General features: G+C 37.8%; 4 protein-coding genes across 13 annotated transcripts; 2 read left to right on the top strand and 2 right to left on the bottom strand.

The window, feature by feature from the left end:
• The first annotated feature begins 109,977 nt into the window (after positions 1-109,977).
• Positions 109,978-192,030, top strand: LCORL (ligand dependent nuclear receptor corepressor like). 8 transcript variants are annotated; one of them, XM_069856261.1, is made up of 8 exons: positions 109,978-110,191; positions 139,958-140,023; positions 148,161-148,240; positions 148,499-148,628; positions 154,308-154,562; positions 163,053-163,143; positions 172,298-177,176; positions 190,931-192,030. In XM_069856261.1, the coding sequence occupies exons 1-8, from the start codon at positions 110,044-110,046 to the stop codon at positions 190,988-190,990; spliced, it is 5,709 nt and encodes a 1,902-aa protein (XP_069712362.1). In that variant the 5' UTR covers positions 109,978-110,043; the 3' UTR covers positions 190,991-192,030. The 8 variants fall into 8 exon arrangements, with proteins under 8 accessions (XP_069712362.1, XP_069712365.1, XP_069712363.1 ...); XM_069856264.1 differs by having other exon boundaries at positions 172,298-175,316; XM_069856262.1 differs by having other exon boundaries at positions 172,298-177,180; positions 190,931-191,094.
• A 3,854-nt stretch (positions 192,031-195,884) lies between these two features.
• On the bottom strand, positions 195,885-225,049 carry NCAPG (non-SMC condensin I complex subunit G). Its single transcript, XM_069856270.1, has 21 exons — positions 224,914-225,049; positions 224,045-224,254; positions 222,994-223,222; positions 222,186-222,331; positions 221,141-221,225; positions 217,106-217,298; positions 214,662-214,811; positions 212,197-212,337; positions 211,456-211,579; positions 210,017-210,106; positions 209,706-209,885; positions 209,153-209,263; positions 206,555-206,674; positions 204,759-204,992; positions 204,257-204,438; positions 201,384-201,558; positions 200,796-200,957; positions 199,833-200,004; positions 197,303-197,395; positions 196,881-196,959; positions 195,885-196,042 (listed from the first exon to the last, which is right to left on the bottom strand). The coding sequence occupies exons 1-21, from the start codon at positions 225,022-225,024 to the stop codon at positions 195,916-195,918; spliced, it is 3,114 nt and encodes a 1,037-aa protein (XP_069712371.1). The 5' UTR covers positions 225,025-225,049; the 3' UTR covers positions 195,885-195,915.
• A 9,177-nt stretch (positions 225,050-234,226) lies between these two features.
• FAM184B (family with sequence similarity 184 member B) lies at positions 234,227-275,902 on the top strand. Of its 3 annotated transcripts, none has more exons than XM_069856254.1 (12): positions 234,227-234,898; positions 252,304-253,065; positions 258,588-258,698; positions 265,091-265,303; positions 266,601-266,754; positions 267,902-268,014; positions 268,191-268,375; positions 271,269-271,415; positions 272,829-272,943; positions 273,129-273,233; positions 273,945-274,147; positions 275,548-275,902. In XM_069856254.1, the coding sequence occupies exons 1-12, from the start codon at positions 234,764-234,766 to the stop codon at positions 275,636-275,638; spliced, it is 2,334 nt and encodes a 777-aa protein (XP_069712355.1). In that variant the 5' UTR covers positions 234,227-234,763; the 3' UTR covers positions 275,639-275,902. The 3 variants fall into 3 exon arrangements, with proteins under 3 accessions (XP_069712355.1, XP_069712356.1, XP_069712357.1); XM_069856255.1 differs by having other exon boundaries at positions 271,368-271,415; XM_069856256.1 differs by lacking the exon at positions 271,269-271,415.
• A 1,154-nt stretch (positions 275,903-277,056) lies between these two features.
• MED28 (mediator complex subunit 28) lies at positions 277,057-279,948 on the bottom strand. The gene is made up of 4 exons (XM_069856257.1): positions 279,784-279,948; positions 279,655-279,721; positions 278,262-278,374; positions 277,057-277,816 (listed from the first exon to the last, which is right to left on the bottom strand). Exons 1-4 carry the CDS (start codon positions 279,910-279,912, stop codon positions 277,619-277,621), a joined length of 507 nt encoding a protein of 168 aa, XP_069712358.1. The 5' UTR covers positions 279,913-279,948; the 3' UTR covers positions 277,057-277,618.
• Positions 279,949-280,337: the final 389 nt, after the last annotated feature.

Below are 280,337 nucleotides of genomic sequence, written 5' to 3' on the forward strand. Positions count from 1 at the left end.
CTGAGATTCTGGTGCAAGTCAGAGGTGGTCAGAATTACCACCCTCAAAATTAGTTTCAAAGTTTGCTTAAGTTGTTCTAAACCTCTGGCTCCCTCTTCCCTCCCCACCCTGTTAGTTCGTTTGTTCTGTGGTGAACCAGCTCAGCTGATTTGTTCAAACAAAAACACTTTTCTGGGAAGATCACTTTCCAGTCACTCCAAGAAACTAACACAATTCTCCACATAGCTGATGAAGCTAATGCCAAGAAAATTTAGGCAAGCATCTCCACTCTCCTTTAAGGAGTAATACAGTTTTAGAAGTTATCTGTGACATTGTATTTCACAAGCTATTTGTGACAAAATTCTGTTAGCAGTAAACTTGAAATTGATGTCAGCAATGACTCCATTTATGCTAATGGAAATTTACACAGTTGAAAATGCAGTTTTCCCCTGAAGGGAAAGAAAGAAGCAATGACAATAGCCGTCATATGTACTTCTTTATATTTTCTTCATTTTGATGGATTTAGAGTGACTGAACGACTACTTTTTTACTTCCATTTACTCAGTTCTGACATGTAGTTCCTCCATGTTACACAGAAATCACAAAATCATAGACGGAGGAAATTGCAGGCTTGGGAAATAGACTCCAAGATGTTATATGCACACACACACATATAACCTGGACTGTAGATGAGCTGAAGAGTATTTTATTTTTTTGTTCTTAAACCAGATAATCCAGTTCTTTCATGATTGGCTATAATGCTGATTATGATCTGATTAATGGCCAATTTCATGATGACCATATTATTCAGATTTGCTGTCATTTGTTTGAAATGTAGGCTATCAGAAAGCTTTGCTCTTAATTACACTGATGCTTTAATTGTATAGTTCTACAAAGCTGATTGGAATTGTCAGTTTGTGAATATGATTATTGCACGTTAATGCTAAGTGTATAGTAATGTGTGATATGAACATGATTTGTGTTCTTGATTCTAGTGTATTTAATTATTGTTAATCTATTCTTTATTAGGAGCAGCTGGGCTGTTCAGTAGAAGCATTCTTGTACTGTGTGCCTGCACCTATCAAAGCAATCCAGACTATGATGATGGGTTAGGATTGCATTGTTGAGGTTCTGCACAGTTACTGATTTAAATCCAATGCAATTTAATTGGCTGCAAAGAGGGTATTCTGGATTTGCAGGAATGTTTTAAGAGCTGAAGTGCAAACAAGGAATTATCTTATTGATGCACTTGTTGGTACGTGTTCAGAAGATTAGATGTTAAACTGTAACTACAGTAAGACCCTCTGCTGCAATACCTTACAATATCAGTATTTGCCTGGAGCCAATTTCATGTGACCTTACTTTCAAAGCATTTATTTAACCCGTGCATTTAAGTTCATTGCCTTCTTATCTGTACTATGTTGAAATGAAAGGCTCTTCAGATAGCTACTGTGACACTTAGGTGACTGTGCTGATACCAATGAGTACAAAAACTTGTCAGCACTAGCCCTTACCAGAGCTACAGTGCAGGTTCCATTTTCCTTTTAAAAAAGTTTGGTGTGTAAAGAAGCCAAACTTACTACTGAAGAGCAGTTAGTTTGTTAACAAGTCCCTGGAAGATGTTTTCCTCAAAAAGGAAAGATCAGCTATTGTGAATGATTGAAGTCTAACTATAAGGAATGAGGACTGGCTTTCTCCATCTCATATTTGCACCTGCTATACTTTAACATCAACTTGAGACATCTCTACCCGAGAAACCAACAGTAGTGGCCTTTGAGATGCTAAATGGAATATGCCTATCAGCACTATTGAATCCTCTCTACTTGAGATCCTGGTCAAAGGCTCGGAGTATGAAGGATGTGACACAATGTCATGAGTAATTTAAAGATCAGATGAATCTTGTTAATGAGAATAGTTTTCAACTACTCTTCTTCCAAAGACCTTTATTGAGGAAAGTCATGGAGAAAACATTGATAGCATATACTGGTCTCTTGACAGCTATGGTAGTATGGGGTGCTTCCTTCTCTAAAAATAATGTTCTTTATCTCTGGGAGCAGTCTTTATCAGCTTTCATCAGGCTCAGGTGACAGGCATTCATGTCCCCATGCTAGCACTAATATTTCAGCAGAATGTAACCTTTCCCAAACACATTAAGTTGCTTTTTATAAATAACTGATCAGAAAGCCTCACCAACACAAAAATTAGCTGGATTCAAGCCACTTTGTGTCCAAAAGCCATTTAGCTGCATTAATGCAGGACTATGCCTAAGTTAATAAGACTTCCTGAGAATCCTCGCTTTCATACAATTATGTTTTCACAGTGTCTTGTTTTTCCTTTACTCTAAAATATTAGATCTCACAGGTTGATGACTTCATTATTTACTTCAGAATCCAAGTAGAGTTTAATATGTATAGAGAGAATTTATCACAAACAGAAGCTTAAATATCCAATATAAATCTTCTCCAAAGTAGTAATAATGGATTTAGCAGCTACGTGGTAAACAGAAAATTAAGGATTTCATTCCACTAGTCTTTTATTAGTCTTTTATTAGTCTTTTTTTTATTAGTCTTTTATTAGTCTTTTTTTATTAGTCTGACATGCCACATAATTTTGCTGTTCAGAAAAACAAATCTTAATTGATGGACTTCTTCCTAGTATTTTATTCCAAAGAATTAATGTTTACATTTAATATCATACTGCCATTATCTAGTTTCCTCTAGTGAGAAGACTTGTCTGCTTTCTGTAGGTGCAGAGGACCAGCTAAAGACACTACAGCTCTCCCTTATCCTTCCTATCAGCATACGCGATGATCACTAGATATTTTGCATAATTACACGGTTGCATGTGCTAAATGTTGTTACATTGCACGACAGCATGTTTTAACAGTTAGGAACTTACATCTCAAAACTCTTATAGGGATTTTAATCTCATTTTGAAAAGCAACATCTTTTTCATGGAATGAAATACAGTTTTAGTACAAGTTAACTTATCTAGTGAACAATATGAAAACATAATTGACAAAGTGCAGAAAAACATGTTTTTTTCTTTCTTTTTTTTTTTTTTTGTGTGCTACCATCTGGTTTGTGGGTAACCTAGAAACTAGATCAGTTGCTAGCTACCTGAAGGGTTGGGAGAAGTGGAGAGGGGAAAGAAAGGTTGGTACTCAGTATTTGTTTTGACATGCTATAATATAGGTGCACTAGAGCTAGTACTGTAAAGTTATAGAGCTGTATACAAAAACAAATATTCAAAAGAATTAATAATAATTATTAATTACTAATAAGAATTATTTTTAATTACAATTACCAAGTTAATATTGAATTTAAGGGTGATCACTAATTGAGGCCTGGACACTGGAAAACTTAAGATGCAACCTGATTTCTCCATCTATATAAAAGGGAAGGTTGCTTCTCATGTTTATTTGCCTGTACCAGAAAATTATGAGTTAATACTACTTATAATAATATATATATATATTTGAAAATGTATGAGCACCTGAACAAGATGTACTAAAAACTAAACTAAGAAAACTGAGACAAAGAACTAGGTTTTTTGTCTGTTAATTTCAACTAGCACTTTACAACCAGTAAATGCAGTTAGAGATACAATACACACAGCTCTCATAATGCAACATTAACTTACAGCAGCTGTCATTAGTCATTGTTCTCCTAAAATGATGGTGTTAACAGAAACATTAAGAATTTCATCTTCATTTATACCATTGACTGCAACATAAATCTACTGAGTGCTGGAAGAATTAGACAGAGTAGTTTATAAAAAGAATACAGTCAAAATGAATGCAAATAAAGACGGATACAAAAAAAATTTGAATATCAGGTATTCTTCATTTGGCAATGAAAATTCATGTTTGGGAGTCATTGCTATATGACTGTGAGATTCAAATATGTAGCTGTGATTTCTAAAACCTACTAAAAGGCAATAATGACAGTGTTTTTCAGGATAACTCTTCAGTGCAGGGAAGACATGGTAACAGCGTATCCTGTAGACGCTTCTTAAATTTTTATATCTTTTGTCATCTTCCGGTACTCAAGTATTTTAAATTATGCTAAGTTTATCTCAAGACCAGAAATGTACTGAAAAAGAAAATAAATTGATTCAGGTCACTTGGTGACATCAGTATGTGAGGAAAAATAGAAGAGGGGAATGATCAGTAACAGAGACTGAATGCATGCTGGTACCTTACTGACTTACTGTATGCCAAGACAATTTGATATTAAAAATCACTAGCCTAAAACATTTTCATTCTCAAGGACAAAGCACTCGTTAAGGTAACTTTAAAAATTTAAGAGAGAAGAAATCTTCTATGCGGAATTAGAATCAAATTTAAACAAATAAATCTGCCTTAATCTAACAATGCAGTATCTCTCCAGGAAATTAAGTGACAACATTATCACAATGTAAAGTCACAAAATTATTAAATGTGTATGGGGTGGAACCTTGCAGGCCTTACAGCAATGAATATTGCCATCTTTCTGTATTTTCACTGCCAAAGCTGGGGGTGATCAAGAGATCAAGTTTGCAGGAAAGGTCAGAGGATTAACAAGTGTTCAAGGGAGTATAACTGAACTAAAGCAGCAGCTTCCATGGCAACAGCCAGAAAAATAAAATAAAATTAAAAAGTAAAGTATATTATCAAGTAAAGACCTATGGCTCTAACTGTCACAAGAAGTATGTCTGCGATGTGGGGACGTATAGGTTACCTCGGCAACCCAGGAATGACCAATAACAACATTTTCTGTCAAAAGAGGGAAACAGATAATGATTCTGCCCACGTCCTTTGCCTTTTCCCAAATTTTGGTGGCAATGAGGAAGTCTTCTTTCAGTGAAGAGATTGATTCTGGTTCTGAACAATGTGCATTTCAAACTAAGAATAACCTCTCTTGAATCTATATGCTAGCTATTGATTGAAAACAGATTTTTACCTTTCTTTTCTTTTTTCTGTTCTTTATTGTCCCTAGCCTTGGAACAGATTGTACAGTGTTCAGATAAGATAATGTTACAATGCAACTATAAACTGATAAAAAATGGGAACACTGCCAAGTTATTCAAGACTAATACAAACAAGAGTTCACCAAATGTTTTCCTTTAAATAGAGAAAAGAATTTAATTATATGTCAGTTTTATTATCTTAAGTATTTATGCAAAATTATCTGCTCAGTTTTAAATTTCAGTAAGCATATATTGCAAAGGGCCAGCTGCTGAAAATGTACAAAGTGTCTCAGAGTTTGTAGGTCTTAAAACTGAAGTGAGAGCCCTGAATGGAGAGGAATCAAGTATTTTAAAGTGAATATTGAGGCAAGTTAAAAGTGCAATCAAACCCTGAAAATTAATCTATATTCAATTGCTTACTATATATTTATCTGTTTATATAGATACATGGAAATACAAGAACTCTTATGCTTAGAATCTGATCATTCAAGTTATTTTAATAAAATTATATTTCTTAGTTGGCATTAGCTATTTATTTAACCTTCATTTAAACTTGGGATAAAGATGTTAAAGAACCAAAATTCTACTCCCAAGTATGTGACCAACTTGAGCTAAAGGAACAGAAATCTTTTGGTTTGCATGGTACATAATTTTTCTCAAATGCATTTTAATTTTTTATGGCTTTGCTTTCAAAAATTTTAATGAATTCTGAGTACGAATGCTCAACAAAAGTGAATTTTCATTAGATGCAGTAAAAAAACTTGTAAGATAAAGGTACAATTCTTTTCCTCCAAAGTTATTCAACATAAACTGGATTAAAAGATTTACATCTATCATCTAATCAGAAACCTAATGTAATAACTTGCGATTGTCATGACCGGTTCTGTAATGAAGAAACAGAGCTCAAATTTCAAGCAGTAGGACAAACCTATTCAAACTGTGAGAGCAAATAATTTTTAAACTAATGAAAGTAGAAAAAGAACACATCTACAAATAATGACTGTTCACTCATTTTTCAAAATGAGAGAACAAAAAGCTATGTGTAATTATTTACCTGTTCACCTCAGAAATTTTTTCTGCAGGAATATTCTAAACGTATAAAATTTATGTTAAAATAAGCTTTTGTCCTAAACGTCAATGCATCCATGAATACCTAAATGAAAGCATCCTAAATATGTGTTCAGTTGTCTTCAAATATTTTGCAAAGATCAAAATGTAGCAATTTTCAATTCATCTTCACGTCTTTATTTTTTAATTACAAAATGTGCAAGCCCATTTCAGAGAGAGCTGTGAAGCTTCTGTCATTTGCATTTGGGCCTCCATTGCCAGCAAAGATGTCATAGTTCAAAAGAAACATATCTTAGTCATTATCAAGAGCTTATGTTACAGCTAAGTTACTGGAAAATCTGATATGTAACTTATTTCAGTTACATAATCTAATCAATGAAACACTGATAAAGAAACTTATTATTTATAGAAAACAGTAACAAAGCTGAGAAAACTTTCCTAAATGTATCAGGTCATAGCAGAAGTTTAACTTCTTTGGATTTCCAATAGTTTTAAATGTTCAGACTTCAAATCAGAAAATAAATGCTGCACATAATTAACAGTTTTATTATCTATAAGTATTTATGCATGATTTAATGTATTAATACATCAGTATTAGGAGATGGTTTGGAAACACTGATCAGCTAAGAACTACAAATTTCCTGACCAACAAGAAGATTTTTGCTAGCTAAAGTAAGAACCATTCAGTTAGCATTTCATATAGAAAATCACACTGAAGATTTTAAACAAAAACACACATGCTGATATTTATAAGAGCTCTAAATAATTTCACGCATAGACAAAAATTTAGACCCATTTCATTTTCTCTCATTTCTGTGGTTTTCTCACTTCTTTTCTTTCATATTTTCCATTCTTTTTTCTTTCACTGATAGTCTGAGTGAGCAATTCATTGGAAGCAATTGACATGAACTATTGATATTTTCGCTGCATGCTGGTATCCACCGACAAACTGTAATTTATTTGTCATTTTAAACTAGCCATGTTTTTGAAACTTGTTGGGTTTTTTTGGTTTGGCATTTTTTTTCTATACAAGTAGATCATGAAAGTGTGAACATTGGACACATTTCAAAATTCAGACTGTGTTCCATAGCTGCTGTGCCACTGAAAAAGAAGGAAAGAATAAGGCTGTTATTTCTATCCTTGGACTGTAAAAGTATTATCATACAGTGGCTTGAAGAAACGGGACTTCTCAGGAAAGCAAGTGTTTGCAGACAGCTTGCAAAAATGTAGGACACAGGGAACAGTGCAAAACAATTAACCTTTATCTTTCCAGGCTACATTGATGTATCCCAGGTAACTCAATGAGTGGAATATATTGCAGTGTGTTACCTATCTTCTTCAGTCTTTGGGTTGCAAATGTTTGACAACCCATGGCTTTCTTTTAAAATTGATTGTGAAAAGCAAAATAACAAAAGCAAGTCAGCTGTTATTGCTATGCAGGGAGATTAAAAATTCAAAAACCATATACAAACCCTCTACAAGCAATTCCACGATTCCTTCTAGACAAATTTGTTTGGAAAAAAATAGATGAATGTTTGTATAGATAGACATACACACATGTAAAAACATATAAGAAAGAAAAACAAATCTTAACATAAATCCTAACCTAAAGCATCTCATAGCTGAGTTTTAACCCATTATTTGTGGCCTGTGCATGGTGACTGACCCAAACCCAGACAGCCCTAAGCTACGCCACAGACTTACCCTTCCCACAGGGCTGCTTCACGAATGCCAGCTCCATTTAGCAGCTGTAGGGTCAGGGGGAAATGTATGGGTTTGGAAACACAGTATGTCAGTGTTTCCAAAACATTTTCCTGGAATTTTTTTTTCTAGAGAAATTTTTCTTAAAAAAATGGATCTGCTCCAATTTGAAACTAAGCCAAATTAAAAAGAAAGAAAATAAAACTGTGAACTGTAAAGCCTGCGATTCAGCCAGCTCTATTGCAGTGGTGTAGTGTTTTTTTTCTGCACGTACTGGTGCCACCATGATCTGATTCCTACTCTTCCTTTGTCTGGAGTCTTCCTGTTTCATTCAACAGGACCGTTTTTCCCCCAAAACTTTGTAAATCCTCCACTAAAATCCTGGTAATTGCTAGTACTGTTATTTTCCCATCTGCTGAAAGTCACTTTTCCTGAAACAATTATACTGATAATTAAGTTCAAGCTTTTATCCTGAAACAAATTCACCAGAACGTTGCTGCAGTCTGAGATGGGTGTACGTAGTGCAACTATGACCAACATAAATAGGATAGAGCAAAGAGATGCTTCTGTCTTAGGAGACAGTCAAGAAGAGAGGTTGTCAAATTATTGAGCTTCGCTGTCATCTGAATTCATATAAAGTAAGAAAGTTTTTTTCTATTTCAAGTATACTACAGGGGTGGATTTTAGTGACAGATAGGCATATAAGTTCCTTCTGTTGCCTTCAAAACTCCAGCCCACCTTTCTCTCTCTCTCTCTCAAGCAAAAAGATGTAAAATACAGGGTGGAGAGCATCAGAATCTAAAAATCTCAGGAACAGTAAACAGTGGCACTGTTTGACATATATGTCCTCAGATCGATGAATTTTAGTTTGTGGACAGACACAGGTGCTCCAATGTGAAGATACCATTTCAAAATGACAATACACGAGGTTTAAAACAGCATTTTGTATATTTTGTTATACTTCATAATGCAGTCAACTAAAAACCATCAGTCAGCTTTCAGCTAAAATCACTTTGCCCAAAACACTAGAAATCTGCAACAGATGTTAAGTTTCTGCCCGTGTACGTGTCTTATTCTGCTGGCTGCAGTCGCTGTAGTCAGATGGCTCTCTTTCAACTCCATTCATACGTTCCAGCAGGTCATACTTTGTGAAGCCTCTAACAACTAATTAAAGTTTTATTTCAGACCTCTAATAGCTCAATCAATAATTTAGGGAGAAAATAAAACATTTTCTGGGAAAGCATTAGCATAAGATTCACTGAAGCTGTATCACTCTTTCTGGCCATATTTAATTTCAGCAAGATGAATAAAGAGAAAACACAGTAAAGATCAATGCCATACAATTTGCATTGCAGTGCCAGTTTTGGATCACAGAACACTTCTAAACAGCTTTTCTGCTAAAGCCATAATCAATTCGTACTAAAGCACATCTGTAGCAAAACAAGATGTTCTCCTTGGAATCAGAATAAAATTACATTTTGAAAATGTTATCTCATTCCTGTACCACTTTCACTTGAATACTACAACAAAGGAACTTATAAACTTCATTTTCAGATTGCATTGGATAAATGGTATGGAGATTGAAATATTTTGAAATAATAATCTCCAGAGGGAATCTTGGACTTCTAAACTTGCTTACTTTAACTCATATATCATTAATACCTTGTGGTTAAAGAAACCTCAGTAGTGATGTCCAATTGCCAGGAAATTATTTGGATATTTTTTTCTGAAGGCAAAACCCATTTAAGCATTCAGAAGTGTATCTGATTTTGGACAATAGAAAAAAAATCAATTAAAGTAATATTAAAACAAATACGGGAATAAAAAATTGGATAAGCAATAGGCCCAGGTACAACTGTTAGCTGGGAATAAGATCACACAAAAGCTGTTTGAAATGGCCTCTGGCCATGCCACTATAAAACAGAAGTCTAAAATTGATAATCATAACAGAAACCTATTAGCAGATGGTTAAAATACTAAATGTAATTCTTTAGTATAAAAGAAACTGATAGAATTATAAACTTGTTTGAAACAACAAAGAATTATACATTTAGTGAAGGTCCCTGCCCAGACCTAGTTTTAGATTTAGGCACTACATTCATACATGGAAAACATGATGAAATCTAAAATGTTTCACTCCGTTTGCATTGCTTTAGCTTAGCCAAGGGGAAAGACACCTTTCATCAGTCTTCAAAAAGGTAGAAGGCATCCCCTAAACCCAATGAACTCATCTGCAGTTGAGGGAGAAAAATGTCTGGTGTGTCCCATCGTACTACTATTAATTAAGAGAAAATTACCTTGATGAGAAAAAGAATTGCCACACTTAAAGAACACTAGAGCACCAGCTGGGAGCCCCCTACTCCTGACTGTGAAGCAGAGTTATTTCAGATCTGTTTCTACCTGGCAACAGTCTGCTGTGTGCTTTGGACAGAGCATTAGTAGTTAAGACTGAGCTTATCTGCTTGTGGTGTATTGAACAGGCTGGCCTTGCAGAATCTGCAGTTGACGAAGGGAAGGATCTCAAGGAAAAGCCTCTGCTGTAAAACTAAATTTGTTGATCTTAGAGCCTCATATATCCAGAGGGTTCTAGCTACCCATGAAAGTTATCTATGATATGTTTTGGTACGTGGAAGGAATAAGTTCATAATGCACTCTGAGTTGTATGAACAACTGAAGTTTTTATGTTTGGGTTTTTTTCAAAAAAATTATTCAAAAATGTCTTTCTTTTCCAGCTTTTTTTCCAAGTCCCTTGTTTCCCAGATCTATTTTTCCTCTGGGCAAAGGAACCAGACTATTGGCTCTAGTGATTCCTTAGATCACCATGTAATCTGGAATACACATCAGCCTTCTGATGATTATACAGGAGATATCCATTACACAGGTCTTAACCTAATTTTGTTGATAGTTTTTCTTTTTTTTTTTTCATTCAACTGAAGAGTTCTGCCATCATTTATGATTATTTGGCATTTCTGATGGAAAGAAATGGGATGTTGGCAGATGCAATATATAAACAGACTTTTCCAGCACAATGACATTTGAAATCCTGATTTACTCAAGAGAATAATCAATTCTCTGTTAAAGCAGCTTCCATGTGAATAAAACATCCTCAGTGTTTAACATCATTCATATGTCACCATCATTTGGAATTTTAATTCAACATGGCAATAAAGAAACTAAACTGAATCAAGACAAGTACGATATTCACAGCAGAGCTGGCAGGTATAGATTAAGAAATTCACAAACAATGAACTGTATTGACTTTATGTAGATCATCACTGTACTGAAGTTCATTTTAACAAGGATGTTATTTTAACAATAACATCGCAAGGAACAGTATTGAAATTCCACGTAAAAAGCTAGACTTTGTTAATCCAGATTCAGTCAGATTTTCATCTAAGAATTTTATCAAAATGTGCTTTTTTCTAAACTCTAGCTCACTTCAAAAAATGTATAGAAATCTTCTGAATACCTCTTCCCATTGAAAAATTAATTTCTGGTTTTTTTCTAGTTCCTGAAGCACAATCTGACTTTGCACTTTTACGAGTGTCTTTGACATGAAGATTATCAGAAAGCTGCCAGGAGCAAGGTGTTTAGCCTGTCTTACCATAGATGTCTGGCCGATATAACAGAAAAAAGTACTCAGCTCTAAAGCACACATACTGTAACTTGATAGATTTGCTTTTAGTTTCTTTCTTTAGATAAGACACCAGAAAAAGAGGTTAAAGTTATTAAACAGAGACTCTGCATCAATTTTTCCAGCTCTCATTGGGAACAGAACACAGTCATGAATACTTAGTAGTTTCTGCTTCAGTAGCAGTTAATTATAGCTGCATCTATACTGAGGCATATCAAGTACAGAGCAATATTCTATGGATATTTTTGGCCCTGGACCTCAGCAATGTAATGACTGTTCAGACCTTGCTGAAAAAATTCTGAGTAGGGATCCTAATTTGATTGTCATTATAAGTATGCAGGTATTTCTTTGGACAAGCAGTGTAAACCAATCAGGTTTGCCTTAAGCAACAGAAAAACATTGTTGCATATATCCAAAATAAAATATACCAACAGTAATACTGGTAGGAATTAATGTAAAAGGCAACTTTTTTATTCATAGTCTTTACATTCTTTTTTCATAACCTGTGTATCTAAAAAGCACTCTTTCTCTTCTGTTTAAGGGCAAATAATAACCCTTTCTGCTGGTTGATTCTTGATTTCCAGTTATATCTCATTCTGGCAGATGATACTGGTCCTCAAAAAACTGTACACCACAACTGTCAGCCATGGAAAATTTTCAAGCTTTACCATGATGACCATGGCTTTGGATGATGACTTCTTCTGGTTTTCTCTCTTAGTAAACAAGAAACAATTCCTCCTCCTCACAGAGCTGACCTCATACAGCAGCTTCTGAAAGGTTTATGACTGAAGCCATTATGAAATTCTTTTGCTCAGCAATACTAACTTACACAGCAAACAAAATTTGGACTTTCAGGCCTTATCTATGCCATACAACTTCAAAGATTAATGTTGGGTCTGTGCTTAAAACTCGGGAGACGCTGCTGATTATTCCCTGTGTGAACACTTCTATTTCGGGACCAATCCCTTCATTCTAGTTAGCTTAAGTCACTGCAAAATATTTTATTACATCCATTTTTACATTTCCATGAAATATAGTTATAAAATTTCACTTGCAGCAGTCCCATGAGCTGACTAGTTACAGAAATAGGTATAGATTGGAGATTTTTTTCAATTACTGCAGTCAAGTTCCAAAGACATAGTGCACAATAGGTACTACATAGTGGTCCTCTCTCAAGAAAACACTTTAATTATAGGTTGCTGGCAGAGATCCAAAGGAAAGCTGGCTATCATTACTGGCTGAAGGCTTTCATCTAGTTAAATTCAGAAAAAGCAATGCAAAGTGGACAAAGCAAAGTAATTACCATTATCAGGAGGAAATACAATACCAGAGCTGGTCTTTGCTCTCCACAAGACGTGCTCTTTTGTTAAGAAAACGGTCTTGAGCTCTGTGTATTCACATAGCTAGGCTAGAGCATGTGTGAATAATTAGTAATCTTTTCTTTCTTGGCAAACAATACTTAACGGGGTAAACATCATACACTTGATGTCTTTCATTAACCATAAATTCAAAGCAAGAGCACCTGCTCTTCAGCACATATACAATTCCTTTACGAGTATTACCTGTATGCACTAAAGTATCTCATCTGCATTATATTGACCTTCATCTGTTGTTTCATAATGAAGCAGTTAATTAAGCTGCTGTCATATAAAATAAATTGGGTGAGTGTTATAACCAAGTCTCTACTACTGTTGTGACTTAATAGTATCATGCATGCACAAACTGACACAAACAAGTTTATTAGAAATAATATTAGGGAAAAAAAATCCTTGGGAAATTTTACTTTCATGCAGGTGAAATGTTTCTCGTACTGACCTGAAGAACACACTGCATTAATCTCCTGTTCCCCGTAATGTTAAATGGTGAAAAAAGAGCTAATTATCTAAAACCTTTGTTGACATTTAATATACGTGCCTGCAGAGCTGTAGGGAGATATTTTGCTGTTGATGGGAGGACAACATCCCACACACAGTCATTTTATCATCTTTGTATACACACCTCAGTTGCCTTTAAAGGAACATCTCAGAATATTATCCTACAGATGGTGACTACTGCACTCCTATCATGGTCCCACTTGAAATACACAGTCTGAGACTGCACACAGACAGTCAGTCTCCTTGAAATAAAGCAGTTCTGACCAGTTGCAAAATGCCACACTAATCCCATTGGTAGAATGCATGGTCTACAAAGAAGATGAAGATCCTTCTCCCAGCACTAGGTGGTTCAGACTTACTTGTGATTCTCCTTTGCTCGGCATCTGCGAAGATCATGAAATCACACTAGTACATTTTGTGTTCTGAAATAGCTGGTGGATTATAATGAAATTCAGGACAGAAGACATTTTTTAGCTAATAAAGAAAGTGTTCTGTTTTATTACTAATACTTCTAAATTACATATTTCATTCAGCATATAACCTGTAAGAGGCTTTTCTCAGATTACATTATTCTGCCACAGAAGAAAGTGAAAATATTCAGGGCGTGCACTGCAAAATGCTTCCAACACCTCTTGAATGTGGCTTTTCACATTACTGAACAAGTGACCTCAGCTACCATTAATTACAACTGCAAATTTTCCAGTATTGTTTTATAACCTGATAAGGAAAGACATTTCCTGCCCTTCTGGGAAGAGGTGAAGCAATCCAGGTCAAGGAACACAGCATTGGTCAACCATTCACAACAAGAGTCTGAACCTCTTCATCAGCTTCTTTCAAAAAACAAAAGCTGTAAGCATTGCTTCATGAAAAAATGGTAAATTTTTCTTGTCTGATCTGTGGATTACTTTATGGGTTTGTTTGGGGTTTTTTTGTTGCTTAGGTAAGTTAAGATTTTTTTGGAAAATTATTTTTTTTAAACTGATTTTCTGATGATCACATAGGAGACTGATAGTTACTTGAAACATTGTGTTCTATTCCCCTTATTATAACAATTTCAGAATGCTCTGGAAGAATACAAATACAGAAATGTTTTCATTCTCTTTCAGAATGATGGACTTAGGTGAATTCCTAGTATCACCAAGCATCTTTCTTAATTATTTTTCAAGGAGAGGCGAAACATTCTTTTCTGTGAACTCATGAATTATGTATATTATTGGACACTATGCTCAGTCATGTGATTATTAATACCTTTCACACAGTTCTTAATCATTCAAGGTTGTCTTTTTTCCTGAATAGCTGAATAATTTCTTCTATACCATTTGAAGGTTTTGATCTTCCCTACAGTAGTTTGCATTGTTCAATACTTTCCAGGGCCTGAAGGTGGAGGTAGTCAGCTAGCCAGTTGCTGGAACTACTGAAGTCCCTGGGGCTACTGAGGTCCCCTTGACCTAGTTGTCATTGATGCCAGTTGTCAGGGAAGTGCTGGTCCTCCTCAGCAACTGCACTGCAATTTGCAAGGTTGGACCTGAGTGCCCAGAGAGCTGGGCGCTTGTGTTATACCTCTTTGATTAAGATACCAGAGATGTCCCTCCTGAGCGTCAGTCCTCTGCAGCAATAAGTGCTGTATAAAGAGTAACCAGAGCTAATCACCAGTCTTGAAGCCCACTCAGTTTCTTTTTCAGCTGTCAGCTGGGGTGATACTGGGAAGCAGAAGTTCGCTTTGCTTTTTGCATACGTTCAGCAGTGAGACAAAGCCTCCTTTTCCCCCTAAGGCCCTCAGGATGCCTGGGGTGATGCTGAAGGAAGCAGCATCCTCCAGTAGCAGCCACAGGAGCAACAACAGATTGCTTCCGATTCTCCTCACCTTCACCTTGTCCACACACCATTCAGGCATTTTTTCCAACCAGCTCCATGCCAAATGATGACCACTGTCTCCACGTGTTACTAAAAAACTTTGTACTGCTATTAATTCAGCAGGCTTTGGGACATACTCCAAAGATGCTAACAAATAAGAAGTATCATTTCTTTTTAAGAAATTGTGTCTGAAGGAGCAATATTTAAATAAGTATGACTATATCACCTTTATTAGGAATGAAGGCTTCTGTTAAAAAATAGGATATCAAAGGAAAAATTGTATTTCTTCCCTCTTTGTCTCACAATAGCAACACTGGACCATTTTTCTATGATTTTCTTTTCAGGAGTAGGACCTCATCAGAAAAATTGATCACTTCTCTTTTTTTTTTGAAGCCTAATTTAAAGCTTAGAGTACTAGCATATTTTGCTTATTAAGAGTATATCCCTGCCAATATAAATTATATTTATATTAAGGATAATAAACAAAGATAATCAGGAAATTTCAGAGAAACCTCATGTAACTATGAAAATAAAAATCAGTATGGCAATGTAATTCATTGCTTACTAGAGCTGAGTAGAAGTTGACAGCTCTGGGGTTTTCCCCACATTTAAAGGTTTTGGAAGTCTTCCTTTTTTTTAAAGACAGACCAGGGTCAAAAAAAAAATTCTGAAAAAAAAATATTTTTCACATTTGTTGAAAAATCATCCATAGATGCATACTATTTATTTTATATCAGAATTTAACACCCTGTGTCATTCACAGTCTCAAGATCTGAATCTAGGTGTCTCACATTTCTAATTTGCTAATCCTCATGCAAGGCAGCGAGCCTCAGACTCCCATTCTTGTTTGACTTCAGCAAAGTGACATATCCTGATAAACAAAATAAATCAACTAGCTCTATTAATTAGTATAATGTAAGACAAAGTGAAAGGAGCATTCTGATTTATTTATACATTTTGCGTTTTAAATGAACTGCAGACAAACATGCAAAACAAAAAGTAAAATGAGGCTCTCACTTTGTATAGAGGGAAGAGAGGTGAGTTGAACCTCATTGCTCCCAGAGAGGGAAGCTGATGTTCTTCTGCAAAGAAAAGTTCCAAAGGCACTGCTGTACATCTTTAACAGATAACTCCCTAGTACCAAACATAACCCTGATAAACAAACTGATCAAAAGAGCATCATTTGCTGGTTTTTTAATTTCGTCCTCCTACCAGCATAAGATCTGTAGATACTGGAATATATATTAATTTCATAGTGATGCCGACATGCTTTCCCAAACTCTTGAACACAAGATCTGTGTGAGGAACCACAGGACATTTCTTAATGTATCACAGCAGTGAGTAACAGCTGGAGACAAGATTTCTGCATGGAAAATAAACCTTTCTTCCTAACAAATTACTAACTAGTGCAGAAGCTATTATACTTTAGGAGGAATCACCAGTACAAGACACCAGCAAAATAATCTCATACTCCAACAGCAGCTCTATTTGAAACAGCATTAGTGGACTGAGGAACTCTGTATTTCAGCATTCCAGTCCAGCTGAACTTCAGGAATGAAATATTGACTTAGCCATCAAACAGGCCATTACAGGGGGTGCCCCAGGGTTTTGCCTGACTGGAATGGGCTTCGATAGCTACAGTTCTGCCTCTCATTTTCTTTATGCCCGTCACTTGATCAAGGGCCTTTATAGCTAAGTCTCTGTCTGTATTCTCAGTTTATGAAGTGGGCTAGTTAGCAAGGAAATTCACTACAAACACGGCTATTAAGTGGCTTACCTCTGTTGAGCTTCTGTGTTTCTGTTTAGTATGCTTCCATTTATTCCAGTAAATGTTCTCTAAAGAACTGTGTGCAATGATCAAATGGTAAAAATAAAACATGCCATATATCTATTTTGGGAAAAGGAACTCTTCATGGTATACTACAAGCCTGATATTCAAAGCACTTATTCACTCGTAAGAAGAATTAGTTGAAATAAAGCTAATGGAAAAAAAGGTCATATCATCCCAGAACTGAGCAAAGAGTTCACTTGAAAGAAGGCTGGCTTGCCAGATTTATGCCTTGCCAGCCACCATTCAACCTTGCTGACACTTCAATAGCGCTGACTGGGGTGGCTGGCTAGGTTTCGATGAAATAAACAAGTTTTGCCCCTATGCGACCACAGTATTTTCATGAACTGATATAATACAGGTTACTGATTACTTAAAGACCTTCAAGGAGTTTTGCACATCTCTGCTTTAAAGGAAAGTGCTGTAATTTTACAGATATTTGCTCTTATTGTAGGCAAACCACTCGTTAATATCATGTATGGCATCATCTGCAAATAGCATATTGCTGAACTAAAAGGCTTTAATGCGTTAGACCAGTGGCCAAAGAATTGGTCTCCATGGCAACTCTATATTAAGCTTCCCTCATACAACAATTGTGAAGACTATTCAATCACAACTCATTTGAGCTGAATTCTTCTCTGTTTCTAAATGGCTGTCATAAATATTTCCACTTCCAACATTTTGTCTTAGTTTTAGGAAAAAAGAAAGGCATAGGAAAATGAAAGGCCAAATCAAAGGCTAACTTCAGAAGAGTTAAGATAAGTCCATTATAGATCTCTGGTCTAGATTTTAAAAAAAAAACAACAAACAACAAAAAAAACCCCACACAAACAAACAAAAAAACACACAAAAACCCCCAAACTGAAAAAAAGAGTAGAAGTATGTTAAAATGTTAGATACAGCACCTACCTACAGAGCCCAGGTGGAGTCCATCAGCTATTGCTATGAGGATTTTATCAAACACATTTTTCATCTCTGAACTTTCATCACTTATCTGGAGGGCAGATCCTTCTTAAAGAGCAAAAGTACTTTTATCTTGTATCACTGAGTGTCTGTCCATACCCACCTGTGGGTAGCAGCTTCCTTATCACATATAAGCAAAGCCATCTCTCAGGTTGTTCCATGCCTAGCAGGGTTTAGCTGCTGAACCAGTAAATAGAATACCTGCAAAGTGGAAAACAGCAGGTTCCAACAACCTTCCATGCAACACCTCCTTCTATCAGAGGTTTCTCCTAAAAGATTTTCAAGTCATTTTGTAACTGAATATCTAAACATACTGCTCTTTCCCACTTGTGGGCTGATGAGAGCTCTTTGCTGGTCAGTTTTAGAAGCAATTTGACTGGTGTGAATGCCTGCATATTTGATTTCTGAGCTGGGTTATTACAACATGTAAGAAGGGAAAGAAACCACATGTTCCTGAGAAACCTACACCTGATGTAAGTGCAACTGCCCAGCAGCTGAGGCCACTGCGAGCATATCACAGCACGGCTCCAACTTCTGTCCATTAAAAGTGAGCAAATTCATAGTGTCATCTCAGCTAGTTGGACTGTGTCGTGGGATTGATCTTTTCAGTCTCTGGGATTACCTCTGTGTCTGTGACTACTGTTTTCAGTAGCTGCTCCTTCCCACCAGGCAATGTGTGCCACAAAGCAATGTGTGACAGACACAAACCTATCAGTATGATAAGACTTTACAGAATTCCAGGTGAGACTTTGGAAATAACTTCTGAAGAAAATGAAAGTAGTCAAAGGACCTTAATGTTTTCAGAAATGCTATTGCCTTTGATGTTTCCTGAAATCAGTTATGTGAAACTTAAAAAAATAACTGACTGCTTCCCACAGAAAAGACAATGTATAGAGGAAGAAAAAATGATTTCTGATTACCATACAGAATCAAACATACAGAAGTAAGCCTTGTAAGAGACCCTACACAGTCAGTAAAACAGTGGTATATTATAAACTCCTGCAAAACTCCTGTTGTGTTTTCAATCATCTCTGTTTATAAATGTCAGATTCATATGAACTGAAAGCCTCAGAGCAGCAGCTGAAGTGGGACTTACAAGTTTTACTTATTTTCCATATTATTAGAAGTACTAAGACAACATACTTCTACTTTTTGTGGAATAGAGATCGCATCCCTTCTTATACAGGTACACAGTGCCTGTAACAATGTATTAACTACTTAAAAGAGTATAAACCTGCTACTACAGCACTAATAATTAACACAAATATTAATGAAATTGAGGGCTAATGTAGTAGATTCAGACCTGAGATTAAAAAATATATCCTCCTAAATTAATTTAAAACAGGAATCAGGTTAGAATGAAAGATCTGAGAGTTTCAGATCTATTCCAAGTTACAGTGCTTTGCTTATAAAAGATTCAGGCAGGAAAATGGTTTGTGGTTTCAGGTTTCCACTAAAATACTTAGCACATATCCATTTGTGCTTATTAAAAAACCCACACACTTTAATCTGACCATCTCTAAAAGACATAGGTGGGATGTTTTTAGTTTCTAAGCCACATCTAATTATTTTAATGAATTGATATACAAAGCAACAACAACAGTAGCATCCTGAAACCACAACAAGCATCACATGAAATTAAAATTTGAGCTTGAGTCGTTCTGCTTATCATTACTGATCTTACCAGTCATTACATATATTTCTCCTTAATCCTTTTTTCCTGCAATATTTTAAGGTTTGACTGCAGTGTGGGGGCAAACTCATTTAAAAACATGAGACACCAAATGAATGTCTACAGGTAAAAAGTCTTACATCAGTGAAGTGTCCATTTATTTTAAAAGCAGTAAGGTTTAATGGAACATTACCGAAGCTTTTAATCTTTCCTCAAGATATTTCAGGCCTTTTCTCCTGGGAGACTTGTCTGCAGGGATCCCAGAGCTAAACTGCAGTCAAGCTGCTATTTCAGAAAGGGTTCAGGTAGTTCATGCTTAAATTAAATTGCAGAACCCTCACAGCAGGAAACTACAGTAAAAAAAAAAAAAAAAAAAAAAGAACAAAACAAAAACTCTTTACATAAAAGCTTTTGTCTTTAATCTCTTTCATTACTAGATTAGAGGTTTAATTACAATAAGTTGTGGCAAGGCCAAACCCCACCTCCACTGGAGTTAAAATGTTAAAATGACTTCAGAGAGATCAAAATTATGCCATAAGCATCACCCCAATACGTTTCAGTGAGGCCCTTTACTTCAAAATCTCCTTGGTTTAAAGACAATCCTCCTGATAAGCGGAATATATTAGCTCAGTAAGTATGGCTACATTGCTTTTGAACCAGAGGTGACTCACATTCTCAGAAAATAACCTCACGAAAGACGGTGTTTGCAAAAGCTTAATTAAACATATCCATGATCTACTTTGTATTTTGTATACTGGAATATGAACTGAGCATAATCACCTCATTCATCTACTTACCAGCTCCTAGGAAGCAGCACCTTTGCTAAGAAGGTAGGCTACACCTACTCTAGTCGGCTGAGCTAAAGCCCAGAACCTTTCCCAGCCACAGGAACATACTCACGTGTACTTATAGGTTGCTAGAATGGTCCTTGGCATGCTTCTTTGCCAGCTAACCATTTCCCAAATAGTTCCTGGGCAGAGTTCAAGAGGCAGAGCTTTCCCAGAGCTATTCCCAGGAGGCATTTAGCTGCAAGGCCTACAGATGTGGCCTTTGAGGCTCCTTAAAGCAGATTGCCATGGCAAGTTGTTACACTGAGCCAGCCCGGTCACTCTCACCACTGCATAGTGCCAGGTCTCCTGTAGGACTCTGCTTTCTTGCTTTGAGCCCAACAAGACTCTTCAGAAGACCATGTCCAAATGTGTCTCCTTCAGTTCTTGGACAGGATCCCTATAGTCATGTCAATAAAACAGGACTCCATATTCCCATGGTTACTAACCAGAAAAATGTCTAGTTTTTTGTGAAAATAGTCTGAAAACCAGACCATTGTGTTTACAGCTGGGGATCACAGCCAGTTAAGTATCATGTTCTTCCTTACAAAGGGTCACTGTTACCCTGCCCCTCTTACCTCTGCTGCAGAAATATCCCTAATTCCAGAGTTTCTACATAATTCAGTATGACTGTCAGGTGGTAAACTCAGCAGCACCTCCTCTTCCATAAACAAGAACATATGGTGCAAGAGCATTGTAGCACAAATTACTGTGTTCAGGGTATTGTATTTTTTTAATAAGCAAATGAAGTATCTCACTTACGTAAATATGATATAAGATCTTTCACCATTATTTGTGTGTTTTTTAAATATTACAATGAATGTCTCTTTAGAGTAAACTGTTAGTAAACTACAAACTGTCTATTCTGTAACGAGTTTCTAACATAAGTTCTTTCTCCTATGATATAAGTGACTAATTGATTGATTGAAGTCAATACATTTAGAATATTTACTAAGCTTAATGAGCAGTGCTTTGTAAGATCTATATTTTAATCACTAGGTCACTCCAAAAACAATTTGGTACAAAGCCAGTAAATATAATTTCACAAATAACTATGATGTGAATTAATACATGGTCACATTCACAAATGCAGTATAGATTTGAACACTATACTATAATTCAAACACACTGGGAAACTACACTAAGGCAGTGTATTTTTGCAGCATCATTTTTACACCAGTCTCTCTCATCTCCCACTAAAGCTTTCTGTAATTTGAACATGAACATCATGATTAGAATACTGTAAATTACAGGCCTTATATGGTAAAAACAGCATTCCAAATGCCCTTGTAATTCTTCAGATCATATGCTTAACATTGTCATTTTCTTTCTGCCCAAGTAAAAACCTATTTAAAGATTATTGTTCAAAATCCTGAAGTAATTAAGAAAGCTACACAGAGCTTTATGCCTGTACCTTTGTAAATATGTTTATGTACACGTAAATACATACTCATACAAGACTTTTTAAAGTTAACAAAATACTTAAGCTTTCATTCAATAATGAATAAGCAGTTAGTATGACTATAAGTTCTCAGAGCACCAAAGATGCGGAGTATTTTCAGCTCCAGGGGTATTCAGTGGAGGAGGGAACTTACATATCTCAGAGGAGAACATGACCACTTCAAAAGCTATTCCAGTCAGGGAAAATGAAGATCCAAATATTATTTTTTTTTAATACAGCACTTCAAAAACTATAAAAGGAACAAGGATTCTTGAAAGCATTTTTAGATGTTACGGGTAAGATTTTTAGAAGTTATGATGTTAAGACCCTGAGAAATACTCGGGATTTCTATTTAACAGTTGATTTACATGCCAGTGGTAACTATCACGATCAAAGAGAAGCCGCTGCAGTGCAGGTTTATTTGTCAGGGAACATTTAGAGGACACCTTATGTGAACATCACTAGAGAGTAACTGTCCAAGATCATGTGTGTGTTAGGGTGCCTGACGCAGAATTGCCCCACCACCTTCCTCAGAGCATCTGATCTTAGGCAGGAACAAAGGAGGTTTAGAAGTCTTGCAGCCACATAAGAGCTACTTTGGACCTACTGCCTCTCACAGAGATTACTAATTTGGCCATACTATTATTATACTATGGTTAAACACTTCCAAGGTCAAAATGGGCTACACTGAAGTACAGGGCAAGTAAACAGATTATTATTATTACCTGCAAAATCACAGTAGACCTACACAGATTTTACTATGTAAAGATCAATGCATAGATGCTTTAGCCTTTCCCAGCATGTGAGCAATACCCTCTTAAGGTTTACTGAAAAGAGGGTCTTCATTCTGCTGAAAATCTTCCTCTTTCTTAACAGCGTAGTGAAGGGTGTGTTTATAGAAGAGATTGACAGTGATCTAGACTGAGGAGTCCACTCTGGTTTCTGTGTGGGCATATGCGCATTAAGTTACAGCTCAGACAACATCTAGGTAATAGATCTAGATGACCTTATTTTACAACTTGAATTGGTCCAGAGACCAATTTAATTTTACATTTACGTATTCCTCCCACAGGCGTTCTTACTTTAAATTCACTATTCCCTTTTTCAGTTTTGTTTAAACAATAAATAAAAATCACAAAAAAATATTAAAGGAGTAGTGTATTCTTCATCCAAAAGAAATTTTTTCATACAAAGAGAATTTAATTAAGTCAGATTCTAATCCAATTAATTAGTGTTCCAACTCTGCTCAGATAGCCCTAAAAAGTACTTGTCCCATAGTCTGGATATCCATTTAAAAGCATATTATAAATCATTTCATTTTGCTTGTCTTCAAACAGTAATAATAATAAAACCAGAGCACATTTTTCTAGCGGCTATTAATAATCTTCAGGAAAAGTAAGAATGATTATCCCCATTTTACAGGTAGGGAAACCTATTTCCCATTTCATTAATGATCTCTTTCTTTGCACTTCATTAAGTCACTCAGAGCAGTATAAAGGGAATATGAAATAGTGTCATGGTAGTATTTGTAGCACGTGCAGTTTTTCATAAATTTGCCCTGGAATGACAAGCTTCAGTGCAGTGCTGGATTAGTCTTGAGGACTGAGACACTGAGGTTTATTAATGATATTCACATCTACATATGACTAAACCCTATTTATGTAGAAACCCTCCACTGAATAAATCCATTGGGAGAAGTCCTTGCTAACTGAAGTTTCATGAATGGCAAGAAATAGAATGTCAGCTATTTAATTCGTAAGATTTCAGAAGGTGAATGAATGAGAAAACCAACTTATTTTATTCCTCAGAATACTTTACATTTTTAAATCTGTCTCTTGAAAAAAATCCAAACTCAGTGTCTGAGATAACAGATTAGATAAAGTGTACTGCTTAGATGATTACCCTCTTACAAAATGTACACGTCTCTCCTGGATTCAGCACATACACAGATGTGCATCTGTTTAAGGAAACATTATCTTCAAATGACATCTGCATCACAAGATAAATAGGCATTTCACCAATTGAACTTTCTGGTTATTTTAGCTCTTTTGAACAACTGAAATTGCTACCAAAGCCATTGTAACCACAGCTAGTTTCTGTGTTATTTCTTTGAGCGACAGCTTTAGGAATGTCATAGTGACCTTGAAAACACAACTAGTATGGCAGCTCTGCGGAAGAGAAAAGACACTGAAACACGGAGATGGTTTTGGATGGCTCCTTGGCAGACTCAGTTTCTGTCTTTATGCTGTTGTTTAGAGCTCATGGAGGGATATTAGATATTCCTTCAAGCCTCACTCACTTCAGTGGCCAACAAGATGTACCAGAACAGTCAAGTGTTGTGTAGAAAATGGGTGACTTCACTTTCAGAGGAGTGTGTTGAGGAATACACACCAGTCTGCAGGTAGGATAGCAGCACAAACACCTCTGGAGTACCTGAAAGTTAAAGCTCCTGCCACAGTCTCTGCCCACTGTCCAGCCTGCTTCCACTTCATTAGTGTTCTCAAATCTGTTTCTTGTACTTCTCCAGCAATTCCCTCATTTATAATGAAGTTTTTTATAAGAAATAATATGAGGAAAAGATACTTGTAATTTTCTGATTTAGAATGATGTTCTGTATTCCTACTTTTAGGCACGCTATGTATGTCAAGCTAAACCATTTGGGGTGGAGCTTGTGTTTATGGTCTTTTTCATACAGTATTTTGCACATATAGGGCACTTCATACAAAACTCAAAAGGTCCATTGTTAACATATACTGCTGATAGGATATACTGGTAGGATAGTTGCTTACAAAACAAATTTCTACTTGGTTTTTTTAATTTAATAAAGCTCTAGTTTTGAGATGTCACATTTCGTTCTTTCAACATAAGAATGGTGTGCTTATTCCCAACAGGAAGAAATTTGTCAATAAAAGTATACATTTTATTTTTATGTTTTAATGCCACAACATGTGAGACCATATTTAATTAGATAGCTTTTTTTGTGTACATGCAGACATTTCTGATTTTGACAACAATTTGCATTCTTAGACACTTCCAAGTTCCTATCAGAAAGGATTACTCCATAGTCAACACTACAAAATCTCTGTCGTGGGAAAAGTGAGACTAATTAACTTGAACTTACATCATACAGTGACAACAAAATCCTCTTGGATAAGGGAATGCCTTCTTAAAGTCACAATATAAAGCAACGAATGTGTGACAATAGGAGTGTAGTGCAGTACAGTTGCAAACGTATGGATTGTGAACATCATTAGTAAAAATCAGCATAGTTAGTAAAAATCTCAGACAGATACTGACAGTTTAAATCCAGCTGTTACAGTACAAATTACCTTTATAGAGCATTTCTCTGAATACATTTGTAATGCTTTATAATTGTAATGATACTATTAGTATTTGTTATGTAATTCAATCTCTTTGAACTGCAATTTCATCATCTCTTAGGAATTCATGTGAAAAATGTTTTATGGGGAAGAAAGAATGCCTGTATCGGACAGCATTTTACTATACTGCCACAACACTGCTGAAGATTTTAATCCTTGTTTAAGCAGCACAAGAAAATTGTCCATGTATTTCCACACAGGATGTCATAAATGGACGTGAGAGATCTTGCTTATACCTGCCACCTAGAAATGCTCTTAGTGGACTGAGATGCTACCTTCTCTCATAACCCATAAGTATTTCACTGTGTCAACTTAGATTATCTAGAATTACTCAGAAGAAAAATCAGTTTCTAAAATCAGTCCCTATTATACATCACTACCACGACTCCAATCAAGAAAATTTCAGAGTCAGAGAAGATTTAGGAAATTAAAAAAAAAAAAGAAAAAAAAGAGAGAAATTCAGACAAGGAATAACATGAGCAAGATTCATATGAGGACCAGAGAGCATGAAAACAGATTGCAACAGACAAAATAAGAGGAGGCAATACATTAAAAAGGAGGAGAAAGAAGAAAGGAGAAGAAAAATGAGATATTAGAAAGAAAAAGACAATGCAGATAGTTGAAAAGTTACATAAAAAAAAAGAAGTTAACAGTATGAAATATGTTTAATGCTCTCTCTTTTGTTCTACTGGTCAAGCAGTTAGCCAGACTTCTAGTTGCTGAAAAAAATTGCCTTCCAATCACTGTTAATTCAGATATTTTTATTTTTTCATATTTTGTTAAATCGTCCTCTTTAAGTTGTAAGTTTGTAAAAAGAAAAGTTACATCTCCAATCATGCAAAAAGATGTCGGTTTACTTTGAAATATTTAACTTCAGATGGTAATAATTTTTCTGCAAAATGCCTTGAAATAATCAGCAAAAATAGTCAAATTTTTAGCTAGTAAGGATATGCAAGGACTTTTACATTTAAATTAGTTCTTAATTTTAGTACATAGCAGTTATCATTAGTATTCAATACTTAATTCAGTGCTTCAGTAAATTATTTTCAAAGGAGTTAAAGTCTCTGAGGGTTTGCATTTGGATATCACCTTCTTCCCATTTCATTGTTCTTCACCTCTCACCCACTCTGTCTCTGCAACTCAAACATAAATAGAATTAAGCATTTCCTTGCATTTCATGGTTATGTAACACGTATGTCATACAAAAAATATCTTTTTATTCTTTTCCTAATGTTAAGATTAAAAGATTAAAAATAATATTATTTTTACAAATTGGGTAGTACATGTCTCCTTGTAAGTCACTTTCTTCTCACATCAGTTGCAAACATTCAGTAGCAGAAGATGTAAGAAGCCTTTAGAGACTTACCTATTACCTAAAGGTGGCTTGAAGCCACATTTTAACCAAGGTAGCCTAGTTTCAGTTAGTTATTTATTCATATAAATCCTAATCATGTTTGAATTGTACTAAGCAAAACGTCTTAATTAAAAATGTGACAATGAGTTCCATCGGCTAATTTTATACCATGCAAATAACCATTTTCTATCAGGCTGAATTTTTTTTTTAATAGCCTTTTGTATTGTCACCAAATATATTGTTGTTGTTGTTCTATAACAATGCTATGTTCTGCATAGGAATACTAATCTATACTGTTCTGTAAATCCAGTCATTTGAGTCTTCTAATTGGGGTATTTATATACCTATGGACAGATTCAAACAGAAGTGTGAATGTCCCCTCCCTGGAGGTGTTCAAGGCCAGGTTGGATAGGGCTTTGGGCAGCCTGATATTGTGGGAGGTGTCTCTGCCCATGGCAGGGGACTTGGAACTAGATGATCATTAAGGTCCCTTCCAATGCAAACCATTTTATGATTATAAGTGCTTCACCATCTTTAATGTATGTTCTGTTAAGGTCCTGGAAGTGTTCTGTGTGGAATTACTTTTATCTTTGTTTACAAAAGGTGAAGGAAGACACAAAGTTGATGTCTCCACCATGTCGAACCATGTTAAGAAATTGAATTAGCAGTCACTCTCCAGCACTGCAGCCATGTAGACAACAGTTTGTACTCCTGTTTTTAAACAGGTGTTCCCACAAAAACTGATTTTTAGAAATGGTCCTCTGCCTGTACTCGCTCCCAAAGCAAACCCTAGAGCTCTTTAAGGAGATGCTGGTTAACACAGATCAAAAACACAACAGGGAAGATTCTAATGCTGCAATAAGGTGAGTGAGCTCTTTTTGGCCCTTGTCCTCCTTAAAGTTTGCTCATACAGCTTTAGCTGAAGAGAGTAGTTTCTGGTCTTCACCTTGGATAGAATGACAGTATTTTATGCAAGACTGCTAAGGCAAGAAAGGTAACTTGAAAGAACAAATAATGAAAAGCAGTCTCCTGCTCTTGTTAAGAAAAGGTCTGGTTTTCCCTTGAGACAAGGCACATAAGCCCTGCAAGAAACCAGATAGAAACCTGGACCTAAATGCTAAAATGGTGCAAGAAAGAGTGTTGGCTTGGAAATGAGGAGAAAGAGATGGTCCTCACTGGTTTAAAAGCTTCAAAGTATCGGAAGGGTGAGCTGTTGAACAGAGAGCAGCTGCTTCCTTCAGATGGAAGTGCTTAAGTACATTGGCTGGAGCCACATCAAGTTCCTTTCTTTGGCTGAGGTTAGCACAACAGAGCTGAATTGCTGCATTCCTCTCTTTTTTTTGCAGGAAAGAGAATTTTTTTATTTATAAACATCAAAAGCTAAAGCATTTGGTGAGGTGGCTAGCCAGAAGCAAGACCAGCCTATACCACGAAGTTTTCACACAATAATTACAAACAGTCTTGGTTTTATTCAGATCTTGACTATAAGCAAAATCAAGTTAAGGGTACAAGTTTTGTGTTTTCTTAAAAGCAAAGACAAAACCTGGCTTAGGTGAATCAAGTGTACCCTCGGTTAGTTCGCAGACTACATCAGGTTGGGTGGGTGTGTTGATGTGCTTGGCAGTAGAAATGTTCTATAGAGGGATTTGGACAGGCTGGATCAATGGGCTGAGACCAACTGTATGGGATTCATCAGGGCTAAGTCCTGGGTCCTGCACTTGGGTCACAAACCCACATAATCATAGAATCGTAGAATCACTAGGTTGGAAAAGACCTTTTAGATCATCGAGTCCAACCATTCCTATCAATCGCTAAACCATGCCCCTCAGCACTTCATCGACTCATCTTTTAAACACCTCCAGGGTTGGTGACTCAACCACCTCCCTGGGCAGCCTGTTCCAGTGCCTGATGACCCTTTCTGTGAAAAATTTCTCTCTTATATCCAGTCTGAACCTCCCCTGGCAGAGCTTGAGGCCATTCCCCCTTGTCCTGTCCCCTATCACATGGGAGAAGAGACAAACACCCACCTCTCTACAACCTCCTTCCAGCTAGTTTTAGAGAGCAATAAGATCTCCCCTCAACCTTCTCTTCTCAAGGCTAAACAACTCCAGTTCCCTCAGCCACTCCTTGTAAGACTTGTTCTCCAGCCCCTTAATTTTACAGGCTTGGGGTAAACTTGCCGGAAAGCTGCCCTGGAGAAAGGGACCTGGGAGTGTTGGTTGATAGCCAGCTGAATATGAGCCAGCAGTGTGCCCAGGTGGCCAAGAAGGCCAATAGCATCCTGACTTCTACCAGAAACAGTGTGACTCGCAGGACTAAGGAAGTGATCATGCCCCTGAACTTGGTACTGGTGAGGCCACACCTCAAATACTGTGTTCAGTTTTGGGCCCCTCACTAAAAGAAAGACACTGAGGTGTTAGAGCAAAGAAAGCCAAAAGAGGGCTTAGTGTACAAGTCCTGTGAGGAACAACTGAGAGAACTGGGGTTGTTTAGTCTACAGAAAAGGACCTTTATTATAAAAGTCAGACATTACTCTCATAGGTTAATAGGATGAATAGAAAATAGGATGATTGGAAGGACCTGACAAACACAACAAATGGAAAATATTGTCAGCAAGACCTGTAGCAGGCTTACATTATTAAAGTTAATTTAGAAAGAACATTGAGAACCCTGCGACAGAGCCACTCTTTAGCTGTCAATGATCAGCCATGTCATGATCACAGGACTACACTATGCAGAAAGGTAACCTCAAAGCTATTTGCTCAATGGAAAGGCACATACTGACTTCAGCTCCAATGAAAAATAAAACAGATATGTCTCTTATGTAGGGAAGCAAGGAGCAGTAGGAAAGCTACAGAATTCATCTAAAAGCTATGTGTTCTTAAAAGGTTTGGTATAGACAGGTCACATTCATTCCCACTCTGCTATTGAGTTTTATTCTGGAACTAGCCAATAAAAGAAATAAGCCAAAGTAACTTGTCTAGATGGATAATTTCAACAATCTAATCAATGATACAAAGAATGTAAGTCTACTCTGGGTGTATATGGGCACTATATAGTCACTCAAAGTCATGAAGAATGAAAATACATTCCAATTACATTTTCGTAAGGTCAGTTCATTCTAGATAAATTTCATTTGGGCTTTGAACATTAATAAGGCTATATACCCTATGCAGCACAACTGGGACTTGGCAATATTCTATATTGCCATCTGGTTTTGTTTATCATGGATTTTAACTATTAAACATTTATTAAAGACCTTATTGGTTAAGCCATTTCTCAATAATTGTGGTTATTATTTATTAATCATGATACATCTACATAATTAGGTAGGGCCTCCTTCTGGTATCCTTACTCCCAGTGAATAATAATCATGATCTACCCCAGTAAAACAAACCACAAATCTGGCTAGCATTCATCACAAATTTGGGAAGGAAAATTGGTTTTCCTGTGGCATTTGCACAGTATTAAGTTAAATGGTCACAGGCATGCACACATGCATATGTGTGTTTAAGTTATCTGAAGAGTTTTGTGAGGTTCTGCTTAATAATTTCATTTTAGAGGTGTTTATGTAGCTATTTTTTTCTGAAAGTAAATGGACAGGAAGGGTGAGTCAAGATCTATCACTACTAAGGATTTGATCTGTGTTATTGACCAAATTCAACAAGACAGGTGATGTTCTGTTTCTTAAGAATCTTTATCTGGTATCTTTTTCCATACGTACTGCTATCTTTGGGATTTTTTGTAAAGCAGACTAAGATTCACAGGATTTTTTCAGACAGAAGGGTACAATTTTGTATTATTTGGAGGTGTGAACATTGGACAGCCCACTTGATTTAATCTTCCCAAGCTGAAGAGCACAACATCACATTAAGATACCTCTTAACTAGTTTGAAGGAAACTGTTACCAGGCCCCTCAGTAAGGAAATCAGGTATGTAACCCAAAAACTGTACAAAATAGTTTTACTTCATAGAATCAGAAGCTGAATAGCCTTCAAAGATGCTTTTCCACAGTACATACAAGCCAGGGAAAGTAAAGATAACGATGTATGGATTTAGGAGGCAGGGAGCCTGATGTTGTACAAATAATCAAGGAAGAGATTATTTTGAGAAAACAGCATGTAACACAATTAAGAGTCCTTTAGAAACAACATATCAGGTCTGTGCTTGCCATTTGTGAATGAGGAAGACATGCTGCAGTCCTAATTAGTCTGATCCAGATGAGATTAAATAATCTGTTTTCTTAGCTCAGGTTGGGAAAACTGTAAAGGCCAGAACATTTCAACACGTTTACAACATTTTGTATTGTCATATGTAGATGACAACCTAGGGCATTAGATAAAAAAAGAAATATAAGTCTGTTTTCCCACTTTCAGTTCTCAAAGATGAAAAATAATGTTAACGGAATTTTTTATTATTATTAACTGATTTTGTTAGTTTTAACATTGGCTCAGCAATTCCCATCTCAACAGAGCTTATGAAATCCACCAAGAAAATGTTTTAAAGGGATAAATATGTAATTGAACTAGATTCATTCAATTCATACATATTATTAATATTTGCGTGGCCAGAGACTTAGGAAGATACATGAATGCAAATGTGAGCTTGAACACAGGTTTTGGTATTGTCTAGAAAGTGCAGTAGGTGGAGCTTTGTCTATACATAGAAGAACTGTGACCCTTGATCAGAGGATTCTTTGAGTGTAAATTAATTTAGCAGAAGCATTCTGGAATTAGAACAAGTAGATGCTGAGAATCATAGAATCATAGAATCACCAGGTTGGAAGAGACCCACCGGATCGAGTCCAACCATTCCCACCAATCTCTAAACCATGCCCCTCAGTACCTCATCCATCCGCACCTTAAACACCTCCAGGGAATGTGAGTCAACCACCTGCCTGGGCAGGCCGTTCCATTGCCAAATGACACTTTCAGTGAAGAATTTTTTTCTTATGTCGAGCCTGAACCTCCCCTGGTGGAGCTTGAGGCCATTCCCTCTTCTCCTGTCCCCTGTCACTTGGGAGAAGAGGCCAGCTCCCTCCTCTCCACAGCCTCCCTTCAGGTAGTTGTAGAGAGCAATAAGGTCTCCTCGCAGCATCCTCAATGAATGATAGCTTGTCCTTTAAAATGTCCTTTTTTTTCCACAGGTAAAATTAGTTTTCCTTTATTTTCATATTTCACCTGATCATTATTCAAAACCATTATATGAGCTGTATTGTAATTAGAAGTTAGGCTTTCCACATGCGATTACCACAGATGGAAAAAGCAGAAATAAACGGAACAGTCAAGGTCTGTAAGCACACTTTCAGTGCGTTTTGATTCATTTTCACTGGACAATGAAGTTTAAATCAGAAGGACAAGAAATTTTCCCTCATCAGAGCAGAATACTCCAGTATTTAAATAAAATCAATTTATGGCAGCAGCAGAATAAAAGGTATAGTATAAAAATATTACAGCACATCAGAATGAAAACAATCTCCCTTTAACATTCAGTCAATTCTGATGCACTTCTGTGATATGTATCTAATCATGTAAATACCACTGGCTCCTTACAAAAAAATGAAGAGGATTTTTGGAAGGAAAAATTCTGCAGTAACAGTATGCGCAACTTCATAGTGTTTTTCAAGCTTTACTTGTGCATTGTTATCTTTGAGTCTTTTATTTTAGTTTCTACTAGCTGTAACAAAGAACCATTCAGTTACCAGACAGCTACGAGGAAACTCAACTTTGAAATTCCATTGTAGCCTCTAAGACGACATCTCCTACTTTATTGACTGCACGCAAGTTTAGTAGATGCTGAGCAACTCCATGAGCAAGATTTATACAGTCTCATCTTCTCAATAATCTCTCAGGCTTGGCCAATGCACTTGACTTTCAGTCAAGCACTCTGGCTGGCATTATTGGTAATACAGTTGGGTTTCACTAGATCATATTTATTAGGTTGGAAAGGGCATAAGAATTGAACTGATTCTAGTTCATGGGATTTTTAGCAAGCCACTGGGGATGGTGCTGGTTCTTTAGCTTTTAATGCTCCATGTTTCAATTTCACAGCACAGGCAAGAAGAGTGTCCCATTGCTAAAGGTTACTGTCAGGACTAGACAGTGCTGGTCTTGCATCCTGATCAGCCATAGGTTCACAATACAGCTTTGGGCAAGACTCTTTGAACCAGGCTTATCTTGCTTAACTTCAGATGATGCAAAGTAACCAATCTACAACAGATATCAAGGTTTCCTCCCAGCAGTGCAAAGAAAAAGATGTGCATCTCCACAGAGATGTATTTCATCTTGAAAGAGATTTCTAAGAGAGGTGGTAGTGGTACCAACCAATCTTGTACTTCTGATGCCTGTAGTGGTACTAACTGACTGCAAATGGAGCTTAAAGTTCAGGATTTTGCTGAGCTTTGTATAGCTAGCACAAGGTGAAATAGATTTATCCATACTAAGTAGTCATGCAATTAGTCAAGATGGATACTTCTAATGAAGAAAGGAGCCTGGACTGTGCAAGTTATCAGAGAAGAAAGCATGTACCAGACTTCAGTAGGGATTAGTATCTGAGAAAGACATCTTCTCCGATAACTTGCACAGTCCAGGCTACTTTCTCCACTAGCATTGTGCACCTTGTCTAATTTTTAATGGCAAACTATATGTTGTCTTGAACTCCAGAAGACTGTGTTACTACTAAAAGATTTAGTGACCTATCTCTTTGTGCTTTAACTCTCCACCTCACAAAAGTTAAGTAGTCCTTTTTTTTGGAGTGTGTTCTGAATACTTCAATGTAATAACCTAGAGCTTAGGAGATGCAGTAATTACAGTATGAACATAGCAGTAATAATGCGCAAAAAAATCCAGCTTTTGTTACATTTTTATACAGACACATTTCAAGAAGCACATTTCTGTCCCATTCCTGAGCATCTTTGTCAAAAATTAAATAAAAGCTACTTAAAATATAAATTATACAAGGAGCAGTCACTCTGATAAGATTTTTTTCATATATGTATTTCTGCTTACTACAACTATTTATTTTATTTATACTTTTTCTTTTCTACCATGTTTTTTTAACATGTTATTCAGGGACCATGTCTGAAATATCATGACTATTTATTTTCTACAGAAGACTAAAAAAGAATACTACAATAAGCTTTGTGGGTTTAGTTAAAATTTGAAATTATGGGATGTTTTTTCACTCTATTATATGAGAAATTGTTGAAATCTTGTAATTAAAGGCTGTAATGTAATGTATATACACCAGGGCAGACTAAAGGCCACTTATAACTTTGACATTTCCTGGCTTTAAGTGCAAAATGCAACAGTACAGTTCAACAGTGAACATAAGGGTGTTTACATTTAATAGGGTACTTCTAATTCAAGTCAGTAGTATCTTCCTAATTGTCTTATTACCAGTTGCCATCAGATGTTAAGCTAAAGACAGAATGATATGTAACAGAAATGTGCTGAGGTAAGAAGGAATATAAATCGCTCTTTGGCACAACTTGATAACTCAGCAGCCAACCACAAAGTATTTGACAGTGCAATACTCTATCCAGGACTGTCTTACTAGAGTAAGGATTGCAGGATTCTTAGAAAAAAAAATAAGAATCCTTTTTTTTTAAAAAAAAAAAGAGAAAAAAATTATGGACAAAAGCTTGGGCTATTCTTGAAGTGTCATTTTTTAGTTTCCTTCCAAATCAGAGTTTGTTAATACTTTGAGTGCCAGCCAAAGCTGATAGAGGATCAATAAGCTAAAATGACTGCAGATGTAAAGACTAATAAGTTAAAATCCACATTTTTAAAAAGGGTTGGGATAGGCTGATGTTCAAATAAATTCCATCTTTAGCAATTATTTTTAAAACTAAGACACCATAGAGAGAAAAAATTTAGTCAATTTATCTTTCCACCATTGCATATTTGTATTTTTGGAAAATTAATGTGAATTGTTGAGGAAAAGAGATAGGAATATGGCTCAAAAGGACTAGCAGAAACCAAACAAACAATTCCTTAAAGTATTTTTTAAAAATTCACATAAAATGTTGGCCCACAACTTTCAAAATAACATGTAGAATATAGTAATTCTAATACAAATCTCTTTTTCAAAAATGGCTGCGTTAAGCACTGAGGGAACAGAAGAAGAACCCCTTTCTAGAGGAGAAGCTGAGCTGTGATCTGAGCTGTGTCCTCTCTGTATAACTGATTAAAGCAAAAACTTACACATGAACGTACCTTATTTTAGAACTAGTGCTTTAGTGCTCATGGCTCTTTAAAAACACTACTACATGCTCTTCCATTCTTCTCCTGAATAACGTAAAATTGTTTCTGAACAATAAAAGGTGTTTTCTAGAGATGTAATAAGTTCATTTTCATCAGTATCATATTAAGTTCATTATCATCACTTTTTTTTCTGTTACCTCAATTGTTTCTAAGCTTTGGCTGATGCAAGCTGAATGTTCTTGACATGACATTTCTCCTGATGTACACCAGTTTCTGGGAGGCACCCGGTTACCTATTTAATTGTCATAAGCAATATTTTTCTTAATATGAAACATCATCTCTGCTGTCTACTGTCACATTGCATCAGGTACTGCATGTTTTGAAAAGCGTTATAAATGCTATAGTAAATACTAAAAAGATAAGAAATACTTTGTAATGTTTTTTATTTGTGTGCATTCATACATGCGTGTACAGAAACTTAGTCCAGATTTTAAAAACTAAGCCTGGGGTGAAGCCCAGTAAAATCAATGGCAATTTTTCAGTTTCCTTGTAATCAGTCCTATGAAACTTGATACAAAATTGTTAGGTTCCCAGAAAGAGTGATCTTTTGTTTCTGTGTATACACGTTGCTTAAAAATGGTTATTTCTATCACAAGATACAAATGAGTTACATCAGAATCTCCCAAACAGTGTAAATTATCATCCTCATGTTCAAGCCTCATAAAAAATACTGCTGGTTCTCTACTGAGAGTGTAAGCTAAATTGAATAAGGTGGCTGTGGGGGACAATTTAGAACTAAGAATGTGAAATTCAGTAAATGGCTGGTTGATTTAACAAAGTATGCATGAGATCAGAATTATAAATTAATTTTAGCGAGGTGAAAAGTCATGCCAAACTCTCCAAAAAGCTAAAAATCTCCACTACCAGTGAGTATGCTATGATGAAAATTGGAACTGTGTGCATGGAAGAATTTTTCCTTCCATCCAATTTCATAGGAAAGAAATAGAAGCATAGAAGCTTAGAATCACCAGGTTGGACAAGGAGGCAGAAGCAAAACTTCTTAGTCCCAGAATCTACTATTTTCTTCTAACAAATTTTGCCTGACAGTTTTGTATAGAAATATGAGAGTTGCTGAGATTCCACATGCTTATATCCAAGAATAGATCTTCAAGCAAAAAAATGCTTTTGTGTTAAAACCAAGCAACTTCTTACTTCTTACTTCACCCTCAGTAAAGGAAGGACATGTTTCAAAAGAGTTTCAGCATAAGAAAATACACAGCTTGCTTCTTTCCCTGGAAAGTTCAGGAGACAATTATTTTATGCTTCTGTACTGTTTGCATGTAAGCATGTGCTTGTGGATTTGTGGATTTTTTTCTAACTACAAGTATTTTACACACCATTTTCTTACATACTATGTGGACCACATACCGAAAAATTGGTCTCAGACCACTAGTGAGAAGTGCTGTGGGATGAAATTCAATAGGCAACACTTCTACTTTTCCTAAACCTGCAGCCAGAGGTAGAAAGAAAGGAGGGGGGACAACAAAATGAATAGCATTCATAAGATTCAAAGAACTAAGAACAAATGAAAAAAAAAATAGCCCAAGCTACATGAAAATTGATAGTTTTTTATAGTAAGCAGCCCTTTTCTGTTTTCCACCAAGTGCATAATCAAAAACCCTGGCTGCTCAAAAAGTATGAGACCTCAGAAACAAAGTACTCTGTTAGCTTACAAGTAGTCTCACAGCATGGCTTGGTCAGAGGATGCTTTTTTGGCCTTTTGCAAAGTTGCAGGATAAGAATCTACCTAGAATGCCAGGCCATTCCACCACTTTTCTGCCATGGCATTAGCTTTCCCTGAAGCACTAGGAAACTAAGAGGCAGCACCACCTCCCTTAAGTTTGCCTTAATACTGTCTGCTGCAGCGTATGTGGGAGAGCGCTCTCCATCTGTAACCATCTCTCCAGCCTTCTGAGGGACACAATTAAGACAGAGATGAGGGGGGTTGTGGAGAGAGAGAATCTATTCCAAGCTCCCATGTACGTTTCTGAATACATCTTAGGCCTACTGGATACCATTCTTTCTCCCGCTGCAGCATGGCTGCACAGTTCTGATTTGCAGGGAAGGAATACCAAAAGCAGAAAATACTCAGGTGGCAATTTCTATAGCCACTATCCAAAAGAGAAAGCTCATGGAAGGCTACACAGTTCCATTTCAATCCACAATACTCTCTGAAATGGCAACTCACAGAGAGCCAGCATGGTAGGAGGTCTTCAGGGAGAAGCAGGGGCAAAGGAGAGGGGTATCCAAGTGAATGCTTAATTCTTCCTCTGTCTTTCCTGATATCAAATAAACCATTAAAAGTCTGGGATATCAGATGTGTTCTACTTGGAGAGAGAAAAAAACATTTTCCCACTAAAAAAATTATCAAATAAAATTGTAAACACTCCTGAAGTGAAGAATCAATGCTGTTTATTCAAAAAGACTTATGCAATAACATCAATATCGTTCTCAGCCCTAAGGAAATCCCACAGAGACATTAGCGAGATAAGAAAAAACAATTATTTTTAGGGACAAGAGCCAGAATATTCTTGGGATTTACAGTAAAAGTAGGCAGTTATTTCAAGTGCACAATGTAATTGTATGATTTTATTGATGATAAATTAGACATATTATTTTGTCTTTAGAGTATAATCAGTTTATACTTAGGCTGTTGATAGGAAGGAAACGTAACCTTTTTGTAATGTCATTCATTGAATACATTCATTGAAAAGGTAAATTCTGGCAGTGCCCATCCCAGATTCTGGCAGCTCTCTTAGAAGTCAGCCCAATTATTTCTAAAACAATCATAATTCTTGTTATTTGCAACACCAAACTGAGAATCACACTGGCACTTTCACTGGCCATTACCTCAGACCATGCCTCCTTAAAGTTAAAAACAGACAAGCTTTGCACAGGCTGAAAGATTAGTGAGTGGGGGAGCCAAGTCTGAATCCTTGTCCCACAGTCCAAGAGGCTTCAGAAATAATACCACCTCCCTCTGCCAAATCAGCGTGGCAGTCCATCTGAATGTAGTAATAGCCTGCAAGCTATTCCTATGAACAGTATGTTTCAAATTCAGGTTTCAAAGCTGTTTTACAAAGGATTACCATTATCTGCATTTTACACATGGGATACAAAAACATTTGGGAAGGAGATACTCTCTAAGGATGAGAACAGGAGAAACATCATCTCCTTAGTTTGCACCTAAAAAAACTCCACAAAACAAAACAAAAAACCACCACCAAACAAACAAAAAACCCACAGTGATTGAATGTTTTTAGCAAACAGACAGTTTACAACATATTCCAGAGCTACAGATGGATAAAAATGTACACTTCCTTAGATTTAGTACAAAGATGAAGAACTAGATCTCCAGTGGGTTCTAATAGATCCACTGGGATTAGTGAATTTGCATTAATTTACGCCAATGAATTAAATTGTTATCTACAAGAGCTGAAGTGATGATGATTTATAGAAGTTTCTTTACATATAGTTTTTCTATAAAAGAAAAAAAAATCCCCAAAAATCTAGCTGTTGCAAAGGTGAAGTTTTATTCAAGAATGGATACTGAAAGTAGAAAATCATCTTTATAATATTTATATTGACTAAACCTTGGCTTTGGAGACATTGTGTTCCCTGTAGCAACTTCAGGGAAATAAACCACTTCACAGAGAGTAACTACATGTCTAAACTGAGGAACAAAGCAAACAGTGAACATGACTTTCTCTTGGAAAAAAACTTCACAACACAAACCTTCTTTTAGCTGGTGAGGTAATGCTTTAGGTGACCTCGTAAGGTTTTTCCACTTCTAGCATCTGTGCTTTTGAGACTTCTCAGCGTAATTAGACCTTCAAATAGGCCACAGGAGCCAAGAGGAAGTTGAGCAGTTTCTTAGCGTTTTTTATTTCAAGTGGAGTCAACAAGATGTCTTGTTCCTCATTAATGTTTCTATTTTTACAATTATTGAATATATATAATGGCTTTAGAGTATAATGTCAAAATTAAGTCAATGATACAATGCATGTTTTCTGTGAATCACTTAAGCACCGAAGAATGTGAACAGTAGTGCTTTTTGCTTCACTCGTTTTCCTCTTTCTGTTTTGCATGCAAAATACAAGTATGCTTGTGACATTATAGCTACCATAATGGAATATGACAGCACAGAGGTGGGAATGTCCTTGTATTGCCATGGCAATAGATAAACTGTGTTTATTACTGGTAGTTTTAGGCTTTCACTCAAATACTGGAAGCACTTTTTAGTTCTTTCTTCTGATGCAAACATGCTTAAGTGATTTTTGGCTGGCTTCACTCTTGTTGGCTCAATGAAGTGCAAATTAAATGGCAGTTCTGTGGGCCAGGAAGGTTTCCTGCTACACTGAGAAATAAATCACCATACAATGACAGATTGCATTTCTACTGCCACCCCTTCCCTCAGTCCAAAGATTGTGTAATCATACATTCATGGTCTCCCCACTCCTGAGTCATTCCAAGTTTATGAAAGCTTAAAGCAGAGGTCAACTTAGTCCCTTTACTTAGCACATCTGACAGAAGCATCAAAACCAGTGTTTTAGCTTTTACTAAGTAGTACTTGGGCTAAGTTTTAATTGACATAACATCTGAATCAAGATAGATCCTTATTTAAGTGACTGGCATCTTAAGTAATTACTTGAACTTCTGAATTGCCTATACTTATATTGATCCCACTTAAATTATTTTCTTAAGTTAAATATAAATAATCCTATAATTACAATTGTCAGGATTTATCATGAGAATTAGCATAGATGGCTTGGGGAAAAAATTGATCCTACTCTAAGGCAGTCAAATTAATTAGCAGGCTAAACAGTGCTTGTGATTTGACTTAGATTCTGTAGCTAATATTCTATTAATATCAATTTCTTTATTAGAAATGTTCATGCTTTATTTTCACCAAAGCCATAAAGGTTGATTATTGGACATTTAATGCCTTTAAAGTAAGTTCTACTTTAAAAGTTAACTGGAATAAATTGATTCTTTCAATATCTGCTGTGACCTGAAAAAAATACATAAAGGAGAGAAGACATTAAGGCCATAAACATTCTTTTGTTTTTCTTGTTCTTCTAGCTCTTAAGATAAATTTTGCCTCTGTGTATAAAGTCTCAAAGAAAGAACTGATGCAGCACTACTTATGATAAAGTCATGGGGGTGAAAGAAATCTTAGACATTTAGAAAATGGTCATAACCAGAATTAACATACCTGACCAGTTTGTCCAGCTGCTTTTAAAGTTTTCTAGTGATGAATATTCATACTCTACCCTGCACAATCCATTCTCGTACTTACAGGATCTTGGCAAATTCTAACACCTTATCTGAACCTTTCTTTCTTGGGATTCATCTTGTTTCAGTGACTGGGGAGACAGCAGAGAAAAGCCCCTTCTCTGTAGCAGCTTTTACATACAGGAGATTGCTGCCACATCACTCCATAGTCTTCCTTTCAACAGGCTAAACATCCCCATCCAATTCACTTTTCCCCCATATTTTGTGTTTCTGTGGCAAGGTTTTGTTAGCAGGGGGGCTTCTATGAGAAGATGCCAGAAGTTTCTTCCGTATCTGATAAGATCAACATTGACTCACCACTGACCAAGCCTGAACCCTTCAGAAATAGTGGTAGCACCTCTATGATAACATATTTAAGCAGGGATTGAGCAGACAGACTGAAGCAGTCAACATGTGGCTCCAAGGCTGGAGTCATTGGCAGAACTTCAGGTTTTATCTGACCATGGGATGGTCTATTCATCATCAGGTATACTGGCATGTGATGGCATGCAACTCTCACGGAAGGCGTAAAGTGTTTGTGCTCAAGAGCTAGCAGGGCTGACTGACAGGGCTTTAAATTACATTTGGAGGGGGAAAGAGGCAATAGCAGGCTAGTCACAGACAAGCAATAGGAAGACATACCTAAGCCTGAGGAGCTGCATCCTAGTGAGATTCAGACTGATCTAAGAGGAGATGAGCACAATGAACCACACTTAAAGTGTTTTTATACTAATGCGCACAGCAAAAGGAATAAGCAGGAGCAGCTGGAAGCCTTGGCCCAGTCCCAAACATATGGCATTTTTGGCATTAATGAAACTTGGTGGGAAGAGTCCTGTGACTGGTGTGTCATGACAGAGGGTTACAGGCTCTTCAGGAGGCATAGACAGAGCAGGCAAGGCAGCGGGTGGCACTGTACGTAGTAGAAGGGCTGGAATGCATGGAGCTTGCAGTTGAGAGCCTCTGGGTAAGGATTAAGGTGCAGACAATTAAAATGGTTGTCATTGTGGGAGTCTGCTATGGGCCACCCAACAACACTGATGACTTATTCTTTACGGAACGAAGGGATGCTTCCAAGTCATCTACCCTTGTATTCATGGGGGACTTCAATTTGCCAGATATCATCTGGGAGTACCACAAAGATGGTACAAATAGGTCCAGAAAATTCCTAAACTCTCTATACAATAACTTCATGGCACAAATGCTGGCAGAACTGACCAGGAAAGGTGTCTTCCTTGATTTGTTGCTAGTTAACAGAAAGTGTCTCGAGGGTGAAGTGGCTGTTGGAGACTGCCTTTGTCTCAGCAACCAGAAAGTAGTCAATTAAACATCTGTGGTAAGAGGACTTCCAATGATTTACTTTTCTAGCTAGATCTTTTTCCCTTTATTATTCAGGTAAATGTCAAACAGCAGTCTTGGCCTGTGTACAGCAAATAATGCATGTTGACTCCACTTCTAACAAAGTATTGACGCATCTTTGGTAAGATACCATTTTTTGAATATTCATTTTCTCAGAGGGATTTGATCCTTTCTGCTAATTTCAGCAGCCTTTGTTCCCAACCATCAACCACCATATAAGAATCTAGTAAACATGACAGCCTGAAGCAGGGGTTCAACCAACTCTAACAGAATACTGGCAACACACAATTGATTAAAGAAACTCAGGGACATACCTGAGATGACAAAACATTGTAAATATTAGTAAATTAGGACCCTAGAACGGCTGCTGCCAGTGGAGAAAAATGAATCATAGGATCATAGAATCCTTAGGTTGGAAAAAACCTTTGATATCATTGAGTTCAACCGTACCTGCCCACTAATATATCATATCCCTAAGCATTTTATCTACCCAGCTTTTAAATACCTCTAGGGATGGCGACCCAATCACCTCCCTGGGCAGCCTGTTTCAGTGCCTGATAACCCTTTCTGTGAAGAAGTTTTTCCTAATGTCCAATCTGAACCTGCCCTGTTGCAACTTGAGGCCATTCCCTCTCGTCCTATTGCCTGTCACTTGGGAGAAAAGACAAACACCCATCTCTCTACAACCTGCTTTCAGGTAGTTGTAGACAGTGACAAGGTCTCCCCTCAGCCTCCTCTTCTCTAGGCTAAACAGCCCTAGTACCCTCAGCCGTTCCTCATAAGACTTGTAAATGAAATATCTAAATAGCTGTAGAAAAAATGGTGGGTGGAAGGAAGGAGAACTTCACAAGTGATAATGAGCTTAGTGAGCTATAGCACAAACAGTACTGTAATTTTGTAATAGATTTGAAGCAGAGAAAAAGGTAACATGTAAAATCTTCTTAATGAAGATTTAAACACCAAGTCCCCAAAGCAGTAACTGAATCGACAAGGGCAAGTCTCACTGAGCCAAATCTTACTGACAACTTGGTGTCTCCTAAATTGAGGTGACAAACTGCCTGCCCCAGGAAGAACAGCGAACCATGAGCTGATGAAAATGGAGCAGATGTATTTAAATACAAGTACAGCCACCAAGCACTGATCTCACCTGTCAGTATCCTGGCAGTATAACGTTTGGACTTGCACAGGGCTGCCCTAATTCACAGCCTGTTCAAATGCCACTCTTGATGCTTCTGTTGTCTTTGATTTCCAGGTGGTTTTAGTAGCTCATAAGGGTATAATAAATTATTTACTTAAGTGAGGAGGTATTTAGGTGTTTTGTGACATAGATACATGCTTGAAAGAATTTTCTGAAACACCTTCTCAGGTAACTGCCATCTCTGCTAATAAGACTGAAGTTCAGCACCTTAAGACCTATACATTTCTTTAAAAATCTGGACTATGTGCTTGCTGAGGTCATTTAATAGCACTCATATCAAGCCAGGAATTAAGCCTCAAAGAAGCTGTATTTTTTGTAGTTACAGCAATACCATGGAATTGGACATATTACTGAAACAGAGATGTAAATGAACCTCCTTGTGATAAATCTTTCAGCCCAGCTAGTCAATTAGTCTCATTTTGAGTTTTTCTGCATATTCAAAAACCTCTTAAAATAATACAAAAGGGATATGTTTTGAAAATAAAGACACATACTCACAATAATAGACTTAAATCCACAAACCATCTTACAGTCCACCACAACACCACGCTCCAGAGCAATTGTAAATGGAAACCCCACCTGGACAGAACTAAGCTTGAATCCTCCTCAGAGAATAAACTAAAACTCAGTCCATGCCCATTTCCTGGGGAACTGATGCTGCAAATGACTATCCTATTATGAGGAAGTCTGGTAAACTGGAAAGACAGTGAAATAATTCTGGGGATTGGACCCATTAGTTTCTAACGCACTGATTCAAACCCCTTCAAGATTCAGTAGAATGAAAGAATTAATAACATTATCTCAAAAGTTGATTTCGACCACAGTTGTTTATAAGAGCAAACCTTCAAAGGTAAATATCTGATTATTAACATTATTTATGATTTTTATTTCTCTTTCAAATGCTTAAGAACACTCATTATGAAAAGAAATATAGCTCAGCAGGATGCTCACACAACATGTTGGTTATAATTCTATGGTATTTATTTAAGACTGAGAAAAATGTCCCTGGCATAATGCCTGTATCTTTCACTACCCTCTATAGTCAGCACAGTCTGCATTATAGCAGAGGTTAAAAAGGCTAAATTTTGGGTACAGTTACTTGCTTCTTTAATTATTGAGGAGAAAACAGTTGGTCACTAGAGGCTGATAACATTCCTACTGTTAAAGGCCTTTTTATCTCCAAGGTAATGAGAGACTTTACTTTTTATATAAATAATTATCTCTGTATAATGCTTGGGGTTTTACATATGTCAAATTTTGTATTAATTTTAATTCTAAAAAGTAATTATAATATCAATGCAGGGTAACTTTGCATAGATGATAAATTAAAAAATATTGATAATTAAATATTATATATGAAGGTACTTAGAAGCATTCATATTTATAATTAACAATAATCTGAACTAAAAAGAGGCATATAAAATCCAAAACTTATTGCTGTAATAAAATTGTCTTCCTGTGAGATCCTGCTTTCTTTTAGGAAACTGATCATATAAAATGTTAAAATTAAATATTACGGTATTAGATTTTTTTAGCACACGGTCAGTAAATTACAGGCTTTACTTTTGCTACCTTCTTATACTCTTTTTGTTCTGACTGATACAACATATGTCTTGTGGCAAGTAACTGAATTTTTTCAACATTATGATTTACAGTTCTCTGTTCTGTTGGTAATCTGGTAATTGAATAGTTTGTGCATGACTAAGCTGCTGTGGCAGCTCATCACCCCTGTAATTTATATTTTTTTTTAAATGATCTCTGAAGTGTAGAGATTCTGGAGTTTTTCAGCGAAAATTAATTTAAATATTGCAAATCTGGCATGGAATAGAAAGTATGTTCTGATAATACTTTTAAAATTCATAAAATAATCTCTGATTTTACCTGAATTAGATCTTGGAGATATTTCAGATTTTAGTCAAAGTGTAATCAATTGTGGTAGATTGATGTGAATATGATTTTCAGAAATGTTTAGTCTGCAGTCACGACAGTTCAAGCTAATAAGAGCAAATAAGCCTTTAATTCTCTAAAAACAATCAATCAGTTATGCAGCTGTGTATGTTTAAATGAACATAAATAAACAACACATAAAATCTCAAGAATAAAAGAGAACATTATTATTGAACTAGTTCTGTCAGCTAATGTGCAGCACAGACTTGCACTGATGCTAATATCAGGAAAAAAGGTTTTAGCATCCAACAGTACCAAGTTGGGTTTTTATTTATTTTAGATAACACCATTGTGAATAGCTGTCATGTCACAAGTGAAATGAATAAATGTGTGCATATGCATCTGAGTAAAACTGTGTAATAATAAATGTGTAACAATTTGGTATGTACTCACACACACAAGGTAAACCTCACAGCCTTTGTTTGAAAGGCAGCATGGCTCCGAACCTTTTCGCTTTTGAAGCTTCATAGACCTTCTCCCTTTCTTCATTTCTCACCCTCTCTGTAAGGTGAAGGACAAGAGGGCATGTATATTGCTGACAGGCAAACCCTTGCTTAATGAAAATAAGCTGAACTAAAGATTCTAGAAGAAGGATACCTCAACACTGAGAAGATATGTATTTGCTTTCTGTGCATTTTAGCACCAAATAGATGAAACACTGGTGCCAGCAACTGGAGTGTAGATAAGGAACAGATCAAGAGCTTTTCATGTAGAAAGATTGCATTAACCTAGGGAACAATAGTCTCCAGATACTGCTGAGCCACGGTGTGAAGAGGAAATATAATTTAAACAAGTGAGAGCAAGTGTATATTACCCACTGACCTACTGCCATCGTTCTCATTTCCTAGCCCTTAAAGGGAAACATATATTTGTTGGAGGACAAAAGAATGGTCCTGGTGTAGAAGAGAATGTGACAGATCTCAAACCACAGTAAAATATTTCTTATGTTTACAAAGAATTCTTCACACAAATAAACACACACATATACAACATCTGTCATTAACTTTGTTTTCTTCACTGAAAATAATAAAAAATCAAAGCAAAGACCACATGTTTCTATGCAAAAGTTTTAAATGAATGTTTCACACAAGAGAAGAAATCTCTCCAATTTTGTAAGTCATATTACGTGACTGCATAAAGAGTGTCTGCAGACACCCTTGCATTTTATCATCATTATGGGAGTTTTGTCTTTCCCTGTAGTATTGAGGGCTCAAACTACTTCTAAAAAGACTAAAAAGGGCACATTAATCTCCATAGCCTGGCTCCACATTTCCCCTTCATCACAGGCTAGCGACCTACAGGGAGAGAAAGCAGGTAATGGGTCAGATAAGCTAGGTGAATCCCTGACAGTTTTCCCATGACAGTAAAGATCACTTTAATTTTTTTCTGTTCTAAGATTATTTTATATTTATGTATAAATATATTCATGAGGTGTGTGGGCTCTCTTAAAGGAAACCCCATGAGCAGACGTACACAAAGGAGGCACTTGTCTCCAAAAAACGCAACCAGGGCCTCCAAACTCTCCACAATCTGAGCAGAAATGAACACCTAGAAACCAGGTGGATCTGCTGAGCCTGTGTCAGAACAGACCAAAGTCTTGAAAAGAATACAAGATGAAGTTTATGACAGTATTTTATTGAGGTTTTAGAGACAACCTCTTACGGATATCTCTGCAGAAAATGGGTGATTTTGCCTCAGTTTTCTCTTTTCTTTGTGTTCAGTTTTAGTGACACTATCACTAGCTCATCTTGTGAGGAATTTTAAGGAAATGGCTTTTATCAAAATAACAAACAGCCAAAGTGCATTAACCTGGAGACTTTTGACATCAACAAGCTCACTTGCATGCATAAGTATTGGGCACCACAGGAATTTTTTAGTTAATATTTAAACTGTCAGCAATGTACCACCTTAAAATGAGAGTCAATATTACTGAATATTATTTATCTTAAGATATAAATTTGTTAGTTTGATCTCCACATTATCCTGTAATGACCTGTTTGAGATGATCTTTATTCAGCGCCATCTGCTACCAAAAAAGCAAGCATATATATATATATACTTTTTCAAATCTTCATATGCAGTTAATGTTTTCCCTTGGTACAATAACATAGTGCACAGCTAGAACTAGTCATGTTCAGAGAGGAAAAAACTCATTGCCTGCTGAATTTAATATTACATATTTGAATATTGGTTGCTAATAACTAAACAGCTACTTTCTGAGGTTTTATTCAATACTTAGAATAAATAATGTACTACTTACTATTCTAGAATATCATCCAGGAAACTCGGTCCATCCTCCTGAGACTAAAACTATCATGTAAACAATATTTTCCTGAACAGTAACCTAACAATTTTACCACATTTACAATTACTGGTTTCACAACATGGAAATGATTGACTTCCTAATGCCAGGTGTTATTCAGCGTAAACAAAGATAGGAGTACACGACCTGAGCAACATGCTTATCTAAAAGTTAATCTTGTTCCCACTGAATAGCTTCATAAACTGCCAGGGAAGCAGAGCTACCTATTTGACTTCATGTGCTCCTTTCAAAGATGCGGGCAGAACCTAGTAATTCCTTTCAGATTCCTTTTGGCTTAGTTGTAACACTTGTCACTCCTTTAATCCACCACAAATTATTTTTTTGACCTCATGGTACAAGCCTATCATCAGCCAGCAGAAGTCTCTTCTTCCTCCCTTCATGGATCAGAGCACACAAAGGGAGAGTACACACCATGCCAGTGCTCTGGCCCTCTGTGAAAGCTCAGTGAGGGAGCGTAGCACAAGCCCATGATCTTCCCCCCTTTCTGCCATTCACTTTCAAGCCACCTGCAACTGTTTGCTGGGGTGGCCTTTATACCTGAACCTTTTGGAGCAGGAAACGGATGGTAGGGACTAACACAAGTATGGTTTCCCGTAGTATTTTCCTCTCTCTTTCCCCAAACAATAGCACATACATCAAAGAAAATTTAACCTGTATTGTTCATGGAATAAGTGTATCGACTACGTTTTGCTGCTCTACTTATCTGCTTTGTTTTCATCTGCCTCTGATTCTCCTCCTCACCAGATCAAGTATATTGTTGTGCACCATTTGAAATCGCTGGAACACAAAACACTATCATATATTTCACAAAATTATACATTTACAGTATATATTCCAGCTTTTTAGCATGGGTGAAAATAATGTACTTTAGTTACAATTGGGAAGATCAACAGATTGTATTACAATCTGTCACACATTCTCAGGAGGCAGAAATTGGCAACTCACACACTGAAGAACAGTAATCAAGCATCTGGAATATTACAGTAGAAGTAGATTTTATATGATCTGACTAGTTGAAGCAAGTTATAATAATGCCTTTTTAAAAATGAGCTTGCCAACAAGAGGTGTCTTTAACAAACTTATGTTCATGTTGACACCAAGACACTTAATGCATGTCTCTCTGATCAATAGTATCTCTCATCTGTTTTACTAATGACACCGTTCTAAATTATTTGCACCCAAAATAGATGCATCTTAAAGGCAGAAAAAAAAAATCTCTTGATGCTAATCAAAAGGAATACCCTATTTTTATAGATGCCTAATGCTCAGGAGGAACGCTTAGTAAGCAAAACATTTGTGTCATTTTCTGCACCATTGGCAAGTATAACATAATAACTGCTTTCTCTCATGTGAGGAAAATGATATATTGAGCAATCTGACAAAAATAGATCAGCTGTCAAGAATTATCCAAAGGGGAAAAAAATGGTCTCTATCTCTTTGAGCCTGGACCATTACAACAGTTCTTTGTTCAAAGAAAACCAATAAGAAAAGAATCAAAGAAACTGTGAATACAGTGCTTAATTTCTGAAAGCACAAGTTATTAAAGTTCTAGCTGAGGTGAAAAGCTCATTGTAGTAGCCTACACTGACAGGGATACCAGGCCAAAAACCTGCTAATCTGATTCTAGGTTGCATCTGTCAATCACCAGCACAAAAGACAGAAAAGAGAAAGCCAAAAAGAATACTACAATGTTCCTTTAAGATAAATATTTTAAAAGAGAGGGAAACTGAAATTTAAAAGTCCCTTATAATTTTTTTTTTAAATATAGTTATGCACAATTAGATCTATGCAAGCAAACTTGGAATAAGTCTGTCTTCCAGTTCTGAAAATATGAATGTGAGATGGGGACTTGAAACAATACTTTAGGGCAGACTTCAAGAAGGATAAAGTTATGGTCAAGGTATAAAGTTAACAAATAAGGTCTAAGACAGTTTAGACCTGGAATACTTACGAAATATAGAGTAAGATTAATTAAATAGTTTTGATGTATTGCTAGACTTAAAACCACCATGGCTAAGCACAGACTTGCAGAGCCTTAAAGCCATGGTCTGACCCAGTTCTCACAACCAAAGACACCTGTACAGCCAGAGGAACAGCAAAGAGTACAAGCTAAAGGTATGACAGTAGTCATACATCATTCTCGCTCCTCATCCTCTTCCTTGATCTTCTTCTTGATCCCAAAAAACTTTTCCAGACAGTCGAGCTAATCATAGAATCATAGAATAACCAGGTTGGGAGAGACCCAAGGGATCATCGAGTCCAACCATTCCTATCAAACACTAAACCATGCCCCTTAGCACCTCGTCCACCCGTGCCTTAAACACCTCCAGGGGAGGTGATTCAACCACCTCCCTGGGCAGCTTGTTCCAGTGCCCAATGACCCTTTCTGTGAAGAATTTTTTCCTAATGTCCAGCCTAAATCTCCCCTGGTGGAGCTTGAGGCCATTCCCTCTTGTCTTGTCCCCTGTCACTTGGCCAGCAGTTGTAGAGAGCAGTAGAGAGCAATGAGGTCTCCCCTCAGCCTCCTCTTCTCCAGGCTAATCAACCCCAGCTCTCCCAGCCGTTCCTCATAACGCCTGTTCATAAGGCCCCTTCACCAGCTTTGTTGCTCTTCTCTGGACTCGCTCCAGAGCCTCAACATCCTTCTTGTGGTGAGGGGCCCAGAACTGAACACAGGATTCAAGGAGAAGTCTCAGCAGGGCCGAGTACAGAGGGAGAATAACCTCCCTGGACCTGCTGGTCACGCCGTTTCTGATACAAGCCAAGATGCCATTGGCCTTCTTGGCCACCTGGGCACACTGCTGGCTCATATTCAGTCGGCTGTCAACCAACACCCCCAGGTTCCTCTCCTCCAGGCAGCTTTCTAGACAGACTTCTCCTAGTCTGTAGCACTGCACAGGGTTGTTGTGCCCCAAGTGCAGGACCCGGCACTTGGCCCTTGTTAAACCTCATGCCACTGGACTCTGCCCAGCGGTCCAGCCTGTCCAGATCCCTTTGCAGAGCCTCCCTAGCCTCCAGCAGATCAACACTTCCACCCAGCTTAGTGTCATCTGCAAACTTGCTAAGGGTGCACTCAATGCCTTTATCCAGGTCATTGATAAAGACATTGAAATCCTGACCACCAAGCTATTATACTTCTCCTTGCACTCTGGGCCAACAAGTGAATTTTCCCATCATTTCTGCAAGTCATATGTGGCTGAAGAAGAAAACTTACTCTAGGGATACCAGTTTCCTTGTGTCCACATATGGGAATGGCAAACCTGGCAAGAAGCATGTTGGCTCACCTCTGTAAGACTTCAAATGTGCCGCAGTACACACATTTCTGTGTCAGGGAGGGCAGAGCATGGCTCCACCAGCCTACCTCTCATGCATACCTGTGTATGCATGCAGACTCCTGCATTCATACACACTACCAGATTACAGGCCTTTCATGTGTCTCAGGGTCAAGAAAAAGACCATGTACAAGGAAATCTTCACATCACTGATGGCTCTAACCCTTTCACAACTCACTGTCATGAGAGATCTAGGAAAGCAGATATTCCTCTGACCAAGAGCCAGCTTTACATCCAGTGACCTCTCTCTTACCGTTATGTCCTGAATCCTGCAGAAACTTTCACTCTCATTTCACAGTGTTTATCTGTTAATCCCTCTCAAATAGTCACTCGATGATCCGGTGGTTCTCATCCAACCTGGTTATTCTATGATCAAGAGTTAGAGATACAGGAATTTGGAGTTTTGACTCTCTTGCCTTTCTTGGAGTTGTCTTAGTGCTGACAAGGGGCTGCCAGAGCTAAGTGCAGCTTAAGAAGCACCACAGTTTTCAGGAGAGGCCAACATTGCCTCTCTTTTGTTTGGCCTAGCTCAACCTTATTACTTAGAATAATTTCATTAGAGCAGAGCAGGAGCCTTCCAGAGTACTTAGAATTATCTGAGTAGAGATTCCTGTGAAAAAAAAATAAAAGGGGTTAAAAACAGCTCTTAGGGCTTGTTTTGAACAAGGATAATGTCCTTGAGCTAGAAACAGTAACAACCCTTGGACCTTTCACTTTAAAACTAGTTCTGCATGTTAAGTTTAGTAGACAGTCTGACTAAGCTGCAGGTGTTTTCCTTCTGAACTTTCCTCCTAACGTTTGCTAGTTTGCCTTCTGTTCTGTTAAAAAGATGCAAGGCAGACAGTTCAGACCCAGAGCACTGACCACCTATTCTGACATGGAGATCTCACTGCCTTCGGAATATCTTTGGGGTGCTTTGTGGAAGACAAGGGAGGAAGAAAATGGGAAGCAACAGTACATGTGTTAAATTTGAGGAGATATGGAACAGGGTCACTACAGCGCACTTAGGGAGAGCACACCATGCCTAAGTTGCTTCAAAGCGACTATGACTCCCAGTATGAGCACAGACAGTGTAGGTAATTTAGCAAATGTCAGGGGAAGTAGTGGGAGGGATCAGGCAGTGCCTAGGGCATCAGCATCTGATGTGAGTACTACAGAGGAGTCTGGCCCCAGGAAGAGGAATGAGGTACTGAAGTCCTGACAGGGAGCAACTGCTTTAACATCAAAAGATCGAGTGCTATGGTAGCTCATTTCTTTGTTTTTACAGTCTGGAAGGCTCCACAGGGGTAATTCCTGCTCTGCTTCCTTGCCAAGGAGGAAGCCCAGCATATAGGACCTCTGATAGCTGTTCTTTCCCCACTGTTAGGGAACTGTGAAAGAGCAACTGCCAGTCAGATCTGTAGAGTCATAGTTAAACCGGACACGCATATAAAGGAGCCTGAGACAGTTCCCTAAAAGAAAGAACTTTCATTATGGAGGAAGCCTGAATAGCTACTTATAGAGCAGAAAGTCATAGAATACATCAGGATGCCACTTCTTTATGGAATAGCTTAAGCAAGACTGGTGTTATGTACCTTTTGCTCATTTTATGATATTTTACTTCGTACAGCAGCAAAGCCAGAAGCAGATTTGTTAACAACTATCATGTCATTTTCCAAAATTACTTCAGAAATCTAAGCTCAGTGTTGAATATTGTAACAGTTTTTTTCCACTATGTGTGAGAGTATAATAAAATAGTAATAAAAGCTATTTTCACAGTAGCTCAACAGTCCTGCTTACACAGGACATTTTCATGCTACTTCATTTTTAACTGTTGCAAACATAATGCTGATTTTGCAGCTGATATAGCAAAGGACAAACAACGTTCAGCATCATGTCAGCTAGCTATACTTAAACTTTTTGAGAAAACAGCATCAGTCTGAGTGTATGAAATGATTACTACCAGAACTGGTTCTTTTCTACACCACCTGAAAAAACACGCCAAGCTCTGTCAGATATCTTGTATATTAAATATTATCTTTAAGGAGGATAACATTTGCACTCTCTCAAGCTACATTTCTTTTACTCAAACAGGACTTCCTCCATAAGGATAACTGACTGAGTTTCAAAATTAAACATTTTCTCATCTTTTATGAAGAACTTACAGGCACAGCAAAATATTATCGCAGTTCTGAGAGATGTGAAATTCTGTTATTTTCACTTAAAATAAATTATTTCACCTTTCTACATTAATTCTCTGCTTTAATTGAAAATCAAAAAAAAAAAAAATAGAGCTGCAGCACAGAGCTGGTAGATCTTTAAAGATGCTCTCAATCTCCAGGTATACAAAATCAGGAAAGGAAGGCAAGAGATTGGTAAGGCTGAGTCAAGACCTGCTGGTCCAATGAAAGGGCAAGAAGGAAATGCACAGACAGTGGAAGCAGGGACAGGCATCATGGGAAGAATATTAAGATGCTGCCTGCTTGTACAGGGATGGGGTCAAGAAGGCCAAGGCATGACTGGAGCTGAACTTGGGAAGGGATATAAAAAATAATAAGAAGGGCTATTACAAGTATATGAGCCAGAAGAAAAAGGTAAAAGTGAACACACACACCCCCTCCACCCCATTTAGCAAGACTGGCAAACCAGTAACAACAGATGAGGAGAAGGCTTAGGTTTTCAAAAATATTTTTGCCTCAGTCTTCACTGGCAACTTCTCTTCCCACACCTCTCGAGGGGGTGGGTTGCAAGGCAGGGACTGGGGGAGCAAAGTCCCTCCCACTGTAAAAGATGATCAAGTTTGTGACCACCTGAGGAACTTGAATTTATGTAAGTCTATAGAACTTGATAAGATGCATACCAGAGTCCTGAGGGAATTGGTTGATACGGTTGCCAACCCACTCTTCATGATATTTGAAAGTGATGGCAATCAGCTGAAGTCCTTGGTGACTGGAAATAAGGAAACATTGCACCCACATTTAAAAATGATAGAAAGAAGGACCCTGGGGATTATCATCCTGTCAGCCTCACCTCTGTGCCTGGAAAGATCCTCCTAGAAGCTATGCTAAGGTGATTTGAGACAGCCAGTATGGCCTCAACGAGTGCAAGGACCTGCACCTGGGTCTGGGCAATCACCGCTATTGATACAGGCGGGGAAATCAAGGGACTCGCAGCCCAGGCAGCCAGCTGTACCCTGGGCTGCATCCAAAGAAGCACGGCCAGCATGTCAAGGGAAATGATTCTGCCCCTCTACTCTGCTCTGGTGAGACACCACCTGGAGTACCGCATCCAGCTCTGGAGCCCACAGCACAGGAAAGACATGGAGCAGGGGCCAGAGGAAGGCCACAAAAATTATCAAAAGGATGGAACATCTCTCCTATGTGGAAAGGCATAGAGAATTGAGGCTGTTCAGCCTGGAGAAGAGAACGTGTCATGGCCAGTGGTTGCATTAGTGGTCTGCAGATGACACTGACAATCTGTACTAAATCCTAGCGAAAATATGATAACAAAATGAAGCTTTCCAAGAAACAAAAGGTATTCATTATGAGGTTCCAAAATTCAACTCATATTGAAAATATTCTTCACTAATTACAAATATTAGAATACGTGTAATACAGCTATCAAATAATAATAGTTTGGCCCTTGTTGTAAAAAGGGCTTTTAAAAACAGCAATGGGAATCTTTCAGTTATATATATTTAATTGGAAAACACCTATTCATTTGAATCATTGAACTGACCTTGGAAAATCTGGATAACTACATACAGAAGTTCAGAAAACATGAAAACATTTCATCCTGGTGCTTTGAAATTTTAAAATTTCTCTTCCTGATTTAAAAATAAGTTTAGAAAATAAATAATTATAATAAAACAAAGGTTAAAAAAAAGCTGCAGTCAAATAGAAGGTAAATATTTGAAGCTATTAAATAAAGAATTTCAGTTGACTTGAGCTGACTATTTTCCTTGCTTTCATTTGTGGAGATTTCTTGAGATTTTGATATTGCATTCCTTTCTTGCATAGACCACATTTCAGACTGCAAGCAAACAAACAGAAAAAATCCTGCCTAACCCTAAATGAAAATTTATATTTCAAGGAAAAAATGTATAATTGTATCTCCTTGGTCTGGTGAAGGACTAACAAAATGCCCTATGAAGCTCCATTGTACTGCAGTGTTCAGAACGGTCCATTTTTCCTTGACACTCATTGTTCTGCTTTCGCTGTATAAAACTCTCCAATTTCTTTGTTCAAAACTACTTTACAAAAGCAATTATAAAGAATGCTATTTTCGTGCCTCGAGTATTCTTCAGTCAATGAAAGTTACAATAACATTTTCTTTTTAACACAGATGCTGAGCAAAAGGTCTAACCTTGCTGTTTCACAGCTCTGGAAACAATTGATTTGCTAGTTCTTTCTGAAAGGATGAAACTAGCTGAAGCAAAGCCAGTATGTTGTGGCTTAGATGTACAATTGAGCAGTATGTAGAGTACCTATGTAACTATTTCAGTGGTTCTCAGCCTTGTGATGCTTAATATATTTATCTTGTGAACATAGTAGTGAAAATATCTAAGTAAGGATAAGAAACAAAATTATAAGATAGTAAAGGACAGACTGACTGAGATAAAAGTGCAGATGGACATTTGAGAAGGCCTCTATCATAGAATCATAGAATCATAGAATAACCAGGTTGGAAGAGACCCACCGGATCATCAAGTCCAACCATTCCTATCAAACACTAAACCATGCCCCTTAGCACCTCGTCCACCCGTGCCTTAAACACCTCCAAGGAAGGTGATTCAACCACCTCCCTGGGCAGCCTCTGCCAGTGCCCAATGACCCTTTCTGTGAAAAATTTTTTCCTAATGTCCAGCCTAAATCTCCCCTGGCAGAGCTTGAGGCCATTCCCTCTTGTCCTGTCCCCTGTCACTTGGGAGAAGAGGCCAGCACCCTCCTCTCTACAACCTCCTTTCAGGTAGTTGTAGAGAGCAATGAGGTCTCCCCTCAGCCTCCTCTTCTCCAGGCTAAACAACCCCAGCTCTCTCAGCCGCTCCTCATAAGGCCTGTTCTATGAAGGGGAGGTTCCTAACCTGATTGATTTCAAAGGAATTTAGGTACCTAATATTTATTATCTATTAGCAGTTAGATCCACAGAAATTTAGCGCTTGGTATGATTGCTGAGAATTACAGAGATGACACAGATAACCATTTTCAGCCCTAGATTCCTATACATTCCTCTTTTCATGTTTGATCTGCGTATTGTTACCTATGAAATATCTTTGCAAGTAATTCATACCATTCTCAAGAGAACTACTTTTGACAGAAATATGTGGTATTTATAACTGCAAGTTTAATGTTCATCTCAATTATAATGTAAAACATCTAAGGGAAAAATAAGTGTAAGCATATAATAAAAATAAAAAAGTTTTTAAAGGGAAAGTCCTCTGCATAAATTTGTATAACTCTTGAGAATAAAGCAAACCAACGTGTTTAAGTGAAATGACAGCAATAACTGTATAGCTCCAGAAATCATCACCTCTGAATGATTTTTGGTGAAGAAGAAAAGACATCTTGTAATATAGACACTTAATAATTTGGTATCAAATGTTCCATAAAATGCAATTATAAAAGTATCTAATATAATACATATTATTTGTTTTATTCTTTTTTTAATTATATGCCAAATCCTTCAAAAGCACTGAAGTCATTATCTTAAAAGTCCTTACACAAAGTTTATGAACCCAATTTCCACAGAATCCCAAAACACACATACTTAGTCGTGTGTACACAAAGGCTAATATTTCTCCACACTAAATAATAATAAAGAAAAACAGCAAGTAACTGTTCCGTGTTAGGTGGAAAATTACTTCTTATGATTTAAGAATGAAAGCTTAGAAAAAAACTTACTAACCTCAGAAAATATAACTGTCTTTAACAATATTCTCTCAGCTTCTCTGTTAATGTTTAGTTAAAATATTCTCTCATTCTCCTCCTGATTGTCTCTTACAGAAATGACATCTCTTCACACTATTGTCTATGCATTTTGCCCAAAAACACAGTTAAAATTAGTCATTAGGTATTATAATACAGACCCAAAGACTCCACCTTCTCTCCCTTTACACAACTAATTCAGGTTAGTTGGGATACAAGGGAGGAGAAGCTCTAAATAATTCTTTCAGCAATTATTTTCCTCATTGTCTGAGATCAATGTTGGCAGAGAGGTTGCAGGCACAAGATTGCAATCATATTGCAGCCCGTGACAGCATTTGGATCTGTAAAATTCTTTATCTCCTTCTTACGAATCTGAAACTGTTAGAAACCATTTCTTTCATAATTTAGAGAAAGTAAATGAATGCTTTCTAACTTTTCCATCCCCTGGTCACATAGAAACATGAGATAATATCCTTCTTTATTCACAGAGTTCTAGAGTTGCTGTTTTTTTAAAATCTATTGGTCAATGTCCTCAATATAGAGTCTGAATTTGAATTTTGTCCACAGCCTCTATGTTGCAGGTCAGCTCGTTTTACAGGTATTCATGGACTTTTTCAATTTTTCACCTCCACCTCACAGTGTGTGGAACACCATTCAAAGAAGGGCTCACTATTAAATGATAAGGCCACTAATAGTCTAGCATACAGTTCACATTCTCACTTAAGGCTTAGGTCATATTTCCATTATTGTGAAGCCACAGCCAGTCGTGGCACCATTGCAAAGCAGAACCCACAAGTCTGTCTGCACTTAACCTCCAGAGACTATGAACAATTAGTAATAGTGGCTTCATATAACCTGCAGCAGTGCAATGTCTTCTTTTTCAGAAACCTTGAAAGTTACAGAAGCTATGAATCAGCCTACTGTGTCTCTCGGGTTTTTTTACAGTTACTCTTCCTCTGTGGAACTGATCACGGCCTGAGGTCCATGTGGGGCACCTTTCAGAGCCCCACACCCTCACTGACCATCCCTCCTGCAACTGAGTATCCCTTGCAGCAAGAAGGGAAACCACTGGGAACCCAGTAGTACTGTACTGTACCCTTCCCTATGCTGTCTATTTGTCTCTCAGGACCTGCCAAATGTCTCCCTGCTAGCACCTGCCAAAACAACACAAATTTGGAAATGTTATTGAAGGCCAATATGGAGGATGCAGACAATTAAAATGTATCTGCTATTGTATCTACTGACATAGCTGGAAAAACAACAAGAAGCTTTCAAGCATGCAGATCACTTTTCAATTAAAATTGACATTCTGTGTTTATTATAAATCCATGCAAACTTTGTTTGCTATAACCTGATGAAGAGCTTGTCTTTATGAGGATGGATACCATATTAATTTTCCCCTAGCATGTAACATTTTGAAAAATTGAGTCATTCATTTTTCAACATTTTAACTGTCCTCAATTTTTTTTAATTTGCCTTCACTTGCATATACACCATCCTTATAAATATAAAAGCCACAATTATCTTGGTGTAGCTCACATTTTCTTCTACAGAATTCTAAGGCAATAACCTCAATTACTTTCTGAGAGCATGTATTGGAGTTGTGTGGCAAGTTTTTTAGCTGGGGGGGGTGGGTAGAGGGGTGGCTTCTGTGAGAAGATGCTAAAAGTTTCCCTTCTGACCAATAGCGTCAATGCTAGCCAGCTGCGAGATGGTTCGGCTGCTGGCCAAGGACAAGACAATCAACAACAGTGGTAGCACCTCTGGAATAATATTTAAGAAGGTGAGAAATAAACCTGCAGAGTTTGGAGCCAGAGAGAGGCATGAGAATATATGACAGAAACAGCCCTGCAGACACCCAGGTCAGCAAAGAAGGAGGGAGAAGAGTTGTTCCAGAGACCAGAGCAGAGATTCCCCTTCAGGCTGTGGTGAAGACCAGGCTGTCCCCCTGCAGTCCATGGAGGTTAACAGTGGAGCAGATATCCACCTGCAGCCCATGGAGAACTCCACAATGGAGCAGGTGAATACCTGAAGGACGCTGCAACCCTGTGGACAGCCCACACTGGAGGAGGCTTCTGGCAGAACTGGTGAACCTGTGGAGAGAGAAGTCCATGGTGGCCAGGTTTGCAAACAGACTTGTGACCCATGCTGGAAGAGTCTGTTCCTGAAAGACTGCAACCCACGGATGGGACCCACACTAGAGCACTTTGTGAAGAACTGTAGCCTGTGGGAAGGACTGACTGAAGTTCATGGAGGAGTGTCCTCTGTGTGGGGACCCACATTGGAGCAGAGAGCCCTCCCTCTGAGGAGGAAACAGCGGCAGAGACAACATGAGATGAACTGACACAGATACTGCATTTTGGGGAAATAATTTTTTGTATGCTGACTTATAACCCAAGGATTAGTGGGTGGAAGGACTAAGGTCAGTGGATATAAATTGGAAAGGGGAAGATTTAGACTAAACATAAGGAGGAATTTCTTCACTATGAGGGTGGTGAGGCACTGGCACAGGCTGCCCAGGGAAGTTGTGGCTGCCGCATCCATCCCTGGAGGTGTTCAAAGCAAAGGTTGGATGGGGCCCTGGGCAGCCTGATCTGGTGGGATCTGTCTCTGCCCATGGCAGGGGGGTTGGAACTAGATGATTTTTAAGGTCCCTTCCAGCCCTAACTATTCTGTGATTCTATGATTCTCTCTTCCTCTGTGCTTCTTAGGGGAGTAGGTAGAGGACTCAGGAGTGAAGTTGAGCCTGGGAAGAAGGGAAGGATGGGGGAAGATGTTTTAAGATTTAGCCTTTATTTCTCATTATTCTACTCTGATTTGATTGGTAATAAATTAAAATAAATTCCCCAAGTTAAGTCTGTTTTGCCTATGACAGTTAATTGCTGAATGATCTCTCCCTGTCCTTATCTCAGCCCACAAGCCTTTTGCTATATTTTCTCTCCCCTGTTCAGTTGAGGAGTGACCGAGTAGCTTTGGTGGGCACCTGACATCCAGCCAGGGTCAACGCACAACATTATGTCTTAACTTAGCATTGTTATTTTCCTAAAACTTTTCATGTTAGACAGTTGCTAGCCAAAAGGAAGAACCAGGAGTAGCTGTAATTTGATAAGTCATTACTTTAATTTACTTGTGTTTAAAAGATTTTAGCTAAAGCAAGCAGAGGAGGATAACTATGTAGTTGTGATTTTGAAATGTGATTAGTTCTGCATTGTCACATTAAAAATAAAACACAATTCATATGTTTTATGTAACAGTTCAAAGAATGAGAAAACTTTTTTTTGACTGATATAAAACTGAAGAGCTTATATGACAATTCTGGAGGACTGAGCTTCTGCTAAAGTAGAAAATCGTAGTTGGGATCAGGAATATGAAATCTGTGGAGTTTGATTAATCCTAAAATAGTAATTAGAACTTGTCAAGCAAAGGCACTCAGATCAGAGCAATTTTTATACAAGCTAGATGACATTCTGATGTGATGGACAACAAAATACTACAAGAAACAAATCTGGAAGCTAACAAGCAGGCATACTTCAGAAGACTCTTCAAGACCTGCACTAAAGCCATTTGGCCAAATAATACAAACCAATTATGATCCAATATTTGAAAGAAATTGTAAGGCATTAAAAGCAAAGGGAAGAAAGACCCTTAGCTCAAAGATCACTTCCTAGGCACAAGGCACAGAACTGCAGCAGTAGATGATAATACTAAAAGACTTGTTGCAAATTATATGTTAGTTTTCAATTAGTGCATTGGTGTGGTGCCAAAAGCAGCTATATTTGTTTGAGAAAAGCCTTATGTTTTGAAACTTATCTTGATAGCACTCACAGTGATAAAAAATACTGTCCAGGTTAACAAACAATGTGAACTTAGCCTAAAAGTAAACAAACTGGAAAATACGGAATTTGCAGTAGTATGTCATGGGAAAATATCTAATAGTATATTTTAAATTAATGTCAACTGAAGGAAAATGCAGGCAAAACAAGCGAGGGAGAGTTTAAGACGACCTTCTAAGTGGATATTTTTCTCAACAGCGTATAGAATACAGGTAATGGAGTTCAAACCTTCACTTTGTCCAAGGGAAAGGATGAACATCAGAAAAGACTCCTCAGTCTTGGAATCAAACAAAAGAACCAGTAGAGTAGCTGCATGTGCTGACCACTGCTAGAGAAAAGAAAAAAGTAAAAAAAGACAATGCATTGTTTAAATTAAATAGTAGAGCACATACATTAGGGATATTTTTAGAGATAGTTTTTGAGAGAAATCTAAAGTTGATTTTTATTTCATATAAGAAACACATTGCATATGTGCTTGTAGTCACCCTTCCAAAAATGCTGTGTACATCTGCGTATGTTCAATTTTTTTTTAGGTGAATCTTGCACTGATATTCTCATCACATTCCACTGTCAACATGCAGAAAATTCAAGAGATATATGTGTGTATGGATGTGTGTATTCGTACATTTTATCATACAGATGATCCTAAGATACTCATAGGAATTATTTGCATGCATGAAAAGTGGAAGAAAATCATGGCTAAAAGATCTGAATGTTCATGAAAAGGACCAGAACTGCTAGGCTAAACTTAGTGATACAGAAATATAGACTGTGTTAGAAAAAAAAAACACAGCAAGCCATACATAAGACTGAAACTATCACCCATATATACCATTTTCCAGGCTGAAGTCTCCTAGTCTCACTTAAAGTCTCAGTTCACTGATGAACATTTTTATATACAGTACTACTGAGTAGGAGGATTCTTTGAATAGGTCCAGCTAATCAAGCAATCCAGATTTCTCTAAATGACTCACAAATCTTCAGCATTGTTTACATCTACATCCACACATTTTAGTGTCATTAATTTCATATTTGATTCCTCCTCTCATTGCTGAAACATTGTAAACACATTGAGCTTCATACTAATCTGAGTAGTACCTTACTAGGAAATCCATCAGTTGATGACGTTTCAACATTGGCAAGCACTTGAAATTTGTTATACATCTAATCCTTAGTCCATTTATCAAGTGTTTTTACGCTATGTTGTAAAACTAATTTTTCACCAGAATATTATTCACTTTACTTATTACAAAAAAATTATATACTCTATATCTACAGGAAATACTATGCATTGAACTTAATAGTCATTGCAATAAAAAAAATCAGGCCTGCTCAAAATTATCTGTTTCCTTAAAATCACGTTAACAACAAGGAACTGTATTCTTATTCTTTAATGTTTTTATCAGATAACACATTTAAAAATATTTTACATGGTTTTGGTATCAGGATAACCAGAAAATATTTACATAGCCATGTCTTTTGCCTTTTTGAATTACTGGCACAAATGCTTAGTTTTCACCCATATGAAATTTCCCCGGTATCCAAATGTTTAACACTCACAGACTAGATAACTTAGCCAACTCTTTTCAAACTCTAGATTCCAGTTATTGATGTCAGCAGCGGTATCAGCTCTACTGCTGTGAGCAGACCAGAAAGTTCTTCATTGTTTTTATGTAACTCCTGTACATCAACATTTCCAAATAGGGAATAGGAACAGTTGTTGAACATTTCCTGAGTAATTATCTTCATTTTAGCCATGTCCAATTTCATAATGGTCTATCCCATTAGTAGGATCTCCTTTGTTCCCAATGTAATTGAAAACAATATCTATTATTCTTTTTACTGGCAACCATGAATTTGTTCAGTTTCTATTATATTACAAATTCTCTGTGCTCTGTATTGAAGCTCATTTCCCTCTCTTTTGCTTTTCTTCAGTTTCATAGACTTTTTCTATTTCTGTTATCTTCATTGCATCACTGAATTGGGGTGATTCTTTAAGGAAATTAGAATCATGACTTTAAAGATTTTCTGACAATTCTCTAAATTTAACCAGAATACCTACTTTCTACTAACTCTTTCTACAGGAGCCAATTCTATTAAACTTCCAGCTCAGTCAAATTCATCCATTATAATGAGGTTCAAAATATTGCTGTTTCATGGTGAATTAATGTAATATAAAAATTACTGCATTTGATTTTAAAACGTCCAACAGCGATTAGAAGTTCTTGTTCTGTCAATTCTACTACACTGGCTTTTAAGGGTAATTATACGTCTTCTTCTCCACACTTCATAGCCAGAATTTTTCTATTTTTATTAAACGGTCCTTAACAGATGCCCTTTTGTGGCTGTATTTGTTAGCCCTTACACAGAGCTCTCAATATGATGCTAGAGATACATCAAATTGTGCCTCTTTGAATTCAAATAGTAATTCAAGTGGAAAGCAGAGGGAAAGGAATTGTGTATAGACTCTCTTAAAAGTGTCTATTACTGGAAACTGTGTTACAATACCACAGTTTTCAGACACTTATGCCTAAAGTTACGCACCAGAACAAAGGATACAAAATACCTAAGGACGAGGAATTTGATTTTCCTGGAGGCACTGATCAGTAACAAAGGATTTTTATTTTTTCAGGTGACTAAATATGTTTTTTAATGTTTATTTTTTATAATATTGGGTTGAAAATCGTAAGCAATCAGCACAAAACTGTTCACTTCAGGAGTCTCAAATCTGACAAGGTCTTGTAAATATTGCACGTTATTTCCTAAGGGAAAACGAAAACACATAATGCTGAAGGATGGGAAATCCCACATCATCACACATGTTGTCCCACATCCTTCTCAAAAGCATTGTCTTTGTCAGGTTTTGACTGCAAATCTAATTATTCTGGTTTCTTATGAAGAGAGAACTTACTTCTATGGACAACTGAAGGGAATTTAAGGGCAAAACATATTTGTATTCAGAAAAGTAATAAATACAATTTTAATTGGGCAATGCTGTTTAATATCTTCATGAATGATATAGACAGTGAGATCAAGTGCACCCTTAGCAAGTTTGCAGATGACACCAAGCTGCGTGCTGTAGTTGCCGCACCAGGATGGGATGTCATCCAGAGGGACCTGAACAAGCTGGAGAAGTGAGGCTGTGTGAACCCCATGAGGTTCAACAAGGCCAAGTGCAAGGTCCTACACCTGGGTCAGGGCAATCTGCCATTTCAGTAGAGAATGGTGGCTGATGTGATTGAGAACAGCCCTGTGGAAAAGGACTTGGGGGTGCTGATTGATGAGAAGCTCAACTTGAGCCAGCAATGTACTCTCACAGCCCAGAAGGCCAACCGTATCCCGGGCTGCATCAAAAAAGCATGGCCAGCAGGGCAAAGGGTGTGATTCTTCTCCTCTATTCTGCTCTTGTAAAACCCCACCTGGAGTATTCTGTCCAGTTCTGGAATCTCCAGCATTAAGAAGGTTATGGAGCTGTTGGAACAGGTCCAGAGGAGGCTACAAGGATGACCAGAGAGCTGGAGCACCTCCCATACTAGGACAGGCTGAGAGAGTTGGGGTTGTTCAGCCGGGAGAAGAGAAGGCTCCAGGATGACCTTACAGCTGCCTTCCAGTACCTGAAGGGAACCTACAAGAAAGCTGGGGACGGACTTTTTGCAGAGGCCTGTAGTGATAGGACAATGGGAAATGGCTATAAATTGGAAAGGGGAAGATTTAGATTAGGCATTAGGAAGAAATTCTTCATGATGAGGCTGGTGAGGCACTGGAACAGGTTGCCCAGGAAAGCTGTGGATGCCCCATCCCTGGAAGTGTTAAAGGTCAGGTTGGATGGGTCATTGAGTAGCCCCTTTCTCACCTCTGCAGAGCGAAGGCAGAGATTCCATACTTTTAAATTCATTTTCAATACAGTTGAGAAAACTTTATCATAGTTTGCATTTATCCAATGCTTATTTTTCATTAATCTTAAATACAACTTTAGTTACAAATCTTGTACAGAATAGCAACTCACAAGAATGTTGTTCCTCTTTAGGCAGAGAGAAGCAAGAAAAAAAAATCATGTCATTTCACTGACTGTAAAACTGATGTAAAATAGGTTCAAGGATAATCAGATACACTATTAACAGATTTTGTATAAAAATATCTGCCAAATCTCTGCCAAAAATTGTGATCTCACAGAAGATCAGAACTTCAATTTGTTTTTAATGAAAGTGGATACCGTGTAGTTTTCTTTTTACTTGTTTATCAAAAACTGTATGCCCTGATAAAAGGTATGATGAAGGCACCACACATACTTGTTTTCAGTTGCCTGATTTCAGCTATTAATTTCATGTCAATGAAACAGCATGTCTTTGGCAAATATAACACACAATTAAACTGTGTGATCTGGTTCTAATTCTTCTCTGCTCTTGGGTACTCACATTTTCTTTCAATTTGATTTATTAAAAATGGCCTGTTTGCTATGTTCACCCCAGATAATCAGGTAAACAAAATCTAAGCTTAATTATGCTACATTTTCCTCCTTTTCCAAACTCTTTTAATCATTCCCATTCCACTCCTAGTATTATGACAATCTGGAATTAAAAATTGGTTTCATTGTTGTATTTTCTGGACATCTCATCAGCTTTTGATTATGAATCCTTGTAATCATATTAAAGATTGCAGTTGATTGGAAAAAAAGGCTGACTTCATACTGAAAGGGACCCAAAAATATAAAGTTCTGTACTTCACATTTTAAACATGATTACACAAATTCTAAGCACTTCCGTTCCAGATGAGCTTCTTAGATGGGTGTAGCAGCATGTGAACAGCAGAATGTTAGCAGACTTAAGCCCAGCACCCAAGTTACCCAGGGATATGATAAAAAGAAACCCAATGCACAAAGCCAGCGTGTACCTGGAAAAAGCGAGTGTTGAGCTTTAGGAAATAAATAAGAATTATCTAGCCCAAAGCAAGTTTCAAGAAACTACAAAAACCTTTTGCTTTTCAGCCAGGGCCAGAACACTCATAACATCCAGATTTTTCCACTAGCCTTGAGTGTCTTAGTTACCTTTCTCCAGCACAACCCAGAGTTGACTATGGCCAAAACACAAAAAAAAAAAGCAAAGTTCATTACTGTTTGTTGGTAGATGTAGATATTAAAGTCACAAGTAGTGATGTAGAGTTGACCAAACTATCCACTATTTATTTCTATTCTGCATTTGTAATGAAGCAGAAGGAGATGTTACATCCCACATGATGTTAAGGGTGCAATAGAAGTTTACCATCTGTTGACAAAGAAAGATGTGAAGGAGCATTTGCTAAAACTAATTATTTCAATTAAAGCTGAGCATCTTATATCCAAGATCCCCACAGTAACTCATGGGGGAGCTCACTGGAAGAGTCTATTTTTATTCTGAAGGACAGGGGAACTCTTGGTGTAGTTCCACTGTCACATGCTAGCAAGCTCAATGGTGAACTAGGGGCTCCAGGCTAGCAATCAGCCCTTGTGACACAGAAGGGCTCCCATGCCCAGCCATACATAGTTCACATCGTCAGCAATGTGTAAGCAGCAGTTTGCAGGTATGAACTGTCCCTAGAAGTGGTACAGATGCCTCTGTTGGGAAGCTGTGCTCCAGCTTCTCACATGATACAGGAGCTCTCACCAGCAAGAAACCAGCAGCAGGCACCATCCTTCACAAAGTTTACAGAGGCTTGTAGTGATAGGATGAGGGGAAATGGCTATAAATTGGAAAGGGGAAGATTTAGATTAGACATTAGAAAGAAATTCTTCATGATGAGGCTGGTGAGGCACTGGAACAGGTTGTCCAGGGAAGCTGTGGATGCCCTGTTCCTAGAGGTGTTCAAAGTCAGATTGGATGGGATCTTGAGTAGCCTGGTCTAGTGGGAGGTGTCCCTGTCCATGGCAGGGGGGGTGAAACTAGATGATCTTTAAGTTTCCTTCCAATCCAAACCATTCTATGATTCTATGATCAAATCATACAGAGTTGTAAGAAAACCTATTACTTTCTGTATCTGTATCTAATTTCTTAGCTTTCACTTACAGGGAAAAGGACAGATAAGTAAGTAAAACCTGACAAGTCGTCAAGCAGACTATTAGCCATTTCTCTGCAGTTCTGTGTGCAGGTTTGTGAGCTGGTAGAGGAAGAGCACTTTAACCATTTCCCTTCAAGCCTCCAGAGCTCGCAACTCTCCCTTTACAGATTTGCTGAGTAGCAAAGCAGGTTTCTTTCCTCTCTGGAGCTCCCAAGTGGGAATTTCTTCCTCTTTGGTACATCCGGATTTTGGAGGAGAGACATATTCCTGGTTTTAATTTGCTTTCTTCACTTTGTGCTCTCTGTCTTTAGTGTTGCTCCCATCAAGACCCTTTGGCTCCCCAGTGAAGAGGATTTTGTGGGGATTCTGCAGTGCTTCCAGCACAAAAACTGAGCAACATCTCCTACAAAACAAGTGCTCCACAGTGGCATAAACAAGAGTTTTAGCCTGCAAATGCAAACAGGGGATGACACTCTTGATTCAAATGGTCCATATTAGCATATTATATACAAATGGATCTAGCATAAAATCATTTGTTCTAGCCAATCGAATGCATTAGCTTTCTATTTTTCTCCCTCCAAAGTATTTGTCAAAGAAAGAACAACTTTTATCTAAACTGTGATTATGGAAGAGTTCTCTGCATGATATGGTCAACCCTCCCATTAAAATATTAATTAGCACATGATAGCAGTAAAATTTCAGGTGTGTTTTTACTGCCTAATTCACACATTTCATGTCCTCTGAATCATAGTTTACTTTGTAAATATTTGGTAATCTAACAAAATCTGTACTGCCAGCCTCAGGTCATAACTCATGCAGACAACAAAGAGGACTTTGTGCCATTTTATAATGTGACTTCCCCATTTAATTAACTCCCTTAATCTGTTAGCATCAGACATTTTTTTCCTACTCTTGTGTTTTTGTTTGTGTGACTAAACAGCTCTGTGTATCACTCAACACAGGTCAGCTTCCCTTCTCCCTCACAGCAACAAAATCCTGCCTCCCTCTGAAGTGGATATGCTAAATGTGGGAGATTTCACCTCATCCTTTGTGTCTTTAGCTTGTTTTTTTCAGCAACAACCACTTTGTGTGTGATGCTAATCAGTTTGCTGTTGATGACCACATGTACTCAATAACTAAAATATATCAGTAATATAAGTAGTCTGTTTCATGTTCTTCCCTTATTCAATAATGTAAGGTATATACAGATATTCTTATCCTAATTTTTTTCAATTTTCCAGTAGTCATGCTTAAAGAGTGTGAACTTCTACAAATCTATTTGCTATTCTTGTTTAAACAAGACAGACACAATCTTCTCTGGATGCTCTCTTTGAAAAATACTTCATGCTATCAGTTTCTTGCACCACTGCATTAAGCATTTTGTTGAACATCATGGTCAGTTTTTTCAGACACAACTTACACATTTTGCTAACACAAGGTCCAGTCCTGTAACCCTGATTCAAATGACCTCATGGGAATAATCTCACTAATTTCTGTAAATCTGTTTGCATTCATTCTTTTCAATTTTCTATTCCAGCTTGCTGAATCAGATCATTAGCAAAGATATACAGATGTATTTAGCCATAGGCAGCATTTATTTCCCTGTTTGTAAATAAATTAAATTATCCTGCAGTATAAACATCTCTTATTTTCCACAGAGCTTTAAAGGAATGAACACGGCCAAGATTAAACTCTTCATTCGGTATGACATCTGTTATTTTTTCATTATGCATAACTAAATTTCATTGGGTATCCTGCAATTAGAGAATGTTTTGTTGCTGACTTCAGTGGCAAAAGGATTTTTTCTACATGGCACAACTGAAATATCTTCTGATTAGTTTGATAAGCTTCTGAGTTCCTTTTGCTTCTAATGAAGCACCATTACTTAGCAATGATAGAGCATTAACTAGCTCTCAGTACTTTTTATTCAGTGAGAATATTTGTGACAGTAGAACTAAAAGTGAGCATAACCATAACGCAGGGTGATGGTTTTGACAAGAGGTTGTGAAGAGTATTGCTAACACGGACCTTACTCGTCGGAGCAAAGGCAGGCAATGTGGTGCAATGCTGACCAAGCAGCTGTGTTAATGCTAGACATATACGTGAAGTTAAAGGGATATTTGACCTAATGGTAAAAGGAAAAATTAAACTTTGATGTAGTAACACTACTCAAATCCATTTACCCCTGTATACCTTCACCTGCATTACAGCAGTGATGTTTCTCTCCTTTTGTTTAAGTCAAAATTCTGGTTCGATACCTTTGCCAGAAATGGAATATGAGAAACAGATGGTCTGCTGCAGCCAAAAGGAAAAGGAAAGATTAGGACCTTCAGTATGACTGCAGTGTGCATTGCCTGAATTTTCCTTTCCATCTCCTTGGACAAATAAGAGTGCTTCTAGTCTAGGTTACCATAGTTTCTGGTTTCCTTAGTAACCCCTTTGAAAGCATTCATGTATTTGTGTCAATAGGTAAAGGCATGAGGGGATAAAAATTGGCATACATATCTCTCAAACTTGGGGTGAAAAAAATCCCGAATTTTCTCCTCAATCAACAAAACCAAACCAAACTTAAACCAAGAAAAGCTTCACTGGAAATCAACTGAAATATTATAACTGGGTGTAATTTAAATCATGAGATGATGAAGAGACAATTTTGTTCTCAAGTCAGAACTGTTTAGGGTCTCCAGTGTAAACCTGGAATGTGGACAGAAAAAAGCATCCTTCTTATACTTTGGGTGGGAATCTGAAGTTATGAACTCTGACTTGCAAGAATGCTTCTTTTCTGGAGTTTTGTTGCAACACAGTAATTACAAAGAAAGTGATGGTGTAACATTTGAGGTGTGATATTAGCAAACAAAAACAAGGCTAGTAAGTATTATGTGTTTCCTAGTAGCCTTGTGTAAGTATGATGGAAATGCTGTCATAATAATACACTTAGTAATATTTTGTTCAGTACTTCCTCCTCCCTTTATAGAATTGGTATTAAATACCAAATTAACATTTTATTAACTTTCAGGGCTGATTCATTGATAATGTTTCTGTCAATTACCAGTTGGAGATCTGTCCTTCAGTAGATATATCTCCATTGCCCAGTTTCTTGTCCTTAAATAAGTTAATGGCTTGATCTTGCTTTTTTAAAATCTGAAATAATGGATATGCTCCTTAACTACTTGAGAATTTAAACTTAATTTAAATTTAAAAAATTGTTTCTGTTTAATGAAGGCGATTTTTACTAGTAGCCTGCGCTGGCCGTTATTGTTGTGCATCTGTCCTGCCCTAGAAAGAACCTTATAAGTAGATTTTCTCTCTTTTGCTCTTGTTCTTGAAAAGCCCTTTTATGCTTGGAAGTTAGGCAGATAGTTGACTGAAGCAGGTCTTAGCTAAACATCATAAAAAATTAAAATAAGAAAAAACATTTTTACTGTAAGAATGGTTTGCCCAGAGAAATTGCAGGATTTCCATCCTTGGAGATAGTCAAAACCCAACTGGACACACTGCTGGGCAACCTGCTCTGAGCAAGAGAGTTGCACTGGCTCTCCAGACATCCCTTCCAATTTCTGCAGTTCTGTGACACTGGGATCCTATGAAGTGTGTAACTGTTGGGAAACTGTCTAAATGCAGATTACTGAGAGAACTAGAACAAGTCTGCCATTTGTGTAAGGAGACTCCCGCACATGAAAAACTCTGTTTCACCAATATAATGCTTTTCTAAGTTACTTTATAGCATTTGAGAGTTTCATGTGTAAGTGCTTTTGAGTCTAATTCCATGCAAAAAAATAGAGAATAGAATCACAGAATCGTTTGGGTTGGAAGGGACCTTAAAGATTACCCAGTTCCAACCCCCCTCCCATGGGCAGGGACACCTCCCACTAGATCAGGCTGCCTAAGGCCCCATCCAACCTGGCCTTGAACACCTCCAGGGATGGGGCAGCCACAGCTTCCCTGGGCAACCTGTGCCAGTGCCTCACCACCCTCGTAGTGAAGAAATTCCTCCTTATGTCTAGTCTAAATCTGCCCCTGTCCAGTTTATACGCATTGCCCCTCATCCTATTACTACAAGCCTTTGAAAACAGTCCCTCCTCAGCTTTCTTGTAGCCCCATCAGGTACTGGAAGGCCACTAGCAACTAAAGTATTGGTATTATAATAAATAGGTCTAGTATCCTAGCAACAATTTTGTCAATTATAGGATTTTGAATTATAGGAATTTGAGAAGTTAGAATTGGAAGTTACAGCTTGAAGAGACTCATATTTCTGTGAAAAAGGTAAAGTTCTTGTCACATACAAATGGGAGAAAGATGGGAAACAAGTGCATAGAAAACTTCAGAGTAATATGAAGGATGAAATGCTGGTAGAAAGACAGCAACATAAACATTTATCAGAGTTTTTTTGTTCGTATTTCCCATTCTTGTCCCTAGGCTGTCAGTCCTCTATCCTGTTGATGGCTTGCTGTGTTTCTTTCCTAATTTTTGGCTCCTATGCCAATGTTTTTAAATTATAGTAACAGATTGCGAAATACATTTGTTGATCTTTCCCTAACTGATTTTCTAAAATGAAAATTAAAAAGAACTGCATAGGTCAACAATGAATGGTTTTGATAATTCTCTGAGCCTCTCCTCAGAAGTGGTTTGAAAACAAATTAAAGTTTTCATGCACTGTACATGAATGAAGCATTAGTACTGGCCTTATTCTAAATGCAATGCACTACATGCACATCTCTAAGCAGGTAAGTACTTTCAGTAGGTGGCTCCTAATTTGCTAGATCTCAGGGGTGATTTATTGATTGTGTTTCTGTTAATTACCAGTAGGAGATCTACTCTTTAGTAGATACGTCTCCGTTGGCCTGTTTATCGTCCTTAAACTATTATCTGATCCTACCTTGTCTGATGTTTCATTGTATTGAGTCTTGTAGAATATGTACTTCAGCACAAAGGGGAGAATCAAAACAGTAATGTATAGTGTCTGTTTTTTCTGAGAAAAATGTAATTACCTTTTGTCCTCATAAAAAAACAGACAGGACTTTTTCCTTCAGATAAATGCCACTAAAAACATACAGTCACAGTGCACCACATAAGCCTGACTCAAACTTCAGGAAAATCAGTGGGAAGCTTTCTGTTTAATTGAATAAACACATCACATCCACAGAATCATGGATGAAGTATCCACTACAGTTCCTAAAATGCCTTTCTTATACATATAAGGTTATACTTCAAACATCTTTCTTAAAATACATTTCTGTGAAACCTCCAATCATGTTTCACAGGATTAGCAAATCAATGTTTGCGCTTTCAGTTTCAGGTACGTGATTCAAAGGTCAAAGGGCTGTGGTTATCAGAACTTGTCATCATCTGATAGTGTTTAATAGCTCAATAATCCAGGTCACACTCTGCTTTCTTGCAGCAAGTGATATTCTCCCCAAACCAAAGAGAGATACTAACTAGCAAACTTGGTGACAACCTTAAGTAACAGAGGCTTAAATGATCTCTCAACATTTGGGGTGCTGCCCCAAGTCAGGTTTTAGGCAAAATTGTACAGAGGACTTGTCATTAACACAGTTTGGTATTGAAACTCAATCACAAAAATATTGCATTTCCATGAAAAAGGCCCAGGAGATAGTCTTTTTTTTTATAAACGGTGGCTATTTTTAACAGTTCTTATTCCTGAGTGATACCTTGTGTGAGGTATCAGTACAGGAATAAATTTCAGCTATGAAATCAAAACAGCAATGTCCTATGATACTGATTTCAGCAAAGGCTGTCTGATAAAATTGTTAAGCAAACAGTCAGAAAGGAGTCTTATTCTGATTAGGCTACTTGTTTTTAGTAACTTTATAATTTGTTCAGGTTCAGAGGCAAAGAAAGGAATTTGTGTTCCTTATTTTCACCCCTAGTTACACACTAACTTTATGTACTATTCTTCTAGAATAAGAAGCACTGAATTTCCAAGGTAGTATTAAATGGATGCCCTACTCTTATACAGTTAATTAGTCTTGTTACATTAACTGAAAACCATTCAGAACTCAGATCTGAATGGAGGGCCATCTGGGAAATCAGCCAAGCATGGTTTTAGAGAGCAATGTACAATGCACGGCTCCACAGCCGCTGGAGGCAACGGACGTTGCCTTCACAGGCACTGGATCAGGCTACACTCCTATTAAAAAACATTGCTGAGGAACGACGTATTTTTATCAAGTAATCATATTCAGTATCAGTTAAAATAATTAAAAAAAAATTAAAAAATCAGAAAGGGAAAGCCTTTTAAAGGGCTTTCAGCAATTAAGCAGCAAGGAAGGTATCTTCTTCCAGTCACAGTAAGGGTGTACCGAGAGCAGATTGATAATGGCTAGATGCTCATCAGGAAATGGCAGTGCCCTCTTGCAGGTGTTTGTAATGCTTAGAACATATTTTTGCCCCCTTTTTTTTTGTTCCCAGTTTGCTTCTTTGAATAACAGAATGTTAATAAAATAAGAGATAGGTTATAAACTAAAATGTAGATCAAATTCTGTTTACACACAGAAACTGAATTCTGCAGTGTAGCAAATAGGTAGAATAGAATTAGGATGAAAATTATTTTAAGAATTGGATAACTGAATGTGAAGACATGGTTGCTCAGTTCTTTCTGAGCTTCCACTCTAGAAGAAAAGATAAAATACAGTAACAAAGCACCTGATGATGGCTTTCTCTTAGTAAAAGGCAAAAATACAGAAATCAGAAAACCATGTGGATTTTTATTCTAGGTTATGAAAAATCAAATTACAGTGCACTTGTCTTCAGGAAAATAAATGTATTTGTAGTGGGCTACCCTTGGCCAAGGACCAAACCCCCACCCAGCTGCTCTGTCACTCCCCCTCTTCAACAGGACAGGGAAAGAAAATAAGATGGAAGTGCTCATTAGCTGGGATAAAGACATGGAGATTGCTTACCAGATATCATCATGGGCAAAACAGACCTGACTTGAGAAAAATTAATTTTATTTAGTACAAATCAAAATAGACCTGGGTAGTGAGAAACAAAGATAAAAGTTGAAACACCACCTTCCCTCTTCTTTTCCCAGGCTCAACCTCACTTCCATCTGTTCTTACCTTCCCCCAGCCCTGAGTGCTGCGGACTGGAGACACAGGGGGTTGTGGTCAGTCCATAATGGTTCCTCTCTGCTGCTCCTTCCTCCTGACACTTTACTGCTGCTCTAGCATGGGTCCCTTAGGGAATACCCACCTACTCTGTTGCAGGGACCTCCCCAGGATGCAGGGAAATACCTGGTCCATCACTTGCAGAAGGTCTTCCCCTCCTTCTTTCCTGGCCTTGGTGACTGCAGGGCTGTTCCTCACACACTTCTTACTCCCTCTGCCCACCTGTCCAGTGTTTTCTTTACTTTCTGGAACACGTATATATAGAAGATAACCACACTGGACTGAGGGGTTCAGCTGTACCCTGCGGGAGGTCAGTTGGGCTTGGGTGTAGCCAGCTGGACCCGACTGCTTCCAGCACAGGGCAGCCCTGGCCTCCCCTCACAGAAATCTCTGCGGCCCCCTCACTGCCAGCACCTCACCAAGTAAACACAGTACAGTGCTTGATTGAGAAATTTGATTAAATCTAAATATGATGGAACACAAATATATAATGCAAGGCTCTTCGTAAGGAAAGCCTTTTATACTACCTTTGAAGGTAATAACAAAACACTCCTGAATAATTGCAGAATATTTTTTATGTTCTTGTGATACAAGCTGATGCAAATTAGATCTAATTGTACATTGAAAGTTAGTAGCGCTTGATTTTCTGATGAATACATCGTTCTTCAAAGAGGCAGATCATTTGTTTTCTGGAATATATTTCCAAGCTGCTGGAAAAAATACTCAACTCTTTTGGGAAACAATATTTTGGAACAGAGAATGGTGTTGAAAGTCTGTGTGCATGATAAAGATATGCATCTGAAGGCTCTCCTCATATCATACTGTGGCTGGACTAATAAAAGTACCTTTCCTTAAAAATATTGCCTTTTTAGATCACTACAGAGTTCATTCCAATGTCCTGAATACTCTCAGGTTTGTAAGATGCTTTAGTAATCAAGACTGCCAGTAAATGCTGAAATTCATTGCTATAGTGTATTTGTTCTGTTTTCCTCTACTTTCTCTTCTGTTAAGAATGTCATAAATAACTCTAATTCCAGATATCTTATTATAGCCATCCTTATTCACTTGAATGCCTTGTCTTTGACTTTTTGCTACTATGACTTTTTCTTTTTTAACTACAGATTATTTTGTGACCTGAGGTCTTTTGGTAATAATGGAAAAAAACTGGGATCATGGCATGCATTTTGCAAAAATTGATGCTTGAATTATTAAATACTACTCTATTCCCTTGTGCAGGAGAGACAAGTAGAAAATGGAATCTGTCTGTAATTAGATTATAGTACATACAATAATAATCTCTTGTCATTAGAACCCTGATTTTCACTGCAATGTGCAAATAGACAAATGACCAATTCACAACAATGAAGTGTTGTGTGGCTTGCAGACCAGGACTGGATATAATTTTTTTTGTGCAAAATTGGACTTTTTATTTATTTCTAGTATTTATTTCTGGTGATAGTGTGTCACTCTAAACTTTTAATTGCACATAGTGAATATATGACACTAACAGGTATTATAACTTAAAAAATCCCTAGCTTACAAATAATTTATTTTTAATATGAATCACAGTAGATGGCCTATTCTAGAAAAGAGATCAGAAGCAGTATTTTTATTTCTAAGTGATCCTTGTTTAAATTGTTTGCCTGTGCTGCTATTTTGAAATTAAATGCCATAGTCTCAGCTCTCTAATGACAGAAATTTGTTTATTACTACAGATATTTAAATGGCATTCAGGCACATACCCGAACAGATTGATAATGCCAACTGGATACAAACTGGAAGCGTTAAATTCTGCTACCAGTTTCAGGTGCTTCAAGACTAGACTTCTTGTCACTCCAGATCGAGGACTATAAGCACTGTACACATACGTCACAAAAGGTCTTTATCGCAGCCAGCTTACATCCCAGGTGTAAAAAGATTCCCATTGACCAGATGAATGCTCAGGTGACACTGGGCAAAGGTCACTAACACAATGATATGAAGATATGAAAGATTCAAAGTCTAATTTACATAGCTGTGCAACTGAAGCAGAGACTGGCAGGAAAGATGTCCACAGCACATTGAAGAACAAGTAAAAGTCTACTTGTAGCACTGTGTGGAGAAAGACATGCAGCCTGGGAAATACCAGAAATAGCTTTCAAACATATATAGCTTGTACTGAACATGTGGTGCTACTAAGGACTAGGGTTGGAGTACATGTTTTGCATATTAATAAATTAATTAACCAATTTAAAAAGGCACATGATGAAAACTATAATCTATAGAATTCTGCCCAAGGAAATGACTAGACATCAATGAAGGAGAGGTGTAAGTCAGATTCAAGTTGTTGAACAATTGATGCTATGGTACTAGTGACAATTTTGCAGCAAAAGACTCTCAATATTTTTCAGGTGCCATACAGTCTTAACAAAGAAACTCATGAGGTGAACCTCCTCAGTTTCAACCCACCTCAGTCAGTCTTTGTGGTTGGGCGAGGCTGAGGAAACCTAGCTCCAATGAGAACTGGGATTCAAGGTATATCCTGGAGCAGTGAGTAGTCAACACTTGAAGAACCCATGAACCCCTATAATGTCTGGGCAGTCAAGTTAATCAGCTGTAGTGTTCTAGTGGCAGCCGCAAACACATTCAGCCCCTCTTTTCCACCCACAACCACACTCAAGGAATTTTTATAAGAAACCTCTTCATGTACTACATTGCATGGTTTGGGAATTTGGAGGGATTATTTTACCTTTTTCACACCCAATAAAGTGCTCAAACCTGCACACTGAAAATAGCTACTAGCTCACACTAAAATTAAGAGATACTACTTCCAGACCAGCTGTTTCCCTGTTCTGTTGAAGAACCCTATTCATAGAATCACAGAATCACAGAATGGTATGGGTTGGAAGGGACATTAAAGATTATCCAGTTCCAGCCACCCTGTCATGGGCAGGAACACCTCCCGCCAGACCAGGCTGCTCAAGACCCCATCCAACCTGGCCTTGAACATCTACAGGGATGGGACAGCCACACCTTCCCTGGGCAACCTGTTCCAGTGCCTCACCACCCTCATTGTGAAGTATTTCTTCCTTATGTCTAGTCTAAATCTTCCCCTCTCCAATTTATAGCCATTTTCCCCCATCCTATCACTACAGGCCCCTGAAAAAGTCCCTCACTGGCTTTCTTGTAGTCCCTTCAGGTACTGGAAGGCAGCTCTAGGTTCTCCTTGGAGCCTTCTCTTCTACAGGCTGAACAACCCCAGCTCTCTCAGCTTGTCCTCATAGCAGAGGTGCTCCTCTATTCAAGATCACCCAAAAAATATGCAAAAAAACCCAAACATCTGAATTCAAGACTGCACCCCACTGCTAATATACAACAGAAATCACATTATGCTATTTGCAGAGCAGTTTAATTGCTAACAATTTCACAGCCACTTCTGCTCCAAGTCACAGAGCTTTCAAGTAAAAAACATGGGTTTTAAGGCCTTAGCTCTCAAAGGAATGCCAAGAAATGAGACTGCACCTGAAAGAATGATTTCAGGCTGTAATAGTTGCAGGCACATTCTTGAATGCATGACTCAGGCGCACCTTATGGCCTTAGAAAGTGAACTGTAGACCAGTTACAGATCTGCTCCACAGCTGCAGAGTGCTTGGAACTGCCTATTCTAGTGCCAATGTCATATACCTGAATGACTTTTTCTCTCCCTTACTAAATACAATTGAAGTTTGAATTCTTAATAGTGCCTTGATCCGTCACTAAAATAAGGAATGGCATAATGGTCAGACTAAAGCCACTGAGCTCAGTGTCCAGCAGGGACCAGCACACTCCACTCAAGTCTGCTACAAGGTATGGTTTTGTCCCAAATAAAACATAGAAATAATCCCATGTCTATTCATTCCTTTTTATGTAACAGCTTTTCCACAGTATTTGCCTACAGAATTACACATTTAAGCCATGGTATCAAAATTTTTTTAGAAGTTACATCTTTTCTAACTGCTTACTGTCTTCCATTGTATTTCTAAGGGTCATCTAATCCTTTTGGTAATGTGAAAGATTTACACTGCCTTTTGGTTAATCCCCGTAGGCAAAAACTGAGCTGTGTCACCACCAAATTTCTCAGTTTATAAGGAAGATGATATTCACCAGCCAAAAAAAACAAATCTATAAGCATTTCAGTTCAGGGAAAATACATGTTTCAGGATATGGTGTCAACAAAAATCCCATCCTCTTCCATCTTTTCATCACTTCTTTTTACACCTGTCATACAGACTAAATACAGCCTGATTCTGTGCTCTACTACCATATGTTGCCAATTTCTGAGTGCAGCAAAAGTGGGGTTTTTATTCAAAAGGTTCTATGCAAATTCTAGCTGCTAATGGCACTCATTTTTATTTTCAAAAGGGGGTTGCTGTTTTATATAGCTGTTTAATTTCTACTTGTAGTTACTTAAGGTACATTCAGACATCAGATGACACTTCTTTAAATTTTGTATGGTATATACATCCTGTACACCTGTGAAAGATTCTTAGGAAGATAAAAGATACAGCCAACTAGTCACAGAAAATGTTTGTTCATGTTAATCAGCACATTATGAAAATATCTATGTTATTGATTAAGCTCATAGCCTCCATATATTCAGTCCTTACAAATGATATCTTCTCAAACAGCATTAGAATTATGCCCTTGTTATTACACAGTTCCACAAGAAAAACCCAGAAGATTTTTGCATGCTCCTGTAGGAGAAGGCACATTAGGAATTCCTTGTCCACTCAAAGTCTTCTCAAAAGTATCAGCCAAAGTTGGCTTGAGTTTTCTTAGCTCTTCAACCAAGCTGACAAATTGTCAGTGGTTCTCCTGAAGAGGTACACTGTAGGATTATTTGTGGCTGACTTTTTGTGAAACTCTAGTCAGGCTCCAGCAGTCAATTATATAAAACTGTTAATCCAGAGCTTGTATAACGAGTGTGTAACTATTAACTTGTGGAACTTGTGAAACAGTTACATCATCCTATTTTCATAGAATCATAGAATAACCAGGTTGGAAGAGACCCACCGGATCATCGAGTCCAACCATTCCTATCAAACACTAAACCATGCCCCTTAGCACCTCGTCCACCCGTGCCTTAAACACCTCCAGGGAAGGTGACTCAACCATCTCCCTGGACAGCCTGTTCCAGTGCCCAATGACCCTTTCTGTGAAGAATTTTTTCCTAATGTCCAGCCTAAACCTCCCCTAGCAGAGCTTGAGGCCATTCCCTCTTGTCCTGTCCCCTGTCACTTGGGAGAAGAGGCCAGCACCCTCCTCTCTACAACCTCCTTTCAGGTAGTTATAGAGAGCAATGAGGTTTGTATCCACTTGTTTCTATTTTATGTAATTAAAGACAGTGACAGGAAAACACCATCAAATATGAACAGGAACCATAATGATAAAAGGTGTTACAGCCATGATTCGGGGAAGAGTACATTCCTCACAAAGAAGTTACACAACTTATTCTTAGAAGTTCCAATAAAATCTTTATTCTTCTTCTTCCCCACCCTTTCCTATCCACACACATGCTAGCAAAAATTTTTATGCCATATTTTGGAAAAAATCTGCATTCAGCAGGTTTCTTCACTATTCTGTATCTATGTGAGGTATTCAACAGCTTATTATACATACCATATATACATAAAAGTACGTAAATTCCTTCTTAATCCTATCCCACCATTAGGTATCAGAAAAAAAATATATTTTAAAATATTTTAGGTCAAGCTTAGAAATATTCACTTCTAGGTCATGCTGTTCTGAACATATTCTCTTGTAAAGGAGGATAACTGGAATATTTTAGGTTGTTGTGTTGTACTACTGCGATTCCAGGCTCTCCCAAAACACCTAAAGTATTTGCAATAAACCTCTTTAGCTAGCGAGTCATCAATCATATAATAAAAACATGCATTTTGAGATATAATCCTTTTAATCCATTTTGAAGTTTTGCATTTCACAATAGAGAGCACAGGACAATCTGTTATGGCAGAAAAGAAACAGCCAAACTGTACTGCAGATTTTGCTGGGGTTAGGTCAAGCAAATTTCTAACTGTCACACACTGTGTCTTTCTCTGAAGTAATGAATCATGGTTTCTCTCCTTCACAAAGCACTTACGATTTACAGGCTAAAGTGCTTTTTAGTTCCTCCGCCCCACTCTGCCTCCCCTCAAAGAGGAAATAAAAGCCACAAAATAAAAGGAAGTTTCTTGATCAGAACATGACAAACTCTAAACTGATAGAATAAAGTCAGACATTTCCATGGAACTTATTACAACGGCAAGTACAACTTAAGAAAATCGAAAGAAATTATTAGATATCTGGGGACAGAGTTTATAATATGTATTGATTAAAGTTACTCTAAACTTTCAATTTAAAGACCTAGGAAAAAACTAAACTCATGGTTTAAGCCAGTTACTGTGTACCAGAAGTTAGGATGGAATTCAATGTATGTGATTTTTTTTTACCGTAGCTTCTTATTGAAGGTTTTGGTACTCTGTTCAATCTCTACTACTGGATGCTGGCTGTTGGAAAAGTCTGACTATAGATTTGATCCATTGTGTCAATTCCAGTATATTTATTCTATTTGTTATTTTCTTGATTAAGTACTATATCTTCACAGACTGAAAAGACAAAAGTGCTACATAAATAAATTAGCAAAGCTAAAAAAATCTTAAGCAGTATCGCTTAGTTACACAATCAGATTACGTGTAGTACAGGTGAATTCCTCTGAAGTGGCTCATAAATTTGAAACAAAGACTTTGCCTCTTATAAAGTCTGAAAGTTGTAGGTGCCGCCTTCTGTAAATATTAATAATGGCACTGGAGTGAGTGCCACAAGCAAAGGGCACTCAACTACTCACAGTCTTCCCAACAAATCCCTCACTATGACACAGATTCAGTATTGCTTTTTCTTAAAGTTTCCTATAAAGTTGCAAATGTAAAGGAATTTTTTTATGTATACCACAACAACAAATGGATTAAAGACCACAGTTACTCCTTCATTGCTACTTGTATTCTGGGTGTAGCATCTAAATGCTTTTCACAGAATCACAGAACCACTAGGTTGGAAAAGACCCACAGGATCATCATGTCCAACCATTCCTATCAATCACTAAACCATGCCCCTCAGCACCTCATCCACCCGTCTTTTAAATACCTCTAGGGAAGGTGATTCAACCACCTCCACGGGCAGCCTGTTCTAGTGTCCAATCATCCTTTCTGTGAAAAATCTTTTTCTGATGTCCAGCCTGAACCTCCTCTGGCAGAGCTTGAGGCCATTCCCTCCTTTACTGTCACCTGTCGTTTGGGAGAAGAGGCCAGCTCCCTCCTCTCTACAACCTCCTTTTTGCTGCAGTCAGGAAAGCTTCAGTGTGCTTTTGAGCACTCACAGTGGCGAATGCAACCCAAATTACACCCATCCCCCAGCCAGTCTTCTCTAACTGCACTCCAAAATGTACTCTTTAACCATAAACACATTTTTTTAAAAAAGACCAGACACATTTAATCTCTTTTACAGATTAAAAATAAATAAATAAATGATGGAATTTTTCAATCACTATAAAAGACACCACCCTAAATTCTGTTAACAATGTGACAGTCCAAATGTGTGCCCAGCAGAAACGCCTTGTGCCTTGGTTCCCTGGGTAACAAGGGCACAGTCTTAAGAATGGAGCTTAAACCTGCCAGGAGCAACTCAGGAGCCATTCCACTTTTTTGCTGCTCTGTCATTTTAAAATATTTCATGAGCATTCACTGTCTCAAAAGTCAGCTGAAAAGAGTAAGAAATTGCCTTGTGTATATTCTCTTTTTAAATCCAGTACAGATCAATGATTGTCTATTTATCCTGAGTGAAGTAAGTAATGTTTTTTCTCCAAATTCTAGCAGGCAATGCTCCCACCGCTGAACCTGACACGATCCATGTTACACAGAGCTGGAAAGGGGCACTGGACTGGAGCAGGTTAGAAACCGGCTGCCTTGGTCACACAGAGAGCACAATTACTTAATGACAGCAATTTACCAGTTTTACAGCTCACAATGCCAAGGAAATATCACTTGTGACAGTGAAAACAAATCAAGCCTGAAGTGGTTATCCAGCACAGAAAATCAAAGCTAGTTCTTCTAATGCCAAATTATTTATTTCAGTGCTTACTTAAAGCTGTGGATACCCAGTTCAAAGTAGATTTGCTGGAAGGTTTGGGACTCTAGTGCTTTTAAATAACCAGAAGTTATGGATTAAACTGCCTTTGCTTCTTCCTATTATTATCTTGACACTAGATTTTTTTCTAATGATTGTTTACTGTATGCCATTAAGTCTTCCAACTGTGAGAGTTACTTATTTGTGCTATTTTCCTAAGCAACCCTGCTAATTCCTTACTGAAAGATCATGCATAAAAATAGGGCTACTGAAGTCAGCTGAAGTCTTTCAGTTCACAAGGAGTGGACATTAAGGAAGAAAAGGGTTGTTGAAACCTCTCAAGGCTAGATTAATATCTTCACCTTTCCATTTTAAATAAGTGCTTTTCAAACTTGTATTATCAGGAGCTATAATAGGAGTTCATATACAGAAAAAAAATATGAGTTTTTAATATTTAAAATCAACTTAAAGAGAAAAGAGAGAAAGGGATTTGGTTTAACAGGTAACAAACTCACAACAGTCTCTGAGGAATAACATCATCAGTGTACAGGACAGAAAATCCCAGCTATATGTAATTTTTCCTGTTGTTAATGTACACCTGTAGTGAAGATTTCTTAGAGTCACAGTCAAAACATGAAAGAATCAGTAATTATATTAGGGGGCTGATTTTTTACTGAAAAATAAATTAGCCCAAAAACTACTACACAAAGCTTTTTACAGTCGAATAGTTTTCAGATCGAAAAACACTATAAATCTATCACTGCTTTCTGACCTAGTTTCCATGGTCATTGCTAATTCGATCTTCTTGCCTTTCATATCTCTCTGTCTCTGCCAACAGACAGATGAGCAGTGGAAGAACAGAAGAGGCAGGTTGGGTTAAGAGGCCAAATCAAGGCAAATCAGAGCAAACAAGAGACTGGAAGATTTCAGAGACCTACTTACTAAATAAGCAGACAATTGCTCCCATTAGGATGCAGTCAAAAGATATAACAAAATTAGTATGTGTCCAAGTAAATGATCTATGCATGGATAATGTAATGTCTGAAACAATTATTACACCACTTACAGTCTCAAATCTAAATTCTACATAAAGTTAATCAAGACAACTGAATAAATGGATCTGTTGAAAAACAATATATCAGAAATAGGGAGGGGTGGATATTGAGTACATCAGACATTTTCTAAAAGAATTATTGTTATTTATTATTATATAGTTTATTATTTTTGCACAATTTAAGAATTATGTATTTCTTTTTAAACAGAAGGAATTTATAACATGTGAAATAACCCAGAAAGGACACATTTCATTTCAATTCAGCTATTTTAACTGATCTGAAGAACATATGAGAATGCTTTCAAGCTAATATAATTTTGCTTTTTTTCTCTAAGAAAAAAAGTGTCCCAGTTTCTAACCTGAGCCCTCCCACATCAATTTTATTCTGATTTCCTAATTGAAGTTTATGTAATAGCACTGTCAATTGTCATGTGTACCCTATGTCTTCAAATAACTTTTCACCCTACTGACCACTTTAAAATGTTTTACCTGAAGATAAAAATTTCTATAAATGTGTCTGAGAATTGACAGCTGTTTGGAGAAGATAGACCCAAATTCATGTTCCTATTTGAAGCAGTGTGACCCCAGCAGTTTCCTCTTAGCTAGGCAACACACACATGGACGAAGCCAGCCGTGAGTTGCTGCGTGCCCAGCCAAACGTGGAAGTGATTTAGGGGCTAGGAAAAAAAATAGGGGGTGAGGACAGGAACTTCAGCAAACCAAGATACTCTGCAAGATGAGAGAGAGATTTAAGACACAGATAACTGAAAGGTTGTCTCTGCTAGTTTTAGTGGGTTTTTTTCCTTGAATTTTTAAATTTAGCCCCCAAAATGAAGCAGTGATTAGCACACTCCTAATTAAATATTAATAAACTCTAAGGTACAAACTACATGAAACAAAGCCAGAATCTAAACTTCAAATGATCAAGAGGGTTTGAAGAGAGGTACCTGATCTTTAGTTACACTGCCTTGATTCTGAAGATCTGTACCCTTGGACCGTCTTTCCATGTTTGCTTCTGATAAACACAAACAAAACACACGGCTTACAGGGATTAATTGCCTTTTGGGGATCAAGACAGATGTAAAACTGCTACGAGTGTCAAGTCCATCAGAGAACATGCAAATGTCTTCCCAGCCCTATGTCACGTATACCTATATAATCCTGTTTGAAAGAATGCATTAATTTTTTCAGCCTAAAAGCACTAACTGGTTTTTGTGCATTTCAGTTATGACCATAAGAAGATACAGGACATGTTTCAACCCACTCTCCCAAGCTCACCCCTCTTATGCTGATATTTGTAGGGGAGCTGTGTGCTCCTCAAAACCATAAAATACCAGCACCTGTATAGGAAATAACAAAGGTTCACAAAATACTGTTCTCTCATTCATTATATTCCTTTTACAATCCCTTAGCAAAACAAAACCAAACCAAACCTAAACAACAAAAAAAACCCCATATTCACCTCAAAAACCCACTAAGTTCTTTTCTTCAGTAAAGCTGTGAAACAAAAATGACTGATTTCAATGAAAGATTTTTAATTGGAAAATACTATGATGATGAACTTTCAGCCAGCTTGATGACAAAACAGAAAGTAGAAAAACACAGTTGTTGTTCATCTCCAGTGTTAAGGCTGTGTGGACTCTTAGACCTTCACCTAGATCAAAAACACTTGTCTTCACAACTTAATATACAAACATTTGAAAAACACTATTCTTCAGAAGATGACACAACCAGATAAACAATTTTTAATTTACTCTATAATTTTAAAATATAGATGCTTTATTTCAGAGTGTTAGGCCACACAGAGAAAAGGAAAAGGGGGAGTTAACTACACTGCAACTTTCAATTTCAAGACTGCTAATAAAAATATATTTCTTTGAATTTAAGAACTGGAGCCATTGTTTGCATTGTCTAACACTGCTATATATTTTTCTTTTTAATAGATAGTTTGGCAGAAAGTAAAGTAAAGTAAAAAAAAAAAAGGAAATAATTTGGAAATAATTATAATAAAAATAATTAGCAGAAGTGAGCATTTTACTATAAAATCTTTTAAAACTGTTTTAATCTTTTTAAAATATTATTTCTTTATAACATAGAAGATTAATACACCTAAAAAGATAGTAAAGTACCAATCATTAAGGCAGTGAAACTCCCTAAGGCATGTAGTGAATCTGATTTAATGTTTACAGGCTTTTTCTTTTATTTTTTTTTAATTTACACTCACCTGAACTGAGAGGCAGAAGTATGTGGAATATTGATAAAATATTATTATAGCCAAATGGCTATGATTTTGTCTATATTGAGTAAGCCAGCTGATACTAAAAGGGGTGTAGTTACTGTAAGTACAGTAATTAATACACTTTTGCAGTGTATTTCCAGCTTGCAACATGGTGGTCTACTTCAAATTTGATTTTAAAAAACCAAGTTCACCTATGAAAAAATATGAAACAAATATAAGGAAAGAAAGTTCAATTTTGAAAAAAACGAAGTCTTCTGTACTGTTTCTTAAATCAAATAGGCTATACATTTTTTTTTTACTATTACTCAGAAACAATAATTATTTTATAGTTTTCTGCTTCCATACCTTTTCTTTAAAAAAAAAAACCTTTGAAGCTAGGCTTTTGTAAGAAAAGTAAATACTATTCTTCCCTCAGGACAATAGTAATAAATTTCTGATGTGTAGTAAAACTACAAAGTTCAAGCTCAGAAACACATTGTAGATATTTATTTATTTGTAAGATTTTACCTTCTACTTTATATGGACTAAAAACATCCTCAGAGTTCTTCCACAGTTTTTAACAGCAGAAATTGTTCACATATTATAATATTGCATTAATGGTCTTTTAAAAATTGTTTTAGAACTTCTTTTATAAAAAGTGCATGTCATTTTTAACTATAAGAATGTAATAAAACATTTAGTACAAAATTGTATAGTTCTCCACTGAAATGAATTATGAATCTTCAAAGGTCAGCTATAAATACATTTTCTAATGCCTTTGTGACTGAAAAGAGCTTTATAATAATGAGCATAATCTTTGTCTCTCCAGATTTTCTTTTTCAAGGATATCACAAATTGGTAATTTCTACCTGTTAAACTGGTCTCTTCAACTCACTTCTTTACAGGTGTTCTGCACAATTCGTTCATTCATAGCAAAGGAGAAAAAAAAACACTTTTTAAAAGGAGTAGCTAGTTTTATTGCAAGGTCAACTGAAAGACTATTTTTATGGGGGCAGAGAAGTAGACTGCAGTCAGGGGGAATTCTGTTCTGCTCAGCGTGTGAAACAAAGCAAAATGTTTCTTGATTCATATAGAGAAACACAGGAAAACGAAATTAGCAGCAAAACATCGCTGTTTTCTTTCTTAGATGAACCTCCCCCATAGTTCTTCCTGACACCAGAACAGACCTAAGTCCTGAAGGACAAATTATGTACCTTTCAAAATTAGTCTTCAGTTTTTTTCATGAAATATATAACAATGACAACAGGTAGTAAAGTTAAAGACATTGCAAAGTTCTCACACAAGTGCTGTTTTAAGACATCTCATGGAGTCTGTCATTCTGTTTAATTAGCTCTCTCCTTAATGCAATAAACTCAACAAGACATGGAAACATGGAGCTGATTACACCAGAGAAAGGTTCACGCTACCTACAAGAATTCCCAACATCTAGGGTTTGCAGTTGGTTGAGGAGGCATTAAATTATTATCCCTTTCTTAATCTTGAGTGTAAAAATGGTATTTATTTCATGGCAACTAGCAGAAAGAGAAACAAAAACATGCACTGGGATGGAACTAGCCAGTAGTCTCACTCTACACTGGCTTTCCTCTAAAGGAAAAATTCTTTGATATATACGTGTATAAATATATATAAGCATTTTATATATATATATATCAGATAAGTAAAGACATGGGATACATATATATATATATATTTAAGATAGCTATCACCAGAAGACAAACTACTCCTAGACCTTTCTTGATAACTCAAAATGCGCACTCCTAAAGGTGGTTAAAACAAATTAAAGGACAGAATTGGAAGCCTCAATTTTATTTGAGCTGACACACTGAAAACACTTCATTTTGTCTGTGTGAAGACACGGAAGAGCATAACTTTTTATGCCTCAGCTACTTGGTCTTCAGACAGCCAGGGTACCAGGATCTCTTTGAGGGCACTGGGTCGGACTTCAATGAGAACAGAAATCACCCTTTAAGCATGTGTGATAAGAACACTCAGCTGATAGCAACCAAATGAGGAAAGACAGGATTATTTCAATCTCTTCCCTTCAGTCTGATTCAAATTAGACAGAAGAGTAAAGTATTTTCTTTTCAAAAGTAGTAGCACCAGGTAACAAACTGGCGAAAAAAAGTCTTGCTTTTGAAGGCCTGCTGGCAACAAGTGGTGCTCAAAGTTTGTGTAATGAGCCAGATATCAGATCTCAACAGCCTGCCCAAGGAATGAGATCGATATAGAGCCAGAAGCAAAACAATGCACCTCAAAATAATACACAATGCAAGTGGTCTAACAGCTGAATGATCATCAGCCACCACATGATGCGGGATACAAAAAGGAAACTCACTATTTTCCTGAGATGGTTTAAAGGCATTCAGTGCACACAGATCTGTTACAGAAATGTGAAGATTATTTCATGTCAAGGAACTGTAAAAGGCTACTAATTTTAAGAGAGCTAAACACTGACATTTTCTGTGCTCAGGTCAATGCCACAATAATTCATTCTGTCTGAACTGTTGCAGTCAGGAATGCAGCATGACACTTTGTGTCACAATTCTCCAATTAGCTTAATTCAGTGTAGACTCACACTACTGCTTATGGGGTTGAGTCTGATCTCCTTCCCCCCTCCCCAATTCCTGTTCTTTCTTTTGTGCCAGCACTAGCACCCAGGAAAACATGTGATGAACCAGACAGAGATCTCATATCTATGAAAATTACATTTAGGAGGTTAGTTTCTAACCAGATCAACCCCAGATCCAGTTCACCTTGCAGCCGCATGAATGTTCATGTCTGCTCAATGGAAGGTGTGACAATAAACAACTAAGGCTATGACCTTCAGTAGAAACGATGATCTATGCCAATTAAACTGCTGTTAGATCTCCAGGTAATGGTTGCCACAGAAAACCTTAAAATGGAGCAGATGGTTGCGTACTGTAGCTTTGCATAGGATCAGTGACAGTGATTCCTCAGCCAGCTCTAACAGGCTTTTTTGCTTGACACTTCATATATTTTTCTGTTATTTAAGCTATTCAGTTGCAGTAATAATAGTTATTCCAGCCTCATTAAGTAATGAGAATAATTGCCCATTGTCATCTTTATTAAATCCCTCTTTCTTTCTTTTTCTCTTTCTCTTTTTTTTTTCTTGTAAATAGTAATGTCTCTTACAGTACTTCTTTCCCCTAAGTTGAATGGTCCAAGTTGATTTCCATAGTGTCTGCTAGAATAGGATGTTGACTTAACAATTATGGATTAGAACCCCTGTCCAAATGAAATCAAAAGCATCTCTTTCCTGTTGCATTGCTGCTTCAATTAACCCTCTGCCATTCAAATGCAAGAATTCTCCTAGAAGAACTCCAAGCCTATATAGTTTTCTGTCTTGTAATCAGCATCCTTACTCGTGCTGTAACTTCCTCAAGTCAATGCAGATTTTACAGTGCCTCTGACCTACTGTGGAGGGAGTTAAATTTTTGACCCTGCAAGCACACAGACCTTCCCTAGCTGCTCTTAGTTTAATTTAAGGACACATGGAGAATTTGGGCAATCTATTACAGTGCAATGAATGGAACCACTGTTGTTAGTAAGGGCTTCATGAGCAAGCCTGTATTACAATGTCTTAATACAAACATATAACTAATTAACTCACTAATGAAAGGGAAACATAAAAACAGTTTCTTATGCCTCGGGAATTACAGAGCCCAAGGCTCAAAAGGCAGCTTTAAATAAGTTTCTTTGCTTTTCTTAAGACAGGATGCTTCATTTTAATATAAATTTTATATTAAAATTAATTATAATGTATATTGGATTCCATGGTTATAATTTGTATCTTCTGCTTTATGTGTCACTCACTCATTAGTTTCCTAAATAACAGAGAACACACTTAGTCAGTTGGCATTTTTCAGTGTTTTAATTGCCTGCTGTGATATAATTATTGTGACATTTTGGGATGTTTTTAACATCCTGAATTAAATATTCTGACATCCCACAGAGCACTTCATGAAAACAGTCAAACTGTATTCAAGTCATTAGGAGTCTACAGTTGTCCTTTAATATTAAAATTATTTTTGACATGAAAAATGCAGATAAAATTAAAGAATTTAACAACTTATATGTTATGTCAGTTTTCATCTTTAAAATTGCAAAATGTTGTTAGAATATGATGAGTAACCACGGAACTCAAAATACTGCATTCATTTGTATTTTCTTTCCTTTCTTTTTTTTATAGTAGCTATCAAAGAACGCTGCCCATGCAATCCTATATACAAAGCTTAATTTTTGGTGGATTCTCACAGTAAAATATGCTCCATTTATTTTAAAAATAAAATGAATAGTTTATTCTGATTCTTCTTGCAATGGTTGTGAAATACTGTACAACATTAAAAATTAGTTAAAAATTAGCCTCAAAAATAGTTTATAACACAACATAAAACACTTTGACTTCTGGATTAGTCTTCTTTTCTGTAAATATTAATTGCTTAATGAATTAAACAATGAGAATGACATCTGTAAAATTTTGTGAATTAGCTCCTAATTCACAAAAACATGGTGCAAAAATACCCAAGAATAAGATAAATTTACATAACAAATAACCATTTCAAGGTCCTGATCTTTTCAGTCTTGTTTTGTAAATAAATTGGAAGGTTCCTAGTATGTGCTAGGAGAGCATGGAAGAAGTTTAGGGAACCACAGAGACCATTAGGTCAACTCCTTTCACCCTCCAGTCCATCCCCTTCTGTCTCTACCATCACTGATGCAGAAATGTGTAGTCTTGTCAGGGACAAAAAGAGAAGTCAGGAGACTGATGGGGAGTGCACGTGGGCAATCTTCACTTAATACTGGGTCCCTAAAGACTCATATGCTGGCTTGCACACAGCATTATATTAAATTGCACTACAGTCAAGCTAGTAAAACAGACATAACCTCACACAACTTCCTCATGTGAAAGTATGGCTCTAAGACAAAAATTGTGCATGTTTACTAAATATACTTTTAAAGAGTGAGTCAATGGTTTAATATGTATCTAATGCTTCATTTATACCTACAACCGATACCCCTGAAACTCTAACAAAATTGTCAATTCATATTCTCATATTTCAAGACCTAAATAAGGTGCTTTTTCTTAACTGCAAATTTAGCTAATCTATAGCAGCGAGCCATTAAATTTCAAAAGATTGCCTCAATTTTCCTATAATAAAGATTAGAAATAAATGCAAACCAGTAACACTTAGGTAACATTCCACAAATTTTAAATGTAATAATATATGTTTACGCTATTGAGTGACCAAGTCCATGCAAGATGAATGATAGAATCAAGACTTTATAGCTTGTGTGGAAAGACAGCAGTGCCTAGTTATCATAACTGAAAGTAGAAGGAACAATAGTAGAAATTGAAATAGTAGAAAGTAGAGGAAGCAACAATAAACAGCCCTAAACCATGTTGACATCAGTTTGATAGTAAGAATATAGAAAGTGAAGCTCTTTCTAAGGCACAATACAGCAAAATCTTCCAAATTAAATCAAGTATCTGATACAAGGGAAGATGATGACAGCATTACTGAGTGCAGTGTGTGCAAAATTAATGTCCATCATAACTTTAGTGATAACTTGGAGAGAGAGGTAATAGAGTTACAACTAGGGGACAAATCTGCAGCAAGGATGTTTTATATATACGATTACCTGTCTCCTCTATGAGTTATAGCTCTACTTTTATGAGTACTTATTTAGTTTATATCTTTCTGATAGTACACTGATGATTCATATTGACTTGAGCATGCCCTAGTGTATTTACTACAATAAAATGCACTGAAACAATCACAATTATATGATCAAAATCTTCAATAACTCAGCTGACATTTAATGCCGACTCTTCATCCTCAGGTCAAACTTCTATACAGACTTGAAACTCTTTTTTTTTTTTTAAATGATACCTCCATATCTCATACATCTTTAAAACACTTTAAACAAGTTAATTACAATTCCAAACAGCAGATGTGGGTTTTAACAGCCATAGGGTTTATCCTAACAGGATATTTGGACAAATATCCTTTTAAATTCAGTGAAAGTAACTCTCTTGCAGAAAAACAAGAATATGGAACCAAAAGAAACGAGATTACAAATAACATGGTTAAAATTAAGCTCACATAAATTCTCTCTGAATTTATAGCCAGGAGCAAATCATCACTGTTCTTATTTTACACCAGTTCTGAATAATTTTTTAATGTGTTATATGAGCGGTGCAAGCACCATCAACCGTATTGACCCTATTGAATTCAAAAGTCCTCTTACTTCGTTTTAGCTGCTCGTTGGCCATACATCTAAACTAACTGTGCTAAATGCATCCAAAATCAAGAAAGTATTTAAGTATGTGCTTCACGCAGCTGAACCCAATGTAGACTTCAGCATCCACTTATAATAAGTATGGTAATACACAGCCCTGAATTTGTTTTCCCTTATACTTGTAAGTATCGCTGAGCTTGAAGGCAGTGACAGATCACTAGAATTTGGAAAAGATTATGTAGGACAGCATATTCAGCTGTTCATTTTCAGGCACAAAATCTGAGGGGATAGAGTTTTTTTGATTTGAAATTAAATCACCTAACATTGTATTCCATTGTGGTGTTGTATTAAAAACCAAAGAACAAACCAAAAGACTTTACAAACATTTTATAAGATTTTTTGGCAGGAATATCTACTAGAAAAAAAGATATTTGTGCTTCCACACTGAAAGATGCTAGAAGACTACCTGTTCACTTTGTTAGAAAATAAGCACTCATCTAACAAAAAATAAAACTCTTAATGCTTTAGTTATTTCATCCATGACTTCCTCTGAGATAGTATGGAGTTACTGTCACATATTTATTTACATAGTTCTTTCAGATATATCAAAGTGATACCTGAGGTATCACCATAAGTAAAATCACACTCATGTTTCAACATTGCCAGACAAGCTGTTTTGCTTTCAATAAATCAGAAGTGGATCATTATCTTTACTGAAGGAAGATTATTTTGGGACCACCTATATTAGCATTTTAGTTCGATCAAAAGTTAGTGTTTTGAAGCATGTCGCCCACTTATGCCACATATTGCGCTCCATATTACAAAGCTGTTCTAGAGTGCAAAAGCTCCATTATCTTCAGGTGAAACTAAGATAGAAGGTGTGCTGCAGAACCTGACCTCATAATGACCACTCCTAGCCAGACAACTAGTCCATAGAGCCAGACTATAGCAAGTCCAAAGTAAGCCTCCAGAAATATAAATAATGGGGACATAAACCTGATGACCAATGCATAACTCTACAGGTTCAATGGGCAATCACTTGCTGATGTGAATATAGTCATTGTGTCCAGAAAATTGCCATGAGAGGTTTGACGTTTAAATGTACAAATCATGGAAATCTAAGGTTTTTAAGAGAAACATAAGCCCTATGGTGACTAAAATGGTGGCAGCAATTTTTCCTTTTCTTATGAGTTATATGATAATGCAGCATAATGTCATGTCTTTTCTTGCCAATGGTTCAGCTTCTGACACTGTGGGTTTCCCAAAATACCCAGTGATAAGCCATCCCTGAGACTTAAGCTTCCAGGTTATCTCTGATAAATCCTTCTTGCCAATGCATCTTCACCTCTTAAATAACAAACCCAACAAGGTGATCCAAACTCCACTCCTGCCTTCATCTGCTGGGATTTAAATCTCTTCCTCTCCAGAAATATGTATAAACACAAAACTCTATGTAGTTTCGAGGAGAAGTTGCTCTCTGTCCATCCTGCTGATACTGTGACATCATGCAGAGAGGAATTTGTGATAAATTGGATAGGAAAGAGAGAGCTCAAGTCTAAGTTATTGAATAGGACAGTTCTGTTAACGATGGGAATACTTAGTGACAGTCTGCAGGTAGTTGTAGCCTCCATTACAGAAAGATCTCTAGCCTTGGTTTTGAAAAAAACATTTCAACTGCAATTTGCCAGGGGCCTAATCCTGTACTAAGTATTGGATATGCTCTGAGAATGCCTCTGAGATCAAGCTGCTTAGAGGATTTGGGAGAGAAACAGTTCCCAGATCACTGCCAGACTGAGGTAGACACAGGCAAGCACTCAGCAGCCTTGGACATGCACAGACTCAAGAATCTAGACTCACTTGTGCCTTTAAAGGCAGAGAAACAAGTGTATCTAGAATGAAACTGCTATTGAGCAAGGTCTTTTTGAATCATATTTCAGCATTCATGATCTTAAGCCCTTTATTTGAGCTGGTTTGATTCCTCTGATTTTGATTCCTCTATTTTGAGGTCTATTAGTACTTTCCCCACAAAAGTAATAGCATGACCATGGGGAAATAAACTAAGGCAAATGCTCTACAGAAACTAGAGCAGACTAACAGAAGAAGGCATATCCTGCAAGCTGCATGACTTTACAGGCTTTACCAAGGCAACTTGAGCACTGGAATCAAGTCAGTGAAATCACCATGAGTGCCAGGCAGCTGTGTATATAGGCTGTTTCCAGCCCCTGAGGAAGCTGCTTTCAGAGTACCTCAGATAGCTCTGTGCTCTGCTGCAGTCAACAGGCAGAGCACAAAACCAATCCAGGAAAGAACTTTTGGTATGTGCTTAAGTCCATTTCTAATTAGGAAAGTGGGTAAGTGGATGCTTGAAGTTAATCACCTACTTAAGTGTTTTCCTGATTTATAGCCATACACTGGTATAACTACTAACTATACCTTTACATAGACTCCATTTTATAAATCTACACAGAAGCAGAAAAGGGCAGTATTCAGATTAAAGGAAGAGGAATGAAGCTGTGCAAATTCTATTCATGCTATTTTATTAGCTTTCTTAATGCTGTCATACCAGTTTGACCTTTATTTAAAAACCTGTTTGATTTTTGTCATTTGAGATTGATATGTTTCTAAGCAATAGGCTATTTCTGGAAGGAAAAACATTTCTTCCTTTCCCCTTTCCTTTTTATTTGTCTTCATATTATAACAACTTGTACCATTTCTTGTTTCTGTTGCTGAATAGATACAGTTGTTATGTTTGCAGTAATTCCAGCCATAACTGTTTGGTGTAAATGGCTGAGAGCTGTTTCCTGTCCCTCACCCTGGTGAAGCAGCTTTCTGAGTAAATATTTACAAAGAAATTATTCCAGTATATTTTAATTAAAATGTTAATTTTTAAAGAATGAGAAACATAAAGTAGATACAATTAAATCCACTTATAAAATCAAAACAAATATGAAAACATGAGCTAGGGTCAGTATAATCCTATTGATCATTGTAAACAACAGAACATCTATCTTGGAAATGGTCATTCGGTACAGAATATTTTATGTTGACTGAATTTATACAAAAAAACCTTCCACACCTTTGTGTCACTAAACACTCTCCAACATAGCTCATAAAGAGCGGAAACAATATTGTTGGCTATTTTGAAAGTATCAGTAAATGTAGTTTATTCTGACACACCAGAATCTAGCCAGATGCAGTTATAACATAAGCAAGGGTACTTTTTAGTCCAAAGTTTGATCTTCATTCTCTGAAAGTGTTGTTCAAGTTACTAAATACCCACTGCATACCTTTTCAGGGGTAAGAAAACCATCGATGTACAGATTCTATTTCAGATTTAGTGTTAGTCTTTTCTCCAGATAAAAGGATGCCATATATAGGCTCTGCTTTGCATGTTTTAAACAAAGCTTTGCTAAAAGCTTGCCTGTGAGAAAGTAAAAAAAAAAAAAGGCTACAGGATGACAAAAGAATTATTTTGCATTGATTTGAGTGACAAAACAAGAACATAGATACCTTTATTTTTAGTTATACGTATATCAATTTATTTGCAGTCAGGTAAGCTAGGATGGAATTTTTTCGTAAGTGCTACCAGTGCACTTATCCACATAAATCATCTTGCAGAGTCAAGGCCTAAACTTATTCAAAAAAGAACCTAAATTCAGCCAGAATTTTGACGTTACCTCAGTTTCACCTTTTTTTAAAGATACATTCACCCAAAGGTGCTATAGATTTACAGTTCTTTAAAAGAGCTTCCATTGGCCAAATAATAATGAAGAAGAACAAATTAATCTTGTCACTACAGCGAACTCAGAAATATTGAGACATATGTTTAAAAACAGTTTGAGAACAAATCTGTTCCCTACCTGCTTATCCCCTAGAGCCTAACCTTCCCTGCAGAACATTTTTATTACCCAGAAGTTTCCAAAACTGAATATGCTCTTCATATTCTCAAGAAAACCAGCTTCTTTCTGTTCCCCCTGAGAATTAACTCTTTGAATGTTAACACTCCTGTAAATTGACCCCAGCTCTTTTACAAATTTGTTTTCAGTTGCAAATTCACTATGCCCTCTCTCTCTTAGGAGGATGAGACTCCTTCTCATCCTCCTAAATAGGCAAGATTTTTTTTTTCTCATCATCTACTAAAGAAATCACTTATTGTAATGATCCTATTCATTCACACCTAAACATTCCATGTCTAAACGTTCTCTTAGGTGCACATGATTAACTGCTCCCAGGGCAACTATCTTGCTCTCCGCTATGACCAGAGTGCAACAGCCAGAGCAGTACAAATAGGCAGCTATTCTCTCTCTGCCGAGTCACAGATTTATTAACAAAACAGAACATAGAATAAACCCTGAACAAAAAGTTCAATAAATATCATAGTAGGACTGTTTATAACTCTAAGTTTGGGTGATCAGGTTAGATAAAACTAAATTTTGTGTCCCATCTTCTACTGTGAAAAATGTCTGCCTAAGAAAAAAAAACCCCTCAAAGTGCTGATTCATAACCTTCATTTGGGGAGTGATTAGCTTGTGTTATGCATTATTCTGTGTTTATATTGGGTGAGTATTTAAATTTTTTTCTCTTTGCTCTGATTCTTTTGGAGATAGCACATTAAGGTTTTGGGATTACGTATTTTTTTGTCATTTTAACTAAGATCTGCTGATATTGCCTACCAAGCAGACAGTGCTTGTTGGAGATGGGAGCATTGGTTATGTTACAGACAAGTTAGCAGATCCTCAAGCAACCTTTCCATAAGCTCCAGGATCTTATTCCTCTTCATGAAGAGAAGCAAGGTGACTGACACTTAATATTTTGAGGAAAGGTGATTACTACATCATCTACATCAAAAAGAAATTAAAAGCTTGCTAAAATGAAATTTCAATAAGCTTGTGTCAATTGTACCAAAAAGATTTCCTTACAACCTTTTCTTGTGGCTACTTTTGCCTTTCACTTATATAAAGCAGCAAAACTTGTTCTCAATTACAGTAGAAAAAAACTTGCCATGACTTTTTCTTTTTGAAAAGAAAAAAACTCTTATGACACTGACTTTAATTTTGTCATATTTATAAGAAGAAATATGAAGGAGGAAAAAATATTTAATAATATGTTTCAATATTCCTTTGGTTTGACTTTCATTTTCATACTGAGCTTTACTTGCATGGTGACGGTTTGCTGCTGGTTTCTGTGTGTGTACCTAGGGATGTGTGTGTATAGGTGTATATATATATATGGCTTTGTTTCTGAGAGAGAAAAATCTGTAGCAAGTCATCCAGATTCTGCATGGAGTTGAACTGCTTCTTTACCTTTAAGGCTGGTTTGTTTGCTTTTAATGTTACAAACGGACAATTTAAGGAAGCATATTGGCTCCAGAAGATTTGTTTTAAATGCATTTCCCTGCTCTGAGGCATGTTATTGCTTGACTGAATACCTCTGTAACTGAGAGGAAATGTCTTTCCAGATGACCAAAAGGGTGACCATTTTCTCACATCTAGAATCGCCACCGTCACTTATGTCTTTAAATAGACCTGCTACATCATCTGTTCTGCTTCTAGTGGGAGCTCAGCTGTGCTTCCCAGAGTAAATGACGGTATCGCCAACTTCCATGTTGTCTAGAACAGTTCCATCGAATGCTGTATGAAGATTCACTATGAAGTGTACAAAAGAAAACCAAAATCAAACTAGAAGCGATGCCTTAAACATCTCAAGTATATAAAAAGTTGTTGACAAGTGAGAAATGAAATAAAGGGGAGAAGAAACTTTACACATCTTTAGAGGAGAAGGTCTTAAAGGATATTAAATTTATTTACCTTGTAGTGTTATTAAGTCCAGAAGTGCAGACTTTTAATGGTGAATGAAATTTCACATTTCATTTTCATTTATAAATTGTGATATGCTATACTTTTACATTTGAATTTGTCTTGAGGGCAATATTTTTAATCCTCATTTGAAAATATGAAGAATGTGACAGTGTAGTGGTTGACAGGGAATCCTTACTGAATACTTTTGTTTAGCAGGCCTCAGTAAAGGCTGGCAGGAGGTTCCGATTTTATACTTTAAAAAATTAATTGCTATTTTTAAGTTTTCTTTAATGATCTGAAAGTAAACAGAAAATCCCAAAGATTAAACCTGCATCTGATGCAAAAATCCTTGTGCTTGTCAAGGATGGTGAGAATGAGCTTATTGCATTGCACCAAACAAATAAAATGTGGGTCTCAGTAGAGCCAAGTGGAAGTCTAAATGTTTCTAGGAAAAAAGAAACATGCATTTCCTACAAAGTGGAGAACCACATTCTAGGCAGTGATGGTCAAAAAAAATCCAACGGCAATAGCATAGACCCAAAGAAGTTCTTCTAGAAAGGCTAATATGATTCAGACAGTTACAGTCTAGCAGGGAAGTAACGAGTATCCTTTAGTTGAACTAATTTTAATTCCAGTATTTAATTTCTGATGTTTTTAAAAATTCTGCTGCCTGTTCTTATTCTTCTTTTTTAATGTATTGAAAAGCTAGAAAACAGACCAGCAACGATCATAAAAAATAAAATAAAATTGAACTATAGAATATGGCTTACTTTGCTGCAATGTAGATATACCTCAGATTCCTCTCTCACTTAACAGACCCTTAGTATTACATTCAAAATATTTATTTCTTTTTGCAGCTATCCACTTTAAATGGATTAAATTAGCTAAATTTTGCATTCTGCAAAAGGTTTACTACATTGCCTATTTGGTGACTAGATGTATATCCATGTAGGGTCCTATCACAAGAGTTAATCTTAGTTCAAGGTTTTGCTTTAGTTGTTTCTCCAGTGTGGTTTTGTTTCATACTTTCCCCTTAGCTTTTTGTCCTCTACTATGTAATGTTTATTATCTTATCCTAGACATGGCTCTTGTATCATCTATTACATCACTAACAGCAGCATTGTTTTATTAGTAAACTCCAAGGTTTCAATTATGTGAACCAAATAAAATGCACCTCAAGTAATATGCACCGTGCAAATTGGTGATAGAAGTGGTATAATAATATTTAACACTTAACGTTGAACTCCCTTCATGTCAAGACGTCCTTGGGCAGCATCGATTTGTTACTGGGTCACATGCTATATAAGACTTTGTTTATGACAATTTTGATCAGAAGTACTCAAATTTAACCAACAATCAGGACACAGATGGCAGTTAATCTAGTCTTTGACTAAATTAATTGCTTTCATAATTGGGTGCACATGGAGCTGTTTAAACATTATGCAGAGCGCTCTTAGGTATCTTTAACAAGGGAAAGTATGGTAGTTTTAACCAAATGCTTTGAGCAGCTGAGAATAACAGGAGAGCGTGCATCAAAGAAAAAAGAGAGCGCTGTCACTGCATTCAGCTCTGCAGAAACAAGTTACAACAAGATTAGAATTGGCATGTTTGGTTAAATTTGAGAAATGTTTTGTAACTGCACAGAGGCAAGAAACTTGTTACTGGACACAATTAACTGTTTGACAGATAACGCTTTTATCAGGTTCCCCTACATTTCACCAACTGATCGCCTGCATAGGGAAATAAAGGGAGAAGAGTCTTAGTTAGTACTTGCACAACTCTTCCAGTCCTGGAGTGTGCAAACCTTGTTGAAGCTTTGACATATCTAGCCAAGGACCCTTTGTGGGGATGATGGTGGTAACCAGGATGAAAACATGACGGCTGTTATAGGGGAAACATGATAAGCGCTAGAATACCAGAAAGCAGGGATTTTTGTGCTGGTGAATTTGTACACATACTTATCACTACACACACAAAGTTACTTGCGCATCAGAGAAAGTTGTACTGAACTTGACCACTTTTTACCTGACAGGTGAAATTTTGTTTTAGCTCATTAGGCAGTTTTGGGGAGATCTTTTTTCACGTATGCACAAGCTCCTGTCTAGCTACATACACAGAGGTACACAGCAACTCCTCAGCAGCAGATCAAGCTCCTGTCTTATAGGCCACACCTGGTAAAGCTAATAAAAATCCTAATATCCTTGAAAGCACAGTGAAAATTCTGTCATTTAGACATTATTTATATTCCAACTAGTATGTTCTTCCTATCCTTTCCTTTTCTTCAAATGAAATGCAAGATGTTTTAAAATATAGTATTTTCACTGATAAGAAATATTGATCCTAGCAGTGAGGATATGCTATGTCAAATAACTTGTTGCTAATAATCAAGTAAAAAAGTTATATAAGGTTAACGTGAAAATGGAGATGAGATTTATTTTAGATGTAAAGCTCCATCTATAAAAGGAGCACTAACAGGGGATAAGGCCATTGCTGAGGAGCTCAATGAGCTCTTTGCATCAGTGTTGGAGGTGGGAGAAGCTAGGGAAAGCCTTATGCTAAACCCCTTATTGCTGAGAGGAGGGAACTTGGCAGATGAGATGTCTAAAATCAGTGACTATGCAAGAGCTATGGAACAAGTTTCTAAAATAAACACTAATAATAAATCACCGAGACTTGAGTATTCACTTGAGTTCTAAAAGAATTCCAGATTGAAATAGCTGAATTACTAGGGAAAGCGTATGACCTCTTATAGCAATTTTGAACCAGAAGACTGGAGAAAGCATCCCTAGGGATTTACTATCTTCAAAATAAATAAAATTTTAAAGAAGACCAAAATCTAGATCAAAATTGCTTTTGATTTTAAGAGCTTATGTACTTTCTACAATGAGCTTGGTTGATAAATCTATTGCAGGTTCATAATCCTGTAGAAATAATGATAAAAGATTAGAGCCTACTTGAATCATCAGCAACCAATGCTCTTGGGTTAAGACATTCCTAGTACCTCTTTTCACTCTCCAGTCTGAACAACTGGTAGAATCACCTGGTTGATAAATGTTGAGAAAAGGTGATTGTGAGAATGCTTAAAAACCTCAGGATATGAGACATAATCTAAATCATGAGGGCTGATTACAAGGGTATGAAAAGTACTTGTTATGAAACCTTGTCAATAAAATCTGATGAAGTATTGGTACAAAACAATATTTGTGAAGTCTATGGTTTTGGGTTTTTTTTAAAGTAAAACACCACAGTTACAATAGAGTCACAGAATCACAGAATCACAGAATAACCAGGTTGGAAGAGACCCACCGGATCACCGAGTCCAACCGTTCCTACCAAACACTAAACCATATCCCTCAGCACCTCGTCCACCCGTGCCTTAAACACCTCCAGGGAAGGTGACTCAACCACCTCCCTGGGCAGCCTGTTCCAGTGCCCAATGACCCTTTCTGTAAAGAATTTTTTCCTAACGTCTAGCCTAAACCTCCCCTGGTGGAGCTTGAGGCCATTCCCTCTTGTCCTGTCCCCTGTCACTTGGGAGAAGAGGCCAGCACCCTCCTCTCTACAACGTCCTTTCAGGTAGTTGTAGAGAGCAATGAGGTCACCCCTCAGCCTCCTCTTCTCCAGGCTAAACAACCCCAGCTCTCTCAGCCGCTCCTCATAAGGCCTGTTCTCCAGCCCCTTCACCAGCTTTGTTGCTCTTCTCTGGACTCTCTCCAGAGCCTCAACATCCTTCTTGTGGTGAGGGGCCCAGAACTGAACACAGGATTCGAGGAGCGGTCTCACCAGTGCCGAGTACAGAGGGAGGATAACCTCCCTGGACCTGCTGGTCACGCCGTTTCTGATACAAGCCAAGATGCCATTGGCCTTCTTGGCCACCTGGGCACACTGCTGGCTCATATTCAGTCGGCTGTCAACCAACACCCCCAGGTCCCTCTCCTCCAGGCAGCTTTCTAGACAGACTTCTCCCAGTCTGTAGCACTGCATAGGGTTGTTGTGCCCCAAGTGCAGGACCTGGCATTTGGCCTTGTTAAACCTCATGCCATTGGACTCTGCCCAGCGGTCCAGCCTGTTCAGATCCCTTTGCAGAGCCTCCCGACCCTCCAGCAGATCGACACTTCCACCCAGCTTAGTGTCGTCCGCAAACTTGCTAAGGGTGCATTCGATGCCTTCATCCAGGTCATTGATGAAGACATTGAACAGGGCTGGACCCAGCACTGAGCCCTGGGGAACCCCACTTGTCACTGGCCTCCAGCTGGATTTCACACCATTTCCCACCACTCTCTGGGCCCGGCCATCCAACCAGTTTTCCACCCAGGAGAGTGTGCGCCTGTCCAGGCCAGAGTCCCTACCTTAAAGAACAAAACATTGCCAGCTTTCACACTTGCATTAAAAATTCTGTTCTTTCTTTAAGCCCAAGACTTGCAGAATCAGTGAAGACAAAAGCCTCTCAGCTCCCTTTTGAAAGAAATCACAAAGGATGAGGATAAGGCTGAGGTACTTAATGCCTTCTTTGCCTCAGTCTTTATGATAAGGTAAGATGTTCCCTGGGTACTCAACCTCACAAGCCAGTAGACAGGGAAGAAGAGCAGAACAAAGCACCCGTGACCCATGAGGAAATGGTTAGAGACCTGCTCGGCCAATCAGACATTCATAAGTCTGTGGGGCCGGATGGCCCAAGGGTATTAAGGGAGCTTGCGGACGTGCTTGCAAGACCCCTTTCCACCGTCTACCCGCAGTCCTGCCTGACTGGGGAAGTTCCATTGGACTGGAGGCTGGCAGACACTACACCCATTTACAAGAATGGCCAGAGATAGGATCCAGGGAACTACAGGCCTGTCAGCCTGATCTTGGTGCCAGGGAAGGTCATGGAGCAGGTCACCTTGGGTGCCATCTCACAGCACACACAGGACTATGGGGTGATAAGGGCCCACTCAGCATGGGTTTATGAAAGGCAGGTCCCGCCAAACTAACCCGATCTCCTTCTATGACAACATGACCCGCATGATGGATGAGGGAAAGGCTGTGGATATAGTGTACCTGGACTTTAATAAAATCTTTGACACCATTTCTCACAGTATTCTGCTTGAGTGACTGGCTACTGCTGGCCTGGACAGGCGCACCCTCTGCTTGGTTAAAATCTGGCTGGATGGCCAGACCCAAAGAGTGGTGGTCAAGGAAGTTAAATTCAGCTGGAGGCCGGTCACAAGTGGGGTTCCCCAGGGCTCAGTGCTGGGTCCAGTCCTGTTCAATATCTTTATCAATGACCTGGATGAAAGGATTGAAGGTATCCTTAGCAAGCATACAACCTTAGGCAGAAAGGCAAGAAAAATTGCACAATGGAAAAGTAATCTAATAGAGAGACTGGATGGAGAAGGAATATATCTGAATTACTGTGGCACTGTGCCCAAACTTGAAGGAACAGGATCCCAGCATTGCTCTGAAGTACTCTCACCACTTTTAGATCCACACCAGGGTCTCAGCCATCTTGCCCTGTGCTGTGGGGAAGCACTGCCAGGGACTATAGATATATAGCTGTGAAAATATCCTTCAAGGCAAATGGTAGGAACTTAAACTGCAATCAAGAAGAGGAAAGGGAAGCAACAAATGAAGGTTGGACTCAACGATCCTGTGGGTCTTTTCCAACCTGGTGATTCTGTGATTCTGTGAATGGGTTTTTAAAGGAAGTGGACTTGCTTAAGACAGAGAAGAAAAAGATTAATTCTGTTTGCATCCGAATCCATGAATAGTTAGAATGAAAAAGGCATTTCCAGGAATGACTAAATTATGGGAAAGGACAACAGCAATGTTATTCTTTTTCTTATGGTAATCTGCAGTAGATCTATTCTGCCGTTCGCTTTTCTCAGCAGGAACCCAATGAGGAATTGTTCAGTCTGTCATATTCAGCCTACTGTGACTTCATTTTTTTATTAGCTGATGGGACTACTTCATGTAGACCAAAAAGTAATACATAGTGTGAATCTATAATTGTTCCATTAGTTTGTTTGAATTATCCTAATAGCATCTAAAAATTAATGTGAAAATGGTCAGACAATATAAGAAAATCGTAAGATCAAATTGTAAAAAAGCTACGGGAGAAATAACATGAACAAAAAAAAATCATTCCATGTGTTTGATTTTAATATCTACATATGAAAAAAAAGGCATAATGAGAAAATACCCTGGTTATGTTGAATTAACTGCCTTTGCAAAACAGAAATGTTATTTTTAGTCCTTTTGCAGTACTAGCATAAGAAAAGCTATTGAAAACCAGCAGAAAAAACAGCAAACATCTGATGTATGTAGTTATGTGAAGAAATATAAGGCCACATCAAACAAAACCCTACAGCACCGATCTAGCTAATGAAATGGTTGCATTTCAAGAACAACCAGGTCCGTATTTTCAAATAATTTGGGGTCTGAGAAATCACCTTGCTCTCCATTTATGCTGCTAAACAGTTGGTGAATTTAATCCACAATATAGTCCTCCTTCCTTTTTCTTCTACTTTTTTTCAATTCAAAATGTTTAGCTTGAAAATGGAAGAGATTAAACTAGTGTGAAAGCAGGGAGAATGGAGCTGAGTGGGTGATTCAGAAGATAATATAACCTAAACCACAGACAATTCAGCTAAAAGAAAGGTTATACATAAAATTGATAAGATGAATCTTATAGATGTAATAAAAACAGTTGTTCTAAATCAAACCATGAAGAGCTCTGTTGCAAGAGGCAATAACTCTGCAAGCGATGTTGCAGGAAATAAACTGCTTTACCCAAGTGACCAATGAGCCAGTCTTGTTTCCTACCACCTCCTATTAGGTTAGGTTGGCTGTAAAATTTTCAGCCTATACAGAAAGCCACAGCTAAAAACAGTTGCAAAGGTCTCCAAAACATTAATTTCTGGAGTAAAACCAAAAACATGTTACAGGCATATTCATTCCTCCTCCCAGAATCACACACACATCCACTACTGGGTAGATGATAGAGACCTAGGAGGTGGTACCAGACACTCCTGGTTCCTCTATTGGAGCAGCCAGCTTGTGAATCAGGTGAGATACTCCCCCTCTCTATCTGGATTGCAGTCCTTCTGGGAGAAGGAACCATATCCTCTGATGCTCCACGTGTGCTGTATCTTGTTGCACACTATGGTGGAACTACTGTCACACAGGGAAACACACTCAGTGTGACATTCCACACAAGGAGGAGTAATACTGAGGGAAAAGCTTCCTCCTCAGCTTAAATGGCAATTAACCTATAGTCTGCAGCAGAAACAGTAGTCCTTGTGTGACTTACCTCCAGCAAGTAGTTAGCTAACGTAACTGTAAAAGTCACTCATGAAGTCAGTAAACAGTTCTTTGTCTTTTCAATAATAATGTAAGTTTGGACTACCAGTGCATGCTCTGATGGCTGGCTCAGTATTTCATGTCTGTGTCTAATATTAAGCTGCAATTAGTGATCTATTCTCTCTGGGTTTAATAGCAGTATATTTTCAGCTGCAGACTTGCTCTGGTGATGGCATACTTAAATTACTTGGCCACTTGGGAAGCTTTACAGAGAGTGAGTGACATTACTCAGCTCTGTGGAACATAGGATAACAGTTTAAATTGAAGGAAAATACAGCCATATTTGATAGATAGTGCTATGGAGACATCACTTAGGAGTATATATTGGATTTTACCTTCCCTCTAAATTCAATTTTAATAGTCAAATAATGACATGTTAAAACAGCAGTCTAATCTATAGAAGCCTAATTTGTTATTTTTTGGCATTTCGAGTCCTTTTACTTACACACCTTTTTCTGCCAGGCTAGTACTGAAACATAGGATACCTCATCCTCATGAGAACATTTTAAGAATAATAAATGTTTTAAATTAGTACTGTACAGAAGTTGTTATATTCCTAGTTGCAAAGTATTCTAATTGTTTCATAAACTAAACTCAGAGTCTTTCATGTAGTTTGTATATTATCATTTGATTTCTCCTTAGAAGCCCGTATTGTTTAAAGCCCTATTTTTTTTCTCTTACTGTGCCCTGAAATGTAGCTCTCCTTTGAGACGTGATACTGTAGAGTAACATTTTGGATTCCACTCTGATGAAATGTCCTGAGATCACCATAAAATTGTATGGTTTTTTTTTCTAGCTCTGTGGGTTTGTCTAAATGTAATGTGGCCTTCATACATATTGCTCTTGCATAGCAGAACATGTGTGATGAGACCATGGCCCTTTGGACAGAGTATCACCAGATCTTTAGTCTTTAAGGAGTTAGTTATAAATAAAGAACTGAAAATAACCAGTGAACATTTCACTGTGTATTCTAAAATGGTATAAACTGAAAGATCTATTCATGTTCTAGTCACCCAAGTAAAACAGAGTGCATCTATTTTATAAACATTTACTGCTGAGTTTTATTGTAATGCTTGTTTGCCCTAAATAAGGACAGTTTGATACATGAAAGTAACATCTCAATTAAATCAGCTAGTATAGTTAAAGTAGACAGGACATAAAGAATACTGCTGTTCTTGAAAGTGTGGCTGCTATTCACTAAGTTAATTAGATGGTTTGATAAGAGAACATCCATTCGGATACAAACTTTGTTTTATCTATTTAGATCCTTACAGCTTTAAGAGCACTACTGTTAGAACATGATATGAAGCATTTTCCCATTTTTTAACTTCCTATACAAGTGATAGAGATGTTTACGGAAAATGGTCATCTCCCTGCAATAATCATGTTTCATGTACTTAGAATTAGGTCAATAACAGGGACACAGATACAGTGCTGACTTGATGGGCTTACTGTTGCCTTTCTACTTCAGGAAACCTTCTTCACTTCATGAATTTCCTGGTACTTTTCTCTAGGTAGAGATTCAATGAGCAGGTTTTGGCTAAAAAATGTTATTGTGCACTTAGAAAGCCAGCCAAGGTGAATTTCTATCAACCTGTGCATAGATACAGTGGTGCACATACGCTGAAAGACAGTGACATCAACTAACGCTGATGAGATTCACAAAAGCAGATCCTGTAATTAAGAGAAAGCAGTACTTTTCATTCCATATATTACTGAAATACGCAGTCACTGCATAAACAAGTGCCTTTTCTTTCCTTCATTTGGTGTTAAATTATTGCCTCTTCAAACATCATAATTTTTAAAATATTTTTAATTTCATAAGAGCACAGGGAGAAAAAAGGCCTGGAATGCTCGTGAGTCTTAATTCTTCAGGGCAATCCAAAAGCCAATGAGCAGACCTGAAGTTGCCTGACTTTCTGCCCTGTTAAAAAGATCACTCTTTCACCTGGGCATGAAATGGAAACTTCTCCAATTGTTCTTGTTTGAGTACAAGGCTTTTAATTTTCCTTACTAGAACTGATGACAATGCAAGGAAATATTTTGCGTTTAAGTTTCAAGGTCCACAGAGTCCCTATACCAGATACCTGCCACTAATGGTGAAGGATTTTAGCCATTTTTTAAAACAATTCTGTTTTTAAAGATACTTTTGTGTAACTTCACACTGATTGGTGGTTGTTATGAGAATTCAAAGTCCAAACTATTAGCTTAGACATAATCTTCTCACTTGGGCTGTGCTGCTTGCCACCACAGGCAGGGAAGCGGTAGGTAATGGAATGGCCCCCCTCTCACTGCACTCTTACCGCACTGAACTACAGCTGCTTCTGCCCGAGGCTATCTTCCTCCTCTACTGGAGGAAAAAGAATAGGCTATGTATCAAACCTGGAATAGAGGAGGTATCTGCTAGCAGTGTGTGAAATAGTGGGTGGAGTAGTAACCATATAAACCTTCAAACCATATAAATCCAGCTGCAGTGGCAAAATAACTATTGTTCCCCATCTGTCTGTGTTCACCTCTCTTTTGGAGGTTGCCAACCTATTCAGCCACAGCATTTTACACTGCAGTGTATTAACTTAAATCTCTGAAATTCATGGCATTCTAGCTGATGAGATTGCGCATCTTGCTACACTCACACTGAACTCCTACTTGTGCTGGCTGTCCCACTTGTCACAGACTGAATCTAAGGATAAGATTATGCCTGAAAAGTCCTGTTGCTTTTAAATAGATGTACTTTTCCAGCTCCTGGATTCAAACTTCACTTTATGCAGGCAACTCTAGAGCAACTTAAATACTTTGTATGAATGTGCCTGTAGGTGTGGGGATTCTGCCTTCAAAGCATGAATAAAACCATATGCTTTCAGGTTGCTGAAAAGAACTGGAGGGTTTGACTCTCAGAGGTGCTTCCATGGAAGCTACTTGCCAAGTCCCTTAGCATTTTTTAAGATTAAGTACTCAATGATCAGTGAGGGAAAACAATGGTAAATTAGAATAAAAAAAGAAAAATACCCTATATAGTTGTTTGCTTAAAAATTATGCTTTTCCTACATTTGATACTGCAAAAGAAAGTGTTATTTCTTATGAGCATCTCTGAATTCTTTACAGTGTGGTAAACTGATAGAAAATGGATATTGCACTTTAGTCATATATTGGCAATCTAATATTCACACTGATAAAACACTCTTATTCAATTTGTCTAGATCCTGTATCTAAACGATCGTGATCATGTTCATGGTGAAATCTCCTCTAGTGGTTTTAGTGTTTGGTTTTGGTTGGTTGGGGTTTTTTAACCTTCCATTTTCTGCTGCGATATATATTTCAAGTAGGAGTGATTCTCTGCAATATTCATGCACAAAGCTATCACAGAACTCATCATTTAACTCTCTGTTTTACCAAGAACACTGTTAATTTCCACAATTACAAATTGCATTCTGCAAAAGGTTTACTACAAGGTTTTGACTGTTCAAGTTAGACTGTTTTAATTACACTTCATCCTTACCTCCAGTTTTCACAAAGCAATACTTATGTGACAATGAGACATGCAAAGCAGTCTGTACAGGAGTGAATTTCACCTTTGGGGATTAATTATTAAGAGGTTTTGGTGATGAACAATTTTGCAATGTTTCAATAAGGTAGTAAAATCTCCCCAATGTGTTTTCAAAGAAATTAATACAAAATGTCAGATTTTGATGGGGATGTGGTATCAAACCATAAGCATCTGTAACTATTTTAGTTTCTCTTTACCCCCAAATTATCATGAGATGAAACATACAGAAAGCACAGCAGTAATAAGTCCTGTAGCTTCAAACAAAATTGTACTGGACTTTGCCTCCAGAGCCATTTCTAAGTAACTGACTCTCTGATCCCATAAAAATTAGGTAGAATAGGCAGCTAAAATTAACTAAATCAAAATTATCTCTCACTGCTCCAGCTTTTGCCCTCGACCACCCTTCAGAGATTTGACCTACCCTTTGTTCAGAAAAACACTTACGGAAAAGTGGTGGAAACACTTATATAAAACCAAGTACAAATCCACATACAAAGTGACCACTTAGCTGGAAAGTCATTTTCATAGAGAAGAAAAACAGCTAATGTAAAAACACCACCACTGATGGTCTGGTGAAGCAGTGTCCTTGGGTTTCTGATTCAGTTTTAAGTTTGGAAGAATAAAATATCTCGAGAGGGAGTAGTTCAAAACCTAGTGTCTACAGAATATTTGTGTCCCTACAAAACTGATTCCTGTCAGATAACCTCAGGGATTCAGTTAAAGGAATAGTGCTTAGAACTCCTGTATGTTGAATTAGTTAATCTCAATTAGCCATTTTACAGAAGTGACAAAGTTTATTTTTATGAAATTGTTTTACCAAATTAAAAAGACGTGACCTGCCATCTCTTACCAAAGTTTTGTTCACTCCAGTGGAAGCAGAATTGATCTTCATAGCTATGCTCTACAAACAATCCCCAAGTACACCATTCACCTACAGAATGGAATATCTTGAAGAATTAGAGAAGGAAATATCCACCATGCAAGGTTTTCAGGAGAAGCAAATGCATGACAGTATTTTTATTTTTTTAAGCCCATCTTATGGCAAAAAGAATTTCTTTTTTGCTGTCTTGTCTTTTATATGGCCTTATTAAATCCTGCTTTCTATCTGCAAACAGGCAAATGCTGTTTCTTGCTGAAGTAATGCTGCACACAAAGACTATTCTGAGAAGGGGACTGCGTAGGAGGCACTCAGAGACGCACCAGGATCTCAGAAGATTGCAAGATCTTGATTTTCTGTCTGGGGAATTCAAGACTGCCAATTGCTTTCTTGGGAGGTACGGGTAGCAACTGTAACACTAAACCAATGTGGAGGGATGTTGTCTTATGTTGGAGTCCGGAGGTACAACATTAGGGTGACTACCCGTGCAGAGCAGCAAAACTGACTGTCCAAGCACTTGTCAAATGCTCCAAGTAATTTAACCTGACATTTGTGTGTAAACTTCTTGCAGTTACCTTAATCTGACTGTAGTTCTTAAGTCATTGGGAGGTTGATAGCAAGCTTTCTCAGGCATGCTCCCAGACGCTGAACCAGAACAACTTGTTTCCATGCTTCTAGTTTCCATGGTAGGCTTTTCCAAAGGTGGAGTGGAAATGATTTTCATAGAATCAAAGAACAATTTGGGTAGGAAGAGACCTTAAAGATCATCTAGTTCCAACCCCCTGCCATGGGCAGGGGCATCCCACTAGATCAGGCTGCCTAAGGCCCCATCCAACCTGGCCTTAAACACCTCCAGGGATGGGGCAGCCACAGCCTCCCTTGCCAACCTGTTCCAGTGCCTCACCACTCTCATGGTGAAGAATTTCCTCCTTATGCCTAGTCTAAATCTGTCCCTTTCCAGTTTATACCCATTGCCCCCAGTTCTATCACTACAAGCCTTTGTAAATGGTCTGTTCCCAGCTTTCTTGTAGCCCCTTCAAGGGATGGAAGGTCACTATAAGATCTCCTCTAAGCCTTCTCTTCTCCAGGCTGAACAATCCCAGCTCTCTCAGCCTGTCCAACTCTCTCAGGCTGTCTGATGCTGTCTCCCATCTCAGCTACCCATCGCACTCTGAGATCAAGAGCCTCATAAAGAGCAGGCTGAAGGCGAAGCCGTTGAGAACAGCCTGGTGAACCGAGCAGCAGTTCAGAGAAGTTTGACGATGTCCCTTCGGAGCGAATTTGGCCGGGCAGGCCGGGCTCTGAGCCACCCTCGAGCTGGCGGGGAGCGAGCGGGGAGGTGGGACACGCTGCGGGGAAACGTGGGCCGGATCTAACTGCGCCCGTTTTCGAAATCCTCTTCACCCACAACAGAGATGATGCGGGCAGTGCGGGTCTCCCGGCAGCGTGGGGGCTCCCGCAGCGCGGAGCAGCCGCCCGCACCGCCCCGGGGAGGGGGCGCCCCTCCCTCCCTCCCCCCGGGAACTACAACTCCCGGCGTGCTCTGCTGCCGCCCAGCCCCACGCGCGCTCGGGGGGAGGCGGGATGGGGTTGGGGGTGGGGGAGAGGAGCCGGGGGAGCGCGCGGCTCTTCTGGGTGGCGCGCGCGCTCGTATGTAAATGAGCGGGCGTGAGGTCAGAGGCAGATGGAAAAGGGAACAGACAGAATGGCCGCCGCGGCTCCCGCTCCTCCCGCCGCCGCCTCGCAGTGCCGGAGCCCCCGCTGCACGGCGGAGCGCAGGGGAGTCCGCCGAGAACTCGACTCGTGGCGGCACCGGCTCATGCACTGCGTGGGTAAGAGGCGCGTCCCGGCCGGGGCGGGGGAGGGGGGCAGCGCAGTCGCCGAGGCGAGCGGCGGGAGCGGAGAAGCGGCTCCGGCGGCTTCCTCGGAGGGTGGAGCGGGAGACGGGGCTCCGTGGGAAGAGCGGAGGTCCCGAGCCGCCTCCGGGCGGCGGCTGCCGCGGCTTCGGCCGGGGCCGCTCGGTCCCTCCCTTCGTCGCCGGCCGAGACCCTTTCTGGGCTCGGGTCCTTTTGTCTCGGCTCCTCGCGGTGAGCGCCGGTGGCTGCCCCCCTCCTCTCCGCCTCCATCGCCTGGGGGGCGGAGGGGGTAGGGAGGGAGGGAGAGAGCCCGCCTGTGTGTGCGTGTGCGTGCGCCTTTAAGAGGAGCCGCTCCTGCACTGACGGTTGGGATTTGAAGTTTTCCCTCCCTCCTCTTCCCCCCCCCCCCCTTCCCGTGGAAGTTGTCATGGCGACGGCAGTTCTCCCCTCGCGTTCCCCCCCCCCCCCCCCATCCCCCCCCGGGTCGTGCTCCCGGGGCTGCCCCGGTGGCTCTCGCGCCGTGCGGGTCACGTGCCCCCCGCGCGCGGTCGGCGGGCGGGTTCGCGCTCCGCGGCGGTAACGGCTCCTGCCGCCGCCCTCGCGCCCCGGCGGGCGGGCGCGCTGCCCGCTGCCAGCGCTGGCGTTGGTGACGTGTGCGGCCGCGGCGGGGACCGCCGGAGGGGGTTTGTTTTGGGGTGTGTGTCTGTGCGTGTGTGTGTGAGGAGACTTTGATGCCAGGAACTGCTTATTTGTGTTGTTTCCAGAGGCGTTTAGCTTCTTAGGGAAATAAGGCAAAATCCTTGATCTTCAAGTAGTTATGCTAGTGTCAGTGCTGATCCTCCCCGATGGCTGAGCGGTGGAAACGCATCTAGATGTAACGGGAAGGGAAGCAGCAATTCATTCAGTGTTTCTGCCTGTGCTTGAGACGAGATCAAAGTGAGAAGTACGCTCACAACAAGTAGGTATGCTCATCACTACAGGCGTTTAGCTTTGTCTGGGTTTGCGGGGTGTTTTTACATATTGTCAGTAGACTGGTAGCTTCTTCGTGCATCTTGTTCTTGTTGCATTGCCCCGATAACACTTTTAATCGCCTTTTAATCACCTGGGGCCTTGAGCAGCCTGATCTGGCGGGATGTCCCTGTCTGGGGCAGGGGCATTGGAACTAGATGATCTTTATGGTCCCCTCCAACCCAAACTATTCTATCGTTCTGTAGCACGTACATATATATTACGACAACTGTGCGTGCTTACACTGTCTTTTTAATTCTTCAAGTTAAAATATTTAGGAAAACAATATTTACTTATTTTCATACATTAACACATTATATAAAGTTTCCTGTGGAAGGAACGCAGTTTAACTAGAGCATGTAGGGAGAGCTAGTTCATTGACATAGGGGCTGTGATAAACTGTTAAATCTGAAGGACTGATATCTTTGTCTTACAATGTACAAGTGGTCATTTCTCTGGTTACCTCTTACTTAATGGAATTTCAGTTCTAAATTTAAACTAAAATCCCGAAAGTCTGCCTGGCATTTGGTGGCTGCAGGGGCTTACAGGTGGCAATGGTGTGTGTCAGATGTATTCAGGGGATACAATTGCACAGTGTGACCAAGACAGACAAGGACTGCAAAGAAATGTAATGAATGATCTTTAAGACAAAATTCCACAATACGCTAGGTCCTGGGCTTCTGCAAGGTTGGTTTTTTGGGGGTTGCTCTTTCCCTGAGGATTGCAAAGTGTAAAACCATAATGTAGGTAATTACATTTTACACTGATTACACTGTGGTGGTGCTTCATGCCAAGTTTTTCTTGGAATAAAAGGATATGACTTCTTTGCATGTCGTGATGCAAAACTCAGTTAATGGAAAGGAGCCCCAAATTATATGATTAGAAGCTGCTAAGGAGGAAAGACATTGGTTACGGTTTAATGGTTAATCAAGAGCTATCTTGGTTAAAAACTGTTACTTGGCATGCCTGTTGAGCAGCCCTTATCTGAGAGAAAGTGTAAACAAAGTGGCAAGAAAGTGAGGATAATGGAGGTAGAGTACTTTGGATGAGGTGTTTTTCTTTCTTTACTCCTTTGAAATTCTGTAGCTTAACTCAGTAAAATAACCTCCTACTTCCAAAGTAAAAATTATATGAGGAGTCTAAAAAACTTAGTATTAACTAGAAGGTCTGAATGATTGTCCAGTTGAGGGCTGAAACAGCAGCCTGGTGAAGGGAGAAATGGGGAATATGATAGATTTGGCATAACTTATTTTTTCTTCCTCTGCTCTTGTCAAAAATCATATGTTTGTAGCAAAGTGAAGGAAACAATGTGGTAAAGTAGTAACACCCCCCAATTCTTGAACTAGGTTACTGTCAATCCTAAAACAAACCAAAAACCACCACAAACAAAAAACTGGGATCATTCTGCCTTAGCATTTTTTTAATTAAACAAAATATTGAAAGGTGATACGGTTCTGTAAACTGTCATTTGTCAAGGTTTATGTTCAGAGAGTGAAGCAAGAACTACAGACTCCTCAAATAAGTTATACTGTTTCTGCTAAATCCTTGGGATGAAAAACTTTGTTTTCATGTCTTGTATCACTCAGAGTATTGATACTAGATTGGATGTTTGCATTTCTCTAGTATAATCACTTGAGCATTTTGAAATCCCTTACCTGTAAAGGCTTCCTCATCCACTTTATGGAAATGGTAAATTGAATCAGACATAATACCTCCAAGACAGTGATTACCCAGCTTGAGGCTCATAGTCAACAGATTGTTCATATCCACAACAGAGTGACAGAAATAATACTTAGTTGCCTGCAGCGCACTGTTTGCTTGAGTGGCAGTGGTGGTTAGGGACCTCTGCTCAAAGGGCTCGGTTGATGAATGGTTGGTTTGTATTAATCTGGTTGCAGACTTGAATATTTGCATGGGCTTTAACATTGAAAACTTTGGGTTTGGTGGCCTGTTGTGCTAACTTGTGGCCTATGGAATTGAAGCCTCATTAAAGCCTCAGATCAAAACGCTGAAGCATTTAAATAACTGGAAAGAAAAACAGTGATGATATTTAACTGATGTTACTGACAATTCTCTTTTTCAATATCTAAACATACTTGTATACAAAAGACTTCACATTGTAAATTAATGGAATATTTTCACAGAAATTCTAAGTAGGTGTTCAGGACAAAATGGCTGTGCAGACGGTAATCTTTTGTGTTACATTGAACACCAACATTCCTAAGATGCCTAGACTTGTGCTTATGGATGTGCCTAATTCTTGCATGGCTCTGTCAGAGTTCAAAAGTAAATGCTCTTAGAAGGCACCTGAAGATCTTAGTTCTGTCAGAGTTCTTGCAGCATGCGTGATATGTGCTAACCAAGTACTGCGTACAGCACCACTCAGTTGTAAGTGTTGTCCTACATACAGTCTTTGTGACATAACTGGCAAAGAAAATACTGTAATTTTAAGTTCTGTGTTTATGGAAAAGTGCCAGAAGGCTCAGAATTCAAGTACCTAACTTAGCCAGCAGCTGAGTTCCATGGTGGTTTAAATTGCAAGGTATTTTATAGAAGCAAATATCCAAATAGTTAAAAATTGCTCTTTGGTGCTCTTTGATTGAAACTTTGTAATATGAATTGATTAAATGCATTCCATTGGATTGAGAGGCTTTGGGAGTATGGAACTGTAGAAGTCTAGATTCATATTGTGGTCAGCCTTAAGAAACAGGATTTAAGCAGTTTATTTCAAACAATTATTGATCACACTTAGTGATTTTGTTTGAACTTTACAGGTAGAGTGTTGGCAATTACATTGAGTCCCCATAACTTTTGTGAATAGGGACAGAGGAGAGGCTTTTGTAATTGCTGGGTGCAGGAAAAAGCTTCAGCATGAGGTGGTGTTTTTTACTAAAGTTACCACAGCATCCTATGGATAAAGTTTAGGGCACTAATTTGAGGGTTTTAATGGGAAGTGCCAGGTAACTGCAGTCATGGAAGTTGAAATCTTGCTAGGGCCTTGTGTTGTGAAAATATAAAAGATTCTGAATAATCTTTTGTTGCGAAAATGAAAGTTTAAGATATTATCTCAACAACTTTTTAAACAATAAATACATTGTTATTTGGAAGGAGAGGGAACTCAGTGATCCAAGAGGTCTTTACCAACCTGGTGATTCTATGATTCTATGAAAGGCAGAAATTTTAATGTTCCTCTGCTGCAGCTCAAGGGCACACATCTGACAGGAAATAGCCTTGGTATTGCCTTTTATGAAAGCTGAAATTTGATCAAAGTAAAAATGCATTTTTGTATGTTTTATGAATCTAGTGTACAAATACTCCTTTACTGTTACATTTTTTTCAGACTTTTTGCCCTCTTAAACTAGGATACAGTGGTGTATCTAACTGTTTTGATGGATCTAGATTTTGAATTTTTTTTTGAAAAATATTTGAACTTCTGCTCCAGCTTACTGTTTTTGAATAAGTTGTGCCTCAAGTGTGCTTTCCAGGAAGAGTATTCACCTCCCCCGCCCCCTCCCCCCCCAAAAAAAAAAAAAAAGAAAAAGATTTGTGGCTACTGCATTTGTTATTATCCCCACACTTGCAACACTCCTGCATTAACTACTTCATGCATTTAATCCCACAATACGTCCAATTGTTCTTACTTTCACTGTGGCTGTAAGTACTTTGCAGCAGGCTAGTGTCCCTTTTTTGTAATGCTGCAGGTATTGTTTTAGGTTATTTTCTGTAGTTACCACAGCAGCAGTGGCAGAACACGTTATTTTAGAATGCATCTGTAATATTCTTGTCTGTCTGCTAGTGGTTGTTTTTTGATTGCTTGATGTTCTTTTACCTGTCAAGCCACTAAGAGACTGTATGTAAGAATGATTTCAAACTGATACCTGCCCTGAACTGTTGTGCTTCCTTGGCACTCTAGCTTCTTTGAACAGCAGACAAGCTTGCTGTGGCCGTAGTGCCATCATCCAATATGACGGGCAGTAATACTATCGTAAGGTGTTCGTGTGGATCTCTCATGCTTTGAGCTGTGACGTGATATGAAACTCTTGGTGTAATTCCAGTGTAAAACAGATCAGGGAAATAATCTCAGTGTTACTGCAAATGTTGGAAGGAGAACAGGAATTAAACCTAGATCACAATCACAACACAGGTTCACAGGCAGTGTGGTGAGATGGTATCATGTCAGGGAATAGCTCAAACTAGTATTACAGAGGCAGATGTTCAAGTCAGCAGTAGCGTTGAACACTTGTTATGAAGCCACATCTGAGTATACAATGAAGTGCCATCTTGTGTCATCAAGTGTCACGGACCTCTTACCAGAATGGAGAAATCAGTCCTGATTGCGTGCTCCTGCTACTCGTGTGCTTGGGCTGGCACTCACTGGACCTTTCTGACATGCTTTAACTCAGTAGCTGGTCAGCTGTCTGCTGAGGAGTTAGGGGCTTGTAGGAAAAAAAAAAAAAATCATAGGTGCTTGTGCCAGCAGAAGGATGAGGATGGGACTGCATGACACAAGCAGGATGGGCAGTAGAAGAAATAAGCCATTGGTTTGTTTTAGCTGCCTATGGCACTGTCAACTGTCAGGAATGGAATGCAGCCCTAAATGTACCATTTCCCTGAACTAAGTGGATTTACAAAGAGTTTAAAAATGGTCAGTGTGCATATATATGCCATTGGAAGTTGCTACAGTGTACAAATCGCATTAACTGTCCTTAGAGTGAAATAAGAGAAAACACATGGGGTTTGTTTTGCTTGTGTTGGACTATCTTTGTTTCAAATATGTAGTGTTAAATCAGCTTATTTTCTGTATCTTCTCACAATCCGTTTCAACTCATCAGCTTTTCTCTCAGAAAGAAGTAATTGTCTGATGCTGTCATTATGTGTTTTTGAAGGGATATCTTGTGTTTGACTCAACAGAAATTTTTACCTGGGAAAACAGTACAAGAAAAGTCAATTATGACACCCAGCATCTTAGTTTAAAGGAGAGGAGGAAGGGATTCCTGTGTGTCTAGCGGTAGATGCAGTACTAGTTCACTGATCTCTTGTGGATCTGCAGTTGTAAGGATGTATGGAGCATAGTTTTATGAATGACAAAACTGTAGCTGCTACACAGACTAACCTATGGACTGTGTGGGGTACAAGCAAAACTTTGAATTCTATGCAGAAATGTGCTGCAGATCACGCGAGTGGATGTACATCTCTTCAATAGTGTTGATAAAACGTGTGATTGTTTTTGATGCTTCTTGTGTCTAGATACAGGTATATGGAAGGTGTTTGATTTTTAAGTGTTTTGGAAACTACCATACACTCTGTCAATACGTTTAGGCATAGCTTAAACTTTCTTAATGTATGTTTTCATATGGTAGCTGTTAACTTTTTATGTGGTTGATAGTGAGCTGAGAAGTTTAAACTCGTGATAGTTTTCCTGCACTGTGGGCACTAAGAGTTTCTTAAGATGGAACTTGTGTAAACCAAAAATGTGGGGTATTGTCACTGCAACTTGGTCTCAGCTCTTCCCTTGATTTGGGTTCCAGTAACTCTACTAATGCTTGAGGTTGGTAACTTTCAGGGATTATTTTGTTGATGTGTAACACAATTTTATTGGTTTGCTTTCTGTACTCATTGTACCTGCCTTCATGATTTATGTCGACTGGTATGAGCATTCATTTGTTAAGCAGTTCAACAAACTAGACTGTAAAACTAATCTAGCTTAACACTAACATGGAAAACAGGAGGGGAAAAGTGGCAGGAGGAAGAATAGGAAAGATCAGATCTAGTTTATCTTGGATCAGTTTCCTAATCAGGTTTACTACATACCTGCTTTTTCTCCAGAGTCAAGTATAAGTAGCTTTACAGAAGAGAACAAGGCCTTTGATTTTTGTAACTGTATATTTTAGCAACAGTTTTTGGGGGGTTCCAAGTGAGCTGGAAACTAAGTTGACTGAACAGCATCCTTAACAATATTGGTGAGGAGAGCAAGAATACACAGTAACATTTTTTCCACTTGTTCTGCTTTGTAGTGAAACTTGTGTGATGGAGCAGTGAACTGCCTTTCTGGTTTAGGTTAGTCTGGGTTGGTTTTTTGTCACTTGAGGCTTCTGAAATGTCTTGCTATGATAGTAACTACTAGTAGTTGTGCAAGGGAAATAGTAATAGGAATGTGTCATGATCGTCAATTTCAGATCAGTGTATGCTGTTGAGGAGCTGTATTCCAGCTGTTGCCAAGTAATTGGGCTTGAACTGCCTACAGCTAAAACGGGACAAATCAGTAGCTCTTCACCTTATCCATCCTTGCCCTATTTATGTTTTAGCTGTATTATATGGATGTCTTGAATAGGCAGTTACAATGGATCCCTTCTTGAATATGACTGAAGCATCACAGTTTCAAACAAGGTTGTTATTCTAACCTTTAGAGTTCAATGTGTTTATGTAAAGTGTAGATGTCAACTAGGGCTTTATAGACTTCACTGACTTAAAATTCTTTATCTCACTTAGGACCACTGTCTTTTGTTATTCTTGAACTTTGCCCTCTTCCATGTGCTTGGAGGGGACTTTGATAAGGTAGGTTGGAACAAAACTGAATTTGTGAGAGTGGCATGTCTAGTATTAACTTCTGAAAAACAGGGTAGCATTGTGAATTTAGCACCATACATTTAAAAAAAAAAACCAAAGAAACAAAAAAAACCAAAAAAAAACAAAACAAAAAAAACCCCTCACCACCTTGTTTGAGGGTGTAGCATTATGTGATCCTTTTTTTTTTTCCTTCTTTCTCTCTCTCTGCTAATATACAACTTTATCCTTCCATCCTCTAAAGACATAGAGAAGCCAGGAAAAAGGAAGGAGAGAACAGGGAGGGGAAGGTGGATGGTAGTGGCTTATCTGTTTGAGCATATAAGGAAGAAAATATATTGTGATGAGTAGGAGATTCTAGATCTACAGAAAAGTATTGAGTGGTAGAGATAGAATTCCTTTTTTATGCGCTGTGGTTACCAGCATGTGACTGCAGATCAAAGACCTATCGGTCAGGTTGTCATCTTTCTGTTTACACTTCTGGCACAGACCAGGTTCCTGTGTGGCGTCTTGAGAAGCTAGATTAACTCCTTAGATAAATTGTTTTATTCTTTGCAAATTTCTTCTGGGGTCTCAGCTGCTGCTTTTGACTGTGTTTGTTTATCCATGTCCATCCAAGCTTGCATCTCCATAGCAGCATATGTAGTATTGTAGGAGTGAGATGTGTGTAAATGTCACTGGATGCGATTTTTTTTTTTTCTTAAAGTCTGTTGGTAAAGGAAAGCTCACTGACTTTGTGACCTCTTTCACTATGTTCCTCAGCTTTCAATTTCTCTATAACTTGGTAGGATTCTGCTTTCCAGTTATGTGGCATCTTGGCTTTTGTGGCACCTGGGTGTTGATTATACAGGTTTAGAGATGTTTGGTGGAAAAAATTGTTGTTTTGCAATGTGTTTTGTTCTAGAATGCTACTGACTGGTTTTAAGAATGCTTAATTTCCAGATTATAAGTATTTATATTTATCATTCCACAGTTTCCAGCTTCTTCAAATCATCTTAATTAAAGGCTAGTTAAAATCTTACATATGAATAATAGTTCTTACCATCGTGATTCCACTGCTTTATAAACTCTCTTTAGTTTAGTGCATTCCTAGTCTGCTGAGCCACTAATAGGTCAGAGGGCAGCATAATTAATCTAGGGTTGAATATGCTCCTACTTTTTATAACTGCTGTCAAAAAGCTTTGCACATCACTTAAAGTTTTATTTTCCATTCCATAAGTACTACACAATTTTATAATGCCAGGATAAATACTACCGGTGCAATGCTACAGGACATCTTTTGATTAACAAGAAACTAATACTGCTGCTGTATGTGATGTATATAATAGAAGACTGCTTTAAAGGACTACAGCTTGTGATTGCAGCTGTCAATTTGGCTCACAGAACAGAAGGTGTACCACAGTAAGACCCAGTTAAATGTAAAGATCTGACTTCACCTCAGTGTAGCTACTAAGGCCCCTAATCTGAGTATGGGGGGAGGATTATCAAATGGCTACTGCTTCGTGACCTGTAGTTCAGATGCAGGTCATTCTGGTGTTAGCCATCTGATGAGGGGGAAGAAAAATAGGATCTACTGCTGCCTTAGACTGCTCTGTATCAGGGCTCTAATGCTAACTCTGCTAAACTCTTGTTTAAAATTTGCTGTGCTACCAGCTGAATAATGCAGTGATTGTGGATTTACCTGTGATTCTGGTTCCTACTTCAATTTTTTATTGTTCCTGGACCATCCTCTCTCTTTGCTTCTAAACCTTTCCTTTTAGTTATTGTCAGTGCCATTAAAGCAACTTTGACAAATTAATCTGTCTCCACGGATATTTTTTCTCAGCTGTTTATTTTTGTATGGAGTGTCTTCACAACTGATTTGCATTACACCACCAACATGCTCACCAAGGCAAATTATACTTTCTATCTTTTGGTCCAGGAAACTTGTGTGATGTCTTCTTCCGAGTGTCTAATCTCATCTGTTTCTTTCTATAAGTACTGCTGCTAGATATCCCATCTCATGGTGCTTGGGGAAAAGGGGTGTATACAGGCGTCAGTCGCTGGCAATATTGACAAGTCAAGAAGTCTTCTTCTTATCACACTTTCACATACTAATCAGTAGCCATTTGGAAGGACTTAGTTGTTCTTTTTTAGAAGCACATCCAAAACTCATTCTGGCCACAAGTATCTTAACATCTGACCTCAATCTATCCCAATTTTTTTAGGTATTGTAGCAACACTGTAACGTAGGGGTTTTAATTACATTTTCCTCTTCTGTTTTTCTCTGTTCCCCTTTCCATATTTATTCCTATCCAGGTATTATTGCTTATTTAGCATAGTAAAAACTAAGTGTTACAGGATAATGAACATTAACAACTCACAAGTCACTGTATTGTATTTGAATTTTAAACACATAGTTCACAGACAAGTGGAAAAAAATGTAGCTACAAATGTACAGGCCGGTGCAAACTGTTAGTAGCATATACTGTCCAAAGTTTACTGTTTGTGCTATAGTACAATCCCAGTTGGAGTGTAGAGGCTATAATAAGCTCTCTGTTCTTGTGTTCTTTGTGAGTATTTTCCTTTCCTCCTGTGTTCTGTTTAGAATGGGTTCTACAAAGTAATGCTGAAGACTATTTCAAACAAAGTATAGTCCAGACCGTATCGAATGGGGGTCATAGTAATCTGTCTCTGCATCACCAAATAAGAACATCTGTACTAGAGCAGAACAAGTCTGTCGAGTGTAGTAACTCTTGTCTGCAGCCAGTGGTGCACTGCTGAGGGAAAAAATATACATAATGATGTTCCTGAAATATCTTCCAAGCTTCAGTGACACTTGTCTTAATCCTTGGGAAGGAAAAAAAGGTTTTTTAGTTTATAAAATTGATTTAGTAGATTATTCTACTATAAATTATTGTTGATTTTGTGTGGATGTGTGATTTTGAATTAAAATAAAACTTCAGTGGATCTCTGGTATCCCCTAGTTATTTTGTCGTATATCACTTTTCTGTTTGTCCTGAAACAAGAAGCGCAGTGGAAGTACCACATGAAACCATAATTTAAGGAAAGCAAGGAATGGTAAAGGTGTTTCTTGTTCATGTGGTTTTGGAATTTTTCCAATTTTTTTTTTTTTTTTTCTGAAGACTTGACCTATCTTCCATTGGCTATATCTTATATTCCCCAAGCTGAAGAGTTCATACATACATTCCTTATAAAGAAACTGTTTATGAAATTGATCAATCTTCTCTCTTTTCTCATGTTTTCTTAGTTCTGCTTCCTTCTTGAGGTGGAAAACTAGAACTACACATACTCGAGGTCACATTAGTGTGAATTTGTGTTGACAAAACAGGGACCAATGCAGGGAAGATTTTCCTTTAAAAAGTCAAACCATTTGGCATGTTCTTTATGGAGGTCATCCTTTCACAGGACTGTGAACCTCAAGAGAAAACCAGAGTAATAAGTCAGTTCAGAGCCCATTACTGTCTATATAACTTGAAGATTTGCTTTCTCCACTCTTTAGCTTGATATTTACTCAAGTTTGGTAATCATCTTCAATTTTACCACCTTGATACATCGACGTTTTGAAGTTCCTCTGATGTTTCCTTGATCTTTGCTGCTCATACTAGATGGTACTGACAGTGGGTTGTCACTTTATTTGATAATCTCTTTGGGTGGAAAAGTGAAGGTAATTCTGGGACATTCCTGTTTGTGACTTTCTGCTGTGAAAACTAACCATTTACTTCTGTCTTTTAACCAGTTACTTATTTATGCAGGGACATCATGTCTGCTGCTTGGAGGGTTTTGAAAACTTTGGAGATGAATGTCAATAGACTTTTTTTTAAAATCTTGATGTACTCTTAGTGTCCTATGCCTACAAATAATTGTCGTGTTTGAAGTATGACTGCCCTTCTCAGAATTTATATTGGGTCTTCAGTAACACGTTATCATTCTTCATGCATCTAGTAAATCTGTTCTTTAGATTTTTTTTTTTTTTGCCCAGTTATGACTATTGGACTAGGAGGTATTTAAAAGATGTGTAGTTGTGGTGCTTAGGGGTATGGTTTAGTGGTGAACTTCACAGTGTTCGGTTTATGGTTGCTCTCAATGTTAAGGTTCTTTTCCAACCTAAATGATTCTGTGCATGCCAGTGCTGGCATATGTTCTAAGCAGAAGCCTATCTGGTAGGAGGATAAAGGCCAGTACAAGGTAGGCATACAACACAGTTGCTGATTGTTGATTGGTGTTAAGTTTTGCCCCATCACCTTTCTCTGGTGTTGAGGTAATTAGGTTGCTGAATTCTTCATAATAAGCACTAGTTCAGGTATTTCATCCTTGGGTCTGTCTCAGTTTTTCTGGTTATTGTTACTTTGTTGTTGTTGTTCCTTTCATCAGGAGGCTGTTATTACAAGAAGCATGTTCTATTTACTTGTTAGACAAACTGATTGTAGTATGACTGGGTCCCATAGAACCTCTGAGGACCAAGAGAGGCTGATCCTTCCCTGGCATAAACTGAACTTACTTGGCAGAGGGGAGGTTCTAGAGGCCATAGGATGCAGAAGACCATCATGTCGTTGCCATCACGGAAACGTGGTGGGATGACTCATATAACTAGAGTGCAGCTATGGTGGGGTACAAACTCTTCAGGCGGGATAGGAAGGGTAGGAGAGGAGGTGGGGTAGCCCTCTTTGTAAGGGAGGACTTGGACACCATTGAGATGGATTGTGGCGACGAGGAGATTGAGTGCCTGTGGGTTAAAATCAGAGGAGCCCATAAGAAGGTAGATTTTGTGATTGGAGTCTGTTACAGACCACCCAGCCAAGGAGAAGCAGCTGATGAGCTCTTCTAAAAACAGCTGGGGTTAATCTCTAGATCAATGCCTCTTGACCTTGTGGGAGACTTCAATCTTCCTGATATCTGCTGGAAGTACAATAGAGCAGAAAGGAAGCAGTCTAGGAGGTTCCTGGAGTGCGTGGAAGACAACTTCCTTGCACAGCTGGTGAATGAACCAACAAGGGAAGGTGCCCTCCTGGACCTGCTGTTTGTGAACAGAGAAGGCCTTGTGGGGGATGTGGCAGTAGGAGGATGCCTAGGACAAAGCGATCATGAGATGATAGGGTTTCCTGTTCTAGGTGAAGTGAAGAGGGTGGTTAGCAGGACAGTAGCACTTAAGTTCCGGAGGGCAGACTTTGGACTCTTCAGAAGGCTGGTTGGCAAAGTCTCATGGGAGACGGTACTTAAGGGCAAGGGAGCCCATGAGGGCTGGGAGCTCTTCAAAAAGGAAATCCTAGCAGCTCAGGAGAAAGCCATCCCCATGTTCCAGAAAAGAAGCCAGCAGGGGAGAAAGCCAGCTTGGTTGAACAGAGAGATCTTGAGTGATATCAAGAAGAAGAGAAATGTTCATGGGCTCTGGAAGAGGGGACAGGCCTCTTGGGTGGACTACAGGAGGGAAGTGAGATTGTGTAGAGAAAAAATCACAAGGGCTAAGGCTCAACTAGAAATCAGATTGGCCAAGTCTGTGAAAGATAACAAAAAATCTTTCTATAAATATATAAAAACTAAAAGGAGGACTAGGGAGACCATACAGTCCCTATTGGACACAGAAGGAACAACAGCGACAGGGGATGAGGAAAAGGCTGAGGTACTTAATACCTTCTTTGCCTCAGTCTTTAATTGTAAAGAAAGTTGTTCTGTCTGTGTACAAACCCAGGAGCCAGAGGAGCAAAATGAGGCTCCCATGATCCAAGAGGAGGTGGTCAGAGCCTTGCTAGCCCAGCTAGACACCCACAAGTCTATGGGGCTGGATGGGTTTCATCCAAGGGTATTGAAGGAGCTGGCGGATGTGCTGGCCAAACCCCTTTCCATCATCTTCCAACAGTCCTGGAAGACTGGGGAAGTCCCACTGGACTGGAGGTTGGCTGATGTTGTGCCCATCTACAAGAAGGGTCGCAGGGAGGACCCAGGGAACTACAGGCCTCTCAGTCTGACCTCAGTGCCAGGGAAAGTCATGGAACAGGTGATCTTGAGTGCTATCATGAAGCACATGCAAGAGAACCGGGTGATCAGGCCCAGTCAACATGGGTTCACAAGAGGCAGGTCTTGCCAAACTAACCTGATCGCCTGCTATGACAAAGTGACTCGGCTGCTGAATGAGGGAAAGGCTGTGGATGTGGTCTTCCTGGACTTCAGCAAAGCCTTTGACACAGTTTCTTGCAGCATTCTGCTTGAGAAACTGTCAGCCTCTGGCCTGGACAGGCGCACACTCTCCTGGGTGGAAAACTGGTTGGATGGCCGAGCCCAGAGAGTGGTGGTAAATGGTGTGAAATCCAGCTGGAGGCCAGTGACAAGTGGGGTTCCCCAGGGCTCAGTGCTGGGTCCAGCCCTGTTCAATGTCTTTATCAATGACCTGGATGAAGGCATTTAGTGCACTCTTAGCAAGTTTGCGGACGACACTAAGTTGGGTGGAAGTGTTGATCTGCTGGAGGGTAGAGAAGCTCTGCAAAGGGATCTGGACAGGCTGGACCGCTGGGCTGAGTCCAGTGGCATGAGGTTTAACAAGGCCAAGTGCTGGGTCCTGCACTTGGGGCACAACAACCCTATGCGGTGCTACAGACTGGGAGAAGTCTGGCTGGAAAGCTGCCTGGAGGAGAGGGACCTGGGGGTGTTGGTTGACAGCTGACTGAACATGAGCCAGCAGTGTGCCCAGGTGGCCAAGAAGGCCAATGGCATCTTGGCTTGCATCAGAAACGGCGTGACCAGCAGGTCCAGGGAGGTTATCCTCCCTCTGTACTCGGCACTGGTGAGACCGCTCCTTGAATCCTGTGTTCAGTTCTGGGCCCCTCACCACAAAAAGGATGTTGAGGCTCTGGAGCGAGTCCAGAGAAGAGCAACAAAGCTGGTGAGGGGGCTGGAGAACAAGTCTTACGAGGAGTGGCTGAGAGAGCTGGGGTTGTTTAGCCTGGAGAAGAGGAGGCTGAGGGGAGACCTCATTGCTCTCTACAACTACCTGAAAGGAGGTTGTAGAGAGAAGGATGCTAGCCTCTTCTCCCAAGTGACAGGAGACAGGACAAGAGGGAATGGCCTCAAGTTCCTCCTCCAGGGGAGAGTTAGGCTGGACATTAGGAAAAAATTCTTCACAGAAAGGGTCATTGGGCACTGGCAGAGGCTGCCCAGGGAGGTGGTTGAGTCACCTTCCCTGGAGGGGTTAAGGGACGGGTGGACGAGGTGCTAAGGGGCATGGTTTAGTGTTTGATAGGAACGGTTGGACTCAATGATCCGGTGGGTCTCTTCCAACCTGGTTATTCTATGATTCTATGATTAACTACTTGGCCTGAGGAGTTGAAAATGAAAATGTCTGTAAATCAGGGCATACAAAATTCACAGATAGTATTTAGCTGACTGAAAATAAGCTTGGAAATTATATAGTTCAATGGCTGTTCGGGAAACATGGTTTATAAACTCATTTTTACCATCTTACATAGTTACTTTAGAATTCTGCCACTTGTGTGTTGCACTCTGGTAGGTCAGAGATCTTCTGGTGACATATAGAGAATTTTTCCTCAAGGAAGAGGTTCAGGAGTCTTTGTTTCTAAGCTGTCTTAGTTGAGGTCTTGCCACACCTTTGTCTGTTGATGCCTAAATTTCAGGAATTGATCAGTTAATGGCTTATAGTTGTACTGTGGTCTATCAGGAAATGAGATCACTTGGTCGAAGTAAATTTTACTTTGCAGCTTTTAATGGGTTCTTTACTTGTTTCCAGGTGTTTGCTCCTGCAATTCATATCATCAGATGTGAAATGAAATGTCATGTGTTTATCTTTGATGCCTATATCATGTTCTGTCCTGATGCAATTGGTTGGAATTTTAGATATACTTGTATGCTTCTTTTGTTTGTTGGTAAAACTTATTTGGCAAGTAAAGGTTACTCTTAAGGAAATTATCTAATAGCCTTTCTGCAGGCTGGACCGGGTCTTTCAGCATTGCTTGTTGTTGTTTTCCTCCTTTTTTTTGTCAGATGTGTGCCTGTTTTACAGGCATTCTGCAAATTCTCCTCAGGATTGGCAAAGTTTTGTCTTGAGATGCCAGTTCATGCATCTGTCTGAATTCTTAACTGATGTACATGTCGCAGGCACTTGATATTAGTCTACTGTGGGGCTGTCAGAAAACATAGACTCCCCTTCCTTGTTATCAGATCCTCTTAACTGTCTAATGTTGAGCTGAGAAGTACAAGGTGGGTCTAGAGTTTTGGGCTTTTCCTTTTTCCTTAGGCTTATTACTGTAGTTTATTTTAATGCTTTTTAAACAGCAAGAACAAGCCCCCTCATGATACTGGCCTTCTCTGTTGGAATGCCAAATGTTACACTTTATTGGAGAGAATTTCTTCAGCAAGACCATCAGACCAGTTAAGAGGTATTGGAAAGGAGTTCTATTTCCTGTCTCTGTACATGCATCTACTGACTCCTGAACAAGTATGTTCTCCCCAAAGTAAATGAGATTTAATAAGAAACGCTCCATTTGTAACTTGTGGCAACAGGAATTCTTATCTTGAAATGTTGGAAGTGTCCAGAGTGCTCTCTGAGCTTAGTGCTGATGTGAAGAACTGCACTTTGGCACTTACCCTAGATCAACTTTTGCACACAGTCTTCAGAGGCCGTGGTAGATTACTTGAGTCCTGAATATTTCTGCATTGAGTACTGCACTACTTCACTTTGTGTAGCACAGAGTACTTTCGTAAAACTAGGGTTTCTAGAAAAAATAGAAATGTTTCACTGAGGAATTCACATTAATCTGTTCAGTAATTCTTACAAACATCAGAGTTTTTGAAGAAATATTTGTCTGTAAATTAGTCATGTCTGAATTGTTGTTGGCATTACTCTGGCAAGCACTCTTTGTCCACAGACCTTTAGGGAGTGAACCTCGAATTGAGAGTCATGGATTTGTTATTGAACTGATCAATGGTTTCTGCAGTGACGCTGTGGGAGAAAAAGCAGTGAGAGAAACCCGCTGTAGTGTGTCCCGAGGAAACTTTCTTATTTAGTGTGATGATTTAGGTTATTAAAATCTGTGATCTTATGTGCTGAGTATGCCTCTTAATTGGTGACTTTATGAATACTTGTCCAGTGGTTCAGGCAGGGGTTTTGCTGGCCCAAGCCCAGCTTTATAAGGCCTTTACTTCAGGTTGCCACATATAGTAGCATTTTGAGGGCTGGTACTTCATGCATTTCAAAGTAATTTTTGACACTTTCATATTGTGTGAGATCTTGGCATCTCTTCAGAATCTTCGGAGGAATCAAATTGCTTTGAGGAAACTGATATTAACAGAGCCTCTTAAAGACAGTAGAGTGACTTCTTGTTTGCTTGAGAACTTTTTATTCATTTCCTAGGTAGGAACAACAGATTGCATACCTTTTGTTCACCTTTTCAGTCTCATTCAACCACCAGCATCACAAACTGAGAAGAGCCAGAGCAGCCTCTTCTACTGTTGTCTGCAAGAGTAGCTGCTCCGTAGTGATTTGGATGGTCTATTTGAAGAGTTGTTAACTGTCCTTCATTCTGTGTGGTGCTGTACTTCTCCACTTGGCACTTCATGACCAACTAACCTGATTGTGTAACATACAGAACAATTAGAAGCTGCACACTCCACTTTTTTGTCAGTTTTACATCTGAAGTGGTACTCTGGCATTTTCTCCTCCTTCATTCTCAGCCTTGCAGATTATTAATAAAGGCCGTTCTGCTCTTTGTGTGGGATATGAGTGACCATGACCTATGTGATTAAGAAGTTTAGTACCAGATAAGTAACTTCATATGAAGATTTCCAGAATGATGGAACTGAGATTTATCTGGTTCCTGCAGAAGTTTCCCTCTTGCTGGAAATGCAGAGTGTAATCACACCTTTCTTTTAAGAAATCCTGTTCCTGTGTTCTTGACCTTGCAGTTCAGTTGACTTCCCTAAGTTGTCTGTTGTCTTCCGAATTGTTTCATTAGGAGGGAAAAGTACCCGACTTCACAGATCAGCTCAAAGAACTGAAGCTTCCTGTTTTGCCTGGCTTGAGACTTGGGGGAAGCAATAGGATATGGCTGTCTTGGACTTAACTCACTAGATTGTGAATGGAATAGTAAGATTGGTAAAGATTCTACTCTTTTTTTTTTTCTTCCATTTTAAAATTCATGGTCCTTCTGAAAAGGAAAAAAAAAAACCCAACAAAAAAAAAACTGGATACAACAATGATGGCCATCTTGTGTGTTTGGGTTTTTTATTGTTTTGTTGGTTTATTTTTTTTTTAAACTAGATATTCATAAAAATAAACCTCGTTAAAGGTGAATATACATGGCATAGGCGTTATAAAATATAGAAAGATAAACTTACGACAAACTTAACTGCTAGTTTAAAGGTACATTGCACTCACATCTTAGTAAAGCTGTGGTCTGGCTAGCATTATTGAAAATACTTTTTAAAAAACTGGCTTCAGCATTTGTATCTTCTGAAGTAAATACAGCATGTAAATCTCAGTGCTGAATTCTTCAGAGTTGATAGTTCACTTACTGTGTTACAATTTGGTGTCTAGATACAAGATGCTATTTTGTCCTACAGAATGAAAGGACTATTGTAGCTTCATCAGGTACTCAGTTGATTTCAGGCAACCACTGTATAGGTGTAATCTAGTTGCAGAATTTCAGTCAATTTCAAACTTTTAAGAAGTAATAGAAATAAATAATTGCTGAATACAAGGGTGATGCATCTACTAGGAGATAAGTGACTTTTGTTCATTGTTTCAGAATGGTTAGCACTTTGTGGGGAATAGACAGGTTGTTTGGATGGTGTAGAAATGATAATTGAAAAGAAACCTCCTGAAAATTGCCATGAAACTCTGGCTCCCTTAGGAAATTGCACTTCCTTGGTAAACTTGCTGTCAGGCATCAGTTTCATGGTATGCTCCTGGAGGCTTGCAGCTTCATTAGCTTGCAGTAGGTCCATGGTGTAGTGCAGATTCTTAAGCTTCAGTTTCTCAAAAGCCCATTAGGCTGGGAATGTTTTGAATTAAGTATTTTTTTGGCTCAGTGATCTGGCATTTTCTGGAAACTGTATTTTTCTCAAACAGCTTTCAGCCAGCTCTCCCTTCTTAGTAGTGAGCTTCCTTGATTATTAGGAATCAAAGAACATGAAGTGTGCCAGACTTACTTATTCATTAGTTGACTACTAGACTTTATTCCAGATGCTGGTTAATTGTGTGATACCACATAATAGTAAGCCGGTGTTGTCACATTCATTGTTACAGACTTGCTGTGGACTTGACTTTTCCATGGTGATTTACTGAACATTTGACTAGGCCTTCAAGTAGAAAAGAAACCTTTGTGTGGGAAGGAATCCTAAACTTTTTAGGTAAAATAGCCAAACTTTTCAGTCGTCATTTAAATCTTAAAATCATGGATAACAAGGACATGCTTCAAGCACACTGTCTTCTGAAAGTAACAGCTTACTCTGTTTTAGTCTTGGACATTATTATGCTTGTGTTGTAAAATGGTTACATTGATACCAACTGAGAAAGCCGTGAACATTTCTCCAAGTTGGCTGTTGTCTTTCCCAATGGCCTATTCCCTCTGAATTTTCTTCTCTAAGAATAGAAACTCTAAACTTTTAACCAGCCCAAGTTATCCAGCACAGTTCGGAGAACCAGTTTGTATCTAGATAACTTCTAGTGTCTTGAACAAAGAAAGGTAGCAGGATAAGCTTTGATGTCTGAAAAACACCGATATTTGCACCAATTCCATATCTAACTGGCCCTGTGTGATAGCTGGGATTCCATCATTGTTCAAAAGAAGAAGATTTTTTTAGAGAGAACAGAAATTAAATTCTGGCAACTTTCACTGAAGCCTTTTTCTCTTCCTCTATTCACAGCAGCACAGTCACTTCTGAATTTTTTTTTTATGCCTTCTAAAGTATAGGTAACACATCTCTCAATGTCTTGCTACTATGTTAGTAATTAAATCTAACTTTAATTTTGACAGTGTCTGGAAGCTGCAGTAAAAGGTGTAGTGTGGGCTTTCCCATTTAGAAGCCTACAAGGACCACTTTTTTACTGGCATAAAAGGTTACTTCAGAGTGTAGAAATGCTTCCTTTTTTAGTGAACCTCATTTTTCTTGCTGAGATTTATAAGTACCTGAAAAACAGACCTGCATTGATGTTAATATGCTAATCTCCATCTGTACTTAACCTACAAATCATCTTTTTTTTCTTCTTTTTAATTCCCCTGTTGGCTGCTACCCTTTTCTTTAAAATTGTTGAACAATTGAGAAGGCAGGAGGTTTCCTCCTCTTGTTTTTGCCTCTGAGGTATGACCAATGTCCATCTCTTCCTAGCACCGGAATATTACTCCGTCTTTGTGTTCTGCCAAACCACTTAATGTTATAGCTACTTCTTTTGATGTACACATACTCTTTTTGGAAACTATATTCCATCACTGCCTGCATTGCAGCAAAGCACAGCGTTAGAGAGTTAAAAAAGCAAGGATTTTTATTTTAAGTGAAAAGTAGCCAATTAGAACTGAAGCTGTTTGGTGGTCTCATTTAAACTTTTGGTCATGCTGTGTCTTCTTGGTGGCAGCAGCAGTGTCCTCAATTACATTAATTCGTGGAGTCAAGATTTGCATTAGAGAAGGAGAAGTATCTTTATTAACTATGGTTTGGAATTTGTATTTGAGTATAAATAGAGGATTTCCTCCCTTTCACATTGGAATCTCTGGTATGTTGGTTGCTATTTGCTCTGAATCAATATGGTAAAGAAAGTGAGTGTATTTTAGTTAAATGTTTAGAATTTTCTATTATAAGAATACTTCCAGTGCTATAAGCAAAAACTGGATTCAAGCTAGACAAGATATTCAACAGAAACCCCCTCCCTGCCCTACCCTTATGCAAAATTTGTCTTAAATTATGTCACAAGAATTTTTCTTGCAGAGAAATTAACCATTGTTTTACCTGAGAACCTGGCCAGCATTTTATCAGATAATGAATTTTACTGAAAAGATATTCTGTATTAATATTACAGACAAGAAAAAGGTAACGTATGATTAAAGACTTATTCATTTTTGCTTCTGTTGTCATGCTGAATATTCTGCTCAGCAAGCCTCAGTGATTCAGGACTTTCATCACTTGGTTGATCCTTTTTAAAATTATTATAGCAGATTAGAAAAAATCCAGCTGACCTGTGGAGGGAAGAGAGAGACAGAAGAAACAGACAGAGATGTTAACGTGTAATTTAAGGTGCTATGTTAAATGCTCTATTTTATTGGTATAAAATGTGAAAACAAATATCTTCTCTGTGGACTGTTCTCCTTTAGCAAGTTCAAAGGGAGTTGTTGCTTGTATCTGAATGGTGGGACAAAGGTAACTAGGTTTAACAAAGAAAAGGATTGAGATAACTATTCAGTGCTTTTTAAAATTTTGAATTAGTGCTACAGAAAACTCAGTATGTTTTCTAAATTAGTGAACAGTTTGATGTATCAAAGGAACATGATGATGGCTGAGCAATAAACACCAGTTCTTAGGGGGTCTGAGTTTCTGATGTTTTTTTCCTGTCGCTTGGAAGCAAGAGACTGTTTCTTTATTAGAAGACAAAAAAATTGCAAAACTTTTATAAGCTGATAACCATTTCTCAGGGGAACCAATGACTTGGTGTCAAATATGGTGGGACGCAGTGTACGCGGCACCTGAAAAATGGGGGCATGTACTTTGGGAGGCTGGAAATTCATAAGGTTAGAAACTAAAAGGGGTCTGAATGTCAGGTCCAGGTCCTTTTTTTATGAAAGGGATATCTCTTAAGAAAGTCTTATTATTTCATTGCTTCTTTTAAGTAAGCTTCCTACTTTTGCATTGGTATTTTGAAATATATATTGAAGTACTATTGAGAGAATTTGAAGAGAAGCAGAAGGTCGGTGGATTTTTTTGTGGATTTGGCGTTTGGGGTTTTTTTTGGTTTCGTTTGTTTGGGTTTTAGTTTTTTGTTGTTTTTTTTTTTTTTTGGTTTTTTGGGGGCTTTTTTTGAGAAGCTAAGAGATTTGGTGTTCTGTTTGTGCCTTGTTTGTTTTATAAGGAAAAAAAAAGTATTTCTAATGCTTCATGAAACTGATGAAGTTGAATTCTGCCTGTGGTATAATTGCTTAGATCTAAGATTGTTGATCATTGACCTAGTAATGTAAACCACAAAGCTTCCTTCAGGTATACTTCTGTACTGAGCCAAACTAAATAATGCAGCCATGAAATTGTAGAATGGGGAGAAGTAGAACTGAATTTTGTCACTTACACATAATACTTTTTTGAATAATGGGTGGTTTTTCAGAAGGGATCGTATTTCAGTTGAGTGAAAGAAGACAAAAGGTCAAGGGGAAAAAAAAAATCTTTCAAGTCACTGCACTAGTGTGCAAGAACAAAGCATAATGTTTTTAACTGCTTACATATTTTCACGTACAAGGGGAAATTTTTACTTGTCACGGTGATGTTAGTTACATCAGCTTAGAACTATGTGTTTGTATATTCTGCCTTGATGTGAAGTTACTGCTACTTAAATAAAAGTGTGTGGGGCAAAGGAGGATTGAAGTTAAGGAGGTTTGCTTCTTGTTTAGGGCAATAAACTGGGAAGTGAAAGGCCTGTCTTTTTGTCCTTACTAGTCCATAGTTTCTTTCCAATGCTACTTTAGTTTCTGAGACTCCTCATACAATTTATGCAATAATCCTTGCAGATTAAGAAATACCACCTCAAAATATGGTTTGTATTATTTCAGAATGAGAACAATTTATAGGAAAACTAGATGACCATGTTCCTATGGCCAAAGCAAAATGCAGCAGCAGAAACTGAGCTTCGAGTTGTAAGCAATTCTCTTGTTACAACTAAGTAATGTAACACTAACTACTATTACAGAACACCATAAAATAAAAGAAGGTAGTTTCGTTTTAATGCTGTATCTGGCAGTACTGCGCCCAATCTTATTAAATGTAATCCTATTCTTTAGATTTTCCTAATTACATTTTAAAGACCATTTGTTAAATTTTACAATCCTTTAAGAATTGAAATCGGCAGTTCTTAACCTACTTTCACGTTAGTTCTGATTTTAAATGCAGCATTAATGGGCTAAACTCCATACTGCTTAGAATGTGCGTTTTTTTCCTACTTTAACTTTTCATTCCATTTACTCTGCTTAGAATATTGAATAAACTCAAAAAACAAGGAGACATGACTCTTCCTTGCTTATGCATGTTACTTATCTCTCCTGCTATTAAAAAAAAAAAAAAGATGATGTTAAGGCCTGAGCTTACTTAAGCTAAATAACAAGTGGTTTGGACTTGCACAAAACAAGTTGAACTACCATAATTTGGATGTGATTCTTGGTATAGTAAGCTGCTGTGTGTAATGGAAATTCCTATGATGTTAATTTTTAGGCATGCGGAAGTTGTGAAGATTCTGACATATGATTCTGCTAACTCTGTTAAGTGGGCTAACAAAGGTGTGTATTGTAGAGCTTCAAAATCCACTTTTGCCTGCGGTGCCTCCAGTAGCTGTAGTGCTTTAAGCTAGAAGTCTTATTTCATCATGGTAAAAATACGCATGCGTGCCCTGTCCTTCAAAGCAATGTGCAGCAGTCTTACTCTATGCCCAACTGATGATACGCCTAAGAAGGGAGAAAAACAGAAATTAATTTGCATGCACCTAGTGTTTTCCAAATTCCTTAATATATAGTTAGAATAATATAATCTCTTCTAATGGGTAGCCTTTCAGCATTAAGATGAAACATAGCCGTAAAAATTAGTCAGATGAGCAGTATTGTTAAGCATCTCCATCTTCCATTTAAATTTTGTCTATGTAAGGAACGTTCATCTACCATTTCTGGTATGCATCAAGAGGTGTGAATAAAACAATCTTTATCTTTATGACTTGGAAAAATATCAAATGAAGAAGTGAATTTATGTAGAAATATCTTTACTGAAAGCCTTTTATCTGTTCATTTGCTCATAGCTTCCTAAACTGTAAAAAGCTGCAGCAAAAGGCGGGGGGAGGAAGCAAGTGTAGGTGAAGGTTCTTCCTAGATAGCTTATTGTGAGGAAACTGGTGTCTTGAGGATTTGAACTATAGGGTTTTCTTTCACCAATGTTGTTTTTGTTAGTAATTCAGTGGCTACAGCTTGGTAACTAGTTACATGGATTCCCAGTTTTCCTCCCACTAATGGCTAGGCAACTACCTCAATATGCCCCTGCATCAATTTTAATTCTTGCCTAGCCTTTTGAGGCCTCTCCTTGGGGTTTGGAATTATCGTGCTGTAGCACTGAATAAGAGCAAAGAAAAAGGCATGGTTTTTTCCTTTTACTGAAAAGGATTAAATTTTAGTAAAATGTCTCAAATACAGCTACTAACAAAAAAAAACAAACCAAAAAAAAAACCAAACAAAAAAACCCCCACGTTGTAGCTAAAGCCCTAGTCTTGGATTACTTCTGAAAAGAAACATGTGAATGAGAGGGTGGACACCTACTTGTGTAGGAATGAAGTGTCAAGGGTAAATGGAAATGTATCTGCTTCTAAGAAATTGACTTTCTTTTGAAAAGAACATACAAATACTGGAGTTAATCAGGCTATAAAGGAGAGCAGGGGAATCAAGAAATTTGTAGCTGCAGAGTGGACCAAACCTATCAAAACCACTTTAATATAACCAGCATATATACTACTGTTCTTTTTCCCAGCTGTATAGCAATTACTTGTGTCCCAATGCACTTGTGTGGTGCATTTGAAAGCACTACTTAAATGTCAGCTTCCATTTATTATGTGATATGTGTTCTTTTCAGGCTGTTCTCCAAACACATAGTCATTCAAACAGATTCACAGAAAACATACTTGCAGGGTCAGTTGTGTTCACATGGCGCACGGGGGCAGCTTGAGAAGCTGTTGAGTTGGGATCAGCTGAGGCTAAACTAACTGTTTTCTTTCAAGAACATTATGGAGGTAAAGCTTGTGGGAAAGCAATAGCCAATGTATAACTAAATGTGTTTGAACTCAATTTGTGTTGTAAAATTGTTCATTTACAACCTGTGTCAAAAGTTGATGGAGGGCAACCTTCTATTAAAAGCTCTAAGTCTGTACCTTGTGATTTCCTCTAGGCTTGGTGCAGCTCAGCTCACAATCTACATGTAGGTTACACAGTGGCAGGTACAGCTTAGCTGTTTACTAGTTTCTGGGTGGAAGAGGCCTTCATAATACATAGCCACAATACTGCTAAAGAGTAGATGAAAAATGGCTGTATTTGGTCATGCAGTGAGGAAGAGTCCTCATGTTCCTTGAATACCTCTTAAGTTTGTATAAGGTGCACAAATGAGGAAGCTTCCATGGGATGTATCCATTTAATCATTATTCTGTTTTATTCATAACAAAGAATTTTACAGCCTGTATTCTTTGTACTTGGCAACATACACTTTCTAATGTAGATAAGCTTTTAAGATGTGGCAGGCGCTAAGTAGTTTACAGTGATAAAACCTTACAGAAAACCTAGAACATGGTGTTCTATGAGCATTTGAAGGGTAGTTTCTCTTTAAGAAGACTTTATTCAAAGTGTGCACAACAGTTTAATGACTTGGTTTGGGTTTAATAATCCTGTTTTAATACTCTTTAAAATCTGAATGTAAAATCATTCACAAAGTGATAGTTTCCAAATTGCTCAGTAGTGGTAATTACTTTTACCTTTGTGATTTTTTTTTTTTTTTAACTTTAGGAAGAATTAGTAGGAGAGCTCACTAAAAACCTTGCCATAGGCCTTTGGCCCATTTAAGACAGCTTAGACAAGACAGTACAGCAGTTCTTACTTCTAGCTTCATTGCTACATCCCTCCCAGGGAAGGGATGTAAATCAGTGACTGCTAAACCCAGGGCCATTTTTCAGCTGCTTGAGTTCCTCACTTCTGTTGGGAACTTAAATTCCTTCTCATGGCTTCTGTGGCCAAGATTGCTGTTAACTGTCATGTCACTGGTCAATTATTCCTTAATAATGAGTTGCAAGTCTAGTGAAGTTTCCTGTATTCAGCTTATCCACCATCTCAGTCAGATTTGTCTTCCAGGTACCATACAAATCTCCTGGGCTGCTTGTGAGCGACCAGGTTGCATTTCCATCAGACATTAGCTAATTGGTGGGTTTTTTGTGAGAGCTAAGGCCTCTGATTTTGCAGCATTTTTACTTGGATTTTTTTTGAAGGCTTTTCGCCTACTTACCCTTGACTGAAAAGTCTGTGACAGATGTTCACCATGATGTTCCTCTGTTTAAATCCTAAGCCATGAATTTTCAGTTGTCCTGTAGCCCATTCCACACTAAACTTCCATTAGTTCAAGTTCGTTGCATAAAAGTCTTTGCATGAACTGTCATCCTTGACTTTCTCACTTCTCCTTGCTTAAAAGCTGGTATCCATCCACTGTACTTCTCCAGCTGTGTGAGTTATCTCACCACATCACATGGTCCCAGTGAGATTGCCCTGTGCTCTGATTTCTAATCTGCTGTGTTTGCTTCCTGTGCTGAATGCATTCATATACTGCTGCTTAGGATGTGTCCCTGCTTCTACCGCTTTTTCAGGGAGATAGAAAGATGTTGTGTTGTTATGTTATGTTGTCCCATGCATTTACTTTCTCTCCTATTCTCCCACTTTCTGGGCTTCAGTCCCCACTTCCCCACATAGTCTGAGGCCCTCCTATGGGGCAGGCCTTTTGATGATGATGGGCATTATCAAGTAGATCCTGTCTCTCCAGCACTCTTTCTTGAAGGCTCATAAGACATGAAGAGCTGAAGTCCTTCCTGCAGACATGTAGTAGGATGTTGATCCACAGGATGTGTTTACTGCTGTCAAAGCCTTTGCCATGAATCGACACCTGGTCTCTGGTGTCATTCACCATAGTCCCTGAGCTCCTGTGGTTAGCTTTGATCTGGCGAGGATCATCTTTAGCTGTATCATGGTAGCCATGTAGGTGGACACAAATGGTAATGTTGCTATGGCCAGGTGGGCTATAAGAGTTTCTCTGCAATCTCCCAGGTTTGGACCATGAGCAAGCCACAACAGAGTGTTCAGGACAGCCAGTCTGGCTGCTGTGTAGAAGCTTTCATCTCCGTGGGAGTCTGCAGTTACTGCAGTCACCCATTGCTTCCTTTTAGTGACAGTGCTGTGACCCATAGTTCAGGCCTAGATGCCAAACCTGATGGGAGTGGAAGTTGCTACTTCTCCCCTCTTTCCTGGGCTATGTGTTTTTCTGGTACCCGAATAGCTACTGATGGAATAAGAGAGCCCCCTTCCTGTTGCTGGAGGGCACAGCTTCCAGCTTCCCTTGTCATGGGTCTTCATCCTATCCAAGTGAGGAAAGCAATAGCTTCTGTAGAGGGTATTTAATGTGGGGAAAAGAACTGTTCACAGCTTTGTTCAGGAAAGCAAACTATGGGAACTTTTAACTGGGTTAAGAGACTAGCTGTATCATAAATTCCTGCTTTGGAAGACTGTTAGAGAAGCTGATTTGGATCATGAAGGGTATCGGGTAATGAAGAAAGCTGATAATTACTGGAGGTAAAGGGTGTTTGACAGATTGGGCCATTGCAAGTTAATAGACCCAGCTGTGTTTCTATTCAGTTTGGAGCTGGAAAGTGTCAGGGCTGAAATAACGCTAGCTTTGAAAGGTAGTTTGTAATCCAAGTAGTTCTTAATCAAGGAGGCAATTGGCCACCCAGATACATGAAAAATTCTGTAAAATTAATTTAGATTTGTTTTTTTATTGGTGAATGACAATAGTTAAAAACAAAGCGTATTTCTAACTGGTATCTGTAGGCTTTTCAGGTTCTGAAGAGTTCCAAAACTACTACTACCATTTGCTTATGCATACTATCTCATGAAGTGAAACAAAGGTTTGTTGAAATGTCTGCATTCATGTGGTTGCATTGTATGAAACAGTGCTAGCAGGTTTCCATCAGCAGCTGTGGAAGAAATAAAATGTACCTTCCTGGTCAGGCTAAATTAAAATTGTATGAATCAATGAAAAGCAGCAGCAGAACTTTGTAGAAAACAGTGCAATGTGGAAGTGGTACCCATCTATTCTGACAAGACATTAGAATAAGGACTGGAAAAACATTCTCTGTATATTGTTAAGTTGTACAAGTAACCTTTCCTTTAAGAGAAAGGATCTGGTATGCAAATGTTAGGAAGCAAATAATAGAATCATAGAATGCTTTGGGTTAGAAGGAACCTTGAAGATCATATAGTTACAACCTTCCCCCAGCCCCCAACCCCACCACCGTGGACAGGGACACCTCTCACTACACACCACCCTTCTCAAGGCCTTGTTGTGGCTCCATGGGGAAGTTCTGGGCAGACTTAGAAGCAAAGCATCACTTTGGATGGGTGGGATGGAACTAAGTTGGGTGAACTAGCAGAGAAGAGGGTTGGTGTGTCCCTTCTTCTGAAAAAAATCTCCATGGTGTACTAATTGCCGTCTTTAATCCAAGCTGTATGGAACTCTGTTTGGAAATTGCATCCTTCCATAAAAATTGCCCATGGTTTTGCACAGGCAGGAGCAAGCAGTAGGGCAAGCAATCTGTGTAATTCCAAAAGTAAAGGCAGGAACAAGTAACAAACACCCTCCTCGCCTGGAACAGGGGAGAGGGTAGGTTTTGGGTGCTGACTGGAATGGTCAGCAAGCTTCCTATTGTTTAATTTGGGACGTTGTAAAAAAATGGGAGTTAGGGTTTGTTCTTTTGGAATAAGTACAACTGTATGCAAGAGAAGTCATCATGTCCTTACCCAGTGATAGTAATATGCAAGTATCTAAGTGCTGACTGGTTGCTGAGCTAAAGTGGCTTGCAGTTTATAGTATTAAAGATAATAATAAGACACACAGTCTGTTATATTTCCAGTCTATTTTGTTTGGGGAGTTGCTATCTTAACTTCAGACTGCTTCATCTCTCTTGCTTTTTCTTATCCATAACTCTCTGAAGAACTGGGAATTTATGCAATGCTATGTGTTTTTATATTACATTGAATATAAGAGTTGGTGGATAATGTTCTAAGACAATTTTTAGTGTCTGCTTGGGCCTTGGATATTTGCTTTCTAGTTTTTGTAGATTGTGTTTGAAAAAGTGTATACGTGTGTATATATATATGTGTGTATTTATATTTGAGAGGACAGTGTTTTTTGTCACTTAAATTGTGTTCTTGCATAGGAATTTATTGCAAAGAAAAGTGGAAAATTAAAATAGTAAATACATTCATAGTTCAAATCATATATTCATAGCAAGTATAATTATAGTAAATTTAGTTCAGTAATATAGACATAATTCATATTAAAATTATAGAATAATACAAAATTGAAAGGTAAGTTTTAATAAAATGTACCTGTCAAGCTGACATCTCCTCTGTATTAAGATAGTTTCACCTGTCTATGTTAGAGTTTTAATATATTGTTTAACGTGATACTTAAGACATGGTACATATTCTTCCTTATATGAGTGTAGATACAGTCTAAACCAAGAAGTAACTGTCCTTTTTTGAGAGAGCAGTATGTTGTTGCCTTACAGGCTATCACAGCTGATAAGCAAATTTCATGATGCTAAATGTTCTTTGTGGATGGTAGCTAATTGTTTCCTGAACACATTGGTATCTTTAATGTGGTGTGAAGATAAACTAATCTTGCAAAGTACTACAAAATAGCTACATCTTCGTATCCAAGACCTGTCTATATTAAAGAATGAAAACCATAAAATAATCTTTTTTTTATGCTTTTAGAAATACTATCCTACTCAGATTGTATAGTTTCAGGTTATCATAAATGAGAAGTTACTGATTTTGAAGGTTTCCCTCCATTCTAATTCTCAATGTAATAGAGAGACTGCTTCACTTGTGTAGAGCTATGAGGCTAATCCTCCCACCTTTAAGATTCTGTGGTAGTTATTTTAAGTCTAATGAGGTTGTTGGGGCATGGCTTAGTAGGCTGATTGTGTGCAGATGGCAGTTGCCTTATTTTTATCTTCTAATTCTGTTGAATAGTAGTAGAGTGGAAAGAGTAAATACGTGCATGATAAATGTAACAGTTTTTTAAATTGCTATCAGAAATTGAGAATGCTCGTTGCCAGAGTTCTTGAAATTGCTTTCTTTTAAGAAACTTTTGATTTACTGTTCTTAATGTTTCTTTTGTCTCCAGGTTTTGAAAGTATTTTAGAAGGGCTTTATGGACCAAGGCTACGAAGAGACCTCAGTTTATTTGAAGGTAAATAAGCCAGTTTTTAGTGTAATTACCTTAATTTATTAGTTTCTCTTTTAGTTAAAGGTAGTTTAAAGTATGTATTGGATCCTAAAAAGGATGTTTTCAATTGTTTCTTTCTTGTGTTTATTTCACTGTGTTCTTGTGAATACTGTGCATTGGTAAAATGTAGGTAAAACAAATTTTGGATTAGCTAAGCTTTCCTGAAAAGCTCCTATGAGAATAGAATAGTGCATTCAATAGTATTTTCTGGAATAGTGCATCTCCTACTTCATTTTTTTGGACAACTTTTAGAAAGGGAAGAAAGGATGCTTCCTATTGACATTAATTAAGAAAAGGAAGCTAATGAATGCAAGTTTGATTGTCTGGTAGTGGTCAAGAAAACTTATGCTTTTTTTTTTAATGCATCTTTATATATATGAAATAAATTTTATATATATGAAGTAAGAGTGTATCTATAAGAAGTATTTAAGTGTGTGTGTATATATATATAAACAAATATATTTTCTGTTACCCTTAAGATTTAACCTTATTCCAAATGGACTTGGTTTTGCTGGAAGAGTTGCCAGTAACACCTGAGGCTCTAGCTAGTTAAGTTTTGAAATGATTTATCAGTCTTTAACAAAAGCAGAGGAGGAAAATGCAGCTTTGAAATGTTGAAAGAAGTGTTCTGTCGAGTTAATTTTCACAGCTTTAGAAAAAAAAATTCTGTTATTGAACCTTCAAAATGTTCCATTTAATTTCTTAATTTATTTTCTGATAGTGTAATTTGTAAAGCATGTAACTTACACTGCAAGTATATGAGGCAGAGTGGCATATATTAAAATAGGTTTGGAAGGATTGCTTTAACTTCGTTACGTTTTTTTTTTTTCTCTTCATATTGTGCAAATTTCTTGGCCTGTATCATACGCAAGGCGCTACTTTCAAGGGAAAGTGGAAGAACTGAAATACTGCTGTACTAATGTTTTAAGAATATTTTTTTGTCACTAAAACATCTCTAAGCACACCTCTAGTTAGCCTTAAAAACATGTAAGAAATGATTAAATTTGGGTTAAAGCTTATGTTCATGAGTAGTACTTGCATCTGCTGTGCACTGTATCTTCTGGTTATAATTCCAGTGAGTCGTTATGTTTTCTGGTGACCTGTTTTAAGATCTGCTAGTTCCGTTGCCTGCAGAGGATCTTCGATATTTGATGTGACTTTGTCCTGCAAGTTAAATCCATGTTTATCTAAAATGTAAAGGTTTTTTGGTTTTTTTTTTGTTTGGTTGTTTGGTTTTTTTTACAATTTGCAGTAATGTCTGTTAATAATGTGTTTGACACATCTGTAAAACTGATTTTTACTTTTGGAGCTACTGCAGAAGAGGTAGTGGTACATTGGAACGGGTACTATTTTTTGTTTTGTTTTTATAGATAGAGCATCAGTAACTTCAGTAATCCTGTTTGAAATTGCCGTGTTTGTATGGAGGATACAAGGTTATTTCTAATTTGAGGACTGAATTGCATTATAATCACAGAATAACCAGGTTGGAAGAGACCCACCGGATCATCGAGTCCAACCGTTCCTATCAAACACTAAACCATATCCCTCAGCACCTCATCCACCATTGCCTTAAACACCTCCAGGGAAGGGGACTCAACCACCTCCCTGGGCAGCCTGTTCCAGTGCCCAATGACCCTTTCTGTAAAGAATTTTTTCCTAACGTCTAGCCTAAACCTCCCCTGGCGGAGCTTGAGGCCATTCCCTCTTGTCCTGTCCCCTGTCACAGAACTCTTGAGTAAAATTTCCACTGTTGTAACTTAAGTGCCACTTTGCATTTTACAGACAGTGAAATTAGGACACAAAGTAAATAATTTGTGTTCATTAACAAAATACACAGTTGGTGGAATTGGAACCCAAGTTTTTAGACTCTTCGCAACATGCCTAAATAGATGCATATTGTAAGGTGTCCGTCTTTCTCATCATAACCACTGAATCAGTGCTGTCAATATGAGTCATTGTGCCTCATTAGTAAGAGTGTGCATATTTCTTTGAACAAACCTCAAGAATTCATATGGCTTTCTTATCTAGAAGTGTGTAAGAATCAATTGAAATAAATACTGCCGTGCTACAATAGCTTTTTTCCTCTTATATTTTTGGGTTTATGTATTATTTCTAACATTAAAGAAAACAGTAATGTGAATTAAATGTGAGTGTGTTAATTTATATATTTCCTCCTCAGTTCTGTGTTGTATTGTGTTCTGCCGAAGTTGGTTGAGAGAATAGTAGATCAAAACAACCAATTTAAACCGTAAAAGGTACTCTTCAGTTTTACTAGTGGGTTTTTTACTTTTCAAAGAAAATATCTTTTAAACCTCAAATTATCTTGCTTAGAAGCCAAACTAATTAAACTGAAACAGCCACCCATAACAACAATCTGAAGATAGCAAGATTTTCTTAGATATCTTGAAATTCCTATTTTATGTATATGTAGGACTTGTATTGGGCTTGCTAAAATGGGTCTCATCACTTCTATTCATTTAGCACCAAGGGTTTGTGGTTTTTTCCCTGACTACTTTCACAGTGCAGCTTCTTGTTGTGAAGGTGTCAAGTTCTATATCTTGGCTTCTGACCTTTGTCATGTGCTCCAGACTTCTTGTGTCATTGAATTGTTAGGGCTTTCTAATCCGTTGCTTATACTCATTTTCAGCTAAATAGAATCACATGAAAGTTGCTATGCTTTACATTCTGCGTATGGATATTTAGCTGGGCTTTAGAAAGCTTTTCCTCTAATCATCTGATACGTGTGTATTTTCTTTGTGTTCTTTGCTGGGGTTCTGGTTTCGTATGGACAGAGGAAAAAGTGTCTTGTGGGAGAAAAGCGACTCTTGTATCATTCTTTCTCTGTCGGAGAAAAAAAGAAAATCTCTTTTTATGTAATGAAGGGCGTATTTGCATGTGCGTTTTATTTTTCTTTAGATTATTCTGGAATATCAATTCATATATAAAGTAACAGGATGGAAAATTCTATTGGAAACACAAATCTCTGATGTCATTCAAATTGTATGAAATTAAAAAGATGAAGGAACACAAACACCTCAGATATTCTAATGTACTTATGAGGAAGCAGTGGTGCCATTTAAAAAAAGGAAAGAGTAATTTGTTCAGAATTGTGACAAATAGCTGGAAACTTTATAGAGAAATTATAGTAATGCAGAAAATAGTGGAAAGTAAGGGTTGGATTTCTGAAGCTATCTCATATTTAGATTTAATAGACAATTGGCTCACATTTAAGAGATAAAAATGGAATCTGGTTCATACTACACATGTTGGTATTTGTTTAATTCAGCATGACTTCTTGGGAAATATGGTTGGGGGAAACAAAGATGTGAAAGGCTTAAAAAAAGGGTAGTAGTTTTTGTCAAAGCTCACTGTTTTTTTCTTAAAAATGGAAATGAGTTTAACAGCTTTGTACTAAACTACTTTGGTTTCAAGTAATCTGTACCATGCTTAGTATTAAAATGCTCTTTGCACGGTCTTAACAGCTTTTTCTTGTGGGCTGGCGAATGTTGTAGATTGTCAGTAAATCTTTCATCAACTGACCCCGAGCAAGATAAAATGTGGAGGGAAGATGATCATGATCCTAAACTGAATGCAGCTAAGAGAAAGCTTATTCTAATTAAAGTGCCATCTGTGCCCCCGATCTTTTTGAGAGTACAGTTGTCTATGTGTACTTAAAAACTAATAATGGTCTCAGTATTCCTGTGGTGGTGACCTGAGACAGTTGAATGCCTGGCATTTGACATATTTGGTATACACCTGCTATCTGATGGCAGTTTTCTTTAGCTCACTGGCATGCCTAATGAGTTATGTTGTACGCAGTTTATACTTCTTTGAATAAATTTAGCATTATGTGGAACTGATGTTTCTCAAGGTTTGCTTTTTTTGACGACACACAAGGATTGCCCTCTAGTTAGACTTTTAACAGTGGAACTTTAGGATTCCAAGGCAGAAGGTAATTTCTCTGAAAATATAACTGTTCTTTGAGTTATGTGCAGAACTCCAGCATTCATAAGCAGAATTTATTGTGGTTGCAAGGAAGACTATGAAAATGTAAATTTGCTCCAAAAGAATAGTGTAGGATTTTTTTGCCTGTGGATTGCACCCCTTGAAGTATTTAACATGTTATTAATACAGAATAATAACTCCTTTCAGGTAGTTATAGAGAGCAATGAGGTCTCCCCTCAGCCTCCTCTTCTCCAGGCTAAACAACCCCAGCTCTCTCAGCCGCTCCTCATAAGGCCTGTTCTCCAGCCCCTTCACCAGCTTTTTTGCTCTTCTCTGGACTCGCTCCAGAGCCTCAACATCCTTCTTGTGGTGAGGGGCCCAGAACTGAACACAGGATTCGAGGAGCGGTCTCACCAGTGCAGAATACAGAGGGAGAATAACCTCCCTGGACCTGCTGGTCACGCCGTTTCTGATGCAAGCCAAGATGCCATTGGCCTTCTTGGCCACCTGGGCACACTGCTGGCTCATGTTCAGTCAGCTGTCAACCAACACGCCCAGGTCCCTCTCCTCCAGGCAGCTTTCTAGACAGACTTCTCCTAGTCTGGAGCACTGCATAGGGTTGTTGTGCCCCAAGTGCAGGACCCAGCACTTGGCCTTGTTAAACCTCATGCCACTGGACTCAGCCCAGTGGTCCAGCCTGTTCAGATCCCTTTGCAGAGCCTCCCTACCCTCCAGCGTGTCAACACTTCCACCCAGCTTAGTGTCGTCTGCAAACTTGCTAAGAGTGCACTAAATGCCTTCATCCAGGTCATTGATAAAGACATTGAACAGGGCTGGACCCAGCACTGAGCCCTGGGGAACCCCACTTGTCACTGGCCTCCAGCTGGATTTCACACCATTTACCACACCACTCTCTGGGCTCGGCCATCCAACCAGTTTTCCACCCAGGAGAGTGTGCGCCTGTCCAGGCCAGAGGCTGACAGTTTCTCAAGCAGAATGCTGCAAGAAACTGTGTCAAAGGCTCTGCTGAAGTCCAGGAAGACCACATCCACAGCCTTTCCCTCATTCAGCAGCCGAGTCACTTTGTCATAGCAGGCGATCAGGTTAGTTTGGCAAGACCTGCCTCTTGTGAACCCATGTTGACTGGGCCTGATCACCCGGTTCTCTTGCATGTGCTTCATGATAGCACTCAAGATCACCTGTTCCATGACTTTCCCTGGCACTGAGGTCAGACTGAGAGGCCTGTAGTTCCCTGGGTCCTCCCTGCGACCCTTCTTGTAGATGGGCACAACATCAGCCAACCTCCAGTCCAGTGGGACTTCCCCAGTCTTCCAGGACTGTTGGAAGATGATGGAAAGGGGTTTGGCCAGCACATCTGCCAGCTCCTTCAATACCCTTGGGTGAATCCCATCCAGCCCCATAGACTTGTGGGTGTCTAGCTGGGCTAGCAAGGCTCTGACCACCTCCTCTTGGATCATGGGAGCCTCATTTTGCTCCTCTGGCTCCTGGGTTTGTACACAGACAGAACAACTTTCTTTACAATTAAAGACTGAGGCAAAGAAGGCATTAAGTACCTCAGCCTTTTCCTCATCCCCTGTCGCTGTTGTTCCTTCTGTGTCCAATAGGGACTGTATGGTCTCCCTAGTCCTCCTTCTAGATTTTATATATTTATGGAAAGATTTTTTGTTATCTTTCACAGACTTGGCCAATCTGATTTCTAGTTGAGCCTTAGCCCTTCTGATTTTTTTCTCTACACAATCTCACTTCCCTCCTGTAGTCCACCCAAGAGGCCTGTCCCCTCTTCCAGAGCCCATGAACATTTCTCTTCTTCTTGATATCACTCAAGATCTCTCTGTTCAACCAAGCTGGCTTTCTCCCCTGCTGGCTTCTTTTCTGGAACATGGGGACTGCTTTCTCCTGAGCTGCTAGGATTTCCTTTTTGAAGAGCTCCCAGCCCTCATGGGCTCCCTTGCCCTTAAGTACCGTCTCCCATGAGACTTTGCCAACCAGCCTTCTGAAGAGTCCAAAGTCTGCCCTCCGGAACTTAAGTGCTACTGTCCTGCTAACCACCCTCTTCACTTCACCTAGAACAGGAAACCCTATCATCTCATGATCCTTTTGTCCTAGGTGTCCACCTACTGCCACATCCCCCACAAGGCCTTCTCTGTTCACAAACAGCAGGTCCAGGAGGGCACCTTCCCTTGTTGGTTCATTCACCAGCTGTGCAAGGAAGTTGTCTTCCACGCACTCCAGGAACCTCCTAGACTGCTTCCTTTCTGTTCTATTGTACTTCCAGCAGATATCAGGAAGATTGAAGTCTCCCACAAGAACATGAGGCATTGATCTAGCTGTTTTTAGAAGAGCTCATCAGCTGCTTCTCCTTGGCTGGGTGGTCTGTAACAGACTCCAGTCACAAAATCTACCTTCTTATGGGCTCCTCTGATTTTAACCCACAGGCACTCAATCTCCTCGTCGCCACAATCCATCTCAATGGTGTCCAAGTCCTCCCTTACAAAGAGGGCTACCCCACCTCCTCTCCTACCCTTCCTATCCCACCTGAAGAGTTTGTACCCCACCACAGCTGCACTCCAGTTATATCAGTCATCCCACCACGTTTCCGTGATGGCAACGACATCATAGGCTCCTTGCCCTACGACAGCTTCCAGCTCTTCCTTCTTATTCCCCATGCTGCATGCATTGGTGTAAATGCACTTCAGTTGAGCTGAGGAGCCTTCAGCCCTCTTAGAGGGAACAGAGTTCGTTCCCAATTGCCTGGTAACTGGAGTAGCTAGCACCAGAGTGCCCGAATCTCCCTTAGCACCCCCCAGGTGTGTTCTCCCCCACTTTCTGTGTGGTGATGTACTGGTGATCCTCACCAGCACACCCTCTCCGAATCACCAGTGCCCCACATCCAGGCTCGCTCCTGTCTAGCCTGGTCTCAACCCCCTCCCCCTTCACATCTAGTTTAAAGCTCGATTTATGAGCTTAGCTAGGCTTTTAGCAAGGGCTTTAGCCCCCCTAGGAGACACACGTGTCCCATCCTTAGTAACAAAGCCTGGGGGTGCGTGAGCCACCCCATGATCAAAGAAGCCGAAGCCCCTCTCCTCACACCAGGCTCGGAGCCAGGCATTAATCGAATTCTTCTTCCTGACTTCCAGCTCCTCTCTGTTTAGCCTTGGGATGGAGCAGAATACTATCTGAGCCCCAGAGCCCTCCATCATTTTCCCAATGGCCCTGAAGTCTTTCTTGATGGCTTTGGTCTTTCTGTTTACTAGATCATCATTACCAGTTTGGACTGCTATCAGAGGATAGTAGTCTGTCTCGTGGACCAGGGAAGGAAGTTTTCTAGCTACCTCCTTCACTGATGCCCCCAGTAAGCAGCAGACCTCTCTGTGGAGCGGGTCCGATCTGCAAATGGGTCCCTCCGTTCCTTTTAGGAGGGAGTCCCCTCCTCTTCTTCTTGATGGAGGATGTTTTTATCTTTTTCTGAGGATGGTGCAGCCTAGGGAGGGATTCTGGGCTGTGGGAGCCATCATCCTCATCCTCAGGGCTGGATTCCACCTGCAGCACCTGGTACTTGTTCGCCAGGGGGATCTGGGGCTTTGCTGTCTGGTTGAGGGGAGCAGGTTTCCTTCGTCTGGCAGGAACTTGCTGCCATAAACACAGCAAGTTATTTTGAAATTTTCTGAATAAATCAGGTGCTACCGAAGAGGAAAGGGTTTTGGTTTACCTGTAGTGATGGTATAAAATAAGTTAAAATATTGTATGTACAATGCATGTAGCTCAAATGAAATGAGTAGTCTGTATCATAATTCATAGCTTAGTTTGCTACAAGTTTTCGTGGTTTTGTTAAAAGGAATGACTGCAATCTAGAGCTTTGTTTACAGTATTCAGGTGCCTCTGAATATATAATCAGTTGAAATACACAAGTTCGATTTTCCTTTTAAGAAAGGTGCCCTCTGCTATTGAAGGCTGAACTATGTCAGCCAGACAAGGCTGGAAATATGTAAAGAATTGAATACTACTGGCTACATTGTACCAATAAGTGCATATTAGGTTATGATGGAATTTATTTAAGAGAATTGTAGGATGCGTTTTGTTTTCAAAATCCATTTTTACTTGTTTAAAACATCTAGCTTTTTTTTCTTCTTTTAAGACTGTGAGCCAGAAGAGCTAACTGACTGGTCTATGGATGAGAAATGTTCCTTTTGTAATTTACACAAAGAAACAGTCAGTGTAAGTATGAACACAACATTGAGCTTGATTCCCCAACTTCTTGGTATAAAAGTAAGAATTGGACAGTTGAATTTTGCAAATGGGTTAATACTTCATTTTGACTCAAGGTAGTTTGGCTATGAGATAGTGTGAGGTGGTTTGGCTTTATAGTAAATACCTTTTCAGTGTTGCTTTTTCACTTTGTAGCTCAATAATTTAATTGTATACTACAAGTAGACTAACTTATAAAAGTCGTTAAAATCTTCATGTGTTTTCTAGGATCGTGCATCAGTTATTGGTTCTTCACAGTCAACGCCTACAGAGGAACTGTCATCTCAGGGCCAGTCCAACACTGATAAGATTGAATGCCAAGCAGAAAACTATCTAAATGCACTCTTTCGAAAGAAAGGTAATAAAAGCATGTCTCTTTTATACTGAGATATGACTCAAATCTAGGACAATCAAATTATTTAGGGTTGGGTTTGGTTTCTGAAGTAGTTTTATTTATCTGCTGAATGCTGTTTGTTGTTTTGATTTTCCTCATTTACTTATTTGAATCACCAAATGAAGTACTACTCTTAATTTCCGTTGGCTGCTAGTCCTATCGCATTGTGTGTTGTTCTCTTGAATGTCTGTTGTTTTGTTTGGGTTTTTTTTGGTCTTCCTTCTTTTTAATCTGAGCTGCTACTTTGTTTTCGTGTCAACTTCAGATGCCGTTCTCTGGAATTTTAAGCATTTAAAATTTTTTGTTCCTGTACTTACTTTTCTAGTTCTCAGCAAGAAGACCATTTTAGGTGAGAGAATGTGTCTTGCAGATTACAAAATAGGACTTGGGATCTTCTCACACAAAAGCTGCTGCTTTAGATACATCCAAGTCAGAGGTTGAAAATTCTTGTCAAAATATAGCATTTAGTAGTAACTTGTTAAGTCTGTAACTTCCCCACCACCAGCTTTGGCACTCAGTAAGTTATAGCAGTACGTGAGTGACTGACGAGTTGGCTCAGTTCATGTAGGTTACTTATCTGTTCACTGGCAACAGCAGCAAAAATACTCATTTTCTTCCTTAAGTTTCTGTGTAAGGAATGTGAATGCAGCTCTATTCAATAACTTCAACTTTCACAGGTTTTTCTGGGATTTAGTAGGTGTACTTGGGTGTCAAAATAGCAGTGTGACTAGGGTGACAGCCCTCTCTTTTTAAACAAAGAATCAGACACATTCTCTTCCTTCATGTAGGTGGGAGAAAAAAGCCAGTTATTTCTCTCCCCTTTACCTTGCTGTAGCAGTAAGAGATTATTATGCCCTTGAACCTGGGGTGCATGTAATTTTTTTCTATACTGGTAATCAGCCTATTCAGCCTGTGTTTGGCTTAGGGCTTTAAAGAACTTTGAATAGAGTGCAAGAGTATTTTCGATCCATCTTTCCTTGGCTTTCTTTAAAAGCAACTATTTTCCATTTGAAATAAAAAGTTCAGAAAAGTTGCAACCTCATTGCTTTCAAAATTTAATGTATTGTCATCACAGGCAGAGTTGCATGGCATCTCCTTAAGGCAGGTATTTTAATTCCTTCAAATTTCTACCTTCTCAGATGTTGCATTTGTCTTGTGGTACAGAGTTTTTAAACTACTTTATGTTTCTGCTGGAGACAGTGTCTTTTGATCCTCCGTGAGAGGAACTTTTATCATGGGAGAGGTGAAATTTGTCATGATCTTACCTTACCAAAGTGAATGACTTGGTGAAGTTTTTCACAAAAAACATTTGTCTTCTAGCGTCTTCCTTGGGTTTTTTGATCTTCCAGATCAATAATGCTAGGTTAAAAAGGTTTTGTCTGTTGAAAAACAAAGTGTTTTCCAATTGCCTTTGTGATTCTCTGAGGAACTTTTGTATTCTGGGGTAAGTGATACTTTGCTGAAGAGTTTTCTAAGAATATTGCTTCAGTTCAGGTTCCAGCAAAGTCTCTTAAGTTGTTCAAACCGTGGGAAGTGAAAAGGTAAAAAACCTTTGTATCTGCAAAGGGCATATAAAACCTATTCATGAGGTATTTAAGAGGAGGATGAAGATTCTTACTAGGGAAATCCCAAGTTTGCTTTCTGAATTTTTTGTAGGTTTTTGAAATCGGTTATGAACTTAGGGAAAAAGGAATAAAATTATTTCAAGTATTTGTTTAGCTAAGGAGCAGTTCTTATACTTGGGGCTAAAATAGCTGCCCTTTCATTGTCAGAAAAAAAAAAGGTAGAAATGTTGATTGGCTGTCTTTTTAAAATTGAATTAACACTTATTTGACTTATCTGGATACGGCTGGAGTTTTTGAATTTGCAGACTTTTTTGGGGGTATGTATTTGGATTTTTTTAACATCAAGAAACTAGTTTAGAAGATATCAAAACATGCAGCCATATTATAGCATTATCTACCTGCAGGCATTCATAGATGAGGATTTCTCTATAGACAAATCAAAGATCCATAAGTGCTCCAATCAGTGATCCATGGAGTAAATAAATCAGCCTTGCGCTGTGAATCAACTGTGTGAAAAATAGAAAGTTCAAATAGATGTAGACATGTAGATTTAAAGTTTTGTAAGTGACTCCTAATAAAAAATCTTTGAATAAAAACTTTTTAGGTTGTACAAAGTATATCTGGTGCCATCTGCTGATAATAATTAAAAAAAATTGCTGGCAATACTGAGTTCAGACTTAATATTTTTTTACATTGAATCGTGTTTAAAAATGACTAATTACAGACTTCCCAAATGTAATGAAATGCCGCTGTGAATTTAAAATTGCGGGTCTGTTCATGTTTTCATTGCACACTTGTGTAATAATACAGGCTTATGGCCGTTGAATGTAAGTAATTAGACTTTATATAATAAATTTCAAGTGTATGTAACCCATCCTGATCACTCAGGAGTCATATTGATAAAACATACAAAAGTCGTGTTTACCCTTACAAAGTCTATTTTCTTTCAAAAATCTACAGTGTCTAAAAAGGCAATAGTATATGAAACTACATCGCTTTTTCTTCTTCCCTTTTAATACCTGACACCTCTCATTTCTGTTCTATATAACTTGCAGAACTGTGGGAAATTATTTATATAAACTTCAAAATACTATAAATTACTTCTTGCCCATGATACAATTTATGCATCCACAGCTTCACTCTCCATTAGGAAGCAAAGCAGCATTAATAAAAATGGATCAAGCGCAACTTTCCAGTACCTCTGAGAAGGTTTCTCAGCAGACAGGGTCAAACTCTTTACAGTGGTGCATAGCAGGACAGTGGAAGACTACAGACAAATTCCAGTGAGGGGATCTTTTTTTATGTAAGGAGAAATTACGACAGGAAAGCAGTGGAGTAGGCTGCCCAGTGATGTTGTACAGTTTCCATGCGTGGAAGTATTCAAGACCTAACTAGATAAAACCCAGAGCAACCTGATTTGGTCTTGGTCTACCCTGCTAAGCAGACAGTTTATTACTAGAGATTTCCCATGGTTTTCACTGATGATCACCTGTTCTCCAAAAGTCTTTTCAGAAGTTTTTTTGGGATGTATGCAACAAACTAATTTCTCTGTATTTGCAGAGCTGTTCCAAGCCAGATATGTGGTAGACTATTCAGTGTTGATGGTACTTCTAATATCTCATTTTGTAAGAGTTTCCGCTTACTGGCTGTCAGATTTTTTCTTCCTTGTTTTTGGATTTGATTTGGGTTGGGTTGGTTTTTTTTAAGTTAACCTATCAATTAATAGTTTTGATTGTCTAGAGCTACGATTTACCTGTCAGGCAGACACTTACTTTTGTTCTTAGATAATTCAATTTTTCAATTCCATCTCTTAACTTCCCTTGCTCTTTTGTTATTTTTGCATATATATTAGCATTTTTTATACCTGTTGCCTTACTGCTTCAATATATTTTTTCTTCCCTTGTAAGTATGTCTCTAGGCTGATAAAATTCCAAGTAAACGTTTACTGGATTCATTATCTAGAGGAATATCAGAGAGAACATAACAACATTATTAAATACCAGTGCACAAAGAATAGCTGTGCCTAGGTGTTATATGATGGAGAACTTTTTCTTTGCAGGTATCTTCCATCATTTAGAATTTCACATTATATATCTCCTCTAGAAACTACTATCAATTTTAGAAATTTTAGTAGAGATCTGTTTGAAAGATTGTCAGAAGATAGAGCTTCAACCATAAGCAGAGTTGTTTTGTCATGCCTTGCATAAGGTCTCTTGAAGCCAAGGCTTTTAGGATATACTTGGTCTTTGAAAATGTTAGAGTTTCATCTTACGCTATAGTGAAGCCAACCAAAAGATATTGACAAAAGCATCTGAATGGTGGGCGGCCTTCCGGTATGCTTTAGACAGCAGATCCCATATGTGAATGTTTGTAATTCCTTCCAATACTGTTAGTGAAAACGAATTATCAAAATTGAATATGTTTTGAATAAACCTGAAACAACAACAAAAAAACCTTCTGCACATTCATCTTAAACATGAACAGCATTCTTGAATCTGTCTTAATGTTTGCTTTCTTGCTAATAGAAGGATAAATCTTCACTGGCATAAAATGCTTGAGCAAATATTCTGTGTGATCCTCCAAACTACCTGTTAAGAAATTTTCCCTTTGCATGAAAACGTTTACCCAATCCAGTCCTTTCTGTCTCTCCGTCTCCATTAAATCAAAATTCTAATATATCATCTATCTTACCTGTTTCAGACTAACTTAAATATCCCAGTAACTAATGCCACTGTGTCCTTCAACATTTCTTTCAGGCAATCAAGGCTGACGTAAAAAATAGGTTTTTTTCTATCACATTCACATGTAGTTTAAATCCCTGTCCCTTCTTAATGAAAGCCGTTTCACTCATTATCTATGAACTCAATGATGGTTAGTGCTTAGAGCGTTGAAAAAGGATATTTGTTTTGTGTATGTGTAGAATTGAAGGAAAGAAGGAAGAGTAGGATAGTGAAATGAGCATTACTGCTGCCGTTTTAAGGAAGAGCATAGGTCTTTGAGTAGGGGTGGTTGTACTTGTCTTGTGAAATGAAATATTGCGGTCATCAGTCCAGCATTGCAGCTTACTTTAAGTGAGTTTCTTAATTACGTTATCATTTATACTAAGTTACATATCTTTATTGATCTTTCTAGTACTTCTGTTTATATTAGGGTTCTTTTTTCAATGATTCACAAGTGTAGTTTTGGCTATGCTTGTTATTAAGATGTTTAATGTTTTTCTAGCTGACAGATAACTATGGCTTTATTTTAATATTATCTTGTTTGATCCTTTTAATATTTTTGTGTTTTAAAAATGAAATGCTTCTTTCCATGAGACTTGCAAACAAAATATCAGATACATATAGTTCAAAATAGGGAAAAAAAGCTTTTCTCCTTAATGTTTTCATTGGTAACACTTTGAAAATGTCCTTACATCCTGAAACTCCTATTAAGATGTTACAACAAAAATTTACAACTTGTAAAATTCTGTTGCTCATATTACTACAGTTTGTGTGGGATGTTTCAAGTAGCATCGTATCAGTTTTGATGTTGCAATCTTGAATTTATAGTAATGATTATAATCTAGTATGTAGATGGAACAATTTTTTTCTTTTTTTGAGATCAGCTGTTCAAAAGTTCAGTTGTTCTATATTATTAAAAGGACTAGTCTGTATAGCTGCAATTTAGAAGTTTTTTTGTTATAGTTGTTCTTTGAAAGCAACTTCTGTGTGTATTCATCACTTTATATATATGCTTTACTCAAAATTATTTAATTTCAATATTGAAAATAAATGAAAATTAAACTCATTTACAAATAATAAATGCAGATTCTGATTCCCAAACTTGCTTTATTTATCCGCCCATATAGTTTGTCTTGCATGCTGTGACAGAGGAATAAGGTAAAAATTACTGACGTATCCTAAACATATCCAAGTAACCTCCCTTTAGGAATGCTTATAAGAAAAACTTACTAGATGTCTGAATTAATATGTTCATTACACCTGTGCTTACTACACACATTTATTGTGCTTATAGAAAGTACTTGTTTAAGTTTGGCTTTTTTAATACATCTGTTCCTTGTGTTGTTTCTTATTCCTAGATCTTCCTCAGAACTGTGATCCTAACATTCCCCTAGTTGCTCAGGAATTAATGAAAAAAATGATCCGTCAGTTTGCAATTGAGTACATTTCAAAAAGTAGCAAAATTCAAGAGAACAGAAATGGTTCATCCTTTGAACCAAGTCTGATATGTAAAAGTATCCAAATGAACCAAACGGAAAACTCCCTTCAGGAAGAACAGGATAGCCCTCTAGACCTCACTGTGAATCGAACTCAAGAACAGAATACTCAGCAAGGTAAATATATCCGCTTCTTTGTGTTTTCCTGCCATTTTTTAGCTGACTGTGTCTTACTCCCTTACAAAAAGAAATAAGTGTCTGTGTCAACTATCTATGTTTTGTCTCTCCAAAGCAGTAATCAGTATATAGGAGAAAAGCTATCCTATATGATTAAAATAAGGTTGAAAGAAAATTGCCATTGCATCAACTGAACATTTAAAGAACACTGATACTTTTACAAGATTTTGCCTGGTGTTTAAAGAAAAGAGAACTGAGGCAGTGGGAACCAAACAAAAAAACACGTTCTTCCTAAATATTCTTCCTGTATTTATGTGCCTGTGTTAAATAAGCACCATCAGAATTTTTCAGCTTTAGAATACTGAATCAAAGTCAACTCACCTATGGCTGTTACAGGTAACAGTGGTTCGAGATCTTAAAAAATATTGTTCGTAAGAGGCCTTCTGAGAAAAGAGAGAAAGATCCTGGAATTTCAGAGAGCAAAGGTTGTTCTCTGTGTGTCAGCCCTTGGACACTTTTTGGTTCTTTAAATACAGACTGGTTATCATAATGGAAAGAGAAGATTAATTTGGGAGGAAATTTCCATACTTCGTGTCTTGGTCATGATAGATCAGGGCAACTTCTTAATTTAGAGTTAAACTAGAAAAAGAAAAATTAATGCCATCATTTACCAAAAAGAAATTATTTCTTTGCCTCAAGGAGTATTGTTATCCAAAGCCGATAACTATATTATAATCACAGCAGTGTTTTGGACTTTGAACTTGATTTGGATCAGCCGCAGTTTTCAGGAAGGGTTGTGACTGTCATGTGCGACAAAGAAATGGCAAAAGCAGCTTTTGTCTGTTGCAAATACCAAGGTCCATGATAATCCAATGATACTGCAGACCAAAGGGAAAAGTTTACCCATGTGTCATGTACCATACTAAAATAGTTAAGGTAGAAGTACAGAAATAATTTTTTTAGAAAATATGCATTGTTCAGAATGAAAGCAGATTCTGTACATACTTATTAAACAATGCAATCTTTAATTCTATGATGCATCTTTTGAAGGAAGGGGAATTCTGGTATAGATTTACTTTGCTAAACATACCTATCCTAGATTAAATTTTAAATGTCCCTTCTCTTTGACAGCAGAACCAATTAAGAAATTGTGGAATTCCTGCTTTTGTTCTGTTTGGTCAGCAGAAACCAATTCATGCCTTGTGCAGATTAAATCCTGAGCAAATATCTGTTGTGCTTTGACACACCTCTGCTGAGGATGAATTGCAGATTTTAGATATTTATGATTGGCAATGATAAAGCAGGCTTATTTTGCAAGGATAAATATTAAAGTACTTTTCTGATATCAGCACTGTTGCTTACTTCAACAGCTAGTTATGAAGAGTAATTAGTTTAAAATATCTGTGAGGGAGCGAAGTCCCCAGAGACAGATTCTAGTCCTTGCTGAAGCCAAATAAATCTTTGAGGAATGAAAGGGAGGGAAGAGGAGGAATGGGGCAGGGATGGGAAAAAAGCTGTGTTGCCACTCTCGGCTATCTGAAAATCCATTAATCTTTTGTCAAAAAAAACCCTTTGAAATAGAGATACTGAGGTATTTCAGTCTTCTTTTATTTATATCATTTGAATTATTATAATGAGAGTAAACAGAACTGTGTCAGCAAAACATCTGAGGCTAAAATAGTTGCTCAGCATGTGTGGTTTATTATATTAAACTTGTGTACTGTGTAAGATATTATAGATTCTCAGAACTTAGTGCCACGTTTGCTGGAGTGCTTTGCAGATGTTAGATGCTAGTCTTGCTGTGAAGTTTAGAGCTACTTAAGTGAGAGGAAGTATTGAAACTGTACCTAGAGCGAGGTTTCAAGCCATCTTATCTTATCTGCCAAGGAAGTTCTATTGTACTTTGTTTCCCATAAACATACCAGTTTTGAGCTGTCTTAGCTTTCCACTGTAGTGGTAGCAACACAAGCAAACAAGATCAAGCTTGAAAAAGTCAGCCTACTCTTTTTATTTGCCTTGTGTTCTAGATGCAATGTTTCCTTAAAATTTCTTTCAGTTAGCTGTTGTCAGGGACTGTGTATTATTATTCTGGCTACCTCTCTCTTCTGTCCTTTTCCTGGTGAACACTTGTATGTATTGATGTGTTACATGCTTGCAGTAGGGAATTGTGAATTTTTTTAAATGGTTTATTTTTAAAATATATTGTTCTGGATCTAACATTGTATACTACTTCAGTCTAGGGACTTGTAAAAACCATGATTCCCTTCTTAGTAGTGTCTTTTAATTGTTGTGCAACTCTTTTTATTATTTGGGATTTGGAATTCCGGTTAAGTTTCCAACAGAGTAGGAAGTTCAAATATGTACGTGGCTGGGATGGATTCTCAAAGTTGAAATTTCTTTAATTCTTGTTTAGGCAGATGCTTTGCATTTACAGTAGTTGTCTTTTATAATTTAGATCATTCATTTTAAACAGACTTGTTTCTTTACTATGATAATGATTCTTGGACTCAGGTTTTCTTGTATGGCAAGAAAACTGATAAAATTGCCATCAGGGAAACATGGCTGGATGACTCACATAACTGGAGTGTTTCCATGGTTAGCTATAAACTGTTCAGGCAGGATAGGCAAGGAAGGAGAGCAGGTGGGGTAGCCCTCTATGTTAGAGTGTGTTTTGGTTGCCTTGAACTCAGTGTTAGTGATGATAGGGTCGAGTGTCTGGGTATAAATCAGCGGAATGCTCAGTAAGACAGGTATGGTGGGAGTCTGCTATAGACTGTCTAGCTAGGAAGAAGAGACTAATGAGATATTCTACAAGCAACTGGGAGAAGTCTCACAATCACTAGCCCTTGGTCTTGTGGGAGACTTCAACCTGCCAGATGCCTGCTGGAAGTATAATACAGCAGAGAGGAAATGCTCTAGGAGGTTCCTGGAGTGCGTGGAAGACGACTTACTGACGCAGCTGGGGAGTGAGATGACCTTGTTGGTGCCTTGTTGGACCTGTTGTTTGTGAACAGGGAAGGCCTTGTGGGAGATGTGATGGTTGGAGAACACCTAGGGCACAGAGATCATGAAATAATAGAATTCTCAGTTCTAGGAGAAGTGAGGAAGGGGGTCAGCAGAACAGCCACCTTGGGCTCCTGATTTTGGATTGTTTAGAAGGCTAGTTGATAAAACTCCATGAGAGGCAGTCTTAAAGGGCAAAGAAGCCAAAGAGGTCTGTGTGCCCTTTAAGAAGGAAATCCTGGTGGCACAAGAGCAGGCCATCCCCGTGTGATGAAAAGTGAGCCAGCGGAGAAGAAAACCAGCTTGGCTGAGCAGAGAGCTCTGGGTGGATCTTGGAAAAAAGAAGACAGTAAATGAGCTTTGGAAGAAGAGGCAGGCATCTCAGGAGGACTACAGGGATGAAGTGGGATCATGCAGAGAGAAAATCAGAAGGGCTAAAGTCCACCTAGAACTTAGATTGGCCAATTCTGTGGAAGATCGTAAAAAAAGTGTTTCTACAATTATCTTAACAACAAAAGGAAGGTCAAGGAGAATCTTTATCCCTTACTGGATGCAAGGGGAACAATAGTGACAAAAGATGAGGATAAGGCTAAGGTACTTAATGCCTTCTTTGCCTCAGTCTTTAATAGTAAGATGAGATGTTCTCTGGGTACTCAGCCTCCTAAGCCAGAAGACAGGGTGGAGGAGCAAACCAAAGCTCCCATGATCCATGAGGAAGTTGTTAGAGACCTACATGGCCAATCAGACATCATAAGTCTATGGGGCCAGAAGGGTTCCACTCAAAGGTATTAAGGGAGCTGGCGGAGGTGCTTGCCAGACCCCTTTCCATCATCTACCCGCAGTTTTGGCTGACTTGACTCTCCACTTGACTGGAGATTGGCAAACATTGTGTCTATTTCCGAGGAGAACTGGAGAGAGGATCCAGGGAACTTCAAGTCTATCTGTCTGGCCTTGGTGCCAGGGAAGGTCATGGAGCAGATCACCTTGAGTGCTCTCACACAACACACAGGACGACCAGGTGATCAGGCCCAGTGAGCATGGGTTTATGAAAGGCAAGTCCCGCCAAACTAACCTAATCTTCTGTGACAAGGTGACCCACTTAATGGATAAGGGAAAGGCTGTTGATGTAGTGTACCTGGACTTAGTAAAGCCTTTGACACAGTTTTTTACAGTATTCTATTTGAGAAACTGGCTTCCAGTGGCCTGGACAAGCGCACCTTCTGCTTGGTTGAAAACTGGCTGGATGACTGAGCCCAAAGAGTGTGGTAAATGGAGTTAAATCCAGTTGGAAACTGTTCACAAGTGGTGTGCCCCAAGGCTTGGTGCTGGATCCAGTTCTGTTCAATATCTTTATCAGTGATCTGGATGAGGGGATTGAGTGTACCCTCCATAAGCTCATAGATAATACAAAGCTGGGAAGAAGTGTTGTTCTAGGATAGGAAGACTCTACAGAAGGCTCTAAATTGTCAGGATTGAGGGACTGAAACCAGTACTATGAGGTTCTACAAGGCCAAGTGCAGAGTCTTGCACTTGGGACACAACAATCCTGTGCAATGCACCAGGCTTGGGGCAGAGTGGCTGGAAAGCTGCCTGTCTGAGAAGGAACTAAGGTGCTGGTTGGCAGCATGAACACAAGACAGCAGTGTGGCCAAGAAGGACAGTGGTATCCTGTCCTGTATCAGAAACAGTGTGGCCAGCAGGACCAGGGAAGTGATTCTGCCCTTGTACTCAGCATTGATGAGGCTACACCTTGAATACTATGTTCAATTTTGGGCCTCTCACTGTGAGAAAGACATTTTGGTGCTGGAGCACATCCAGAGAAGCACAGTGAAACTGATAAAGGGGCTGGAGCACAATTCTTATGAGAAGTGTCTGAGAGAACTGGGTTTGTTTAGCCTGTAGAAGAGAAAGCTGAGCAGAGACCTTATCACTGCCTACAACTACCTGAAAGGAGGTTGTAATGAGGTGGATATTGGTCTCTTCTCCCAAGTGATAGGCAATAGGATGAGAGGAAAAGGCCACAAGTTGTGCCAGGGGAAGTTCAAATCGGACATCAGGAAAAATTTCTTCACTGAAAAGGGGTATCAGGTGCTGGAACATGCTGCTCAGGGGGATGGTTGAGTCACCATCCATGGAGGTATTTAAAAGGTCGAAAATTATGTTTAAATTATTTTAAAATGGCATTTTTTATCCAGTTTAATAACGCATGTCATTTCACCAAATATGTAGCAAAATAAAGATTTCTGAGTAGTGGACGAGAATTTGGAAACAGTTCTTAATTTTTGGAAAAGAAATGGTTTCATATCTTGAAAATCGACACTGAAGTTATTATGGCAACTGAGCTTTAAATATGTTTAAGAAACCATTCAATACTTCTTCATCAAAAAGTCACCCTTAAAAGGGAAATTTTAGAGGAGAGTGTTAATTTCTTCCTTGGTTATCATGATGGCTAACAGCCAAGCTCCTTGTCAGATGCTCTCTTGCTTCTCCCTCAAAGGCATAGGGAAGAAAACAGGAAGAACTGAAAGGAGGTCTTGTAACTTGAGATAAGGACATGGTCATCACTTGCTGGTTGCCATCATGGGCATAACTGCTTCTCCTTGGGGAAAATTAACTGAAATTATGGCCTATTAAAATAAATATTTAATCATTGATTCAAAGAGCGGGGAAACAAAGAGATACATTACACCACCACCTCTTCTCCCCCGTTTCCCAGGCTTAGCTTCACTCCAGGTTCCCTTGCAACCACTGCTGCCTTTGTGGTGCAAGGGGAATGGGTGTGGAGCGTCCACAGTCTGTTTCCTAGTGGTTTCCCTCTGCCATTTGTCTTCCCTCTGCTGTCTTCTCATCCTTTTTCCTCCTTTTTTTTTTATTTCTGTCCAGCAGTTTATGCCCTTTCTTAAATGTGTTTTCCTAGAGGCTCCCCACAACTGGCTGCAGGACTCAGCTGTGTCCTGTGGTAGATCTGTTGGAACTGGCTAGAACCATCTGTGTCCAGCACAGGGTAGCCTCTGACCTCTCCTTTCAGATGCTGCCAAGACCCTGCTGTGGACACCTAATATATGTCCATATACTTTTCATACAGCAGTTTTTTGTTTTAATATATAGTACATTAGGTCAGCCAAAAAATGGACTAGGCAAAGACAGTAGTAAAGAATTAATAAAAGACTGGCATTCTTACTGACAGTTCTCTGAAAACATTGTTTCCATACGCAGCAGCACAGAAGATAGCCAGCAAATGACAAGATATTATCAGGAAAGGTTTTGAAGAAAAGACAGTGTCATTTTGATGCTATGAAAAACCTTATTAAGGTTTACCACAGTATGATGGATGAGGTAGAGAGAGAGCTTTTATTTATGAAATCTCATAATATTAGGACGAGGTAGGGCTCGATGGAACTTCTCAGGAAGGAGAAACAGATAAAGGGACAGCTTTTGCGTAGCAGATTGTGAATGTCAGGAAGTGCTGTGAAAGGAGATTGAGGGCTTGGACAGCATCACTGGGTTCAAGAAAGACAAGTTGCCAGCTAACAGAACCAAGGTGAGAAACTAAAGCTAGCATAGGCAGACATGTATCTCAGAGATCCCTAATCCAGTGATAGCAGGTGTTGAGAGAGCAGGAAAAGAACGTGTGCAGGTGGTGTCCAAGAGTTGAAGATCACAGTTGTATCCTGATATTGCTACACCTGATGATCTTGTGCTGAGGAGCAAAGGCCATAGGCTTAGCCATTTCTTTGAATATGAAAATAACTTAATTTGCACAGAGATAACTTCGTTAGAAGACTAGCAGCAGCAGACCTGAAAAACTTGTGATAATTTTTTGTATGAAAGACTGTTGCCTTAGTAGTCATGGTTTCGGGTAAATAGTGGAAGTAATTCCATGTCTTTTAATAAAACCACCTTAACAGAGTGGATTTTCTGTTCGTGATGTCATTCAGTTCCTGTCCAGAGTTCTTGCCTAAAGTCTTGGATTGAGTGATTTCATAGAAATGATAGAAAGCTGTGGGTCGCTTGAAAAAAAACCCCTATTCCTATCTTGCAAGTGAGAGGTTTTCAAGGTTCATTGTTCACCTGTAGGATGCCTCGTTACAAACTAATTTTGTCTTATACTTAACAAACCCAAGTTAATATCTTTACTGTGCATGTATACATACCTGCATTCAATTAATTAGGTAGCATTTCATTATGTCTTAAAGCTTTATAGCAAACATTCTTACTTTCCTACCAATTATAGGTGCTCTGCTGTTAAAATAATCAATACTACTATAAAGCAGGAAGATCTACTTAAACAAGTAGCTACAGGGTAATTTTAATGAAGCTTTTTGACTTACCAACCCTTTCTGCATCAATTTTGGGGGGTTTATGTTGTTTTAGAAATAATATGCAGTAACATGAAAATGATGCTAATGTAAAAAAGGCTAGCATGAGGTTGCTTGTAGAGTTGAATGTTGAGCTACATGTTGAAACTTAAAATTGGATTTGCAGAACTCAGTCACACAAACAGACCAAGTTTGAAACAGAGCATCAAGGAAGAAAGGTATGAAATTAAATATATTTAGGGGATTTATCTATAATTTAAATGTGATTTGATTTTTTTTTAAACGAAAACTTAAACTTGAAGGAGTATTTCAGGTACTAATAAGTTTCTCTAGTTTTCAAAGTTCTTAAAGTTTGATTTAAAAAAAATATTATTTTCTATTTCAGTACTTTGTAGACTTCAACAGCCAACTATAAATCTTGAATTTAACATTTGCCAGTGACTTAACAAGGCAGACTTCCACTCCAGTTTAGATCTTTCCATTTCTTTTGTTTCATTATTACATATATGTGGGGGCAGCAGGGGTAATATGTATAAACAAACTGTTCGAACCTTGAATTACATAGGTCTTATGCTTAAAAGTCTGTGTTGGGCTTGAGCTTTCTTCCTGGTTACTAGGCTACTACTTTCTCATCCAGTAACTGGTCTGGTCTCATAGCTGACCCTGCTCTGAGCAGGAGGTTGATCTAGAGATCTCCTGGATCCCTAGTACCTTGAATTATCCTGTAAGCCTATGTTTTAGTTATGTCAGTTTTAACTTCAGTATCGAGCTTATTTATATTTACATACTGTAAACAAATATGTGCATAATTAATAACATGAAGTGCATTGCTTTGGTTGCCTTGAAAGTAAACAGTGCGATACATATGCATGTGTGATCTTTAGGAAAGCAGTCACATGTTTCTGTTTAAGACTGATTATTCTTTTATATTTTATTCTTTCTGAATGGGTTTGGGTTTTATTTTTTTTGTAATTTTAAATAATATGGTACAAATCAAATATATAAAACCATTTGTTGATAGCTGACATTGTTAAAGGAATAAGATGTCAGACATTCTGAAAGATAAAGTAACTGATTAAAAATTATGCCATAGATATGAACATTTGCTACCAACATTTCTGACATCATCCTTAAAACAACTGCTTTCATCACTATTTGTTCTTTGCAGGGGATGGAGTGCTAGATCTCTCTACAAAGAAAAGCGCAAGGTTGGAAGAACCAAAATATGATCCATTGTGTTCTGAAAACTCAGTGTCTGGGTAAGCAACATTTAGAACTCTCTTTGGCTTATGTGAAAAATAATCCAGGTTTCTCTTCTCTGAAGTCAGGTTTTATGTTCATAACATATTTGTATATACTGACACACACGTGGTTCCTTTTTGCTTTCAAAAGAATTTTTGTCACTCATAAGTGTGTGTCTACGTATATATCATATGTTTCATTTGTCTTTTTCCTTTTTTTCTGTTTAAAGAAAAGTTATCAGAACAATCACCAAACTTTAGTTCATGTTACTAAAAATGAACTGAAAATTGATAACATAATGCCTTAAAAGTAATAGGATAGTAGAAGAAAATGTAAAAATATTCTTTCAGAGTTTATTTAGGAAACTTCAATTTTGGACAAAAACGACCATGTTAATACTTAGATCTAAAATATTCTTCAACTAACATGAACAAGTTAAATGACTATTATCTATAGTACTCCTTAATAAGAGTGAGAGAGTAAGCGCGCGCAAGAGAGAGCTCTTAATCATCATGCTTACACTTACATCATGGTTCTGACTATGGTGTGTGGTGGCAAATGGTTAAATTTCTTCATTCAGCAAAAAAAAAACCCCATTGCATCTGCTGAAAGCTACCACAGAAGTAGTGAAATGCATTGTTTTGTTGGATTTTGTTATGATCTTGGCATCCTCCCATCCACTAGCCATAGCAGGACCCTTTTTATCATGTGTACATCTAACCAAATAACTTACTTCAAATAGAACTACAATAGCAGTATTTGAATGATGTAAAATTGCCTTTTTTTAATTAGCTGATATGAAGAAGTTTTAAATGAATATGACTTTGTAATTAGAGAGCTGTAAATAGAGGCTAGAAATTTTTAAAACCATGTTTTATTTTGACAAAATGGACTTGATTGTTAACTGCAGCACTTTATTGTTGTAGAAAGCCTAGTTTTGTTTAAGTCTGGGATGTTTGTGTGTAGTTATGTACTTATTGCTGCAAATTTTCAATGAGGGGGTTGACTCTTTTATTACTTGTTTAGCGGTAACGTCACGTTTCTACTAACAAAAACTTCAGGATTTGGGTATTTAACGGAATGTTAATTGTATAATTAAAATCATAACAGTGTTGCTCTGCAAGCATGTGAACAAGGGAATATAGCAAGCACATGTGACTATTATCAAATACTGAGCTAGGATATAAAGTTCTTGGAAGGGCTGCTATAGAAGCCACCGTATGATTTTTGACACACTGTCCTACCAGAACTGTAACATTTTGCTAGGATAATCATTTAACTACCACATCTCAAAGGCTTAAAAGTATCAGAAGCAGTGATGTTACCGAAGCAAGGAGTATAATAAAGGAGTGGACCCTTCCCTTCCATAGCTGTGTGAGAGTCTCTCATACATCAGTTTACCATCGTTTCATTCCATCCATCCAGGAGACTACACAGACACAGAGAGGACTATGTGGAAAGAAGTGCTGAGTTTGCAGATGGTTTGCTCTCAAAAGCTTTGAAAGACATTCAGTCTGGAGCACTGGACATAAATAAAGCAGGCATACTTTATGGCATACCTCAAAAAACTTTACTTCTCCACTTAGAAGCCTTACCAGCAGGAAAGCCTGCACCTTTTAAAAACAAAACTCGAGATTTCAATGATAGTTATTCATTTAAAGACAGTAAAGAAACTTGTGCAGTCCTACAAAAAGTAGCCTTGTGGGCAAGAGCTCAAGCAGAGCGCACAGAAAAAAGTAAACTCAGTCTACTTGAAACCTCAGAATTAAAATTCCCAACAGCTTCCAGTTACCTCCACCAGTTAACTCTACAGAGAATGGTCACTCAATTTAAAGAAAAAAGTGAAAATCTACAATATGAAACTTCAAGTCCTACTGTGCAATTAAAAATTCCTCAGCTAAGAATAAGTTCTGTGTCCAAACCACAGTCTGATACTGCTGGTCTTCTGGATGTTATGTACCACGTTTCTAAAACCTCCTCAGTCTTAGAAGGATCAGCTCTTCAAAAATTGAAAAATATACTCCCCAAACAGAACAAAATTGAATGTTCTGGACCTGTAACTCACTCAAGTGTTGACTCCTACTTTCTGCATGGGGACCTCTCTCCTTTGTGTCTTAATGCTAAGAATGGGACAGTAGATGGAACCTCAGAAAATACAGAAGATAGTTTGGATCGTAAAGATAATAAGCAACCAAGAAAAAAACGTGGCCGCTATCGGCAATATGATCATGAAATAATGGAAGAAGCAATTGCAATGGTAATGAGTGGGAAAATGAGTGTTTCCAAAGCACAAGGAATTTATGGGGTACCTCACAGCACTTTAGAATATAAAGTAAAAGAAAGATCTGGAACATTGAAGACTCCGCCGAAGAAGAAACTCCGATTAACAGATACTGGCTTATTTAATATGACAGATTCAGGGACTGGCAGCTGCAAAAATAGTAGCAAGCCTGTGTAGAATAATTGTTAGCGAATTGTTTTGTGTGTGTATGTATGTCTGTATACACACACTGTGTGAGAAATACATATACTCACTCTGACAGAAGACGTGAAATTATACAGTTCAAAAACCACACACATGCCTTTTGAAAAATAGTTTTATTCAGGGTTTTCACTGTGGACAGAATTATAGAGTTGCTCACTTAATTCTGATAGTGTGTATTTAATATAATCATTGTATAAATAGGTGAAAAGATTCAGGTTTTATTTAGTAGTCAATAGCATAAAGATGTTTTGGGAAATCAAGTATTTGTCATGTGAAACATTATTTTCAATTGGTGAAGAACCACTCTACCAGTTCAATAATTCATCTTATAATAGAAATACGCAACCAAGGGTTAGCAGACCTTTATACTTCACAGAATACTTGCAATAAATTGTAAGTAACTCAGATTATACAAATCAAGGGATTTTTTAAAAAAAGCTAGTTCCTTAAAAGGAAGTGGATTTGTGAAGTATTAGTAGGATATAGTACATTCTGTGAAAGAAAAAAAGTTTGTTATTAAATATCCAATACAAGTAAGAAAAACATTTCATTACTAAAAATGTGTGTTTAGCAGGCATAAACTGCATTTTTTATCATTTTAAGAAAATTTTGTTGGTGGTTTAGAAAGAAATTGGTGTTTACAAAGTGTACACTTATGAAACCTGAGAAATTACTGTAGTCATAGAATTATTAAATATGAAATAAGATGGAATACTATAAAATAGTATTAGGCATAAAATAATTTAAACTTTAACATAATTTTTCTTTTTAGTTTGACAAATAAGGTAACTTGTAAGGCTTAAAAAGAAAGTTGGAATGCAACTTAGAGCATGTTCATAATGTGCACAGAATGAGCTTGAGAATGGTTTGGGTTTGTTTGGGTTTTTTTGTTTAAATGTGCTGGTTAGTTGATGTTAATGACTACTTAAAATTTATTTCAGGATTGTGTCACACTCCTATTGAAAAACCTCACTGTAACTGTAATGTATTTGCTGCTGTGACATTTCAGAACATTTTCAGTTTATCAAAATGAATACCAAGCTACATTATCATTTTGCTAATAACCAAATTTGCAGTTCAGGGTCTTGATAGAAATACAAATATTAAACAGTGAAGCTGTTTTGAACTTTCAGTGAAGTAAGTTCTTTATAAATTTGGTAGCTAGGAGCTAGGCAGTTCACTTTAAATACGTAACTTTTAATAGAATTTAAGGGAGACCAATTCATATTGCAGTTTTTACATGAATTTTGAAGAATTTTCATTGGACTTTATATCATACTTAATATTTTTTGGTGTAATATCACAAAGTGTATGTCTACATATGAAGAATGGGGGCTTGCTTTATAAATTCAATATTGAACATCAATGCCCTTTTCCTTTCAAAATGTGGTTTTTTCTGTATGCATCCACTTTGGCATGGAAAAAGACTTTTCTCCAACTTTTATACATTTGGTGCACATGCATAGATTTTTTTTTTCTTCACTTAAATTTGCATGTGTATAGGTTAATTATACAAATGAATTAGGATTTTAAGTACATATGGGCCTCATCAAGTAGTTTGATTTATAGATAAACTTGCCATTAAATTCAGTGGAGAGCATACTGCAATGCTGATGGCAAAATCTAGCCCATATTGATTAATGCTACTGAAAAAATAACAAATTCTATTTTAAAACAGAATAATCCTTTGAAACTGCACAACTAGTGTCTCAGTTCTTTGGTCTCTCGGATCTGTACTGAATCTTCTTCAGTGATTAAGGTTTACTTGCGTATTACAGAATGAATCCTTTTTTTAAAGCAGAACTGTACCTGATAACAAGGAGGTCACAAAACAGCAGATGTCAGGGTCATCTTTCATTTTAGAAGAATTAAGCCATATTTTGTGAGGACTGGAAGGATTAATTTGTGGATATATCCTCACTGAAAAATGAAGTTAAAAAAAAACGTAAATGTTTCAAGATCTGCCTTTATACACTTTTACTTACAAAAATGCTGGGCTTCAATACGTTGCCTAATATTTGTACTGATGTTTTCTACTCCTCAGACAATGTTATAAATTTGAGTCAGAAGTTTATATGGAAGGCAAGTTACAGTACTCTTTTTATATCATTTAAAAGATGACCTGACCAAAAACTTAACAGGATTCATAAAATCAGGGATCATTTTACTATTGACTTAACAGTACTCAGTAATTTTGTATGTAATATTATAATTAATTTTCAACATTTTAGTACTTGTATTTATTTTTGGCCAGAAATAGTATATTAAAATATTTTTTGATAGTTTATAGATGATACACAACCTGTAAGTGTTTAAAGGAACAGAATTATTTGTTTCTAATTATTAGGCTAACCTTTGATTATACCACTAAGGAAAGGCAGGGAAATGTGTAGATTCTCCTTCCCCAACCCCTATGTATTCCATTAAATGTCATTTAAATTATACATTTTGAACTGTTTTATAAATTCAGTTACCAGTCGCTACTTAGTAATTGACAATTTCTGAAAATTCCTGTTTCAGCAGAATTTTAAATGAAGGCGAAAGCAAGCCCTACATGCTTTCTACTTATTTGAATGTTTCTCAAGTATTTTATATTAAAAAACAGTGCCTCTGTTTTTAGAACTACTGCTCAGTAAAGCTGTTTAAACCATTTCTGGTAGCTAATGACAATTTTATATTAAATTGTATATTAACTTTAGTGAGACTGATTTTTTTAGTTGTTTACAGTACAAATACTTGTATTTGTTTTTTAATTGCAGTATTTCCATTGTCGCAGTAATTTAGTAAAACTCTGTGGCTGCCTTGATTTTTGACAGATTTTTGTTAACAACTGATTTTTAGGCAATTAGTTATATTTATGCATAAATCAATTGCACTATAATTCATGAATTATTTATTACAATATTTTCTAATGAATTCCATGTATTTGTCTTGTGTTGTAAATGTACTGTAATTCTGTTTCTTCTTTGTGTTGTTATATTCCTAAATCTGATTGTATGAATTTAATTGTTTAGTTAACGTGTTTCTACGTTGTAATTTGTAGTAAAGCACTTCAATGCTTTTGCACATAAATTTACAACACTGATGTGTGATTGATTTGCTCATTCAGTAAAAAAAAAAAGAAACAAACAAAAACCTGTACACTGATTCATTTGACTTACTCTTGAGGCACAGGATTATTAGCAGTGGCATAAGATCAAGAACTGTAGAAATTAAGCACATAATGTCTAACTTACTATGAGAACTTAATATATCAAAAAGTAGTAGCTTTAAGGAAGGATGATCTCTCAGAATTGACGCATTGCTCACAGAAGAGAAGAAATTTTAGAAAACCCTCCTAATTTTGAAAGTTAAATACTTGAGTTTGCAGCTAAAAAATAACATCTATATCACAAATGGTACATAGCTTTTTTTTAAAGACTTATTTACTTAGTAAAGTAGAAGACAAGCATTTCTATAAGGCAAACTTTTATTTCTATGACAGTTCAACACTGTTCATATAAGTATTTAAAAGTATGTTCTGTTCCTATTTTTTAGACTGCAAAGTAGTTGCTAGAGTGACATTTCTTGTCTATGGCTGAGACAACAGAGGGTAGAACACTGGGGAAGGGAGTCTTTTGAGTGCCCTCTGATAGAGCTCTTTCCTGATTTTTTTTTTTGATTTGTGGAGGAGGCAAAGGTTTACTTTTTTCTTTATACACGATATGCTCTAAAGCTAATATGTAACTTATCGCATCTGTGCCTTCCTGCAAATTTTGAACTCCAGTCAATCCCGGCTCCATGGTATTAACTGCCCCTGTCCTCCATCCGGGGAAAAAAATATCATTCCGTGATTAATTTCTGTCCTCATAAACATAGCGTGCAAAAGGTGCTGGAAGAGCAGTGCATATTGATCATCACCTCTCAGTCCCTCCATTGCCCACCTGCTCTTTCTGGTCAACTTTTTGTGTGTTATTTGTAGGAAATTTAAGGCTGTCCTGTGGAGGAAGTATGCAGTAGTGAAGGTGATAGGTCTTCCTTCTATGAAATTATGGTTTAAGCCTTTTATCCTGAAGATAGTCTAAACTGATGTGTGATGACAAATTTAAAGGGAAGGAATTACAGAAAACCGAAATATAATTCCATAATTGTGTTAAAAAGCTTCTTAAAAATTAGTTTGTTTAAATATGTGGACATCTCTACAGAGAGACACTTTAAAGAAAATGTGTTGCTTTAATGCTTTAATTTGTTTGCATAGCAAGATCTGTTTCCAGATGGTGACCGAGTAAGGGGTTGAAGTGTTCTCACAAACTTGAAGGATCATTTGGTGTTTGGTACTATTAAAGCAGAATAGATGAGGTTGTCAGCTTGAGAAACTAACACATGCTGAGGAAAAGCGGATTATAGACGTTACACAAGGGTAGATAACAAGGAAAGAAATTGTACTAGACGCATGTCCAGTAAGTCTCTGATAAGCAGAATATTAATTTATACCATAGGTTGATCTCCACATAGCAAATTCAAAGCAGTTTTGAGGCCTTTGGAATTTTTAATAACTGATTCCAAAACCCTAAAGCCTTCTCAGTTTCTTCCACCAGGTAGCATATTTTCAATAGCAGTTATGGGTACAAGTCCTCTACAATTAAAGCTCTCCAGTGAAACTCCATTAGACACACCTTGCAAGTCTAGGCAGAGAGGAAAATATCTGTCTAGATGACACATAGACTATAGACATCTTTTTAGCAAATTAGCACTTAACAAATTTACTGTGATTTACAGACAAAATCACAAAATTTACAAGGAGACCTAGTGCCACATTCATTTTTCTTTTTTTCTGTCCAATTTTTCAAAACATCTTTCAAGCCATTGCAGTGGAGAAGGCAATTAGTTTTTATCTGCAATTGTATTACTAGGGTGAGTTTCGTTTTCACAAGTGTAGTGATACGTTTCAACACCTTGTGACTCCTCTGTTTGTTGGACTGGGTAGCACTCAGACTCTTCTTAGTGTAGTGAAATTTCAAAAACAGTTAAATCCTGATAATGCCATACTTTTGGATAATACTGGGTTCACTTTCAATTGCAAGTCCAAGGAGGTTTTGCTTTTCTCTTTAAGACGTCAATTATTTCAGTTTAAACATAATTACAATTTCAACTAGTAGCATCACAATTACCTTACATTTTTACGAGTTAGTACCATCTAGATGCTTGGTTTTGAATTTATACCATTTAATACTAAATATTACAGGAGAAGAAAAAACATGAGGAGTTATTAAGCATAGTTGGCTGGTTTTAAGATCTAAACTTTAAAATCCGTGTGGGACAAAAAAAGTACAAATTTGTGTGTATAATTTTCACTAAGAAACTTGAAGCTTAAAGTTATTATTGATGGTAATAATATTGGGTATGAGCTAATTAATAGGCAACTTTAGGTTAATACAGCACATTAGATTTCAAATGTGTTTGTTCTTTGATCAATACAGTTGTAAACCAAATCAATAAATTTTTTTTTTCCAAAATACAGACCTAAATGCAAAAAATTACAGGAAAAAAATAATATGGCAAAAAGTTAGTGTCATGTTCAGAGTTTGGTGATATGTTTAAACAATACATACTTTTCTAAAACAGAATTCTTATAATGTAATTGGTTTCAGCAAAACATTTAAATTAGAGGTTAACTATCTGTTGATAGTTGCTATCCGGCATAAGGATTTTGTATTTAATTGAAGAAATATCTGTATTAATTTCTACCATGTAAAATTTTCAGCTTTTCAATATAAATGATTGATTAGGTAAGTAGTGACATTAGTATTAATAATTTATAAGAAATTAATTAAATAGTTAAGGTAGTACCTTATAAGTGATTTTATTTTGACTTAATATCTTTGAGAACAACTGCTCGGAAGTCTTTTTTAGATAAAAGGCCTACCCTGTATTTGAGATTTAAAGGATATTAACCTTTGTCACAGAAGTTATTTATTCTGGTGATGATTATTTCTGTTTCTGTTTAATGAAGGAATCTCTGTGTGTGTGCAAGTGAGCGCACATGTATGTGTATGTGTGTGTGTAGTATATTGCAGTGAAGAGCCTGTGAGGTACCACTGCAGTTACTGTAGTTTATTTAAAAAATAGAAGGGAAATTTCTGTCTGCAAAGAATACTAACAGTAGCAAGTGGCTAGTTTTTCCATTTTTCTTCTGGCCTATTAAGTGTTCTTTAAAAAAAATTAAATAAAAATTTCTTTAGAAGGATCTTTAGGAGTATCCCGAAGAGCTTTCAATACACTTTGTTTTATATATATATCCTAGTGCAATTCAGGGGAGATGGATCTGCTCTTGCCTCTGCCACAACCTTGAATTGTGACCTTAGGCAAGTCATTCACCCTCTCTGTGCCTCAGTTTTTGAAATGGGAGCCCCCCAGGTTCATGGTGAGGTTTTTCTTCATTAATGACTAAGATAGTCTGAAATATCAGAAAGTTAATGTTATTATAATCACACTTACATATAAGAAGCTATATTTCAAACTATTCTTTGTCCTTTGATTTCCTCCTGATTATTTTCCTTCCGGTAGGACTATCACTGCTATAGATGTGATGCATATCATTGCTAGTGACACTTGCGAGTATGACTGAATAGTGCAAACAAACAACTGGTTTAGATATGGTGCTTTACTGTAATTTATATTTTGTTTTGATGTGTTTTCATTTTCAGTTCAAGCTCAACAGCTGATGCAAATTCAGAGGAAACAGCTAATTTGGAAAAAGGAAAATCAACATTAAACAAAGTTTTGGAGTCTTTTTGTTCATATCACTGGCAACAGACTTTGGCTATGTTAAGATTTTTAATGCAAGATGAAAATGTTCCTATAGTTTGCAGTTGCAAGCAAACACATTTGAAACACTCTGAAACTCCCAATTCCCTTACTGAAGATGATGTTCATGTTTCATTTTGCGATTGCAGTGGACGTACGCTGACAAAAAGGTGCTGTTTACAAAATCAAAGACCAAACACTTGTTTACCACCTCTGTCTGTTTGTGTTAAAGATTTCCATTCTCTATCATGCCAAGCTGTAGCAATTGGATGTATTAAGACAATGCTGAACAAAACATGTAGTTCTCATAAGTACCGTGCTGAAGAATTGCAAAATTATAACAAGCATTGTGTGAAGGCAGCACCATGTACATATTCAACTAAGGAGTGTGATCTCTTGAACAGCATTAAAAATTCAAATAGATCCCGTAGCCCATCACCGCCTCCACTATCACCTGTACAGAGAAAAGAATTTGAATCATCGGAAGGATTACTTATAGATTTTCCAACTTTAGACAATAACAAGCTTGAAATATCCATCAATCAGCCCCCATCCCTCTTGCCAGCTGAAGGAAGCAAAGGAGAATTTGAATATGAAGGTAAAACATGCAGAGGAAAAGAGACTGAATATTCAGATGGAACATTGCTCTCAACAGACCAAGAAAGGAACAATTTTATAAATTCTGAGAAGGCTGAGAAAGGTGAACATTCTGCCATTTTTCAGGATTTAATGGACCGTATTAATGAAAAGTTAAAATCAATAGACACTACAGATATAGCAACAAATCTTGTAAAACTTCCTAGCAGTGACAGGGCACCAGAAAATGATGTCAAATTAGGAGACTTCATAACCTCTCTTTTGCATAATGCGAAAGCAAGTGATTACAGCTTTATGGAATTACTTCGCCAACATGATAAACAAATGGAAAACAAAATTATCCAAACAAGATTTCGCAAGCGTCAGGAAACTTTATTTGCAACGTATAATTCTCCTGATTCACCATTCATTCGACGACAGTCTTTGCAAATCAAGAGGGAGCTTGCAAGCCTTGATGAAACTATTGCAAGGAAAAGGTCGATTTCTGAGAGAAATGCAAAGAAATCTACCAAAAAAGTTGATAAAATATATCCAAATAAAAAACACAGTTTTACTGTGATAGAAGATGAGGCTTTGCAACATCTTGAAAGTAATCCATGCATGAATTGCCAAACCAAACCAATGTGCTTTCCAGTACACCAAACAGAGTCTTTCAAACTACCTCTCACTAATTTTCAAACCAGCTCCGGATTTCTAGTTCTTTCAGAGAACAGTGCTATTGCAGGCAGCCAGCCAAAACTCACAAAAACGCAAAGAGATTGTGCAATTTTAAAAGAGACTAATCAGCTTCCTCTAAAGGATGAGAGTAATGAAATCTTGAGCAGAACTAAACGTAACATTGTGCCTCCTGGATGGTACTCCGTATATGTAACGAACAATATTGTGTTCAGAAAATCATCCACTGCAAAAAAGTGTTTAGAAAGTTTGGAACAACTGAAAATAAAGAAAGATGTTGATGCTGAAAGATGTAGTGATATAAACATAAGTAAAATTGTGAGAGACACAAATCTGCAAGTTGTCGTAGAGCGTTTAGAAGATACAATAAATTTAGCCAGACAAACTAATGACTCATTGCTGGACACTTACAAAATAAGCCAAAAATTGAAAGATGATGCTTATGAACAGGTTATTAACCCAGCTGCTAGTAGGGGCTTACCTTTCACTCCAAGTGAAACGGGACACACAGGACAAAGCTTCTTTCCACATTCGCGTGTGCCAAGCAGCAGTAAAACCAACACTCTATGCGTGACAACAAGTGAACAAGAAATGGTTATAGATCAAGCAGTTAATGATGGAGTTTTGAAATCTCTGACCCTGGATTCATCCAGTTCAACTTCCAGTAATGGAGACTTGCGTAAAACTTCTGAAGCTGAAGAGATCTCACCTCCCTTAAACTACTCTAGTCCTATTAAGCTTATGTTTGTCTCAGAGGTTAATAGTAGTGAAGGCATCAAATATACTTTGACATCTGCAGCTGCATCTTCCAAAGGAAGCACAAATATTTCTTTGTTTCAGGGGCACACAAATGCTTTGCTAGACAAACAGGCCCCAGGAGATCTTTCTCATGCAATCTGTGTCAAGGATTGTGATTACAGTGAAAGGGGTACCCAGGAGAAGTCAAGTTGTGTTTATGCTGAAGCAATTACAAGCTGTTGTACAGCTGATCAAACTAACTTAAATGAATCTAAACACAGTGGTGAAGTTGTGGAGAAATCAAGCAGTAGCAGTGAATTGATTTTAAAAAGAAAACCTGGTAGACCAAAGAAAATAGGTCCTCAAGTTGTTAAGCAGGTTAAGAGACCTATTGGACGGCCTCCAAAACCAAAAATAGATGCAACTGAAAGCACAGAAAGGCGACCTGAACTTAGCAGTGATGGTAAAAGTACCAAATCTGATGCAGTAGTAACAGAAGATGTTAATAGCAACAAAAATATTACTGTGACAGTTGTTTTTGGAAGGTCAAGAAGAACTAAGAGGCATGTTTCTGAAGGTAATCTAAATGTAATCAACATTCTGCCCACACAACACAGTGATTCTAATTTTGGCAGTGACCACAGCACAGAGGGATACAATGGAGAAACTGAAAATGCTTTTACTGAAATAGTAAAAGCCTTACAGAATTCTTCTACTGAAAATGAGGTCTCTGGTTATGACTATGTCAGACCTATCAAGAGTAACCTAGCGTCACCACATCCTTGCAGCAATATTATACGGTCTGTTAAGAAACCGTTAACCACCATTCGAAAACCTGGTAGGCCAGCAAAAGTAAAAATCTCCGGCATATCAGTGACTGTTAATAGAGTTTCGCCACAGGAAAGAAAAGTGAGTATTAGCAACTGTTTGCCTCCTTTACAACAACAGAATGTGTTAGAAAAAAATATACCACAGGAAAGAAAAAATCAACTGTGTAGTAATACAGGTCAAGTAAAGAGCATGCAGAAGGATTCAAGAGAGAATGGATCAAACAGTGTTATTACAACAATGTCAAGAAAACATGAAATTCCATTGAGACATTCTGCTAGAGACAGGAAACCGTCACTGCATTTTTTACATTCATTAGCATCATCTAGTGCATTTACTTGTAGAAGTGCCTTACTACATAGATCTTACAAACTCCATTTGAAAAAAGCTAAAGAACTAAAAGAAAAACATAGGCAATCAAATCAGAGCACAGCATCCAAAGATACCTCAGAACTGAGAAATTCAGGAAATGCAAAAAAGGATCTTAAGGATGGTGAATTTGGGCCCATTAATGAAGTATCATCAGATCCCATTTTTTCATCAAATCCCTCCCTCAGGTGGTGGGCTACTTCCACTTCAAGTGACACTTTGTTGGAAGAACTGAATAATAGATTTGAGCAGATAACTAATACCTGGTTGCGAGTGGGGGTAAATGAATTTGATAAATGTGTATGTGAAAAAAGGGATCCCGTTGAACAAGACTGTAATGCTGAAATGTCAAACCCTTTAGACTCCTGCACTGTAGAGTTTGAAACATCACCTGTAAAAAAGCTTTTTCAGAAAAAGTGTAATATGAATGAACTCTGCACATGGTTTATGCAAACTACAGAAACACAGTCTCTTTCTCTAGTGAGAAAGGCAAATGCTCGCAGTCCTTTAGAGGTAGTTAGTACTAGAGAGGTAAAGATGGAAACAAAACAGTCTGATCTTAGTACTTGCCCTTTCAGAAAGCACTTTAAAAAGTTTGCACTATCTTCTCCTTCAAAACCAGCAGGGAAATTACAGATGTTGCATAACATGGTGAGGTCTCCAGTCTTAAGCATGAAAAGAAATTTTGCGTTAGCCAGATTAAAAAGAAACGAATTTAAGAAGTTACAGCATGATAGGTGGGGACAAGTTAAAAAGCTGTATAACCAGGCTCCTGGAGGCTGGAAATCAAACAAGAAAAATTTACAGTTCTTTTGCCAAAGCCAGTTGTTTAAAAGTGCAAGTGGGAAAGCCAATGATGAAATACCCCAGCTCCAGGAAAAAAATACAGTAGAAATCCAGCCCACTCAGACTGTGGTAGAACCTCAGAATAGCCTGTTGCCAACTGAAAATGAAGCCAGAGACACATTTGTTCAACAGATGATGGGATCTTCTGACTTTAACCCACATCCTGGTGTAGCAAATATACTTAAGTCACATGCTGAGACAAATGGAATAATTTGTTGCCAACAAAATGTTAGAAAAGAACAAAGCCAAGATAAACTGTTTCAAAATGCATGGAAAGCCAAAACCTTTAAAGATTGTAGAATATTTCTGAGAAAAATCAACCATATTGAGCAGCACAATTCATTTGATTTAAATAATGTCATTTATTCTCCTGAAGCTGTTGAAAGTAAAACCAATCAGTCCAATGTGGAAGAAAAAAGACATCCTGTTTTAAGGTCCCATTCTACTAAGCAAAATGCATTAAAGAAACAAGGAAGTGAAATGGAAATATCTAAAGGACCTAATTCTTCTAAAGTGACCGAAAGGCTGGATGACCAGTTTCACAGCAGAAAATTAAATGGTGGTGGAAACCACGATGATAATCTTGGTGGTAGTTCTGAAGTTCTTATCAGAATAAACAAAAGAAAAAGTCCACAATGGGAGACCACTGATACAAATGTAAGAAAGAGGCATAAGAGACAGTCATGCAGTAGTGGACAAATGACAACTTATTACCCAAAGTACCAAGTAGGTAAGTTCTTGTTCCCCCCTTCATCCTAAAATTGCAGTCTTAAAGAATTGAAGAAGTCAAACAACAAAGCGCTTTGGACTTTTTTTAATTGCATGGTACTCGTTTTAATTTCAGAGAAATCACAAAATTAAACTTTGCATAGCATCAGAATAATGCAGAAAGTGCAATTTTAAAATTTATATAATAATTTACATTAATCTTTCAGCTACAATACATGTTACATTCTTTTATGGCTAAAGCACACCAAGATAAAAGAAAAAGTGTAGTTCAGAAAACTAGTATAGTTCAGACAGACAACAGATCAAGTTCTGACTTGTCTGAAGTCAGTCACAACTAGTTAGTGATTTCAAACAGAACAAGATTTCATTCCACTGTAGTTTCTCATATTGTAAGGAAGGGTAAGTTATAAAATGAACCAGAAATTCAGTGTATTAACATACAGTTGTTTTTAAAAATTGCTATTGAATGATTTCTAATATAAATCTGTAACGGTTTTATAATTATATAGTAAAGAAATAGTACTATGTACTTCTGAGAGAATTCATTCAGAGATCTGTTTTAGTATCCATTCAATGCCAAATAAAATCTGCTGACTCTAAAGGGTTTGCACATTGAATTCTTAAAGAACAATTTAAAATGCAAAATTATTCTAGGCAAGTACAATATACAGTTACTAAGCTAAATGCATTTACTTGGAATCTTTTTAGGCTAGTGTGAATTTAAGTTCATTTCTAAAGCTAGATATTTATAATACACTGTAATACAACTGTGATCTCAGAATGGCCATTATATTACTTACAAAGAGGGTACACTTGTGAGATTATTTCTTCTCTTAATTGAAGGGATCTCCTGAAGCAGAAGTCTCAAGTCATTTCACTAAAATAACTAAGGTGTGAAATTGTCACCAAGTGAAAAATAAGTTCTGCAATATGAATTAAATTACTGCAGAAGTATTCATTTGTAGAAACAATATTGTATTAGTTAATCTGATTATATTGCTTGAAGAATAAAAGAATATTCAAAATATCAGAGCAAAATCTTATGTACCCCTTTGTATTTTTTTACTGTAGAAAACTATCCCTGATAATAAACTGAAAAGTTAATTTAAATTGTGACATAAGCAATATTATGGCCCTTGTATACTTTTCTTTTGTGCTTTACGTGATATATAAAAATTTTATATTAATCTCATTCAATGTAACTCTGCTTTTCCACAGTACAACATTTTTTCTCTTCAGACTATTATTTTGTATTTTACTTCAGTCATTTGGGGCCAAACTCAACGTAAAAACTTCTTTTTAAGAAGCTCAAACCTTGACACGAGACTGATGTAAACAAAATATAACTAGAAAAGGAAGGGATAACATCTGTCTGATCCTCTTTTTTGCGAACAAAGAGCTCTCTCATACTTCTATTTCATAATTTTGACTGTAGTTGAGAAAAATTTGCATTTTAATTATATTTATCTTTAAACATTTTCTGGCTATGGCAATGTTACTGTGATGTGATCTCATGTTAGTTTTAATTGGGACTCAATTTTATTCACCTGATAACTTTCCTCCTTTAGTTTGAATATTTAGGAAATCTGATAACTATTTTGATATTTTACATTATTTCATTTACAATTTTTGTTATGTTGCCTTTTACTCATAGTTTCTCACATCAATTATTGTCTTTAGAAAGGATGTGACAGAAAGTTTATTGATAAAGGAAATGTAAAATGACAAAGAATTATGATTCTGTAATTTTCACCGTACTTCTAACCTCAAACCTTTTTTTAGCAGTACTGTTGGAGTACTTGTCTGATATAGAAAAGGATGTCTTGTTTTGGCATGTTGATTCAACATTGTGTACTGTCTGCACTAGCCAAGGAAATCATATCAGCATTTTTAGTCAAGAACATAGCTACTGACTAAAAAGAAGGAACATGATTTCCAGCTGTGCATGCATGTGTTTTTGAACATAATTCCTGCATCTGGAAATTTAATGCACATGAAAACATCATTATTCATCCATATGTTCTTTGGACTGTATTTTTGTTGATGTAGTATCATAAATTGTATCATTGTTATGTTGTCATACTTGAAAAGTTCTTATATACACATTTATGGTCAATGTTTAAAGTTTTTCTCCAAGTTTTACAGATCTGGGTGTCTTACCAAATATTCTTGAAAGAGAGAGGTGTTGTGATGCTGTTTTATTGTGAGACATTGTAGCAGGTAGACAGAACGTTGTTATTGATTTTCCACGTATGCTTAATTTTTGCTAGAATGTACAAGTGGGAATAAAGCCCCTGAGTTCTTACATTCAAGGTGGTATCAAGCAACTAGAGCTATTCATGTATTCATCGTAGCAACAGAAGAGAGTTAATCACTTTTTCATATTGCCTGTTTTATTCAAGATAAGGTGGTTGGTAGATAATATTGGTCTATATACTGTGTGTTACTACTTGACTTCTGAATTGTTGTTTCAACAATGCATTTGATGCACTGAAGGGCAGTTCCCTTCTACTGCAAATCTATGTTCTGACAATTTTAATTTCTTTGGCAACACTGAAATGGTATTAGCATCTGTGGTGGCAAAGCATATTAAATAAACATGTTTTTAGGAAAGCAGCTAATTTTCTTTCCATCAGGGTAGATCACTGTTTCCTTATAACACTGAAGGCCATATTCACGTGCTTTGGAATTGGACAAAGTAGATCGAAAAAGGGCTTCAGGAGAGCCCAGCTAAAATAAGAGAAATTATTATCCCATGATAAATTTGGACATAATGAAAAGACTCCATTTTAGGCACTTATAGGGTATGGAATATATTAAATCTCTGCTTCAGAGGTTGTGGATTTATCACAGATGCAAAGGAGGCTGGAAAGCAGTACTGCACGCTGTGATTACATGACGTTCCTGTCCATTTACCTTTTGTGTCAGGGTGGGAGTTCACATAGAAAAGCTTTTAAAAATCAATTCCAATCACTTGAAGCTAGGAAACTTTCCTCATCTAGAATGAACCTTTTCATTTTCTCCCTTAGAATTTGGCTTTTCTTAAACTAGTCTGGAGTTTTAGAAGAAAATGTATTTCTTGGCAGAGGATATACATTTTAAGTTTTAATTTTCCATCATATTTGAATGCTGGTTTTAAAAGCTGTCTCGATGAGATCAAATTAGTGTGGTATTTAAAATCAGAATTTGCCTATCTTTATAATCATTTCACGCTGGCTTCAAGAATTAGGGATCTAACTATGAAAACTTGATATTTTTATGAGTCTAATTGTTCTCTTGATTGTGCAGGTGAAATAACTTCTATATTAATATGGCAACAGACAAAACTTTTCTTCAACTTGACTTACCATAATTTTTCTTAAAATTGGGAAGGAAAATTTTATGAACTCTTTTTACATATCTGTGTTAGTAGGGCATTAATATTCCAGTATTGCTTCTTATTTGCCTTATGGCAGGGCAATCCAGTAGCAACAAGGCTACACAGCGTTTCTTTCTACTGGAGAAGATGTTTATCTCGCACCAGTGATCTAGTGACAATAAAACCTGCTTTTAGCACGTCTTGTCAGCTTTCTTTTTCATGAAGGAGCCCATTCTATACTCCTAATGGGGATCACATTTAAAACATCGGGTTAGGTAAAATGCAAAAGAGGCATAGTGTAACAGTCATTACACCTGTTGGTTTTGAGAAATCCTTTTCAATAATTAAAATGTGCGATAATAATTAAAGCAATAATTATATCATTAAAGCAATAAAATAATAATTAAAGCAATAATAATGAGCAATAATTAAAATGTAGTCCACTTTTTTTATCAGATTCTTAACCAGGTTACAACTCAAAATAATGTTTTGATTGGTTGCAGTGTACCTTGCCATTCTTGAGACGTATCTCTCTCCATCTTCTCCTTTCAATGTCTAAGTTATCCTTTTGAATTACTTCCATTTTCATATCTACTCAATCTATTCTTTCTTTTTCTTATTGGATTGTCAGCTTTCAGATGTTTTCTTGTCTAACTGCTCACTTTGGGTTTTTCCTCCAGTGTGCTATTTTTATCAATATTTATTACTTGCTCTGATAGATCAAACTACATATGTTTTCCCCACAGCTTTCTACCATTTGTCTCTCACAGAAGCATAGAAAGTGTGCACACTGTCAGGGAGGCTGGTGAGCCCAAACTGCCCATAATGCTTTAGCTTCCGTAATGAAAACTAAACCACTGTCATAATGTAGCTCTTCCGATGCCAGCTGTTCCACTACTTGTTTTAAATATATCGTGGTACTTATACTTTTACTTGTGCTTCACACATGATCCACTGTAGCCACATACACCTTTGTTAACTAACCTGCATGGGTACTTTGCCATGGTCTCTGCTGACACGGTGTTTATTTCACATCATTGCTTGTATTCATTTCTGTTATTTAGGCCCATGTCTGAACCACTGCTCAGACAATTCAGACCATTACGCTCTGGTTATTCCACATTCATCTATATCCTCTCTTCATTTTGCTCTCCTTTGGTACCAAACTTTAATTGATTCTCAGATCATGCATCAGCTTTCTTTTTACCAATCTGAATGTTTGTGAGTGACAAAGCACTTGGGAGCACTGCAGTATGCACGCTGCCGAGTTGCATTCTCTTTTTTGTTTTTCACTGTATATTTTTTATTGTCTACTTCTGCTGGTCTGTACTCTTTCTTATGTCTGAAGAGAGATTTATAATATAACGTGGAGGCAAGATATCAGTCAGCCTTTGTCATGGATTTCTTGAAATCTAGCTATGGAAACACTTTTCTAAATAGCCATGCCTACTTTTTAATCCACTTTTATCTTTTTGAAGACCAGGTTAGTTGTTTTTTTTTTTCTTACAGTATAAAGCTACACACCTTTTCCAAAGACAGGGTGTATAAACAGACTTTGTCTTTCTATCTCTGCTTATGGGCCAACAGCTCTGGATGTTTTACAATTCTAGAAAAGTTGCTATTTCTGCTCCCATTCTCATGGCAAATAGTACATTCTGTTCTTGTGGAACAGGTCGAGCACTTTGTGTTTCTTTTTCCTTTTTTCCACAATTGAAGGAAGGGCAGCTTGTTCTGATGCTGATTTCTCTTATGTCCTAGACATCAGTAAAGGCTGCTTAAATTGTTCGTCAATGTTCTTTGGAGTATAAATAATTATATCTGTTGCTCTATTAAAAGGATAAAAACCTTTAGTGAGAAATTTCATGCTTTATGGAGACGAAGGCTTTTTTTTCTGAAGTCTTGATTCCTTTTGTCAACAACAGATTTCACTGATTTGTATTTTCAGCAGCAGGAACTCAACTCACTTACCTGCGCATTCAGCTTTATAATTTCCTTACCACAAATTACATTTAGACAGGAGTTTCACAAACTTTTCTTTCAGTGGCTGCGCCAGCTCACCTCCTCTCCATCCTCTGCTTACTGCCACTGGTTCCTTTTGGTCTCCGTTTTTAGGCATACGTAAGAGGAATCTGTGTTTCTTTAATCATGGGTTATCTGTAAGTGGGGCAGGTATATCAGCTTGGCTGTAGCTTTTTCTTCAGTGATGATTGACTTTAGACCTGCTGTTCTTACTGCATGCCTACCAGTAGCAATGGCCTTAATTTAACACTAGTTTAGGATTTAAACTCAATTCAAAAGCATAAGCCTATGCATTTCTGCTTGGTTTTGAATGTTTTATGTCAGTTATCAAGCCATTAGTGAGTAATGTGACTGCTTTCTTCATGTTTTCCCGGGCAGGTCTTATGGAGGTGATGTTCTTTGCACTTTGCACCTTGCACCTCAGGGTAGAATATTTCTAAATTGCACTCCTCCTTGGAATTAGAATAACAACACTTTCACAATTTGCATTAAAATGCAGTCATACATAAAATTAAGATCCTTAGGAAAATCAGTCTTTTCAGATGGATTTTCTCACAGTCCTGTTGTCTAAGACTCACACTTCACAAATGTGAAGAGATTATAATTTCAGTTTTACTGACACAGACAACTCTGAGGGCAAGCCTATATCAAACTATTGACATTTTGCTTATTTGCCTCAAATAATGAGTTAATTTCATGTACATTAAATGGAATTCTGGCTGAAAAATTCTTGTCTAGAAGCTGTAAAATACCATGTGGTATTTTTCTTAATCCAAAAAACTATTGTCTCATTCTCAGTTTGATGGTGGGTTTTTTATGTATGTGTCATGTTTTCCATTTAGAATGGAGTCCAAATTTTGGGGGAAAAAGTACTTGAAGTAAGGTTTCAATGTTTTTATTGGGGCACTTAGCATAAATTTCAAAACATTCAGTAACAACCAACTATTTTTAAAATTTAAGAAATTAATTTACAGAACAAATATAGATTTAAGGGCTATACTTGTGGTGATGTTTCTTACCTGTCTTTCTAGTTTAAAGTTCTAGAGATATGTGTTTGAAGAAATTCCTTTGTATATCATATTTGTTCCTGTGACATTTCATATTTATCAGCTTGCTATTCACAGCTGGTTTTAAATTATATTTAAATAGTAGAAATCTCAGAAAAGGAAATCACTTATTTGCAAATTATTGTTTGACCTTCCTTAATTCAGAAGTCTGGTGGGTTATAAGCCACCCAGGGACTGTCTCATGCTATTTCTGAGATAATCTCCTTCCATAACTTAATTGCATTTGTAATGTCAAAAAACTATTATGACAAGGTTTACATAGCTGTGTTCGTCAAGGCATTGAGATGGTGGTGTTCCATTTCCTCTGAGAACAGTCCAAACTAGCATATTTAGCTCTGGACCTCTGAGCTTTCACCTTATTGTACCTTATTCAAAAGCATTTTTAATTATGAATAAGTAGAATGAAAATAGCAAAAACTTTATCTTTTATAGTATGCTTCTAAGGCAAATGAACAATACTCGTCTGCACAACAGGTGCTTAGAGGTTTCTTTAGTGTATTCACATGCTCTAGCTTCTAGTAATGCATAGACTATTGGTAGTGTTCTTTCATGAAACGGATGATCAGAGGCAGACTTGTCTCACACTAGTGCCTAGATGCTAATAATTAATTATGTTCTTCATTAGAGTAACAGTGATTCCTTTCACCTGCTAGATTCTTAGCTGGTTTTTTTGCTTCCAAGATCTTTTAAGACAGCGTGCTATGAACAATTTGAGATCATAGGACTAGTTTTTTCTTTAACAGGTTTAGTACTATCATCATTAGTAAATTATGCTGTAAAATTTTATCACTTCTTCATACTCGTTTCAGTGACAGCTTACATTAATATTTTGCTTCTGTATTCTTTAAGAACCCTGTGCATTCTGTGGACTGCTAAATGATCTTACCAGAAGATGTAGTGATTCTTGTCAAAAAGATCACAGTTCTGAATAGCTTTTTAAGTCAGGCTGCTTTAAATAATTAGAACTTAAAAGGGGACATGAATGGTGTCTGTACTGAGATTTGAGTGCATGTTAACAAGTTTGTCCTGTATTTTGGGGAACTCTGCACATCTATGGCCGTGCAAGTCTGATTAACTTAAAAAAAAATAAAAAACAAAAAAAAACTTGATTTGGTTCCAGATTTCTGCAATGAAGATGCAATTTAAACCTTTTATCTTGCCTATTGTCTGTTATGTTTAAGGGGTATTTTCTATAGCTGACTGGTTCTGGGGAGAAAGTTATGTTAGGTCTGTGACTGTACTCCCTAAACCGTCGTCATCTATTCTACTTGCCATTTTATCTGAAAACATGTACTGTGTGCTGTTTGGTTTTACTGCTTTGAAGATGAATTAGTGATGTAAAAGGTGCAACAAACATCCACTGCTATACAGTTTCGTCCCTATCAAAGTTAAACCTAAATCTTGAACAGTGTGTGAATATTTCAATACGTAGTTTTAGGAAATAGCTACCAGTAAGTAATCATCTTTCACTGATGTACCACAAGTGCTCAGCAAATTCCTACTAGCCTCTTTTACTTATATTTCTCATATATTTCATATTTATGTCATTCCTATTTCCTCTTTTCTTTCAGTTTTTTTTTTTTCAAACCAAGAAAACATTTCTGCGTTAGTGTGAAGAGCAAAAGAAACTTTTCTGCTGTAATTTCAGTCTGGAACTATGGCTGGTTCTGACTTCTCTTTTTGTCTCCATTCAAGTTCACCTCCTATCTTTAGTTCTGTCTTGCATATTTGTCTAAGTACTCTGGCTGTGTCACACCCATCCCTTAGGTCTAATTGTTAAAAGAATCCCTGGATGTTGCTTATCTCCCCAGCTTGCTTTGATCTAGTTGAGTATGTCATCTATTTCCAGGGCCTTTCTTTCTCTCTCTGATTCACAAATGGAATTTCATCCACTCAGCTGAAAACCAGTTTCTTATTTCTCAAATGGATTCTCATAATAAGACACTTACTTAAAAATTTGTTTGTAGATTTCTTTGTTGTTGCATTCTGGTCTTTTGGAAAGATGAGTTTAAATCTTAGAGAGACTAATGACTGTATGTGCTTTGTTTGCTTTCATTTCAATGCATGTTGCATTACCAAATCAATCTCCGTTTGAAAGCATGTAGTCAGTGTAGATTTTAATCTAATATATTCCACTATTTCCTGTTCTGGGAAATGTTTGAGTAGTTTCTACAGAGAAAATGGTTACGTGCTGCTAAAGTTTTACTATTTCTACTCAGTATTTTGTAAACCTCTCTGTAAAAGCCTGAGATGAGTGCTATATAACACAAATGCTGTTACGCTTTCCAAGCTGTACATTTGCACATCGTTAGTGGTGATGATTAACAAGTGCAGTTTGGAGAATTTTATCAGACAGGCAGGTAAAAGTCCAGTTTGACAGAGCTGTCAGCTAGTTGGGAGGAGACATTTTATCTATTAAGAAGTGTTAAGATTTAGAGAAGCAGAACCCTACAGCGATACTTTCACAGTCATTTTCAAGCATATAAGTGCACAGTATTTGATGATAATCTCTTTGATAGGAAATGCGGAGGAATCACCTGCCAGATGAGAAATTTTTATCCCTATTCCTGCTTTTTCTGCATTGTCTTAGACTCAGATTCACTCAGCAAATGTGTATGCATTTGAGCTGGCCAGATGCTAACTTTGTCATTTTCACACAACAGGTGTTAAATTCCTGTTTATCCAGAAGAAAACCATTCTAAACTGCACAGAAAATAAGACACTCAAAGAATATTATTTTCTTTTTGTGTTGGGCAGTGTATAAACTTACGCTTACTGTTCTCACACCCTCCTGTTAATATTTAGTATTTCTGTTGTCATAACTGGATGGTTTGGCTAAAACTCGAGAAACACAACATTTCAGAATTACATACTTGTATTCAAGTAATTTTAACTGGAAATGTGGAAAAGAACAGGGCTTTCTTTAGCTCTTAGGAGCAGGGGAAGGTTCCATGTTGTTTGCTTTAACCTTTCTATTTAATTCCTCTTGCTTTAATAATATAAGGAATTTTTTGTGGAGAGAGATGATCTTTTTAGGTCCTAGCAGGCCTGGAGACTTAACCGCACACAGCGTTGCCTGCATAGATAGGGGAGACTAGAGAAGACTTCAGAGTCCATTGGCATTATTCCTATTTGGCTGCTGTGGTTTGTTAGAATGACACAGGCACCTGCCTCTTTTTCCACTCTTGAAAGGTAGTGAATTCAGAGATGATTCAGTAGTGGTGATTTGGCAACTGAGTTGCAACCCATGAAAAAAAAAATCCTGGAGTTAGCAGTGGCAGTTTTCTAGATCCATTGTTTCTGTGTGCAGCAGCATCCAAAGAAAGCCAGGAGCATGCGAGGGCATCATCAGCTTGCACTAACAAACCCGTGCATCCAGCCACTTGTGCACAACCTCAGAGCGTCCCCATCCTCAGCACGTTACCCACCACCTCCCCCCTCACCCTGAGTTCACGTGTGCCAGGAGTCAGAAATGATTGCAAGAGTAAATGTGCTGCTCGTACAGAGCAGTGGTTCCATGCAAGCTAAAGCACTGCAGAAACGCACTCCTTAGCTCCCAGAGGTATATTTTTTTAAACTTCAATTCTTTCAGATCAAACAGCTATCATCTCGTTTCCATATAGCTTTTAATCTTATCTTTACTTTCTAAGCAGAGACAAGAATGATCAGGATCAGTTATTGTTCACTCTGAAATACAAAATCTTTTAAATTAAGCAGTAAATATGTTACCAGCGGGTCAAGACAAGGGCTGGTAGAGGGTAGTATAATTAAAGATAAAGAAAAGCATCTGAATCTTCAAGAAAAATCACAAGTTTATCTTACAAAGAATTTCAAAATGATAAAAAGTGTTTTATTCCTTTTCAGTGGACTTTAGCACTGTTGGCCTGTCTTCAAATTCACTAGTGAGAGCAGAACTGTTGCATATGCCATGACTGGAGTTCATGTTCCCTGTCACAGAAGCACCCGTAGCTGACTTCCACAAATCACACGCACGGAAGCTGATTAACTGAGTCAAGCCCAAGTGAATAAAACCAAAACAGATTATAATTGCTGAAATAGTAAACAGATGGCTTCAGAATTGGAAATTCTAATCTTTTTAGAGACCGTTATGTAAGATCAGTAAATGCCTGTTGTCCTGGAAGTTAATGGGTCCTCTGTCCTCCTCCTGCTGCAAGTGTTGGTAGTGGAGAACTCCAGGAGAATAGAGAATAAAGACAGTCTACAGCCTAATTCCAAGCTCTACTGAAATAGGCTTCATGGCTTCTGGTAGCAGCTCTTCCTGACAGGAGGGCTGCTGTATGAAACATCTCTTTCTTTTGCTAGGAATGCTTAATGCGTAGAGCACCTTTTGTAGGAAGGACAGGATAAAATGTAGAGTGGAGTCTGTTGATGGATCTGGCTGAAGAAATTACACTGCTTATCACACAGAATCACAGAATCACAGAATAACCAGGTTGGAAGAGACCCACCGGATCATCGAGTCCAACCGTTTAATTTTATGCCTTAATTACATTCTCTGATTTACATTCAATACTTAAGTACACCATTTTTGTATCTTTTTACATCAAGAGCTAGAAAATAAATCACTTCAGGTAAAAGAATGAAAAGTGAGATGAAAGACTAGGTTCTTCATGGTTAACAAATATATTAACACAGATCTCTATGAATATTATTTTCCACTTAATTAAATTTTATCATGGTAGAAGTTCCTAAACCATTTGATGTTTTTATGTTGGTGTTATCCATACTGAGGAATTGAAAAAAGCTGTTCATTTTATGCTTTCTCTTAAAATGCCAAACTCTTAAGTTTCCTAGAGCTCTTCTGTAAATTACTTCATGACAATAACCAATATATACTTCAGTCCTAGTTCTGCAAATTCAGTCCTGCCTGTTACACCTTGTACAGTAGCCTGTAAAAAACTTAGAAGGTAAAGAGTAGGACAGTCCTTCAGAGCGGTAGAGTTGGCTAGAAAAGGACTGTTTGCTAGTGTTACAGCACTCGGCATTTTAATTTGCAGTCCAAGCAAATGGGAAGTAATTGTGGTCACAGTTACACCAAATTCTAGTGTACAGTCTGCTACTAGCTAGCAGTATCATTTGGAAAACACGCCATAGGGACTTGGTAATTCCTAGTTTATATACAAGGGTAACACGCCAAACCATTTGAGAAACCTGTACCTTTAACTTTTTCTGGCAAGTCTGGCACTTGCCCAGCATTAAGCAACATTTATGTATCTTCTGCTTATAAGACAGTAGAAATACTGTTCTTTAAAGCACTTTGCAGGTCTATACTACTACATAGTTTGGAATTTCTTGATTCTCAAGGCATTTATGTTCCTTTCAGATAACAATGACAAGAAAAAAACCAAACCAAAACAACATTCCAGCCCTATCTCTTCATTTAGCTATTGATTATTTCTGTTCATAGCCAAATGTTTAAGTTTTGCTACCTGGCCACACCTGGAAAGTACATAATCAGCAGAGATGAGGAAAGCTGCAAGACTTCAGAAGTCAGCCCTAGCACCTTCTCATCTCTACGCTTAATCCCATGGTCATAAGAAAGGGCTTTGATTTTCCTCACAGCAAGTGAGGGTGAAGGTTCAAGTCCAAAGAGGATGTCAATTCAGAGTAACCTTGCTGACTAAAGTCTTCTGTCACCTACACTTGCACTCTTTGTTTCCTCCAGGAAGGAAAAGATCAGAGCATCACAAGTGTGTATGAACCTGAAAGGAATGAAGGAAAGAGGTACAAGACAAAAACAAGACAAAAGATAGTCAGAAGAATAAGGCCACAAGGAAGTGCAGGTTACAGGAGCAGGACTCCAGTTACAGAGGGTTAGGAACTAGGGTTAAAAAATTAGAAATGCCTGTTTCACTATCACATCGGAAAGGCACATGGCCTTCTAGAGAGCTTGCACAAAAATGTAAACAAATGAAAATTGTATTTCAGATGATCTGCAAAAAATACCAATTAATTGTCACTTTAGCTATTGCACAACCTCTTTCCCTCTTGGCACAACAGTGATTAAATATTTTCCTAAGTCATTCAGTAGTAGTTGAGTAACAAAAGCTAATATATTTTAGGGTTTAATTACTTACAATTACAGAATGTCCTCAGCTAGACCATTCACCTGTGTGAGCACTATAGACCTGGTTTCCTGAAATGCAGCCATTAAGAGCTCAAGAAGCCCTGTGACAGGAGAAAGAGCATGCGGGTAGTGTATATAATGTGATCATTACCTCCTACCCTTGATTACAATACACAGAACTTTATTTTTAGTACCTCAGCAATTTGATAGGAATAGTTGGACTCGATGATCCGGTGGGTCTCTTCCAACCTGGTTATTCTATGATTCTCACAGTCTTGAAATCTTTCTTTGAAAAGAACAGTGAGAAACAATGAATAGGACATGGATCACTGCAGGAAGCAAACACGAATGAAGAGGTTCAAAATTAAGATTTCCAAACTCTACCTTATTGTCTTCAGAGTCTGCACAACTACAGTGCTTGATAGATGAATTGGTGAGATGCTGGCACAGGTTGCCCAGAGAGGTGGTGTGTGTCTCATCCCTAGAAATGTTCATGGTCAGGTTGGATGGGGCTTTGAGCAACCTGATCTAGCTGAAGATGTGTCTGCTCACTGCTGGAGGATTGGACTACATGAGCTTTAAAGGTTCCCTTCCACTCCAAAGCATTCCATGGTTCTAGCCTGTGCTTCCGTATGGCCACAACTAAAGTGTGGATTGAATCACACTCATGTCCTAGTCTGCTTAGTGAGCCCCACAAACGGCTGAGCTTCTCTCCCTCCTTGTATTTCTTATTTTCCTAGATTTGAAACAAACGGAAAGCTGTCTCTCCAGTAATCCTTTCATGGTAACCCAAAGCAATCTATGATTCTAATAAGTTAATGATGTCAGAAACAAAGCCCAACCCCAAATTCATGCGCAGTTCCTGCTCTGTGTTTTTAGAGTAGGCCAGCTGGATGCAGTGTAAGGCAGGGCAGCCTGCAGAACATGCCTTCCCGTGCCCCTCAGTGGCATGAGCACGAGGCCCAGGACCTCAGCTACTGCAACTCAAACAAGCCCAATCTACTTTTACAGCATGGAGAGCACGGCACAGTCAGGTTGTCATCTCAGTGTTTCAGAACATGGTGCAGTGAAACAGAAAAACAAAACCCAACAGTATATGTAATCTGCCACCACCTCATCTTGCCTCTTATTGATTTGCTTGTTTGCAGAGAAGAGGAAAGTGTACTAAACTGTTTTTCATTTTTCCCCCCTTCTCCCACCCCCGCTTCCTTTCTCACAGCACACTACAAGTGAAAGTCTCGGAGCCGCAGAATTCAATAGACATGAACACAGAAAATGAACATTTGAAGTCCATAAAGATGTGCCTTAATCAGCCCACTGAGTGGAATCTGAGTTTTTCAGCAACATCTCTCGCCAGCTGTAAAGTTTTTAACCAAAATCTCAAAACTGATGAGAACAAATAGATTGCAGCTGTTCTTGCACTATTATTTTGTACATTGTTCCTGATTTTTTTTTTTCTGCTGAATAATAAGCATTTACTATGTTGATCTTGAAATGATCTTGTGTGATTTGGCTTTATATTACTACTAGCATTATTCATTTTGATGTACTTTATATTTAAAGAAAGTTTCACAATCTGCCCATCATGAAATTCTTGCAGTACAAATTTATATCAGAATCGGATGTTCCCCTTTAATAGTATTGTGATTTTTCTACGTTCTTTAAGTTTAATAATTATTTCCCAATTTTATTTTTGTGCACGAAAGTTAATATATTATGTAATTTGTGGCATAGGTTACCATGTAAAGATTTATGGTAATAACAATTCAAACAAATCTGTAACAGGTGGAGACTGACTACCTCGAAGCAAGGCAGTTAAAAGGTAAATCATCTGAGATCTCCTTCACAAACAGATTGAAATGTATCAAACAACCAGTTTGTTTCTGCAGTACGCTTTGACCTTCATTTATCTTGAGAATTTTTGTGTGAGTGTTTAATAACCCTAATGTTTAAAAGAAAGGCCAATCCTGCAGGAGAATCTCTTGAAAGATTGTCATTCAATGAATCTGTACCTGCACTTTTTGAGGTTTCTGCTAAATGGTCTTTCTTCCCCTTTTCTTTTTATGAATTTATGCCTGCCACCAATTAAAATGGATGTAAATGCTCTTCCTATTTCATTTTTTAATGTGTACTTTGGAAATTCAATGTAAACATCAAACTTTTAAACTCTACTCGAAGTAGTAGTAAATGGTTGCAGCTGACTACATTGTAGAGGTTCCGTGCTTGGATCAGCTTTAGCAAGGTTCATGTACATCATTCATCAAAACTTTATTATTAATACAGCTATAAAAAAGTGTTAGAATAAAACCATATGATATATTCTGCTTTTCTGGAGTCATACCTTCAATAGCTAGAGTAGAGGCTTCTTATTTCAACTTATTAATAAGTTGTGTGTCCTTTACTTGCCAAGAACTAATTTTCCAGAAGGAAATTCCCCTGGAAGAGATTGTATTTTATAAAACAAAGATTTTAAGGATTCAGTTAAAATTATCATCTTACTTAACAAAGTGAAGATGCAGTTCTTCCTTACAGATGTTTTAGTTTGCAGGTGCAATGTGGTAACTAAAATAAAGATTGTTTTGAAATCTGGTAACACAAAATCCCACAAGGATATAAATCACTGAAGCGTCAGGCAGTGCAGAATGTGATTAAAGAATGAACACTCATCATTACACCACACGGTCTAGAGGGTTTTTGTCTCACCTGTTCAATGCACTTAAATTCTATGGGGTAAGAAAGCCAAAAAGAGAATTAAACTTCCAGAGAGAGGCACTGAGGAGCCCCAGCAGAGCTCAAGAAACAGTAGGCAGTCAGAGCTATCTGAAGGAGGACACAAACAGTCTTACTAACAGTGGAAGTAACGTAGCGAGTATCTTGTTTGTGTGCCTGAAGGAGGAGATGCCACATGGATTTTCTCATTTCTCAGACCAAGTAAATACCAGCACATTTCTGTTATGGACACATCACACTCGCCTCTGCGCAGCTGTCTGTTTCTGTTATCTGTTAACAGCTGTGATCCCTTTGTGTGACACTGCATTTCAATTGGCTGATCAGTTCAAAAGTTCTCGGGTGGAAGACAGATATAGGCATAACCCAGGTGCACCAACCACTTCTTTAAGTCAGACTATAAACAACAAAACTAGAAAAAGAAACATTCTTGGAGCAGCACTCACCTTGCACCCTGCAACAGCAACCAGCCAGAGGAGACCGTTATCAAGAGTCTTTCACTTTGCAGTCTGAAGAGACTGATAAGACAAGCAAGGAAAGACAATCACAAAACTGCTTTTAAGAAAAACAACTGGTGCGGGAATAAGTGTGGGATCAAAAAGAGAGAGAGAATGCACAGTAATTGTTTCAGAGCAACAAAGAAGCCATTTTAAAGTCAAGTAGGATATTTTAGGGGTTAAAATTTTATTCCTTAACTAAGCAGCCAGGAAGTTAGGTACTTTCAACCCACAGTATTAATGTAAATAAAAACCTCCAACATTATTTTAGCTCAAAACAGTAATGCATACCAAGTCAATATTTTTTCACTGCAGGTAGGAAGACACTTCCAGTCTTGGCTTCTCATCTCCTTTGGATGCACTCCATTGCCACCCTATGTGACTTTCTCAGAAAGTCAGCTGCATGCATTTAAGCCTCTATTATTGATAATAATCAGCTTTGACAAATACAACACACGTCCGATCACCCTACCCTGTATTTGAGCAGCCATCTCTCCTCAGATGACATAATTTTGCAAGAGCATTCGAGATTTTCTAAGCACAGAAACCAATTCCCTTGACAGGGAGTAGGGCAGGAGAAGTGCTCAGAGTGGCTGGAAATTACCTGCCAGTCACTGGTGAAGTTTCCAGCCTGAAAGAGGATCACAGGATAATTCAGCAGTAAGATGGACCTCAGGAGGTCCTTAGTTCTACTTCCTGCTCAAAGGCAGCCCAGCTGCGAGGTCAGAGCAGGTTGTGCAGGGCTTCAATCTAGTCAAGTCTTAAAAACCTCCTAGGGACAGAGCCTGCACAGCCTCTCCCTGCAATCTCTTCCAACTGTTTCCCACCTGTGCCACTGACTTTTTCTCCGTATACTCTGGTTTGACTTTCAAGTCGTGCACATTGTTTTTTGTCCTCCCATCACATGCAACAACAAAGAACCTGCTTCCATCTCAACAGATTCCTCATAGGTAGCTGGGAGCCCTCCCAACACCCGCAGGTTGAACAAGTGCAGGTTCCTCAGCCTCTCCCCGTGGGGCAAGCACTGCAGCCCCTGACCAGCTCGGGGGCCTCCACTGAACTCAGTCCAGTTTGTCAGCATCTGTTTTCTATTAACACACACCAGAGAAGCCATTTCCACAGCAGAGACATCCACTGATGGACAGAAGACCTCAGGGAAACCTGATCTTTCCATACAGCTTTCCTAAGAGATGCCAGAGACTGAACCTGCATGCGTGGCAAGGCACAACAGAGCAGCAAGAAGGCAAAACTGAAGGTCTTCAGTTTACTCAGGAAGGCATTCCCAGAGAAGCCTTTATAAATTTTTATTGCTCCTGCTTTTCCTAGAAACTCATTTTAACCAAAAATAAGAGCGGACTAGCAGCAGTTGTTGAATGCGTATTAGCAGCAGAAGAGCAAACCACTCATGAAAGTGAGAGAGAACTTATAACTGAAATAATAATAAAATAACTGAACTTTAAAGCACAAGGGAAGATCTGATTGACAGTCAGCTATGAAAAATGTACTTCAACCTTTTGAACTATGTTCAGGCAGCGTTCAGGAGGACAGAGCGTGTCTCTGATCTCAAGTGGCTGCACGTACACAAACTCACTAGGACACAAGTTAGGGATTTGAAGGAAAAACTTGTCCAAAGAGGGAGCTCGGCACTTCAAAATTCTGTTTAAAATAAAAATATATATATTTCCTCACAGTTACATAAGTTTCTGAATAGCAAATATCAGCAGAAAAGCACGTCACGGCATTCTGCGGTTTGACAAGTTTCCAACAAAAACTGAAAGGGAGGGAAAGCAACACAATCCTGTCTGTTTTCTACATGCAGGCCTGAAAATCACATAATAGCTTGGGCGTTACACTTTGGGAACTTACATTTCACTTGTGTCCCTAAGCCATTTCTGAGAATTACTGCAGATCATGTACAGTGTATTTACCTATTTTAAATGCACGTTCCTTAGAAGGCTACGTTGGCACCAGTAGCTGAGATGCAAATGTCACACAATGTTGCTCAAGTTCTCCGACTGCCTTGAAGTTACCTACATTGTAACAAAGACAGACACCACTGACAATATTTACAAAACAAAAACCAGGCACTTCTTGAGTGAATCTGCTCAGCCTCCAGTGACTGTTACATGCAGTTCAAAGTTAAAATCTTCCCTTGAAAAATCTCTGTAAAACTCAGCACTACTCCTAAATATGCCATTAGTAAAACGGTTGTAAACTTCAAAAGGTACAAAGAAATCACAATCACATGCCACTTTAAAAAGAACAGTACACAGACCTTAGGAAGCATTTCATTTTTTGCCCTTGCTGTACTTAAAGTATTCTTTTCCTTATTGAATCTTATTTTGTACCACAAATATTTATGCTTTTCTAAAAGCACGTTACTGACGAGGTCAGGATCAGTAGCAGACTTCTAGGCCTACGTTTGTAAAATCACTAGCTCAGTTTTATCATTTTGACATTATTTGAAGTAAAATGGACACATATCTACAGGAAACAGAATTCATAATTAAGATTAATTCTATTTTATGTTAACATGAACAATAAAACCAGGTCAGCAGATGCACAGGATAATAAATGAAGAAAGCAGGTGCATCAAAGGCAGGTGCCTTCAAAATTGCTGCCAGCACAAGCAACCACTCCAGGTCAAGCAGTCTCTCTCAAAAACGTTAAATATCAAAACTGCTTTAGCTATTAAGTACTTGCCACCAACAGCAATTGTTTTTGCAGATAAACCCATTCTTCTCTATAAAATCAAAAATAAAATCTCCAAGTTTTGTTCAGGTAATGTATTTTTATTACATTAATGATAGAGTCCATATCAGGAAAATCATCAAAATGTCTACTTAAGAAAAAGAAAAGTTCCTAGAAAAATCTAGAATTATAAATGATAATAATATAAGAAGAGCTAAATGTTACTATCAACAAAACAAGTCTGATGTTAACTGCCACCAACAGCAGGACATTTTCTCTCCTTTTGTCTTCACTGGTCTGCTTCCCTATTGAATTGTCCCAAAAGTTGCATTCTTGTTTTTTCAAATGCCACTGTTTTCGCTCGTCTTGAAGGCCTCGAACTTGACATCGGGACAGATTCTGGAATTTCATCACCACTGAAACGTAAAATATTTTACAGTAAGGCCAAAAAGACTAAGCAAATTGAAGAGGTTTTACATTAACAAACTTGAAACATGATCATAAAGAGCAAAAGTACTTCTTACTAGTTATAAAAATTTTATTTTTTAGAAACAATATACTCATGTTTTCCAAGTAATATACCAGCATCAGTAAAGATAGGCAGTGTTATCAGTTACAAAATAAACAAAATCCCTAAGATATTATGTGGTATCAAAGTAAACACACTAAAGAGGCAAATGGGAACGATTGACCCTGGTCAATCGTCCACAGATTACTCGCTTGAGAGAGAGCAAGCACAGCTGGAAGTTACAAAGATAATGTCATTTTAATGCTTATATCCTACAAGATCATAAGGGAAGGAACACATTGTGTATATTAATTTATCAGTCATTTCTAGAAACTTATAAATGACTCGCTGACAAGCAAGCAATAAAAATGTGGAGTGGGGAAAAAAAATAAATAAAAAAATTCCTCCACGTGACAGTTATTAAAAAAGCAGAAAGTGATTGATTGGAAGAAGAGTGACAATGTAAGGCAAAAATCTAACTTTTGTGGGCTAAAAGGTATATTAACTTTATACACCAAGGTATGTTAAAAAAATAGTATTAATTACAATAATAAAATGTGAAGCTGTCAGATCTGCTGTTGTTTCAAGAGTACCAGTTAGAAGAGGGTTTTTTTTCTTAAATATGTATCTTTATATGAGGAATAGAGGATATTAAAGATGCAGAGTTTGGGAAAGAAGCATTTGAAATTCCATTTCCTTGCTAGAACAGACATCATGGGTTTGATGGTGGAGAGAAAAGGATTTACCTTTCACTACTGTGTCTTACAGTTGAGCCAGTTTTAGTTCTGCTCACAGACCTCACTTCTGATGCTGCTTTCTGTTGTCCTAAGTATAAGGAAAAGTCTCATTACATATCATGCCACCATTTATTTCCTTAAACTAGTTTCGTATCTTTCTGAAGTATTTGATATTGCATTGAAACATATAGATATGCAGTCACTACAGACAGAATAGGACTTTTATTTGTTTTGTAAAATGTTATTGGGAGAGGCTAACAGCAGAAAAACATCCACAAAACAGACTAATTTAATCTTTAGCAAATAAAATTAAGAAGTACAACAGAATATGAAGACTGAATGGTTTTTATATCTGTATGCTCACAAAAAGTTTGTACGAAATCATTTTACTAAAAGAACTAATATTGTATCCAGAAAAAGCTAGTGCATACCTTTGCCAGCTCTGTTTCTTGTGGATTTCAGTTTTGGAGGTGCTTTACTTTTAACTTCACTAACTGGAGTATGAGGAGCATCTTTGTTGTTTTCTGTTAAGCAGAAAGGCACATGCAGAAGTCAGATAATCAACTTTTGATTTATGTAAGTATTAGTATTTTAAATATTGGCTGTTATATTAATAAGCCACACAATTTAAATCCCATTTTTTCCTTAAACTAGAAATGAGATAAAGAGGCTGGAAGGAAGCTTAAAATGTCACTCAGCTATAAGCCTGCCCCAGCACAGGTCAATCACATGTAAACTATTGCTGACAATTGCTTAGCCACCTCCCTTGTGTTGGAAGTCAAGCAAGCGGGACAGAAGACAGGGTTGGCTGAATGGAGCTCCTTGTGGAGCTCAAAAGGAAAGAGAAATGGTCTGAGCTCTGGAAGCAGGGTCAGGCTGTACAGGGTGTGGCAGAGCTGTGGTTTGTCCGTGTAGGGAAAAGACATGAAAGGCCAAAGCTCAGTTAGAGTTGAAACTGACCAGTGTCATGTTCCTTCCAACTGAGTCTACTCTAGTCTTAACATTTCTAATAATTTTACGAAATATCTTTTCTTGGCAACCATTGTTATTGCTAGGAAGCTTTTTTCTGAAGTCAAACCTAAATCTTCTTTGCAGCAATTGAAAGATAAAAATAGCGTTGCTGCCCTTTTTCCTCACAGCTATCATTTACAAATTTGAAGTAGTAAATGCTGCTTTATTTTTAATGATCCCAAATGTATTTGGGGAGAGGATAGCAGAGGGGAATGTAATGATGCTTTTCTCCCACAGCCTGCTTTTAAAAAAATGCTCCAAATTACTCTTCCATGAGAAATTCATACCAAGAAGTATTATCGGATGATTGCAGAAAACAGTACAACTATTTTCCCCAAAGCATAATTCCAGCTTCCCATCCAATAAACATCTGAATACATAAATATAGGGGATATAAAAAAATTGTTCTTGTTTGGGCTAAGGCAGAGCCAATTCTCTAACTTTCCAGCTAAGCCTGAGTAAGTTCAGTTTCTGAAAGTTAGCAACACAGTTTTTCAGACAGCGGTTGCCTCTTGAAGAGATAAGCCTGGTATTTATCACCATGGTAATGGGCTGCTGGTGTGCAGAGGCCACTGCTCACTTATTCCTAGTGTGAATAAGAAAATTAAGATCATCCTAGAGTTGGTGAAGGGGTCAAACCTGCTGGGAAAAGCAGACAAGACAGGTGACTCGAGCCTGACCAGCTGAGTATTTCACACCATACACATGGTGCTCAGTATAAAAGCTTAGGGGTCACAAAGGTCAACCCCCTTCGTCAGGGAGGACCTTGTCTCCAGGATCCAGTTCCTGGATTTACTTCCCAAGTCCAGCTCAAACCTGCTGCTCAGTCCAGTCCAGAACCTTCCCTGTGCCTGCCCTGCAGGTTCAGTGGTGACAACATATAGTTATTGCGGAAGTTTGAATTGGTTTTGTATAACTGTATATGTTTTATTATTTTATTATCATCTTTCTTTTAATTATCATTTCATTACAGCTGTTTTAGTTTCCGACCCACAAGTCTGTCTCTCTCATTTCCCTTTCCCCTTTCACTGTAGGGGAGGAACTAGGACTAAAGATGCTCCACATCTAGGGGCTAACCTCACCAGGGGGTAGTAAACCTGGGCAAAAACTGAAGTATTCAACACTTCCAGAAACAATAGATTAAAGGCCTGAAATCAGCTACTAAAAAAATATAAGCAAAAAAAGAAAAGAAACGTTAAATAAAAATGTGAAAATCTTTGCCTTACTGCTGCAAGCAAAACTCAACAAGTACCATCCAATTGCTTTTCTGTTGAAAAATGTTAGACTTGCTGTGTCACTAGTACAACATCCACTACTAAGGCACATGCAGCTGTATAAGCTCTGCAGGCTGTGGAAAGTCTTCCAGCTACTTCCACTTCAAGCTCTTAAATCGCAATAAAACCAAATCCGGCTCCAACATAAGAGATTATAACAAGGACAGACCACTGTCCTCACTATAGATATCAGCTGTACACTGCTGTGATACACTCTGCAGGAAGCACAGATAAGGTAACTCCAAAGTCTAGAAAACTCAAAGTTTCCTCCTCGAAGTTAGCAAGTCACATTCCAAAGATGAGTTGTTGGCACTAGTATTTAACAGGCACACGAGTGTGCCAAGCTACTACAAAAAAAGCATCCATTTTAATACTGTCTTTGTTAAAAAGAGCTGCAGGGCAGAGCTTAAGACTCAAAATACAGCACTGGTTACCCTAAAGTAATATGGAAAATAGGAAGATACAGAATCTGATCAAAAAGCAATGAAAAAAACAGAAAATAGTTCAGTATAAATATTTTAAACTGTATGCATGATTACTAGATGTTACCTTTTCTTGGTTTTTTTTCAAAAACTAAATTAATTTATTGGGGGAAAATAAAGACTTGTTTTCATAAACATCTAAACAAGTCACTCAGCTGCATACCCACTACTAAACTACACCTCTCCCAAATTACCTTCTTCATTTTGAGTAGTACTTTCAGAACACGGGATGTCAGTTTCCTGTGTCCTTTCAGAGAGGTCTGTTTCCTGAGTCGTTTTAGAGTGGTCTTTGCCCATACTAGGATCTTTGGTCAAGTTCATCTTGAGTTTCTCAATAGCTCTTTGACACAGTTTATCTTTCACTTTCTGAAAAAGAGACATTTCATATTGAATGCTACTTGATTTTACAACTATTTCTGTAATCCATTAAATTTACCCACTTAGTTAAACTTATTGAAGGAATGGTACAGTGTGTAACATGAAGATCAAGCAGAAAGGAGAAACACGTTCTCCATCAACACCAGGCACTGAAACCCCAAAATACTTGGTTTCCTTTTTGAAAAACATTAAAGCAACTGCACCTTTCCAGCTGTGTCCATCATGGATCAGCATTCGTTTCAACATTTCTGTATACCACTGTCTTCCTCTGTCACGCTCCCAAATTTTACTTTATTTTTTTCCATATTAGTAAAACCATCAATGCACCAACTTTCACATCACTCGTAATCCCTTCACACTTCTTACATCAGCACCCTTTTCATGCTGCTTACGATCTTAAGTCATAAAATTTCAGTTGTTAATAATTAACTAAAAGTAAAGCATTCAAACTGTAAGACTTAATATTATTTTTATTTTAACACTGAAAAATTAACTACACCACAGTTATCAAAAGAACTTACTATACTGAAATGTATCAAGTTGGGCACTCTGTTTCATGCTGCTTGTACTGTCTATGGTAGCTGAAATATGTAATTTATACATGATATCAGCTCTGATTTTTGTAAAGTACTCATCTAAAATTAATTTTCAAAGACTGGTTAAAAGAGAAATTCCAGTCACATTGTCATGGTAAACAAAAGGCACTAAATTCTTAAGCATATCAGAACATTACATTGCTAATGATTAAAAAAATAAGAACCCTATTATTTATGTCCTACCTCTAGAATCTCATTGAGCAGAACCAGGAGATTGTCTGTGGAAGAACTACTGAGTTCTAATGAATTTAAAGCTTTGGCATAAACGCGAACAACTGGTGCAATTGGGTCCATCAAGATTTCATTGCAAATTTTCATTGCTAAACTATCATGCACTGTTAAGTCCTGCAAAGGAAAAAAATAAAATATTGGAAATTTTGCTGCGGGCTACTCACAAAAGACAGCAATGAGATCATCTGGATTTAAGCTGCTAATGACTGATTTTACATAGTAAACATTTTCTTAAAATGCAGCATTTTAAGTACATACACCAAATGATTTTATAAATACTTTTCCAAATGTAGACAATTAGGCACAGTGAAAGATCAGCTAGCACTTTCTAATTGAAGAGGGAGGAGAAAATGAGGACTAGGAGTGAAAGGAGGTCAAGCTAAGATTTCATTCCCTGAAGAATCACTCATTCAATCCATCTTCTGATGCTGGGAATCTCAAAAGATGCCCAGACAGCGAGAAGTAAGTGAAGGGGATCAGTTCTTAATCTCTAGACACAAATACTGATTTCCTCAAGTTTAACACACCATAATAACACACCTGATAATCTTGAGACTTTTCAGACTGAGGTTTCAGTCCGCTTGGTCTGGTCAAATCTACTAACAGTTCAGAAACATTACTGATATCTATTTCAGCTAAAGGTGAAGTTGCAGGAGCATTTAACAGTGTTCGCAGAGTTGGAAGATAAGCTTCTTCAAAGGATTCCTGGTTAGACCTGTTTCAATTGAATCAAACATTAGTAGCATAATGAGAGAAAATTAAACCTTAATCCACCCCTAAATTTTCTCTTCTATGATGCAAGTTCAGACTCATTACAATACATCAATTAAAGCAAAGCGGGACCAACCACCTTGGTAGAGACAGCCAGCAGGATAAAGGCATCAAAACTGCTTCGCAGAACTAATTTCTTTCAAGTTTTAGCATGCAGTATTTTAAGTAAGTTTTAAGTAACATTTCCTGCCTATGCACAGTTTGAAAGTTCATCCTTATGGCTGAAAACTGAACTGATATCTACAAACATACTCTTTCTTAAGGGACAAAAATACATTTCTCCAAATCTTTTATTTAGATTCATCCGTCTTCTGCTCATTCTTCTTCCCAACTACCATTTTTCTTTAGGGCTACTTCTCATTGTGTAAGAAAGCAAGGAAGCCTGGCAAAAAAAATGCACCGGTTAACAATATTTTTTGAAGAAACACTTCAGCTTTCTTTTCTCAGAAGAGTTCTCCTGCCAAGCAAGCCTGAACATCATGCCGCACTTGGTTCTGCAGCAAGTTGTCCAAAAGTATAGTTCCACAAAACAGGTCAAAGCTATCTAAAGGTAAGGTGTAAAAAAGTACAAGATACTTCCAGGTACCAGTTGGTGAAGTGAAGCCTTTTTTGTTTCTGATACTTGTTAACCTCATATTTGAGCCCAAATAGCTACAGGAGAAAACTAGGGAAGTAAATAACGTCAAAAAAACCCAGATTGTTTGCTGCTGGATTACTGAGCCAAATCAGCTGACCAAAAGCCCTTTTGAGCACTAAAACTGGGGCAAGAAAGAACAGAAGCAAAAGCTTTCCTTTTCAGCAGCCTTAAGGCTTTAGATTGTCCCAAGCCTAACTGAATTATCATTCAAATTACTTCCTGTAAATTTAAAATAAATAAAGAAAAAGTCTACTAGCATATAGGTACAAGGCAGAACTTTCTCCTGTTAGGCTGTCAGAGAGTTTATTACTCTTCAGTATGCATTCCACAAATAAGAACTGCTCAGGGGTTACCAGATCCTGTCCTTGTTATTGGCATGCCATGCCATGCCACTCCATTGGCATGACAGAATATTTATAGAAGTCAGCATGAATATTATTTTTCCTCACATAGAGTTCAAATACTTTATTTCAAATGGTAAGCCTCTTGATTATATTTGTGGCCAAATGAAGAGGTTAACAGAGCAACACCCAGAAAACAAATGGAATTTCAAAATTTAGCAAGGGATCAGTACCAAAATCAGGTAAGAACCTCAGCCAAATCTCATTCTTTACCAGAGTTTTCCTTTTCTGAGAGACAATTTTGCACACAGTTCTGAATTACACATAGTAAATAACAATTTTTCTTCTGAAAATACAGTATTGCTTTTGTGATCCATACAGATGTTTTGAAACAGAACATTACTGAGATTTCCTAAATCAACAGGGATTCCAAATCAATGAGCCTAAGACTCAAACTAACATTTAGGATTTTTTCTTCCAAGTTTGCTGATTTTTGCTTAAAGCATACACAATGCTTTTCTTTTCAAGAAAAAGATCATCTATGAGGTGTCAAAAGGAGTTGCTTCATTTGCAAATTGCTTTGAAATACACAGAATTACTGAGGTGGGCAATCATTAGGACTCAAAAAGGAAAAGATTCACAGGGTCAGAAGACAACTGCAGTTGAGGGATTATCAATATTAATAACTAATTCATTACACAATATCAGACATATTGGAAGCACAGGCAAGTAGGGGGGTTTGTAACTTATTTTCAAAAGAATTCAAGTAGGGTAAACCCCATTCTGGAGTAGACTGGGCATTTTTCTTTTTTTCTCTTTTCTCTCCTTTCCTGACAACAGCAAGAAAAACACATTTGTTTGTGATTTTTCCTCTCCAGACAAACTCCCTTTGAACTAATCCACTTAACGTGGCAGTTTATAGGCCACAAAACTTTAACACGATTTGTTTTGGAAAAATAGATAAGGCATATATTAATATGTCTAAATTAATGCTTAGGCATAAAAATGTAGATAAAAACTCAGCTAGTTCAGGGTGGCTAAAACCACTAGCAACAACTGAAAAGTAAGTTAAACATTTTTATTTTGAGCAAGTGAATGGAGATGAGAATATTTAAGCTCTTATTTCCTTACATCAGCTCTCTACTTGCTTTGTCCACTATCAACATAAATAGGAAATTTTGAATCTACTGGCGATTTAAAATGGGGGATTGTTTGGTTAACAAGCAAGAGAAAACAAAACCAAAACTCAGACTATAACCAACCAGCCTGCTGCTTTGATAACTGCTGGGTGCCGATTATTTTTTTTGAAGCATTCCTGCTAGCTACTTCTTAGTGACACTTCAAAGTCAACCTGCAGTGCTCAACAACATAAATAATTAAAGCACACCTTTTTTAATTTATCTTCTATTCAGTTACTTGAAGAATTATAGGCTTAGCAAAGAAAAAAAATGGAAGGCCACAGGGGTAAGAGGAAATTAATGGAAAGTCTTGAGAATAGTCATAGGTTGAGATTATGTACGTCCAAAGTAATATGCATAAGAAGGTGAACTAGACCTTTAGACCTAGTATGCATTTGTGCAATTTGTACTTGTGTAAGATGGAAAAAGGTTCCTGAAGCTGCTAGACCAATGAATATTTCACGTAATAGTTTACAAAGGCCATACCTATTTGCATAAGCAAATAAAGGGAAGAAAACTCCCAGACAGTGTCTAAGTCGAGTATCTTCTTCAGTCACAGGATTATACCACATCAAAACAAGATGAGAAAGAAGTTTGGCACTAATGAGCCTCCCAGAGAACATCAGTTTGGCTGTGCCTTCGGCAGCTGCTGTCCTAAGTTCTGAAAACTGAATAAAGAATTGATCATATACACAACACACCAAACACACCGTTTTTAATTAACACTTAATAATAATCATCTATGTCCTGTTCTACCAATCAATTCTCTATATTCACATATTTGCACCTGCAGAGAATTCAAAGCTAGCTCAAGAGTAACATTAGTCTCTATTACTGATGTGGTTGCAGTCATTTTTCTGGGACAACTGTTTTAAAATTAAATCATTCATTTAAATTACACATTACATAACGTTCACATGCATGGGATGGTAAACCCAGAGAAATCATTTTAAAACAAAGCTAAGGCAAATTTTATAGTATTTCTTACCTCACTGTCTAGGAAACCAGAAAGAAGCTGCAAGAGATTGTGAACTGTAGCAGTCTCTTCTTCCTCTGTTGTTTCACTTTGTTCCTCACAATTTTCAGTTCTAACGTCTGCATCTTCACTTTGAGCCTCATTGACTCTTCTGGCTTTAAATGGCTCAATCCCAAACAACATAAGTTGGTCAAAGATTGCCTGTAAAGCACTCAGCTTTACCTTTATAGTATCAATTTGTAAAACCTAGGTTTAATGAAAATACATACATCACTTCACAACAGACCAACAATGTTAACATTAAGCATAAGACTTCTTGCTTTAATAAGACTGTTTAAAAGTGGGAAACTTCTTATAATACTTGAGACAATTCCAGACTTTAGGAAGACCTGATATGAGACTAGGCCTGAATTCATAATACAGCCTGGGAAAGAATTTATTAACTCATCTGTGCAATATCCATTACAAAAAAACAACTGAATTTCATTCACAGAGTGAGCATCTGTGTACGAGATGTAATTTTATTGTTCAACTTTTAAAAGTCAAAGGACAAAGAGAAGGCTGATTTGCCTACAGTAGCTCCTTAGTGCCAGGCACTCCAGACAAAAACACAAAAGACAATCCCTGCTCTGAAATACTGCATAGCTTAATTAAAATAAACAGTAAGTAAAAAGACATCAGGGAGCAAGACAGTAATAAAAGTCTAAGTTGCATAGGTTACATGTATTACAGTTAAAATTAACATTCAAATAAAACCATACATAATGGGTTAGCCTAGAGAACCTAGATGTGTTTAGCCCAGCACCTTGGTTTTGATGGCAGCCTACATAAAGAATATGGCCTTTAGTACCTGCAGAAGTTAATTGCTTAAGTTTGAACTCTAAGCTGGTAAAACAACTTAAATCCTCCCTAAACAAGTTTATTTTTCATGAGATATACTTAAGGGCAGATGGGTGGATTAAAAACAATACAATTTGCTAACATTGTAGGAAACCCACAGTTGTTCTGCTACGGTGACTGACAGCTCTATCACCTTGTTCAAATCGAGCATATCATCTCAACGCCTGCTGTCAGTTCTCTTGAGCGTGTGCACGAGCACACTCTTAATAAAGCAGAACAGCCACTACACTTCTCTCAGAGTCAGGGCCTGAAAAATTAACAATACTGTCATCTTTTACATAATTAGCTCAGCATCAGAACATGTATGACAAAGATAGAAGATGCAGGTATTACAGCACCCAATGTGTTCTATACTCATAGATGACTGGCCATGCTATTGTTTGTTAGGTTTAACACTGCTTTATCCTCAAAACAATAACTATTACTTAATCCATAAAAAAATTAATAATTCAAAAATTAAGTTGGACACCCAAGATCACAGGTAAGTATGTAACAGAAACGCAAAAAGAAACACGGTCACGTTTTTAGTTTGGTTTCCCAAGGAAGGCAGGCTTACAGGATCCTACAGCTTCTCTTTTCTGTATTAATAACATGAATACATGTAAAATTTCATCCATATCTGGAAAAGAAAGTCAGAACTAACAGATAAAAAAACTCCTACAAACTTTTGAGATGCACGTGACCTTACAAAGGAAAGGCATGCTACTACCAAGATAAAATATAAGCTTCATTATTATTAGACAGCAGAAAAAAACTACATGAAACCACACTCTAGATCTTTAGGAAATCAGGAATCACCAGTTCTCAAAATAATGTAACTACATAGAACAGCTTGTTATAGACACAGAACTAGTTTTATTTACTTAGTCATGCAGACCATCATTTCATTTCTCCATCAGACGTTTTACCTGTAACAGCAAAGCAAGGTGTTGTCGGGCAAATTCTTTGTTCTGAAGGCCACAGCAACCCAAACACAGAACTGCCATATTTCTCACAGCTGGATGGATGCTAGTTATGCCAGGAAGTATCTAGAAACAATAATATTAGACTTTATAGTTGAAATACATAAATTGGAAAAAAAAACCCAAACCAATAAAACCCCCACAAAAAACACTACTGAAATGTGCTTATCCTGAAACGAAAAATAATTCAGTTTGATACAGGATTGGAAAGCTGTAACTACTATTAACTCTGTTTATCTAGATATAAACCAAAGTAGATCGGGTTCGCTGTTTGAAATCAGCAAGAAAATAATGACTAGTCACAGGAGTGGTTTGCTTTGTGTTTTGTTTGTAGTAAATATTTCTTCAAACAACCAGAACTGAGTTGATAGCTCATTGTGAAATAATTTTTAAAAAGGCATAAACCTCAACATTTCTTCAAAAAGACATTAGCATTCTTGCAGAGAAAAAAGTACCCAGTTCCAGGTGGCAAAAAACAGCTGCCACTTTCATGTTCTCATGTTCTAAGAAGGCAACTGTAAAATACACAAAAAGAGAAAAGCCTGACTAGACAAAGAGTGAACGCCACTACAGGATCATTTTATATTTCTGTGTTACAAATGAGTTCAAGTCTAAACAACAACAAATAAGACACCCAAAATCATGTAACATGTGCAAATCCAGCAGGAACAACAGTACAAAAGCAGGATCATAGAGAAAGCAAGCTGGAATAAAAAACAAACACGAAAATTAAACAAAGACCTAATAAAAAAGAGAAGGTTTCCAGGGGACACATGAACACTAATTAGGATTTCTAAGAATACTTCTATACATCTGAAGGAAACAAGTGCGAGTCCACCTTATTTAATAATCTGAACTGCTGTTACAATTTTTTTTGCAGTTTGAATTCTAAGAATTCCCATCCTGAGTCAAGTCATCTAGCCCATTGTTTTGTTACCAAAAAAAGATCAAAACCAAATTCCTATAAAGTATTACATAAACAGACTAAGTAGATACTTCCCAAGAATTCTTGTTGAGGTGCCAACAATTTGCAGCTGAGACTCAGAAGGGCTGGAATGCTGTTCCTATCTACCTGATCATGCCATAATATTACTCTTCTTGAACTTGCTCAGTCTTCCTCAAAATTTTTGCTAGTGTTCACCATATTGCATCAAGGAATTCCACAAATTACATTATGTGAAGAATATCGCCTTTAATTTGGTTTTGAGCTTGATAGTTGGGTGATCAAACTATCCTTACTCACTTTCTCTATAACACTCATGTCTTGGGATTTCTCTCTCTCAGATACAAACCCTAAGCCCTCTCTTCTCCAGGTTAAGTAACCTATTCTCCAGGTTAAGTAACCTATTCTCCAGGTTAAGTAACCTATTCTCCAGGTTAAGTAACCTATTCTCCAGGTTAAGTAACCTATTCTCCAGGTTAAGTAACCTATTCTCCAGGTTAAGTAACCTATTCTCCAGGTTAAGTAACCTATTCTCCAGGTTAAGTAACCTATTCTCCAGGTTAAGTAACCTATTCAGTCATTCTCCATGCAGAAGCCACTCCATACTTTTCCTTGCTGCCCTCCTCTTAACCACTTTCAATTTAAATACAAGCTTTCTACATAGATGGGATAAGAATTGCACAGAGTATTAAGATGCGAGTGCGCCGTGTAGCCATATAATTGCATATCACCTTCTTTCCTTTTTGTTTGCACACTCAGAATAACAGAATCCTAGAAAGTCCCGAGTTGGAATGGACCCACAAAGATGATTTGAGTCCAACATCTGTCCCTGTTCCAGTGCTCCACCATCCTCTCAGTGAAGAGCCTTTTTGTAATATCTTACCCTAAACCTCCCCTGGCATGTCTTTCTATCATTCTCTTGAGTCAGAAATCTGTGATATTTAGAAACATTCACCTAAAAATCCATACTCTTCACAATGAAAACTAGGAACTATATCTCATAGACTACAAGATATAATGCCGTTGCTTTACTTCCCAGTACTGAAATACTTTGCTCCTCAGAGGCACTATGAAAATAGAATAGAATTTCCCCAAAACATCTTTCCCTGTACACATAAGGGATGAAACAAAGGTCTATGAGTTCTAGTCTCTTCTAGATTAAAAGCTTTTGACTAGCTTAAAAACCACCACCACCTTAAAATTCTCTATTAGAGATCTCATAACTTCAGATGATAAGAAAACCAAGCAATAAAAGTATAAGAAAGGGCATGAAGCAGACGCCTAAACACCACACTCGGCACAGTATAACTTTGCGCTGTCCAACACTATCATATGCTTGCCAAATATTTACCATATTCCTGGGGTTTTTTTTATAGTATCTGTCTGACACAAACAGTTCCAACACAGGAGCTCAGAACAGCGTATCTGGACTGCACCTCTAAGACACTGGGCTCTGAGGGCTTAGAAGCAGCAGATACAGCACTACAGATACAGCAAAGTGACTGTGAAATAATCACAAGCCATCCTGCCAGCACCATAGGGCCAGCTATGATGTATCCATTTCTTATACTATAACATAAGCAGTATTTATTCCTACCTACCAAAGACTCAATTATTTCCTTTACGGTTGGACCAATTCCTTTAGAAAGGGACATGACCTTCAGAAGCTCGTAACAAATCATCAGACACCTCAACAGTGTTTCAGGATCGTTCTTCACATGGGTCAGGGAAAAGAGAAAAAGGTTATTAATACAAATGATGGCTGTAACAAGGGGAACGGGTACATTAATTATAATTTTTTCTCCCTACACAAATAAGTATTTGCTGTTGTGAAAGAATATTAATCAAGACCTGTCTATAAACTACGACAAAAAGAGATTCAAGTTCATGTTTTCAGTTAGAGTAAAAGCAGTAAAAAAAATAGCTTTTTTGGAATTTTTCAGTTATTCAAAGACAAAGGAGCAATTTAACTACAATCCATTTTTTGCTAGAGCATACCAAGAGCTTCTATCTATGCAGAAGAATACTAATACCATAAATGTTTATAGTCAGTTTTAAAAATGCAGATGATACAAGACAAAACTACACTTTCTTTTAAAACTACGCAAACACCAAGACATAACCAGCAGTTGGGAATACAGGATGGAAAGAGACCTTCTCCACACGCATCTCTTCAATTTCAGGTTGCTCTGCTTCTTTTATCATATCATTTTTAATGTGTTCCAACTCAGTTATTTTCTCTTTTAATACTGATGCTTTACTAAAATCCTGTAGAGTAATGCATTCTTCCAAAGCTGCTTTTGCTTCAAAAAGTTTCACTTTTATTTCTGCCAACTGAAATACAAAGTAAAAAGGAAATTAATCTAAACCCATAACTTTCACTAGCCAATAATACACTACTGCACAAAACTCTAGTAGATGGATATACTTAAAAATATTTTTCTTGTTAACTGAAATATGCTTACTTTAAGCTCCCGCTTTCTTATCTCAGCAGCATCAACAGGGTGGTCGACTGTAATCATTGGCTCACGAACTTCTGTAATAATTTCTGCAATCTATTGTTACAAACAGGATATTAGCACCATTAATTTCAGCTCAGATATCAGATACTAAGCATTTCACTTTTTCAAATTTAAAATACCATCCTTCTGAAAAAGTATTGAACATCTGTGCAGTCTTCCTTATGAGCTAATTCACTGTAATTAAGTCCTCGGTATAGTCTACCCATGAATGTCTAGTGTTTTCTGCCATTTAGCTAAGTAAACAAGAAAACAGTATATCCATGAATAACTAAAGCAGGTTTTATGCCAAAAGTTCACAGGCACCATCTCCTCTTGTGCTGAACACATGCTTTATAAAGAATTACAGATAATAAGAGTAAGGGGTTTTTTTATCTGTTACTACTCCAATGAAAATACATCTAGGAACACTATAATTTAAAGGTCTATAAATGACCATAAGTAGTATAAGAATGTAGGCAAGTAATTTAATTTCAAGACAAACTGTAACTAGGCTGAGAGTTTTTCAGTTGGTTAGCGGTCTTCTTTAAGTCAGACCCATTATGTTGATAAAAAAATTAGATGAAACAATGAAACATGAGGAAATGACTGATTGAGACAGGACAGTACCAATTTGATTTATCTTGTATCATATCACCTCAGTTTAACTTCAGCTTCCCATAAAGCTGCATCCAAATCAATAGAATGTATTGAATCAGTGTATTTCACTAGAGTAATAAAAATGCATCCATTTACCATTACTATTGTACTATAATGCTAAGATTACTATAGTTCTTCCGTCATAATCCTGTAACAAACATACAGCCTAGGTTTACCCATTGGATTGAGGTTTTCCAAAAGTGTTCTCTGTCCTTAAGTCCAAAGTTCATTTAAAACACATGAGCAAAAACAGAAGACCATTTCTCATGAGTAGAGCTTAAATAAAATAATTATGCTATATGCAGAGGCTGTACTATATAAAATACCTTTCTTATAAGGGCTCTTGGCATCCACCTCAGCTAAAAGGAGAGAGAAATCTGAAACGTGGAAATGTATACTATCCTCTCTTGGAATGTTCTAGTTAGAATTGTTTGGATCTAATATGACAAAGGACTTTGAAACAGGCTTTAAAAATATATTACTTTCCTAAATGGAGGACAACAACATCAGCTAAATACTCTAAAGATCTTTAGAAATACTCAGAGGATCTTTGAAAAACCACAGTAGCTATTAAAAAAAAAATGGGGGGAAAGGAGGGTGGAGAAAAACAGAAATTGTTTTCCAAACTAAAAATATTTTAATTCCCAATATTTCTGTTCCAAAGCTTTGTAGAGCTTTGTAGAGCATATATTTCATATATGGGGAAAGCAGGACCTAGAAAACAATGAACTTCTGGAATGACTTACAATCTGAATCCTTTTGTCATCATCCTTAATGATATTGAGTAATCTTTCCACAAGCAGAGGTATAAGGGCTGTTGAAGTTGCAGGTAGAATAAGACTCTTTTGTAAAATAACTAACAGATGCTTTCTATATTAAAGAGAAAAAAATCTGTTTGCTTATTCAAGAAAATAGAAGAAACAGAAGTTAATATTTTACTCACTTTGAGTTAGTGTGGTGAAGACTTCATAATACATTATGAGAAATGTCTCTATAGCTACATTAACTACTGAGTATGTTTTCTCACTTTGCAATCTTTGTCTTTTCCCGATTTTATCTCATTTCTCTTGACTAGAAAATGATGACTTTTTTAATTAGATGTCACTTCTACCAAATGAAACATTGTACTAGCAGAATACAGTCAGAGCATGAATACATAAAATGCTTTCACAGAAATTATCTGTCTGGAAACTAAAAATGCCTGAGCAGCCTACAGGCTACATATTACAAGTCACCTGCTAAAAAGTAATCCATTTAGCAGTTTGTTCTCCCCAAACATTGTTGTGTCTGCATTAAAACTCATTTTTCTATAAAAGTAAGCGGACTACATTAGGCACACTTTTGGGAATGTTTCCATTAGAGAGATCGTGTCTTTTCCCAGCTAGCATTAGAACTGTATTTTGTCTGTTTGTTCAGGTTATTTTCCCGAAAGAGATATGGCATGAGTGCCATAAGCTTAAAAACACAGATTTTATGTGTAAGTTTACCTTCCTCCCTCTTCTGCGATATCCGTGCAGTCTACAATAAGAATCAGTTGCTGGCCTATAAATTCTTTTGTCATCAGGTTTTCAAAACAAGCAAAGTCTTCTCTTTCTTCTTCTTTAAGAACTGGCATATTTTGAAGGTAACTGAATCCAAATACAACAGGTATAATTACTTCTAGAATCCTTGCTCAAAAGCAAAAAAACCGCACCACAAAAAACACCTACCCACCCCACCTAGAAAAAAACCCATACCCATCACAAACCCAAATCCCTACCACTTTACTGTCCTGTATAAACAGATGGTTACTTCAGTTACAAACCTGAAAGATAAAAGTTTGTGTTCTCCTTTTCATAGATAATAGTTCCAAGAAGTTTTTTTATACCAAATAACATACATTTTTTTAAAAAATCCCTTGTTTGGGAAAGCAAAACAGTAAGACACAGAAAACGTCAAGTTATGCTTGTACACGTGATTTCAGTTCTGCATCCCTGCATAAAGACATCATCTTAAGAATAAATGCATACATGTACCACTTATCATATGTACGACTAGTACTTTTTCTGCATACTAGGTATTATCTATTCTTCTGCATGTTCAGAAGAGTTACGTTGTCTACAAGACAAAATACGAGAAAAACATTGCAGTATGTAGTGAATTTTAAATTCTTTGTCTGATCAAGTATGCTATTACAGAACAATAATCCATTGTCAAACACTCAGCCACATAGTATGGAAAAGTGTGGTTTGGTTTTTATAATTCCTTATTTCACTAGTTATTGTTCTTTTATCAAAATTTTATCACGCATGTTCAGAAAATCCGGAGTGAAACTTATCATGTACAAAACTCAATACTGAATATAATGTAATACATACAATTCAAAAAGTGATATAAACTGTGAAAAAGATGCTTGGTTTTAATCACAGCTTTGCAGATACTTTTCAGTGATAGTTCATTAAATTTAGCAAACTTTAAAAATTTCTTCAAAGTTAGGCCAAAAACTTTACATGTAGCTACTATTTAAGAACACCTGAAATTACAGTATCATAGGCAGCTGTTTCTGATCATTTTGCAATGTTACCTGCACCAGATAACAGTGAAATATCCAAATGAAGCTTACAGTCTTCCATTATTTAAGTAGCCATGACCCGCAGTTTCTTGCTCTTACCTGACACTCTCGCAGTGCAAATAAAGACTTGAGTTGTACAACTGCAAATCTCACTTGAAACAACTAGTGGCACAGCTCACCAGTAAGTAGTTTAACAGTTCACAAGGCTACAAACTAGTACTAGCAGATCTAATCTTACTCAGACTCTTCCTGAAGGGGAAGATAATTGAAGGCATTTGGAGTAAGACCAGAATGAAAAAAAAAAAAAAAAAAATCAACCTTTTGTTTTTGAGAACAAATGTTTTATAGACTGTTAAATGAATTATGAATGAATACATTTACACCCACCAGACTGGATCCACATTTTGAAATTAAGGAGCACAGATACTTCATTTATTAAATGTTTACAAAATAAGTTAGTACAGTCCATATTAAAAAGTGGCAATGACCTCTGTGTACTACCAGCATACTATAACCACTGGAGTGGGAAAGAGTAGTCCAGTTTCTAATTGAAACATCTATCAAAGCAATAAATTTTTCAGCATATCTGTTTAATAATCATTTCAGGAGGCTTCACTCTAAATTTTGCAAGTACAATGCCTCAGTTAAGATATCTCAGCATTCTCCATCCTCACAAACAAATTCTGTCAAGATTTTATTTAAAGACTGAAGTGACCTACTGAGACAGAAAAACCCAAACCCTACCTTTCTTCACTTTGGTAAATTGATTGACTTAACATTTTTTCCCCCCAGTTAAATGTTCTGTAATTGGAACATATGGCAGTTCTGCCACTGCCTTCGAACATAAGTTTTTGGGAAGCATGCCTGCTTGAGCAGAGGAAGAAGACAAGAATGCACTTTCAGTTTCAAAAACACTTCTTTTAGGAGAAGCAGCCAAATTTTACTTCATTTTCACAAATTACAACAGTGAAAAAGTTATCAATTTCTGCAAGCTCCAAAAAACCTCTCTCTACAAGCTCTTCACAAACCCACAGTAACCTACATAATAATAGATGAACAAAGGATAGCTGCATATTACAGAACAATTATGCTATAATTTTAAAGGGCAAAAAATAATATGCTATTAATCTAACAGTCTATCCTGCTGGGAATTCATGAGAAAGGCATACTAAAAATTCTTCTCAAGTTATAAACTTGTTTTTTACAGTTTTTGGTTAAAAGAAGTAAATCTCTCAAAAGTCTTAAGAAAAAAGTTAAAAAAAGTAAAAATCACTGTTCAAGCACAACTTTGGCTGTGGAAGAAACCTGAGTAGTTGAATAAAAGAAATATTTTCTATTTGAAAAAAAAAAAAGAAATTATCCATTTTAGTGACAAGAGATTTATTTTTAAATGCAACGTACCTTAATAAATAATCTGCATATTTAGCTGCTTCTGGCAACAACTGTTCTAGTAAACCTTCACCTTCTTCACCTTTTGATTTTAGATATTCACAAAGACATCTCCAATATAACACATTCTCAGCTGTTAAGTCTTCCAGTGGAATCAGTTTTCTAAACCAAAGTAAATACATACAGATACAAATAAAATAGGGTCAAAGACAACAAATACACAGAAACAGATTATTCCCCAAAATGAAAATAAAATCCTGTCAAAAGGTATTCTCCACAGAAATACTTAAAGACTGACAAAACCCAACTTTCTCATAAGCTCCCTGAGCCTCTCACTACATTACACTGTTCAGTATTCTAAATCACGGCTGTTCATATCAGTTTGCAGAAAGATTTTGCTCAGCCCTTCAGACCTCCTAGAGCAAACACACAAATACATTAACTCTATGAAACAATGTTATACTCTATGAAACATTGGTGTACAAGCCTGGAAAACCGAATTCAATCTGCAGAAAAACAACTATATTAAATTATTTTTCAAGATCTGTTTATGAATTTTCTTCCATTCTTAATACAAGACTTAAACAGAATATTCTAGTAGCAATCATAGTATGCCAAATGCAAAAAGTAACAGACCTGCTTCTCAACAACTCTGCAAGCTCATACTCCATTTACTAGTCAAAGGACCCCCACTCCTTTTTATAATCAGTCTTCTCCATACTAAGCATAGTCTATGATCTCTGCTTTCAGAAGCAGAACCTTACATTGTGCATTAATTCTACCTCAAAATAGAAAAGACAGAGTATCCCTGTCAGTGGTACTCTTCACTCCCATTAATCCCATTTTACTTGCAAAATTACCAACAAAATTTTTTTCTTTAAGGTATCTCTCACACACACACAAATGAAACTAAGCCCCCAGCAACATGTAGCCTAAAGAAAGATCATTCAGTAGCTTCCCATTAATCTGGAAAATCTTTACATGAGAGTAAATTTAACAAACAAATCAGACTTCAAAACCTAAGCATTTATCAAATGGATACTACAACACTCAAGCTGTAGTCAGAAACATCATACAAGAACAAGCCTAATCTTCCATAAATCAAAAAACCTCATTAAGAACTGAATAATTTCACTCACTTGTCAAAATGTCATTAGTCTAATAGAACTACTTAAAACAACTCTCAAATCAGTCTTTCAGAACAGAAGTCTCATTTTGTGCAGAATCAAGCCCATATCCATAATTTTTTTTCTTTTTGAACTTTTTAAGGTATGGGCACATTTTCAGAGGCTGTAAGAAAGTTATTTTACCATTACTGACGCTTATTAAAGCCAGAGCAGAGGCGCCCACATTTATAGCTTTGGAGTGCAACACATACAGCATCTACTGATTTCAAAACATCTGTCATAAGCTACTACTACAATGCAAGACACTTCAAATGATAACACCGCACATTTTCCCTCAAAACACAGACTAAAATTTTGTTATTACTTTTTAATCAGTGATAATTTTTCTTTTAAGTTTATCATCCAAGTTTAGACTCCTATCACTGTTAATAATGACTCCACTCTGGTTCCCTCAATTAAATTCAGCTGCTTCTCACACATTTTTGCTTCCCTTAGCAATTTCCTGCAACTTCAAATTTCTTGTTTTCTTACCCCCTTCATTTTTGCTTTGTGAATTCTAATATTCATCACACCATCTTCTTCATAGCTTAGGAACTCCGTCACATTCTAACAAACATTAACATAGAAAAAGACGCTCCAAAAACACCAACTTCTGTTAATACAAGTAAAATACCTCCAAAAGGAGGCTGAAACACAAGCCCAGAAATTCCACTCTGATTCTCCAAAAACATTATGGATAACTGAACCAGACCCAACTTGTGCTGCCTCTAGGTCAGCAAAAATGAAAGGGAAGCCAAAAGGAATAGGAAACATGTAAGAAAGACCAGAAGCATTAGTGAGAGGGAGGAAGAATGGTAGAAAATGCACTTTTCAGTACTACAAGTTAAAAGAGAGACAGTTACGTTGTGAGGGTAAACTAGAGCATTGTGTTTATTGTAAGCTGTACAGACAGTACAGGAAATAAATTATACTCTAAATTGTTACGCATAGAAAAGCTTGGTGAGTTGATTCATTTACAGCCTCTTCTTAGAATGCAAAAGCGATTTTTGGCATATTCAGAAACAAGAAGTCAAAGACTTATTTTTTCCTCTTGCTTATCTGGAACAATCATTTTCAGCTGGTAAACATAGATTATTTATTTTTTTTTAAAAAAAGGAATATACAAAACACTTAAGGACACAAACACTCAGGAGGCATCTTGGCTTACATCACAATATCAGTGTTTTATCACAGGTAATAGTTACTCTATTCCCCATTCAGATATAACCTTTAATTTAATATTCTTACATAAAACATTCATCTTTTAGAAATGAAAACTGTTCTGCATACCTGTCATCAAGATTTTTACAGTTCTGAACCAAGTCATGAAGTGGAGATAACGAAAACACAGCATTTAGTGCTGACTTGGCCACTTCTGGGCAATTTTCCACATCCAGTCGGTGAAGCAATTCTAAAACATTCCCTTCAGACAACTGTAACCAGGCTTGAAGCAGCTTCTTCTTCATTACCTCCCTAACAGCATCTGTTAAAGGTCGAAAAGTATGAAGTTTTTAACATACTTCCATAAATCATTTTCCTGTAGAAGGCTTTTTGGAAAGGAGGGGAACATTAAAAAAAAAAAAACCAACCACAAAAAAACAACAGCTAAACAAAAGCTTCCTATGAAGCAGTGCTACCTTTTGGAGGCGACACATTTTTTTGGTCCCACAGGGAATATAAAAACCTTTATCCAAAAATTGTTACACCTAAAAGCAGCACCTCAACCCAGAAAAATCTATAAACCTTGAACTCTTGTAAAGTAAGGAAATACCCAGGGACAGCATCGTTATATAGTTGCTTTGTTTCATGCATTTAGGAATTAGCCACTTTTGGAGGCAAGATACTACTATACAGCCCTTTAGTCTGAACTGCCATGCAGAATCCCTGTATTAATTCAATTATTCATCTGTATTATGAAACTTACACAAAGATACTTAAAGTCTCTTCTCCTCATTGCCACAATGAACAGTTTCTGGATCAGTGGAGTACTACTTAATCAATCAAAAAAGTACTTATGGGAACATCTAGAGTATGTACAGCATTAATCCATACATATAGATTTAAGGAAGGAAGAAGAAAGGCTAATAGTCTGGTGAACGTAAAACCATGATAACTAGGGAGCAATACAAGTAGGAACTTTTAGAAAACTATATCCAATATAAAGAAAACAAAGTTCATACACATTGATGACATTCATCCTTCCTCTTATATGTAAGATAACATAATAATAAGTCAGCGGTTAAAAAAGAACTATAAAAAGGAAGGAGATAAATTAAGGTCCCAAGAATGAGAAACCTCCCCAAGAAAGTGAAAAGCACAAACTAGTAGAATGTAGTAGAATGAAACAGAATGGGTGGAGAATTGACAGCTGAATGCACTCTGAAAAGTAGAACTAAGCAGAGTCTGGATCTTGTCTTCCTAGTCTTGTTTAATTATTCACCTCTGTTCTGAAGTCAGTATAGAAAAAACAAACCAAAATTTCAGCCTATCAGTCTTGAATGAGTGAGTTCTTCTCGTTAGCTTGGGATTTACTCAGATGAGCAAATTCAATAAAGATAAATATATTTTTTCAAGGTTACAGAACTGGCAAAACAGATTAAAATGAGGAAATACTAGTGGATGTGTGTATGTGCATTTATATAAATGAGGCAAACTTGGAACTTAAACTCTTTTGCCCAGAAAAGAATATACAATATCAGTGAGGCTACATACACTGGCAGATATTTCCCCTTGTGATTATACGTGTCAAGAAAAAGAGCAACTCCTCAACAGAATCATACACTCATAAAATGGTTTGAGTTGGAAGGGACCTTAAAGATCATCCAGTTCCAACCCCCCTACCATGGGCAGGGACACTTCCAACACGACCAGGCTGCTCAAGGCCCCATCCAATCAGGCCTTGGACTCTTTCAGGGACAGGGTATCCACAACTTCACTGGGCAAACTGTTCCCATGCCTCACTACCCTTATCGTGAAGAACTTCCTCCTGTGTGTGGTCTAAATCATCCCCTCTCCAATCTAAAGCCATTTCCCCTCATCCTATTACTACATGCCTTTGTAAAGAGCCTCTCCCCAGCTTTCTTGAACGTCCCCTTCAGGTACTGGAAGGCTGCTATGATGTCTCCTTGGAGCCTTCTCTTCTCCAGGCTGAACAACCCCAACTCTCTCAGCCTGCCTTCGTGTGGGTAGCCTTCTTAGGTTGAGGATTCAAGAAATGGACACAACGCTCCAGGTGGGGTCTCACAAGAACGGAGTAGAGGGGCAGAATCACCTCCCTTGCCCTGCTGGACATGTCTTCTGATGCAGCCCAGGAAAAAGTTGACTTTTGTGGTTGTGAGCGCACATTGCTGGCTCATGTCAAGCTTCTCATAAATCAGCACCCCCAGGTCCTTTCCCACAGGGCTGCTCTCAACCATATCCTCCCCTATCCTGTACTGAAACTGTGGATTGCCCCAACCCAGGTGTAGGACCTTGCACTTGGCCTTGTTGAGCCTCATGAGGTTCACACAGGCCCACTTCTCCAGCTTATCCAAGTCCCTCTGGATGACATCCAGTCCTACTGGTGTTGCAACTGCACCACTCAGCTTGGTGTCTTCTGCAAACTTGCTGAGGGTGCACTCAATATTGCTGTCTATATAATCAACGAAAATATTAAACAGCACTGGTGCTAGCACAGACCTCTGAGGGAGGCCACTGGTCATGAATCTCCATCTGGACTGCTGTCTGAATGACCATCACCAATTTCTTATCCAACAAACAACCCACACCGCAAATATCAGAGAATATCTATTCTCTGGATCATAAAAGGCAGTTCTTTATGTCAAACATGTCAATGTCAGTTCTTCAACTGAAATGCAGGTCACGTAGTATCTTCTCAGTAAGGGCATACAACAAATACAACAAATGCTTGATCCTGACAAATGACAGATCATCAGAAAAAAAAAAAAGTGAAGATAACTTCCTTCGCAGTTTTTCAGTATTACTAAAATGGAAACACATTCACACTAAGACAAAAGAATTCTGTCAAGACCAAGTATGGGGGTGGGGGGAGAGAAGCAGCCAGTAGAGAAGAAGCAGCTGGTTAGGTTATACAGCAAACTAGCATCCTGATAAGAAATAGTAATTCAGAACATGGGTCTGTCATGTGTCTCTCATGGGTCTCTCTTCAAAAACAAAACCTGAGAAACTTCATTAGACTACTATAGAACAATTCAGGGTAGGCGGGCAAAAATGCTAATTAAAATTTATTATATAGAAGGAGAACTTTTTAAAGTGTAGTTATATACTGCATAAGAAAGCACTCAGCTGAACCTTTCCTCCTTTGTTTTCAAGAACATACTAACATAATCCCCAACTAACCAAAAAGAAAGGTAGATCAAAAAACACACATGCATACAGGACACACCTCTGAAACCTCCAGATACCAATGAACACAGTACTTTCACTTTGATAGTGAATATCCACATATCATTTCTCACAGTTCACATGCATCAGTACACAAGGAAAATTCTCAAGAGAAAAATTCAATAAGATTTTCCAAATGAAGTATGTGGGTAACACACTAGCACTCCGTAAAACTAGGAGATTATACATGAATTTCACAATAAAATTGTGTTCTGATAAAAAAAGCCATATTCTATGTAGGCAGGCCAAAACTGTCTCACTCAGATACATGTGACCTTTTGGCAACACTACCACACACAATTATGGGTACGCTCTCAATGGCTCTTTGTACAAAAATAGTACAGTACAGGGCACATAAAGAATAAAGCTGCTTCATGATGAAATGAATAAAGGTCAATCAAAAATTTACTAAAAAATGTTTCAAGCTATGTAAATTGAAAACTAGCTGAGAATCTCTCTCTCTGAATGCACATAGGAAACATCAAACTTATCAAAATTATCAAACTGAAATTATCAAACTGATAATATTCAATTTCAGTTCCTGAATATATTAATCAGTTACAAAAATATCTGTAATGAAACATATTTCAAAATTCACTGAATAAACAAATAAGTAGAAAAAAGTAATTAAGTACACTGTTGGGTTTTAGTTTAGTAGCATATGGTTCTATTTTAGAGCTCAGTGGTTTTCAGGTTTTTTGAAAAGTGAAATCTTTTTTCTGGTTTGTCCACTATAAGGACAGTGGAAAACCAAAGCAGCAGGCAGAATTTCTTGTGCTTAAACATTTCCTGGTACCTCATGACTCCCCTTAAGCTCCTTATTATTCCCATCACAGTTTCCACATAAACCACCCCAAAAACATTACAAAGTATTCAATTTTAAACATTTATATTAAGATATTGAGAAAGCTGATCTCTTACCAGATCTGTCATTAAGTCCTTGTTGCAACAATTGTACTCTCTGTGCTATTGACAAAGCTCTCATGTGAACTTTTTCTGCCAAAACCTTAAAAAACATGAAGACACTGAAATAAACTTCTACAAATGGTAACAACCGAATTCATTAAAGTACCTGTGGATTTAAACTTTCAGTTATACCAATCCACAGAAACCATAAGTCAATTAAAGTCTTCAATATCTAAACCATCAGCATCATAATAACACATTAACAAGCAGATTCTTATGCATGGAAGAAAATGTAAAATAAAATAAAGTAATAATGAAGTTATCAAATAGCTTAGAAGCTTGGCAGCTCCATTTGAGTGCAATACCTGGATAGGAAAACTATTCTCTCTTTGAAGCTACAAAAGCAATGAATACCAGCAATAAAATGACTGAAGTACTTACTTTCCTTAAAGCCTACTCTCACAGACTCAGCTAAAAAGAAGGATTTAATCTAACTTAAGAAAGAAGATGGTTCTGTATGAAAAAAAGTGAACATTTTGTTTGAGGATCTTGCCTAAGATGCCTGCAGAAAAAAATATACGTGGTAGCATAACTGTAATATCCAAAATATTCAATTTTTTTACAGTAGTAGTGCTGTGATCCTAACTTTACTTAATTATCAATTATGTAATAACAGAGAAGAAAAATTGCTTCACAAACATCGTAAAACACATCAATAAAAACCAGAAAACTGTATACGTGATCTACATTCTTACTGTCTAATCCTGCAGAGCTAAGTTTTATTGCAAAAGTAATTTCTATCAAGAAAATTTCACAGTGAAATTCAGGGGTGGGTGTATATATATGTGATATATGTGTGCGTGTGTGGATACATATATATGCAAGATACATACATATATATAAAATACTGGAAAACTTCTATTAACTCACCCTCAAAATACCAGCAACTGAAAATAAATTACTTAACTGTTCTTAGTGTTTAACCAGCAAAATATAATAAAATTTTTAAAGCCTTTTTCCTAAGTCAGTCTTTGAAATAATATTGAGTGATCCAACTTACTTCATATGCCAGTTTCCTGACAGATTCCTTTATATCCATAGTGCGGCCTACAATTTTTGGCAAAGTCCTTTGTGATGGAGCAATACATGACAGCACTGCCCGTCTCACTTCTGAATTTGAATCATTTTCAAGCAATGTGTTGTAAACTGAAAGTAAAATAGTCATAATAATGTTTTCACAAGAGTTTGATACGCTGTAGAAAACCAGAAAATACTCAGAAATTCAGCAGCTGTTACTGAAATGCCTGCCCTGCCTGTTTAGGATCACACTCTTAAGATTTTATAGCAATTGCACGTGGAGCTATGACCTCAGAAGAGGTCAGACAGCCATAATCTGAAACAAAACTAACTTCTCTACAATTAGAAGTACAAAAGGGTCCTTAGAGGGTAAGAACTGAGCAGGCATGTATTATGTGTCCCTGGCCACGGCACAGGGGTTGGAAATGGATGACCTTTAAGGTCCCTTCCAACCCAAACAATTCTGTATCTCCACCCCAATTCACAACACACCATTATGCTCGCCATCCTTCAGCTACATTCAGATCGTTGAATAGCCTGAGCCCAATATGATTTGTCTGTCGTTTAATCCTCTGTGGATCTCTCCTTCAAGCAATTCTGTCTTTTCCCCTTGAACATGCACAACTCTTGCATCCACAACCTACTCTGACAAAAAGCTCCACAGTTTACAAATTTTTACAAAAATACCCTCTAAGACTTGTTTACTCAATGCTTTAAGCATTAAAATGTTTTAAAGTAATGCAAATCAACAAATGTTGTTCTTAAATAAAAAAAGAAACAATACTACTTACTATTAACAACAGGACAGTTTTCATCCTGAGGATCTTGAAGTCTCAACAAAGCCAAGATAGCTTGAATTCTCACATTTGAAAATTTATCATTAACTCTAATGAGCATCGCTTTGTTAATTTTATCAAATAAATCATCATCAATCTGGGCGTTCTCTGGCATATTTCCCAAAATCTTATTAACAAGCTGGCATGTTCGAAACCTGACCGCATGGCTGTTTGCGTTGTGAGACTTTGGAAAAGAAAAAAAAAAAAGTATTCTTATAATCACACTTTTCTCATTTCCAAAATAAGGCTAACAACATGCACATATAAGTAGTTAAAATTCTATACAGGACATGAAATACATATTTCTGTATTTCAAAAGCTTTTCCCATTTAAGTTTATTTTTAATAAAATTAAAAAGTCACAGAACTGGAAAACAACTACAGCCCATCACTTATATCAGTAGCATTTTACATAATTAGCAATGCCTTCACAAAGGAAGAGCATGCTTACCACTCTATGCAAACTACAGTTTATTAGCTAACTTATCTCACTGTCTCCAGAAAACACTCAGAGAGGAAAAAAAAACCAACCAAAACTATAGCAGCAATGATGACCAGTGATCTTGGCCCCAACAATAACTTTTCCATGTCAAAACACTAGTTGATCACATTTCTATATAAAACTTGCAGTAAGCAGAAAGGAATCCTACCTATGGCAATCAAACTTTTATGAAAGATGATTTAATACTTTTACTTATCAAAGAAACAGTATAATTCAATTTCCACAACAATTCCACAATTTCACATTTATAAATGCACCCATAGTAAAGCCTATAATGACACATCTGACGGGCATATAAGAAACCAGTTCATATTTTCTCATGGGCTTAATTTTTGAAATCCAGTTGTTGGGTTATTGGGAGCATGGTGTTACTCAAAGTACTATATTTGCCTGCTTTTGCTTTCTAAGTTTTAGTTTGTAGGTATCCTCTCCACTGACAGCAAGCTTCCTCCACTGCATGAAGTTTCCATTTGCTATGTTAAAGACTGAATAAGTGTTACTGTACCTCAAGCAGAAAGTTAAACACATAATTCAAAAAGGAATTATCTTCTTCTCCTTCCTCATTACCATCTTCTTTCTCCATTTGATAAAACGAGGTAACAAATTTAGCCACAAAATTGATCACTTGTTCCACTGCTGGTTCCCGTTTGTAGATTATCATAACATACTTAAGGAAATGAATGAATTTTTCCTTAAAATCTTCCTTATCTTCCAACTGAAAAAAAAAGTAAAAATCACAACACGACAAAAGATAACTACCTGGTTGATCTTTCAAATGCAATACCACAGAAAAATAAAACAAATCAGTTTAGAATTGAGAGCTTCCATTTAAATATTTAAAGAGCTAGAGCCTTGTTGTGTGCTCCCCACTGAATACTTTTTCGTAACTCCACTGTAAGCACCCATCTTGATCACTGGACTCCATTCTGGAGTTTACATTTACCCACTAACAGGTTTCAGACCGATAATAAACACCCTCATCCATTATTATCCTGTGTCACACCTACTTCCCAGGTACCCAAACACCATTAACACAACACCATTAACACGTACAGCGGGAGGCTCTAAGACTACTGTTCCCAGGAGATAACGGTGTGTAAGAGTTCAGCATATGGCTTTTCTCAGTTGCAGGGCCCTCCATAGGCACACTAGCCTCAATACTTTTTTGAGGGGAAATGGGGCCGAAAAGGCTCCCTGCTACCTGAAGGAAAAGCATCCTGATAAGATCCTGACCAAGACTGACAACCTGACACTGATCAACAAAAAACCAGACGCGGCCCCAGCCCCAGACGCGGCCCCAGCCCCAGACGCGGCCCTCGTTAGTTTTAGCCCGGCGGCCGCAGTTTCTGCTGAGGGCCCCGAGACCGAGCGTACCTCATCATAGGCGCTCTTCAAAGCCACCACCAGTTTCGCGTGGTTCTGGTGAAGCTTCTGGGCCAGCTGAAAGGCTTCCCTGACTTGCAGAACCTTCTTTTTCGCCCCCATGGCTGCAGACAAGGGGTCGCTCACACCCCGCCCGCTGCCGCCTCACAGCCCCGCTGCCCCCCGCCTCGCGCGACGCCAACGGCCGCGGCGCCCGCGCTTCAAACCCGGCGCGCGAGACACGCTCCAAGTCTCGCGAGACACGTGGCGGGATTGGGGCGGGGGGGTGGAGGGGGGAGTCGCGCGAGCAGATCGCCGCGCGCGGGAGGCGGAGCGACCGTTGGGCGGGAAGCGCGCGGAGGGGCGCTGCGGCGCCATCTTGTTCAGAGGGGCGGGGAGGAGGGAGGGGGCTTCAAAGCCAGGGTGGAATCAGGGCAAGCGGTGGGTGTAAGTGCACCCAGATTGTGTGTTCATGGAATCAGAGAATGGTTTGGCTTGGAACGGGCCTTAAAGATCCAGCCAAGGAGAAGCAGCTGATGAGCTCTTCTATAAACAGCTGGGGCTAATCTCTAGATCCATGCCTCTTGTTCTTGTGGGAGACTTCAATCTTCCTGATATCTGCTGGAAGTACAATAGAGCAGAAAGGAAGCAGTCTAGGAGGTTCCTGGAGTGCGTGGAAGACAACTTCCTTGCACAGCTGGTGAATGAACCAACAAGGGAAGGTGCCCTCCTGGACCTGCTGTTTGTGAACAGAGAAGGCCTTGTGGGGGATGTGGCAGTAGGTGGACGCCTAGGACAAAGCGATTATGAGATGATAGGGTTTTCTGTTCTAGGTGAAGAGGGTGGTTAGCAGGACAGTCACATTAAATTTCCAGAGAGCAGACTTTGGACTGTTTAGAAGGCTGGTTGGCAAAGTCTCATGGGAGACAGTACTTAAGGGCAAGGGAGCCCATGAGGGCTGGGAGCTCTTCAAAAAGGAAATCCTAGCAGCTCAGGAGAAAGCAATCCCCATATTCCAGAAAAAAAGCCGGCAGGGGAAAAAAACAGCTTGGTTGAACAGAGAGATCTTGAGTGATATCAAGAAGAGGAGAAAATGTTTATGGGCTCTGGAAGAGGGAACAGGCCTCTTGGGTGGACTACAGGAGGGAAGTGAGACTGTGTAGAGAAAAAATGAGAATGGCTAAGGCCCGAATAGAAATCAGATTGGCCAAGTCTGTGAATGATAACAAAAAGTCTTTCTATAAATATATAAATAATAAAAGGAGGACTAGGGAGACCATACAGTCCCTATTGGACGCAGGGGGAACAGCAGTGACAGGGGATGAGGTAAAGGCTGAGGTACTTAATGCCTTCTTTGCCTCAGTCTTTAATTGTAAAGAAAGTTGTTCCATCTGTGTACAAACCCAGGAGCTAGAGGAGCAAAATGAGGCTCCCGTGATCCAAGAGGAGGTGGTCAGAGCCTTGCTAGCCCAACTAGACACCCACAAGTCTATGGGGCTGGATGGGATTCATCCAAGGGTATTGAAGGAGCTGGTGGATGTGCTGGCAAACCCCTTTCCATCATCTTCCAACAGTCCTGGAAGACTGGGGAAGTCCCACTGGACTGGAGGCTGGCTGATATTGTGCCCATCTACAAGAAGGGTTGCAGGGAGGATCCAGGGAACTGCAGGCCTGTCAGTCTGACCTCAATGCCAGAGAAAGTCATGGAACAGGTGATCTTGAGTGCTACCATGAAGCACATGCAAGAGAACCGGGTGATCAGGCCCAGTCAACATGGGTTCACAAGAGGCAGGTCTTGCCAAACTAACCTGATCACCTTCTATGACAAAGTGACTCGGCTGCTGGATGAGGGAAAGGCTGTGGATGTGGTCTTCCTGGACTTCAGTAAAGCCTTTGACACCGTTTCTCACAGCATTCTGCTTAGGAAACTGTCAGCCTCTGGCCTGGACAGGCGCACACTCTCCTGGGTGGAAAACTGGTTGGCTGGCCAGGCCCAGAGAGTGGTGGTAAATGGTGTGAAATCCAGCTGGAGGTCAGTTACAAGTGGGGTTCCCCAGGGCAAGGATCCTTTATCGGGCCTGAGCAACACGAGGCAGTGATCTCCATAAATCATGTGCAGTGAGACAAGCTGGTTGTAGAATATATTTACCGTTTACATGCATATGTGTAAATTTTTCCAGAACTCTTATGCATGTTATATTACTTCCGGAGGACTAATTGTAATGTTATTATGAACTTCACAACAGTCAGGACTCTTGCTGATTTGGAGGCGGCTCCACCTCTCTGTCTGACCTTACATTTGAAATAGAGACTACAAACAGAGGTGATTACAGAAGACAACACATCTGTTCAGCACAGATCATACTTCATACAAGATGTTAACATCTTCAAAGAATGAACAGTGTCTGGAAAACACTGTCTGAAAGACAACATGCTATCAGTCAGAGGGATAGTCTGTCTAACTTTCAAGAAATAAAATTACTTGGATGAAAGTTTACTTTAGCTTAAGTAAAAAATATCCACTCTTTGTTATAGTAACTACTTCTTGTATCGTAACAAAGGAGATTAAGTTCCCTAGGTGACAGGTTCAGTGGCTGGTTGCTTAGTTCCCTGGGTGAACTACCTAAGCTAAATCCAACTTGAAGACAGTATTTCTTATTGAAACAATTTTTTTGTGTGTATCACCTGGCAGGGGGGAGATGGATAGAACGGATAACTGAGTTGTTGGAATGCGTGTTTGTGTTTGTTACAGAGTAGTGAAAGTTTTCCCAAAATTTTCAAGAATTTGTTGTGAACCTAGTGTTTTTCCAGAACTCCTTTAACTTGAGAGTAGTAATAAATACTGTATCTCATTAAAACCAGGAAAGATAACAAAGCTCAAATTCCAGGGATACGTTACAGGTTACAGAACTTACTATGAGACAGGGATGATATTCAATGAGAAGCAAGACAGAGGATGATCAGCTGAGAGAAAACCTTCTGAGCTTTAATTACAGAGTTATGGACAGCATTCAAAAGTATGAACAGAAGTAGTGAACTGTGGACACTAGGAGCTTAAAATATTTGATGCCTATAAGTGTTCAGGCTTTTTTTAAAAAGCGTCCAATTCCCTCAAGTGATGACAGATACTTAGTAAGGACAGATGACATACCATCAAATGCAGGGCAAACAGGCAGAACCTGTCTTGTACAAGGGTTTTTTTGCCTTTCTAAGTAAAAAATATACAGTTACCAAATAAAATAGAGAAGCACTAGGGGTCAGTCTTGTCTCAGATCTGACTCTTCTGGTGTTTTCTTTAAGAAGGAGATTTTTATCAACAAAACAGTGGAATGTTTTTCTCTTTACAATTGTGTCAAGGATTATGCAGTATGGGAGCTGTATGTGAAGAATAAAGGGAAGCAGCAAGAGAAAGTGTTCTGTTTTCTAGATAAAAATATTGTTATTAAATCATTTATGCTTGTGCAGAGTTCGGGTTTTTTTCTGACATATTGTATTATCATACATTTCTTTATTTTTAAAACTGATACTTGCTTTTTAAAGTGAGTCTTTTCTATTAACTTTTAAGCTGTGTGGATCTGGCCTAATCCCCTTCTGCTCCTAGAAGGCAGGAAATGGATTCTATATGATGAAGTTTGATAGTAATGTAAGATCTTACATGTTAACCTTTTTCATAAAGGTTTTTTTGTTTTATGTTGGAGAAATTGTCACTCTACAAAACCACTAAAATCAACTGCAAGTCCTCAATAAGTTGGGGGTTTTGTAAAGTTATATTTTTTAGGGAAAACAATGTGTAAGCATCTTGCTATTTAAAATATTTTTACTGAACTATAAACTTCTCTAGCTTTTTACAACTATAGGAGTCTGTTTGTGGAGAAGAGGATGAAAACAGGAAGAGAAGAACTGGTAAAACTTTGTGATTCTTGTGGCTTTAAAAACGCAAGACTTTTATTTTAAGTGAAACTAATGCAAACTGAATCATTTTTTATTCACAGAAGTTTGGCAACCCATTTGTGCCTACCTTGGTCTACAGATGAGGATTTTCCCTGGTAGGAGTAGCTTGAAGTCCATTATGATGGATTTCATCCAGGTTGTGAGATTTACTTCTTCCAGTCTACTTCAATTTTTTCTGCTATGCTTTGTGTTTCTAGGAGGAAAAAGAAGTCAGGCTTCCCTTATGACAAATTGAAGTCTAACCCAGTTAGACATGCTGGCTTTCAGTGTAAATATGCCACAGGGATTCAGATTCCCAGTATCATAATTGGTATTTCATGAGTAGGTATATAACAGGCTGAAGTAGAATCACAAATGTTGGCAATTTAGACTTTGCGCTGCTTAGAGTGTAACAGTCTCCCTACAATACCAGTTACTTTGTTTAGCTGGTAGAGGTGCTTGCTGTAACAGTTTTTACAGGTTATGTTTCAGGGCCTTGACTGAACTAATAAGCTTTAATGGCCCTTGACCAGCCTCACCTGGGGTCTCCAGCCACACCCCTTGCCATGGGCTCAGGAGCCCCATTTCAGATCAGCCCTGGGCCTTCAGTCCTTTTCTGAGCTAACTCTCAGGGCTCAGTAGGGGCTAGCTGCTTCCTGAGAAATCGGTAGGACAGTTAACTGGGAGGGCAGGACCCTCACCAGCACCACAGGCCCAGAGACTGTGGCTAGTGGGTTTCACAGTTCTATCTGAAAAGGAAAGGGATGATGAAACTCAGAACTTGGAATGGTACTTCAGGCTCTGGAGGGCAGTGTTCTCTAATAATTTAAGATTTTTCCCTTGTCCTTTGAAATAGTGACTTTACCTGCTATGCTATGGTATAATTCTGAGTGTCTCTCTCTACTTCTGACCCACCGTTCGAGATCCTTTCCTTTGACAGCCCTGTCGTGTGAGCAAATACATAGTGCTACAGGGTATGTCGAACTTGCTGCATGCCAGTTACTTTGTGGTATTTTTAGATGTAGGCCACTGGGTAAAAAACAGGTGAAAAAAAGGAAGTTGTTGCTATCCTATTTAGTAGGGTTTTCCAGGGCTTCTGTAACTGATGAATCTGTTTGGTTCCAGTTTCCGCGTTAAAAATATGAGCACAGTAATGTTTCATTCACAATTGGGCCATTATTATGTAGTAGTAATTAGAGGTTCTCTTCACCACATTCCTCCAAAACTTGTGTATCTCCAAGTCAGCTATAAAATCGCATGTGCTTTTCTCAATAGTGACAGTTTTCAGTGAGGAAATCAGTAGTGATACTAGTCGGTTTTGAACTGGACTCTCAAATCCTGTTTGCTTTAACAGGTGGGAATAAATTAAAATTATAAAGTAGTTCTATTTATTTTATATATAGATAGACAATTATATATAACATGTAATTACCTTAGATGTACCAGTGGCAGAACCTCTTTATACTTGTTTTTTTTCTTACTTTCAATCCCCAAACAAACATTATTGGAAGAAGGATAGTGGATAAGGTGAGCGGAATAGCTTCTCTTATGAGTTTCTGGCTACTGTTTTTATCCTTATCTCCACCTTTTTTTCCTGTTTGAAGGAAAAATAGAGTACTTGAATTCTGTATTCTGGGGTCAAAAAGCTACTGTGGGACCAAAATTAATTTAAATGGAGATCAATAATGAGGACAGTGATTTTTTAATTAAATTAGAATCTCACTTTGTGATGCACCTTTCTTTCTTGAGACACTAATTTGAGAAACTTAAAAACCATTTTATTGATACAGCTTTGTCATTTGAAATGTAATGTGACAGTTAATGACTAACTGTATTGTTCTGTGATTTTTCAAATGCAAATTTTACTGGACTGCAAAATTAACAGTAGAATGTACTTTGGGAGATGAGTTTCACTTTGGCCTCATGTTTTGAAATAAAAAGAAATCCCAGTGATGTCAGTAGTACTGGTATTCAGACAGAGTGGAAGAATTTGGCTCTGTATTAAGTATTGTGAGAAAGGTGTTTGTAATACATTAAACAGAAGTGCAGATTTACATATTGAACACTTGCAACAGAAATATCTTCATGTCTTGGAATCTGAGGTGAGTGGATCTTTTAATAGTAGCCAGTCTTAACCACCTTGTATGTGAAGATTTTTTTATGTGAAGATATAAATAATGCTGGATTGATGGACTTGGGTTTTAGTTGGGATAGTGAGAGAAACTGAGTTTGTGATATTGAGTTTGATTCATATGGGTCACCCTTTACTTAAATTATACTGATGTTTAAATCGTATGGGGTTTTAAGTAGATATGTATTATGAATTACTTGAAATTTGTTTCAGCCATTTAAAGATAATTTGCTTGGTGGCAGGGATCTTATTGCACCTTTTCCTATTTGCCAGTCCTGATGATGTTGAGTTGGAGGTTCTTTTACTGGTACTGACTGATCAGCTGTCAGAGAACTTTTCTTTTTCACTGTTACATACTAAATATGTGACAGGCCGAAGTACTTCTATGTTAACCAAGCAATGAAAAATGCTTTGGTACCATAGAAATAGGATAAGAACTCAAAAGTTACTTACACTGCATGCAGATTTTGTTCCAAGTTTGTTTCTTTTCTTTTTGACAGAGGGAGAAAGGCATTAAAAAAAACATTATACAAAGGGGAAACTAATTTGATTTTTGCTTCCCCTACACATGCCTCTAAAACAAGAGGATTTAATTCCAAGTCAAAGCCCATTAGAAGCTCTATTGACTTCCTCATTGATTGAGAACAGTAAGTACTCCTTCAATATTATATTATTTAAAAAAAACCCCAGACCTTAACACAAGTTTTTGAAGAATGTGATGAACGGAACATCTAATTTTTGTTATGTAATAATGGCCCAACACACTATCAACGTAAGAGAAAGAGCATGTTCTCCTATAGTGATAGTCTATGTGCTATGATTTTCCAAATTTGAAGGTTGAGAAGACTCAAGTTTGTACAACAAAGGTCTCTTAACTCTATTTTGCATACTGCAGTGGGCAGTTATAAGGACTGCAAAGGATTATGAAGATTTCAGAAGCTATGTAGTCTGCGTATTCAAAAAGCAGGAGATACAAAAAATGGAAGGCTTATATAGACTTTTACCCATGTATGACTTGTTCTTTATAAGAAAAAGGTAAATTAATTAACACATCTCAGCAGTAAGCTATAAAGCTGTTTACAGTTACTCATAGATTTACAAATACAGTAGTGTACAGACCACCTCTCATAATTTACTTAAAACGAATGAACAATAGTAATTTAAGCAGTAGTGTGTGTGTGTAATTTCTGTTTAGACATTTAATTTGTATTTTAAACTGTCTTTGCCATATACTGCCCCATGTTCACAACATTTTGTAATGTACTTAAGTGTTCTATGTGGTTCTTGCAAACTGCACATTTGTATAGTATACACTTAAATTATGTTTCGTGACAATGTCCTTCCTTTGTCATCTTATTTACAGGCAATCCTTAGATAAATTAAAAGAGAAAAAGAGCTCAAATTCTTATTGAAAAGCTCTGGCTTTATCTGCTGAAGTTCTGTTATTGAAACCAAGTAGGGTTTTCTTGAGTGATGGAACTAAGGAACTTGAGTCACCTGTGAATTTATATTATGTGGTTGCATTTTCCGGTGCATGAGATTTGATTGAAGCTTTCCCGATGTTTGAAGTATAGAATGGCAAGTCCTGTCTGGACTCACAGTAATTTATCAATGATGAATTATGTTCTTCTAACACATCATCTTATACCAAAGCCTCAAATTTTTTCCCCGTAATCCCCCCAAATACATAAACAGTCCGCTTGAAATTTATTTTTTTTTTTTTTCCCCAGTGTCCCTGAAGATCTGCGCTCCTCTGCTCTGCCTGTGCCTGTGTGAGTGTCTCAGGTCTCTTTAGGTCTGGTGTGTCCTCTGCTGTTCAGGAGAAACACCACAAATGTTAACTGTTTGTCTAGTACAGCAATAACATGGATAACTTGTTTTATGTACTTTTAAAACCTTTTGCATTTTTCTTAATTAATTTTTATTTATTTTTCATATTTATTTTTCACTCAACATTATTCCTTTGCTGAGGAGACAAGGTGCTAAGAAATGGCTTTAGTGCTTTGTGTTCTCTTGATTGTCCTAATAAGCTTGGCAATTTTATCAGAATTTACATATCATTAAGTTCCTATACTTTTTCTCAAATTGCTGCCCATGTAGAGAAACTACTATAAGCATATTAACTGAATTAAACTCAAATGTGAGTGCATGTCTTATCAAATACCAGAGAACTGACAGTAGCATGTGCTTATACTCTGTTCATGGAAAACGTTTCATTCACTGGAAGCAGCATGAAGAAACAAGGTCATTCCTGTGTACAAAGCTCTGTTTCTTACATTTTCTTATTATGTTCTGTCTCTCTAAAGTTCTCTTCCCTGCTTAGCATCTCCCAGCAACTGTGTCGGTATTAATTTTCCTTCCTGGCCTTTCCCTTCTACTATGCTGAGTTTCCCAGTCAGTCTCCATTCCTGTCACTCCTTGAGAGTTCTTTCTGGCTCCAGAGATTTAAAGTCTCTCTTTTTTCTCTCAGCATTTGAGGTGTTTGGTTTCTCTGTTCCAAGGTCTTCTCTTCTTACATCTTCTCACTTCACCTCCCTACTGCTTGCAGCCATTCTTCTGCTTTGATCTTTTTCTCTTGGAGTGTTTATTCTTAAGTGCTTTATCTTTTTTTACTCTCACTGAGGATTTCCCTTTTTCCCTTTGTCCTGTCCTTAGCTGACACCGGATAATCCTCTTTCCCAATTGGCATAGTTCTGAAGAAGCTCTCTTTCAAATCCAGCTAGCAAAGTAGAATCTTCTTGCCTAAGAAGGATGAAAAGACTGCCAGGACGTGAGATGGGAAAGCTGCCTTACCTACATAGGATAGGGTGGAAGCAGCACTCTCATATCCTTCCTGGATGACTGCAAGCCACTGTGAGCTGAAATCTGGTGCTTGACCTGATTCATGGGGTCTCCAGCTCTACTGACTGCTGTTGACACATGAAAGGGATGTGGAGCAGCTCTTGGCTGCTCTTACCTGTTCCTTCTCCCTGCTCCTGCATCACTTCACCTACTTTGCCTTCTCCTCCTTCCCCTTTTCTTCTAGGCTTGTTTAAATGTGTCCACTAACCATTTACTTCTTCAGAAATCCTGTTATCTTAATAGCTTGTCTTTTTGTGCCTTCTGGCACCTTTCCAATGCGTTTTGTGTCACTGGGGGGCACTGAGCAGCCTCTTTGGGTAAGGAAGGGTGGACCGAATCCTGGACAGTGCTCCCGAGCTCAGCTGGGCTCAAGCGTGTGTCTTAGCTGGAAGAACTTCATCACTTTCAGCAGAGCAGCAAACATTGAACATCCTTTTATTGGTCTTAGAACATCCGGACTTGGAGAGGACTGACAAAATAACAGAGTTTATGAAAGATGCCAACACCATCTTCTCTGATGACTTCTGCAGCCCTTTGGCAGCCCAAGAAGGTGATATGATTTAATCTGCAGACTCTGTTTGTAGCAGATGCCCAGCAACGTCTGTGCTGCTGCCTGTATGGCTGGCTTACCATCTCCTGTGGGGAATTCGTAGCATCCAGCCTCTGGCATCTTCTCCTGGCAGAAGCTCAACCATTTGAAGAGAAGGGGAGGGGAAAAAAAATCCCAATCAGGATGTTTGCACATGCTGTTCTTTGCCTCCTCGCCTGGGTGTTTTGCTGAAGGACTGGGACATCTGCACAGAGGGAGAGCGGCGGCGGCTGAAGCTCACCCTGGTTGGGGCTGAAGTTCCTCCAGCGCTATGGGGCTCTGAGTACGTGCGGCAGCCGCGGGGCAGCAGCAGGGACAGGCCCGCGCTGCCGGGAGCGCACGCAGCCCGCCTGGATTAAAATTCGAGTCTAATGGCCTCTGGCGTAAACAAGATTTATCAGCCCGGGACTTGCAATGGATGTAAAGCCGCTTGCAGCAGCTCGGCGGAGGAGTGCAATCGGGAAATACACATGAAAATGTGCAAGAAAATTGCCCAGCTCACCAAGGTAAGTCTCGCTGCTGCCGCCTCGGGAGGTGAGGCTGCCCCGGCCGGGGCGGCGGGGCCGGCTGGGAGCTGCCTCCTCGGGGGGCCCCCGGCTCAGGAGAGGGAAGGGAAACCTGTAAAGCTGATCGTGAAAACATCGGTGTGCACAAACTTTTTTCCATGCGGTTCCCCCGCTGGCGCTACAGACCGCGTTTAGCGTTTTGCCTTTGTGGCGGGGATTGCCGTGTGGCACTCAGCCGCTCCGATCAGCGCGCAGGAGCAGCGAGAGGAGCTCAGGCTCTGCCCACACACGGGGTTTGTCCGTGGGCTGCTCAGGGCGATTGGCCGTATCGCATTTTCCCCTGAATTACCGAGGCGACAGTTCATTTGAGGTTTATAGGCAATATATTGTTGCAAAACTGTAGCCGAACTGTGGCACTCAGGTGCAGTATTACTTGTTATATTGTAGATAATTATTCCTGATGTGCACAAGTGGCGATACTTTGAATGACAGTCGTGAAAGACAGGGGCTGGAAAAGAGGCAGGACTAAATTGCGTAGTATATTGTAGTAGAACTTGTTAGTCAATACCAAGCTACACTACAAAATATTTTGAACGTTTTCCACATCCTGTTAAGAAATAACATAAAATCTGTAGGAGGTGGCAGTTGTCTTTTAACCTGTTTGCACGCTGCACCGTTGTCAGAAAAGCCTGTTTTCCTACCCTTCTTTACTAATCCAGCTTGTCTGTGTTCTGTAACCTCACTCCAATTGGCAAGGACATTTTAGCAATGGAAGAACACTGACTAAAGATACGGGTCAAACAATAGGAAGTCATTAAAATGTTCTAGTTGAAATGGCTTAGTAGTTACAGTGCCATTATTCTCATCTAATGGTGACTGTATGCAATAGTGTATATCGTATATGAAGATATATGCAAGTGCTACCTATGTTTACACATATAATTGCTGCATTATATCTGCTGTATTATACCAATACTTACTTTACCGGTGCTTTGATTTTATGTTTGTATTATAGTATTTGTACACAACCTGATCTTTACTTTTTGCCCACATATGCACACATTACTCTTCAAAGTACCTTTTCATTCTGTAGTAATTGAAACAAAACTATTCATATAAACACTTCTATTATTATTTTGAGCACATATAAGTTTGATCAGTTCAGTCTCTAACAATTCTTAGAGAGAAGCACTTTCTGTTTATTGATAAAATACATGACTCCTCAACCACAGTGAAATGTAAATGGCAGATGACTGTAAATCAGATTAAGATGTCCCGAATTGTTGTCTTTTCTTCTGTGTGGTACTCACTTGCTGTCTTTGATCAATTCTGCACAGTAAGTAAAATTTGTCCAGAGGTATCACTCAAAAAAACCCCAAAAAAATCACAAAATCATAGTATTACCTTTTCTATTTGAAAATCAGTAGCTGGATTGCTATTAATTGATACCTTGTACTTCACAGTAACAAGAGTTGAGGAATCACTAGCTCCGTCTTTCTGGGTGATCCATTTCTCAACAGCAGACTTAGAGTGTTTTGATGAAATCAACGCAAAGAAACACCTCTTCACAATGTTCGTCTCTCCAGCTAATGTAATTTTCTGTAGAGATTTCCATGCCTTCCTTTTTATATAAAGTGATTTTTTAAAAAATCTCTTTAATCTCAAGTAAATTTTGTGGGGAAAAAAAAATCTCATTGCTTTCTGAAATTTCTTATATGACATTGTAAAGTTTGTCTTCAGATTGGAGAAGAAAGTTCTACTATTTTAGCAGCAAAAGGCAGAAAAATCACCCCAGTGCAAAGGATCATGGCAAAATTTTAGCACAGTGTTTTTTGCAGATGCTTTTGCAAATTTCTACTATTAAAATGTGAGTTGGGTGAACAGAGTTTCCCCTCTGGATACTTTTCAGTCATCTGAAATAGAGATGATTTATGACTAAAGCTCAAAAAAGTACTTATGAAAAGCAATTCATTATGTTTTGGAATGTGGCCTTTAAGAACCAATTTTCTCTGCAATAACCATATGCTTAGAGAGAACTCATGGCAGAATTGGAATTTTAATTATAAACTTTCCCTTCTAAATTCTATGTGGACTAATACTGCACCAGCAGCAAACCTCTGAGAAGCAAAATGTGAGACCAGGTTAGCTGAAAAAAGGCTAGATGGAATATTTGTTATCATTTTTGACCTAGAAACTTTAAGAGTGCCCTTTTGAATCACTGCTTTCTTGGCTATATCACAGTTAGGATAATTTTAATAAAATCCCACCTAACCTTGAATTGCCTGTAGTGCTTTCCTTTCCCATTTCTAACCTAGTATGCAATACTCATGTGTGTTATACAGCTGCACCCTCCCATAACAGTGATGTTAGATTCTCATTGATGGGGAGAGAATGATTTAATTACTCATCCACTCCCATTGTGCCAGGAGCAATGAGTACAAAATGTTTAAATGAAGTGTAGGATACAGAGCTTACTTATGTTGAGTCCTCCTCTCAAAGGCAAAGGAGGGGTGTACAAAGTCATCAACAGCAGAACAAGACTGGGTGAAGTGATGAGTTTCCATTGTTGCATGAGGTGCTGATTGTATGGTAAAACATGGACCAGTGCAGGGTATCCCAATAGGTAATCAGGACACAGAGATCCTGAAAGCTGCTCCCAGGCTATTGCCCCTCTATTTCTGCTGTGGGAGAGATGAACTATGGTAACTTCTCATACCTTCAGTCATGCATTTTTCTGTTCTGCACATTTTTGTAACAGCAAAAATGCAAACCTTTATAATTACTTTTTTACTTTGGGCAGGAAACTACTGTTTTGCAGAATCAAACTCTGTAACTCAGTTAAGGGTCATAAAGTAGATATGTGTTTATTCGCCGGCACACGTGAGGGGGTTAATCCTCCTAACTCGCACACTGTTTTGTTTAACAACAACTACTTATAGTGTAAAGATATGCATATTTATAAATGCATGCTACATATCCATGACCTTCCCTGGCTTCTTATTATAATTAGATTCAAGAAGCTTCTCCCATACCAGCTCAGGTGCAGTGTCTCCTGGTGGTCATGGGCTGGGGTCTCAGGGATGAAGTATGATATCTTCCTCTCTGTAAACTTCAGTAATCTTGTTACATGCACATGCTCCCTGGGTCCTTGGCATTCCTCCCAGTCCCAAGGCCATTCTCGACCAGTCTTGAGTTGCTGCCTGAAGGCAGCAAGTTTTGTTTCTCATCAGAGGCTTCTCTACAGAGTCCTTGAGCTGAATAATTGCTAAAAACTTCAAGCTAAATAATTGTTATTCTGTTCAACCTTAAATGTTAAAGCTTAAATATCACCGATTGTTAGTCCTCCGGCTCCTTAGCCCTGCATCACTACTGCTTTTTGTAGCTCATTTATTGGTATTTTCAGATGCTTGGCCCTTCTTGCAAAGATTGACTTTTCTTACTGTTGATGCGCAAACATACATTGGTTTTCTACATCTATGACAATAAGCAGAACCTACGAGCATATTTGTAAGCTCAGTCTATCTTCTTGTTCTGCTGCACCCTGCTCTTCCCACAAAAGTAAGGTGGCCTTTGCATTTCAAGGCATAAGTGGCCATAGATCTTTGTTTACCACTAGAGCTCTGTCTGCCCACATATGAAGTACTCTATTAAAAATATGGCAGGCTATTAATTATACAGTTTAGGGTTTGCTTTTAAAGCCTCAGTTTCCAGGGCCAAATGAATATATGGGACAACCAAGTTTTGTTTTAAAAATGGTTTATATATAAACAGATAGATAGATACATAAAGATTATATTAAAAAGTGCAAACTGATATTTTTGTCCCCATGCATGCAGGTAAAATGTTTAAAAGCCTGGGTAAGATTAGTGAGTTTGGATGAGAGTTGGCTAGGCTTTCTGGATTTTGACCTTAAAATCAGATAACATTGCAGCTATTTCCAAATGAGCCATGCTTTGATTAATGGACTTACAGAAATTAAAACAGAAACATTTTGCTTGCAAACAGGAGTGTCCATCTGAAGTTGTCATTCATGTAAGTCAATCACACATTTAGTTGGTAGTTACCTTTCTGCAACCCTAATGCATTCAAATTAACAGATTGAAGTTCGTGTATTCTTATGACTGTAGCACAATGCATGACTTTGTACTAGTAATTATGCTTAGACCTCTCTATCAGACACTGGACCTCTAGCGTGCTGTTTTGTGCTTGCCAGTTCTTTGTATTTCTGGTCTGTTTAGCAATAATATAGAGTTTAAAATATATAGTGACTTCTATAAGACACTTAGAGTTTGGTGCCTCAGTCTACGGATTTCTAACATACATTAGCTAATACAGGATTTTCATGTGCTTATGTATTCTCAGGACAGTCCTTTTTACTTGAGCTAGGATGAGAAATGCAAAAGAACTCTTGAAGAGGAATCTTGAGAAAGTGATTAGCTGTCATTGAAAAGGCACTTCAGGAAGGGCTGGCAAGAACTAGATACCCTGCAGGTATCAGTGTTATTAAGGCTTCTTTTCAGACCTCTGCCAGTAGGGCTCAAACCAAACCTGCCATTTTGGACTACAGTTCTGGAACCAAGCCTAATACAAATAACTAGGATGGTGACATTATCTGGTCATCAGAGAGCTACCTAAGCCACAGAACGGTTCTGTTCCCTTCTTAGAGACAAATTCCTGGATACCAATGGAAGAATGTTTTTAATGAGAGTAGATAGTTATCCTCAAACTCATTTTCCCTATGGATTCATCTGACTTTATATTGGGAACCTGGGAGCCTTGTTGTAAGAAGCACATTTTAAACTACAGTATTCTGGTCAAGGATATTGTTAGTAAAAAAAAGTCAAGCAATCTGGCAAGAATTTTTCTGTATGTACGTAGGATGCTATGAGTCTTAACAGAAAAAGAGAGTGCCTGTGCAGGGAAAAGTTAATTGCTGGTAAAACACGATTAAGAACCCTTTTTTCCTTCAGGGGAAAGAAATGTCAGAGGGGAGCAAGCATGTTCCTCTTCTAGAAGGAGCAGCATAGGCAGATGTTCCTTAATGACTCTATGCAGAGCAGTTGAAAATGTTACATGCTCCAGCTGCTTATCACCAGCCGGTCACCAGGAGGTTTATTGCCCCTCGGCTCAGTCAGCAGGATAGAAAAGATGAACATTATTTAATAAACTTAAGTAGTAAATCAGCAAGATAAGCAAACCCCACTTTCATTAGTTGTTTAAGGAAGGGCGTGTGACTTCTGCACAGAAGTGTATGATGTATGCTTGTATTTCGTTCTATTAGCTTCACTCTGTGGGTGAAAATTTTCAGAAGAATTAGCAGGTGGCCTGGTATGTGCATGAGGACATAGACTGTTTACACCCCTCCAGTGTTTGCTATATACTGGGGCTTTTAACCTTTCCTGTTTTATTCGTCATTTAAAAAAAAAATGACTGATAGGGTAAGGAATGATGTATAATCAAATTCTAATGGCTTGCTCTGGAAGAACCTATCAGCTGAGCAGCTGTAAGGGAGCCCTCCTGTTGTCTGCTCTTGTTTCTAGTTGAAATATGTTGCCTTTTACACGTAGTTTTAGCTAATTTTATTGACCTTATTTACTGTGATTTGTTAACAGGACTCAGTAACCAGTGCTTACAGTGGCTCGGCTGGTGTGCAGTTAGTTGTTATGCTACATGCTGCTAGAGCTCTCCTGTGTGCTTGAGGCTTTTTGATCTCAGTCCTCTAGAGAGATATTCAGTATTCTACAGAAATAAAGCAAAATGGAACAGCATAAAAAAGAGGATCATGCTTTTTAGCGCAACAATTTTTCCTTTGGGCAAGGAATGTGAAAACTGGATTCCATGCAGAGAGAAAAAACCTTTTTTTAAAGCTGTTTACATTATATACCAACAAAGTCAGCTATCAATATCCCCATATACATCACTTGATTATGTATTTATTTTCATTTTTCTTATGTACAATTTTCTGTTAGGATTTTCAAAGCTAGCATTATTTTGGCCTACTAGCTGACAAAAATGTGCAGACTAAGATTTCTTAACTTGTCATCACCATGTTTTCCTTACAGAACTGAAAGAGAACTCCTGAATCATAAAATCCTTGTGCGATGTCATGTATTTGTGTTGATCAACTAGTCAAAGGCAGTACTAAAGCCACTTCTATAGCTTACTCCTATTAGGAGGTAACACAGAATCTTATTATTTAGATGGCCTGAAATTGTCATTGCAGTTAATTCAAGGTATAAGAATGACATCTATGTATTGGAATTACCTTCTTGCCATACAAATTTGTCACTGACTATGCCAAGTTTGCAGAAAATCTGACAGACTTAGTAACAGGCAACTGAAAGCTACTTTATAATGAAACTATATACTTAATTCAAGTCACTTTTCCAAGAAACCCTAGGTAACGTTGGTATACAAAATGCTACGTGTTTCATTACTATGTGCATTTCAGGCCATAGCTAATAAAATATCTAGTGATCCGTTAACTGCACAAAAGAAAATTGCAGGGTTATGTTTTTCTCAGGTTCTAGATTTTTGTCGTGGGTAATGTGTGAAAGTACCCTTTTAAGCAGCACTATAACTGTACCTCTCTCCTAACAGTTACTTTAACCAGTATGCAGATACCAGTATTTTATAATTGAGAAAATTACAGCAAGTTAGAAGTCAGTGCCAACTCAGCTTAAGACATTCTCACTTAAATATACTGAAGCTGTGTATTTAGGTATTTGAGCACTTCAGCATTGCGTATTAAATGTTTTTTTCCCAGAAGATATTCTGTTATTTTTTCCCCTAAAGTCATGTCTTCATTAGGTAAGAGTGTTTATGTTTCATTAAAATAGCTGTTACACTGAGGTAGAACTACCTCTGTTGCCACCAATACAGTCAGATCTTTAACACATTAGCTGTCTCACTGTGCCATTCACTTGTTTTTTCTGCCTGTATGTGACCAGACTGGCTCTGTGTGGTGCTGAAGACCATTTAACCTGTGCATCTAGTAGGAACAGATGGGCACGTGAGTTTTCTTGCTTATGCTTAAAGCCATCAGGAAGTGTGTGAATGTAGTTTGTCCAGTGTCATAACTGAGTTAATTTATCCTGCCTCCCAGTCGGGCACCATAGCTCAGGCTTGGCTGTGCTGGTTCAGACTTGGCATTTTACATAATGCATATTCATTTGTCTTCCAAAAGGCATGCAGGCAGCAGAACATGACATTGAGGAAGCGCTGCCTTTATTTCATGAGGAGACCACAAACTGACTATTTTCAAGTAGGAATTTTTTACTTAAGTTAATGAACTCTGAAATTCATCTGAAGTAAGGTTCTGCCTTTTTTATGTAGTTGTCATTGAGAACTTTGTGTGACTTGGCCTTTAGGCACTTAAACACTTTTAACATAAAACGAGTTACTACCAGAAAATTCTTCTGTTTTAGTTGTCTTTGGAAGCTACAGCATGTGGCTGTGACTATGCACTGACATTTAGAAGGTTATATAAGAGCTACGTTTAGATTTAAATATAAGATTACAGTTGGATATTTTGCTGTTTTCATTCAGGAGCAGAGAACTGCTAGAGTTTGATAACAGGGCTAAGAACTATAGCTGTTACTTTTAAATGCTTTTACAACATTTAAAAGTTTTTACTAAGAAGCTCATATACCTTAGCATTTCATAAAAATAATGTGTTGTCTCAAAACTACAGGATATTGCAGTGCAACTACAGTGCATTGCTGCTACACTCTTGGCAATGAGCCTTACAGTCTTTGTCCCCTGATTTTCAAGGTGAGGAATGTGTTTTGGAGAACAATACTGCTTCCTGCCCACTTTGCATCCAGATGTGTGAATGCACTTAGAATGTGGCCAAATAATGTAGTCAAGTTGGAGTAGTGACAAGTACCTCTTGGTCATCCTGTGCAGTCATTGTTTAAGATATAAACATGACAGTGTCAGAGACTCGTGGGTCTTCAAGTTTCACATTTTAATGTTAAAAATTAAAGTGTAATTAAATATAAATGTAAGCGTTAACATTTGGACTAGGCCCTTATCACAGAATCATAAAATGATTTCGTTTGGAAGGGATATTTAAAGGTCATCTTGTTCACCTCCCCTGCAATGAGCAGGGACATCTTCAACTAGATCAGGTTGCTCAGAGACTTGCTTTGTTTATTCAGATCAATTTAAATTTCCTAGACTCTTTACACTTTTTCTGATGATAAATAGTGTTTACATTTTCTTGGTTTTATGATCATCGATGCATTCTCAGAAGGTGTCCAGCATATGCTTAATAAGAATGTCTTCCTGAAATGGGAATGTGTGTAGTGGCTGTATTCAGTCTAGCTCCACTCAGAAATAGTATAGTATTATGGTGTATGTTATATGTAGCCTTTTAATTGCATTATAATATTTTGATTCTGGTTCCTACTTTGAAATGGAGGAGAGAAACTGAAAGAAAATTGTCTTTTTGAAACTACTGTATGCTGTGGTCCATCTGAGGCAGTAGCATGAATTATGCTCCCTGTTTCCAGTGATTTGTGTGAGTTTTTTGGAGACTGCTGAAGTATCTTGATGCTCAATAGCCCTGACTGGATTTTTCTTCATAAATTTGCCCAATCACTTCTTGAATCCAGGTGACCTTTTAATGTTACAGAATCCTGTGACAGAACATCTATACTTAGTTGAATATAACATGATATACTGTCTTCTGTTTATTTTAATCTGCCACCTCCTAGCTGTTTTGTAGTTTGTAAGCTGAAAAAGGTGATGAATGATCATTTGGTATTTACCTTCTCCATTACAATTTCGACCATAGAGATGGAATGAATGAGGTTCAGTTTGAGATTGGGATGCTTTGATTTAGTGTTCATGTGTACTGTATGTCCAAGCTGCCAACGTAATCGGTTGAGCCTAGAGAGTAATTTAGTAGACCAATCATGACAAACTGAACTCGGTTTCACTAACTATGTAAAACCAATATAATCTGAGATTTAACCATAACCTGTGTAGTTCCGGGAATGCACAGTTATCCTGCGAAGTCTGTAGCCTATTTGTCAACTCCTGTGTGGATGTTTCAGGTGTCTGTGGCACCAGATCTCTGAGATTAGGCAAGTGAGTCGGAACCTCCATGTCTACCTTAGGGAGCTCGATCACTCTCAGGTTTGTGTCAGATTTACTGGTTGAATCTCTGTTGATGGACTATAGTGGGAATTCACAAAAAAAGGCACACCAGTAATGCCTAAAACCTGGTGGTTTAATCTCTAACAAAGTTATCTCATGTTCCCTTCTTACGTATGTTTCTTTAAGAGTTGGAGATCTGTGCTTTATTGTGTAAACTCCTTGCATGGAAGCTTTTATCATGATCGATTATTCTTGTTGCTTTTTTCCAGTTCAATTAGATGGAACCAGTCTATTAATACATGGCTGGTGACACCATGGCTCTGTGACAACAAGCCCCCGTGTTCTTGCAGTACAGGTCCATGCACAGGCAAATCTATATAATGCTTTAATCTGGATTAGGAAGAAATAGGCCTCAGTTTATGTGTGCATATCAGAGATCTACATCAAAGGCAAAACCTGCAATGAATATTGTGTTTTAAATAAATTATAATATTTGTCTCCACAAAAAGATGAATTTGGTCTGGAGAATCTATTTTACCCTGGGCTGTAATTAAATCAAGAATTCTACAGTTTATATTTGCAAGATTACCACATTCTACTGTATTTAAAATAGGAAATACTTTGAAAAACAGAAATCAAGTGAGAACTTACTCGATGAATTTGTTTACTGCATTTGTTGTAAAATTGGACAATGTTGTTTTATAATAATCTGTAACAAGATTTTAAAGATGTTTAGGAAGGATAAAGTTTCAGGTAAAGATCTAGAATCATAAGAAAAAATAACAAATAACCTTTTGAAGGCACTGAACACATGTCCACAATTTTAGAGACATGAAAGTTCTTTAAAAACCTGGGATGTAAAGAAACATTTTCAAAAAATGGAGTGTTAGTTTGGCAAATTAATCCTGTCACCACTGTATTTAGGTCTGGTTAATGAGAGATGTGCTAGCTCATGTTTTTGAAGCATAATAGAGATCAAACTTCTGGGGTATAAACCTATCAAGCTCTCCTATAAATTTTAAATAACAAAAACCGAACAGCTAAATTATCAGTGAATTACATGCAATTAGAGCAGTTTTTTTTTCTTCTATTGACACAGAATTGTTGACTTCATTTCTACATTAAAATCCACCTGGACTACAATGACCTTAAAATGGACAGTGGTCATAGATATAGCTGTGGCTTCTGTCAAACAAATCTTCTGTTTCTTGCATATTATCTATCTGAAAGAGCTTCGTGTGATGGAGTTGGACTCATCCAAGACTGTAAAAGCCAAAGATTTATGTGGTTATTGAAGGTCTTAATGAGTTATACAAGAATTTCACCAAGATTGAGATTACAAAGGACTCTGAAATCAAACAATTTGGCCATTCTGCTTGTCTACATATGTGTGTGTGTTGATTTTCCTTATCAGTGAATAAGCATGATCTTTTAATGTGGTTTCTTCTAGTTCTGTGGTTTATAAAATAAACAAATTTTACCTAATTTAACTTTTTCTGAAAAATAATATGATCTTCTCTGACAGCATTTGGATAGAGCTTAACCTGATAAATATGCTTAGGATGAATCTGATTCACCTCAGGGAGAACAAAGAAATATATTTCATATGGATGTCATGCTGGCTGATTTTATTTCTTCTAGTTTTTAATTGCATAAAAAATAATAGTGCTTTTGGTATTTGTTTTGCAAGATTTTTTTCAAATGTCTAGAGAAAAGGGTTTTGACAGATACGATACAATGTGAATCGGGAACTGTAATCAAAAGGTTTATAACATATTGCAGGGAAGCAGATGCTACAAAGATCTGGGTTAGAGCTTGCAGTATTTTACTTATTAATTAGTGATCTGGAAGGAAAAATAAACAACATATTAAAGTTAACAGATTATACTAATGCAAAAGGAATAATAAACATCTAAACTAGATGGAAAGATAAGAGGAATGTAGAAGGAAGACAAAGTAAACTGCATTCAGTTTGTAAAAAACCATATTTTTCAAAAATCCTGTATCAAAGGAGATCCGCATGGTATATGTATGCCCAGTATCTGCTTTGGTTTGTAAAGTGTTGGTAAAACAACGTGAAGTGGATATGCAGAAATTAAGACACTATGAAGTGAGACGTTAGTGCAGAGTGGAAAGAAGCCCCAGAGAACAGAGCAAAATGAATAGATGTCAGCTTTTGAGAATTAAAAATAGTCTCTTCCCTATGTATGGGACTCTCTCAGCTCTATTAGAGAAGGAAGAGCTGGGAAGTTTGGTATTCTGAAGAAACAATAACAGCTGGTCAAACAATTGAAGCAATTCATGTAATTTCTATTACTTGATCTAGATACCTGTTCTGGAAAGGGAAACATTGTCCTTAGGAGGCACTTGTCTTTTTCCATTGACTAACATAGATTAGATGTGTAATGATGACATGGATGATGTTAGGTGAGGTGAAGTCTCGTGTATGCTGAAAACATCCTTCTGAGAATGAAATGCATAGGTTTTTCCCAGCAGAGGAGTCTCTGTCTAGCATTAACTTTTGTGATTCTACAGTATATTTTTTCTTTTGATGAGGTTGTTGGGATGCAGTATTGGCATGTTTTTTACCACCTGCTCTGCTTGTGGAAATATTCTTGTAATACAGTTTTACTTTTCTAATTCTTAAGTTGCCTGACAATTATTGTGCTCAGCTTATAAAATATATAAAATATAAATAAGAGACAGCTGGATGTCTCTTTAGTAAAATTTAAGCCAGGGCTAATTTTATGTTCAGTTGCAATGGTCAAGTGCAATACATAGGCTGTTAAACTAAGGTTTTCTATGACAATATTTCACTGCACTCAGCAGGAAAAAAAAACCAAAATTACAAAATGGGAATGAATATATGTGCCTGTGGAATTTCCTTGTATAAAATTTAAACTAAAAGGGAAAAAAGACCAAAGGGAGAGGCCAAATTGGTTAGAAACTTGTAGACATTTTATGCTTCTAATTTCTTGATGCCTTTTAGTATCTCCATGTATTTTTTGACTAACTGTAATACATGGTATATGTAAGAAAAAAGGCAATATGTTCAGATTTTAAGAGTGTAAGATCAACTTTCCCTCTTCTATTGTGAATCTCTAGAAAAGGAAAGCAACAAATACTGTGGATACTGTGGGACATTCAGGAGGGTGAGACATTGCCCAGTGAGCTTCTGTTCTAGAAACATCAGATCATCTAAACACAAGCACATGTCATACAGAGCCGTTGGCTACTTTTGTACTGTGCCCCACTCCTGCCCTTCCAGGACCTGAAAGGCATGGTTGGAGCAAGAGATGAAAGGATTTAGACAGACCCTGCTGTAAAAAGAGAATCTCCTGAAGCAAAATACATTTTTAGTACAATAATCAGGCTTCATTCTGGTCCAGGACACAAGTGATGCAGCTCTTCTGAAGCCTGACGAGCTGTGGAAACTGTTCTGGGTTGATGTGGCCAACACAGGTGAGAGCTGAGAACTTGAACTTGAGCTAAGGCTCTGGAAGCCAGTTGTATATGTTTGCAGCATGGTGCTGGGACATCTAATTTGCCTTTTTGTAGAACTTGCATCCTCAAAGCTCATTGTTTCTTGGTAGAATTTTCAGAGCTCCAAGCAGATGTACTGTTTTCAGGGAGAGGCTGGCACTGTGAACTGTATCTGGCTTTTCAGCTCTGTGAGCTCATGAATGCCATTGAACATAAGTTGGCCCTGAACTCTTGATATCTCCGTCCTTGTTAATGTTATCTGTGCACACTACACGTGGATAGATAGAAGTTTGAGGGCTTGGAAATTTTGGAAAAATATTTTTTATAACTTACTGAGAGTGAAAGGCTTGAAATAAGGTAGCTTTACTGTTTTATAAGCGACAGTCAACACTGTGTTGTTCTATGTTGATTCAAGGTAATTTTGATGTATTTTCACAGTGAGTGGATAAACGAACTGTGAGGTGTATATATTTCTTATAAAAAGAAATGTACTTTGTAGCATTTTTCTTATGAATGGGATGATAGAATGCTATGTAATTGGAAAGCTCACAGAAGAAACTTTTGGTATTTCTTCCCACAACTCCAGCTTTTGAAAACAAAATTATTTCAGCTGGAGCTGAGCTTTCATTTCAGAGGAAAATAAATTACTTTAGCCTGTATTTTTGCAAGGTGCTGAAGGCATACCTAGAAGACTAAAATATCATTAAAAGAAACCCACCATAACTTAAAAATATAGACAAAATTCCGTGTGATTTTAAAGGTGCTATTGTAATTTTAGGTTCTGAAACACTTCTGGAAGTTTGGAGTGCCAATTTCTTTAAGGCTTCTCTCCCATATAAAAACATTAACGGGTAAGGTTATCAACAGTTGCTGCAACAATTTGGATGCATAGAATTATTCTTTTGCTCTCAGGAAGCCGTAGAGGACACAAGGAGAGATGTGAGACTTGGTTCGTGAGGTCCCTGATCATGTTACAGTGGTATCATTCAGCTGAAAGCACCGTAGGTGTAAAATTGGATCTGCTCTGTGTCTAATCATAGCCTAGGCCTGTACCTTAATAGAAATTCTTCTTTATTCAGTGCTAGAATGAAGAAAAGGCGCTTATTAAAGAATTGATTAATAAATTGTGGGAGTTATTTTTATTTTCCAATCTGTATAGTTACAGTGCTAGAGGAGGCTGAGGAATACAGAACCATTTCTTTCAATAATTGAACTTACTTTTAATAATCTCTAAGTCCTTTGCTTTAAAAGAGACACTTTTAAGGCTGACGTGTTTAGATACCTCACTCTGCTCTGGTCTGCTTGAGAAGTAAACAAGACAGAAATCATAGAAACACATGCACTTGCTAGTGAAGATAACCTAATTATGCTACTACTGAAAAGGAGATGATGTGTTCACCTGACCTCAGTGATCCTCTAGCGAGCTAATTAGCAATCAAAACTTGTCTCTTTTCCTGCTTTGTTTAGAGTGCAGCCAGGAGTACCCTGTTTGGCCTTTTCTCAGTCTTATATTCCATTTTTTAACTTTAGCCCTTTATCCGCCATTAAGGATTTGTGACTGCTAGTTTGGGCCTGAAGGAAAAACACTTAGGATCTTTGGCCTTTCTTTGACTCTTCTTATCATCCTCACTCCTCACCTTCAATACCAAACTGTCTCGCTTCTTTTTCAGCTAGTAAAGCAACCTGCTAGAACCATTTTTTTTGTTATGATAATCAGGTTCCTACAAAGTAGCGTTTAACACTACTGTAGGAAGATAAAGTAGTCTTTTTGGGTTTGAATGCTTTAGCCTTGTCTTCACTGATGAGGTGCAGTTGAATGTTTTCCTTTTTATTTTACATCATCATAAAGAAGGGAAATACCATTTAGATTTTATAGCATTTGGAGGATAAAATTGGACTAATAAGATGTATTCATATTCACTGCACTGTCGTGTTCAAGTATATGTATGTAATAGTGGGTTTTTTCCAACCTCTCATGTAAGTCTCAGTTGCTGTAAAATCAGTACACTTTGGTATTGTGCTAGTAACTCAAAGAGTAATATAGCACTCTCAATTTGAAACCAATCCTATCTGTATTGTAAAACTGATCAGTTTTAAAGCTGTTTTTAAAAAGCTGTTTATCAACGTAACTGCTAAGGGGTTCACACCACATTAGCCAGCAGCAGGTATGCTCACAAAGTACAGATGCTGAAATAACTTTTCAGTATTTTCTCTTCCAGCACATAAAGTCTAAAATTCAACTTGCATAACTCCAGTCTTTTTAATGAGGTATCTGGAATAGGAATACAGTAGCTATATTTGGTAGGGAGTGAAAGGCATGTATGAGGAGCTTATTTTTCATAAAGTACAGAGCAGCAGCCCTCTAAAAATTAAATCTCTTAAGAAGGTTAAGATACTGTGGAATCGGTTTCAGCACTCAAGCTTGAAGGTGGAATTTCAAGGCATATATTTTCAAGTCAAAATTCTTCATTATGGTTCTAGCCACTATTGAACAGAAGTGTAGGAGTAATAGCTAGAGCAGGGAGGCCAGTTTCTTCAATTCTTTTAGATAACTCAAGATATTGGTGGTGGCCTAATGCTCAGTGGAATTTGGGAAATCTCTATGAAGATGTCAGGCTTCAGAGGAACCCAGATTCCACCGTCAGGTTGAACACAATGTAATATGAGACAGGCAGTGCTGATTTACTAGATAAATTAATCAGTAAGAGTGGAAGTCTTTGATGTTCATCTCTGGTTTGCTGATGGAATGAAACACACAAATGTGATCATCAACTTCTGACCTAGTTAATTTAAGAGCTGCCCAAATTAATTACTGGTCATTCCAAACCAGTGTGCAAAATTAATCTTCTCCTTGTAATTTTTTATGTCTGTCTGCTGAACAGTTAAAAAAGGTTCACAGACTTATTTTAGTTTGTGGGGAGAAGGAATCTGCTTGGTATCCTTAAACTATTTCTGTTTTAAAGGACAAATGGTTAAAAAGAACAGAGAACAATTAACAGCATGTAATCTAAGGCCCTAAAATATACATATTTAAAAGTACACAATGACTTACTGTCTTCTGGAGTATGAATGCTGTTACTCTCTTTTATCACATGTTTATCCAGAAATTTATCCAGACAATTTTGCATTTGTGGCTTTTCAAAATTTCTGTACTTAATTCATTACCTCCAGGGAAGACGTTGACTACAGGCAAGATGTATTTTGTGTTTGCTTTCATTTATGGATGAATGAAATTAAATTTTATTCATATACAGATAGCACAAAAATTAGTTAGACTTAGCTAAGCAAATTCAATAATTCTGGAGACATTCTCAGGGCTTATACAACACAGTCTACAGACTTGTGGTGCTTCCTGTGGTCAAGATACCTATTGGTCTCTTAATTGAAGCTTTCCTTTATGAAATATTTACAATTAAAAAGCAAAATAGTATAATTAAAGAACTAGCTGTGACCTTGCTTCTGTATGTATTTATGAACTTAAGACTATTATTTTCTCAAACACTGTGTAGGAATCTTTTGATCGACCTCTATGGGCTCAGGCTAGATGGAAAGTATCTGTCACAACTTGTATACAAATTCCAAACCTAGTTTTGTAGAGCAATAAATTCTCTATAAAAAAGCCAGCCAACCAAACAAGTGGCAAACCTCCACACAGATGTTAGTACTTAAAGTGTTGTTCCCGTTGAGTTAGATATCTATGCCCAGTAGAAACTGGATTAGGCCCCAAGTGTCCTAATGGGGGCCTGAAAAGACAGGCATGTGTCTCTTCAAGGCAGTTACTATGTTTTGCAATTGTAAGTAACTGTCTTGTAAGCTTAACATGCACATTTACCAGTTTTGATTCTGAACTTTTAATTTCAGTCCACTGTGGGCTTTTAATAGCATTTTCGTTTCTAAACAATAGTGTCATGCTTCTGTGAGAGGTCTTTGGTGCATGTCATGGATAACAGATGCAGCTTGTTATAATTTGTCTTATAATCATGACAATTATTATTCTGCATTTTGTAGAAGAAAATGAACCATCAAAAGACTTAAATCAATTGTTTGAAAAAATTGCTTATTGTCATCAGAGACTCACTTGAATCTGTTAAAACCTGATCTCTGAGATTTATAGCTGTTACTGAAGTGAGTAAAAAGATGCCATTGCCTGAATGCTTCTTAGAATCAAGGCAAAAAGTGCTTGCAATTGACTAATACCTATCCTGAAATGCTGACCAAGGTAACTTGCCCGCATTGCATCTTCAGCGGTGTTATAATTTGAGTCAAGAGGGAAACATTTAATCCTTCTTACAAGCTTCCCTTTCATTTACATCGCAGACTGATTTTGGTCAGGACTGGACGTCAGGTCTTCAGGTTTCTCTCTACAGATCTGTTACTGTTGATCCCCAGCACTTGCCAGTGCTAAAGGCAACGTGGCTGATAGTCGTCTTGCACGGAAGGATAGGTGAGCTGGACTACAAATACGGAGTCAGTTAGGTAGATAAAGGTCCCTATTTCATCCCTTGTATCAGAGATCAAACTATGGACATGAAGTGACAACTTGCTGAGAATAAAAAAAGGAAATTTGTGAACAAAAAGTGGGAAAAAATATATTGTTTCTCATAGTATTGTCTTCCTTTCCTATAACGTTTTGCAGTTTATAATTATCCCTTTTGTTCCTAGGGAAAAAGCAACAACACAAGGAAATAACAACAAATAGATTAAACTGTCACAATAATTATCTTTTCTTATTTAACACCTTGATAAGTGTAGTAACGGAATTCATGACTACCATATGCCAGATACTTTAATTTCCTATTCTTTCTCTTGTTCTATAGGTGATATATTCCCTGAACACTAGGAATGATGAACATGAGGCTAATATACAGGCTCTGAGAGAGGCTCATGAAGAAGAAATTCAGCACATTCTTGCTGAGACCAGGGAAACAATTCTCCAGTGTAAAAGCAAAATTGAAGAAGAACAATTGCTGAGAAAACGTATTCAGGCCCTTGAAATTGCAGTAGAACAACACAAGAGACTAAAGGAAGAAGCCTTGGCAGAGTTAATATTGTGCAAGACGCATGTGGAGGAGAGGGAGCCAAGAACAGAAGCAAAACAGGCGCAAACAGTCATTTATACAGACACAGTAGATACCAATGCAGACTTCGGAAACAAGCTTCTACATTTAAATCAGGAGTCTGATGGACTGCTAAATGAATGCAAAGCATCTAGGAGAGAAAATCTAGTGACAAACATAATTTTAGATGAAAAATGCAACGAGGAAGGACAAACTCTAATAAATGTGATGGACAATTTGAAGAGTGAGAACAAGAGAGCAACTGAAGAATATACTCAGAAAACAATCAAACTGCAAGCCTGTTATGAGCAAGAAAAAGACACTTTGGAAAAGGCTATGAAGCAGTCTATGACAGAAACAAAGAATTGCCAGCAAAGAGAAATGGAGCAAAGGAAGAGCTCAGAGGCTGAGGAAAGCTTTTTGTTACAGCAGGTGAAGAAGCTGGAGGCAGACCTAGAGGAGAAAATCCAGAAGATAAATGAGAGGAAGAGGCATTCTCAGAAGCTGAAGGAGAGAATACAGGTAGACTGTGAGACTGTGATCCCTATCTCTGTCTAGAAAAGTGCAAATTATCAATTCTTCAAAATTTGGTGGAGGAGGGGTCTTTCAAATGTCACATTGAGTCAAATGCTTTGTAAGCTCTAAAGCAGTTTCAGACACCTAGAAGAGAAATAGGAGGGATATGGTGCTGAGAGTTTTAAAGGAAGAGTTAAGATGATTAGTAGCTAGTTAGGAGAACTCTGAAAACTAGACTTTGTTCTGTGAAGAAAGAGTGAGGTAAAATGTTGACTGAACAGAGCTTTGCCTTTCCTGCCCAGAAATGTGAAGAGAACAGCAAGCTGGCAATAGTGCTAGCAATGAGTATTGAAAGAGTATGTTTTCCTTTTCCCTTGCTGTTGCCAACAACTCAGTCCGTGGATATGAACAGGATTAGATAAGACAGCTGAGCCAGCAGGATAGGAGTCAGGTGCTTTGTTGTGACTGTTGCAACAGTGGTTTGCATGAAATTGTGTTTAATGCAATGTCCTTTACACCTGTGATGTTTTATGTGCTAAGCCGTAGAGACATTTGTCGTCAGTTCTGTTAAAGGAAAGTTCAAACCCTAGGTTCTGACATGGAGTGATTTATTACAGCCCAGGCTGGGTGTTTCTTGTGGAGAGACCCAGAAAAAAGGAACTCTTGGGCAATTATACCTTTTACAATTTAAATCCCCCACTCCCCAAGCATTCTTCATGCAATGTCCACAAAAAAGTTGATCCAAGAGTAATTCAGGGCTGGAGTCTTCTATTCCCTATCTGGTTCCCTTCCTCTTTCCGGGCAAGCCGCCCCTTTTCTTTTCTTCAGGGTATGCCCCTGTTCATAATCCCTTGTCTTCTGGCCCAAATCAGTCCCTGTTGCCCCCTTCTGCGATGAAACAGAAGTTTAACAGAAGTCCATCCTGTCATGTGTCTGTCAGTCTTAAACCTCCTCCCCTGCTTAGCTATCCATGCTAATGAACAGAGTTTGTTTAAAGTTCACTTACGCTATGTTTTAAACAAGACCTAGCCATGCTACGTTTTAAGCAAACACACACTTGATTCTAATTTAACCTATCTCTGAGCAATCACACAGTCAATTCTAACATTTTGTAAATAAACTTATTTTGTTTCCTAGGAAGTTTTCGCCTCACACTCTGCTGGTCTACCCCAGCTGGTATATAACTCATACATTTGCAGCACAATTCTGCAGCCCCATTCCACTTAATTGCATCATGTGTCAGATGCAATTTTAGAGATTGGCACTTCATGGGCAATCTGCCAGCCAGCTGCATTTGGTGCACAAGGTCAGGGTGTGGGAGAGACACTGGTGAACTGCACTGAAGCTGAAGCACTTAGCCACACTATGTGCTCAAAAGTTCCACTACCTTCTAATTTCGTTGGTCCTTCCCATCACAACAACTTACCAACCAACCTGTCCTCAGCCCTATGACAGCAGTCCTGCATATTAGGTAAGAAAACACCTTGAAGGTTTAGATTTTGAGTATTTCAGAATAACAGAATTTTTCCTGATGGGAAAGATCTGTCTCCTTTGGAGTCAGAGAACTCCAGAATCCTGTCAAGAGTAGTGTCACCCCAGTCAACTGGAAGAAAACCCCAGACCAATATTCTTTAACTATTAGCACAAGTTGTCATGAAACTATTGAAAGTATGTCCTAGTCCAAGTTTAGGATAATCGCAGACATCTTTCAGATGGTAACCCTTGATGAGTGTTCACTTTACAATGATGCCTACTACATCTGAGAGAATGGCTCCATGTTACAAATATCCTGGCAGCAGAGACAATTTAAGTGTATGGAAGAGCAAAAGATGCGTTTAAACCAGCTCTGTAAGTGTAAGATTTATATCACAGAACTACACCAAGAGAGAAAAAGATAATTTATTTCAGATGACAAAAAAAAAGACATGGAAGTAATATCATGCAAATTTTAGAATTTAGAAGTGTAGCTTAAGGGAACACAACGAGAAATTCTGGGATCTAAAGGTATAATGCAAAAGCTGGTGGAAGATCTAAATATACCCAAACAGAGAAAAGCACTTCAAGAGAAGGAAATCCTGCAAAAAGCAGGTAAGATACTCATTAATGTTATTCTGGAGTATTTCTCTTGTTGGTAATCACTCACACTGGAAATTCCTCAAGTTATTTATGCTACTTGCAATGCAAATTTTGATACCAAAGAATTAATGAAGTAGATTAACTGAAATCAGTATCACATCTGCAGTGAATGACTTCTGTCAAACAGTGCCAGAACAAGAGTGGCTGTTCATGTGTGTAAGAGCTTAAAAGGGTAGTTTGCTCTCAAATATTCAAAGGCACGGCATGCAAAAAAATACTGAAATAAATATAACTTTTCTTTTAAGATTAATGGCTTTTGCGTTATTCTACAGCAGTCAGAAAAGAGTTGTCTGAAAGAATTGCGGTACAAGGGCTGGAAGATCTTGTAATGAAGCATACAAAGGAAATCATGCCAGTCTAAAACTTCATGGAAGCTGAAATAAAAAAATACAGAAGGCAGGAATGTTCTTCTATTTATAGGTGCTGTAGTTCATCTGCTTTTAATCTTATTGGTCACAGTGAGGTCATTTGAATTATCCTCACTGGAGGCACTTTGAATTAGCATAAAATACAAGGATTTTCTTGCTATGGTCTTACAGAAAAAAAAAAGGAAGGAAAAAAGCAATGTATTTCTGTGAAAATCTCCACAGGCAGGAAGGTGAATTTATCCTTGTTGTGATAAATTTTCATCTTAGCAACACTTGTCCTTGCATGCTTTGCATGTGGCTGTTGGAGTGATTAGTATTAATGTCCCTCCTGAGGAAAAATGTATTATAGGTGTATTCCAATTTCTGTCTTAAATTTCGTGGATTACAGCTGCAGAATATTCAGATACATTTATTTACACAAAATTTTGCATTTTTTAGACAGAGATCTGGTTCTACAAATCATTGGTGAATGGATTCAGGGTGTAGATGTTGCCAATGAAATGGCAACTAGTTAAAAACAATTACATGCATAGTTATGTCCTTATTTAACTTTAGTCAGAAATAATGCCAGTTTTCTCATGGATATGAACAGGTTACCTGAGCAATAATTTTCCTCAAGGTATTTTAAGCAGCTGAGCTGTAATTTTTGATCTTGGTATGCATTAGCAGTGATTTGCTTAAGAGGATCTTCACAGAATTTCATGATAACGGCTTGTCTGTGGCTGAATGACTTAAGGAAATCTGCAGTCTCTAATGTTTTTATGCAGAAATGTTTCTGACCCTAAATGTGAGCCAAAATCTGTTCAAACAAAGGAAAGTCTTGAAACACATAGTCACTTTTGAGGCTATTCTTTAATGCTTAGTGAAGCTTATAACCCAGTGCATGCTCAGGTGGTTTGCCAAATTTGGCCATAAACTAAGGAGGAATTTAGTTTCTCTCTCCAATTGTACTTAAGTGTTTGTCAAACATCTTCTAGACAAAAAAAACCTAGACTGCTGGTCAAGTGTTCTTTAGACCCTTCTTGGTGCTAAGAATGTACTTCTACACTTTTTTTCCCCAGTTTTAATGCTGTTATACCTATCAGACTTCAACATTTACTTGAGAATAATCACATAACTAGCTGACAATTTGTGAAGTCAAAAAAGCATACAGCTTCTGTCACTAAATGCTGAACTTCATAGTACCTCACAGATTTTGGAGATTAGAAATTTCATCAGAAGAATTCATTTCATCCTATTAAACTACTGAAGTTTATACATGCATACTGTCTCATTTTTCAAAAGGGAACCCATGTGAGTTATTTTAAATGATTGTGAAAGCGTTCACGTTCAATCAGTATGTGAAGATGCAATGCTTCAAGGTGCACAGTTATGCTAGCAAGTATAAACCTTATGAAAAGGACTTTTCTTTTTATATACTATATTCTTTTATGTAAGTAAGTTTTTACAGATGTACTTAAAATGATACCAGGCTAAAGCTCTTCATGTGATTCAGATCAAATTTAAATATCAAACACTTTATACTTAAGTAAAAAAAGCACCATACTAGATATTTACTGCTTATAGACAATAAATATTATTGCTTATAACCATCTCTTCTTAGACATTCATATTAACTTAATCAGAAAAATCTTGAATTAGTAAAACTTAAATAAAATTGAAATATTTTTGATTACTAATGCTATTTATATCCTCTGATGCAATTAAGGCCTGTAACAGCTCTTTGAGAAATATTGTATCTATTTTCCGTAAAGAAAAAATTAAGATATAGGAACTTAGTTGGCAGAGTTGCAGTGGGAACGCTGCAAACACCTGATCTTCAGGTTTTAATCAAAAAGACCATTATATCCTCTCCTTTTCTTACAGGCAAATCTGAAGTTAATTTCTGTCTTGCTGTGTTCATATCTCTGTGTTTGATTCCATCTTTTAATAGCAGTTATCTTGTTTTTAAAATGTGAAATGATAAAGTACTCTTCTTTTTTTGAATTATGACTTGTAAGAAATACGTCACTATTGCCTGTGCTTCTGTTTCCTAATGTTATGCCATCCTCCCAATGTTTATGACTTTCCTAGTTTTTAGGTGTTTCTTCTATTATCTTGAGTTCCTAAGTTATTGTGCTGTACAAATGAAAGTAGTAGTGGGGGAGCTGTGAGAACGGGCTGTACAGGATGGAGGAGGTGTTAAATTGCTGGTTTTTCTCTTTCTTCTGTGGTGTCTGAAAATGTGGTGGAATTTTTTTTTAAGTCAGCAAATTGGCATGAATAGGAGAGTAAGCACACTAACAAGATTGTAATATATACCACCTAGGGACATTTCTGGAAGTTGCACCTTCAGTCTTTCCGCAATAAACGATCGCTCACATTTGCTACAGGTGATTGCTACAAGCTCTTGGTCACTGTCTTCCAAGTGGTATTATCACTGATTTTTCAAAAACTATTTCCAGCAATGAGGTGATAATATTGTCTTCAAGTTTTTATTTTATTTTAATTTTACTTCCTTACTGGGATTTTCGTTATGGATGCTATAAGATAGTGCTTCCTTTGAATCCCCTTTCCACCAATTGCCCATTAATTAGTCATCTGGTTGTTTATATGGTCAATGTGTATTTATGTTTTTCCAGATCTCGTGGGTGACTCTTGCATACTGAATTATTTCTAAGCACTTATGCCACTGAAGGCAAAACAGTCTCACTCTTAATGTTGTACAGTTTTTCACCTCAGGGAAGCATTTGGTAGAGCATTAGGATTATATGAGCTGTATTGTCTAACACTAGTATTAGAAAGAACCACACCAAACTGTTAAAAATTCTTTGATTGAATAATACAGGAGTGACATTAAAAAGACAGTAGAATGTATTATTGTATAAGCAGTAGCATGTATTACTGTATAAAATTCTCTGTTATCTAGGTGAACGCAGAATAAATGCCATTTCTTTTTCAGGCTGCATGGTTTTTCCCCACTACTGCATGGGGTTTTCTTGGGGTTTTTTCCTTCTTTTATTTATTTTTTTTCTCTCACTTCAGGAGCTCCAGACACAGCTAGAGGAATTCAAAAGACAATCTGAGTATGAACTAAAGCAACTGGAGAAAGAGAAAGAAATCCTAACTGGGAAACTTCAAAACTCTTCACTTGAGGTAAATTGGGCATAGAATGTAATTCAGTAATAAAAAGGCTCTTAATTTTTCCTCTCATCTGAGAGATTCTTGATTAGATTTTAATCATATTTGCTGTGGCCATCATTCAAGAAAATATGCAAGGACTCTAGATAGAAATAACAGAAATTACTGCTCCTGAACATCTATGAAGATTTTGAGAAGCCTATTATTTTGATAAATTTCGTATATCACTCTTTGGAGACATACTAAGGCTTTTTGGTAAGGAGTTTGGCCATATCAGGATTGGACAGTGACTCTGAATGTTTGTCTGCATACACGGCTAAGTGAGATTGGAATCTTCCTTACAGCTTCTCTTGACTTTCTGGCATTTTTGTGTGTGTCTGTGTATATATTTAGGCATGTGGAAGGGCCTGTTTGCTTGTTCCCTTGAGCAAGAGAACTGAATGGAAAAAAGGTGAAATAGATCTTTTCTTCTGTTCTGTTAGCTTGATGGTAAGGGTGGTAACTGAAGAAGATTAGAATGTGTAATAATTTCGTATGTATCAGTAGTTAGGGATGCCTCCCTCTATATTCTCAACATCAAAAATGAAATAGAGAAAGCATTGTGATCCCAAAGTTGCTTTGAGGATGTCATAGCTTATGTACTGTTCCGCCGTCTAGTTACACATAAGTCATATTGCAAATCTGCATGCATGGATTAATCTGGAAATAAATACCTGAGATGTTTTAGTATTAGCTGTAATTAGTCACAGGCCAATGATGCAAATTTTCCAGATAAGAACATCTACCAAAATATTTATACAGGAAAGCGTCATTATTAGAAAAGCCATAACAGGTTGGATAAATAATTTTCTGCCAAAACAAACCCAGAACTCCTAGAAGGCAATTATTTACTCAGGTAAACAGTGCACCTTTAAATTTTCTGACAACTGTGGATACAAATTTTCTCCCTCTCAGGTGTTATTGTTTTGTGTTCAAGTGCATGTTATATATGAGAGATTTCCTTTTCTGCTTTTTTTTCTGATACTTTTATCTCATACATAAGCTGTAAAACAACTGGTTTAACAGAACTGAAATCGGTGCCCTAGTGAAAAGTTCTGATAATGCTCAATGCTGCATTTATTTTCTACCCCAAGTATATCATTCCGTTTGGTACCCTTTTTAGAAGAATGACAACATGACTTATGATTGTCCATTGTGGGAGATAATGGGAGTATGGACATATTTCACCATAAGAATTTGTCATCAATTTCTTTGGTTCTTTCCTGGCAATCCATATTTTAAGGCTCCAAGATTTCATTAAGCAAATTTGGATTATTCCCAAATATACAAAATTTCTTCAGTCTAGTTCAAGAAAAAGTAATGAACAATAGGAAATAGGTAGCTCACAGTGTGGAACTACTGAATTGCACATAGCTACTGTTGTTCTAAGTGACTATCTACAATTTCCATTGCTTTATATCTTCACTGATTCTAACCAGTTTCATTTCCACTAAGTTCAAGTAGGAGCTTGCATGGCAACAGCACGGCAGAAGTTGAAAGACCTAGATCTTTCTCAGCTGACACTGGTAGACTCTGAGTGGCGATAATAAGCTCTTTTTGAATGTTTGAAGGCAGAAAAAGGACGGATAAGCTCATCAGGGGCTAAGCAAGATGTTCCCCTACACACCTTCTTCTAGTTTCCCACATGCCATTGCTACTGCTTGGTGTGCCCATTCCAGCAATCAGGGCATGTGTGGTGATCATTTACTGTGTAGCATCTGCTTTTTCTCCCATTCTTTCTATACTAGCTGTACTAGTTCTGAGTGCAGTGTGGTCTTTTCTCATTCTTATCTCCTGTAAAAAAAGATTTGTACATTCTAGTATCAAACAGTTGCATACTGATATTCTATCCATTTTCCAGTCTTAGAAATACAGAATTTAAGTGTAGTTCTTGCTGTTCTTAAAATTCTGGCTGAACCTCGGTTTTAGGTTTCATTACATGTTTCTGCATGCCACTGTTTTCTACAGGTTCTTCTCTGAGAGAATTTCAGGTCAATCCAACCTGTTACCTATCCAGAGTAACTTCTTTCCACCTAATGCAAAGTGTTGTACTCAGAAATTAGTCTTTAGTCTTTTCCAAATTCACTTAAATGTACATTTTTCTACAAAAATGTCTTATTCCTTTCAAAGCTGAAATTTACCATGATAATTCAGGCATTGCAGGGTAGTGCCTCAAAGTTACATTGGTTTGAGGTGTGAGGGGAGGAGATGGAAGGGAGGAGTAATGGCACGCTGTCCAGTCTCATAGTATTGTCTAGATCTATGCAGGTGGTGTATTCCACTGAAAGGTCTTAAAGAAATCAAAAAGTTTATAACATGAAGCAATTATTCTTCAGGTTTTGCAGATGGAAAAAGTAAGGCAGTGAGTTACCAAGCATCTTTTCTTGAAATCACACATTAAGGACAGAAAAACAGGGAAGAGACCTGTGTTTCCTAGCTGTTAGTCCTGTCATATCATGAAGTCATGGCAAATGCAAGAAATAGTGGAAAATTATTGCTAGAATAGACATAACCATAAGTAATATAAAATCGTATATGTCATGTCATGTGACGTGTTCACAACACCATGGTAAGAATGAGCAAGATACACTAATAACCATTTTGCTTTATCTTGGAATCTAACAATGCTCCCCAAAAGGAGGAAATTCTCCCTCTGGAGAGAGATTTTGCATTTTTCTTGGTACTTCATAGATTACTTTCTGAACCAATTATTTGCCATTATTGCTAGGGAAATGAAGAAATTTCAATTTATAATACTTTCCTTCTGTAAACATGTGAATATTCACAGCCAAGAAACCACTATTTACTATACAACGTTGTTTCATTGAGGGCACGATTCCCAGCTGGTAACCTTTGCAATGGCTCAGCCCACAGCTTCCGCCTCAAAGGTTAGGCAATGTGCTGTTACTAATCCTGTTCTAACCTGGATACAATTTCAGATCTAAAAATAGCTTCCTTGGCTGCATACGGCACATTTCTGGTTGGGCTGACATAGCTAGAGCACTGTGCAGAGTAGGCAGAATCATGATAACTTCATCTCTCTGGGGATGTACTTTAAAGTGGCAGTATTTCTGCAGTAGTGAGGTTTTCCTGAATAAAGAAATGAGGTTTACACCTGTTTGGTCCTTTGGAAAGAAGGATGTGAGATCCTATGTGGTTCGAATGCTAATTCATTAGAGTCCCTCAGTTCCTTGGTTTTTCACTGCAGGACATCTTCAACGTGTTAAAGGGCTATCCTGGAATTGAAGGTACATAAAGTGGAAGCGCAGGTGGCATGTTGTCATGATACATCTTTGAACGATGTTAGCATAGCAGTGCCCAAAGCCTTGATGGATCCTGCAGGTACCACCAAATGGCAGAAGTGTGCCTAGTGTGTTCACACCTATCCCTACAGTCAGGAATTGCCATAAGTTTAGGAAGGCAGTTACTATGAACTTAACTGAAGTAACTGAAATAAGCATAAAGACAACAGCAAAATGTAATTCATTATTTTGTTGTTGCTTCTTGTACTAAATTACCATTTTGATGTAATTGCATCATAGTATGAACAAAACCCTGTAGCATTTGGGTGCCTTATTTTGACTGAACAAATTCTCAGTTGTGGTGACTCTTCTATAATACATCAAAAGGCAGTTTTAAGTCATTTATATAGATTCATCCCCTAGCAATGCATTGAGAAACTTGGATCTTTCCACTTTAAAGATACAGGAAGTCAAAATATTCTCTCTGATTCCAACTTTAGATCTTGTCTTTGAGATTTCACACTTCTTATGTACAATACATAAAAGAAGGGGAGAGCAGACATAAGGTAGACTTAAAGTTTTCATGGTGCTTGCACACACAATGAATTAAAATAATCAAAGCAGAAGTCAAACCGGGGAGCCAACTGTGATGAGGTGCACAGCCTTATACTTGCCCAGTATTTTTACTCATGGGCTATCAAAGTCTGAGAGATACTTCTTCAAAAGAATCAAGCCAACCTTCCCAGAAGAAGGACAGTAATTATGGTTAGAAAAAAATGAAACTTCAAAGACTTTTGAAATATTTCAAAACTTACCTGTTTTCTTTTAGTACTGGTTCATTTTTTCATTACTTGGAAGACAGTGGGAGGCAAAATCAGCTGTCATAAGAAAGGGCAAGGGCAAGCATAACTCTGAAATTTTAGAAGAATTCAGCAGAGCTCAGGAAAGTACTATTGCCTAGAGTTTATACTGTGGATAGGTATTAGTGTTATCTTTGAGACCACTTTATGCAATTCTGGTGGATAAAAGTGAATGGTACTAAAAGTACATCTTTTTTCCAAAGTTTTAGTTTTGCAGCAGGAATATATAAAACACAAAATCATACAATGTTGATGGTTTGTTAATAATAAAAGGAGCCAAATAAATTCTGGACTGATGTGAGCTGGCATAGTTTCATTGGCCTAAATGTTGCTTTACCAGTTTAAACAAATTGAGGGTCTGGCTGTGTGATTTGAAGTAATGAAACACAATAAAATGCCTGAGCACTGCAAAATATTCCAGAAAAGGATTTCAGCTGGTGGATTTGAAAGCCCTTTTAATTCAAAGAGAGGAGGATGAAGCCAGGTGGGATGGAAATGTTTGTTTGTTAACCTCTAATATGTTAGAAGTAGCGGGAATAATGAGAAAGAGTGTGTTGGTATGCAAGGTATATTTGTGTAGATATTTTTCCCTAAATCACTGAAAAATAATGTTTTTAGAAATACTTTGCCACCTGATTTCTTACTACATTATGTTCTCTGTTGCTACCAATTTACTGCTTAGCCTATTTCCAGTTAGTACGATCTTATGTTTCATGTTAGTAGCACTTTGAACCTGTAATTGTCTATTGAAGAAAAATTGTCTATATGAAGAGAGTCTGAAAGGTTAACAATATTGTGACCACAGCTGAAGCTTATATATGCCTCTTTTATCTTTCCTGCCTAGATGAATATTTAATTTGCAAAAGAAATTTTCCAAGCATTTTTCCTGTTTCAAATTTTTCTATTTGAAAATATACAGCCTACTCTTCTGGCACATCTTTTTTACTTGCTGGCTTACTTTCAGGAAGGTCAGAAAAAAAAATGCATGCTTGAATGCAGTAATGCTAATGCGTATTGCATCTGCTGTTACAGAGGACTGTACAGCATTAAGTGTTTCATATCAAAGGTTAGTTTTATAAGGAACTGCAGTACCTAAAAACTTTTGTGTTTCTTTACTTTATACAGGCAAACATTGTCTTGAGTTTAATATGTATTAAGATAAAGTGAATGTTTTACCTGTAACCAGAAAGCAAAGTGCCCCTTTGGTTAAATCTTTTGATTTACCAATTATTTTAAAAAAAATAATAAACAAAACCTGCAGCATCTCTGGAAACAAAAGTATTGTTGGCAAGTAGCTCCTTCCTTCCCTGGTGAAACAAACCACACTGAATTATACTCGTAAATAGGTATTCTTTTTGTTACTTTTATGGCAGCCACGATAGGCATATCTATTGTATTTAGCAATTAAATTAAGAGAGGGGAGAAAATTAATCAAATCTGAAATGTGATGGGCAGAATTCTTGTTTCCATTGGCTCAAATCTACTGCTTTATATAAATGTACTCTGCAGTGTTACATCTCCAGGATGACCATAAGCACAGCTTTAGGCCTGCCACCTGGTTTGTGCCATAATTATTGTGCAAGTTGAACTATAGATTACAGAATCACAGAATCACAGAATAACCAGGTTGGAAGAGACCCACCGGATCATCGAGTCCAACCGTTCCCATCAAACACTAAACCATATCCCTCAGCACCTCATCCACCCGTGCCTTAAACACCTCCAGGGAAGGTGACTCAACCACCTCCCTGGGCAGCCTCTGCCAGTGCCCAATGACCCTTTCTGTAAAGAATTTTTTCCTAACGTCTAGCCTAAACCTCCCCTGGCGGAGCTTGAGGCCATTCCCTCTTGTCCTGTCCCCTGTCACTTGGGAGAAGAGGCCAGCACCCTCCTCTCTACAACGTCCTTTCAGGTAGTTGTAGAGAGCAATGAGGTCTCCCCTCAGCCTCCTCTTCTCCAGGCTAAACAACCCCAGCTCTCTCAGCCACTCCTCATAAGGCCTGTTCTCCAGCCCTTTCACCAGCTTTGTATGAGATGGAGACAATTTGAAAAGAAATAATTTAAGAAAAGTATTTGATGGGTGATAGGCAGCATATGCAAAAGGGATGACATTCTTCACTGAAAAAACTGCTCCTTGCAACAAACAGAAATATTGTTATTTTTCTTAGAGCAACACAGATTCATAAAATGTACTCAAATTTACATAATTCCTCACCATTGTGAATACAGCCATTAATCCTATTGTGCTGACTTACTTTTCTGGAAGGTGGCTCAGCTGAAGCAAATATTAGACCAGCAAGCAAATAATTTCAAGGAGTCACTGAAGAAACAGAATCTACAGTCTGACAAAGAAAAAGAGAAGCTTTTGCAGGATCTTCAAAACGCCATTAAAGAAAACCAGAATGTTAAAGTGCAGCTAGAGTCAACACATCAAGAAGTCTTAAAAATGTTGGAGAAAAGCAAAAATCAGGAACTCAAGGTCAGTTTATGACATACTAATGTAAAGATAAATTGTATTTGTGGGATGAACCGCATTAGCTAGAGCCAACTGTCAAAACTCAGTTGTCTCCACATATCTCAGTGATGGGCTGTTGTTGTTGCATATAATTATTCTTTAATTTTTAAACCTCATCATCTTCAGGTTGGTTTGTTGTTTGGGGTTTTTTTCTAACATTTTAAATTAGGCCACCAGTGTGAATGAAAGTTTCATAAAATAATACAGCCTACACTGTACAATTAGGCTGCAATGAATTCAAGCTCCTCTGGCTGTGCTCTTGCTTCAGAAATACAAGGAAATTCCTAAGTGTGTTATTAACAGGACTCAGTTTTATTCTTTTTCATCCATTATTAATTTATACATAAATACTCTAAAAGAAATATAATAGACATAAATAATGATATGTATTGCTTTGAATACCTTCAAGAAATCAATTCTGTGAGTGGATAACCAAAGCTTTTAAAGCTTCAAGTAGATTTATTTGGTGATGAAATGTTAACACAGTATATTGAGGTTCTAAAGAATGTTGCTGTTTGAAAAAGAAAATGAACTCAAAAAACTTGTCAGTGTTGCACACAAAAGGGAAAAGCTCCTTATAAAACATATGCAGTAAACCCACCCTAAGTAGAATTTAATATTATTTATATATTGAGAATAAAGTTCCAGCTCTAACAAAACCAAGTTGAAGGCAGTAAGCTGGTGAAAATTAAACTGAGGATAGGAGTTAGCTCTCAGAGCCACTACAGAGCAACCACTCCACAATTTACAGTGTATCAGCAGCACTTCTAAGGACAGTGGATGTTCTAACCAAGAAGGACACAAGGAGAGACAGAAACTTTTGTCTGACACGCTGTGATAAGTAATAATCATAGAATCATAGAATAACCAGGTTGGAAGAGACCCACCGGATCATCGAGTCCAACCGTTCCCATCAAACACTAAACCACGCCCCTTAGCAGGTCAAATCAGGGAGACTTTATATGTTGAATAATAAAACATATTTCTAATGTCAAATAGTGCAAAGAGGTCAGTGTTATTTCATGATGTACAAAAAAATCTAATAGACAATATCTTGATAACTTCTCTTATACCTATTAAGAGCTGCTTTTTAACTTCAACTCATTCTTGTGTTGTTGAAGTGTCATATAAAGTGGTGATGAAAATGTGAGTTCTACAATGAAAGACCAAATTAATCCTGACATTACAAGTAAAATAACAAGGTGATGAATAGACTCCAACTACTTTGTTTTTTATTGTTGGCGGGGGCTTTTGCTTACAGGAGGCAGAAGAACGTTTGAAAAAGGAATTTAATGAGACTTTCAAGATCCAACGTCAGTCTCATAGGCTGGAAATACAGACCTTGGAAGAGAAAGCAAAGAAAGAATTGCATGATGAACTCAAGCAGATACAGAAGCAGCAAACTGTTTTGCTAGGTATGATGCCTCATGTCACGGACATGGGCTTCTAATGCTTGACTATATGCTGAAAAGCTATGACTACCCTCCCATGCATTTTCTTTCCCATCTTCTGGGAACTCGGGTCTTTGTGAATCTTCTTTTTCCATACCCTGCAATTTCAGCAATACAGACATAATATTCTGTGTTAACATAGCTCTTAGCTGTCGGCAGCAGAATATTGTTGGGAGAGTAGTCCATACAACATTCAAGTTATGCATTATCAGGTATATTAAATTGGAATATTGTAGTTAGCGTATATGACTTTCCTCTTTCTTTTCTGTGATATGAAGAATTATTATATGTGGTGCAAATCTGTCGTATTGAGTTCAGTCGGGGAGATCAGTTGCTCCATATGTACTGTTTAGTCAATTTAGGCAGTTCCCTAAACTGTTCAGAACCAAGCAGAACACTGCATTGGGAGAACATGTAATATCTCTGGGTTTGAATTCAGGTTCTTAAAGCTCATCTATAAAAGTTTTTTAAATTAAGGAAAGAGGAATTTGAAAGTATTTTAGTACAAACTGGATTCTCTTCTTGGTTTTCTTTTTTTTCAGCAATTCAGATTTGCTGAGAAGACCTGTTGCTCTTAAACTTTGTGTTCAACAGATAAATTCTGTTCTTCAAGAAAAGTTGTAGAGAGACAATAGAAAAAGGTTCTTTCTCCTTGTACTTGATCCATCCCCAAACTTGTATGCAGTATACACTAAAGATACAGTATATGACAGATCTGCTTACGTAAGTGTTGTACTGCTCTAACCAAACCAGAGCTCTCCTCAGTCTGCTTTATGGCCCCCTACAAAACACCAGTGGACAACAGGGAAGCTCAGAGGTGCTCCAGCAAAATTCGAAGGTAGAAGAGGCAATTATAGCAATTTAGTCTGCAAAACAACTGCCACAGAATTGCCCCTCTGATTCCAATGTTGAATCATTGCTGTTGTAGCTCCATCTCCTCTTAATATTGCTCAACTGAGTTCCTTCTCTAGTAACAGCAGGCCATTATACTTAATGCTGAAAGAATTAGGAACAAAGCAAAATGCAATGTATTAATGTTTTCATCTACCTTGTATCTACCTGCCCCATCCCGCTAGCCTCTGACTGCCTTATTGTCTCTGATTGTTACTAGGATCTCTAAGGGTGGAACTCTCTGAGCAACAGACATCATGCACTAATCTCAAGAAACAAATAGAAGAACTCCAGATGGAGCTGGGGAGTGTGAGGACACTGAAGAAGCAACAGGCAAGAATACAATTTCTACTTCCATTGCTACATTGTGTTTTGCAAAAGCAATAGTATCAAATTTCTCTCTTCAGAGATATTAAGAGTGTACAGTCTTCTTCAATGCACACAATTCTAGTGCAATTTTCACATTAAATTAAGAGACTGTGAATAACTAAATTTGGCCTTTTTCTTAGGAAGGAAGTAGCCAGAGCCAGATCAGATCTCTTCATGATGAACTGGAAAAATGTCAGAGTGAAATTTCTGAACTCAAGAAAGAGAATTTACTTTTGAAGGATACAATGGAACTACTCAGTGCTGAGTTGGAGTCACAGAAGCAAGAAGCTGCACAGCTTCAGGATAGGGAGAAACAGCACAGAAGGTTTGCCTTAAATTCATACTTCACAGTGCTATCTAGAGATTCAATAATAATGCCAGCATCAGAGTTGTTCTAAACGTGATGAGTGTCAGACTCTCTCCTTTCTAAAGTACTTTAGAGGTGAGGAGTTTTGTAAAAGCAGTAGTTCATTTCACATTTCTCTTGAGCTGTAATAAAAGCATTTGAACTTATTGTTCATTATATGTCACAGAGAAATATGTCCAATGTAGCCTTGCAGGGGTGACCTGAGAAAATATGCCTTTGAAAGGCACTAGAAGACATAAACAAATCCCAAACTCAACCAAGAGATATTAAAAAAGTGTAGAAGTCCCGGAGAATAAATGCCCATTTTCTAGATGTACTCTATTGTGGCTGAAACCAATGGGTTGTTAACTCTAAAGGGGACACGAGATTGCTGTACGTACTCTGAGACTCTGCAGTGGCCGTAACAGCCAGCTTAGTGGTGGGAGAGTAAGGGCAGTGACAGCAGATACTTACAGTGCCTCTGGGCTGATGGAAGTCTGGAGCTGTAATATGCTGTCAGGGCACAGGAAGGACAAGCCGACTCTGTAGTCTTGGCTGTCTTGTAGAAGGTGGACCACGTCCTCTTAGAGTAGCCACAGGCTCAGAGCACATGTTGCATTGCAGTAATGGCAGTCTTGCCTTTTGCATACAGAGAACATGCGGGACTTAACTTTTACATAGGAGACAAGACTGGGGTTCACTGTCCAGAGCATTTGTATGGCTGTTGAATCCTTTGAAATTTCTGGATGATCATACTTTAAACATTCTCTTTGCAGAGAGATTGCGAGGTCTGGTGCACGTGAATCCATTTCTGCAATGATGTACAATGTATGCACCTAGCTACTCAAGCTGTATATATAAAAGGATTTCTGAAGAGTATGAGAGTATGCCCTTAAAGGAATTTTTAAAATTATGTCATATATATAGCCTAAAGAAAAGCACTCAAGGGATACAGTGTCTCTTGGCAGACTGTCAGAGTGGCCAGGGTAATTCAGTTGCTGTCTACCAGTCAGTAGATATTTAAAGAATGAGAAAGGTTTTTTTTCGCCCTTTGTACTCTTTGGAGAGTTACTTGAAAGTGACTTTCATTTCAAGCTATTGAAGCAAGATCAGCAGAAAGAATTGCAAACCAGAGAGTTTCATCAGTGCCCTCCAGCTACCTTGAAGGAATTTAGTGCCTCTGTTCCTGAAGAGAAGAATTATTCACATGTCAGCGAGGAGGTCTAAAAGGCCTCAGATGCTAAAGCTGCTGGGCTGGAGGGTAATTTTAACAAGGGATAAATGGTGTAGCTCTACTAGAGCAAGTATTTGAGAAGGAAGCATTAATGGAAATTATGTAAGGAGAAATTCTTCAAATAACAGGAGATAGAACCAAAGAGCTCAAGTGGTCCTAGGCACCTGATAGGCTGCTCTGAAATAAACGTATGGAATATCTGGAACATTAACTTTCAGCTCTTGTTTTGCTTTTGCAGGACAAGTAATTTGTATAGGGGAATAGTTAAATTGGTGAGTGCATGTAAATAACAGCTTTTTTACTGTGACTTTAACAACAGTGACCTTGTCTTATGCTCTATAGTTGTTTGACTTGAAAGCTGATAGTGACTTGTTATTTGCATGTGCCAAATTTTTATAACCAATTATTTAAAATTACTATTCCTACTCTTGACAAGTAAATGAAACCAGTAATCTGCTTGAAATAATCATTCACGTTTCCATTCTGTTGAATTGTGTGATTTCCACCTCCAGTACAGAAACCTTTTACAAGGACTAAGATGACAGCAGCTAACGGCTTTTTTATGGGAAGAGAGAACAAGTCCCAGAATGGCTGTTTGGAAGGAGGGCTTTTATTCTACCCCTGAAGATCCATTTCAGGGATTTTGCTCTCATTTTCACACTTATTCTTCTGCTTATTTTGTACTGAGTGCCAAACCAGTCACTCTCACGGCTGTGCTCTAATTTCAAGGGCAGAAAACTTTTATGGGTCTTTTGACCTTTCCTGAAGCATTTCAGTAATCAAATGAAAGGGGCTTAGAAATACATTAAAAAGAAAAAAAAAACCAGTACACTGAATATCTTCTGTGAAAATTATAATCAGTAATTTGCTGAGTATGATATCTCTGTTTTAATCAATAGACAACAGAAAACGGTCTCTGCATTGAGCTTATGAAAAAATTTCTCCAAGGTTTAACAAAATGCTAGGAAACAAAGGGCAACAAGCTAACAATGGTTCTTCACTAGATTTCTATTGATTTGGGGGTTGGCATCAGAAAGCAGTGTTATGGCTAGGCCTGAGAAAATGTTAGGCATTTTTAATTGATGATGTTAATCAAATAGCAGTATCTTTCAAAAGATATTGTCTGTTAAAGACAAATACTGTAGCTAAAGGCATTATAACATTTATTTCCACTTTTGAAAAAAAATATTTTTAAGATAGCGGTAGGCAGTATTAAATTATTCTGGTGCTGTGATGTGATGAAATATAACATCAAAGCTTCCTGGCAAAATCTCAGAGACTGCAAAATAATTTTGCTTAATAGAAGTGAGTTCCCATGTTTGACCACTAAGACTGATATACAAACTCACTACAGACAGAATATCAGTATCAACGTTATCTAGAATAGATCCTCTGTTTCCTGAGGGCTGAATGTCAAGTACTTCTCCAAATAGTGTTCCTCTTCCTCAGTGTTAGTGCTGTTCTGCTTCAGATTGGAACTGAAGTATCAAAGTCAAATGGGTAAGCAGAAGCCCAAAACTGTGCCCAATTAACTACCTTTGTAGTAAATAAAAGACCTCAAAACTGCATGCTTTGATCAATGATAATGAACTAGTATTGAAATGTGAGAATTCAGACATATTTTAATACCGATGAAAGGCTACTGGTAGAAGACCTCCATATCAAGCATAAAAAAGAACTGGACATACTGAAACAAGACCACCGGAAGGAAACTGAAAACATATTATCTGATTTCAGCAGCACTCAGGCACATCTCCAAGCAAAGATCTTCTCCTTAGAAACTGAGTAAGTCATTTAAATAAACTCTGGCTCAACCTGGCAATGAGTTCTCTTTGAAATTATTATTCTTAGTATGTCCAATTGTTTTATTACTCATAGATAGAATATTATAAGCAATGAAATAGAAGTGTATAGGTATTTCCTTTGCAAACACAAAATACCCAGGTATATTGTAATAAACTCTGAAGTAATGTAAAGCAATATACATAAAGTTCTACAATGCTAAGTTTAAACCTGCACTTAGCATCTTGCACTTCTATGAGTGCAAAGTCATGTTTGTCACAGATGATACCGGAGGCCCTCATCCATGATCTTGTACTTAATTTCTTTCTGCAGAGCAGCGTCTTTGAGGTTAAGCTCTTGCTTATTCTCACTCCCTGGCAAATTTCCCAGATCAATCTCCTATAACTCATGTAAATAAATGCACTTTGCAGCCCCCTGTGGAGTCAAGTAGTTCTGTGGTGCTTCAGACTATACAGGAGAGGCCACTCAGAAACAATCCCCATGATTATATACAACCCTTGTCCTTTTCTCTTATCCCAACTGTGTGGCGTAGGTCCAGAAGAGAGACCTACCTGCAGGTCTCAAAGCATTCAGATATTAAGATTTATCATGTTATCTAAACTTGAAATACACTAAATTACGAGTATAAGATTGGGAAAGGGCCCTCTCAAAAATGTTGGCCCTCACAAAAAAACCCACAAAATGGTGGTTTGTATTCTGTATTACATTTCTCAGTATGGCAGGTGAAATTCATAGCACTCAGTTTCTCAAGCACCAAAATTCATTAACTCGGCTGATGAAATAATGACTTGTTTTCTCATGAGTCAATCAAATGTATATTTCCACACCATCTTGAAGGTGTGAGTTCTCTTTTTAATCTTTCCCCCTTCTTAAGGCATTTAAAGAGCTGAACTTCCACTAGAGGTTTTGACTTAAAGGGTTCACTAAAGCAGTATGTATATCAAAGCCTCCCTTTTCATGAGTTACAGGAATTTAGTATTTTTGAGGCCTCTATCAAATACAGTTGGAATTAGCCTAGGGATGCTAAAATTATTGGTTCAGAAAAGAGAACAAACAGATGAATACAGACACAGATACTGTGATGCACAATTTTTTTCTTCTAAGCAGCTAGAGTAGCAATGTGATGTGCAAGCTTGTTCGTATTTTACATGCAGGGCTGGATTTGACACTGAATAGGTGTCGTGGGTTAGCCCTAGTTATAATTTTATTTTGAAACTCCACAATCTTTATGTAACCCATGTACAGATGCCCATTTTTAAAAAAATGCTTATTTACTAGAAAGGCCTGACTATGTCCCTGTATTTTAAATTTGAAATTTAGGGCAGAGTACAGCCCAGGTATCTCTTGAATCTCATTTGAGAAAGTTTTTTCTGCTTTACATTTTCTTTGGTGCAGACTTAAAGAATTAGAAGAAAAGTCAAGAAAGGAGTCCAGATCAGAAGATACACACCTAATAAGCTGTAAGCAAGACAAGTTAAATGAGAGAGAAGAGATTATCAAGCAGCTGGCGGTAAGATTTCCTTTTATATGTACATTTATATTTTGGAATCTGTTGGAAGGCTCCATTCCTATTCAGTGTTTCAGACATTGCTTCAGACTAATTCTTTCTGTTCTGGAATACTTTGACAAATATATGTTTTTATACCAACTTCCAACAAATACATGTTTCCATACACAACTTTTCTTTCCCCTCAGGAAGAAAGAAAATTTCAGCACTCACTTTTAACCAACGCTGAATCCTACCGGAATCGATCATTTTCTTTCAACCCTAATACAGGATGTTTGACTCCTTCCAGGAAGGTAAGACGGGCAATACAATTAAAATTGCAGATTGTGATGTTTTATTGCTATTGGAATCAAATAGATGATCAGGAAAATAAAGGTCCCATTAATTTTTATGGTAATGTTATTCCGTATTATTCTTTCCAGTAAGGCAACCTCAAGTCAGGTACTGAGTATACTATAAATTCAGTACAAGTATACATGCACTTAGTTACAGATGTTTAAGCAAATATAAAAAACTGGAACACCGAAGACGGGGGTCTTACACTGGAATAAGCACAGACATTGCTTGCAGTCTTGGGACCTGCTTGCAGATTTGGGAGTTGATATTTGGATATTGCATGTATCAAGAAAAATTATGAATAGTGTTTGAACTGCTCAGGATTAGCCCTTTGTCATTCCATCCCTGTATATAATACTGTCTATAAATAGTCATGGAAAGAAGGGAGGTTAAGTTGGTGGAAAGCACCTAACTGAGCTCTGCAAAGCTATTGGCTTTGATATATCTAAAACCTCAAAGTCAAATCCACAAGTTGTATTGTACTACCTAATCCATGGAACCTCACAGCATACCCTGAGAATTTAAAATGCCTACAGAAGAAGATGGGTATCTTCATTTTTGGGTGCTCCTCACAAGATAAATAGGAATGAGGTATTGTCGAGGTTTTATAGGATAAAGAGTAAAAACAATGCGTGTGTAATGAAGTTTTCTATTACAATAAAAAACAGCAGAAGAAAATGGTTGAGGTGCCCAGCCGTGTCGTCAGTGTTCCGAATTTAGCTTCCTACGCAAAGAGCTTTTTGAGCTGTGACTTGAGATCAAAAAGAAGTACTCCTCAAATAACAAAATCTACAAGCTTAGACCAGAGTCCTGGCTGCCTCAGGGTGGGTTCTCCATCGGGACAGTCCTCAGACAGCAGTGCTGACACAAGGTATTTGTCCATTTTGCAGAGACTTGTAAGATGATAAACAAATTGGTATTCAGAATCTTGTAAGCATTCAAATACATTAGACATTTAGAAATAAACAGTGACTTTAAATTACTGTTTAGCAGTGAATTCCATGTGTTCAATTCTCTGCAGACAGATGCAGAACTTGACTGCAGAAGGAGGCTATAATAACTGCCCAGGAAAGCTAACGATTGCAACCCTTCCCAGAACCAAAAAAAACCACCGGAGCTGAAAGTATTTAACTAAGAATGTAGTTAATAATGAAAATGGGTCTTTAAAACTTCAGGCATGTATCCCTATTTCTGTTAAGGATGTGTTTTCATTCATATTTCTGTTGCCTCAGTTTGCACTTGGTCGATGCAGGTGATATATTTTTATTTTAGGAGATATTTGAATTTCTCTAGGCTCATCATTTGGCAAAGGGCTTAGAGAGTTCAAAATTGGTAATCAATTACCGATTACCAGACAGTTAACTAAAAACTTTAGTTGGATGTTTTCTCTCTGAAAAGCTTCCAGTTTTTCCTCAGATAATGATAAATATTAAAAAAAACCCAAACCTACCACTACACTTCAAGACAAAAGCCAGCCTTCTCCCCTATCTCCTAATGGAGAGTAGTTGTCCTGTAAACTCTGTGCTGCAGAGCTCTTCCCTTGAAGGCAGATGGTGCTTACTGCTGCCAAAGACAATAACCTGGCACACAGGCTTTGATCCACTTTGGTAATTACTACATCATAAAGATAAAAGCATTCTGTGTCATGCCAGATGACCGCCAAGGCAAATCAGATTGGTATTTTAAAGGGAAATGTACAGGGAGACTGAGGGTAGCTTGGCTGCTACTTTCTTACTCTTTTAAATCAATCGATCATAAGCGAGTCATATTTGCTACTGTAAGTTAACCAAAATTAATGTATGTGTTAAAAAAAGCATTCTGAATGCTGAAGAATAAGGAACTATGCAATAAGATTGATTATAAAAGCAAGTTAATATTCAGATAAATCTTTCAATTCTAATTAAAACTTTCACCCAACATTTTTAATGCATATGTTGTAATTAATATTTTTAAGATTGAATTTGCAGCTGCCATTTTCTGATTTTCAAGACAATATTCTTGAAACATCCTTTTTTATTTTTTGAGATTTTAAGTCAAGAATTATGTTCAAATATTTCTCTCTAGCTGTTCAGCTCTGCTCCACACTTTCCTTCATGTTACTACCAGTGCTGTTACCTGACTAGCATAGATCCCACTAGAAGTTGTAGCTGGCACCTTCTGGCCTCATTCAGTTCAAGTGAGCGCAGATCCATTCGTAGGATCATAAGCTTTTCCAGTTAAATATTGATATGATTGTAAGTGAGTGATGCTAATGATTATTTGTTTGCACAGGATGCATGGCAATGAACCACCACAAACCAAAGATGACCAAAATCAAGACCCTCAGCATCAAGAATGGTTTACTAAATATTTTTCATTTTAAAGCAAACTATTTCTGCACTTCTCAGAATTATTAAAAAAACCCAAATTCTTGCTGTTTTCTTTCAGGGAGTTATAATCCAATATATAATTCAGGGGGAAAAAAAAAGTAATTTCCAAGTAAATAATTGCGAACAACTGCACTCTCCTACATCTAATTACTATGGAGTTAAAGGCATGGATTTCAGAAAGATATGTTTTTTAAACAACTTCTGTAAAAAACGAAGAAAAAGCAAAATTCTGTATAATGTTATGCAAAAAGACTTTTTAATCAAGACTGTACCACTCCAAAATTACATTAAATGTGCAGTTTGATCTCTGATACATCCTGTCAATCTGGCTCCAGAGGAAAAAAGATCTTACTTCTGTAGGTGATCTCTGTAGTTTTATACATTTGCTTCATCAGTTGTTTAAAGTAATTTCTGCATATAATATTTTAAGTTTTTAATAGGTTTTTGTTAAACTTATTATAAACTGTACAGCATGTGGTATACCTCCAAGTAGAGCATGTTTGTAGCAGGCTGGTTTAGAAATACTTTCTGGTTGTACAGTTAGCATTGCAATTTATTCCTGCTGTGCTTCAATACATGTAACAATCAGCCTGATAAACTAGGATAATATATAAGCATGAACATTAAAACTTGCTTGTACATCATCCATTTCCATGTTTTGCAAAGTAGTTCTACATTACACTGAAGTAAGTCAGACTGATGCACCGAGTTCCAGGTTTATGGGAACTGTGTACTTGTACGTTTTATCTCAGTATTGGTTTTGTTCCCACCAAAATGCCAAGTGGGCAAATGACTACATTTATCAGATCCCACTAACTCATTACTGGGAGGAAAGATACCCATGAAGAAATTAACCCTCAGGTAATTCATCAGCAAATGTGAAAGGCAGGGAACTGTGCACCAGCCACCTAGTGTTTAAGACCTATGTAACAAATTTTATTTGTACAAAGAGGCACCTCCAGCCTAACATGTTCTTGTGTCAAACAGCCAGCAACAACTGGGTCAGCAGACACAAACACTCACTACAAAACAGCCAGTGCACCCCACCCCTGGCAAAAGGAGCGAATACATTCATCTGAGCTGTTTAGTATTTTTTCCAAGGTTAACTTGCTTGGTTTGGAAGGAGACTTTGGCAAAAACATTTGGCAAAAAGACACTTTTTATACATGCAACCAAGAAGGAGATAAAAAGAAGGTGCAGAGTAATTAAGAGTGCCTTAGTGCCTGTGAAAAGAGTGGAAATGCAGAGAGCTGTTTCCCTTTATGAGTTTTCATCCACTCTGCCCCAAAACCTTTTAAAGCAGCCTAGGGAGTTCAATACACAATTACTAGTTCTGATTTCCAGGGTTACAATATTCTGATTAATTAATTCTGTCCTCAAAATGGTGTCCCTAGAAAGTGGCTTTTCTGGCTATGTGGATGTTGTTGCCAAGTAATAAAGAAACAGGACTGCTTTGCTATTTTTACTTCAGAAATCTTTTTATGGCTACATTTACATTACTAAAGAGTGCAGCCCAGTAGAAGCTACTTCTGCAAACTGGATAATACTGACGACCCAGCATCCACAATGAGTGGTTTTTTGGTGGTTGGCAATTTGGACCATCTCTACGCTAGCCTGACAGACAGAACACCAGTAACCTTCCTGTAAAACCAAACAGTGATCTTTGCAAGTATTTTCATTGTACTAGCAAAAACATAGTTAAGGGAAAGCTAGGGCCACCCTCTCTGGAAGAAATAGGATGCCTTCTGGAAAAGACACTTCAACCAGAAAGCATCCTGAAGAGCAACTCTGCATATTTTCCATTGAAATAGAAAAACAATTCACCTTTTTGTGGGGGGTGGGAAAAGAAGACATTTTATTTTGCCGAATTAACTGTATTTGTAGTACAAACTACATTATACAAAAAGCATAAAAAGTAGAAGAACGCCACTGCTTTACATTGCTGAAAATATGCGGACGTGTAAAATCAAGGATCATGTTTGCTTCATTGGAGCAGGAATATTAGCAGATGCTTGTTCTAGGTAAGCTAATGGACCTTGAGGCATTTCTGCAGGCTTTTTGTGCTGCACACTGATATCTTCTAGGACCTGTTGCCAGTGTCGCAGTTTACTCAAATGCTTCTGAATTAATGCTTCTTTTCTCTGCAATTCATTTCTTAATTCTGAAACATCCTATGGATGAAAAAATGTGTATTAGTAAATAAGACAGCTTTCATAAGAATAACTACCTCAAATAAAGAACATGCAATTATTTTAGCTTGAGTTTTCAAGCTGATCTTACAGGAATTCTAATAATGGAAAAGTATAAGCAAAACAGAGGGAGAGCACCGTGAATGCACAAGTTCCATTCCCCTAGCTCACATATTTCAGAGATTGTTACTCCAAGCAAAATTTTACTAACTAGTTTGTTTCTTCCAATGAAATCATCATCTGTGTTCCAATACTTCACAGAGCAGCAGGCATCCAACTTCTCCAGGTTCATGCTGAGAACTATGTTACCAGTCAAGTTTTACCAGCTTAAGATACAGCATCACGTTGAAAAACCCAAAAGTGTGAAGGAGATGATAACTGTACACAGGTTACCCGATCCAGCACAGGTACAGTAACTTAAACATACCTCTTTAATTACTTGCTCTGGTTTCTGGACTGACAGCTGCAGTCTTTTTTGTAGAAAAAAGCACTCAGTTTGTCTTGCAACATCCAGAAACTTCTGGATGCACTGATCAACACCTAAACATAAAATAACAACACAGGAAGAACAGATTCTAAAAAAGAAGTTTCCAGGCTGATGCTGGTAGCCATCTGCATGCTATTAAAAACACATTTCACGGTACTTTCTAGAAAGAAAATCTTCAGATTTACTAAAATGAGCTTTGAAAATTTTCCAGGGAAAGTACACTTCTAAACAGTAGCCAAAGGCCATCTCTTAATTCCTTGCATCATACCTGTTCAATATTAATCACACATCCCACACGGTTGCCTGTCACACACATTTTAAAGCACAGCCACACAGCAACCCAGGCTTTGGTACTTATCAGTCAGGCTGCTGTGCAATACAGAGCTCCTGACGTCAGCAGCCCTAAGGATGCTTCTCCACACAAGTGAAAAAACTCCTAACACCAGCTCCAAGCGTGACTTTGTTTCTGACTCTCCAGCTGAGCCCTTGGCCTCAGCAGAAGCAGACTACTTGGGAAATCGAGACTGCGAGGATCCCGCAGTCTCCCAAGTTCGAATACACGGGGCTCAAACTGACGTTCTGAGGGGCTGAAGTTAACTGCTGCAGCCTCAGAAATCCATTACGTGTGTTTGCAGTCTTCCAGATTTCTGTAATTACTGCCGAAACAATTCTGAACGGTTTTAGGAGAGGCTGCCACCTTGGGCAGCCGGGTCTGGTGGGAGGTGGAACTAGATCATAGAATGGTTTGAGTTGGAAAAGACCTCAAAGATCATCTAGTTCCACCCCTCCTGCCATGGGCACAGACACTTCCCACTACATCAGGCTGCCCAAGGCCCCATCCAACCTGGCCTTGAACACCTTCAGGGAAGGCGCAGCCACAGCTTCCCTGGCAACCTGTGCCAGTGCCTCATAGTGATGAAATTCTTCCTGATGTCTAGTCTAAATCTGCCCCTCTTCCATTTATACCCACTGCCCCCAGTCCTATCACTACCAGCCTTTGTGACCAGTCCCTCCCCAGCTTTCTTCTAGTCCCCTTCCTGTACTGAAAGGTCGCTATAAGGTCTCCTTGGAGCCTTCTCCAGGCTGAACAACCCCAACTCTCTCAGCCTGTCCTCGTATGGGAAGTGTTCCCGCCCCCCGGTCATCTTTGTAGCCTCCTCTGGCCCCGTTTCAACAGCTCCATCTCTTCACCCCCATCCTGTACCCAAACACGGATGGCCCCGGCACAGGTGCGCTCGGCCCTGCTGAACCCCCCGAGGTTCTCGCAGCCCCGCTCCCCCCGCCTGCCCGGGTCCCTCCGGACGACACCCCTCCCCGCGGCGCCCCCGCTCACCGGTGCGGATCTCCTCCTGGTCGGTGCCGTTCACGTAGTCCTGGCTCACCAGGGATGCGAAGCACGCCTGCGGGGAGAGGCCGGTCAGCGCGCCGCGCACCCGCCGCCGCCCCCCCCCGCCGCACGCACCTCGAACGACGCCTCCAGCTCGTCCACCAGCGTCGCGTTGGGGTTGCGCGGCCCGGCCGCGGGCGGGAGGAGCCCCGCGGGGCCCGCGGCGCCCGGAGGCCCCGGCGGCGGCGCCTGGCTGGGGAACATGGAGCCCCGCGCCGCGCCCCGGCCCCGCCCCGCGCCTGCGCCCCGCGGGGAGAGGAGGGGCCGGAGCTGGGGGGGCGGTCAGACGGACGGAGCAACTGCCGAACGGGCCCGGGGAGAGCGCTGGTCAGTCTGGGGGAGAGAGGGCGCCGAGGAGACCTTAGAGCGACCTGCCAGCACCTGAAGGGGCTACGGGAAAGCTGGGGAGGGACTGTTTACAAGGGCGTGTAGTGATGGGACGTGGGGGAACGGGTGTAAACTGGAGAGGGGCAGCTTTAGACTAGATATAAGGAGGAAATTGTTCACGATGAGAGTGCTGAGGCTCTGGCTGCCCCATCCCTGGAGGTGTTCAGCGCCAGGTTAGATGGGGCCTTGTGCCGCCTGATCCCGTGGGAGGTGTCCCTGCCTATGGCAGGGGGGTGGAACTA

The sequence above is a fragment of the Phaenicophaeus curvirostris genome, chromosome 4 (assembly GCF_032191515.1).
Source record: "Phaenicophaeus curvirostris isolate KB17595 chromosome 4, BPBGC_Pcur_1.0, whole genome shotgun sequence".
In the NCBI taxonomy this organism is placed as follows: domain Eukaryota; kingdom Metazoa; phylum Chordata; class Aves; order Cuculiformes; family Cuculidae; genus Phaenicophaeus; species Phaenicophaeus curvirostris.

Excerpts from the sequence above, each read along its gene's own strand:
- LCORL (XM_069856261.1), top strand. The coding sequence starts at position 110,044 with ATGGAAAAGGGAACAGACAGAATGGCCGCCGCGGCTCCCGCTCCTCCC. Across the intron at positions 148,241-148,498 it reads TACACAAAGAAACAGTCAGT|GATCGTGCATCAGTTATTGG; the intron begins GTAAGTATGAAC and ends TGTGTTTTCTAG. Across the intron at positions 154,563-163,052 it reads AGAACAGAATACTCAGCAAG|GGGATGGAGTGCTAGATCTC; the intron begins GTAAATATATCC and ends TGTTCTTTGCAG.
- NCAPG (XM_069856270.1), bottom strand. The coding sequence starts at position 225,024 with ATGGGGGCGAAAAAGAAGGTTCTGCAAGTCAGGGAAGCCTTTCAGCTG. Across the intron at positions 210,107-211,455 it reads ATGACAAAAGGATTCAGATT|ATTGCAGAAATTATTACAGA; the intron begins GTAAGTCATTCC and ends TTGTAACAATAG. Across the intron at positions 206,675-209,152 it reads AGGAAATAATTGAGTCTTTG|ATACTTCCTGGCATAACTAG; the intron begins GTAGGTAGGAAT and ends TATTGTTTCTAG.
- FAM184B (XM_069856254.1), top strand. The coding sequence starts at position 234,764 with ATGGCCTCTGGCGTAAACAAGATTTATCAGCCCGGGACTTGCAATGGA. Across the intron at positions 266,755-267,901 it reads GCAGCAAACTGTTTTGCTAG|GATCTCTAAGGGTGGAACTC; the intron begins GTATGATGCCTC and ends GATTGTTACTAG. Across the intron at positions 268,376-271,268 it reads AGGGAGAAACAGCACAGAAG|GCTACTGGTAGAAGACCTCC; the intron begins GTTTGCCTTAAA and ends TACCGATGAAAG.
- MED28 (XM_069856257.1), bottom strand. The coding sequence starts at position 279,912 with ATGTTCCCCAGCCAGGCGCCGCCGCCGGGGCCTCCGGGCGCCGCGGGC. Across the intron at positions 278,375-279,654 it reads CCAGGAGGAGATCCGCACCG|GTGTTGATCAGTGCATCCAG; the intron begins GTGAGCGGGGGC and ends TTTTATGTTTAG. Across the intron at positions 277,817-278,261 it reads CAGAGCAAGTAATTAAAGAG|GATGTTTCAGAATTAAGAAA; the intron begins GTATGTTTAAGT and ends TTTCATCCATAG.